A 284,409-nucleotide genomic window follows, 5' to 3' on the forward strand; every position below is an offset into this window, starting at 1 on the left:
TTCTGGAGAGAGTGGACCATTGTCATGGGATCTCATGAAGATGTTCCTTCAGTGACCCTGGAGCCCATGAAGTCAGGGTGGCTTTATCCCAGATTCCTGGAGCCTTCAGAGGCAGAGCAGGGGTCAGACCCAGAGAGAAAGAAGTCACGGGAAGAAGCCGGAAGCCCGAAGTCAGCGGACCCACAGGCATCGCCACATGCCGGGAAAGCCAAGGGCTGCACAGTCCAGCGGCAGCTAGCCCCAGGGTGCCAGCGTCTGCGGGCAGGAAGCGTCCTCTCGCTGGTCTACCTCCAGACCAGGAGCCCATAAATCCCTGTTGTGTAAAACACCACCAACCGTGGCATTTGTGATCATGCTTGGGAAGTGAGGACAGATGGGACTCCGCTGAGCAGAGGGGTGACCTGCATTTAAAGGGACTGTGCTGGATGCCATGTAGGGGCTGAAGGAGAGAGCAAACGAGTCCAACCAGGAGACTACTGTATGTTGTGAGTCGAACTGTAGCCCCCAAAAGGTGTGTTCAGGGCTGACCCCCCAGAACTTCAGTTGGCTCTGTTTGGAAATCGCATCTTTGCAGATGCTGCTTATATGAAGATGAGGTCGTACAGTTGCAGGGTAGGCCCTAATGCACCATGACAGGTATTCTTATTAGAAAAGGGGCATTTGGACACAGAGAGATGGCTGTGTGAGGATGCAAGCTAGACACTGGAATAAACCAGGGAGCAAATGCCTACGGCCACGAGGAGCTGTAAGAGACAAGAAGAAATTCTTCCTTAGAGGCTTTGGAGGTAGCACTGCGCCCTGCCGACACCTTGGAGGAAACACGCGTGAGATGAGCTCTGACTGGGCACAAGCTACAGCGCGATGCCGTGAGTTCCCTGTTCGTGACTCAACACTGTAGGTGAACTAAGGCGTCTTTGAACAGAAGCCACATAAAGTAGGAGTGGTGAGTGATTGTCACAGATGCTACCAGGAACCTGACCCTGCTTTTTCCCCTGGGGCGGTGGCAGGTGTTCACTCATTCCAGGTTTGCAGCAACTTTATAGAATATAAATATTATGAATAGTGACAATTGACTGCAGTAGCAAAACCCTCCAAATTAGTAGAGGCTTGTAAAATGCAGAGGTTTACTTCTCACCCACATCACTGGTCGGTTTCCACTCAGCCAGCAGGACGGAGGGAGCAGCTCCTGTCTCGATGCTTCTGCCACCGAGAGCCAGGAAAGGGGGTGGGGGGGGCCCTCAGCATCTTTGTGAAGCGTCCGCTCGGGAAGGGGGCACGTTGTTGGCCACCGCAAGTGACGTGGCTTCGCTGGAGCCCAGTGGAGGAAGAGGGCCAATCTTCCCAAGGGGAGTACTTGGACAATTGTGTAATCTTCCAAGTCAGGCATCCTTTAAAAGTAGGAGCACAAAATACAAAGCCAGGCGCTCAGAGGAAAATGGGATGAGATGTGTTTAACTGGGACTCTCATTCGTCCATGGTGGCCATTTCGCCAGCTCTGGTTTAGCTTGACCCTCTCAGTTTCCTCTTGGTTATGAAACCGTTGTTTGGGAGCCCCCTGTCACTACCCCTCAAGAACCCAAGGTCACGGGGCAGAGGCATCCAGAGCTCCAGCCCAGCATGTCTCTGAGTCTGCTCCCCTATCTCTAAGTGGGGACCCTTGGGTCCCTGGTGCCTGGGAGATCCTTTTCATGACCATTTCATGGCCAAACTGAGGCCTGGAGTTTGCTCAGTGTCCTGCAGCGGGGCCAGCCTGTGACAGCGCTAGGGCCCCTGTCTGCCCTGGGAGTCTGAAGGCCCTGAGCTCGTCATCTGCGCTCGCAGCTGACCTGTTGGGAGCAGGGATGTCACATGTAGACATGCCATCAGACACAATTTCTGGTGCCTGCTTACGTTTCTGGTCTTTGGGAGAACATTCCAGCAACCAGACCACTGTCCTACTGTGCCCCCTGGGCTTTGGGCTGAGCTGCTTCTCTGCAGCGGTGCTGAGGCTGTGTGTGCATTCAGGTGTCATGCAAGCCAGGTGCATCCTTGGGTTCAGGTGCTGTGCCTGGGGCCCTGAAGCAGAAATCCTTTTCCTCTCTTCTGGATAAGGACACCAAGGCTCTCAGAGGACAAACAAAAGGTCAGATGAGCGGGTGGCGGACGGTGGAGGTGGGGTCTGAGTCCGAGGCTGCTCCTCACACGGCATCCAGCCCTGGGCCCATGTAGGCGGCCAGCTTCCCACCCCATCCCAGCAGGGCAGGCTCTGCCCCCAGAGAAGTCAAGCCGGAGAGACAAGTTATCATCTTTGATGTGTGCCTGTCATGCCCACTCACTCCTTCAAGGTTAACAAAATTAAAATCTGGAATTATCCACATTAGATGCATAGCGAGTCCAGCTCAGCGTGCAGCGTGATCAAAGAGTAGGGCGAGTCCCACTACGTGGTTAAAAACACCGCTGGTGCTCTGCTGTGGTGAGATTTTCTTTTAATTAAAAAAATAAATGGCACTAATACAAGAGGTGGTGATCATACGACTCTACTGTGCATCCTAAGGCTTCATCGTGAAGCTGAAATTCCAGGTGCAGCTGAGAAAGTGCTCAGGCAGGCCCTCCGTGAGGCACTTTTTTAAAAAACTGCTAATGATCGGAAAGCTTCATGTGTTGCTCTATGGCTTGAAGCAAAAATCTATGCCTTAATTCGACAGGTGAACTCACTGCCCTCCCCAGTACGTGGGACATGACTCCCAGGGATGTAATTCTCCCTGGCAACATGGGACAGAGCTCCCGGGATGAGCGGGGACCCGGCATCAAGGGATTAAGAAAACCTTTTTGACCAAAAGGGGAAGAGAGAAATGAGACAAAATAAAATCTCAGTGGCTGAGAGATTTCAAGCAGAGTCAAGGGGTTATCCCAGAGGTTTTCCTGATGCATTATATAGATATCCGTTTTAGTTTATGGTGTAGTGGAGTGGCTGGAGGGAAATACCTGAAACTGATACGCTGTGCTCCAGTAGCCTTGATTCTTGAAGATGATTGAATAAAGATATAACTTTTACAGTGTGGCTGTGATTGTGAAAACCTTGTGTCTATCCAGGGTATGGACAAATCAGTAAAAAAAATATGACAAAAAATAAAGAAATACTAGAGGAGATAGGCGGTAAAATAAATGGGGTAGATGGAAATACTAGTGGTCAATGAGAGGGAGAGGCAAAGTGTGTGGAAAGTATGAGTTTTCTTTTTCCGGAGTGATGCAAATGTTCTAGAAATAATCATGGTGGTGAATGCACAGTTATGTGATGATATTGTGAGCCATTGATTGTATATCATGGATGGACAGTAAGTGTGCAAAGATATGCCAATAAAAATATTTAAATAAAAAAAAATCTATGGCTTAACGCTCTCTGTGCCCAGAGAAGTTCCCCATCCTAGCCGCGGTGCATGGTTTTATTTTTCCCAAACCGATGAGAGGATTGGAAACAGGCTAAACCCCAGGCCAAACTTCCAAATTCAGCAAGTGAGAATAATGAGGAAGATGTGTGCTTCCTTCTCCTCTTGTATTCTCTTAATGCCCCTTTCAAAGCACGATTTGTAGTGCTTTGCAGAGAGTAATTGCTGAATGCATGTACTGTGCAGTTATTAAAAGTGGTGTTCACCGGAACTTTTGATAATGGGTGCTTACCGTGCCAGGTGGGGTGAGGAAAACAAGACATAGCACTGTGTCCGTGTGTCCTGAAGGACACATGCGAGGTAACTGGGGGAGTCACTAGGTTGTCAGGCATGGGTCTGGTTGTGATATTATCTTCCTACTTTTCTGCAATGAACGTAATTTGCCTTTCTAATCAGAAAAGGATAGTTTTAAAAATGAAACTTAACAGAAACTAGAACAACTCTCTAATATTCTTTCTCACCCATATGCTACTTTTCTGTCTGATGATTGACCTGTGTGGATCTGTGTGGTCCCTTCTCTCACTGGGACCCCTTAGCAGGGCTGCGTTGTGGGGTGACCTGGCGGGAGGGGATTTCAGACCGCGGCCGTAATGGAAAGACCTGACCTGGATGATCACAGCTTCCACTTGATGCTGTGTGGGTGCTGCTTCCAACTTCCCAGAACATCCCATTTAGTGCATGTTCTAGGATGAATAACACTTTGGAGACGCGCGTGTCCTTGCTTTCACTTCTGCACCGAGCCATGAAGGTCCTTCCTTGTGCCTCTCTCTCTTATCCGCTGCTCTTTTTCCAGCCAGGGCAGATGCGCGCGGGTGGCTGCGCTGAGCTGGATTGCGTCTCCCAAAAAGACATATTGAAGTCCTAAGCCCCAGCACCTCCACTGTAGGTGAGATTCGGCAGGTTATGATGAGGTCATCACGGAGCAGGGGGGGCCCCAAATACAACATGTCTGGGTCCTTGTAGGAAGAAGAGAGAGAGAGGCCGAGAGAGACAGGAGCTGGCCCTGGGAAAATGGAGGTATAGCTGGACATTGCAAGGAGTGTCGCCCACCGCTGGAAGCCAGGCGAGGCAGGTGCTTCCCTCCAGGCTCCGTGTACCCAGCCCCGCTGGCATCTTCACTTCCCACTTCTAGCCATCGGAGCCGTGAGAGAATCAACTTCTGCTGTTTGAGGGCTTGTTTGGGGAACTTTACATGGCAGCTGTAGGAGACCCTTGTCCATTCTCCTGCCAAGGGGTACCAGTTAGTAGGGACCCCAAGCCCGAAGTCCCCACGGCCACCTTGCAGTCACTGGATGTGACAGTTTGAAAGGATTATGCCCCCTGGGAAAAACGTGTTTTGATCCTGATCCAATCTTATGGGAGCAACCGTTGCTTTTAATCCCTATTCGATAATGTAGGTTGGAATCTTTTGATTAGAGTATCTCCATGGCAATGTGACACGCCCAATTGTGGGTATTACTTTTTTTGTGTGTATGATGTATGGCAGGGTCACGTTGCATTATTTTCCCATGTGAGTATCCCGTTATTGCAGCACCATTTGTTGAATTTTTATTTGGTGTGGGTATTAACTTTTGATTAGATGGAGATGTGACTCTACCCATGCCAGGTGGGTATTGGTTAGTTTACTGGAATCCTTTAAAAGAGAAAACCTTTTGGAGAGAGCAACAGAACCACGAAACCACAAGAGCCCAGGCAGCCAGAGACCTTTGGAGATGAAGAAGGAAAATGCCTCCTGGGGAGCTTCATGAAACAAGAAGCCTGGAGAGAAAGCTAGCAGATGACGCCGTGTTCACCATGTGCCTTTCCAGTTGAGAGAGAAACCCTGACCGTCATCAGCCTTTCTTGAATGGAGGTGCCCTCTTGTTGGTTCCTTAATTGGGACATGTTTATAGACTTGCTTAATTGGGAAATTGTCATGGCCTTAGAACTGTAAACTTGCAACTTATTAAATTCCCCTTTTTAAAAACCATTCCATTTCTGGTATATCACGTTCTGGCAGCTTGCAAACTAGAATACTGGAGCTAGGCGGCTCAGCACGGATGCAGGGGTGGAAGAGGAAAGAAGCTACATCACTGTGCCCACCTCAGCCCTTCCCTACCTCCCGGGCTCTTTGTGCCTCAGCCAGGACAAGTTGGATTTTCTGTTACCTGCCATCAAAACCTTCTAGCAGCATCTGTTCTTAAGTGAAGCTTAAGTTTAAGCTTACGAACAGGAATTCCCTTTCTCTCTGGGCAGGTGGATTATCCCGGATACACAGCTTACACCTGGGTTCCTGGCATAATTCTAACTAGCATCCCCATTTCCCCTCTTAAGTGTCCCCTTTTAGGATGGTCAACAATGTGATCATCCAGCCTGCTGGTTGTGTCTGAGGAAGACGGAGTTGCTCCTGGCTACAGGTCACCAGAGATGAGGACAGTTGAGGAGCCTTGAAGGATGGGTAGAATTTCCTAGGCAGGGAAGGCATGTGGGCAGAGGGCATTAAATACCTCGGGGAAGCGTGGGCAGCAGACAAGCTCAGAGACAACCCTGGTAACCTTTAAGGAAGTGGGGGCAAGAAGACAACTCAGCTTGAAGGAACCTGAAACTCCTCTGAGCAGGAGATATCAGGAGTCCCGGCAGCAGAGGAGAGAAGGCATTCCATCTGTACTGGCCTCCACAGTTAGATGAGAGCCCTGTGAAGCTTCCCCAGACCCGAACACATCTGGCAGCACAGGCTGGGCAAAATTAGGTGTTATGTACGGTTATGTAAGAGCTGTCTTCTGCAACAAGCACCCCCTGTCAACTGGTCTCACCACCCACGGATACTTGCTGCTCTTGCTGGCTGCTCAGCCGAGCAAAACAAGCTCTCATGGGAACATAAGTAGAACCAGATTGTAGTCTTAAACTGTGTTTCAACTGCTTTTTCTTTGTGCCTTTTCTTAAAGCACAGCTTCTTAAGTAGTGCATTACACGTGACAGATTGTAAGATAACTTCTTCAAGAGAAAAGTGTCATAGGCTTAGAATATTTTCACATCGTTGTCCACCTAGAAAACATGCTGTTGCTACTAGGCCCTCCAGCACAGACCATGCCCGATGGTGATATACTGGAAGTGTTTGAGACCAGGAACTAGCAAAGGATGCATTTCTATGAAAATTTACTAGGGGTCCTAGCCAACACACTAAGGCAAGAAAAGTACACAAATAATGAAATAAGAACTTGAAAATTAAAAACAAAACTGTCATTTTTTGCAAATTGTGTAACTGCATATGTAGAAAATTCAAAAGAATCATAAGAATTGAACAAGGTTGCTAGATACAAAACCAGCTGTATGTTAACATGCCAGCCATGCATAGAAAAATGATATCCAAGAAAAGATATAGCAAAGTAGCATCAAATATATGAATTACCTAGGAATAAATTTAAGATAAGATATGCACAATCTCTGCAAAGAAAATTATAAAATCTCATTGAGAGACACTAATAAGGACTAAATAAATGGAGAGATAAACCCTTTTCCATGGATTAGAATACTCAGTGTTATAAAGATGTCAGTTCTTCCTAAATTGATTCATAGATCTAATGCAATCCTAATCAAAATCTCAACATTTTTATTAATGTACTGATGAGCTGATTCTAAAATTCACAAAAGACAGTAGCCAAGACAATATCAAAGAAGAACAAGGTGGAAGGACTTGCCCTACTGGATTTTAAGATTTATTTTAAGACTCTGGTATTTAATACAGTATGGTATTGATTCAAGCATACACAAATATACCAATGGAACAGATTAGAAAGCTCAGAAACAGATCTGTGTACATATGAATGCTTAATTTTCAACAAAGGTGGCACTGGAAAACACTGGAGGAAAGATGGACTTTTCAATAAGTGGTGCCAAGACTATTTGACAGCCATTAAAAAAAAGAAACTGAAACCCTAACTTATCCTATTACAAAAATCTGTTCCAGGTAGATTAAAGAATTAAATACTTTTTTAAAAGACATTATAGGAGAATGTCTTCACAACCTTGGGGTAAGGGGTGACCTCTGAAGTCATCAAAAGCACTAGTCATAAAGAAAAATAGCGACTGTGTTAAAATTAAACTGTTCAAAGTAATTCAATCAGTGAGTGGAAAAGTATTTGCAAAGCCCCCTTTGGAGAATGGTGAGAGCAGGGAGAAATTCAACTTCCCCAAGTTGAATTCTTGATATTCTCACAAACAGTGTGGACAACCAAAGCTATGGGCTGAGCCCCCAGTCTTGGGGTTTGTTCATATGAAACTTAACCCCACAAAGGATAGGTCAAGTCTACTTAAAATTTAGGCCTAAGAGTCACTCCCAAGAGAGCCTCTTTTGTTGCTCAGATGTGGCCTCTCTCTCCTGCCAATATGATGAGCAGTCTCACCACCCTCCCCCTCTCTGTGTAGGACATGACTCCCAGGGGTGTGGACCTTCCTGGCAACGTGGGACAGAGATCCTGGAATGAACTGAGACTCAGCATCAAGGGATTGAGAAAAACCCTAGAATGAGCTGAGAATTAACATCAAGGGATTGAGAGAACCTTCTCGATCAAAAGGGGGAAGAGTGAAATGAGACTAAGTGTCAGTGGCTGAGAGATTCCAAACAGAGTCAAGAGGTTATCCTGGAGGTTATTCTTACGCATTAAGTAGATATCACCTTGTTGTTCGAGATGTAGAGGCTGGAGGGAACTGCCTGAAAATGTAGAGCTGTGTTCCAGTAGCCATGTTTCTTGAAGGTGATTGTATAATGATATAGCTTTCACAATGTGACTGTGTGATTATGAAAACCTTGTGTCTGATGCTCCTTTTATCTACCATATCAACAGAAGAGTAGAACATATGGAATAAAAATAAATAATAGGGGGAACAAATGTTAAAATAAATTTAGTTTGAAATGCTAGTGATAAATGAAAGCGAGGGGTAAGGGATATGGTATGTATAATCTTTTTTTCTCTGTTATCATTTTATTTCTTTTTCTGTTGGCCTTTTATTTCTTTTTCTAAATCGATGCAAATGTTCTAAGAAGTGATGAATATGCAACTATGTGATGATATTAAGAATTACTGATTGTATATGTAGAATGGAATGATATCTAAATGTTTTGTTTGTTAATTTTTTTTAATTAATAAAAAAAAATTAAGCTGTTCATCAGAATACAGCCAGAAAAAAGAAATGAGTGCACAAGGCCAGTCACAGTGGTAGAAGATCTCTGCCACATGTATAACCAACAGGGACCAATTTTTCAAACAGTTAAAGAACTTCAAACCAATAAAGAAAATCCGATGACCCAGTAGAAAGAAGGACAAAAGACTGGAGCCGTACTTTACAAAAGAGACCATCAGAATGACCAATAAACATTTGACGTGTTCAACCTCGGAAGTCATGCAACTGCCTATTGAAATTCTAGTGAGATCCCTTATACCCTCAGACTGGTGAGAACAAACAGGTCTGGCAGAGTCGAGTGATGGCAAAGGTGTGGTATGGCAGGAACTCGTATACCTCAGGTGGGAGTGTAGATTAGTCCCAGGGCTTTGGAAAACAGGTTAGCCTTACATAGAAAAGTTGGCTTTGGCATATCCTATGAATCAGCAAATCTACTTCTAGATAGATCCTCTAGAACGGTGGTTCGCACACCTTGGCATGCATCAGAGTCTCCTGGAGGGCTTCTCAAAGCACAGATTTTCAGATCTCATCCGCAGAGTTTGAGTCAGAGGGTCTGGTGTGGGACCTGAGAATCTGCATTTCTAACACCTTCCCTGGTTGTGCTGATACTGCTTGTCTGGGGACCATAGTTTGAGAACTACCACCCGAGAAAAACTTGTGCTTATGTACCCCAGGATACGTACACAAGAACTGTTCATAGAGTGACCATAGCTGAAAATGCCCATTAAGAGGTGAATGACTAAACTATAGTGTCGCTGCACAATGGAAACAAATAAGCTGCAGCCACGTGGTTCTGCCTGGTAAAAGCCAGACACACAAGGCAACGCACAGTAGAGTTCCAATCGTATATAATTTGAAAGCAGGTAAAATCAAATCCTATTATTCAGAGTTGCATGCACATGACAGAAAACCCTAAGGAAAAGCAAGGAAATGGGGATCATGAAAGTTGGAATAGTGGTTCCTCCACAGGCAGAGCGAGAGGGATGTGATCAGGGATGAAGCGAGCCAGGTGTTAAGTTAGGGCCTCTCAGCCCCAGCCCGCCCTGCTGTAACCTCTGCTTTGTGATGTTGGGGCGGGCAGCTGCACTCCACATTTCTGCTCTGCCAATCAGCACTTGTTCGAGGACTCAGTGACAGCACTAGAGAAAGCTACTGCCAGGCTGGAGAGGGAGGAGAAAGTCCCTCCTTCCTCTTTCTTCCAGGTGTCTCTCTGCCTGCTTCCTGGTCCTGGGAACTTGGCTCTCGCAAGGCTTCTTCACCTCGGCAGCAGCACTTCCTTTCTGTGGCAGCAGCTAAACCTTTTTGCTGATTTTCTAATGTTTACAGAAGTGGCCTCCTTGTGCCCCCGGGGAATCACCAGACCAGCCCCACAGCCCCTTCTTTAGAAATCTGAGCTTCAGCTCCTCTGAGTCTCTAAGAGTTAATCATTCCAGCCTCTTCCCTTTGATTCCCTGTTTGGATGCTACCTCCATGATTCACTTAGAGCTCTCTTTTCACCCTTTCAGTCACCTAGTTAACAACTGTGGACCTAGGTAACAGTTCTTTATATGAAGTCCTTTCTGTTAAAATAACTCTGTGGCTTTTATCTCCAGGCTTGTTTCCTGTCTTCTCTAGCCTTGTGCCCGTAGCCCATGCAGCAACACGGAGACAGGTAAAGTGGGAAAAGGTGCTTGACCATTGCATTTCCCCTTTCAAGGAGCTTTCTAATGGGGTGACTAATGTCCCGCTCTGTCTGGAACTGAGGATTTTCTCAGGATGCAGACTTTTCATCGCTAAAACCGAGTCAGTCCAGGAAAGCCAGGACCACTTGGTCTTCCTTCAATTGAATCCTATTAACCACAGTTATGTCACATGGCTGCCCCTGGCTTTGAGGGTTCTGTCACATGGCTGCCCCTGGCTTTGAGGGTTCTGTCACATGGCTGCCCCTGGCTTTGAGGGTTCTGTCACATGGCCGCCCCTGGCTACATTTGAAAATGTCGTTTTTAGCTAGGCTCATTACCACCCCAAACAAAATCAAGGCTCTGTTGATTAGGGAGAAGGGGAGAATGGCTCTGTTGTTGGGAGGAAGCTTATGGGTCTTCCCTCCCTGCTCTCCCATGCCACCCTATGGTGGACAACTTGCCACGCTGCCTGAGGTCACACAGCTTTCATCAGACGTGTGCCCAGAAGCCAGGTTTCTGATGGTTTCCTCCCTTAGGACACGCTTTGATTTTCATATCCAAACAATGATTCATCTCTGGCAGCCTGGAGAGAAGCATCATCTCCACTGTTCGCATTCTAAGTCTTCCCAGGGCTAATTGCATCCCGAATTGAAAGCTGAATGCAGTGACCCCTCCCTCCGGGAGCCCAGAGGTCTCTAAGAGTTGGTTGGTACCAAAGGTCCACGTGGCAGTTTTTCACAAGCTCTGCTTTTCCTCCTGTGATTACAGTCGGGCCCAGATGGCTCCTTCTGAACAGGAATCAGGGTTTTTAAGTTCATAATTTTGAAAGGGGTTTTTGGAATCCTGTTCTCTGTCCTCTCTTTTTCTTTTGTATGTATTTGGTGCTTTCCTTGAGCATTAATTATTGTTTTATCCTAGGTTTCTTTAGTCTAAGTGTCACATGGCACCTGCATTTACTGTTGTCCTGATAGGAAAACGTTTGCAAGGGAGGATTTCAAATCCAGTTGCATTGACGTGCAGACTCACTCCAGTTTTATCAGCTGGCACCTTATGCTTTATGTCATTAATATGTGTAATATAAAAGAGGGAGGCAAAACTATGTTTTATAGCTTCTGGGTAACTTCCATCTTGTAAGGCTCTCTTGGCCAGCTTGTTTTTCCCTTTGAAGCTTTAATACATTAAATTCTGTAGGGAAGATATGATCAATGAGTATTAGAAGAAACACAGGGATGCTGGGCCCCACCAATTCCACATGCATTTTGTGGCCTCACTAGGGCCCTCATGGTTGGAGGGTGCCTGACTGCAGGGTCCAAAGACAAAAGAGCAGGCGGCATCTCATCTGCTCCCAGTTACCCAGCGATGTGTGTTTAGTGTGCACACCTCAGCAAACGGCTGTGCCCAGCGATGTGTGTTCAGTGTGCACATCTCAGCAAACGGCTGTACCCAGCGATGTGTGTTCAGTGTGCACATCTCAGCAAACGGCTGTGCCCAGCGATGTGTGTTTAGTGTGCACACCTCAGCAAACGGCTGTGCCCAGCGATGTGTGTTTAGTGTGCACACCTCAGCAAACGGCTGTGCCCAGCGATGTGTGTTTAGTGTGCACACCTCAGCAAACGGCTGTGCCCAGCGATGTGTGTTTAGTGTGCACACCTCAGCAAACGGCTGTGCCCAGCGATGTGTGTTTAGTGTGCACACCTCAGCAAACGGCTGTGCCCAGCGATGTGTGTTTAGTGTGCACACCTCAGCAAACGGCTGTGCCCAGCGATGTGTGTTTAGTGTGCACACCTCAGCAAACGGCTGTGCCCAGCGATGTGTGTTTAGTGTGCACACCTCAGCAAACGGCTGTGCCCAGCGATGTGTGTTCAGTGTGCACATCTCAGCAAACGGCTGTGCCCAGCGATGTGTGTTCAGTGTGCACATCTCAGCAAACGGCTGTGCCCAGCGATGTGTGTTCAGTGTGCACACCTCAGCAAACGGCTGTGCCCAGCGATGTGTGTTTAGTGTGCACACCTCAGCAAACGGCTGTGCCCAGCGATGTGTGTTTAGTGTGCACACCTCAGCAAACGGCTGTGCCCAGCGATGTGTGTTTAGTGTGCACACCTCAGCAAACGGCTGTGCCCAGCGATGTGTGTTTAGTGTGCACACCTCAGCAAACGGCTGTGCCCAGCGATGTGTGTTTAGTGTGCACATCTCATCTGCTCCCAGTTACCCAGCGATGTGTGTTTAGTGTGCACATCTCAGCAAACGGCTGTGCCCAGCGATGTGTGTTTAGTGTGCACATCTCAGCAAACGGCTGTACCCAGCGATGTGTGTTTAGGGTGCACATCTCAGCAAACGGCTGTGCCCAGCGATGTGTGTTTAGTGTGCACACCTCAGCAAACGGCTGTACCCAGCGATGTGTGTTTAGTGTGCACATCTCAGCAAACGGCTGTACCCAGCGATGTGTGTTTAGTGTGCACATCTCAGCAAACGGCTGTGCCCAGCGATGTGTGTTTAGGGTGCACATCTCATCTGCTCCCAGTTACCCAGCGATGTGTGTTTAGTGTGCACACCTCAGCAAACGGCTGTGCCCAGCGATGTGTGTTTAGGGTGCACACCTCAGCAAACGGCTGTGCCCAGCGATGTGTGTTTAGGGTGCACACCTCAGCAAACGGCTGAGAGCTGGGCTGGAAGCCAGGGCTTCTCAAGCTCCATTTCCATCTCTAGGGTATGCATGTCTGCATAGATGTGGGAAGCTACGTGTTTTCTCCTTTCCTTCCACTTCAAAACAGGGAATATGTTAAATGTCTATTTAGAGGAGAGCAGGAAACAAGCAGTTTCTCCATCCACCATACAATTCACTAAAGCCTGATTTGATTTTCTTTTCACTGTCCATATTTAATTCCGTCTTCTTCCCTGTCCAGAGGGTGGAAGATTTCTGATTGAACTCCTGTACATGGGACATTATTTAAAATTTAAGTTTTGATTATAGTATTAGTTAAGACCATATGAAATTAATAATTGACCACATTTGACCATTTTTGAATGGCAGTTACAAACGATTCAACCTAACGATGTCATATTTATTAAGCGCTTGCTTTCATGCCACACCCTGCACCAAGCAAGCCCTTTACCCACGATACTCCCACTTAGGCAGGAGGTTTACCTGAAGTGGGGAAACTGAGGCACATGGCCAAATTAAGTAATGTGTCCAGGGTCACACACTTAGCAGTAAGTGGCAGAGCTGTGACTGGCACCAAGGGGTCTGGTTCACACTCCTTACACTCACATTTCATCAGCTCCCCTAATCTCAAGGACAGAACCGTATTATCCTCTGCATAAGTTACAAAGCACTTTGTAGAAAAGTGCCAAGGGAAAGTGTAGAGGGGTGACTAGTGTCCCCCCAAAATCCATGTCCACTTGGAATCTCAGAATGTGATCTTAGCAGATGGAATCAAGTTAAGATGAGGTCATACTGGCTTAGTGAGGGCTCTAGATCCAATGACTTGGGTCTTTATAAGAGTGGCAGAGACAGGGGAGAAGGCCATGATGTAGCCAGGAGACAAGGTTAACCCAGGCTGAGTCACAGGCTGGACAACGTGCCTGCACCTCCTGCCTCTCTAGACAGGCCCAGAGCCCAGGTCCAGGCCTTGCCCACTGTCCCCTACCATCTGTCCCTGCGAGCTGGACACTGAGACTGTTGTTATCCAACTCTACAGCTGAGAAGATGGACAGTAGGGCTGTATAGGCTTGTCCAGCTCACGGAAGCTGCAAATTAAAAAAAATAGCCAGATACTAGACTGATAATTAAAATGTATTTGCAAAGTCCCGAGAGGGACTGGATTAAAAATATGGAACTATTAAAATTTCCCATCTGGGAAACCCCTGATACTCTCTCAAACATTAGGGGCTCCCAAATTAATAGGCTATTGTAGTTTGCAAGCTGCCAGAACTTGGTATACCAGAAACAGGATGGCTTTTACAAAGAGGAATTTATCAAGTTGCAAGTATACAGTTCTAATGCCATGCAAATGTCCAAATTAAGGAAAGGTTATGAAAACGTCCAAATTAAGGCACCAACAAGAGGTTACCTTCACTCAAGAAAGTCTGGTGAAGTTCAGGTTTTCCGTCTCAGCTAGAAGGGCACATGGTGACATCTGCTAGCTTTCTCTCCAGGCTTCTTGTTTCATGAAGCTCCCCCAGGGGCATTTTCCCTCTTCATCTCCAGAGGTCTCTGGCTGCATGGGTTCTAAAGCTTTTTCCAAAATGGTTTCCTCTTAAAGGGCTCCAGTAAGCAACTCCACCTTAAATGGGCAGAGAAAGTCATCTCCGTGGAAACTATCTAATCAAAAGTGACCACCCACAATTGCGTGGGTCACATCTCCATGGATAATCAAAAAGCTCCCACCCAGCAATATTGATTGAGAATTAAGGATGTGACTTTTCTGGGGTACACAGCAGATTCAAACCAGCACAGAGGCCATGCCTTTGATCTCGAGGCTTCCTCTTGTGAAACTTATTTCCGAAACAGAGAAGCTAAGCCTACCTATAATTATGCCTAAGAGTTGCTTCCAGGAAACCTCTTTTGTTGCTCAGATGTGGCCTCTCTCTCTCTAAACCCAACTCTGCAAGGAAAATTATTTCTCTCCCCCTTATGTGGGACATGACATCCAGGGGTGTGAGTCTCTGTGACAGCGTGAGAGAGGACTCCCAGGGATGAGCCTGGCCCTGGCACTGTGGGATCAACAATGCCTTCCTGATCAAAAGGAGGGAGAGAAATGTAACAAAATAAGGTAACAGTGGCTAAGAGAGTTCAAATAGAGTCTAGAGGCTCCTTTGGAGGCTACTCTTACGCAACTAGATATTGCTAATTGCCATAGTTTGCCAAACCTGAATGAACATTACTCCTGTTAACCCTAAAGAACACCCAGGGCTCAACCTGAGATCCTACAAAAGTTTCACTCACTAAGATTCCTTTCCAGAATCCTATAACTTCCGGATGGTTCCTAGGCCAGATAAGTCCTGAAACCCAGAGGGTCCAGCCTCTCCAAGAACATCAGCTAGTTCCATCCCCTATCCCATATTGTCCATACTCCTTTTCAACATGAAAAAATTAGAATAGACATAGCCCTAATATCGCTAAAGATTGGGAGAAGGATCAAAGGAGAAGACAGGATTTAACAAATGAGTATGACTGCTGGATCATTATATTGATTTTTCTTTTATCCTCCAGTGTCTTGGAGCAACTAGAAGGAAAAACCTGAAATGGTGGAACTGAAACCCTTACCACACTCTGAAATCTGTTCTATAACTACTTGTTAAAACGTACTTGGGAATTTATTGCTACTTTATGTTTCACAATAAAAAAAAGTAAAAAATAATAATAATAACCAGACTCCTTGCAGAGAGAGAGGCAGATCCACCCCTTGCTAAGTCCAGCTCTTCCCTCTGCAATCCACCGAGTCATAATTGAATTTAGTGACCAGTTTCTGTGCATTCTCTGTGTGTCCGCACCATGCTGGGCACTTGGAATCTATGAGTGGATTCTCTGGCAACGCCATGTAAGGCATGATGGCCAGCCCCACTGCACAGCGTGGGAAGGTGTAACTGAACTTCAAGGGGGGGGGGGGGTCACTCACCTGGGGGCCCCAGAGGTGGCAGGCTGAAGCATGGCCCTGGGCTTCCCTGATGCCACTTTAGCTCCCCGAGCCACCTGCTCTTTGCAAATGGCTGGAAGTTCTTTTTTTCTAATATTTTTATTAATAAAAGAACATACACAAAGGTGATGGTGGAGTTATACAGAGAAGGTAGGATTAAACAAATGAATATGGTTGCTGAATTATTAAATTGATACCTCTTTTAGTCTCCAGTATCTTAGAACAGCTACAAGTAAAAACCTAAAATTGTGGAATTATTCCAAACTCTGAAATCTGTTCTACAACTAATTGTTGTGCTGTGCTTTGGAATTTATTGCTTTTTTATATATATAGTATTTTTTCACCAAAAAAAAAAAAAAAGTCGATTGTGATGATAAAAAAATATTTATTCCTTCTAGCCTCCTGTGTTCTGGAGCAGCTAGAAGGAAAAATCTGAGAGGATCGTATGGTAGCCCATGACAAACTCTGGGATCTGTCCTGTAACTGCTTGTTGAAGAGTGCTTTGAAAACTACTGCTTTTTTCTTTCTTTGCATTGTATATATATGTTACATTATACAATAAAAAATTTTTTTAAAAATATACAAATACACTAACCTTTTTAACATGCAAACATTCCATATATGGTATACAATCAGTGGCTCACACTATCATCACATACTTGTGTACTCATCACATGATCATTTCTTTGAACATTTGCATCACTCCAGAAAAATAAAAAAAAAAAAAACTCGTACATTTCATACCCCTCACACCCCCCCTCACTGACCACTAGTCTTTCCATCTACCCAATTTATTTTAACCTTTGTTCCCCCTATTATATGTTTATTTTTTATCCATATTTTTTACTCATCTGTCCATAGCCTGGATAAAAGGAGCATCAGACACAAGGTTTTCACAATCACACAGTCACATTGTAAAAGCTATATCATTATACAATCATCATCAAGAAACATGGCTACTGGAACACAGCTCTACATTTTCAGGCACTTCCCTCCAGTCTTTCCACTATATCAAAAAACGTGATATCTTTATAATGCATTAGAATAACCTCCAGGATAACCTCTCAGCTCTGAAATCCCTCAGCCACTGACACTTTATTTTGTCTATTTCTCTCTTCCCCATTTTGGTCAAGAAGGTCCCTTGATGCCGGTCCCGTATCATCCCGGGATTTCTGTCCCACGTTGCTGGAGAGGTTTACAAATAGCTGGAAATTCTTAATGAAAGAGAAGTTACTAAAATAATCAGGAAAAAAACAGCTTTTTGTACGCATTTCCTGTGGCTGCTGTGACAAAACACAAATCAGGCGGCTCGAAACAGCAGAAATGTATGGACTCGCGGTCGTGGAGGCCAGAGGTCTGCAGTCGGGCGTGGCCGGGCCCGGTTCCCGCTGACACACGTGGGGGAGCCTCCTCCTGCCCCTGCCAGGGCTGCTCATCCCCTGCCGCCCTTGGTATCCATGGCCTGTATGCATCCCTCCAGCCTCTTTGTAATAGGCAAAGCCAGGGCCCAACATCTCCTTCATGGGAGCTGCAAGATGAGGAGAGGCAGGTCCGCCCCAGGGAGACCTTGAGAATGGCTCCTGCCAGCTGGCACGGTCTCCTGCCGCTCAAAGGCTGGCTGTTTGTCGCTTCATGACAAAGGGACAACGCGGACCAGAAGCCCTCGCGAGCCAAGGGCTAGTGGCATGTGAAAAGGCTCCTTTCTCCGAATCCACTTAAAACAGGAACCGGAATTTTATAGACTATCGCAAAAACGTTATGATTCAGAACTTGCCTAGAAAGATGAGTAAGCTGAGCTGTTTAACTTATAGTCACTGAATTTAGTTTATAAGTACAAACCTGTGCTGTTGCCTAACGGTTTTACCGAGTTATAATTCACACACCATTGAATCTACCCCTGTAGGGTGTTCGCATCACTGGTTTTTAGTGTGTTCCCAAAGTTGTGCCCTGCCCCCCTCAGCCCTCGCCCCCCAGTCACTCCCCCACCCCCCACCGATGGCTTCTACATCTGCCTATTCTGAACATTCCTGCAAGTGTGTCCTGTGGGTCTGACCCCTTTCACTCAGCACAGTGTTTTCAAGTTGCATCACGTTGTAACATTTATCAGAATGTCATTCCTTTTTATCATCAAATGCTGTTCCGTCCTATGGATGTAGCACATTTCGTCCCTCCAATGAGGGGCATTCGGTGGTCTCCACTTTGGGGCTATTGTGAATAAAACTGCTCTGAAATTTGCGGTGCGAGTTTCTGAGCAGACACAAGCTTGTGGTGTCCTTGGGCATGACTCTAGGAATGGAAACGCGGGCTCATTCTCAGACTCGGGGTGGGTGAACTGCGTTGTGTTTTCTGGTGTGCACGTGTCGGTGCAGACCAGGAGAGACAGCTAAATGTTATCAGCGCTCTGTTAGGTTTAATTTTTATATTGCAACATCCTTTCTCTGCCTTCACATCTGCAGAGATGGGGTTTGGGTACTGAATATTCACGAGGGGACCCGGCAATGCTGTAGGAAGTTGCCTTCTTTGATGGGGGATTGAAAGTCTGACTTTTCATGTTTTCTCAGTCCCTGCCATTTCCCTCGCGTAAGTCCACAGAGGCGGTGTTGGTCCCACGATTCCCTGACCTGTTCCCAATAAAGACGTGGGAATAATGGTAGAAATTTCTCTGCCGTCTCTCTTATGGGCTGTGTGTCTCCCAGAAAGGTTTGTCCGGGTGCGATCCCAGGTCGTGTGAGTGTGACCTTGTTGGGAAACAGGGTCTTTGCACTTCAGCTGTCATCAAGGTAAGATGACGTCACAGGGAATAGGGCCCACCCCAAATCCGGTATGACTGGTGGGCTCATAAGGAGAGGGAAATCTGGACAGACAGGCGGACACGGAGAAGACAGCCGTGTGCAGACAGAGGTAGAGACTCCGGATGCTGTGAAAGCCAAAGAACGATCGAGGCTGCTAGAAATCTGCTTGGTTTCAGACTTCTGGCCTCCACAACTGTGAGACAATAAATTTCTATTGTTTTAAACCACCCAGTTTATGGCATTTTGTTAAGGTGGCTCTGCAAAAACTAAGACAGTCTCAACCCAAAAAAAAGGTGGCTTCCCTTGAATAACTGGCTTGTTTTTTACCTATGGACAGTGAATCTGGTAACTGAACTTGTCTCCTTCTTTGTTTAGGCTGTCAGGAAGCTCAGAGCTAATACCGGGATGACTCTCTACCACCTATATTAGACGTTAAGGTTGGCATTTGGTGTACTGATTGTATTCATGGCTTACCTCCATTTTTACAGTCACTTATTTCCTTGTTTTCCTCTTTCTTCATTTACTAATGTATTTTTATTTTGATATATGTACTTATGTGCGTAAGCCATCAGAAATGTTTGTTTTTAGTTCAGAAAAGATACAGTCAACAAGACTCAGACATACTGTGGGGAACTCTGAGGAACAAATGACTCAATTTCATAAATATACTGAAAAGGAAGAGAATAAGGGAGCTAGAGGGGAAATAAATTCAAACAGATTGAAAGAACCCTCATATACTGTAGTTGAGAAGGTAAAATTGTATTGCCACTTAGGATAATAGTTTGGTAATTTCTTAAAAAGTTAAATATACACTTAGTATGTAACTCAGCAATTTCACCCCTAGGAATCTGCCAGAAAGAAATGAAAACACATGTCAAAGACTACCACGTGAAGGCTCTTAGCAGCTTTATTCCCCAAAACCCAAACTGGAAACTACCCAAATGACCATCAGCAAATGAACTGGTGTCAGAAAAGCAGCGGTGGTCTCTGCATGCGAGAAAGCATTATCAGCTATAGAGAGGAAAGAATAGCCATTTCATGCAACAACCTGGAGGAACCCCAAAACCTTGAGAAGTGAAAGAAGTCAGACACAAAAGACCACATACCTTAGGATTCTTATATACAATCCATTTTTTAAAAAGAAAAGGAAAGCCTAGAGCCAGAAAGCGGCTCCATGGTTTCCTGGGGCTGAGTTGAGGGTGGAATCTGGCTGCAGTAGGGGAGCCAGGATACTTTCTGGGGTGATGGGACTGAGTTGGGGGTGGGAATGGGGGGCCAGGGAACTTTGTGGGGTGATGAAAGTGATCCAGGACTGGACTGTGGTGAAGATGGAGCAGCCATCCACTGACAGTGTCAGAATTGCATGGAATATAAATTGCACCTCAATAACGCTGTTTAAAAATTGAAACATAATCACTGGCTGGAAATTGAACAATATTGCAGTATCTTTATTAAGAATGTTTTTAGGTGTGATAATGGTATCGTGGTTGTGTTTTTACAAATGAACACTTATCTTTTAGAGAGCCACATCAAATCGTACGAAATAAGACGACACCTGAGATTTGTTTCAAAGGCATATGGTTGGGTTTGGGTGGAGGAGTCACACAGCAGTCGATGATTGTTGAAGCTGGGTGCATGCAGGTTTATTTCAGCATTCTGCCTTCTTTTGTAGCTGCGTAAGATGTTTCCATAATTAAAACTTAGAAAAAGATGAAGTTCAGTTCTTTAAAAACAGACCGGATAATCAGTGACTTGGCCGATGCCTCCACGGTCACTGGCGAGATTTGGCTAGCCCGAGGCGGTGACATGTCTTTCCCTCCCCTTCTGCTAGCGGTAAATAGACGTTGCGCGTTACCGCTGAGGGTCTGCCTGGTATGGTACCAGCTCTCCTGGACCCAGCCTGGGCACAGAACCCACGCTCCGCAGATCCGCTGCTGCCTCCTGGGGACCCGAATCCTGTAGGATGATGCAAGAAAAGGAAAAGATTGGAGCCAGCTAACCCCAGGGGGGCGCGTCCTGGGAGAGCAGCCTTGGTTGTTGCATTGGGTCTTTTCATGCAAGGTAATATTTTATTCAGCCAACACGGAGCTGCCATTAAAATTTCCCCACCGTGCCAGGAGCAGTGAGCAGCCTCCCAACTCGGCGATCCACTGGGGAGATAAAAAGTCAGAAAGATCGATCTGAGTGCTAAATTTCTTACACACTTTTCTTTGCCGTAGTGATCATTCTATTGATGCCTGGATAGAAGAAATTAATTAGGGCCAGGATTTTTCCAGCAATCTAGCTACTTCTTGGAATGTTGCCCGTTCACCCCAAATCAATATAGGTAACAATTATAAATGAGCTCCCCAAAAAGGTGTGATGAAGTCCTAACCCCTGGTCCCGGTGAATGCGACCTTATTTGGAAACAGGGTCATTGCAAATGGAATTAGATTAAATTAAAAGGAGGCCATACTGGAGCAGGGTGGGCCCTTCTTCCAGTAGGACTGACGAGGAGAGGAGAGGAGGCATGGCACGGGGGAAGGAAGCCAGCAGAGAGGCAGGGAAGAGCTTCTCCCCAGAGCCTCAGGAGGGAGCATGGCCTGCAATGCCCCGATTTCAGACTTCAGCCTCCAGTGCTGCATGGCGATGAATTCCTGCTGCGTGAAGGCACCCAGCTTGTGACCCTTGGTTGCGGCAGCCCTGGGACACCGGGGCAAGCACTTCCTATCTGTCGGATGCCAGTCTGGGTATTTATTTAGAAGCATTCATAGTTTATGTTTGTATCAGCATCAGCCCCACGAGGGACCATTATTCCCACCTTACAGATAAGGGAGCCGAGCCTCTGATGCTCAGAGAGGTGCAGCCACGAGCTCAGGCCTGCACTGTGGGCGAGTCGCACCACCTGGGTTGCCACCCAATGCATTTGTTCAGGGACCAAGCTTCCAGCTGCAGGGTCAAGTCCACCGATGCCTGGACGTGCTGATGGCTGCTTTTTCTCATGTGTTCAGTGCAGCGTGGGAGCAGGCTGCAGATATGCCGTCCATGATATCTGAATTGCAGCTGAGCTCTTTCGTTTCAGGCTCTTTTTCCCTTCTCTGCAGCCCCGACTCCTGCCCTTTCTGGAACTGGGATCTCAACTTTCTCCGGTTCTGTGAGCCACCCTGGTATCATTCCAATAAATTCCCTTTCTGTTAGAGCTGGCCAGAGCTGGCTTCTGTGGCGGGAAACCAGAGCACCCGTGGCAGACAGGTGCTGTCCTCCCTTCAGCTTCCCAACTCCATTAGGCTGAGCCACAAGCTCCGAACCCTTTGGATGCTGAAACTCATACCATTTGATGTGATCACTAAAAAGAGGAATAAAAATGGTACTAAGGCAACTAAAGTGATGTTTATGAGTCCATAATCTGCTAAAAGTCAAATAAAAAACAGCTACAGGACAGAAGATGTTTCATAGATTAGAACAGTGCTGTCTGATGGAAATATAACGTGAGCCACAAATGTCATTTCACATCTTCTAGTAGCTGCATTAAAACAGTAAAAAGAAGCAGGCAACATTAATTTTGATGGTATATCTTATTTAACTTAATATGTTCCAAATGCTACCATTTCAAGCTGAAATCAATGTAAAAATTACTGAGCTATTTTGCATTCTTTTTTTTTTTTTTTGCACTGTCTTTGAAATCCCACATGTATTTTACGCTTAAAGCGCCTCTCAGTTTGGACGAGCCGCATTTCAAGTGGCCACAGTGACCAGTGGCTACCATGTTTGAAATGGAGGTGTAGAAACCATCCCTTGGGCATTTCCAGATGCATTTTCCTGAATTGTCAGGCCTTGAAACGCCCACTGTGTCCGCCGAGCTGCAGCCCCCGGCTCCTGCCTAAAGGAGGACCTGCCCTCAAGCCGCCCATCTGTGGGCCAGGAGCCTGGCAGAAGCATGGCGCCTGGGTTCAAAGGTGACGAAGGGGCTCGTAGGACCCTTATCCAGAGGGGCTGGGCCTTGAGATAGGGGAGAACTGAGCAGTGTGTTAGATCCCTTGGATTTCCCCAACAGAGTCCCACCAGCTAGGGGGATTTAAAACAACAGAAGTGCATCGTCTCCCGGTCCTGGAGGCCAGAAGGTCCACAGCCAACGTGTGGCAGATGACGGGGGGGGGCACCTTCCTGACCACCCTCCACATCCCTTGGCTTGTAGCTGCATCACTCCAGTTTCTGAGTCTGTTGTCACAAGTCCATCTTCCTTCCATGTGTCTGTCTGTGTCTCCAGATCTCTCCTTACAAGAACACCAGTCACTTGTTGAGGGTCCCACTCCCCCTTCCCCCGGCTCCATCTTACCTTGTTGGCATCTGCAGAGACCCTATTTCCAAATAAGGTCACATCCATGGGTCCCTTCTCAGATCCTTCCTGATGGTGATGTCAGCGTATCTTCTGGGGGAACACAACTCAACCCTTTCCACCCGAAAAAAGCTGCTCAGCCAGGAGTCTCGGGACCTGACCTAGTTTTGAGATTGGAAGGCCATCAGGACCCAAAGCTGCCCCCATGCCTGTGATGCCTGGTCACCCTCGTTTAGCAGCAGGAATTTGTTGGTGCAACTCTAGTGTCAAGCTAAGGATGATGGTCACGCTGGTGTGAAAGTATATACTAACCACCTCCTCTATCCCACGCCCTGCCCAGGGCACTTCACAAGCATCAGCTCACTTAACGCTGCCCTAGAGCCTTAAGGGGCAGCGTGGCCCTGCTGACACAACCGTGAGACCAGACATTTATATTGTTTTTGCCACTGGACGTAAAGACAGGGACTTCAGTGGAGCTGGCCCCTCAGCTAAGACCTGTGCTTCCCTCATTGCCAAGTCTCTTCTTACAAAACACTCTATTTCTTGGGGTGAGATGAGTGAGCTTCTGGCCATATTACAGTAATTCTTTTAATTCTCCGACAACCCTAAACCCATTTTACAGTAGAGGAAACTGAGGGTAAGGGAAGCCCCCCTCCTGACCCTCAGTTTCCTCTCCTGGTTCATGCTCGACTCCAGGTGGCTTCTCAAGTTTTCCCTCTGCTCTGTCTTGCTCCCCATCGCATTCTGAGGGCGTCCGTCATTCCTGTCGGCTCCCCACATCCCCTCTTCTCCTGATTTTTGCACCTTTGCTTGGCCCTCCCACCCTGATCTCTGGCTGGAGGCTTGGGAAATGGCAGAGGGGGACTTCCAAGGAGAGGCCACGGGAGACATGGAGGCTTCCTCTTTTTTCTTCCTTGGGTCACTCACTCTGGGGGAGGCCAGCGTCCACATTGAGAGGACACACAGAGAGCCTCATGGGGCGGTCACCTGGCAAAGGGAACTGAGGCGCGTGGGGGGGGGGGCAGGGCACCTCAGAGGAGGAGCCACCGGCCCCAGTCAAACCTTCAGACCACACGGCCCCAGCCGACATCTTGGCTGCAGCCCCGTGGGCAGTTGCGGCCACAACCACCCAGCACGTCGTCTCCAGGCCCCCGATTCATGGAAACCATGAGACAGTTAAGTGCCTACTGTTTTGGGCCATGACTGAAGTTTGGGAGTCATTTGCTATACTGAGATGGGTCAGTCACCCCCAGCACTCCTCTCTTTTTCTAGGTTCTGACGCCAGTATCTTCTGTCAAGAGTACTTTAGTACCCAGGCCTTGGTTTGAACAAGTTTCCTGCGGTGTCCGCGTGGGCCATATCTTCCCTGAATTGGTGCTGGAGAATTACGCACGCATCCTAAAGGACAGAGTGGCTGGGGCCAGGCTATAAAAGAGCAAGTTAGCCTGTCCCCAGTGACATGAGGCAACGGGTGCATCTCCTAGACTTAAAGTTCTAGTCTCAAGTGGGAAGGGGACATTCACCTGTAAGAGTATACTGTGCCTTGCTCCACCCCCCACCCCCCAATTTTGTCTCCCCGTCTTTTGCAGTGATATGCAAGTGTGGTCCTTTTCAGGAACGTCCCCAGATCCCTCATTGTGTGATGTGACCAGGCAGAAAGTGGTACTGGGGGATATGGGAAAGATCTAGAAGCGTTAGGAAGTGACCCTGTCAGCAGAGGGGAAAGGCAGGGAGGTGATGAAAAGACAGAAGAATGTTCTGGAATCCCCAGTCATTCACCCACTATTTATTGAGCCCCAGGCTCTGTGAGATTCACACGTGAACCTGTGGAGTTCAGGTTTTGAGGCGTCTTAGCTACATCCTCCTGCCTTCAGATGTCACTGTTAGGGTCGAGGCGTTTCCGTTGAGCCCTCTTCTGTGATGGAGGCTGTACCCGACTGCCCCATACACCTTTGTACAGGACAGCGGTCAAAAGCAAGGATCCCACCATCACTTCTTTGCTGAGCCTTGCCGGCAAAGCTCTGTGTGGGCCCATGTCACGTGGCATGATTCCCTGACTCTGGAAGAGAAAGGAAGGACAGGGGAGAGGAGAAGAGGCCCCACTCCCTTCTCTAGAATTTCCTGCAGTCATGGGAATGTACTTTGACCATACTGTCCAACACCACGGCCATCACCACACAGGGCAGCTGCTCACTCAAAGTATGGCTACTGTGACTGAACTGACATTTTAATTTTATTTAATTTAAATTTAAAGATCCTTTGAAATAGTACACGTGCTAGTAGCTTCCAAATTGGACAGCACAGTTCTAGATCCTTCTTTTGGGTCTGACAAACACAATCTCTAGAGAGTTCTTTTAAAATTTAAACTTCAGGTATGATTTACATGGAATAAAATTCACTCTTTAGCGCAGTTTTGCTAGTTGTGACAAATGCATACAGTCATATAACCACCACCCTAGTCAAGAGATAGGACAGTTTTGTCACCTTCTCCCACCCCTAAACTCCCATGTGTCATTATATAGTTAACCTCTCCCCCCCCCCCCCAAATCTGTTTCTATCCTGATAGTTTTGCATTTTCCAGAATGTCATTTAATGAAATCAGATGGTACAAAGCCTTCTGAGTTTGGCATCCTTAACTTAGCACGGTGCCTTTAAGAACCCCCCATGCAGCATATTTCAGTATTTCACCCCTTTTTCTTGTCGCACACTATTCCACTGTATGGATGTACCACCCCTTCTCCAGCTGAGGTGCATTTGGGTTATGTTCTAGTTTGCTGGCTGCTGGAATGCAATATATTGGAAACGGAATGGCTTTTAAAAAGGGGAGTTTAATAAGTTTCTAGTTTACAGTTCTAAGGCCAAGAAAATGTCCCAATTAAAGCAAGTCTATAGGAATGTCCCATCAAAGGCATCCACGGAAAGACATCTTGGTTTGGTTCAAGAAGACTGATGAAGTTCAGGGTCTCTCTCTCTCAAGTGAGAAGGCACATGGCAAACACAGTCAAGGTTCCTCTCTAATCTGGAAGGGCACATGGTGAACACGGCGTCATCTGCTAGCTTCTTCTCCTGGCTTCCTGTTTCATGAAGCTCCCCGGGAGGCGTTTTCCTTCCTCATCTCCAAAGGTCACTGTTTGGTGGACTCTGCTTCTCATGGCTATGTCATTCTGCTCTGCTCTCTCTGAATCGCTCACTCTCCAGAATGTTTCCTCTTTTATAAGACTCCAGAAACTTACCAAGACCCACCCAAATGGGTGGAGACATGTCATCACCTAATCCAGTTTAACAACCACTCTTGATTAAATCACATCTCCAGGGAGATGATCTGATTACAGTTTCAAACATACAGTATTGAATAGGGATTATTCTGCCTTTATGAAATGGGATTTTGATTAAAACATGGCTTTTCTAGAGTCCATACATGCTTTCAAACCAGCACAGGTTGTTTCCAGTTTGGGGTGATTATGAATAAAGCTGCTATAAATAGTTGTATACAGGGTTTTGTATGAACATAACTTTTCATTTCACTTAGGTAAATACCTAGGAATGTCATTTAGTCTTATGGCAAGTACATGTTTAACTTTATAAGAAACAGCTGAACTGTTTTCTAAAGTGGTACCATTTTGCCATCCTACAGTTTCACCAACACTGGGTATTACCCGTTATTTTTACTTTAGCTATTATAAGTAAATCTGTAGTGATATCTCAGGGTGGTTTTAACTTGCATTTCCCTAGTAATTAATGATGTTGAGTACCTGCTCTTGTGCTCAGCTGCCATTCATATATCTTCTTTGTGGAAATACCTGCTCACATCTTTTGCCTTTATTTTTTAATCAGGTGCTTCCCTAGATAATTTATGGCCTCTTTTTAATATTACTTTAAACGTCACCTCCGACTACTGTGTGATTTTCTTGTGCATGGCTTAGTGTCGTGGAGTCTATTCCGTTTTCTCTCTGGGTCAGTGCTGTAGCATCTGTCAAGCTAAGAGTCTGGGTATTGTGGACTTCAAAAGGTTACCTAGGCTTTCCCTCATGAGCTTGTTTTTATTTTGATTTTGGGGTCCAATGCTTTGTGAAACAGCTTCCACCTGACTTGAGGTGGCAAGAGAAGAATTCAGTCTCTCATATTTTGGTTCTTTAATGCTTTATTGGCCTTTTGCTTGCCCTCTCTGCTGAAGCCATCACCATATCCTAGGACTGGCTGTTTAAGGGAAAAGGAACTGCAAATGAGGTCTGTGAGGACCCAGCAACTCTGTCCTGGGAGCGCCTTGAGTTGTTGCCACCCTGCCTCCTGCTCCTTGCGGAAAGATCAGCTAGGTTTGTCAGTCTGTACGTAATCCTTTACATTTAATAGTAAGTCTGGCCGTGCCTCTTGTCATCAGACAAACCTGCCGTTAAGGAGTCTGAAGTTACCTGAGACTACCAGAGGAAAGAACCTTGGAGGCTGTATGTAAATCTCTCTGTATGAAAGAAACATTTCTTGAATCCCTCTACTCTTCATCTATCCTCCTTAAGCTGCTCTGGCCTGGTCTGCTAACTTCCTAACTGGCCTCCCAAGGTCACCTTGACCTGTTTCTAATTCTGGCTCCACGAGGTAGCCAGAGTGATATGTATATATATATATAAATATGTGGATCTGAATGTTCCCCTCTGGCTTAAGACCCCCAAATGCTGTCCATTGCTTTTGGGATCCGACTTAAAGCTCTCCAGGGTTCTGCTGCCAGGTAGCCCTCCCAGTGGCCCTGGGGTTCCTTCTCTCCTTCCTGGCACATGCTGCGGGGGGACAGGATGGCCCCCATGCCTGCAGCCTTACCCCCTAATCGGCTCTGACCTGTCCTTTGGGCCTCGGCTCCAGGGTCATTCCTTAGGGCAGCACCCTTGACCGTGTTTGCTTTCCCATATCCACATCTACACCCACAGCTCTCTCTCACTCAGTAACGGGGTAATTGGGTTAACATCCATTTCCACGTGGGACTGGAAGTGGGCAAACCAGGCAGATGTCCGCCCAGCAGGCCGAATCCCCTCACACTGTTGGCCACTGAGCCACGGGGTGGTCACACGTGCCGCAGTGTAATTCCACACTGATTAGGAGTATTTGAGCAACGCGATGTCCAGCTTCTCACAGTCCCCCGTAATTGTGTCCTGGCTGGGTGACAGGGACACTGCGACCCCTTTTGCGGGCGCCTGGGCACTGAAGGCACTGGGTGCGGCCCGAAGGCCCAGACCTGCGGCTCCGGCAGCTGGGCCCCCTTCGCCAGGCCTGCGGACCTGGAGGCGGGGCGGCGCCGCGCCCTCACGCCGGGAAGGGCCCCGGGCCGTGCTGACCGGCGGGCTGCGGACGTGCGGGCCCGACACAGGGCCTCAGGGCCCCGGGTTACGCAGTGAGAGCCGTGGTCACACTCTAGGGTCGGGGACGGGCGGCCATCTGTCCCTTCCTCCGCGGACCCGGGCGCACCCCTTCTGGGGGCCCGCGGGCCGGGGGAGGGGCCCTCTGCGGGCGCGGCGGCTCCGCTCCGGTCGCCGCGCGATCCGGCCCGGGTTTCCGCGCGCGCCGCCGCCGCCCGCCCGGCGTCCCGCCGCCGCCCCGCCCCGCGCCCGCCGCCGCCGAGGCCGCCCGCCGCGCCGCGAACATGGCCGAAGTCGGCGAGGACAGCGGCGCCCGCGCCCTGCTGGCCCTGCGCTCGGCGCCCTGCAGCCCCGTGCTGTGCGCCGCGGCCGCCGCCTTCCCCGCCGCCGCGCCCCCGCCGCCGCCCGCGCAGCCCCCCGCGCCCGCCGCCCCGCGCTCCCCGGCGCCGCCGCCCGCGCAGCCGCCGCCGCCCGCCCCGGCCCCGGCCCCGGCCCCGGCCCCGGGCACCGACGCGGAGGCGGGCGCGGCCCCGGCCCTGGTGGCGGCGGCGGCCGCGTCGGTGAGGCAGAGCCCGGCCCCGGCCCTGGCGCGCCTGGAGGGCCGCGAGTTCGAGTTCCTCATGCGGCAGCCGAGCGTCACGATCGGCCGCAACTCGTCGCAGGGCTCGGTGGACCTGAGCATGGGCCTGTCGAGCTTCATCTCGCGCCGCCACCTGCAGCTCAGCTTCCAGGAGCCGCACTTCTACCTGCGCTGCCTCGGCAAGAACGGCGTCTTCGTGGACGGGGCCTTCCAGCGGCGCGGCGCGCCCGCCCTGCAGCTGCCCAAGCAGTGAGTGCGCCCGCGGGGGCCCGGCCCGGATCCGGGGACCCGACCCGACCCCCGGACCCGACTCCCGGACCCGACTCCCGATCCCCGATCCCGACCCCGATCCCGACCCCCGACCCCCGACCACCGGACCCGACCCCCGACCCCCGACCCCGACCCCCGACCCCCGACCCCCGGACCCGACTCCCGGACCCCCGGACCCGACTCCCGGACCCGACTCCCGATCCCCGATCCCGACCCCGATCCCGACCCCCGACCCCCGACCACCGGACCCGACCCCCGACCCCCGACCCCGACCCCCGACCCCCGACCCCCGGACCCGACTCCCGGACCCCCGGACCCGACCCCCGATCCCGACCCCCGATCCCGACCCCCGACCCGATCCCGACCCCCGAATCTGACCCCCGGACCCGACCCCCGACCCGATCCCGACCCCCGACCCCCGACCCCCGGACCCGACCCCCGACCCCCGAATCTGACCCCCGGACCCGACCCGATCCCGACCCCAGATCCGGACCCGGCCCCGACCCCGATGCCGACCCCGGCCTGGACTCGGGCCGGGACCTGGATCCCGCCTGGGTCAGGCCCACGACCCCTACCTGACCCCGCCCCGACCCCCGGCCCCACCTGGCCCGCCTGGGTGTCGCCCCCGGCGCGCACGTCGGAGAGGGGGTTGCGTCAGGCCGTGGGAGGGGTGTCCCGGGGCAGAGGCTGGGGAAAGGAGGGAGGGGCCGGCCCGAGGCGATCCTGGACGACTGGCCGCCCCCAGGCAGATGGGGGCCAGGGCAGGAGGTGGCCGCCCCCTCGGGAGCCCCGAAAAGGCCCGCGGTGAGCTGAGCCCTCGCCGCCGCGGGGACCGGGTCAGCCCCGAGGAAGGGTACGGGGCCCTGCGCGGGAAGGGGAAAGGCGAGGCCGCTCTGGCCGGGCAGGGCCGCCGCCGCCCGCCTGGACGCCTCGGTGCCGTCCTGCCGGGTTCCTTCCCCTCTGCCCGCGTCCCCCTCTTCCCTCGCCCTCTGCCCGCGTCCCCCTCTTCCCTCGCCCTCTGCCCGCGTCCCCCTCTTCCCTCGCCCTCTGCCCGCGTCCCCCTCTTTCCTCGCCCTCTGCCCTGCCCCGAAGAGAGCCTTGCTTTCTGGAGACCCGCGGACGGTCTGCGATGGGAAATTGCTCATTTCCTCTTCAGGCACTTTCTTTCTGGTCTGTTTAGTAATTGCTTCGAAGGCCTCACTGGTGTTTATATAGTGTTTTTTTTTTTTCCTTCAGTGTGTTTCATGTTCAAGGGTTGCCTTTTGGCTGTGGAATTAATCGTCTCGTTTGTAAGCCCGGAGTCCAGGGTGCTTTTTGTGGGTAGCTCGGAGGGCCGAGGTTTGTTTCTGAGGACCTTCCTTCTTCCTGGGGACTTGGTGCATTTGGGTATATAAATGGTGTAGAGAGTCACTTTCAGGGATTGCTGTGAGCGGGATCTCATACCTGCATTTCCCCATTGCGTTTTGGCGAAAATGAGGACTCATCTGATAACAAAGCCGAGCTGCCCCTGTGACAGCTTGTGGGTAACTCCCAGGCCCCCTACGTTCCGGGCCATTAGACACACTTCTCGGCCAGTCACTCTTCCTGTGGGGAGACAACAGCCACAGGAGACGACAGCCAACAGCTCCTCTAACCCCGCATGGCCCCCGCAGCCTGCTTCTGCTCCTGCCCCTTTGGCAGGGCTTTCTCTCGCCTCCTGACTCTTAAATGAGACTTTCACTAGTGTTTTCTCTACCTAGTGGGGAAACCTTCACCCACAGGGTCCCCTGAGTGCCCGCTGAGCAGGCCACCAGACTGCCTGCCGTCTCTGAGATGCTGTCGGCGCACACTGCCTTAGAGTTGTGTTCCCAGGACCTCGTGCTCGCTATGGGTGCGTCCAACTCCGAGGCTGTAGCTGGCAGGCTAGACATGCCACCACCGCCGGGTAGGCTGCTCAGATGCGCCCACAGCGCTCTCCCTGCCCCGCCCGTTTGTTTTCATCGGCCTCAGCGGTGCTGCCGAGCACAGCCAGGTGGCAGTTAAAAAGGCTGCAAGGTCACACGCAGCTAGCTGGTGGGTAGGAGCGCGTTGGGGTGGCCATGCCCGCCGTCCCACAGGGAAGCCAAATGCGTTTGGAACTGTGGGTACCTGTGCCCAGGCAGGAGTAGCAACCCTGACAGTTTTCCTTTAGTTTTAGAAATAAAAGTTCACTTTTATTTTAGAAAACTTAAACCCAAGTGATCACACGTGTAGAACAGGCTGTTGTGAACTTCTTTTAAGTGTTAGGTCAAGTTCTTCGGCCTACTGCATTGAAAATAAGTGGGAAACTTGAATGAGCTCAGAGCAAGGAGGCTGAGTGTATACATTGTTGTCACCCCAAATGGGAAGTTCATTACCGGCTTTAAGAGGACAGCTGCAGTTATTGTGTCTGTTTTCTTTCAGGCTTTGGCTCAGGGGTTTGCCATTAATGTTTGCTGGCAACAGTTGCCCAGGATTTGGAACTTTTTGGGTTGGCCATTGGTGGCCTCTTCATCACCATCCCATGCTGGATGACACCTGTACCAGGTGGCATCTGCATGCACCGCTCGCTGCCCTGTGCCTTCCCGCTGCCCCTTTCAGCCGTTTGCTCTCCCACTCAGGGCAGCATATAGCTAAGAGGGATGCCGGAATTCACCCTCACTTGTTACTAGAAGGAATTCTTCCGAGGTTTTTGATACTTTTCATTCTTGATAGGAGAAAGATTTACTTGTGACACCATTTAGAGCTCATCTCAACACCCTGCCATGGGTGACAGCGTGGTGGAATCACGCAGCAGCTTCCAGATGGAGGGGTAGAGGACTGAGAGAGCTAAGTCTCAGCTCAGCTTAGCAGGACTTGTGGGCCACGGCTATGTGACTCTGTCTAGACCACAAGCCCCTTGTGGGCGGGGGACCCAGAGTTCACCTTTAACCCCAGGGCTCAGTGCAGGAACTGGCTGAAAATGGGCAACCATCAAATAAGCTGTGTTTGCCAAATGGACAAATTAATGACAAAATGCACTTGCAGCTCCCGTAGGAGGAAAGCAAGTTGTTGATTTAACTTGGTTTCCTAAAACGAACCAGATCGGCATGGCATCAGGAGAAAATGTGGGTAGCCTTCTTTAGTTTATAATAGGTGGGTCTAACTGTGGATCTTTATAACATTTACTTTGGAATTTGAATTAAAAGAAGATTCAAGACCCTTTACTGGTTCTTTTCCCCCTTTTTTGAATAATCATTTTTTCCTAATACTTTTATAACAAACATGAATTACTTCAATAATTATGATAAAAGCAAGACTTAACTGTTTTGGGTAGCTTTGAGTGGTAGGATTTAGGGGAGTTTTTTTTTTTTCCTTTATATTTTTGTGTGTTTGCCATATTTTCTGCAATGAGTATAATTGCTTTTTTTCCTTTAACTTTTTATCACAGAGGCGTTTGCATAAATAGAATCATACAGTGGACTTCGGTGTGCCCATCCCCCCCACAGCATTTACCGTCTTCTGGCCAGGTGTGTTTTATCTCCAGCCCTATTCCTTTCTCCCACCCTCCCCTCCGGTTATTTGGAAGCAAATCCTAGATGTCATATCATTCTGTTTGTAAATATTACAGTAAAAATTCTCTAAAAGATAAGTACTTTTTTAAAAATTTAGTCACCATTTCCTGTTCATACTAAAAAAATTATAACAGTTTCTTACTATCACTGAATGTCCAATCAGTGTTCAGATTTCCCTTTCTGTTTCTGGAATGTTTATTTGTGTGCTTTACAGTGCGTTTATTTAAATCAGGCTCCAACTACAGTGCAGACACTGTGATTGGTTGATGTGTCAACTCTCTCGTTTTTCTCTCTGCAGTTATTCGTTGAAGAAATGGGGTTATTTGCCCTGTAGTTTCCCACATCTGCATTTTACAGATTGGATTCCTGTGCTGTCCATTTAGTACGCCCCTCTCCCCTGTAATGCCTGCAAATTAGTTGTTGGAAATAGAGGTTGACCAGATTCAGATTTGAATTTTTTGTCAAAACTGCCTCATCATTGGTGGCGCTTGCGCCCATCAAGAGGCAGAAAGTGTCTGGCTGAGCATTAGCAGCTTCTGGTGGTGACCGTCCGGGCCCACTGATTTATTATCCCCTGCACTGTCTTCTAGTGAGGTTTGGCCACCGGTACTTAACCACATGCCGAGGTTCTCTGCCCAGGAAGAGGTGGATTGTGGGTGGTGGACGTGGGTCACAGCTCCCCTGTGTGTCTCGTGATAAACACAATTAATTGTACCCACCACAGCGCTTTACTATGTAAACAATTGTTTCAGGCCCTATGCAGACATACTAAACTTAGCTTCTCATCGCTGTGTCCAGCTGGTCATTTGAAGAATATCGAATTAGTTGTTAACCATCGTACAATTAGTTAGGAGATTGAACTTACTTTAAAAGTACTTGGAAGGCACCCTCGAGTTGGTGAAGACCGCACGTGTTCCCCGAGTCCCCACTGCCCAGCTTATCGCTATGTCCTCCTTTTCTCCCGGGGTTTCCCTTTGCCTCGCCAGTCCCTTTCTCGCAATCCGGTGGAAGCTGCTGGGCCTTAAATGGCCCCGGGCCCAGGGCCCACATGTGCTGAGCTGGGCTTTGTCACTTTGGGCAGGAGAAGGTATCAGGTCAGTGGCTTTTGCTGGAAGATGTGCAAACTGAGTTCGCCTGTTTTCCCTCGTGGGCAGAAGCATCTCCAGCGAGGAGAAGGGAGAAGCTGTGATTTAGGGAGGAGGGCCGCTGTCGGCAGTGGGGATGGTGGGGCGGTGTGGGGTGGGGTGGCAGTGAGCAGAACCAGAGACAGCTTGGGAGGAGACGTGCCTCTCTGAGGCAGGGCCCATGCCTCCGGAGGGGCACAGCGGCCGAGAGACCTTGCAGTGTGTGATGGGCTAAGGGAGGAGACAAGGCTTTGAACGTGGAAGCTGGGAGAGGGCTGCTGCTCTAATGGGAAGGAGGGGAAGCCAGCGGAGCGCCTTGCTGGGTGAGGGAAGTGGACTTCTCCCTAGCCTTGCTGTGTCCGCCCAGGATGCTGCACGTGCGAGGCGGTGGCCTTTCTCTGAGTCAGTGCTGGGCCCCCGCTCTCCTGCTAGTGGGCGGGTAGTTGGGTGTCACATACATTCACGGTTACACTGTGTCTTGTTCAAAACCTGCTTGAGCAGAGTTTACGGGATCCTAGCAAATTAGGAGTTAGTACATTGGCTATATATTAATAAAAATATATACTAGTTTCTAGTACATAGTTCACGTTGAACTATTTGGGTTTATCACCCCCATAAAAACTTATATCATATTTAAGAAATCAGTCTATAAGGGTGTTTATCCTGTAGTATGCATTGAATTGAATTCACGATATGCTTATGAAAGGCTTTGCCATATTGATAAAGGAATGGGGTCGGTTGATGCCAAAAGCCTATGATGTAGAGTATAATGTAGAGTTTTAATGGTATTCCTATTTAACACTTTTTAAAAAGACAGTTATGCTTAAAATTACATGCCAAAATGAAACTAAAGCACTTGATTCTGAGATACAGTAATTTACTGTTTGCTGTTTTCGCATCTTGTGAATGTCAGGGGATAAACTTGCTAAATTAATGACAACTCAAATTATAGCAATGTCTCATTTCCATAATTACCCTACATTTAAAGCATTTCATATTAAAATGAGAGGATTATATAAAATGCTTTTACTTTGATTTCCTGGAAAATTGTATTGTCACTTGTTAGGGGATTACGTGATTTCCATTGCTGCTGTCACTTTCCATGAGTTTCTGCTTTTCTGGTAAAGTGTTGGTGGTTAATTAAAGAGAAGGGACGAAACATCAAGTCTGTGGGTGTGCACGTCTTTCCTGGACTCATGGGGGGGTGGCAAGGGGACCTCCATGTCGTTCAGGAGCCCGGGGTGGGAACAGGGTGCCCCCACTGGGTTTATTGATTATGGGGCCTGTAGCTCGGCCTCTCCAAGCCTCTCCACCCATTCCTAGGGTTGGCAGGATATGCTCTCCTTGAAGCCCCTGAAGACTAGTTAACGCGTATTGCTTTACTTAGATAGACCAGTTTCATCAGTAAATCATGAACTGCTTTGCTTCTGCGCGACTCTCTTTCCCAGGAATAATTTACAGCAGGTAGACACAGCTAATCACTGGACATACAGAATGGAGATGGATAGTTTATACATGACTTGATTAAAAAGAAACTTTTTTGCCTTTAGCCATCTGTAACATTTCTAACCAAGCCAAAAAGGCCTAACTTGCCTTCTATTTACATCTTCAGAAGGCACTGTTAGCCCAATACCGTGGAGCTCTGGCCGCGTGCTGCCCTACAGGGAAGCCCCAGTGGCACCTGTGGGTCAGCCCCGTGGCCTTCGCAGAGGCTCAGGTCATCTTCAGGATCTTTCCTAACCTGCTTTCCTAAAAGTTTCACAGTCATTGAGCCTCTTTGGGGCAGACGTGCCTCCAAACATTCCATTCCTTCTATTTTCTTCATTTCAGGGCCCTTTAAACACCTTTAAACGTTACCGAGGACCCGAGAGTTTTTGTTAACATGGGATAAATCTATTAATATTTGCCAACAGAGAAATTAAAAAAAAAATCAGTCTACTAAAAATGACAATAAACCTATTAAAATTACTGTATTTTTTTATGAAAAAAAAAAAGCACCATTTTCCCCAACAGAAAAAATCGAGCGTTTGGTTTTTTTGCAGACCTCATTACTGTCTGGCTTAATGGAAGAGAGCCGGCACCTCACACCTGCTCCTGCCCTCGGCCCAGTGTGGGTGCTGCTTTGGTTGAGGGGTACAGAGGAAGGCAGCAGCCGGAAGAAGAGGGACTCTCAGGAGCCTTTTTGGATAACTGGGTGTTCTTCCTTGATGCCTTCACTAAATGGGCAGTTGGTGGCTTCTTAGACATTGATTGCAACATGGAACCCAGAGTTTGCATGGATGAACTCTTTGTACTGTTACATTAAAATCCATTGATCTGGCTTGTGTTTTGAATGAATCACTTCCATTGTATGATTTTTAACATCATGCATTGATTATTAGGGGAAGTGCTGATTGAGCTATGTAGATGTATCTCAGCACACAATCTAAGAAAATTGCCTGTGTTCGTATCACCACTGATTCGTCAGAAAAGACTTTTGTAAGTATTGGGAAGCTGTCAAGCTCATGGTGGTGGATACAAGTTTTCCACGTTGTAATTTTCACTTGAAAGCTTGAGTTTTACAGTTGGCAAAAGATGTTGTCATTTGTTTTCCTTGAAGTGACAGGCTCACTTTGTTTGTTTCTAAGATGTTTGCCAGATACCCGAATCTGAATTATAATTCTCCGCCAGTTCTTTCCAGGACAGGGTGCGTGGCGAGCAGAGTGGCTGGTAGAGGTGACAGCTCAGGCGGTGACCTGGGGCCTTTCCTTGGGGTCTGGGTTGTACCTGGTGTCTGGCCGAAGCCCGCCAGATGTCCTGGTTGTCACATAGTGTGTGTTCCTGCCAGATTTAGTGCAACTTGTTCTCTCTCGTCAAGGATGTTCCTCAGTGAAGGTGGCTTTTTTAAACGGAGGGCCACGGCCACAAAGGATGCCTGCCTCAGCGCTGCTGGGTGCCACGGTTTTCCCACCATCTGCACACGTCACCCCAGCGAAAAGGCAAATAACATCTCTGAATTACTAGAAAAGAGTTGTGGCCTCACAGCTTCCTTGAGGGGTCTCGGGGGCGTCCAGGGGCCATGGGCCGAGCGCTGAGAAGGGCCTTGTGCTGTCCTGCCTCTCAGGAATGCCCTTACTTCTCGTGAAGGCCAGGCTTCCCCCCTTCCTTAGAAGCCCCTTCATTTCTGCCACTGCCCTGCACCCTCTCCTGTCCCTCTGAGTCCGAGGAAGCGATGGTCTCGGACTTCTCTGACCCCTGGTGGCTTCCCTGAGCTGCCCCCTGCCTCCTCTGTGGCCATCCGTGGACTCGTGGACTGAGTAGGAGACCCTTGCCGTGTTGGGTTTCGTGCCTGCCCCGTACCTGGACATGAAGTCCTGCAATGCTTAGTAAGGTGCTGAGTGCCTCAGCCAGGTGTGCAGCTGGATTCGCGCAGGTGCACGTGCGGCGTGGGGGGTCCTCAGGTGGGAGCAGGAAGGGACTGGCTTCGCTGTCCTGGAACTGGAAGTTCATGATCAAGGCCTGTAACAGTTTGAGGGTCTCATCTAAATGTGACTGATTTATAATTTGTGTAGAACTAAGAGAAACCAGTGCCACTTTTTACTACTTTCTCGAGCCTTTATAAATTTCCATGCTGAATAAAATTTTCAGAGGTAGAAGTATCTTTTTTCTAACATTTGAATTGATTGCTGATCTCATTCTCCTTGAACCCAACGAATCACGTTAATAGGAAGATTCATAGGAATAGGCTTGATGTGGCTTATTTTTTATAGTTTGTTTTAAAAGGTTAATGACAGCATGTTTTTATAGAAATTTCAGAGTCATGTAATATAGTCATATAGCAGCTTGTCTATAATGTGGCTAAATTTAGTGGCTTTGATACGGACGGTCAGTCCTCGGTTCTGTCCTGCTCCGTTCCACTGGTCAGTGGTGTCTGCTGTGCCATGGTCACGGCACTGCGGCTTCCTCTCCTCCCCGGCGGCTCTCGGGAGCACCCCTGCCCCATCTCTACCCCGTCCCTGTCCCTGTCCCTGCCCCCGTCCCTGTCCCTGTCCCTGCCCCCGCCGTGGGCTGGGCCCCAGGAGACCAGCAGGCAGGGCAGGGGAAAGGGTGTTGTAGGTGAGTCCTCAGACCTGCCTGTGGTAGGGTGGGGTCTTTGGAAATGTCTGTTGCTTGATCTTTTTCATGAAATTCTATTTGGGGTACATTAAAAAAACAACAACAGCAGCCTGTGCTGCCACTTTTGCTAAACATGAAAATTCATTCTCCCTGCCCCCAGCCTGATCTGAACACTGGGGAGATGTTTTTTCTTCTGTGCCCCCTTCCTTGCGGTGTGCCGGCGGGGCAGGCGCAGCCAGCCTTGCTTGTTGGGATTGTGTCGCCACGACGAAAGGTCTTGTGAGGCGCATGTGCCTCCCACCCCCCACCCACCCACCTACCCACCTGCGGGGCTCTGCATTGTCCCAGATACGCAGCTTTGGGCAGCACCTGGGATTCAAAAAATAGTGTTATAGCTTAGAGTTGGGATTTTGCACCAATTAAAAGGTGGTTGATTTTGACTGTATTTGCTGGTAGTGCCTCTTGGCTCAGCCTGGTGTCGTGGCCGGAAGCCAGCAGAAGGAGCCTGCAGGCGTGAATGGACATCTTCCCGCAACCCCCCACCCCATGCCACCCCTGCCTTGTGCCTTGGACACGGTTTCCTGGTGAAATCAAGGAGCCCCTGGATCTCCGGGGAGCCTGACTGGACTGTGTCCAGGAAGGATGATCTGCAAACTAGTAACACTTTGGAGCTTATACTGGAAAAATGGTGAGCTGGAGTCTGGTGCTAGGTGATGAAGCAACAGTTGAGCAGACCACGAGGCTGCTGAAAAGGGAGACTGCTGAGCAGAAGTCTGTGTGTCTCCACCTCTGCCCTTGGGGACACGCATCCCTTAGGACAGGGACTCACCCAGCTTGATGAGACCCTCCTTCACTTAGCCCCCGCCTCCCTGGGCTGGATTCTGTGTTAACCTGGGAACGTTCAGAGCCCTCATTTGTCTCTTCACCTGCACGAGACCCTCTTGACTACGCAGTTCCTTAGCAGTGAGGTTTTCCTGTCCAAGTCGTGGTGTGCGCAGAAGTTGTTGCTCAGCCCGGTTCCTCTGGCCCGGCGCACCGTGGAGGGTCTCGCCCTCTGTGCAGTGACACAGTGTCCAGCATCCGCACCACCCAGGACACAGCGCTAGCCGCGGGGCCCTGAGGCACCTCAATGGGGCTAATGTGGCTGAAGGGCTGGGGTTTCCAGTATATTTGGTTTTAGTTCGTTTTCCTTTAGGCCGCCACCTGGGCTTGCCGAGGCCAGGGCTGCAGACCCCGGTTCCCGGCTGACCTTGGTGGCACCAGCGTGCGTCCTGCAGCACTGCCAGGCCATGGCTCCAGCACCCACCAAGGCCCGTGTGGGGGTGGAGAGCCTGCTGGCCACACCCCCCTTCAGAGGCTGTTTGAGACATCCTCGGTTTCTGTCTCTCTTGATCACAGACGGTAAACTCCCTCTGACAAGTTAGGACGATAGGTTTCCATGTGCTCTTTCTAGTGCCCTAGTCCTTGGAGCCAGAGGGAGAGTGAAGGGGCCGAGAGATGGCCAGTGTGGGTTAGAGGCCAGTTTCGGGGGTGGGTGAAAGTATCTTGGTGGCCCCTCTAGCGGGTCTCCCATGCAGATGGGTCCTCCATGGCTTTCACGTGCGTCCAGCCCCGCGGTGCTGCTCGAGTGACAACAAGTTTGTGCCCCCTCCTCCCCGGACCTGTGCCCACCCGACCCCGAGGCTACTCCGCCGCTGTGGCCCCACTGCCGGCTTACGGAACACCCAACAGTGGGTGAGCGCGCCACTCTCGCCCGCGTCCCGGCCCCCACACCACCACTGGCACACCCCTTGGCACCTGGGCTTCTGCACGGAGGCCCATGTAGTGTGAGGGCTGACCCGAGCCCGCCGGGAGGCGTGACCCTGCGTGCATCTGCTGAGTGGAGCCCTGGGGCCTGGTGGACGCTGCAGCCCAGGTTGAGTGCATTTACATAGAGATTGTCGGTAACCAACCAGGTGTTATCATAGGTAAATTCCAAAACCTTGCCCATGGAAAGTCCAAAGTGGGCATTTCTGTTGGGTGGTGTTCTAGTTTGTTAGCTGCCGGAATGCAATATACCAGGAACGGAGTGGCTTTTAAAAGGGGAATTTAAGAAGTTGCTAGTTTACAGTTCTAAGGCCGAGAAAATGTCCCAATTAAAACAAGTCTATAGAAATGTCCAATCAAAGGCATCCAGGGAAAGATACCTTAGTTCAAGAAGGCCAATGAAGTTCAGGGTTTCTCTCTCAAGTGAGAAGGCACATGGCGAACGCAGTCCGGGTTTCTCCCTCAGCTGGAAGGGCACATGGCGAACACGGCGTCATCTGCTAACTTTCTTTCCTGGCTTTCTGGTTTCAGGAAGCTCCCTGGGAGGCGTTTTTCTTCTTCATCTCTAAAGGTCACCAGCTGGTGGACTCTGCTTCTCATGGCTGTGTCTTTCTCTGCTCTCTCAGAATCTCCCATTCTCCAAAATGTTTCCTCTTTTATAGGATTCCAGTAAACCAATCAAGACCCACCCAAATGGGTGGAGACACATTTCCCCTAATCCAGTTTAACAACCAGTCTTGATTGGGTCACATCTCCAGGAAGATGATCTAATTGCAGATTGAAACGTACAGTATTGAATAGGGATTATTCTGCCTTTACGAAATGGAATTTTGATTAAAGCATGCCTTTTCTAGGGTACATGCATCCTTTCAGACCAGCACAGGTGGTCAGCAACTCTCCGTCAGGTGGTGTGGCCTGTCCTGGTGTCGGGCCGGGGCCCGGGCCGGGTTTGGCCCGTGGGTGGTCCCTGCGGGTGGGTGGGCCGTAGGGGCGTACTGGTGGGCGGGCCAGGCCGGGACCCCCTCCACGCTGCTCCAGGGCAGGCCCGGAAACTGCTGGGCACAAGCAGCGAGTGGGCTGGGGCGGTGAGCCCAGCTCTGCCGCATCTAGGAGCAGTGGTGCCGACAGCCTGTGGCAGGCCTGCAGCCCCCCGTCTCGGTCAGTAATGTTTCGTGAGAACACCTCCACACCCGTTCATTTACTCCTGTCTGAGGCAGACACACGGGACTTGCATAAGCCTAAAATACTCATTGTCTGGCCCGTCGCAGAGACACAGAGCCCACCCCGTCCCTGCTCCTGGCCCCTTCCTCGTCAGCGCCTTTACTGAGACTGCTCAGCACCCTTACAGAACTGACTTTCTTTACGTCAGGCCCCTGGGTGTCCTGTTACAGCTCGTTCTGGGTATTGGCAAATAGTTTCTGGAATGGTTAATATTATGGAATCCTTTTTCCCTGATTATTTCCTAAAACGTTAGTGTTTGCAGGTAGAGAGGCAAACCATGTGTGTGCACATGCATGCGTGTATTTCCTTTTTAGTAGATTTTATACTTTTTTTTACATTTTAAAAAATTTTCAAGTTTCCAGAAAAGTTTCAATAACAAATGCAAATAATTCCCATATATCCATTGCCCAGACCTGCCAGTGTTTAACCTTCTGCTGCATTTGCTTTAGCATGTGTGTTTTGTATCCGTCATGCTCCTTCCCTCCTTAACAGTGCAGTACTATGTAGTTGTTGAGAATAAGGATATTTTATACAAGCAGTCTTGTTATTACATTCTGTGAATTTAGTGCTGAGATGAGGCTGTTATCTCATCTCTGCCCGTATGCTAGTTTGTCGGCAGGCGCAGCAGGGTATCCGCAGGCCAGGTTCCCGTCCAGGAGTGAGCATTGAATTTCGTTGTCGTATTTTTATAGTTGCCTTAATCTAGAACTGTCCCTAAGCCTCCCTTCGGCTTTCATGACACTCTTTTAAGAGAACTCAGACCAGTTGTTCTACAGAACGTCTGGATTTAGATGTGCCATTGCCAGGAGCCCAAGTAGGAGCCGGTTCGCTGTCTTGGGTGGAGGCCGTGGAAGGGACGTGTGTCCTTGGCAGCGCGTGGGGCGCTCATTCCCGTCACCTGCTTCAGGGGTTGTCTGGTTTCTGCACCAAATAGTTACCATTTGTGCTCTTGGAATCAATAAGTAATTTGTGGGCTGCGCAGCAGCAGGAGGTGGTAAAGCTGCCTCCGGTCTCCTTCCCTGTTTGCAGGAGTCTGCAGGCAGCCATTCCCTCGCCTCCTTCTTCCCACCATTTCGGATCTCTCTGCTTTTGTTGTCTTGTCGAATTGGCTGGAAGCCAGAACGGCCCCGGAGAACGGGCTCCTTTCCTGTTCCTGGCCTCCATCAGCCCCCAGGAGCTCCGGGACCCTTGGGGTGGTGCCTCACGCCACTTGACCTTTATACTCTCCATGTTGTGAGTGCAGAGCTGTGCGCACTCAACCCACCATGACGCTCATTGAGTAATGGATGCCGGAATGAACAAGCGGACAGAAAGGTCTAGAGAAGAGCCGTCAACTGGCCTAGGGCAGTGGCGTTCGCTTAGCTGTGAAAGCTCTGGTGGGGGCGGGCAGGTGTCCCCTCTGCTGTTCACGTCCTCCCCTTGGCCAAGGTGCATCTTGGCCGGCACTGGTAGTGGGCATCCTCACAGGCTTGGCGACCCCAGTGCTCCCTGGCCGTCAGGACTGGGGTCCAAGCAGAGTCAGTAGGGTCTTGTTTTCTCCTCTCTCGCTGAGCTGCCTGTCCAGAGAATGGGACTGAAGGTTCAGAGATTTGAAAAAACAGACTCAGACTTTACCTTAAATCAGTTTGAGTAACCTTTGTCGGGGTGGGACTTGGACGACAAGCCAGGGCCTTGAAGAGTGTTTTATGAGGACAAGTTAGCTTCAGATGGAAGCACAGAGTTGGTTAAACAAGCCCGCATATCTTTCATGGCATTTTTAAAACAGGGAAGTAAGAAACGATAAATTAACACATACTGTGCACCCACTAAGAATTGACAGCTGTCCATATCGTGTCACATTTCTCCAAGTCCTTTTTAACAAATGGTGCTGCAATAACGGCATACTCGCATGGAAGAGGACTGAAATGTGACCCCACCATAGAGCATACAAAAAAAGAAAGCGATGTGCAGTACGATATCACGTGTAGTGAGTAGGGGAGGGTCTCATAGAAGAGGTAGCGGCAGGGCCTTTCCAAGAGCATGATACTTAAGCCAAGACCACAACTGCGAGAAGGAGGCTGTGATTTGCAGTCGGGAAAGAGGCTTCCAGCAGCAGGAGAACGAGTGCCGCGTCCTGAAGTGGGGCCAGGCCTCTGCAGTGCCCAGGAGGAGAGGGCCGTGGAGAAGAGCCCAGGGCTCCACTGGGCACCCAGAGGACGCAGGGGCTGGGGGTGGGGAGCACAGAGCACCATGTAGAGGGAAGCCCTGGAGGGCTTAGGTTAGGGGGCAGTGTGAGCTCCATGGCCCTGGTGCAAGAGGACCCCCGGGAGTGGCTGTAAAAATCGGTTGGAGATGGTGCAGGGACTGCTGTGGCAGCCTAGGAGAGAAGCCCTTAGGTGGGGAGGTTGAAGGGGTCACAGTCTCAGGGCTCAGTGGTGGGCTGGAAGTGGGCCCAGGGTCACTTCAGGAGAGCCACAGCCTGAAGCCACCAAGGGAGCCCAACCCCCACCTCTGCTTGGCCCCAGCAGAGGGACGGAGGGACAGGTCCCCTGGGTCCCATGCCTTCCAGAGATTCCTTCCACGGTGCCTGCCATCGGCGTACCCAAGGGGAAGTGGCAGGCAGGTGCGGGGACCATGAGGTTTGGCGGGAGTTTAGTCTCAGACAGAACATCATTAAGAAGGATTGCTTTACTATATGTGGCAAAACTAGAAGTTTCAGTAGTAAAATCAGGGAAAAGCCCTGGTCAGGGAGGCTCCATAAAGTCCCCAAAGCTGCATGGACAGCTGAGGTCACTTCAGTGCTCTGCAAACAATCATCTTTCCGAATATTGTGACTGTGTAAAGTCTCTGAGCGATTCGAAGAGACCGCCCAAGGAGTGATGTGATTTGGGAAGCGAGAAAAGAAGCATGTCACCTGCACGAGAAACACTGAGCTTAGGAAAGCTGAATACCCCCAGCCCCACCCCTATAAATATGGAAAACCCACATATCGTGGGGAAAAAAAATTTGTGTGCAGAGTGTGCTTTTCCCCAGAAGAGTAGCCCTTTGTCCATTTGGAGGACTGACTGCCGCCGCTCCAGGGTGAGCTGGAAGCTGACGGCCGTTGCGCTGCCACAGCCACGTGCTCGCTGGGCGCCTCGGGAGGAATTGTCACCCTCTTCTCGGCATTGGTGGGCGATGGCCTGGATAGGAAGGCGCAGCGGGAACAGCCGCAGAAGGCGGGACCCTGCGCCCCCGAGTCGGCGCGAGTGTGCAGTCGGGGTGAGCAGCCCGGGAATTCTGGGCGGCAGTTTTGGGGCGGCCGACCCAGGAGGGGTCACGAGCCCCGCCCTTCCGCGCATCACGTGCCCGCCCCCACCCGGTCTGAAGGGCTGGTCTCAGCTGCCGAGTGCCCGCTGCGTGCCGGGGCTGTGGGGCCCAGGGAGGGCCTGAGTGAGAAGGAGCTGGGCCGCGGCCAGGGACTACTCAGGGCTGGAGGACACATCAAATTTAATTTTTCTGTGCTAAGATTGTTTTTGTTTTGTTCTTTAAGCGCCAGTAAGATTTGTGGTGGGGCATCCTGGGCCGTTTTAAGCAAGGCTGAGCTGTGATCTGAACATGCTGGCTGGCTTGGGGTGGGCATGCAGAGACCAGTGGGGAAGAAACCAGGAGGAAGGGTCATCGGGGGGGCTCGCCAGGCAGGGGCAGTGGAGAGGGGCCAGCCTCTGTCCCTCCTCCACATGGCCTGTCTGCTTGGAAGCTCTGCCAGCTCCTTCCCTAGAATGGATGACGCCCCCACTTCTCTCCACTCTGCCCGCTGTCCAGGCCAGGAGCCGTTCAGTGCATGTGGGAACCACAGACCCCCTAACCCATCTCCCCCCCAACTCATCTTCCCCCTAACTCATCTCCCCCCCAACCCATCTTCCCCTGTAACTCATCTTCCCCCTAACCCATCTTCCCCCCAGCCCATCTCCCCAGCCCTGTTTGTCTCTCTTTCATCTTCCTGCCGCAGCCAGTCTGATCCTAGGCTTCCATTTAATTCAGATCATTATAGCATGCGTTGAGACTCCTCAGCGGCCCCCCCTAAATCTGTAGTCAGCCCACGGTGCCCCACGTGCCCCCCTCTCCCCCAAGCCCCTTAGCACTTGCTGGAGCCCCCCACCCCACCTTCTATGCATTATCCTGGTGTCCCTCCCTCCTTCCTACCGCTCTAATCTAGAAGTTCCACGAAGCTGAGGGCTGTGTATGGGGAACCTACTATATAACGTTTATTTTGGCTGCTTTCCCTACTAACACTTGCCTAGAACATCTGGGAAGTGGGAAGAACTTGACCTTGGTCCCTCTCCACTTCCCTTTAGCCCAGGACGGGTGCGACAGGTGCTGGAGCGACCTAGGGGAAACTAAGAACCCAGTTACTCAGTGTCATCCCAGAACAGTGGACATCCCTGGCCTGACTCAGGCTTGGCTCCAGGGCAGGGGCCGGATGCCTGTGTGGCCAGTGCAGGGCTCTCTCTGTGCCTGCACGTGGCCGGTGCTGGGCTATCTCTGTGCCCACGCGCCCTGGCCGGTGCTGGGCTGTCTCTGTGCCCGCGCGCCCTAGGTGGTGGGCCTGGTGTTGGTGCGAATGTGTGCCGTCTTTAATTCCTCAAATCCTAAGGACATGTTCAACCGTATCTGCGGGATAGCAAAGTCCCTAAGTTTACTGCCATCTGATGAGTCTCAGGCATGCTCCTCGCAGGAGCACTTCTCAGACACGGTGCTCAGGCTCACGTGTACCTCTCCTAATCAGTCGTTTTATCAGCTGTTTGGTGATAACTCTTTGTAGCCTTCATCTGTTCAGCCTTAGGAATCAAAATTTCATTGTGTTCAATGTAATCTGAAAGGGGTAGGGTGGGGGGTAGGGTGTGATCATATTTTAGCGAGATAACTGAAAAATGAATAAATGTTTTAAAGTTGGTCACTTTTTTTTTCTTTGCAACTGAATGGTACACTTTATTTTTTGACATTTTAAGTAAAAGGTAATCATTGTGAAGCCCGTATTGGTACAGTAAGTTCCGTAAACCAAGTTAAAATTAAGGCAAACGAAAAAATCATAATGTAGGTATCAGCATTTCTTGAATTCTAAATATTAAATATTTGGAATTCTAAATATTAAATATTTAGAATATTTAATATTAAACACTAAATACCATTTGATTAGTTATCAAAACTGTATACATTCTCAATATATCAAGTAGAAAGTTATTAGAAACTTCACCCAAACATATCCACCTATGTTATTGGATATTTTCAAGTTTTTGGTTTCAAGAAAATATAAAGATGTAAATGTTTTTACAATTAATGTATGAAACTCTCATCTCATGATATAACATTTAAAATCTATTTTATCTAATATTACTGTAGTTGTGTGCTTTCATTTCTTTTTTTTTAACTTTTTAATTGTACAATGTAACATATATACAAAGCAAAAAAAGGAAAAAGCAGTAGTTTTCAAAGCAGTCTTCAACAAGTATTTACAGGACAGATCCCAGAGTTTGTCATGGGCTACCATACTATCCTCTCAGATTTTTCCTTCCAGCTGCTCCAGACATTGGAGGCTAGAAGGAATATTTATAATTTTTTATCATCACTTTTTTTTCTTTTTTGTGAAAAGTAACATATATACAAAAAAGAAAAGAAACAAATTTCAAAGCACAGCACAGCAATTAGTTGTAGAACAGAGTTCAGAGTTTGGTGTGGGTTACAGTTCCACAATTTTAGGTTTTTACTTCTAGCTGCTCTAAGATACTGAAGACTGAAGTAAATATCAATACAGTGATTCAGCAATCATACTCATTTGTTAAACCCTACCTTCTCTGTATAACTCCACCATCATCACCTTTGATCCTTCTCCCACTCTTTAGGGATATTTGGGCTGTGGCCATTCTAACTTTTTCACTTTGGAAGGGGCTGTCAATAATATGGGGTAGGGGGATGGAACTACCTGATGTTCTAGAGAGGCTGGACCCTCTAGGTTTCGGGACTTACCTGGTCCAGGGATCCATCTGGAGGTTGTAGGTTTCTGGAAAGTTACCTTAGTGCCTGGAACCTTTGTAGAATCTTATATATTGCCCTAGATGTTCCTTACGATTAGCTGGAATGGTTTTGGTTGGTATATGGCAAGTTATGATAGGTAGCAATGTCTAACTGAAGCTTGTATAAGAGTGACCTCCAGAGTAGCCTCTCTACTCTGTTTGAACTCTCCCAGCCACTGATACTTTTTAGTTATACTTCTTTTCCCCCTTTTGGTCAGGATGGCATTGTTGATCCCATGGTGTCAGGTCCGGATTCATCCCTGGAAGTCATCTCCCACGCTGTCAGAGAGACTTTCACCCCTGGATGGCATGTCCCACATAGTGGGGGAGGACAGTGATTTCACTTGGAGAGTTGGGCTTAGAGAGACTGAGGCCACATCTGAGCAACCACAGAGGTCCTCCAGAAGTAACTCTCAGGCATGCCCATAGGTAGTCTAAGCTTCTCCGCTACCTACATAAGCTTCACAAGAGTAAGCCTCACGGTCGAGGGCATGCCCTATTGATTTGGGTGTCCCTAATGTTTGACACAGTATCAGGGATTTCCCCAGTGGTAATGTTTAATAGTTCCATATTTTTTCTCCCATCCCTCAAGGGACTTTGCCAATACTTTTTGATTATCTGTTTAACATATTCTAGGATGTATCCAGGCATTACATCAAGCTATACAGGATTAAAGTCCCTCATTCTTACTCTGGTTCCCTGTGTTTCAGTTGTTCAACGAGCTATCCAGAGTGGGTTAGATTATGTGCTACAGAAAATTTAGGTTCTGTACAAAATAAACCTTTCTTCCTTTGGTCTGAAAGAGTGGGCGCTGTTCTAAAATATAGACAATGTCTTCCTTCCCCGTGTTCTGAATTACTTTAATCCTGACCTGACTGGCTTCATTCTTATCTCTGAGTACCAGGTTGTAGATACATCAAACAGCCTCTCAAAACCCAGAAATAATAATTACCACTCCGGACTAATGTGTCTGCTTGTGCTTCCTTTTGATTACAGCTTACATAGGACATCTGTTTCTATCCTTTCACTTTCAGTCTGTTTGTATCCTTGGGTCTAAGATAAGTCTCTTTTGAGCAGTTTCTAGATGGATCATGTTATTTAATCCATTCTGTCAATCTCTGTCTTTTAATTAGTGAGTTTAGTTCATTAATGTTCAAAATTATTACTGTAAAAGCAGATCTTGGGTCTAGCATTTTATCCTATAAATAGGATAAATACAAATATAAATACAAATATCAGAGTTTCTTAAATTCTAAATACTAAGCACTAACTTAAATACCATTTGATTAGCATCCCAAACTGTAAATGTTCTCAAAATAAAGTTAGTAACTTTTTAAAGGGCAGTTGTTTATCTCTCTGGAGGACTTGTTAGCCAAAACGACTTTTTCTCAGAGAGTTCTGTATTAACAGTATGGTAGACTTAGCCGAAACTTAAGTGTCTTGGTCTTCTAAGCTTCTTTGGGCGTTTATTTTATCTGTCTGCATTCTCAAATCGTGTTAAAAGTCATAATTCTTAAGGGTCATTAGTTTTTGTTGGAGCCAATTTTTAAAAGAAAGCAAAAAAAAAAAATCTAGTACATTCTGGCTTCTAAATATGTCTGTGTACACTTTATTATTTTGAACATTTTCTCTATTATGTATGCAATACAGGCTTATAGGAAACTTGGAAAATGCAGAAGGACTGGAAAGGAGAAGGACTCTGTATAGCCCAAAGACAACTACCAGTCCCATTTCAGTGTGCTCCCATCGTCCCGGTTTCCTTTTAAGGAAAACCATGGTGGGGGCCACTGCAGAAATGGCACAGTCACATTTTCACAGCTGTTGCCCCTCCAGAATCCTCCTTGGTAAAGGGCTGGACCTAGTTCTCAAGTTACTGCTGGTTTTAAATGGGTAGATTAAAATTGCTTTGTCCCCAAGTTAGCAGTGACATTCAGTACATTCGATGCTTAAACGGAAAGGAAGCCCCAGACTGGGCCCTCGGCTGTCGGCAGCCAGGGCAGCAGGGCAGGTCACTGTGGCCCCTGGCCTGTGGGGCTGCAAGGCGGGGGTCGCCCTGGCAGGCCCACCCTGGGGTGCAGCGTGTCTGGGTTTCTGGGACGGCCTCTTCCCAAGAAGGAGCCTCCCCACGTTTCTTCGTCCTGATTCCCGCCCCATGAACTGAATCAGATGATGCTGTTGGCAATCAGAAAGCAAAATGTCATCTGTGATTTTTTCTGGATGGTTTTCAAAATGGAGAAATGTCAAAGAGACCAGGATGCTGCTGGCCAGGGACCCAGAGGAGAGGGTTCAGCAAGGTGTGGAAGTAGGGTGCTTGGGGTCGCGCCTTCTGAGCTGACCTGAACACCTCCTGGCCCCTCCTCGTGGCCTTTGCGCGTCTGCCAGGTGCAGAGCTGCCCACGGGGCCGTGCTGGGGCTTCTGACCAACTTCCCACGGTGGCCGCGGTGGGGAGACCCTCGATAAATGCTTGTTAAAATAATTCATGGGAAATAACTGAGGTATTTTAATTGAACTCTATTAGAGTTTCTTAAAAATAGACACTAACCCCTAAGGGCATCGTGCCTTGTCCCTGGTGAAAACCTTTCGGCCTAGGTGCTGACCTGGAGACCCTGTGGGGTTCAGGGGTGGTCGGTGGCCCAACTGCGAGCAGGGTGGGGGGCCCGCCAGCCTGGGGGGGGGTGGAGACCCTCTGGCGCCCCATCTCCTTGCTGCTGCTGGGACTGCAGGGACAGACCCTTCACAGATGCTAAAGGGAAGAGAAAAGTCCTTGGGAAATGTCCGGCTTTGGAGGCGGGTGCTGGTAAAGAGATTGTCTGGCTCCGTTTTATTTAAAAAAAAAAAAAAAGGAACCTGTTCTGATGAATAGGCCATGGGGTAAATTGATGGGATTGAGGAGGCAATTTACATAACAATTAAACTAGTTTAGTACATCCAGCAACTCTGGAAACCAGGCTTCTCCCTAGGCGATTATTCAGTGCTATTAATCTGTTTTATGACCCAGTTCCCCGAATGGATCCTTTCTACCCCACAGTATTAAGATGCATTTAGAGGCTCGGGTATCTGCATAGGAAGGGGCAGGACTGCGTTCAAGCTGCCCCTGGAATTGCTTCCCGCAGCTCCGCGGTGCTGTTCCTTAGGAGAAGCCGCTGCCTGCCTGCCACACCCCCCATAGCCCCGGGGCCGGGGTGGGGTGATGTAACACCTGCGGAGCCCTTCTCGGTTTTTCATGCATTTTCCACATTCTGAGTCATGCTCCCACAGCTGTGAGGGCTTGTGTGGAAGGGGGCTTCTGGGTCCAGCGGCCAGCTCTGCCTGTGTGCTCTTTGAAGCCACCAAGTCTAAGCCGCAGAGAGGATTTTTCAGGTCTGTTTGTTGCTGATACTCTGTTACTTTGTTTTGGTTTGGTTTTGTGCTGCCTGGCCTGGAGGTCTCCAAGAGGCAGGCGGGCCTCCTTCCGGACTCCTCCCGGCTTCTTTGCAGCCTCTTCCTGGTCTTCTCCAGGCCTCCTCCCTACCTCCTCCAGGCTCCTCCAGGCTCCTCCAGGCTCCTCCAGGCTCCTCCTGCCTCCTCCAGGTCTCTTCCATACCTCCTCCCCGCCTCCTCCAGGCTCCTCCAGGCTCCTCCCTACCTCCTCCAGGCTCCTCCAGGCTCCTCCCCACCTCCTCCAGACTCCTCCCCACCTCCTCCAGGCTCCTCCCTACCTCCTCTAGGCTCCTCCAGGCTCCTCCCCACCTCCTCCAGGCTCCTCCAGGCTCCTCCCAGCCTCCTCCAGGCCTCCTCCCTACCTCCTCCAGGCTCCTCCAGGCTCCTCCCAGCCTCCTCCAGGCCTCCTCCCTACCTCCTCCAGGCTCCTCCAGGCTCCTCCCTGCCTCCTCCCAGCCTCCTCCAGGTCTCTTCCATACCTCCTCCCCGCCTCCTCCAGGCCTCCTCCCCACCTCCTCCAGGCTCCTCCAGGCCCCTCCCCACCTCCTCCAGGCTCCTCCAGGCTCCACTCTGCCTCCTCCCGGCCTCCTCCACACCGCCTTCCAGCCTCCTCTCCACCTCTCAGAGAGTCCTCTCAGAACCCCCTTGGATTGTCTTTCGTCAGCTGTGGTTTTATCAGGTGCTGCTGCCTAGGGGATGCTCTCCTGGGGGAAGAACAGGTTGGTTCTTGAAAAAGCCCGTGCCTTCGGTAAAGGTCGGACAGGCTGAGATCTAAGGATGGCGTGTTTCCCAGAGTCCTTTTGGAATTCCAGATTTGGTTTGGAATTTTAAATGACAGAGCAAGAACGCGGGTGACTCCAGTGCAGTCAGTGGCACGCCCACACAGTGCAGGTGTGACTTCGGTGATGTGGGGAAAGGGGCCCCTCCCAGGTGGTGATTGTGTGTCCACAGTGGAGCCCCCAGCCTGTGGGTGTGAGGCTTGGCTGTCCTGGGGTTGAGCCTGTTCTGACCCTGATCTGTGGGAGTTTGGGGGGGTGGGACCAGGGGGAAGTGCCGCTTCTTCACAAGAGGTGGGCGGCAAGCAGTGGGGACAACCAAAGCAATTGGCCGAGCCCTCGATCTTGGGGTTTACCCCTATGAAACTTATCCCCACAAAGATAGGTTAAGCCTACTTAAAATTAGGCCTAAGAGTCACCCCCAGAGAACCTCTTTTGTTGCTTATTGACCTCTCTCTCTAGGCCAACTTGGCAGGTGAACTCACTACCCTCTCCCTGTCTATGTGGGACATGACTCCCAGGGGTGTAAATCTCCCTGGCAACGTGGGACCTGACTCCTGGGATGAGCTGGGACTCAGCATCATGGGATTGAGAAAGCCTTCTCGACCAAAAAGGAGGAAGAGAGAAATGAGACAAAATAGTTTCAGTGGCTGAGAGATTTCAGAGTCTAGACGTTACCCTGGAGGTTATTCTTATGCATTGTGTATATATATATATATATATATATATATATATATATATATATCCCCTTTTTAGTTTATGGTGAATTGGAGTAGCTAGAGGGAAGTACCTGAAACTGTTGAGCTGTGATCCAGTAGCCTAGATTCTCGAAGACGATGGTATAAAAATAGAACATTCACAATGTGACTGTGTGCTTCTGAAAACCTTGTGTCTGATGTTCCTTAAATCCAGGGTATGGACAGATGATTAAAAAAATACGGATACAAAATAAATAACGGGATAAAGGGTAAAACATCGGGTAGATTGATATAGTGGTAGTCAGTGAGAGGGAGGGGTAAGGGGCATGCAATCTATGGATTTTTTTCTTTTTATTTCTTTTTCTGGACGGATGCAAATGTTCTAAAAATGATCACAGTGATGAACACACAACTGTGATGATATTGTGAGCCATTGATTGTACACACCACTCATGGACTGAATGGATGTGGTTTCTTAATAAAAATATTAGAAGAAGAGAGAGAGAGAGGAGAGTGGAAGGTTCTGAGTACTGAAAGCGACCCGTGAGCAAAAGGTGGAGTCAGTACTCGGGAGCGCGTTCCTCAGCTGTGTACTCTAGGGGTTTCTCGATCCCCTGTGCCTTTATTCCTGCTGCTCCTTCCAGGGAATGTGTTCCCACTCCTCGGCCCCCCGGAGGACCCCCACCCAGCCTTTCAGCTCTGCTCACTTGCTTGGCTTCGGCACCAGCCCCCGTCATTTCTTGGTGGCAGTGCTGTCCACAGCTCTGGGCCGTCTCCCTCCTCGGTGAGGCAAGGCCCCGTCCCATGGGAGGAACTGGGTGGCCAGCACTGGGCTCACAGGGCCGGTGGCCAGGGCGTGGGGCCTGTTGCTCGGCAAGCGGGAGGCCACGCACACGTGGGGCGGGTGGGGGGCGTGGCACCGAGTTGTCTGCGCATTTTGGCACAGTGAAGTTTAATTCAAATGCTGAAAGATTTTCAAAGGGTGGATTATGACATTGGTTTGAAAATCGGAGCAGTGACATTCCACGGTGTGATAATTCCCGGTGAGGAGTGGCCTGGTGGCGTCTTGTGTGCCTTCTGACCGTCCAGCCGACGGTTGCCGTCGGTCCGGGGGCCGTGGTGACTCTTGCCTGTGGCTGGTGAGGATGGGAGGGCCCGGGCATGCGGAGCCTTGGCACAGTGTCTGGCACACAGGAAGTGCTGTCACTGCTATTCTGGTGCATTAGCAGTTCTCGTGGTTTTAATTTTATTATCAAAACTTATTTTTAGGGGTGCCGGGTAGTTCAGTGGTGGAATTCTTGCCTGCTATACAGGAGAACCGGGTTTGGTTCCCGGCCCGTGCACTTCCCAAAACAAACACACAAACAAACGAAACTTATTTTTAGGAAAATTCAATTTGTTTTCTAGTCTGAGGGATTAGAAGGTCAGGGTTTAAGTAGCATCTGTCACTGTTTTGATGACTTTGGACAAGTAATTTTTATCTCCTTCAAGCCTCTATTTCCTCGTCTCTAAGACATGCAGATGCTTCCTTCCGAGATAGAGGGCAGGGGCGTCTGGCACAGACAGTGCTGGACGAAGGGGCTCCTTCCTCAGCATCTGTGCACATGCTGGCCACTTATTTAAAAAGGCCCACGTGCATTTGTTTCAGATACAGTGGCATCAGTACATTTTTAAATTGCCATTTGAATTAGGAATGGGGTATCGGAAATCTGTATAGGGGACTGCTTTGTATTTGCAGTAGAGAAATCAGCCTTGACTTCAGAGAAGTCAGTGCTCAGGGGCTGCGCTTTCTGCCGGTCTTGCCCGTGGCGGGCCGGCCGTGCACTGCGGCGGGAGGGCAGGAGCCGGCTGCAGAGGCGCACAGCAGCTGCTGCCCCCAAGGGAAGTCCAAGGGACACCCCGCCCCCTGGGGCTCTAGCCGCTGCACGTCTCCAGTTCCCCCGATTTCATCGTCTCGGGGTTTCTTGTTGTTCCTAACCGTTAGGCCGTCAGCCCTGTTTCTTTGTGGGTTCGGCAGAGTGTGAATAACGCAGGCCTGCCAGGATCACGCGTGCGCACCATCGGGGTGTGACGGAGGCCTGAGGACAGTTCACAGGCTTGTGCAATTCGGTGCCGTGACGGGGTGCAGAGGACATTTAGGCCGTTCCCTCCCGCTGAGGGGTGAGGGCGCCAGGACCCTGATGGTGACAGTCGGGGTCAAGCCGTCAGCTAACCGGGGAGGCAGCGCTGGGCGCCCGTCCCAGGACTCCTGAGCTTTCGTGGCAGCGCTTTTCCTACTAAAGTGAGACGTCTGTTCCTGAAGTTTGTTCTCGTCCAGTTTCAGGAGCGCCGTGCCGGCATTTGTCACGCTGGCTGCTGCTGGAGACGCAGGACAGCATGTTCCTGCACCTGGGGGTTTTCACAGAGGGAAGCTGTAGTAGAGCAGACACGAGGCCGGATGCCGAGGCATGTTTCGGTGTGTTATATCGGTCAGGGAGGCTAGTGTGCAGTAACAAGCTCACCCAGTATAGAAGCCCGGCCCGGAGGGAGGGGCTTCGCACTCTCAGGTGTGCATTCAAGTGGTGGGTCTGGTCCTGGTCAGTGACCAGCTCTCCTCCATGAGGTGGCACAGGGACAGGAGAACGCCTCCCCTCGTGCAGTCTCCCAGCCAGCCTTCTCCAGCCTGCGGGAGGGACAGGAGCAGGGAGGAGGCTCGCTCCACCTCAAGCCTTGGCGCGGACGTGGCCCCCACCATGCCACTGATGCTGCATGGCTAGGAGCTGGTCTCGCGGGCACACAGGGTCCTGGGCAGTGTAGTCTCGCTTGTACCCAGGAGGAGGAGACGTGGATTTGGGTGAGCAGTTTGCAGTCAGTTCTGTCACTAGAGAGGGCAGTCTGGGACACAATGGAGGGAGATTCCTGGTATGGAAGACATGGCACCGACCTCGACCTGCCCATGAAGCCATGGGAAGGTGTGCCCAGCCCCACGGCCAGTGAGGAGGGCAGGAGGCGCCTGGAGGGGGCAAGTGAGTGGGTCAGAGCTGGAGGGGCATTGAGGCACCCAGAGGACGCAAGTGAGCGGGTCAGAGCTGTACCCCGGGACGGGCTGCCCTGAGGAAGGCAGGAGGTCCCCAGAGGACTCAAGTGAGTGGGTCAGAGCTGCACCCAGGAGGGGCATCGAGGCACCCCTCAGGGAGGAGAACAGGCCCTGCAAGCTTCGAGCCCTGGGGCACTGCTGCTGTTTCCCGGTCCTTCCCGGGGGCTTGGCGCATCAGGCCCTTGTCTGTCTGTCCCCTGCAAGACTGTCTGTCCCCATGCAGCTCCGTCCCACACTGAGCTAAACCGCAGACCGAAATGGCCTCTGCGGCCACCGGGCAGAAACGTCCCAGGACCACGGGCAGCAGCCTCTGCTGGGAGTCCAGAGGACGCACCATCACAGTGGGAGGTCCCAAGGAGAGGCGTGAGGTGGCCCCGAGTTGTGGGGAGACTTTGGTTTAGAGTGGACCCAGCCGGGGCCGTGTGGCTGGCGTGTGGGCAGGGAGCGGGCCGGCCAGAGGCACTTCATTTCCCGCTTGGAGGTGGGTGGATCACGCCTGCCTTTCTGTCCTCCTCTTCTGTTTTTGCGTCCTGGGTTAGGGGAGCAGAGGTGTGCTCAGCTGGGTCCTGGGTTAGGGGAGCAGGGGCGCGCTCAGCTGGGTCCCGGGCGAGGGGAGCAGGGGCGCGCTCAGCAGGGCCCCGGGCGAGGGGAGCAGGGGCGCGCTCAGCAGGGCCCCGGGCCAGGGGAGCAGGGGCGCGCTCAGCTGGACCCCGGGCGAGAGGAGCAGGGGCGCGCTCAGCAGGGCCCCGGGCCAGGGGAGCAGGGGCGCGCTCAGCAGGGCCCCGGGCCAGGGGAGCAGGGGCGCGCTCAGCTGGGTCCCGGGTTAGGGGAGCAGGGGCACGCTCAGCAGGGCCCCGGGCCAGGGGAGCAGGGGCGCGCTCAGCAGGGCCCCGGGCCAGGGGAGCAGGGGCGCGCTCAGCAGGGCCCCGGGCCAGGGGAGCAGGGGCGCGCTCAGCAGGGCCCCGGGCGAGGGGAGCAGGGGCGCGCTCAGCAGGGCCCCGGGCGAGGGGAGCAGGGGCGCGCTCAGCTGGGTCCCTCGGCGCTGGCCTTGGGAGGAATGTTTGGTGTCTGAAGAGCGTCTCCCATCTCTTGTGCAGTAACTGATGTGCTGTTCTCTATTTAAAATAATTCACTCCGGCATTTGATTTCTGTCTCCATAAATACTATTACTTCACATGGAAGTAGTATAACAAGTGCTAATACATTGATGTGCGCTCTGCCAGGGGCTGGAGTAATCCCACCGAGGGTTTACTCAGCCCCCCGAGGAGTGCAGCGTCTCGGCCCAGTAGGTTTTCCAGCATCTTTCATGTTCAGTAATAATAATTGAAAACGACTAAAGAGGACTTGGTAATTTCAGTTTGATTATTTACCCTGGAAAGGCATAAAGGAATAAACATGTTGAAGGGGTATTTTAACGCATTGGTTCTGCCTCACAAAATTTCTCGGAAAAAAACACTGATCACTGAGAAAATCAAACTGCTGTGGCCGGTGAATTTTGCATTTATCATCGTCATCCTGAAAACAGTCGTGACTGTATTTAGTGTAAATGTACAAGCTATTCTGGCACCTCATTTGACAACTCTAGGGTGTTCTTACATGGCCAGTCTGTTAGCCTCGTGAATCGGTAACATTTAGTTCTGTTTATGCTTCTGGGTGCATTAAATCCGTTTATGATTAAACACTGCTCAAACACCAGGGTGGGAGCTGCTGACACCAGGCAGGACCTCGCAGATGAGTGCCGGAGTGCGGTGAGGGCTGGCGGGTCATTTCTCGGTTCTGTTTATTTCCAGTTGACAAGAGGTGACGTTTATTTTTAAGTTGGGCTCAGATCTGTGTGACTTCTATAGAACTCCAAACTAGATAACCATTTTAAATATTGGTGCCTGGTGCCCTGTGGTCAATTAACTTTACCTCCAGAACTCCCAGGCAGAGTCTCTGGGTTCAGGGAGTTTGTCCAAGTGATCTGTAGCTTTAAGAGGGTCTCTGCCTGCCCCGTTCTCATCTGTGTGGTGTTCACGTCTTGGAACTGTCAGCGGGAAAGTGCAGCCCTCTCTCTGGGGGCCGCTGTGTGGTTTGAAAGTCATGGAGAATATTTCTGTCCCACGGTCATCTCAGCATCTTGCATGCCAGGCCCCGGGTCTGGGGGCTGAGACCCCTTCACCAGCCGTGCCAGGCCCCGGGGCTGGGGGCTGAGGGCCCTTCACCAGCCGTGCCAGGCCCCGGGGCTGAGACCCCTTCACCAGCCGTGCCAGGCCCCGGGGCTGAGACCCCTTCACCAGCCGTGCCAGGCCCCGGGGCTGAGACCCCTTCACCAGCCGTGCCAGGCCCCGGGGCTGAGACCCCTTCACCAGCCGTACCAGGCCCCGGGCCTGGGGTCTGAGACCCCTTCACCACCCGTGCCAGGCCCCGGGTCTGGGGGCTGAGACCCCTTCACCAGCCGTGCCAGGCCCCGGGGATGGGGGCTGAGACCCCTTCACCAGCCGTGCCAGGCCCCGGGGATGGGGGCTGAGACCCCTTCACCAGCCGTGCCAGGCCCCGGGCCTGGGGGCTGAGACCCCTTCACCAGCCGTGCCAGGCCCCGGGGCTGAGACCCCTTCACCAGCCGTGCCAGGCCCCGGGGATGGGGGCTGAGGTCCTGCCCTCACTGAGGCCCCTGGTGCTGTGGGAAAGGTCACAGGGCAGCCTCGGGCTGCCTGAAGAAGGTTGGGGGGGCCTCTGGCGGCCCCTTTCCCCAGCAGAAGGACTTTACAATCGCTGTGCTTCCTCCGTCCTTGCTCCTCTGAGAAGCACACACTCCGTGCATCGGCCCCTTGGCCAGGCTGGCCGCCCCTTTATCCTCCACTCGCTTGGCTGGGAGGGAGGAGTGTCCCTTCGCCTTCCCCTTCCCCAGCCAGCACTGGGCGTGAACATAAGGCCCAGTCCTTCTCTGTCCCTCTCTCAGCTCTTCACATTCTTTTCTGAAAGTAGGAGTCCTTTTTCTGTGGATTTGTTTTGCTTTTACAAGGCACGTTTTACACGTTTTTGTTAAAATAGTCTCTGAAATGGGTGACATAGTTCAAAACTTAAGAAGTAGGCCTCTCCTATCACAGTCTCCCTGCCAGGAAGGGCACACACGAAGCCTCTTTCCACCCTGAGTATTTCTTCAAAGAAAACCATGATTAACATGATTTTTCCTGAGACCTTTCAGGGCTCTGTGTGCAGGCAGAGGCCTCTCCGTCCGGGGTCCCCAGCCGTCCCCGGCTTTCAGCGGGGGCTGAGCCACACTGTTCTGGTCAGAGGAGTTTTGCGGCTTTGTCTAACAGAAAATATTTAGGATTTTGCTCAGGGGAGTGCTGATGCAATTGGGAGATAATTTGCAGGTATTTCATATCAAGGAGAGCTCACAAATAATTGTTTCAGTTTGCTGGTACCATCTGTCCTGAGAGAAGTGGCCCTGTCGGGCAGGAGTGTGGGGCTGGGGCTGAGCAGAAGAGGCCAGGGACCATCTGTGCCCCCAGGCCCCATCCAGCTCTCCTTGGTGTAGTGAACCGGCCAGCGCTCGGTCCACCTCTGGCTGATGGCAGAGAACTGGCACGTCTGCCCTGTGAGAAGCCTTCTCTTTTATCAGTGGTCAGCTTTTGGCGAGCACAGAGCCAAGTTCAGAATGAATGAATAGGATATTTTTGAATACTCGTGTGTTGTGAAATATGAGACTTTGCAGGTTCCCCTAGCTGCTCTCTTTGTTTCTCCCTGTACTAACTGATAGGAATCCGGTCTCACCTGGTCCCTCTGCCCTGTGTAGTATTAGACTGGTGTCCTGGAACAAACCACAGCCAGGGCTCTCCAGGGCTCTCCCCCGATTCCATCACAAAGATAGTTTCCATGCATGGTTTGCTCTTTGAAGATAAGAATAAACACAAAACAAACAAAAACTGTCCTTCCCATGCCTGGCCACAGGATGGGAGTTTTCAGCCAAAGGTCACCAGCCTCTGGGATTTGCAGTGAAAGACTCAGAAGTCTGCATGGGCAGTTTGGGGTACCTCGAGCCAAGGTTTTGAAGTCTTCGGGATCAGAGCCCTAACGTCATGTGGGTGTGGCATGGATTTCAGATGCTCCCGGTGGAACAGGAGATTATGTGGTTGGTGTCTGTTGTTGGGAATGTGCCAGTAACCAGCTGCTGCGCTGCTCAGACTGTGTTCTGGGGGCCACCCCATCTGCAGGGGAGCCCCCCGGCGGTCCTGACTGGCTCCGCCCTGCAGGCAGGCCGGTGGGGGTGCTGCTGCTTGTCCCGGGCTCAGTTCTGGGCTCGGACCCCGAACTCACCCGGCTCATGGTACCAGACGGTGCTGGCCCAGGGCCCAATGGGCGTGTTGCTCCTGCAGCCTGGCGAGCACGCCTTGCTCTCTCTGTCTTGCACGTCGGGAACTGGCTTAGAAAGGAGAGGCAGAGCAGGTTTACAGGTTTTGATTTTCGGACTGTTTTAAGCTGACTGCTTGATTATTACTATTTTTAGGGGTGGGGTATAAAAATCAAAACTGGCTGTTGGTTTGTACCTGGTTTTCAGGTGAAGCCTCTCTCTGGGTGCAGGGGAGACAGTGGTGCTGGGTGGGGCCCGTGGGGGCCTGGAGCAGGGCCCATGGACCCCGCCATCCCAGTGCCCCTCTAAGCAGGGAGGTGGTTGAACCGTGTCTGTAAATCCTCTTACTTCTAAAATTCCATCCCCAAGTGGGCTAATCCTTACGACGCCTGTGGCCCTCACGGAGTGCCTGGGTGCTTACCGCCCCCGGGCGTGCTGCTGGAGGCTGTCACGTTTGCGTTCTCAGCTCAGCTCTTTTTGAAGTATCCCAGACTTTTATTTTCTGTTGTAAAAGCAGTAGAACTTCTCTTCCAGGTGAATACCTGCAGACATTGTGGCATGCGGATCAGCTGGCTTTAAGCTTGTTTATTCTGTTTATAGCATATTTCAGCTCCTCCTTCGTGCTTTGTACCCTAGGAGGGGCGGCGCCTGGTTCTCTGCAGCCCTGTCCTGGTGGTTCCCAGCGCCAGACACTCTTTTTTTTTTTAACTTTTTTTATTGTATAGTATAACATGTATACAAAGCAAAGAAATAAAAAAGCAATAGTTTTCAAAGCACTCTTCAATAAGTAGCCACAGGACAGATCCCAGAGTTTGTCATGTCATCTTCTTGTAGTTTTCCTTCTAGCTGCTCCAGAATATAGGAGGTGAGAGGGCTTAAATACTTTTTTATCATCACAATCGACTTTTTTTTCCTTCTTTTTTTGTGAACAATAACATATATCAAAAAAAGCTATAAATTTCCAAGCACAGCACCACAATTAGTTGTAGAACATATTTCAGACTTTGGCATTACAATTTCACAATTTTGGGTTTTTACTTCTAGCTGCTCTAAAATACTGGAGACTAAAAGAAATAGCAATTTAATGATTCAGCATTCATATTCATTTGTTAAGTCCTATCTTCTATGTATAATTCCACCATCACCTTTGATCTTTCTGTACCTCTCATTGGCGTTGTTTCGGCTATGGCAGTTTGAAATTTTTGCTATTGGAGGGGTCTGTCACTAATATGGGGTAGGGAGATGGAACTAGCTGATGTTCTGGAGAGGCTGGACTAGGTTTCAGGACTTATCTGGACCAGGGACCCATCTGGAGATTGTAGGTTTCTGAAGAGTTACTCTAGTGCCTGGAGCCCTTGTGGCATCTTATATATCGCCCTAGGTGTTCTTTAGGATTGGCTGGAATTGTCCTGGTTGGGGGTTGGCAGGTTATGATAGGTAGCAAGGTCTACCTGAAGCTGGCTCCAGAGTAGCTTCTCGACTCTATTTGAACTCTCCCAGCCACTGATACTTTATTAATTACACTTCTTTTCCCCCTTTTGGTCAGGATGGAATTGTTGATCCCATAGTGCCAGGTCTGGTTTCGTCCCTAGTAGTCATCTTTCATGTTGCCAGGGAGACTTTCACCCCTGGATGGCATGTCCCACATAGCGGGGAGGGCAGTGATTTCACCTGCAGAGTTGGGCTTAGAGAGACTGAGGCCACATCTGAGCAACCACAGAGGCCCTCCAGAAGTAACTCTCAGGCATGCCCGTAGGTAGTTTAAGCTTCTCTGCTACCTACATGAGCTTCACAGGAGTGAGCCTCGTGATCAGGGCATGGCCTATTGATTTGGGTGTCCGTAAAGTTTGACGCAGTATCAGGGGATTCCCTGATGGTAAGGTTTAACAGTTCCATAGTCTTTCTCCCATCCCTCATCCCTCAGGGGACTTTGCCAATACTCCTTGATTATCTGGTTAATATACTCTAGGATGCTTCCAGGCATTACAATAATCTGTACAGGATTAAAGGACCTCTTTCTCGTTCTGGGCTCCCTGTGTTTCAGTTGGTCAAATGAGCTATACAGATAGGTTGAATTAGATTATGCATTACAGAAAATTTCAGTTCCAGATCAGATAAACCTTTCTTCTATTGGTCTCAAAGAGTATATGTGGTTCTAAAATATAGACACTGTTTTCCTTACCCCTATGTTCTGAATTACTTTAACTCCCAGCCTGTTTGGCTTCGTTCTTATCTCCAAATATCAGATGATATATATAAAACAGCCTCTCAGAATCCAGAAATAATAATCACCACTCTGGACTTAATATGTCTGCTCTAAAAGCTTACAATCTAGGCCCCTGTTTTCTTACAAGCATTTTCTAAAGATGAGCACAACATTGTTGTTGTTTTTTTTGTTTCTGGCTTATTTTGTCTCACCAAATGTCCCACGTGTTCATTCACATCGTTGCATGCCTCATGACATTGTTCCTTTTTGTAGCACACACACACTCTTGATTTTGAAAATCATTTTAGGTTCATAGGAAGAGAGACAGACCTTTCTGTATTTCAGAGAGGTCCCCTGTGCTCCTTACTCAGTTTCCCCCAGTGAATACATCTGTAATTACAGCACAATATCCAAACTAGGGAATGGATGTGGGACGGTGTGTGTGTAATTCTGTTCTGTGTTATCGAGTGTGTAGATTCACAGGGACACCAGCACACTCAAGGTACAGAACCTTCCTGTCACCACAGGCCCTCCCTCCTACCACCCACCTGCACTCCATCTCTGTAATACTGTCATTGTGGGGTACTGTGTAAACGGCGTCGTACCGCATGTGACCTCTCGAGTTTGGCTTTGTCCACCCAGCGCCATGCCCGAGACCCATCTCAGTTGTTGCATGTACCAATCTTTTGTTCTGCTTTCTTACTGAGAGGTGTCCTGCAGTCTGGGAATGCCACACTTCCTTGACCCCTTCCCGTCCCCAGGGGCCTTCAGGTTGTTTCCAGCATTTGGCTGTTACAGCTGAAGCTGCTGTGAATGCTTGTTTGCAGGTTGTGGTGTAGACGTAGATTTCATTTCTCCGTGGGTGCAGTTACTGGGTCTTATGGTAGCTGTATGTTTACTTTGTCAAGAACCTGCCAAACTATTTTCCAACGTGGCTGCCCCATTTTCCATACCTCCCAGCAGCGCGTGAGGGATCCCGTTTCTCCATGTCCTTGCCAGCGTTCGGTGTTGTCACTGTTTTTTCTTTTAGCGGTTCCGATCGGGTGTGGACTGATACAGCTGATGGTGGTGATCTTGGCTGGCATTTCCCTGATGACCACTGAGGTTGAACGCTTTTTATTAATGTACTTATTTGCGTCTATATGTTCTCTTCGGTTAATTGTCACTTCATGTCTTCTGCCTACTTTCTAATTGCACTGTGGCTTACAACCCTTTTCCCCCAGCACATTGCTTATCTTTTCATCTTTTTGATGGACTCCTTTGCAGAAAAGCTTTTCAGTATTGATGAAGTACAGTTTATTGACTTTCTTTCTTCATATGGATTCTGTTTTGGGTGTCACATGTAAGAACTCTTGACCAGCTCTTCGCCACTAGGTCTCGAGGCTTTTCTCCTACCTGTGAGTGCTCAGTTGGCTCAGCCCCATGCATTGAAGAGTCTCTGCTGCCTCCACTGAACGCCGTCTGCACCTTTGTGAAAAGCAGTTGGCCACACGGGTTAGGGCTGTTTCTGGGACGTTTATTTTGTGCCTTTGACCTGAGGGTCTGTCTCTCTACCAGCACCGCACAGTCTCCATTTCATAGCTGTCTAGTAAGGTTTGATGTCGTGTAGACTGATGACTCCTACTTTATTCTCGTTCTGACTTGTTTTAGCTATTCTAGTTCCTTTGCCTTCCCATTATTTTAAAATCATCTTGTTCATATATACAAAAAAAAAAATCTTACTGGGTTTTTTGTATCAATTTGATGTAAAATTAATATAACTGAACCTATATATCAATGTGGGGAGAATTGACATTTTTACTAGGTTGAGATGTTTAAATCTAATGGAGTACATCCCTCCATTTATTTAGATTCTCTTTGATTTCTTTCATTAGCCTTCTGTAGTTTTCAGCAAACAAATCTTGTACCTATTTTGTTAGTATTGCCCCTAAGCATTTCAGTTTTTGTGTGTGATTGTAAAGGATATTTTTTTTAAAACTTCAGTCTCCACATAGTTCATTTTAGTATATAGAAATCCAGTTAATTTTTTAGTTGATAGTGCATCTTGTACCTTTGCTAAGCTCAAAATTACATATTATTTCTAAGAGTGTTGTTTTTATTTTGTTACTTTGTTTTGTGTTAAATTCCTTTGAATGTTCTGATAATGTACAGATTATCGTGTTATCTGCAAAGAAGAATAATTTTGTTTCTTCCTTTCCAATTAATATGCTATTTATTCCCAATTCTTGCCTTATCGTGTTAGCTGGAACTTGCAGATCTGTGTTGAATATCAGTGGCTACAGCGGACTCCTCGCCTTTTCCTGATCTTTGGGGCAAAGTGTTCAATCTTTCACCATTAAGCAGCTTTATTTTGAATAGGTATTGAGCTTCGTCATATGTTTTTTCTGCATCAATTGATATGAGCACGTGGTTTTTCTTCTTTGGCCTGTTGATATGGTAGATTACATTGATTTTCAAATATTGACCCAGCTTTGCATCACTTGGTCACATTGTACAATTATTTTTATTCTTGTTGAATTCTGTTTGCCAGTATTTTAAGAATTTTTAATTTATATTCATGCAGAACATTGTTCTTTGGTTTCTTCTTTTGTACTGTCTTTGCGTGATTTGGGTGTGAGGTAACGGTAATGCTGGCCTCTTAAGATGAGTTGGGAAGTGTTTCCTCTTCTTTGTACTGAAGGAGCTTGTGTAAAGTAGCTATTAATTCTTAAAGTTTGCTAGAGTTCTCTAATAAAACCATCTGGACCTGGAGATTTCTTTTTCAGCAAGTTTTTTTTTTTGTTTTTTTTTTTTTTACACATTGAATTTCCTTAATAGTTATAGGGGTATTCAAATTGTTTATTTCATATTAGGTAAATTGTGGCAGTTTTTACTTTTTGAAATATTGCTCCATTTCGTGTAAGTTATCAAGGACATATCCTTAGGGTGGTTTGTGGTATTTCCTTACTATCTTTTGTTTGTCTGCAGGATGGGTAGTGATCTTTCCCATTTCACTCCTGATTTAGTAACCAGTGCCTTTTCTTTTTATTCTTTGTCACTCAGGCTGGAGGTTTATCAGTGTTATTGATACTGTAAAAGAACCAGCTTTTTGTTTCACTATTTCTCTCTATTGTTTTTCTGTTTTCTGTTTCAGTGATTTTTTTTGCTCATCTGTTTCCTTCCTTCAGCTTGCTTTGCATTTATTTTGCTTTTCTTTTTCTAGTTTATTGATGTTGGAGCTTAGATTATTGATTTGAGAAGCTTCCTCTTTTCAAGAAGAAACGTCTTGGGTGCTGCAAGTTACCCTCTAAGCACTGCTTTACCTGCAGATTTTGATACATTGTATTTTCATTTCTATTCAGTCCAATGTATCTTTTTATTTCCCTTAACACTTCCCCTTTGGCCCATAGATTATATATATGTATTGTTTAGTTTCCAAGTGTTTGGAGATTTTTCTGTTAACTTTGTCATTGATTTCTCATCTGAGCTGCTTGCATTGCAAACATAAAAATCTGTCTGATTTCAATTCTTTAAATTTTTTGAGTGAACTGGAGAATTTCAGTTAAGAGCAGAGGTTATCAGGAGATAGAAATAGGGTGGAGATTGGGTAATTGGAGCTTAAGGGATACAGATTTTGCAACAGGACTGATTGCAAAAATTCAGAAATGGATAGCACAGTACTGCCTGAGTGCAGCACAATAATATAAGTATACTGTATGAAGCTGAACATGAGAACGATAGAGGGAGGAGGGCCGGGGGCACATATGAAACCAGAAGGAAAGATGGACGGTAAAGACTGAGATGGTATATAATCTAGGAATGAAAAAAGAAACTTTTTTATTTTTGAGGTGTGTTTTATGGCCCAGGGCATGGTCCATCTTGGGTATGGCCCATTTGAGCTTGCAAGGAAGGTATATTCTGCTGTAGTTGGGTGGAGTGCTCTGTAAAGCTCACTGGGTTCTGTTGGGTGATCGTGTTGTTGAGTTCTTTTGTGTCCTTGTTGCTTGTCCCTCCACTTTTTCAGTCAGTTGTTGAGAGAAAGGGGTTGGGGTCTCCAACCATAATTGTGGGTTTCTCTGTTTCTTCTTTCGGTTCTCTCAGTTTTTACTTGACATACTTTGCAGCTCTCTTGCTCGGTATATATATGTTTAGGATTGTTATGTTTTCTTAGTAGATTGATCCTTTTATCATTATGTTTTATTTCAAAGTGAATTTCATGTGACCAGCCTGTGGTGGTTTGGAGCTGTGTGAACCCCCAGAAAAACATGTTCTTAAACTTAATCCCTTCCTGTGGGTGTGGGCCCGTTATAAGTAAGACCTTTTGATCAGGTTACTTCAGTTAAGGTGTGGCCCACCTCACAGGTTAGTCCTGTGACTGGAGTCCTTTTTAAGCAGAATGAAACTCATGCAGATAGAAAGCCACAGGAAGCGAGACGCTGAGACCCAGCGGAACCCAGAAGAGAACAGAGGTGCCAGGAGAGGCTGCCATGTGCATTGCATGACAGAGGAGCCAGTGGCCAAGGACCGCTGGCAGACAGCCCCAGAGCACCAGCCTTCGGGAAGAAAGCAGTGCCTCAGTGAGGTCTTGATTTCGGCTTTCTTTTAGTCTCAAAACCATGAGCTAATAAGTCCCCATTGTTGAACCCAACCCATTTCAGGTATTTGCTTGAGCAGCCACAGACACTAAAACACAGTATATTAGTTGGGTTTTATTTTTATCCACTCTGCCAATCTTTGTCTTTATTTGGTGTGTTTAGACCATTTACATTTATTATACGTATTGATATGCTGAGGCTTAAGTCTGCCATTTTACTTTTTGTCTTCTGTTTTTTGTTACTCTGTGTCTATCTTCCTGTGGATTACTTAACATTTTTTAGAATTACATTTTGATACGTCTATAGTATCTTCAAGTATATCTCTTTGTATAGCTTTTTTAGTGGTTGAGTGGCTGTTCTAGGTTTTACATTACTCATAATTTGTATCAGAGTTCAAGATAAGTGTAGAAACCTGTCTCCCTTCACATGTTTTATCCTCCCCCCATCTATAATATAGTTGTATTAAATGTTTTCTCCACTTACCTTAACAACTGCATTAGACGGTGTTAGAATTTTCACTTCCACTAATAAATATAACTCAGGACACTCAAGAGGAGAAAGGAAGTCGATTATATGTGCCCAAATTTTTGTTCCTCCTTTGTTCTTTTCCGATTTTCTAAAATTCCTTCTTTTAACATTTCCTCTGTTTAGAAACATTTCTTTAGCCATTCTTATAGGGTAGGTCTGCTGGTGTTCCTTCCATCTGAGAATGTCTTGAATTCCCCTACATTCCTGAAGGATATTTTTGCTGGGTTTAGAATTCTGAGTTGACACTTCTTTTGTTTCAGTATTTGAAAAATGTTTTTCCCCTTCCTTCTGGTTTCTGTGATTTTTATGATAAAACCCTTGTCGTTCAAATTGCTTTTTCCTTATAGGTAATACATTTGTTTCTCTCTGGCTACTTTAAAGATTTTTCTGAAAGGTCTTTAATTTCAGAAATTTGTCTGTGACATGTCTTGGCATAGATTTCTTTGGTTTTATTCTGTTTGGGATTCACTCAGCTTGACTCTGTAAGGTTTTTTGTATGTTTATGCCAGATTTAGGAAGTTTTCAGCTATCATTTCTTTGAATACATTCCCACCTACCCCCACCCCACTTTCTGCTTATCTTTGGGAATTCCAGTGACGCATGTGTTATGTTAGATTGTTTGTTGTCGTTCCACATGTACCTGAGACTCTAAAATTTGTTTTCGGTCTGTTTTATCACTCTTGTTCGGAATGGGTAATTTTTTTGTTGTTCTAGTTCCAGTGTGCAGATTCTTTCTTCTGTTTTTTCCCTTCTGCTTAGGCCCATCCACTGAGATTTTTATTTTGACTCTCAGATCTTTTTGGTTCTATAATTTCCTTTGTTTGTCTCTGTAATTTCATGTTTCTTTGCTTCATGCGTGTCTGTGGCAGGTTGTTGAAGCATCGACTGAGCTGCTGTAAGCCCTTGCCTGTCAGTCTGACGACCGTGGCCTCCCGCTGTGGTGTCTGCTGGCCGTCCTGTCTCGTTCCATGTCAGCATGTCCCGGGTCTTGGTGTGACGAGGGTTGAGACCTGGACACCTGGGGTGTGATGCTTACGTCTTCGGGTTTCATTCATATCTGTGCTTTAGCAGCCCTTCTCCAACACCGCTTATGGGCAGAGGCGTCCACACCTTGTCCTTCCAGCTGGGAGAAGGTCCAGGTTGGTGGAGTGGTCAGAGCTGCCTTTCCCAGCCAGGGACAGGCTGTACAGGGCCCAGGCCGAGCAGGGCGAGAGCACCCACAGGGCACAGCCCACTACCCACCAGGCAGGGAGGCCAGGTGAGGAGCCCCAAGGGTGGAGTGAGGCTGGGAAACTGGGGTTTGGGGGAGTGCTGATGGTTTCCCTCCAAAGGGGGAAAGTATGGCACAGCTTGACCTGGGCTTCCAGAAGTCTGTCCTGCTACCCGGGGAGGGGGCTTCTCCATCGCGCAGAGGGTGGTCGGGGAGTGATGGGCTGGGGTGCAGAAGGGAAGCATCTCAACTTATTTGTGCACGTGTAACCACCTTTTAAATGCACCTGTCATGTTTCATAATGCCTGTGGATGCAGAGTCGCGTGTGATGTGTAAACAGCCGTGTTCCTCATTCTGTGGCTGTGTCGGCCAGCCGGGGATGGGGTGGCCTTGGCCCCGGGGCGGATGGGGCTGGAGCTCAGCGTTGGGCACCCGCAGAGCCGCGCTACGGCGTGGATGCCGTAGTGCCGTCTGCAAGTTTGGGAGGTGTTGGGGACGGTATTTAAGTCTCGCTGGCTTGGGCCTTAGAGAAGACAGAGTTGTTCCACACTCACCCTTCGGTCACTGTCGGCCAGCCAGGGTGGCCCAGGTGGGCAGGGTGCCCGCCGCTGTGGCGGCCCATGTGGCAGCCCTGGTGGGTGCTTGCCCACGGTTTTAGTGCCAGCACGTTGGGAAATCAGGGCACAGATGCAAACTGAGTAGAACACATGCGCGCACACACCCGGTTTTCCTGCTGCCCCCGGGGGGAGGGCGCTCCGCCACGGCCTGGCCTGGACTGCAGGCATGGGCTGGCCTCGGGCCTCCACAGGGCGTGTGCGCGGTGGTGACAGCCAGGAGGGCCCCTCACACCGCGCCTCTGCCTGAATTCCCATTTCAGCCTCTTAGGGACACTGGCCGTAGCCCTTCGCCGGGAAAGGGCCCTTGTGTGCCGAGCGTTCTCCCTGCGGCAGGCCTGGTGGAGGCCCCGAGCAGGCACTGTGATGAGGCCCCCATGGGTGAGGCCGCCTGGCGCTGCGGGCAGAGGGGTCAGCTCTGCACAGGCGTGAGCCGTGTCCATTCGCCACTGGTGTCCGGCGCTGGAAGGGTCAGAAGCACGAGTCGTGGTGACTCGCCCGTGGTCCAGGGAGTGAGAGGGCTCGGCTCCACGCTGCAGGCCTGGGGGAGGGCGGCGCCCCTCGAGGACCCTGGTTCTCAGGCTCATCACCCCAGGGCCTGCTTGTTTCTCACCTCCCACATCTTCTCTGGGGTCCAGGAGCCGCCCTCTTGTCTCCTCCGCCTCTGGGTGAGTCCGAGCCCCACCTCCCGGTCAGTGGGAGGCTGGAGCAGGAGGTCACGGGCCAAAGCCTGCAGACTTGTGTCCACAGCTCCCAGGGGTCGAGGTGCCCGGGATCTCCGACCTGGAGAGTGGGGCAGCAGCGGCTTGGGGCCAGCATCCCAACTTCCCTGCTCTTTGGCTGCATGCCCCCAAACCAAAACCTCTTCCATAACAGCGGGAATCTGGGGTTGGGCATCTGCCCAAGATGGGGAGGGCATCTGCCTTGGACAGTGCTGAGAGAGTGCCGGGACGGTGCTGGGAGGGCGCTGGGAGGGCGCCCATGTTTTTCTCCTTGAAAACATGATTTTCCTTGTCGTCAAGGCAGAATCACCTTGGGGACAGGAAAATCAGAGAGTGCTTACAGGAAGGCAGAAAGCATTCCATTTCAACTCTTCTCTCTTCTGGGCAGATGTTGCTCAAAATAATTACCCTTTTTTTGTTTTCTTTTGCATGGGCAGGCACCCTGAATTGAACCCGGGTCTCCAGCATGGCAGGTGAGAACTCTGCCTGCTGAGCCACTGTGGCCCGCCCTCCATTAATTTTTAAGAAACTCAAGTGACCTTGTGCTTTCTGCTTCTTAATTTTTCAAGGATATCTGGTGTTCTGGGTTCTTAATTCATGTGAATGAGTGACAGATGTTACAGTAGAGCTCTCATCACCCTGCCGGCTGGCATGCTGGCTGCTGGGCAGTGTTTGAAACATGGCCTGCCCTTTGAGGTGTGATGCAGCATACAGCCTGTATTTTGCTTTTGCTTCAGCATAGAGCTCTGATTTATTTTACTGTCCAAAGTCAAGCAGTTTTGTTTTGTGTGAGTGTGTAAAGGATAGGTGGTTTGTGGTGGTGTTGTGTGTGTTTAACGTGGCTCTCCTGCCTCTCATAGACTGCAGGCTAGGCCACGACTCCCTCCTCAGCAGCTATCCAGGCCGCTTCTGTGTTCTATGCCACTGTCCTTGGCAGCAGGCTTCCATTTGCACGGCAGCCTCATTGTGCAAAATGGTTGCTGGAGCACAGGTCATTACGTTTCCATTCCTGGCAAGAAGTGGGAGGAAGGCATGATATTTGTTCCCTCTTAATGGACTTTTCTGCAGGTCCTATCCATCGGGTCATACTGAACTGCATACAAACTTGGAAATGTAGTCTTAGCTTGGTATTGGATGGGCAGCCCATCATTTTTGGCCCCTGTGCTGGTTTGAAATGATGTGTGTCCCCTAGAAAAGCCATGTTTTAATCAAAATCCCGTTTCATAAAGGCAGAATAATCCCTATTCAATACTGTATGTTTGAAACTGTAATCAGATCATCTCCCTGGAGGTGTGATTTAATCAAGAGTAGTTGTTAAGCTGGATTAGGTGACGACATGTCTCCACTCATTTGGGTGGGTCTTGATAAGTTTCTGGAGTCCTATAAAAGAGGAAACATTTTGGGGAATGAAAGAGATTCAGAGAGAGCAGAGAATGCTGCAGCACCACAAAACAGAGAGTCCACGAACCAGTGACCTTTGGAGATGAAGAAGGAAAACGCCTCCCGGGGAGCTTCATGAAACTGGAAGCCAGGAGAGGAAGCTAGCAAATGACGCCGTATTCACCATGTGCCCTTCCAGCCGAGAGAGAAGCCCTGACTGTGTTCGCCATGTGCCTTCTCACTTGAGAGAGAAACCCTGAACTTCATTGGCCTTCTTGAACCAAGGCTTCTTTCCCTGGATACCTTAGATTGGACATTTCTATAGATTTGTTGTAATTGAGACATTTTCTCAGCCTTAGAACTGTAAACTAGCAACTTATTAAATTCCCCTTTTTAAAAGCCATTCCGTTTCTGGTATACTGCGTCCTGGCAGCCAGCAAACTAGAACAGCCCCTTAGGAGCCTGGGCCTCTGTGCGCTTTTCCCGGCAGAAATTGCCGTGATCTCTTGCTTGTGGCGCTCCAGGGTCATTCAGTGCGTCTTCGCCCAGCCCTCCATGATATCCCCTCCTGCACTGATCCCCCCTTGCTCTTCCCACAGCATGGACTCCGAGTCCGTGCCGTTCGTTTAAGGTTGGGGTCGCATTGGCGTAGGGGCACTGCTGCTTTGGACTCACAGGTCCCCGGCTCTTGCCACCATGGCCAGAGCCCCCTTGGAAGACCCCTTCCGTCACCTGCCTTTTGCTGTGGCAGAGAGTGGGAAAGAACCAGGCAGCAAAACCTGCTTAGTTACTGCTTTTGGTCAGGCCAGCAGGGAGGGCGTGGTAAGTCATTTTCACCACTCGGCCCAAAGTGAAACCTGGTGCAGCTCTCGCTTCGGGAGACCGACCGGCCCAGGGAGAGCCACTGCCTCTGCCGCTGCAGTCAGAGGGGCCCCTCTCCCGCAGCGCAGCTGGGTTCTGGTTTGTTGGCGATGCTTTATCTGTGCGGACTAACTGACCCGGGCTGGTCCCTGTCTCGGGGTGTGGAGCCCCATCTCGAGGACGCTGGAGCACGGAGCACAGGGCCTTCCTGGGCGCGAGCGCACGCAGGCCTGCCAGCCCGGGGGCTGCTTCCTGCCCCTGGAGATCGTTCCTCTATCTCTGCCGATCGTGATCGCTTCCCCCGGGGGTGGGGGGCGACAGGGTCGATGTCCCTGGAGCCACGGGCAGCGAGGGGCCACATGTGGTGGCCGCCGCGCTCCTCTTCACTTGCCCTTGGCGGCGGTTGGTGTCTCCGCCCAGCCTCGGCCTGCGGCTGGCCCGCCGCTCCAGATGAGGACGGTCACCGCGCGGCGCTCGGCCGCTGCAGCAGAAGCCGTTTGCCCAGCCCAGGCCCATGCTGGGCAGCGGGTGTTTCCACCCTGGGGACCTGCTCCTGGCTGGGGCGTAGCTGGGGTTGGTGTTTACAAGTCCCTCTCCCTTTTTTTCAATATCTCAATTGTATTTTTAAATTTTGCAGTTTATTTGGAAAAAATCTTTGCTGATACATAGCCAAATGAATTTGAGATTATAGTTATCTCAGAGTGCACAGAAATTACCTTTATTCTCCTGTAAGTGAAACACGGATAAAAGACACAACATATATTTTAAAGACTTGAGCATGATGAATTCTCTTTTTCCAGCTTTTTAAACTATTTTTTTCTCATCTAAGCCAATATATATTTGACATTTTAGATTATATGTGCATCTAAAAACAGACACATTTTTCAAAGTGAGCATAAGATAAAACAGCATACTGTGTCCCTTCTGGATATAATAAAATTTCAGAGGCAACGTGGTCCAAATAGGAGCAAAAAGCTGACCTCCTTGTGAAATAAACTAGATAGGCAAAAATTAAGAATAATCAAAGGTATATAGAGTCATTCCATAATCATTCTCTCTTTCCTATCCTTTTAACATACAGGTGTGTGCGCTGGGTGTGTGTGAGTTAAAATACTTCCAATCAGGAGTGGAGCTCTGACTCGGTGTGTAATTCAGTCAGAGGCCCTGGGTGGAGAGGAGGAGGTGTGGGCAAATAGGGGCCGCGTGTCCACCAAATTGCCGCATCAGCTCACTGTGGAGGGGATGATTTAAAAGCGTCAGGGGGCCCCAATATTGACTGGCCTTAAGGTGATGTTTTATTTCGTTATTGATTAAGGCCATAATGAAGCCTATTAGAATCTGCTGTCACTAGATTAGTATCCTAAGGTTAAACGTTGGAAAGAAATGGTTTGTTACAGAATGCACACAAAACGTTTTATTTCGTGGTTTTACTGTTTTGGTTTTTTTGTTCCACTTTTTCTGTAATTGGGGTAAGATAGGTCAAATTTGTTTAAGAACATTTAATGTACACCATCTGAATAAAGATTTATTCCATCTGAATCAAAGATTTTTGTCAATTCTTCTGCCAAACACAACATTGATTTTCACCTACAATCATTTAAGACTAGAAACTGAGCTGGAAAAGCGGTTGTGGCCCTGAGTTTAGATCCGCTCCAGCTCACAGAGGGACGTGAGTCCTGGGGGACGTGAGTCCTGGACGTCCCCGTGAGGGTGTCGCTCGCTGCTGGCTTCAGCAGTGGCTGGGCAGCTGGGCTGTGACCTCCCGGGGCTACTCTGTATCCCTGCCCACTGCCGGTGACAGGCCCAGTTCGAGCCCTTCCCAGACGGCTCCCAAAGAGCTGGGTCAGCCTTGCGGTTTTTAGCTGCACCCCTCTCTGCTCAGAACCCACAGATTGCTTCCACCGGGCGTGGCACATCATCTGGGCAGAGGCTGCCCGGCCACCTGCCCGGCCTTGTGGGTGGGACAGTGTCAGGCTCGTCCTTGCAGGCCCTCCACGGCCAGGAGGCTTCTGTCTCCCTGTGGATGCCGTGGCTCTCCCTGTCCTCCGCCTGGCTGACATTGTTGATTAGCTGCAGGTTTCCTGAAACGGACTCTGCAATGGTGATGGACATGGGTCAACCCGACTGGGCCTTGCGCTACCGTCCTCTGCTGTGGCTCCCTCTTGTGCTTTACTGCTGTCTGCGGGGTGGTTTCCGTGTCTTCAGGGGACACTGTCTGTGGGATGGGGGCAGGAGTTCTCCACATGCTGAGCCTGCACAGCTCCTGCCCACGCACTCATGCGCTCGGTGGAGAGGAACAGCCTGCTGCACGCCTTCCGGTCGGCAGGGCTTGGGGGTGGCAGTGGGCGGGCGCCTTCCTGCATCTCCCGCCCCGCCTTACAGCGCCTGAAAGCATTTTCTTGGCCAAGGTTGACAGCACTGAGCTGGGGCCTTCGTGAGTGGCCAGAGTCCAGAAAGTACACAGCCAGAGCTCACTTCTGTGTTTTCCTTTGCTCCCGCCCATCCTGCCAGCCCCATAGCTCAGCAGCTTCCTCGTCCCGAAGCCTTCCTTCTGCCCGCTCTCTTTTTAGGGAGGGATAATACCGTCACTGTAACTTTTCCCACGATCTTTTTAAAATGCACGTGTGTAACATAGCTGAAGAATCCAGAGAAATGGGAGATTTGGGTGCCTGGCATATACGGGACCTGGCCATATAATAATAGCAAATATTACATTTCAATTACTATTATTATATAATATATTTATATATATATTTAATTATATTATTATTATTATATAAATTGCAATTTAGGCAAAAGATTCTCAAGTTTGTTCTAAAGTAGAACGTCTCTCCTTTTCTACTTTAGTGCTGAATTCTGAAGATGACGTTTGCAGAGCAAATACGTGACCTTGTTCTCAGCATAAGACTTCTCGTTGCAAATGAGGTTATTACTTGGTTTGCAAATAATTTCTCTGGTAGTCCGACCTGATTCTTTCCTATACCTCATTTTCATGCCTAAACACCTCAGCATTCAGGAGATGGAGGGAAAAGTGTATATGAAATGAAGATAGCCATGGTATTTGTTTTTAAAATAGATCAGGGTTCCGATAGGAATGTGGATGGCAGCACCGACTCCTCCCGCGGTCCTGCCCCCGCCAGCCCTCCGCGTTTTAGGGCCGTCTGACCGCAGGGCCACCAGGCCCAGTGTCTTTCGGCTCACTGGATGGCACTTGAGGCCGGCCCAGAAGCTCCGGCTTTCCGTGAACCGCTCTCTTAAACCATGCACGTGATGCTGAGGTGTTAAATTGGCCCCATGGTCTGCGTGACCAGGTGACAAGGCTCTCGCCTTCCCTCTGGGCTCACTCGGATTCTCGGGTTGGTGGGTTCCGGCTAGCACAGGAAAGAGCCTCCTTTCGAGGCCATCCCGGGTCAGAAAAGCCTAAAACTTCTCTGTGGTCTTTGGAAGTTGCAGAGAGCAGAAGGTCTGACTGTGACCCTCCGTGTGTCCTTGGCTTGTTGCTTGTCCCATTTGGCTCATGTGTGCTTCAGCCGTGTGCCCTATGCTGGCTCACCTGATGGGCCTTAGCCCCTGGAAGCAGTGCAGCTTTGCAGTCGGCTCTCAGATGCACAGAGCTGTGTCGTGGCAGGAGCAGACCAGCCTCGCCTGCTTGAACCCCTAGACCCTGGCAGTCACCAAGTTGGGATGCGCGGGGGCAGGGGAGCACTGCAGGCTGCCGGAAAGGGCTTCCGGGAGCAGGATGTGTGTCTAGTGGGATGGGCCAGTGTCGTGTGCTTGGAATCAGTAATGAGCAGACTCGGTTTCTGTGCACAGCGTTTTAAGATGCTCTGTCAGTGAAGCGTCTTTTTTCAACGTGTTTTCTTTAAGTCAACATAGAGGATAAAGATAAAACAGCCTTGTTGTCCCTGGAGTCATTGCAGCCAAGTGCTAGAGGGCTGCTCTGTGACTCCCTGTGGCTTCTGGAAGAATCCAGCCTGGAGCTCATGACCCTCTTCTCGTTTACATCCCAGCCGTGCAGTGTGGACATTCGGCTGAGAGCAGGCCCAGGGGGGTTGGAAGTGGTAATTGCCCCCCTTGTGGCTCCTCCTGACCACTGGGTGCATTTCAGTGAGACCTTAGAGGTACCGGCTTCTCCAGTTCTGTGGGACTTTTGGCCACATTTGATTTCCCAAACCATACAACGTGGTAGCTCTATACGTAGTGACTTTATGGCTGCTGTTTTAAATCTGATAAATCTCCCCAGGGGAAGGAAAGTGGCCATGGGCAGCCGGCCCTGTGCTGCAGGGCCCAGGCGCTGTGAGCAGGCGAGTCGGAGGCCGCTGCCATGTGGTGGGGGGGGGTCCGCCTCCCGCTGCCCTCGGCTCCCCGCGGTGCTGGGCTGCGTCTCCCAGCCTGGGGAGTGCCTGTGCAAAGTGCAGTTGCTGGGGGCTGGATTTGGGAACAGGCGCCTGGGAGGAGGTAGGAAGATTTTGAGGGGGGCCATAAGAGGCCAGGGTCTGCTTCCCACCACCTCTGCTGCCGCAGGGCCTGTGGAGGCTGCGGTGGGTGAGGGGCCGCGGAGGCCATGGCCCCACTTAGTGGGTGTCGGCAGATCCCCGGGTCCCCCTGGCCTGAGACACGGACCCTTCCTCTGGGTGCTCCCGGGATGGGGGGGGCCTCTGGGTGCTCCCAGGATAGGGGCCTCTGAGTGCTCCTGGAATGGGGTGACTGCGTACTCCTGGGATGGGGGGGCCTCTGCATGCTTCTACGATGTGGGGTACCTGTGTGCTCCTGGGATGGGGGCCTCTGGGTGCTCCCAGAATGGGGGGGCCTCTGGGTGCTCCCGGGATGGGGGCCTCTAAGTGCTCCTGGAATGGGGTGACTGCGGGCTCCTAGGATGGGGGGCCTCTGCGTGCTCCTACGATGTGGGGTACCTCTGTGTGCTCCCGGGATAGGGGATGGGGTGTGGGCTAGGGGAGGATGTCGTTCTTCAGAAGAAGGCATCGCTTTGGTCAGACTTCGGCTGTGGCATCCCCAGCATTCCAGCCACTCGGGGCAGAGGCTTGAGTATCCCACAGCCCTTTTTCTTTTTTCCAAATAGAGGTAGCTTTGTCTAATTATTAAAATAAACTCAGGCATTCTCTTTATTTTATAAAAAATTAGAGCATAGAAAAATATACAGAGAAGAAAGTTGGATCCCTTGTAGCAAGAAAGCTGCTCCTGTGTCTGACGCCACCCATTGTGGCTGGTGTCGGGGCAGAGGCCCAGAGGGTTCACAGCCGCAGAGCGGGCCACCGGTTCCCCCAGACAGGCATGCACAATTTTTAACACGTCTCAAGAGTCTGTTAATTCAAAATTTTAACACATACAGGTATTGAGATGACCTTTTTCCTTTAGAAATCCGATCAGTAAAAATAAAAACATCCCAGTAGCGTGGAAGTTTCTAGAAGCACAGCTGAGCCGGCACTACGGCATGATACCAGCAGCCCCCAGGCATGTGAGTGAGAAGTGGGCACCAACAGCAGCGCCCGCGGTCCTTTGTAGCCCAGGGTTTCAAAATGACATATTTTCCTTTAAATTTTATTTTATATTCCTGCTAAGTATCTCAAAACGGCCCACAGCTGTCCTTGTGGGGATGGCTCAGTGAACGACAGCACCGCAGAGGGATGCACTGTGACCTCCTAGACGAGCCGCTTCCGGCATGGGTTCTCCAGCCGTGTCCTCCCCGGGTCACCGCTGCGCGCCCAGTGAGCTGTCCCAGAGTGCTAGACCCTCAGCCAGCACCCGTCCTGGAGGAACAGGACAGATGACGTATAACCGCACGGGGAGCAGCAGGATCCCTCGGGAGGCTGCGGGCGGCGGGAGGTGACGGGTCAGGCAGTGCACCCTCGTCCTGGCGGGGGCGAAGGGACGTTCACAACCACTGTCAGTCCTCACTGTTACCTGGCAAGGACAGGAAGAAGTGGACTGGACCGGGGAGGGGCGCGTCACGGAGAGCCCTCTGTTTTCAGGGTCCGGCAGAGCTGCGGCCATGCCTTCTAGCGTGGGGAAAGGCTGGCGTGTGTGCACTTCTCCTTCCACAGGCGCGGCTCATGGGAACCTCGTGAACCCTTAAGCCTGGCCTAGGCAACACGGACCCCAGCGTGGGCAGTGGAGGGTTCAGCAGCGGGACCCCAGGCCCGCCCTGCCCAGCCTGGGCTGTAACTCACACTGAGGCCCCTTCCCAGCTTATCCCGGGGCCACCAGCCCATTTCACTCACCTAAGGCCCGAGATTCCTCGGCCAGAAAGCACTGGAGGCTCTGCGTTCTGTAAGAACTCTAAGGAAGAATAAGACTGCTCAGGAAAAGGTTTGGAAAGAAGCCTTTACATATGAAATCCACAAATCAAATAGTTTTGACAATCAAAATTTTTAAACCTAAAATTTCTTGTATCAAAAAGTTCTTGGTACATTTTGATGGGACACTCCAGCAAATGAGCAGGGCAGGCTGCAGCTGCGGCTGGGACGGTGTGACCCTGCGCTGAGACGCTCTGCACGGGGCAAGGGAATGCAAATTGCAGACCAAGAAAAGAGCACGGAGGGGCAAGCCGGGCTTTGGAAAACAGAAATACAGACCCGGCTAGGAAGACAAAGGAAGCCAACAAACAGCAGTTTCCCTGCGCAGGCAGCCAGTGCTGCGAGGTCCCTGGCACATCAACAAAAATGCAAAAGGCGCCGATTCCAAATGAACCTCAATAGAGGCTGGTTACGTGTGAAACAAAAAAATGCTCTTTCAGAACCCCTCTCCTCTGCCCTGGCCCCAGCTGTGCCCCCAGAGTCTCGTGCCCCTCCTCCTGCCTCCTCTCTGCCGACCCTCCAAACCCCCACCTTCTCTCTCGGGGAATCGTGGTCCAGGGCCAGAGCCGAAGCAGCCAGGGGCCATTCAGGCTGAGCAGCTGCTCACCTCTGTCCTCCCCGCCGAGACAGGGTCCCCGGCCCCTTGGCCTTGTTGGCAGCTCTGCTGCCCTGGGCTTCCTGCTGCCTGGGGCAGGGCCCAAAGTTGAGCAGTTCTTCGTTTTGAAGCACTTTGTTAGTGAAGTATTTACATTTAATTTCCATTTTAAATGCAATACATTTACATAGTTTAAAAAGTCAAATCGTAATGCAAGGCTTGAAGCAAGCTTCCAGGTCTCGCTTCCCAGGGAACTGCTCTTAAAACTAAAGAAGCTGCTGAAAGCTGCTGACCGCTGTCTGCTTTAGAGGCCCTGGGCTCCTTCTCGAGAAGCCTTGGATCCGGCTCACCCCCAGGCGCCCAGCGCAGCCCCCCGTGGTAGGGGCTGCTCAGTGGCCGCAGCTCAGGCAGCACCACTCTGGGCCCTGTGCGGATGTCTTCTCCTGTCGTCCCCTGCCTGCTTTCTCCACTTTCCGTTTCCTGGAGGCGTGAGCCCCTCACGATTGCTCTCCACGGCTGGGTGCTGGGCCCGCGTGCCTCATCCTCCTGGGCCCGCCTCCGCTGTGGGCACAGCTCTCCCCTGGGACTTCCCGTCTTCCTGGGCCCTTCTGGTTGGGTGGAGGTTTGGCAAGTTTATTTCCCTTCCCCCGTCAGCCTTCATATCCCTTGTATCAAGGCGCTGGCTCTTTCTATTGGGTCGCCTGTGCCCCGTGTCCAGTTTCTGAGCCCGGTGCTGCTCCGGCCCCATTGCCCACATGCTGGCCTCGGGAGGGGCGCAGGGGAAGCTGCTCCTTTCCTCTAGGCTGTGGCCGGCTCACGTCCCAGGGCGGCCCCCACGTGCAGGAGTGCCCGAGGCGCTGCCTGTGGCCCGTGGTGGGTGGTGGGTGGCGCATGTTCCCGCAGATGGAGAGGGACTGCACCCAGCACCACCATCTCTGCCTCAGTGTGCCCCCGCTGCACGTGGGTTTGTGCGTTCCCTTCTTCCCACGTTTCCGAGCACTCGTCCCTGTCGTCCAGGGACTGTCCAGAGTCCCGCCCATTTGCCGCATCCACTGAGAGCCCAGGCCTGGGTGGGGCTCCCTGTGGGCCCCTGGCCCGAAGCGAGGGAGACACGACGTGGACGCTCTGTAGGTGAGGGCAGAGGACGCCCGCTGGGGACAGGGACGCCCGGGAGCACCGTCACCGGCCACAGCCTTGTCATGACCCACTCCCGGCATTTCCACACGTGGGGCTCCTGTGATCCAGGTTTCACACCTGGAGGCTCTGGCCTTCACTCTCTGGTTTTGGTGCTTCTGTGGCCACTTGAGGCTTTAGCCTCGCTCTCTCTTTGCCATGAACCTGCGCAGGCCACATGCCAGCTTGGGCCAGCATTGCCTTTCCCCACACCGCCCGGGGGTGCTGCCCGGGACCGCAGGGGTAGTCAGGGGGCCAGGGCAGGGGGATGAGGCCACCAGGGTTTTTACTTCTAGCTGCTCTAAGATACTGGAGACTGAAAGAAACAAGAATTGAATGATTCAGCAATCATACTCATTTGTTAAACGCTACCTTCTCTGTATAACTCCACCATCACCTTTGATCTTTCTCCCACTCTTTAGGGGTATTTGGGCTGTGGCCATTCTAACTTTTTCATGTTGGAAGGGGCTGTCAATAATATGGAATAGGGGGATGGGACTAGTTGATGTTCTGGAGAGGCTGGGCCAGGTGCATTTCAAGACTTAGCTGGTCCAGGGACCCATCTGGAGGTTGTAGGTTTCTGGAAAGTTACCCTAATGCCTGGAACCTTTGTAGGATCTTATATAGCACCCTAGGTGCTCTTTAGGATTGGCAGGAACAGTTTTGGTTGGAGGTTGGCGGGCCATGGTAGGGGCCCGAGGCATTTTACAGAGCCCTGAAAGGACACGCCTCCAAGGGTGGGTGCACCAAGCTCCTCTGTGTGCAAACCCGCCCGTCTAGCACCATAGCACACTTAGCGGTCACAGGGATTAGGGACTGCGGGGACAGCCTAGCAGTGCGTGCTCGGGTTATGCCAGGTGTGCTACACCTTCAGAGGGGTGGTGTTAATTGTAAAATGTGCTCATTAAAACTCCAGAGAGGGCCCTAAACCAATTGAAATATTACAGGGAGAGAGTAATTGGAGTGCCCGTGAACACCCTGGGGAGACACCTATCTAGATTAAGTAGCTTGCTAGTGGAGGTAACTTCCTCCTTCCCTCCACTCCCCGACCCCTTCTTCCCCTCCTTTTCCTCTCCTCCTCCTCCTCCTCCTCTCCCCCCTCCCCTTCCTCATCCCCCCTCATTATAAGACCGTCTGCCCCAGGATAACTTTTGGGAAAGTGGGTCTGGAGATATTTTTGAAATTACTGTTACAATAAATAATATGAAGATGATTGTTGTTAAATCCCATTTGGGAAGTTACCATTACGGTGGGCAGTTGGCTGGCTGGACTCAGACTTTGCTTCTCTGAGACATTGTGTTCTGCTTTACTGAACACTCTCCCTGCCTGCACGTGTTCTCTAGAATCTCAGTTCGTTTCAACTGGAAATCACCTCAGAGATGGTCTCTTCTGTGCAAATCATCTAATTTTACGAACTAGGAAAACGGAAACTCGACCTGCCCCAGAGGCCGTAACCATTCTCCTTCCTTCATCTCTGTGGGGGGGCTGCCCATCCTGACTCCGGCCCCCTCACCCCAAGTGCCCCTGACCCCACCGCCCCTGATTCCAGGTGCCCCTGACCCTGAGCACCCCTGACCCCACCGCCCCCGATTCCGGGCGCCCCTGATTCCAGGTGTCCCTGACCCCAGGTGCCCCCTCACCCCAAGTGCCCCTGACCCCACCGCCCCTGATTCCGGGCGCCCCTGTTTCCAGGTGTCCCTGACCCCAGGTGCCCCCTCACCCCAAGTGCCCCTGACCCCACCGTCCCTGATTCCGGGTGCCCCTGACCCCAGGTGCCCCTGACCCTGAGCACCCCTGACCCCAGGCTGCCCTGCCGTGATTCCCAGCTGAGGAATGAGGTAGGAAGGGGCTGGGACAGGGGTTGTCTGAAAAAGGCCTTTTTGCCTGTGAAGTTGACCAGCTCCAGTATGCTTCCCCTGACCTCTGCGGAGAAGGCCCCCTGCTGGTGTGGGGCCTGTGAGTCAGGGTCACGTCACGCAGCTGGACTCTGGTTCTCAGACCCCCAGCCCAGGACCCTTCTTGCGGGGCCCAGCCTTCATGGCTGAGCCTGTTTTCCCCCTGGCCTCTGCTGCAGCTGAAGCCAGGCCCTCTTTCTGGCCTGCCTTGATGACTGTGCTGTGTGATTCGCCCCGTGTTAGCCCAGGGACTTGGACAATGCAGAGGCCAGGCCCTAGCCGTGAGCCCTTTGGGCATGCGGTAGAACGCAGCCCGCTTTGTTAGCAGGTAGCCCTTGAAGGAATTAGGGGAAGAGGCGGTGGCACACTGTTGTCTTCACCTTGCCTTGTTAGAATGGGTGTGCCTGTGTGCAGGTATGCACGTGTGTGTGCCTGTGTGCACATGTGCCTGTGTGTGCTTGTACGTGTGTGCCTCTGTGCATGCATGTGCCTGCAGGTGTGTGTGTATGTGCCTGCAGGTGTGCATGTGCTTGTGTGTGTGTGCCTGTGTGTGCCGGCATGTGTGTCTGCAGGTGTGTGCGTATGTGCCTACAGGTGTGCATGTGCCTGTGTGTGCCTGTGTGTGCGCATATGCACGTGTGTGCCTGTGTGCGCATTCCTGCATGTCTGCCTGTGTGTCTGTGCCTGTGTGTCTGTGCATGCGTGCCTGCAGGTGTGTGTGTATGTGCCTGCAGGTGTGCGTGTGCCTGTGTGTGTGCGTGTGCCTGCATGTGTGTCTGCAGGTGTGTGCGTATGTGACTGTAGGTGTGCGTGTGCCTGTAGGTATGCGTGTGCCTGTGTGCGTGCGTGTTCCTGCATGTGCCTGTATGTTCATGTGCATTTGTGTGCCTGTGGGTGCATTCCTCGTGTGTGCCTATGTGTTTGTGCCTGTGTGTGTGCATGCATGCCTGCAGGTGTGCGTGTCTGTGTGTGCACATGTGTGCCTGTGCCTGTGTGCATGTGCCCGCATGTGTGTGCATGTACCTGTGTGCGTGTGCATGTGTGCGCTTGTACATGTGTGCATGCGAGTGCATCTGTGCCTGTCTGTATATGTGCATGTGCCTGTGTAAGTGTGTGCTGCGTGTGTGTGCGTGTGCCTGCATGTGTATACGTGCACGCACAAGCTGTTGGTTTGCAGATGCAGTTTGCACCTGAGCCCAGTTCAGCCCACCTGCCTGGAGCCCTGGTAGCTTCCCCACCCCAACCTTTGTCCTTCCTTCTCCACCCTCTCTCTTTTTTTTAATTGTGAAATATAACATATATACAAAAAAGCAGAAAATTTCCAAGTACATTTTAGCAAGTAGTTACAGAACAGATTTTAAAGTTTGGTATGGGTTGCAGGTCCATGATTTTCGTTATTTCTTCTAGCTACTGCAAAACACAAGAGACAAAAAAAAATCAATATAATGATTCAGCAGTCATACTCATTTGTTAAATCCTGTCTTCTCTGTTAATATTGTTTCTTCTCTTTTTCGTGATAGCATATATACAAAAAAGCAATAAATTTCAAAGCACAGCACCACAAATAGTTGTAGAACAGATTTCAGAGTTCAAATAGGTTACATTTCTTCAATTTTAGGTTTTTACTTCTCACTGTTCTAAGATACTGGAGACTAACCCTATCTTCTCTATATAACTCCCTCATCACTTTTGATCTTTCTCTTACTCTTTAGGGGTATTTGGGCTATGGCCACTCTAACTTTTTCATTTTGGGAGGGGCTGTCAATAATATGGGGTAGGGAGATGGAATTGCCTGATGTTCTGGAGAGGCTGGGCCCTCTAAGTTTCAGGACTTATCTGGACTAAGGACCCATCTGAGGGTATAGGACTCTGGAAAGTTACCCTAGTGCATGGAACCTTTGTAAAATCTCATATATTGCCCTAGATGTTCTTCAGGATTGGCAGGAATGGTTTTGGTTGAGGTTTAGCAAGTTATGATAGGTAGCAAGGTCTAACTGAAGCTTGTGTCCAAGTGACCTACAGAGTATCCTCTCTACTCTATTTGAACTCCCTCAGCCACCGATTCCTTCGTTATCCTTATTTACCCCCTTTTGGTCAGGACGGAACTGTTGATCCCGCAGTGCCAGGGCCAGACTCATCCCTGGGAGTCCTCTCCCACATCACCAGGGAGACTTTCAGCCCTGGGTGTCATGTTCCCTGTAGGGGGAGGGCAGTGATTTCACTTGCAAAGTTGGGCTTAGAGGAAGTGAGGCCACATCTGAGGTCCTCCAGAAGTGACTCTTAGGCATGCCTATAGGTAGTCTAAGCGTCTCCGCTCCTACGTAAGCTTCACAAGAGTGAGCTTCAGCATCAAGGGCTATTGATTCTGGTGCTCTTAATGTTTGACACAGTGTCGAGGTTTCCCCGGTGGTCAAGTATAATAGTTTCATGTTTTTTCTCCCATCCCTCACCCATCCTCGGACTCTTGAGCCTGGACAGGGGTCTCCCCTCTGGCTGACCAAACTCGGGCAGCCCCCAGGACTGCCGAGGCAACAGCCCTGAAACAATGTGGGGTACACCTTTCTAGCCCAAATTCCAATGGGGAAATTCCCACAGGGCTGTGGGGAAACTGAAGGATGTGGAAATGGTATCAAGCAGTTGGCTGTTTTAAAATAGCATTGGGTTGCCACACTCAGACAAAACTCTGGGGGCGCTGCTGCCATCGTGTCACGTGCCCCCCAGTGCTGGCACTTGGCCCAGAGGCTCTGCCTCCCTGGATTCTCTGACCCAGGAAGCACTATCAGAGCCCTCTGTGCTGATTTTAGGTCTGCGGGTGAGACGTGTCCAGAAGGCTGGGGACCCACTCGGGAGGAGGGTCTGGGCTTTCAGAGTAGATCTGTGTGTGACAGCTCAGGCTGTGAGCTGTTTTATGAGCTGCAGGTTACCCCGCCTCAAGTAGGAGGCCCCCGCTTCCTCTCATCACTGCAGAGCATGCTTTAACCTTTCCTTAAATCTTGTTTTTCAAACGTATTCAGGGTAAAAGGGCAATCAAACTAAAGGGGCATTAGCTCACGTCTGTGGAAGCCTCAGGGTCAATGTCTCATTTAACATGATCACGGAATTAGAACTCCAGCCAGGAAGAGGCCGGGCAGTGTGCTGCTTTGAGGCTTCACGGGGTCTGACCTTCGCCCGCATTGGCCACTAAGCCCGGCTGCATGGCTTTGCGAGACTGTGAGAAGTGTGCTGAGGACATGGGAGCATGTACCTCCCTTCAGTCCCATCTGTCTCCCCCACCCCAGTTCTTTTTGCAGGCAGCCGGTGCTGGTCCTCTGCATGGGGGCAGCTGCCTCATTTCTTTCTTGTGGGTGAATTGCCAGGGGTGCTGGTTCAGGGAGGGCCTGGCTTTGGTTACTAGACGTCTCGTAGAGGTGGGTGACCCTGGGAGTTCCTATCGGCGGCTGTGGGTGGCATCTGTGATAGCTGAGGCTTGCACCATGCTGGAATCAGGTTTGCTGGTATATAGCCATTTGCAAGCAGAAAAACCAAGGCCTGTGGTTTTTAAGCCCAGAAGCTAATTGTGAAACCAGCCCATTGAACTCTGGGTTCCCCAGCATGTTCTGGGCAGTATTGCTGCCTCCAGCGGCCGCTGTTCGCTTCATGTCTTCCCAGTAGCGTAGGGGTGGGAGCTGTCTCCTGTGCTCCGGTCGCATGGGGAGCTGCTGCTCCAGGCTTCCCGTGACCTGTGCGGCCCGCCGGGGTCTTACAGCAGCTGCTGTCCTGGCCAGGGTGTGCCGGGTATGCCTGGGGCCACCGTGGCTGTGCTGCCGGCGCGCCCCACAGAGCCAAGTCAGGGCAGCCTGGACCTGGACTTGGATTATGGGTCCCCTAGGGGAGCAGGCAGAGGAGTGTCGCGGGCACACTGGCTGTCTGGCCTCGAGTGCCGAGACGCCTTAGGACGCTCCTTGCTGGGTTTGGGCTGGTTTTCCCTTCTGCTTTCTGTCCTCTGCCTGACCCACCTCTCCGTCCCCTTGCAGGTGCACCTTTCGGTTTCCAAGCACGGCCATCAAGATCCAGTTCACGTCGCTGCTGCATCGAGAAGAAGCTGCGGCGCCCCCGCTGCGGCCCCTGTCCCCTCAGATCTCCCCTCTGAAGATCCGCATCCCGGAGCCGGACCTCCGGAGCGCGGCCAGCCCCGTGCCCTCCCCTACTGGCACGATCAGGTGAGTGGCCGCACCGGGTGCCGTCCCCTGCACGGGGTCCCCTCCGGCCACAGGCCTGGGAAGCGCTGGCGGCCTCATGTGGTGTGGGGAGAGGGGCAAGCCCAGCAGGGATGCTGGTGCTTCCGATGGGAGGCTCTGCCGAATCCTCCCCTAGAGTGAAGACCCTCCACCCAACTAATCTCTCTTCCCGGCTGGAGATCACAGAGTGGAGCCTTTTGCAGCTATGATTTTTTTTCTAAGACAGTGAACACATTTTAAAGTAGTGTTTATATACCGGGATTTTTCGATTTCATTTGTGGAAATTCTTTGAGAAGTTTTGAATTTAATCTAGATTTTGAACAAAGGAAAGCCCTTCTCAGGTGTTCTCGTCTTGGCATATTATATGAGGACAGGTCCCTGGGGGGACTTCGGGGTGGAAAGCGCAGCACGCTGCGTGTGTCGTGTGGCTGGCGGAGCTCACTACTCCAGGGGCCACCCAGCTGCTCCTCCCTGTGGCCCCTACTGAACTCGGGGGCACGGCAGGCGTCTTCAGGTATTTCCTACTTTGCCATTCTCAGCAGTAAAAAGATGTGGATGTGCACGTCAGGAGCTAATACATTTCATGTCTTAGTGCGTCATCAAGAATGTCCTCCCACAAGCCTGCCTGTGTTCCTTTGCTGCCACGTGTGGCTGTGAGGCCCTTGCACACTTGGCACTGACACCGCAGCTTGTGCAAGCCCTGCAGGTCTCCCACCTGGGCTTTTGCACCAGCTGTGTGAGTGCCAGTATAGCGCGAAAGGCAAATAACACCTTAATATGATGAGGAAATAATTTTGGCCTCACACACACCTCCTGGAAGGTCTTGGATTCTCCGGAGCACATCTGTGAACCACCCTTTGAAAACCACACTCCAAGTGAGCTAGAGTTTTGCTTTATTCCTGCAGTCTCATCAGAGAGAGCAGCCCCCTTCTGCGCTTTTTAAAGGTTCGGGTTTAGAAGTACATACATATCAGCTGATATTTATATATAACCATTGAGGGGTTGGATTCCTTTCCCCGGTTTTATCATGATGAGTGTTTTATTTATGCAGGCTCCGTGCTGGGAAGCCTCCATGCCACGTCCATTTCGGCCTCACAGCTCTGCGGCAGCTGCGTTTCCTTAATCTGACTGCAGTTCTAGCAGCGATGTTGCTCAATCTGGTCTAAAGCCCATGAGCCTCATTGTTCTTTCAGACATTTAAATGGAAGTTAGCCCCCAAAACGTGAGGCCTCCACGCGCGTTCCCGGCCCAGTTGTGCGTGCTGAGGCTCTCACGCGGACCTTGGTGTGTATGATTGAGTTCTCTGTAGAGGAGTGTGAGCCGCTGTGGGCAGCGGACCAGCAGCTCCTCAGGAGGTCCAGGGCAGGTCCATGTGCCCCGGAGAACCCAAGACCCTTCCAGGAGGTGTGTGTGAGGCCAAAATCATTTCCTCAGCATATTAAGGTGTTCTTTGCCGCTTGCGCTGTGTGATCCGGCGCCCCCGGTCCTGAGTGGCACCCTGGGAAACTGAAGACTTGCACCCACACAGGAACCTGGGCACGGGTGTTTGTAATGGCCACAAAGGGGAAGCTACCCGAACGCCCGTTGGCTGGTGAATGGATAGCGTGTGGCTCTCCAGACAGTGGACTGTCCCTCGGCCGGATCTAGGCCACCGTATGGACGAGCCTCAGAAACGTGGCGTTGAGGGAAAGACACCAGATGATGCGCTGTATGTTTCCACTTAGGGAAAGTGTCCAGAAAGGCCGTCCCATAGAGGCAGAAAGCGGGCGCGTGGTGGCCGTGCAGTGCAGGGAGGGGAGGACGCCCAAGGGTGCAGAGCTGCGGACTCGTGCGCCCTGTGGGCGTGGCTCCGAGAGGCTGGGAGGAAGGTCTGAGTACGGAGCCCTTGACCCAGCAGCTTCTTCAAGCAGCCATGGGCGCAGCCAGGGAGGGCCCAGGTCCCCTGAGGCTGATGCTGAGTGAGCCAGCGCGGCCCCATGCTCTGTCCCAGAAGTCATCCTCGGTCCCGTTGTAGCCGAGAGGTCGGCACCGAGACGCTCTCGGGGAAGGAGTGGGTTGGCATCTCCACCTTAGACAAGCACGGGATTGTTAGTAATCAATTCATAATCCACCAAAGAGAGGCTTTTTAAAAGAGAAAAATGTTTTGGTTTGTACCTTGGGGACTTCATGAAGTAAAAATATCTCTGAGTGATATTGCAAATAAAAAGAGTAGCCAACTGATTAGTCTGTTCAAGTGAAGCTCTATGAACTGAAGCTGCTTTTGTGCTAGAAGGAAGGCAGTGGACTGTAAAGGAGTAAAGAAAAAATATTTGTCGCCAAGCACAGTTAGTGTGCTGTGCCCGGGGGGTTTCCATCCCGTCCCTGCTCACGGCGCCCAGGAGAGGCTTGTCGCTCGCCTGAGTGTGTCCCTGCACGGGATCGTTTGTGCCCAGCGCAGCGGTGGCCCCTCACATTTTGCCCTTTAATTCAGTGCTGCAGAGAAATGACTTGTGTTTGTATCTGTTTATCTTCACCAGTGGAATTCAACTGAGTGTTTGGAAACCTCAAAGGGCCTTGAGGTTTCGCCTGTCAAGGCACTTTCCAGTTCCAGTTCCTGCTGCGGGTGTGGCTGGTGTGTTTACAAACACTCCCCTCCCTTCCTTCCAGCTTCCTCTTGGGGACCCTCCCTAGAGCTCCTCAGGGCTGCCAGAGGGGAAGGGATGGGGTCAGTCCTGAGAAAGGGACACTGCTAGAAAGTGTCCTCTCCCAGCACGGCAGAGCCCACCGCGGGCCACCACCCTCCCGTCTGTCCCTTTCAGAGAAGCCGGCCACCCCCGTTTCTCTTGGCTCAGGCCTTGCCACCTCCCCTTCCTGCCCCCTCGCCCTCCCCTTCCCGCCCCTTCCCTCCTGCCCCCCTCGCTGCTGACTTCCCTAATTTGGTGTGTCTGCGCCTGCTGCTCTCCGGTTGGTTTGCTGAAGCTGGTGTGGTTCGGGTGCCTTTCCTTTCTGGAGCTGGTTTTCTCGGGAACCAGCCGCAGGCCTCCCTCCCGGCTGCGGTTCGAGGAGTCCAGGAGTGGACCTGGCTGTGGGAGGCCCTTCCTGGGGGCCACCCGCCTCCCCCCAGCTCGTGGGCGTTTGCTTCGCCCAGTGTGAAACTCTCCACCCAGAAAATGAATGAGTTCTCTCTTGAATAAATTCCGTGGTCTTAAGCAGCACTTTTTTTTTTTTTTTTTTTACCTTTTTTCTCTTTGCTAAGAAGAGTAAGAGAGTTTTCAGGAGAGAGTAAAGTGGTTGGTCATTTTCTGGGTTTTACAAGAGCAGAGACAAGTCTAAAGCAGTCCCCAGAGCTAGAATTTTAAGAAAACTTTTGAAACAGCCCAGGGAGAGGGGAACTGATTTTTGTTGATTAGGCCAGGGTTTCAGAAACTGCTCCTTTAAGAAGGTTTTCTTGGTTTTTCCAATATGGGGAGTAAAAATGAAAAAGTATGTATTTTATGAAAGTTAGTGAAGATCAGCAGCATGCTCCGTAAAGTAAAAGTTGCGCAGCTGGGTCTGGCATGGGTAGCCCTCCTCTACGGGGTCACCTGCCGGGGGTGGAGGCAGAGGTGGGGGGGGGACAGCCAGCCCCGGGCGGCCCCACCCTGCTGCAGGGTGTCTCGGGGTGCCCTTCGTGCAGTCCCAGCCAGACCTCAGAGACGGCCACGGCCCCCCAGCGAGGCCACGGTGTAGGGCGTGGGGGGCCAGTCCCGCCCCCTGCCTGCACCCACACAGCCCCCACCCGGCCTTCCTGTGCCAGGCCTCTGGGAAATGAGCATCTGTTCATCAAGGCAGGAACACTGGGGCTCCTTTCGATATCGGACAGATGTGTTCTTTCAATTTCTCCCTTCAGCCTACATCTGCCCAGGGTATTTTGTGGAGTAATCACAGAATATTGAGAGAATGGAGAATGAAGCTAGACTCCTGAGACCCATGCCCACTGCCCTTTCTTGTCCCTGTGGAGCGCTGCTGAGCTGGGTGTCCTGTGGGTCACTGTCGTGGTGCTGCCTTTGCGTGGCCGTGGGATCCAGCTCTCGGCATGTGGCCGTGGGATCCAGCTCTTGGCATGTGGCCGTGGGATCTAGCTCTCGGCACGTGGCCGTGGGATCTAACTCTTGGCTTGTGGTCGTGGGATCCAGTGCTCGGTACATGGTTGTGGGATCCGCTGCTCGGCACATGGCCAAGGGATCTAGCTCTTGGCACGTGGTCGTGGGATCCGCTGCTCAGCATGTGGCCGTGGAATCCAGCTCTTGGCATGTGACCATGGGATCCGATGGTCAGCAGGACTCCTGGGAGGCAGGAAGGACCTGGAGGTGTGAGGGAGGGCACTGGGCGCGGGGGGAGGCCACTGAGGCCAGCTGCCCTGGCCCTTAGCTGGGACTGAATGCATTTTGGGAACTCACAATCCTTTAAAATAGCTTCCCAGTGCTGAATTTATGTTAAGGGAGTATGAACGTTTTTGAAGATAGGTTTAGGAAATTTGTCCCTGTAAGTTTGCTTTCTCTTTTGTTTTTCATACGGAAATGCTGTATATGTGTTTTGTAAACTCAAGCATTTCAGAAATTGAAATTCGCCCAAGCAGCCGCCATGGCCCTTGGGTGCTTGTCCCCCCAGCCGTTCTGGATGCTCATCGCTTCCGAATGGGGGTTCGCACGGCTCTCCGCCCCAGCCTGCCCTCCTGCAGAGCCGGCCGCACAGCTGCACTGTGAAGCCCCCAGCCCGTGCCCCGCTGCAGGGGCGGCTTATCTCCAGGATTATTTGCTCCCCTGCAGCATGGGGTGACCCTCGGATAGAGACAGGGCTGTGGCCCTCAGTCTTTTTCTGAAACGTCTAAAGGTTTTAAACGGAGGCGGCAGAATCCTCGGGCTTGGTAACGTTGGAATGTGAGCCCAGGATCCTAAGTGCAGCCGTAGAGCCCTTGAGCGCCAGCCCCCACCGAGCGCCTGCGAGGAGGCTGAGGCCCGGGACAGGGCGTCCCGCAGCAGGTTTGCAGCATGCGTGTTTGTATGGAAGTCTTTTGTGCACGTGGTTGAAGGATGCAGAGGACCCCTGCCCGCCCGGCCTCGGCCGTGTCTCGTGGTGTGAGCCGCACCCTCCGCCCCTGTGTCTTGGCGTCTCTGTCACGGGGATGGAGGCTCACCCCTTCCCAAACTCCCGGCAGAGTCACGGTTTTTGGTTTAATAAGTGTAGGCATTCTTCTTATAGCTGGTAGTTGGAGTGCTTGGCTGTTTCCGTTCTTGCACTTGGGGCGCATGTTCCCCTAGGAAGGGCTGGGCCCTGCCTGTGTGGCTGCCTCTCCACGTCCCTGTCGCCAGTGCGTCCCCGTGCTGCCTGAGGGCCGGTCCCCGTGCTGGCTGAGGGTCAGTTTCTCCCCCAGACCCCACCCACCGCTGTGGCCCAGCCCCCCTCTGCCTGCAGGGACCCTCCTTCCAGACCCACTGCACCAGTTTGGACCTGGGTCGAGGTTCTCCCCATGGCCCAGGCTCCCTGCTCCTGGGAACCTGTCTTTCCCAACTCCTGTCGTCCTCTTTCCTGATTTCTCCTCGTTTCATGGGAGGACACCCTCGGGTCACTTCCTGGGAAAGGCTACCAGGCCAGTAAATTTTCTGTTAATCTTCCATGCCCCCAAATTATCTTTATTCTCCATTCACGCTAGATGAATCATGTTACTGGGTAGAGAATTCTTGGTTGGAAACATTTTTCCCTCTGAGTTTAAAATAGTTTCCCAGCTTCAGGAGTCACTGTTAAGAGGTTTGCTGTGATTTTTTCGATGGGGCTGTTTTAGTTTGTAAGCTGCTGGAATGTAGTATACCAGAAATGAAACAGCTTTTACAAAGGGAATTTATTGAGTTGCAAGTTTACAGTTCTAAGGCCATGGAAATGCCCAAATGAAGGCATCTGAGGAAGATACCTCAACTCCAAAGAAAGGGCCAGTGAAGTTCAAAGTTTCTGTCTCAGCTGGGAGGGCACATGGCAACGTCTGCTAGCTTTCTCTCATTTCAGAGTCTTCCCTGGGGGTGTTTTCCTTCTGCATCTCCAGAGGTTTCTGTCTGTATGAGCTCTCAAGCTGTTTCCAACATGGTTCCCTCTTAAAGGGCTCCAGGAAGCAACCCCACCTTGAATGGGTGGAGACGCATCTCCGTGGAAACCATCTAATCAAAAGGCCCCACCCACAGTTGGGTGGATCACATCTCCATGGAAACAATCAAAATGCTCCTACCCAGCAATACTGAGTGAGGATTAAAGGACATGGCTTTTCTGGGCTGCATCATACCTTCAAACCAGCCCAGGTGCTTTCCCCGCTGGAGCTGCTAACAGTCTCCGTAACCCCGTGTGCCATAGCATCACGCAGCTGCCTTTTCCATCTGAAAACCCTCTTCCTACAATCCCAGGAAGCTGTCAGACATCATTTCTGTGCGGTTTTCTCTCCCATGCCCCTGTTTGCCTGTTCTGGGACTTGTACTGTCTGGAGCCTTCCTGAGTGATGTGATTGAACCCCTTGTTCTCGTAACTTTTTCTCGCCATCTGTCTCTTCTTTCTTTATACTTGGAAGCTCTTGTTTACATCTCTTTGCATCCTTCTAATGAATTTCAATTTCTGCTTTTTTTTTTTTAATTTCCAAGAGCACTTTATTATTCTCTGAATGTGCTTTTAATAGCATTGTTATCCCATGAACATAATGTCTTTTAACCTCTTGGGGAGTATTAATTATGTTGTTGTTTTTTTATATTTTTTTCCTGTTTCTTTGATTCAGCCAGCTTCCTTTGAGTCCTTGCACTCTTTGTCTTGCTTTGCTCCCTGTCCTGTGTGGTAGAACCCTCCCTCAAACAGCAGGTGGTCCTTGGCCATCTTTCCACATGTAAGAAGGAGGTTCTAACTGCCGTGTGGGTGTCCTGGGAGGTGGCGGTGGCTTCCCGTCAGTGGGGAGCTTCCCTCCTGTAGCACCCTCCATGCAGCTGCCCTGCCGGGGGAGCACAGGAACCTGGCTGCCAGGCAGGCGTGGTGAAGTGTGTGGTCCCACTTTTGAAATAGAGATGGCTGGATAGATAGATGTCTGGCCCGGCTGAGGCCTAGGTTCTTTGGCTCAGCCTCCCCAGAGGCCCTAGTTCTCTTCTAGTTTTCTTCAGGCCAGGGGTTGGGGTCCTGACCACTCCAGGACTTTAGCCCACCCTCTTATGTCCACAGCAGTCACCCCCAAAGCTGGGCAGCCGTACAGTTTGTCCACTTCCATGCCGGGACCGTGACATGTGGTTTCAGGAGAATGCCAGAGAAAGCCAGTGTTCTCAGAGGGTCTCCCAGCCCCCGCCCCAGGCTGAGAGCACGTCCGTGTGGGCGCCTGGTGCCAGCTGGTGGTCGGGCAGCCTGGGGAGCAGCCACGGTTGGGCTCCCAGCGCAGATGTGAGGTGGCTGTGCTAGGGCTGGGTTTTCATCTGTTGTCAGTTCTTTTCTTGACTTGCATTCTGATCATAGTAAGACGTAGAATCGTTGTTTTCCCCACCATGCTGTTCACCCTTTTCAGATGTTTGTAAACATGTGATGCAATATTGTGCCGCTGAATCTCTGGCAGTCGCCAGCGTCCCTCTGGGCGGGCCAGCATGGGCTCGTGCTGGCAGCGCGGCTCAGACCGCAGCCAGGGCTGCCCACTCGCGGCCGCTGAAGTCTTTCTTGCCTGAAATAGAAATGTGGTTTAGGAATTTCTTTTCCATAAAAGGGGCAAATAAATCTATGGCTAGTGGTCTAAAGTGCATGTTCAACTTCATTTCCATTTTCACTTCTTAAAATGGGGAAGAAAGAGCCTTTGTTTCCCAGGACAGCTGCTGGGTCTTGTCACCCAGCCTCTGCTCCTTTTGCCATCCCTGAATTCAGACTTTCCTGAGGGCAGCTGGAAAGACGGGCCCTTCTCCCAGACGCTGAGGTGGCTGCGCAGTCTCCTGCCAGCGCTATTGGCACCCCATAGTAGGGGCCAGAGCCGGGAAGGTTTGGGGGGTGCTGTGCTGGGGGCAGCCGACTTCTCTCCTCAAGCTACGCCATGTCATGCTTTATTTTCAAGAGTTTTTTTTTCAGGTTCTAACATCAGGGAATTTCTCAGTGTAGTAGGTGGAGTTCCGTGGTAGAAACTCTTGAATTTTGGAGTAGCTTTTCCAGGCTGCCACCACAGTTCCTCTGCGGCCCTGGACCCCAGAGCCTCGTCAGCCCCCTCCCCTCTCCTCCCTTTCCCAGGACCTGGACCCCAGAGCCTCGTCAGCCCCCCCTCCCCTCTCCTCCCCTCCCCAGGACCCGGACCCCACAGCATCGTCAGCCCCCCTCTCCCCTCCCCTCTCCTCTCCTCCCCAGGACCCGGACCCCACAGCATTGTCAGCCCCCCTCTCCCCTCCCCTCCCCTCCCCAGGGCCCGGACCCCACAGCATCGTCAGCCCCCCTCTCCCCTCTCCTCCCCTCCCCAGGACCCGGACCCCACAGCATCGTCAGCCCCCCTCTCCCCTCTCCTCCCCTCCCTTCCCCAGGACCCGGACCCCACAGCATCATCAGCCCCCCTCTCCCCTCTCCTCCCCTCCCCAGGACCCGGACCCCACAGCATCGTCAGCCCCCCTCTCCCCTCCCCTCCCCTTCCCAGGACCCGGACCCCACAGCATCGTCAGCCCCCCTCTCCCCTCCCCTCCCCTTCCCAGGACCCGGACCCCACAGCATCGTCAGCCCCCCTCTCCCCTCCCCTCCCCTTCCCAGGACCCGGACCCCACAGCCTCGTCAGCCCCCCTCTCCCCTCTCCTCCCCTCCCCAGGACCCGGACCCCACAGCATCGTCAGCCCCCCTCTCCCCTCTCCTCCCTTTCCCAGGACCCGGACCCCACAGCATCGTCAGCCCCCCTCTCCCCTCCCCTCCCCTTCCCAGGACCCGGACCCCACAGCCTCGTCAGCCCCCCTCTCCCCTCTCCTCCCCTCCCCAGGACCCGGACCCCACAGCATCGTCAGCCCCCCTCTCCCCTCTCCTCCCTTTCCCAGGACCCGGACCCCACAGCATCGTCAGCCCCCCTCTCCCCTCCCCTCCCCTTCCCAGGACCCGGACCCCACAGCATCGTCAGCCCCCCTCTCCCCTCCCCTCCCTTCCCCAGGACCTGGACCCCAGAGGTGGTCAGCCCCCCCTCCCCACCCCCACCCCAGTGCTGAGCGTTCTGTGGCCTGGGATGGCCTGGGGAGTCGGAGCAGCCGGCCTGGCCTCTCCCACCGTGGTGGAGGAGGGCTGGGTGCGTGGGCCGAGGACGGCTGGCAGGGGCAGCTTCCGAAGCGACTGCTGGCAGGGCCGTGCCGCACCAGCAGATGCCCCTTCTCTGTGTTGGGAAGCCTCTCAGATCCCAGCGAGGCAGGAAGCAGCAGCCCCAGGCCCTGTCCCTGGCCCTGGCCCAGACCCCACCAGTCTGGTGTTATTCCCGGAAGAACTGGTCAGCACAAATCAGGGCAGCACTATAAAAAGCTCCCTTTTTACCTGCTTAGGAGCCAGGTTTTGCCGAGCCTCGTTTATTATTTCCATTTGAAGTCATTCTCTTGGGAACAGCAACTTTTTCTTTGGGGTCTGCTTCTGAGGTTGAGACCTATATTTTCTATGCTTTTACAAGAAAACTGCTTGGAAAAGGCGGGCTGGTCCCCACTGCCTGGAGCCGAGAGTCCTTGTCTCTGTTCTGGGGCTCTCGGCGCCTCTCTCGGGAGCCCTCACGCACGATCGGGAAAAGGAGCTCCTGCTCCTTCGTCCACAGTGTGCCCGGCTGCCACGTCCCGTCTCCACTCAAGCTGGGTTTTCCTACTGAGGAGGTTGGCCGTGGGTCTGTCCCCGGCCAGGGTGCCGCTGGGGGTTGACGGCTTGTTGCGCTTGCTGGCGACTGCGCAGGGCGGCAGGGACGCGTGTGCCCCAGATACCCCGTGGCAGCGTGAGTGGGAGTCCTGTCGCGCCCACGCACGTGTCCTTCCCTTGACTCCGACCTGCACTGCACACGGACGCTTGAGAAACCTACTGTGCAGGCGGCTGTGTTGCTAGAAAGGTCTCTCTGTTCTCTGTTTCCGCCCTGCTTTGCGAGCTTGGGTTTTGTATTTTGGGTTCAGAATGAAACATAGAAAAGGCTTTTTTTATTATTCAGCTTCCTACCTTTAAAAAGTTCATTTATTTTTAGTAATTAAATTTTCTCTACTCACAGAACTGACATATCTAGGCTAGCTTTGGAGATTATGGTGGAAAAGAGAAGAGGAATCTCAAGTCCATAAAATTCTGTCTGGCTCACACTCTTTGATTTCAGAAAGGAACAGTGACCCATATTTGAACTTATTTGCTGAATTTTTCTCAGCTCAGTCTTTTATTTGCTCCATTCATTCCTCTCCCCGTTACCCCAGAGCTCCTGCCTGAGCCTTGGGGAGCCCCTCGCCCCGTGAGTGGCAACTCTCCCCTGGAATGGGGACAGGGGCTCCTGGGAGTGGGCGCTCAGCAGAGCTGGCACTAGGTCTTCAGATCTTGGGGTGTGAAAAGGGCATTCCAGGCAGAAGAAAGGCACAGAGGTGGGGGCTGGGCACAAGAGCAGGCAGGAGCTCGGACTGCGCCTCTGGGTGGCCTCTGGGGAGGGGAAGGTGGGAGCCGGGCACCTGCTCGGGGCTGACCCGGTTGCTGCAGGGCTCTGGGCCGGGACGCCATGCTGAGCCTCGGGTCGGGGGTGCCTGGAGAGTACCGGGGCTGACCAGGGGCTCAGAGTGAGCCAGTCTCGGGGTAACAGTGGGGTCTCAGGGCGCGACCTGCTCGTTTTGGGTTTGATTTTGTGCCCCCAGTCTTAGCGCTTCAACTGATTTTTCTTTGTTTTGCAGTAGAAATGATTTTCAGAATCAGACTTTCAACATGGTTCAATAACCCGAGTCTGCCTTAGAAACAGCCCAGAGTTCCTCACTGGCCCGCTGAACAGAATTCCCCTGGCTGTTGGGCGCACCCCAGTGGCCGGGGAGTTGGTTCTCTCCCAGTCTGCGTGGACATGGACGCTGGCCTCCCTCGGACGTGATAGCACCGAGGAGGGAGAGCAGAGGGTTTGAAAGGGGTGGCAGCCTCCGAGGGGAGCCTTCCACATTTCCATCCTGCAAACGTGGGCCCAGTGATGAACTCCCTTCTCCCTTTTCTGTTCTCGTTCTCCCGGGCGCCAGTCAGCCTTGGGGAAGGAGGGAGGCTGTAATGTGGCCTGTGGCAGGTGAGCGTCCGGCCTTGCTGGGGTGGGGGTCTCTGGCCTGCCCAGCGGTGCACCTGCCCTCCGCCCAGCGGTGCTCCCGTGGTGCCACCTGGTGGACGCCCTGAGCAGGCAGCAGCAGCCACATCCCTGCCACCTGGGGCCTCACTGGCCTGCAGAGGCCACCTGGGCTCCACCCCGGGGGCTGACTGCCCGCGGGGCCGGAGGGCAGGCTGAGCAGAGGGGCCCGCCCTGTTTCCTCTCCATGCCCTGTGCCCACTCTGTCCCCACCCAGCACGCTGTGGCAGGGCCACAGTGCAGTGCCCCTGTGCGAGCTCAGGGTACCAGCCTCTAGGCCATGACCAGAGTTTGCTGACTGCGTTTGCCAGCCACTCGCCAACGCGGTGTGCCTTTTGTCCTCTGGTCGTGCTTTTCACACACTGTAGAGAAGGGCTAGTGCAGTCGGGTGGTACGTGTGGGATTGGAAGTGTCAAGAATTGTCTCTTCCCTCATTTATCACCCAGGCGGTGACTGAAATTCATCCCTAACCAAGGTTCTTCTTCTCGGGATGATGAATCTGTGCTGTGTGCTTTCCTCTGCAGTGTTCCCAACTCCTGCCCAGCCAGTCCTCGCGGCGCCGGGTCCTCGGGCTATCGCTTTGTTCAGAACGTTACCTCGGACCTCCAGCTGGCAGCAGAGTTTGCAGCCAAGGCCGCTTCAGAGCAGCAGGCAGACGCATCAGGAGGAGACAGCCCAAAGGTTACACAGCACAGCAGTGCATTTCTACAAGTTCAAATCAGGTGGAAAGAGTGGGTACCAAAGGCAGGAGGCCACAGGAGGGGGAGAGCACTTGGGGGAGAGTGAGGCCCCATGTGCTTGTTGAGTGTGAGGTCCCATTTTGCTCGTGGAGAGGGAGGCCCCCCTGTGTGCTCGTGGAGAGTGAAGTCTTTTGTGCTCGTGGGCAGCGAGGCCCCCGTGTGCTCGTGGACAGTGAGGTCCCCCCGTGCGCTCATGGCGAGTGAAGTCCTGTGTGCTCATGGCGAGTGAAGTCCCGTGTGCTCCCCGCTAGCAGGGAGAGGGGCTCCGTGGGTCGAGGTCCTGTCCTGTCCATCCCCCCCCACCCGGAGCCCCTGGGATCTTGGCGAGGGCCTTAGAGGTCCCCCTTCCACCTCTGTTGGACTAGGGCCCTGCATCCTGTTTTAATTACAGCCTTTGGGAAGATCAACTGTTTTTTTCTTATAACCTCGTGTCTTTGTTATTTTACATATGGTAACAGTTCTTTTCATAAATTTATAGAGGAGTTGAATAATTTTAGAATCAAATTACGGTGAAAACCCTTTTCCTGGCCATTCCTAGTTTAGTGCAAGCACACGTCAGAGTAGAAGTCGTTGGGGTTGTTTTGCTCTGGGCGCACGCGTTCTTCTTGAACGTTTTCTGTCTGAATCGGCAGCTTGGGGTGGGGGCAGTGGAGACGCTTCCAGCCTCACCACGGACCCCCTGTCCTTGCATAGGATGAGTCCAAGCCGCCCTACTCCTACGCCCAGCTCATCGTGCAGGCCATCTCCTCGGCCCCGGACCGACAGCTCACTCTCAGCGGGATCTACGCCCACATCACCAAGCATTACCCGTACTACCGGACCGCCGACAAGGGCTGGCAGGCGAGTGGCCCGCCCTGTGCCACATGCCCCGTGGACGCTAACCTTCAGTAGGGTGGCGTGCCACGGTCCACAGGACGTTTCACTTGAAATCAGCTAGGGGAGAGGAGTGTTTTCACTGATCATCAGTGATAAAGCTAGAATGTGTCAGGACCATCAGGTTTGACAGAGACAGGTTTTTTCAGTTCCCTGTTTCATGAACGTTGATACCATGCCACCTTTTTACGTTTGCTGCGTGGTGTGGCCCTGTGCTAATTTGGAAATATACTGTACACGTATTTCCTTTCAGTGTGTCCACATCTATAAATTGTATCTACAGTGTCAGCTCCTACAGCCTTCGTTTACATTAGGCATAAGTAATAGTGTTTATCTTTTATCCATAGCTAATATTTCCAGTTCACTAGCTTATTCAGTGGATGTTTTGAACTCTGTATGATCCACTCTTGTCTTTGTTTCTGACATGCCTCTAGACCGGCTCGCGTTTCTCTCCCTTTTTCTGTCAGGAATGATAATGACACTCCCTGACATTTGACGGGAAGAAACACCACAGTACTTCTGCTCTTTCCAGGGAGACGCAGTTTACCTGCCAGCCTGTCCCCTTCTGGAACAGACAGACAGATGGTTAGGGTCTCTCACCTGCTGTGGGTTCTGCGGCCCTGTCCGAGGGGACAGAGTGTGCAGGTTTGGGGCCGCCTGGGGTTGTTTTTTTGATCTGCCTAGTAATTGTGGCTGTCCTGCGTCCCTGCAGAATTCCATCCGGCACAACCTCTCTCTGAACCGTTACTTTATCAAAGTCCCACGTTCCCAAGAGGAGCCTGGAAAGGGTTCTTTCTGGCGAATAGACCCTCCCTCAGAAGCCAAACTCGTGGAACAGGCATTCCGCAAACGCAGACAGAGAGGCGTGTCCTGCTTCCGCACCCCGTTTGGGCCCCTGTCGTCAAGGTAAGCCTGCTTCCCAGGACCTAGAGACAGGCCCTGTCACTTCTGGCTCTAAAAACATCACCTCTTTGGAGAGAACGTTGTGGCCTCCTCTACTGGATAGTAAAATTAGTAAGTAAGCTGCTGACCATGTATCCAACATGTTAGTTCTTAACCACCTGAAATGTACGTAGCAGCGTGAGCAGATTCTGCACGCAGGGGCAAGGATGCGGGGTGCAGTTGGGGGTGGGACAAGGTCGGGGGTGCGGCTGGCAATGACCAGCGCGTTCTTTTAGGTGTTTGCAGAGACCCGTGCCCGGTGACCCTCCGCTGGGTGGAGAGCCGGGTCCATGGGGAGAGCTGAGTCGACTTGTTAATGGAGCTGCCCTTGGGGAAGGTGGCTCTGTTTGCCTGAGCGCAGGAGCAGACTGCGACCCCCACAACAGGCCACTGTCCCTGCGCCGTCAGGGCCTTTCCCGCTAAGCTTGCTGGTGGCCAGAAGAGCCCAGGAGCCCCTGTGGACAGGGTGGGGCCCGGCCTGTAGCCCTGGTTCTCCGTGCGCCCCACTCAGGCCCGTGAGTCCCACCTCCCGGGAAAAGCGGGTCAGCCTTTCCGAAATGCTTCACCTGGAAGGAACAGCAACTTCCAGTGCTTTCCACTTCTAAATTTGGTTTTAAATGTGATTACATGAAAAACTATTTAAATCTTTGGCGATTTCTGGTAGAAAGTCTAAGTCCTGGTCATAGCCCATGGTGGGACTCTAAGGGTTGTCATTGTGCTTGTCTGACCAGAGCTAAGGCGAGTTGTCGCGTCGTAGGCAGGGTTTCAGGGCACTGATGTGACATCAGTGACACGTCCCACCTGAGCCCACACTTTGCAGATCAGCACACGGCTTGACTCAGGATGTGGAGAGAAGTTGTTTTGAGGTGTCCAGTATTCTCCTGCCTGCAGCCCATTGGTCAGAGAAAGGGCTCTCGGGCTGACGTGTGTGCTGGGGAGTCCCGAGACGAGGAGGGCTCAGTCTCCGGGGAGGGGCATGTGGTGGACGGTGAGGCGGTTTGGGGCCTGGGAGAACGTGCAGAGGCCAAGGGCTGGGAGGTGGTGCAGGAAGACGGGGGCCAGCCGCCCTTCCCGAGGCCTGGCCACTTCGGGGGGCACAGGGGCAAAGGAAAGGATTATTTTGATGGAGTGCAGCCAGGGTGTAAAGAACTGAACAGAGCTGGGGCTTTTGGGGTGCTGAGACCTGTGGCCCAGCCAGTGAGAGGCGGTGTGGGGGGGTGAGGCTGGAGAGGAGGCTTTAGCGCTCTAGGAGTTGGGATGATGTCTGGAAGAAACCATGGACGCACCATGGGTTTGGAGACAGGAGAGAGGAGACGCTGGGCCATCCCCCGGCCGCGGAGGGTAGGGAAGCCTGGCCCGGCTGTGCGTGGGGCGTCATGCTGCGGCTCCCCATCGACTGCCCGCTCCCAGGACCACCTGCTGCCATCTGCTGCGTCTGTCCCTGCTGGGTGGCCTGCTTGCCAGCAGTCGCTGACAGGATAACTTGAGTCTCTGCTTCCAGGCCTGTTGGTCGCAGCTGCCCCCAGCAGCAGAGCCTGAGGAGGGTGGCCCCTTCCGTGGCTGCGGCTTACACAGAGTGGATACTCGGGCTCTGCCTCTGCTTTGCTCTTGGTGTAGATTTTTCCTGGTGGGAAGTTTGTGCCCACCAGATAAGAGTCTGCTGAAAGTAGATTCCGTGTGCCAGGGGCAGGAAGCTGCGAGTGGGGAGTGGGAGGGTAATGCTTCATGGGGGCTGAGTTGCGTGTTACCACAGTGAAAACTGAAAAACAGAAGGATGAGCCGTGTCCAGAGAAGACTGGCTGGTCCTTTGTGGAAACCAGTGCTCTCGATGGTAGCTTTTTCTGGGAAGCCGCTGAGCACACAGCTTCCCCTCGCTTGGGGCACCTCTGCTCCCCACGCCGGGAGGTGGAGCTCTTGGTGTGGGTCTCTGGGGGCCGAGAGAAGGACCAGGAAGAGTTTGAGAAGGGGCCATGTGGGCCTGGACGTCGTGGGCTGCAGTCTTGGTCAGTGTCCTTCTCAGGCCTTGTCAGGCTGACCCCCTTGGCCCTTTCTTCCAGGAGTGCTCCAGCCTCGCCTACTCACCCTGGGCTCATGTCCCCTCGTTCCAGTGGCCTGCAGACTCCGGAGTGCCTGTCTCGGGAGGGCTCACCCATTCCACATGACCCTGAGTTTGGGTCCAAGTTAGCTTCTGTCCCAGAGTATCGGTATTCCCAAAGCGCACCTGGTAAGGAGCCCTTTCGTCCTCACGCAGTGGCCCGGAGGCGGGGGCGGGCAGCCGAGGACTGGGCTGACGTGCTGCGGCCTCTCCACACAGGCTCCCCTGTGAGCGCCCAGCCCGTGATCGTGGCCGTGCCACCCCGGCCGTCCAGCCTGGCGGCCAAGCCGGTCGCCTACATGCCCACCTCCCTGATGGCCCCGCAGCAGCCCTCCGGCCACGCCGTCCACGTCGTGCAGCCGGCACCCACAGTGACCATGGTCCGGGTGCTCGCCGCCTCTGCCGGCTCTGCCAATGGCTACATCCTCGCCAGCCAGGCTGCCACGGGGGGCGCCCATGAAGCCTCGGGCACGGTCCTGCCCGACCTGGGTGGCGAGACGAGAGGTAACCGGGCCCTGCCCTGCCCCGTGCCGGGCGTCCTTCCCGTCGGCCTCGGTCTCCCTGTGCGTTGTCCCTTTCCCGGAGGCCTCCCAGAACCCCAGGGTGACCTTGGGTGTCTTCCCCTCAAGGTGACAGTGAACCAAGTTGAGAGGTCCTGCAGAAAATCGGACTTTAACGTGGTATGTTCTAAGGAGAACAAGCCCGGGAGGCTGAGTCCCTTAGAGCCCCTGGTGGGGCATCTCTAGGAGCCATTTACAGTGAGGAGTTGCTAATTCCGCAGCCACAAGCCTGGACCCCGGGGATTAAACTGAGAACACAGCTAATGCCGGGACAGGTCCTCCCAGGGACACCTTTGAATGGAGCAGCGTTCCCTGTGGTTGTTTACCGTCCTGGCTTACTCTCAGCTCTGATTTCTCATTTTCATGTCAAAATGAAAAATGCACTTGGTACAGCATTAATTTATGGCTCCAACAGCCAAGAGAGTCATTTCATTCGAAATATCACACGTTTTCCCTCAGACTGAACTTCGGGTGCCGCGTCCCTGTGCTTGTCCCCTATTCCCTCAGGGGGGCTGTTTCCCCTGTGCTCCCCGAGCAGCCTTGCTTCCCGCCCCGGGGCTCGGCGGGGCCCTGGGGCAGGGCCTGAGGCGCTCTGTGCCCCACAGGCTTGGAGGAGAAGCCCACCATCGCGTTCGCCACGATCCCCGCCACCAGCCGCGTCATCCAGACGGTGGCCGGCCAGGTGGCGCCTGGTGTCCCCGGGCACGCGGTCGCCATCCTGCAGCCCGCCACGCCCGTGGCCATCGGCCAGCAGCCCCTCCCGGTGCGGGCGGTCACCCAGAACGGGAAGCACGCCGTGCCCCCAGGCAGCCTCGCCGGCAGCGCCTACGGTGAGGCCCCTGCTTGACCCCTGGTGGCTGGGGCTCCTCGGGGTGCTGGGCGCCAGGGTGGTGGGAGGCGAGAGTGCGGAGGGCACCCCAAATCCCCACGCTGCTGGCGCTAACATGCAGCGGGGCGTGGCAGGCTGGGGGTGGGGAGTGGGGGTGCTCAGCTTTAAACAGGGGGGCTCGGAGCAGAGCGTATTTGTGCCAGGACCTGCCGGAGGCGGGGGCCAGCCATGTGGGGTCCAGGGCAGGAAGGGCAAGTGGAGGCCGGGGAGGACGCCGGGCGCGCTGGAAGAGGGCTGCTGGGCCGGGCATTCGGGAAAACGGACACTGGTCTTAATCGGTTCCCCTCTTAATCTCTTCTTTCTGTCCCCAGCCCTCACGAGCCCCCTGCAGCTCCTCGCGGCCCAGGCTAGTTCATCCACCCCCGTGGTGGTGGCCCGGGTGTGCGAGGGGGCCCCCGAGCAGCCCGCCGCCAGCGCCCCCGCTGTCACCAGCGCCCCCGCCAGCGCCCCCACCGCCTCTCCCGCTGGGGAGCCCGAGATCAAGCGGCCCCGGGTGGAGGAGCCCAGTGGGACTGTGGCCGCACAGGCCAGCGTGATCGCAGCCATCGGCCCTCAGGGGCCAGGGACGGGCGAATGAGGCCACCTGGATGCAGTGGGGGGTGCACGCCCCCAGGTGGTGGAGCCAGCCGCGTCTCTGAGGGCGCGCTGCAGCCACGGCGGAGAGCACAGCCGCAGCTGACTAGGCACATGGTGCCACATGCGCCCGGGCGCCCTCTCCCCGGGCCTGGCGCTCGCCCGCTCGCTACTTCCATTTTATCTCCTGCCTCTCCCTGTAGTTTAAAACAAAAACACATAAATAAGTTCAGACAACTGATTGTATGGTTCTGGGGATTCTTTGTTGTTTTTTCCCTGTTCCCTTAGCACCTTCCTTTTCTCCCCAAGCCTTTTTTTCAAGAGCCTGGGGGAGAAGGTGGTACACAGACCAGCACCTCAAGGAAGGTGCCACAGCCAGCAGCCCCCCTGGCAGGTGGAGGTCCCCCACCCCCGAGGTGGGCCCGGCGTCCCCTGGAGGAGCGGCTGGCGCGCCCCGGAGACTGGCCTGCATCGGGCAGAGGCCTGTTCAGGGAAAGGCTGGGAATTGGACAAACACCACGTGTCAGAGGAAGGCGAGAACCCCCGAGTCTCCCCACAGGTGACGGGCAGGTATCGCCCCGCCCGAAGGCATCCCTGCGGCTTTCGGACCCCAGGCCTTTCTTGTTCCATCATGGAGCTCAGCCTTCAGCCTGCGTCCGAGGCCAGCACGAAGGTCCTGCATGGTGGAGGCCGCCCTGCGCGGTGCCACCGCATCTGCTCACTTGAGGAGGGACCGGCGGCTTCCTGTCTGGTGTGCGAGGTGGCGCATCCTTTGGATGAAAGGCCAGTCCAGAGCAGCACCTCCACGTCCAGCCCGCCATGGGCCGCACCCGAGTTTGCCTGGCACGTCACGCAGGCGTGGAGCCAGCGGCCACGGGTGCCTGAGGTGGCCAGAGGTCCCAACTGGACAGGGCAGCTGGGGAATTGGCAGATGTGCCGCTCTGACCACAGGAAAGGGACAGAAAAGGCACCTGTGTGGTGCTTACATGGTGGGCACCGCAGAACTAAGCTGAATCTGGTCGTGTGGCTTTTTAACCAAATCGCCATTTTAATTTATCACTGTTTTGAATCAGCATCGTCCTTTCTACCTGAGCCTCCCCGAGCAGCGCAGCGTGTGGGGTCTGCGTGCCTCCCCTGTCCACCCCTTGCCACGGGGGTGGAGCAGCAGCCAGGACACACCAGCCAAGGGGCTCTTGGCTTCCCAGGGCCGGGCCCTGGCCCTCGTGGTGACCTTGGGCAGTCGGAGCTGTGTCCCAGGTGCAGGGCTGGAGCCTGAGCTGTTAAATTCATAGCCCACTATAAGGAGAAGAGCCAGTCCCTCAGCTTCTCTTGGGGAACCTTTCCAGGAAATTCAACTGCATCTCTGCAAAGTGATTTTAGGCTTTGCTGGACATGCTGGCCAACCACAAGGAGAATCAACAACAGCAAATGCCACGCAGAGTAGGGGGTGTCTCCGGGGAAGTGGTTTCTTGAAAAGTCTGTCCTCAGCATTGCAGCCCAATCACCTGCAGTGTTGAGCCCCGAGAGGAGACCGCAGAGACCACATGCCCTGTCTGCACTCACGAGCTGGAGCAGCAACCCCAGGGGAGAGCTAGGAGCAGGCTGGGCGTGCACTGGCTCCCAGGGGAAGGAGACACCCTTGAAGTGACCTTGAGGAGCCCAGGCAGGACCTGTGTCATGACCCGGGGGCAGCTTGGTCCCTCCTGCCACCCTCCTGGATGTGCCTGGGCTCGCCCCAAGCCAGCCACCGCTGTGGCACTTGGCTTTGACCAGAAGTACAACAATGGCTGACACCCAGAGGACCAGGACTGGGTGAGAACACGCCGTGCCCCTCCTGTAGGCTCCTCTACTGCAGCCAGCCACCCGCTCCCTGCCCCGTCCATGTGTCCTCAGTGTTCCGTGTGCATCTTTTCTGTTCAGCGTGTGTGATGTGTGCAAGGGTGGCGTGGGGGGGTGCGGGAGTGGGCAGAAGCCGAGTCGCCAGGAGCCCTCATTCACAGGTCCCTAGCTCCTGGCCTGTGGCGCCTCCCCACCTTAATTTCCACTTGTTCCCAGCACTGCTTGCAGACCCCTTTCAAGGGGCGTCACGTTTGCTTTTGGACACCCCTGACCCAGAAGCTCGCTGTCTGCAGAGAACCTGGGTGGTTGGCACAGAACAGTTGGGCGCGGATCATTCTGGCTTCTCTTTGCCTCTCTGCCTGATGTAGGCAGCCTGGCTCGGGCCTCTGGCCTTCCTGAATTTGGAAGTGTTTTGGTTTTGTCAGTTGTCAGCACTCAGCCCACTGTTGACATCGGCAGTGAGCGTCAAGGAGAGGGGTGCAGGGGGGGTGGGTGTCTGGAACGAGCGGAGGGCCAGGAGGGCAGTCAGCGACATTCTGCACGTGAGAGTCGGCAAATTTTTAGCTTCAGCTGGAATTGAGCAAAGGGGCTAAGGGGAGGTAGAACCCACCCAGCGTCAGAGGGGCAAGGAGGCGAGCTGCAGCTCAGTGGAGCCAGCCCTCTGGGTTATAAAGGATGAGCTTCCTGATGGGTTTTTGGTCATGCCCAGGTGGTACCAGAGGCTCAGGGACGGCCCGTGCCCCAAGGAGGTACACGGCCAACCAGAGGTGCCCAGCACCCTCTGAGCCAACCAGGACCAGTCTCTTGGACTCCTAGAAGCCAGTCCCGCACCAGAGGCCACCAGGAGACCCCCAGGGGCCAGAGCCCCTAGGAAGGACGGCTTAAGCAGGTTCATCTGGGTGGTAAAGGGCAGGCTGCCCTGCCGCCACTGGGGAACGTGCAGCTCTGGCCCAGGGCTGGTGCCCTTTGGTCTCAGGGGCCTGATGCCCCACCAGCACCACTCCCTCAGGGGCTCACAGCTTCTGGCTGGGGCAGGGCCTCGCAGCTCCGCTCCAGGATGGCTGCAGCCAGCTCCGCCCTGAGCCACCACCCACATCCAGAGCCTGGGCCATAGTTGCTTTAGCAGCGAGTAGAGAAAAGCATACTGTGTGGAAAGAATGTAATTAGCTTCACGTTTCCTTCCAGGACAGCGTGTTTGGGGGCTGGGGATGGATCAGGGCTGCACCCAAGGGCTCAGGCAGCCACGGGGGCTGCAGCTGGGCCAGTGGCGCTCTCTCCAGCTGCCTTTGTTTTCAGTGAGGCTTGTTCTAGGAGATGATCGAACTTCTGAGAAGTTTGTTGGCTGTTCAGTGTAGCAGAGCACCAAGGAGAGGGAGGTAGGAAGTGCTGAGAGGCTCCAGAGCTTGGGTCCCAGAGTGGGGCAGCATGTGTCAGTCCTTCGCGCTTTGCCTCTTTCTGTGCTGCTCTGGGTATTATTTTGCTCTTGTTGAGGACAGCAAGCATGTAATTCAATGCTTTGAGGACTCGAATATACTGTTTATCCCCCCCTTCTTCTTTGACACTTAGAAATTGTACCTGAGTTAGGTGTGAGCTGGGATGGCCTTAGGGACATGTTTTGTGGCTCCGCCAGTGCTGGGATGTGGCACCCTTGTCTTTGCTCGGCTTTAGCCACTTGAAAAGGGTTTAAGTGGATTTCTGAGGCACTGAAAGGAGCAGTCCTGGAGCCTGAGGCAGGCATCCGTGAGCTTCTTGAAGTTGGGAGAGAAAGCGTGCAGGGTCCGTCCCCATGGCCGAGAGGGTGGGGACAGTGCCCGGGACTCCCCAGACTGGCACGGGAGGTTGGGGGTGGCAGTCAGGTCCGGCATGTAGCTCTCAGGCCCTTTCCAGGCCTGTGCTGGTCTGGTGAAAGGAGGGCTGAGGTCACGGTGTTGACCTGCCCCCTCACTGCCCCCAGGGGAAGGTCTCCCCGGCAGCGTGTAGCATCTCCAAGGCAGGACAGCCTCTCTCCCCGGGGGCAGAAATCCCACCGCGAAGCCCTGCTGTGGTGTAGGACGGTTCCCACTTTATGGAGACAAGAGACCAGACCTCTTTCAGAAAAACAAAACCTTGGTTGAATGTGAGAACATGTTAGAGAAGCAGAAAGGATTTTCCTCCAGTGTTTAGAACGTAGAAATAAATGCAGCTGGCTGTGGACGAGTTACCTGTTTTTCCTCGAAAGCTTCCCACTCTGCTTTGCCCTGGAGCGGCTTCCTCTGGTGTCTGGAGTGGCTCTCCGGACTGGGCACCCCCGGGCTAACCCTGCCTTTCTTGTCCCTGTGGCTCCTCCCCTGGGCATTTAGCCTAAAGGGCTTGGAGGAGCGGCGGTGCCCTCGGCCGCCTCTGGTGGCAGTGCCAGCGACGCAGCACTCACTGCGGTCAGTGGCAGCACAGGCTGCACTGAGGCCTGGCCCACGTCTTGGCACCGGCCGTGGGAGATCTCAGGAGGAGATCTGCTGGAAGCCCCTCGTCAACCCCGGCACTCCTCACTCTGGCCTCCCCTGGACATGTGTCTGCGTGCAGCCTTCCCCGGGTTCCCTCCATGATACCTCTGGCCAGAGCAATCCTATTTAATGAGAATAATTTAAGTGTTTTAATGTGCTGCTATGAAGACAGGACAGCCCAGCCGAGGGGATCTGGCTCAGGCGGCCCCAGCGTGAAGGCTGGTCCAGAGAAGGGCCTTTGGCACAACCTGGGGCCTCGTGGCGGCATCCCCTGCCTGCGTGTCCAGCGGCCCCCTGCACGCGGTGACTCCTTCCTGTCAGGAGCGCCTGCTCCAGGCCTGCTTTCCACCTGGAGGTTTTTATGCTCAGGACACGGCGCTTTTTGTCCATTTACTGATTTCTCTGGGCTTCGCCATAAGACAGCTGCTCTTTGCATGTCCGTCCACAGCAGAAGTAGCTACTCTCGGGGCACCGGGAAACATCTGGAGATGGCGACGGCAGGGTGGGGCAGTGCTCGGCCTCCAGAGGCAGCCCTCCCCCCGGAATTCTGCCAGAGCTTGCATTTCTAGCAGGGACCCTCCTTGGACACGTGGTTCTCTTGTTTGGTGCTGCTGCTTCCTCTGTCCCACGTTACATGACCTGCGACCCCTGGGATCGTGGCTGCTTCGAAGAATGGAATTTCATGATACAGCCATGAGCATTTCCTCTGAACTGAAATGAACAATAGGCCCATTTCACTGACTGCTTAGGAAAACTATTTTTACTCTTATGTAAAAAAAAACAAGACCCTTATTTGTGAATTGCCCCCCTCTAAGAGCATTGTCAGGCCCTGTGAGGTTGTCTGCTGTGGGTTCTCGTGGCCCGCGTGTGCACCTTTCCATGGGCACTGCCACCGCCCGCCACACCGCCAGAGGGGCCTCTGCTGTACGTGCCGGTCAGACCCACTGTCCGGGGGAGAGGAGACTGGGGGAGAGCCGGGGGAAGGGCCTGCTCAGTTGCTGGGTGGGGACCAGGCCATCGGGGTCCCAGGCACATCCCAGGCCCGCTGCTGCACGTGTGTGCGAGGTTAGGCTTACCTTCCTCTCTTCGTGGCAGAGAGGTTCTCCAGAGCAAACTCGGAATGATAAAGCCACTGAAGAGGTGAAAATAGAGAAGGGGCGAGAAGGACTAGCTCCTCTCTGCTGACACCCGCTGTGCCTGTCCCTCCCACTGGAGCTGTGTCCAGGTCAGCTGCTCCAGGAAGCCAGAGTCCTACTTGAAAACCTGCCCCTGCTGATTCTGCTCCAAGAATCAGCCTCAGCCTTAGGGTGCCGGTGCCCGGTGGCTCGGGCAGAAGTAACCAACCTTTCCCAGAGCGCTGCCTGAACTAAGGACCAGCGTATCCGTGGCTTTTGTGCAGGACTGATGTTAAAACTCCTTCTTTGAATTAGTGAGTTTTGGGGATTTTCTGTTTTTTCTTATCCCGATGGCTGGACTTTGGGCTTCTCAGTAGTTTAAAAAATAGCTAAGAGAGTAGTCGGTTTATTTTTAGGCATCTTTCTCTTGGGGGAGAAACCCTACTCAAAGGATTTCAGTCGATCTTTGCACTTGTCATTCAGGTACAATAGGGAAAGTGTCACGAGAGGTAAATAGGAAGAAGTGCAAATGCACTTGTCCACGGTGGTTAAGCCATGAGCCGTGGGTGCCCAGCACCAGTCCTGGCTGGCTGCAGGGGCAGCTGAGGCTGCCAAGTTCTCCCATCTTTCTGCTGCTTACCCACTTATTTTAAGAGTCAAACTAGAACTAGAATCTTGGCTTATCATTATTTACTTGGGAATCTGCTTTCGGAATAATTTGATCATTTGATGCACCCAGGTATTTGCAGATGTTTCCCCGTGTCCGATGCAGCACGAGGGGTCTGGAGGACTGGCCCGGGACTGTAGCTGTAGTCTGTCCAAGCACTCGGCCTGTTGAGAGGACGCTGAGCTTCACGGGCCATAACTTTCCTTAGCCGCACAAAGTTGTTTTCTGGCAGTCACGAGGAGCTTCTTCAGAGGGTCGGGAGATCTGCCAGACTCTCTGAACTTGCTGGCTGAGGTCTGTTTGGGGTGAGGTCTGTGACCCCGAAATGAATCTTTCCCTGCCTGAAGTGAGCGAGCCCAGATGGTAAAGCTGTCCCTGCCACCTCGCGAGCCCTGGCCTCGCCTCTCCCTTTCTGGATTAAGTGGTCCGGTTTGTTTGTTCTTTAGCAAGTGTTTTAAGTTTGGTCCCTCCCTACCCCCCTACCCACTTCCTAACACAAGAGAGGCTTTCTAAACGCCTACTATACCTTAATTTATTGGCTTGATTTCTCTTTCAGGAAAGGGGGGTGGGGAGAGGCAAAAGCTGTCCCGGACCCTCAGGCTCCCCTGTGCAGACCGCAAGCCACCAGCCCGAGCACACAAGGCCCCGGCCACCAGCTGCGGGAGCCCAGAGCCCACACAGATGCTTGTTGTCTGTTGGGATGAGCGTTCTCCTGTGAAAATGTTCTGGGGAACATACTGTTAGGGCTGTGTGTGTGCGTGCGTGTGAGTGTGGATTTTTTTTACAGTGGCTGTCTAAAGTGTTTTTCCCAATGTTTAAGAACGTGCTTCAGAAGCAGCAGTATCCTGTCGCGTGGAGCGCGGTGGCAGCCTGTGGGCACGGCCACACCCACTGTGTGCAGAGACCAGGCTGTGGGACCCGAGGCTGCGGCCGCCCGACGTGGCCATGGGACCCACAACGGAAAGACCCACTTGGCGCTGGGCCCACCTGTGTTTTCATTTCAAATGGGATACAGTATTTTTTTAATAAGGAGCCATACTTTTTTTTAAAGTTTGAGATCTGAATGTGATTTCTAATTGTATCAGACGTTAATGTTTTAAAGCTATAACAAAGTTAAAAATTTCTACTTTTTTTTCCATTTATTTTAACTGTTCTGTTATCTATGAAATTGTTGTATGTGGATGGGGAAGTTTTTTCTCCTCTTAGCATTTGTTTCTATAACCAGAAATAAAATTATATATTAAAGAAATGACACTACAGCCCCGTGTGGTCCTTCTGGGTGGCCGCTGAGGGGCACTGGACATGCACCCCCTGTCCCACCCCTGGGGTGGGGGGGCTCGGGAGGGTCAAGGGCACCCCCAGGGGCAGCCGCTCATTCCCATTTACCACTGGGACTCCACTCCTGAGGAGCAGCAGCCAGTCCAGGCAGTACCCCCTGGCTTCCCTTGAGTGTTTGCAGCTCCAAGGACACGAAGCTAAATCCATGCCTGCCCCTGGGCCACGCGGCAGACAGCACTCGCCCCTCTCACCCACAGGGTAGCCCAGCGCCCCACCCTGGGCCCCTCTGAGCCTGTCCTCAGCAGAGTGACGGGGATTCTTGCAGTGCCAGCGCCCCACCCTGGGCCCCTCTGAGCCTGTCCTCAGCAGAGTGACGGGGATTCTTACAGTGCCAGCGCCCCACTTCTGCACCGGTGGAAGTATGATAAGCCCCTTTCATGGAGTGCTCCAAGGAGCCCCTCTGCCTGCCCGGCCCCAGCTGTCTCAGGAGACACCGAGACACTGAGGTGGCCCTCAGCTCACGGCCCCGCCCCGGGCCTTACAACATTGTGTTGTCGCAGTATTCCTTCGGTCAGGGGCCCCTGGGGCTATGAGAGTCCTTTTCTCATTCAGCTAAGCAGACGGCACCCAGCACCTGCTGTGGAGCTCAGTCTTGGGTCGCCGACGTGGAAAGCTGCCACCTTCAGCGGCTTTCCAGATAAGGGTCTGCTTAGGATATAACGTTAACAGGCGCGTTATATTTGAAGATTTTCACCAAGTAATAAGCAAGAGTGAGAGGATGATAAAAATTGTCCTCCGAAGAGCTACATTGGCTAATTAGCTCCTTTTTTTTTCTTTTTAAAATTTTGTTTTTAGGACAACCAGTGTTATCCAATGAGACCTTAAAGTAAAGTTTCACCCAAAAGTGCGTTTTAAAAGGAGCAAATACCGACCCTATCATCCTGCTCAGGTGTGGCAGGAGAGGCCGTGGCTCCAGGCTCCTGGAGAGTTCTCAAGGAAAGCCATCCCTGGGTGGCAGCAGGGACGCCACCAGGTGACGTGCTTCCAACAGCCCCAAACCAGGAACTGCCCAGACGCCCACCAGCCGCAGAGAGGGGGGCACAGTGAGACGAAGGGCAGGACCCCCCCTAGGAAAGGGCCCCTGGGTCAGATAGGTGGGAGGCAGGGGGTGGCTCCTCGGGGTGGGCTGGGGGTGGGGGTGGGAGCTGGAGCGCCCCTGAAATCGTGGCCACGCCGTGCAGGCAGCGGCTTGCCAAGGGCTCACTTTCAATTCCCGGAATTTTGTGAGCCTGCCATTTAACACTGCCAGTAGTTAAAATGTAATTACATAAACTTGAGTAACATTAAAACACAGGGAACGTGCCCTCAGGACCGGGTGCCAGCTGTACACTTGAGATCAGCCACCAGGACAGTATTTCCCCCCAGAAATCAGCACACATGACACAGCCCCCTCCCCATGGAGCCGGCAGCCTAACATCCACCACACCCTTGATTTATAGAACTGTAGAGTCAAAATGGATGCATTTAGGATTTGTACATGCTGTATGCTTCACCTTAATATTTTTTAGCTATGAAGCTAATATTGGCAGTCCTTTTCAGCTCTCAAGTTTTGTTGACCTAAATGTAACTGCCTTTGAATTTTGTGTGCCATGGCTAAGGAAACCAGCAAACTCGCATCAGAAACACTGTTACTAAGCTGCTGTTGTGTAGCTTCAGACCCACCCTTCCGCTCTCTGTTGTGATTCTGCTCTGCCAGCTCCCCCTTAGGCCTGGCCAGTTCGGGGTGACAGAGGGAGCCTGGAGGGTAGGAGCTGGTCGCTGTTTCCATCACGTTCTGCCTCTGCCAGCCCAGCAAGCCAAAGGACCTGCCGCAGCGAGCCTGCTCAGAGGTCTGAGTTTTAGGATCTAGAACTTTGACCTCGGTGTCCCCTGGCCCCTGAGATGGCACCTTCTCCTGCGTTTCTGCCCACCTTCCTGGCCATTCCTCAGCAGCCAGGGTGCAGCCGATCTCGCCGCGGCCCTCGCTGGGGGCTGTGCAGTGGCCGGCGATGCCACGCCTCCCACACAGGCCAGCCCAGCCTAGTTTCTTCCTGTGCCGGGACCCTTCTGTCCCGTACGCTCCTCGGGCTCCTCAGGGCCCCCGCGGCCCCCACATCAGCATCTCCACTTGGGCACCTCCGAGACACCACGGCTGGTGCAGGGCACGTGGCCTCCGCCCCTTCCTTTCCTCCCTTCAGATGTCTTCACGCTCAGCCCTCTGACCGCCTCCGCCGCCGCCACCCTACGCAGCGCCCGGGCTTCCCAGCTCCTCGTCTCGGCGGTGTCCTCCCTTCAGGGCGTGCGTGGCTGTTCGGCTCAGGTGTGCATCTGTATCCTTGATGACTGTCTGCCGCTGTAGGCGCCGGGAGGGCAGGGGCTCTGGCTCCCACTCACCACTCTGCCCCAGGGCCCGAAGCTGTGCGGGACTGAGCCGCCTTCAGCTCCTGGAATGAATGGCTCCGGGACTTCCGCGCCCCTCCTGCCCCACTGCCTGGCGAACGGCCCCAGCAGTCGCACACGCTGGAAGCCTGCTTGTCGCCCTTTAGTTCTCCCTTCTGCCCCCAGGTCCTGCACATCTTGTTCCCGATGGCTGCCGAATGCGCCCAACGCGGTCCTCCCGGCCTCACCCAGCCCAGCCTCCGCGCTCCCGGGCCCCGACGGCAACCCCCTCCCGCACACCGCCCCTCCCAGCTCTTTCCCACCCTCCGGTCCCCGCCGCTCCTCCCTGCCGGCCCTGGCGCGTTCAGCCTCCGGAAGCCCGGCCTATTTCCAGAGCCTTGGGGCCACCCCGCCGCCGTCGGGGCACACGTCGGGGTCGGGGAGGCCTTGACCTCCCGGCCCTCCCCAACCCCGGTCTGCTCCTTCGGGGCGCGCCCGGGGCGAGTGACTGTGATCCCGCCTGCCGGTGCTCCACACGCCCGCGCTACGGCGGCCGCCCCGAGCCGCGGGGTCCCCAGCCCCAACCCCCGGGCATCGCCCCCCAGCGAGTGCGGCCACGGCGGCCTGGGAGCGCCCGGAGGGCTGATGGCCCCGCCCCCGCGAGGCTCCGCCGCGGAGCACATTGACCAACGGCGTGCTCGCCCCGCCCCCTGAGGGCCCTCACGTGACGCGGCACATGACACGACCCCGGAAGTGGTCGGAGCGCTCGGCGGCGGCGGCGGCGGCGGCGGCGGCGGCGGCGGCATGTTCACGGCGGGGGCGGCGAGTCTGCTGCGCCAGGCCAGGTGCGGGCACGTTGCGGCCCCTGCGGGCCCGGGCGGCGACCCCTCGCCCCTGCTCCTCACCTCAGAGTCCGGGCCCGCTCCGGGGGCGGGGGAAGCAGCGCGTCCAGGCGTGGGGTGGGAGGCCCGGGAAGGCCACGCCGGATCCCCGGGGGAGGCGAGGCCTGGTTGGGATGGGCAGCGGGAGTCAGGGAGGACATAGGACTGCCAAACCGGAGACGGAAGGCGGTAGCAGAGCCTTTGGGGCAGTTTGGACTGGAAAGCAGCAGCGGGGAGCCGCTGACGGGTTTTGCGCAGATGGGTCCTGTAGGAAGATCATTTGGGGGATGTGTGGCCCTTCTGGCAGGGTCTCCGTTATAACTGCAGACCCCAACCCGGCAGCCTCCGCAGGCTCCTTCAGAATCGGACTAGCCCTCTCACCTTTCTGCCTCTCCCGTGTCTTGGATGTGTCTGTCCCTCTGTTGGTAGGTGACTGGACCAATTGTAGCTAGTTTAAACAAACCAACCAAAACCTGGGGGCAGGGCGTGGTGGTGGTGGGGAATAACCGGGATTGACCCCGCGGCCACCCCGGGGCCCTCCTCTCGAGTCTGTGTCCCAGGTGCCCTGGTCCCCTCTCGCACATCGGAATTCCAGATCCCTGGGCACAAACCTCTGCTGGGCCCAGAATGGGTCTGTCAGGCACATGTCAGCAGCTGTGGCCTGGCGGTGGGCAGGGCACCCTCTCAGAGATTCCCCCCAGGGGCACCTGGCACGTCACTCCTCCACGAGTAACATTTGCCTGTCTTTTAGACTGGGACAGAAATCAGAAAACAAGTTTCTTGTTTTTTGACCTTGATAAATCTCAACACGTTGTCAGGGCTCAGTGGACGTTTTTTAAATACATAAATCAAGGTATTAAAGAATAGTGGTAGGCTTACCTTACAGCACGTCACAGTGTTAGCCCTTCTGTGTAGAGATGTAGCTCTTGTTCCCAGAAGTTGAAGTCTCATTGAGGGACTCCTTTGAAAAGAAATTTTAGACTAAATTTCCCTTTCTTTTCTTCACTTTTTATATGTATACCTCCACATTTCCTCTAGCACTTGAATCTTGATTTATTTTGAAGCTGCAGATTCTGTTGAGATGTATTCCCAAAGCGTATATTCTGTCCAGTATAAACAATGATCACAGTGTCCTCGCTCAGTTGTACAATCATCACTCGCAATTTTAGACAGTTTTCTTTGCTCCAAAGAAAAATAACAGATAAACACACCTACATCAGATTGAAAACACAAAATTCCCCTTACCTCTTGGGACACCCCCCACACATATTATATGCCCCTAGTGTTGTTGTACTCGGGAGGTATTCCTGTTGAGTATAGTCCATAACATGCAATAGGTAGTTTTTCCCATATACCGTTTTGTTACTAACTCTTTGTAAAAGTGTCATACCCTTGACGTAGTGCATGTGAGAACTTATATTTATAATACTCATCGGTGAGATGGCTTTAAACAAACCCTTTCCATAATATTCACCTTTAGTATGGCACTGTTGCTTATAATCCCACTAACGAACCACCATCACCTCTGTCCATTCCCATACATCTAAGTTCAACCATGTTAATAAGCCAATACATATTAGGTAACCCCTCGCCTTTCTCTAGCTTCTGTCCATAACTACGTCCCCTATATTCCACACTGTAAGACTCTTGAGTTTACACTTACCAGGGGGTTCATATTAGTGAGGTCGTACAGTGTCTGTCCTTTTGTGTCTGACTTATTTCCCTCAGCATTATGTCCTCAGGGTTCATCCAGGTCGCCATGTGCTTCGGGACACCAGTTCATCTCACTGCTGCATTATATTCCATCGTATGCACACTCGGCTTATCCCCTCGTCCGCTGATGGGTACTTGGACTGTTTCCATCTTTTGGCGATCGTGAATAATGCTGCTATGAACATGGGCGTAAAAGTCTGTTTGTGTCACTGCTTTGAGCTCTTCGGGGTATATACCGAGTAGTGGTATTGGCAGGTCATAGGTGATTCAGTAGTAGTTTTCTGAGGAATCGCCACACTGTCCTCCACAGCAGCTGCACCGTCTGCATTCCCACCAGCAGTGAGTGAGTGTCCCAGTTTCTCCGCATCCTCGCCATCGTTTGTCATTTCCCGTTTGTTTAATGGCAGCCCTCCTTATAGGTGTGAGGTGATGTCTCACTGTGATTTTGGTTTGCATTTCCCTGAAAGCTAATGATGATGAACATCTTGTCACGGGCTTGGTAGCTATTTGTAGTTCCTCATCAGGAAAATGTCTATTCATATCTTTTGCCCACTTTATAATTGCATTGTTTGTTCTTTTGTTGTTGAGTTGTATGATTTCTTTATATATCTTTATATATACTGGATATCAAATCTTTATTGGACATATGGTTTCCAAATATTTTCTCCTATTCACTTGGCTGCCTCTTCACCTTTTTGACAAAGTCCTTTAAGTCACAGAAGAATTTGATTTTGAGGAGTTCCCATTTATCTATTTTTTCTTATGTTGCTTGTGCTTTGGGTGTAAGGTATAAGAACCTACCTCCTATTATTAGGTCTTAAAGATGTTTCCCTATATTTTCTTCTAGGAGTCTTATGGTACTGGCTCTTTTTTTTATTGTATAGTATAGCATATATACAAAGCAAAGAAAGAAAAAAGTAATAGCTTCCAAAGCACTCTTCAACAAACAGTTACAGGACAGATCCCCGAGTTTGTCATGGGCTCCTATGCTATAATCTCAGGTTTTTCCTTCTAGCTGCTCCAGAACATTGGAGGCTAGAAGGAATAAATATATTTTTATCCTCACAATTGATTTTTTTTCCTTTTTTGTGAGAAATAACATACATACAAAACAATAAATTTCAAAACACAGCGCAATAATTAGTTATAGAACAGATTTCAGAGTTTGGTGTGGGTTACAATTCCACAATTTTAGGTTTTTACTTCTAGCTGCTGTAAGATACTGGAGTCTAAAACATATCAATATGATTTGGCAATCATACTCGTTTGTTAAACCCGACCTTCTCTGTATAACTCCACCATCACCTTTGACCTTTCTCCTCTTTAGGCGTATTTGTGCTATGCCCATTCTAACTTTTTCATGTTGGGAGGGTCTGTCAGTAATAAGGAGTAGGGAGATGGAACTAGCTGATGTTCTGGAGAGGCTGGGCCCTCTGGGTTTCAGGACTTATGTGGTCCAGGGACCCATCTGAAGGTTGTAGGTTTCTGGAAAGCTACCCTAGTGCATGGAACCTTTGCAGAATCTTATATATTGCCCTAGGTGTTCTTTAGGATTGGCTGGAATGGCTTTGGTTGGGCTTTGGCAGATTATGATAGGTAGCAATGGCTAATTGAAGTTTGAGTAAGAACAACCTCCAGAGTAGCCTCTCGACTATTTGAACTCTCTCAGCCACTGACACCTTATTTGTTACATTTCTTTTCCCCCCTTGGTATTGGCTCTTATATTTAGATCTTTGGCCCATTTTGAGTTAATTTTTGTATATGGTGTGAGGTATAGGTCCTCTTTCATTGCTTTGGCTATGGATATCCAGTTCTCCCAGCCCCATTTGTTGGAAAGACTGTTCTGTCCCAAGTCAGTGCATTTGGAGGCCTTGCCGCAGATCGGTTGGCCATAGATCTGGGGGTCTATTTCTAAATTCTCAATTTGATTCCATTGCTCAGTATGTCTGCCTTTGTGCCAATATCATGCTGTTTTGACCACAGTAGCTTTATTGTCCGGAATTTTAAGTCCTCCCATTCCATTCTTTTTTAGGATGTTTTTGGCCCTTTCCCTTTCAAATAAATTTAATGACTAGCTTTTCCAGGTCTTCAAAGTAAGCTGTTGGAATTTTGATTGGTATGGAAACTGGATCAGTTTCAGTAGAACTGACACCTTAGCCGCATTTAACCTTCCTGTCCATGAAGACGATGTGTCTTTCCACCTACATAGATCTTCTTGGATTTCTTTTGGCAGTGTTTTGTAGTTTTCTGTGGACAGGTCCTTTACATCCCTGGTTAAATTTACTCCTAAATACTTGATTTGTTTAGTTGCTGTTGTGAATGGAATTTTTTTTAATTTCGTCCTCAGTTAGGTTACCTGTGTGTAGAAGCATTATTGATTTTTGCACATTAATCTTGTATCTCGCCACTTGCCTGAATTTGTTTATTAGCTTAGTAGCTTTGTCGTAGATTTCTCAGGATTTTCCAAATATAGGATCATGTCATCTGCAGTCAACGAAAGCTTTACTACTTGCTTTCTGATTTGGATGCCTTTTATTTCTTTTTCTTGCCTAGTTTTCTTGCTAGAACTTCTAGCACAGTTTTGAAGACTTAACGGTGACAGTGGGCATCCTTGTCTCGTTCCTTATCTTAGGGGGAAAGCTTTCATTCTCTCCCCATTGAGTATGATGCTGGCTGTGGGTTTTTCATATATGCCCTTTATCATATTGAGGTAGTTTCCCTCCTTTTGAAGTATTTTTATCAGAAAAAGATGCTGTATTTTGTCGAATGCTTTTTCAGCATCATTCAAGATGATCATGTGACGTTTCCCTTTTGATTTGTTAATGTGTGTATTACATTGATTTTCTTTTGTTGAACCACCCTTGCATTCCTGGAATAAACCCCACTTGGTCATGGTGTATAATTTCTTTAATGTGCCTTTGGATTAGATTTGCAAATATTTTGTTCACAGTTTTTGCCTCTATGTTCATTAGGGAGATTGGCTATAGTTTTCCTTTCTTGTAGTATCTTTATCTGGTTTTGATATTAGAGTGATGTTAGCTTCATAAAATGAATTAGGTAATGTTCCTTTTACCTCAGTTTTTTGGAAAACTTTGAGTGGGATTGGTGTTAGTTCTTTTTGGAATGTTTTGTAAAATTCCCCTGTGAAGCCATCTGACCCTGGGCTTTTCTTTGTAGGATGATTTTTGATGACTGATTGAATCTCTTTACTTGCAGTTGGTTGGTAGCAGTCTTCTGTTTCTTCTATTTCTTTGAGTCAGTGAAGCTTGTTGGTGTGTTCCCAGGAGTTTGTCCATTTCATCCAAGTTGTCTAGTGTGTTGGTGTGTGGTGTTCATAGTATCCTCTTATCATTTCCTTTATTTCTTCAGGGTTCGTGGTAATGGCCTCGCTCTCATTTCCGATCATATTTATGTGCATCCTCTCTCTTTTTTTCTTTGTCAGCCTAGCTAAGGATCTACCAATTTTACTGATTTTTCTCAAAGAACCAATTATTGGTTTTATTGATTCTGTTGTTTTTTATTCTCCAATTCATTTATTTCTGCATTAGTTTTTGCTTTAATCTTTGTTATTTCTCTGCTTCTATTTGCTTTGGTTTAGTTTGGTCTTCTTTCTCTAATTCCTCCATGTGAGTGGTTAAGTCCTCGATTTTTGCTCTTTCTTCTTTTTTAATCTAGGCATTTAGGGCAATAAATTTCCCTCTCACCACTGCCTTTGCTGCATCTCATAAGTTTTGATATATTATATTCTTCTTTGACCCACTGCTTGTTTAAGAGTGTGTTATTTAACTTCCATATATTTGTGAAAGTTCTGGTTCTTTGGTGCTTATTGATTTCCAGTTTAATTCCATTGTGGTCAGAGAAAGTGCTTTGAATAATTTCAGTGTTTTTAAATTTATAAAGACCTGTTTTGTGCCCAAAATAAATCATCTGTCCTAGAGAATGTTCCATGAGTACTAGAGAAGAGTGTATATACTGGTGTTTGGGGGTGTAACGATTCGTATATGTCTATAAGGTCTAATTCATTTAGCACAATTGTTTGGCTTCTCTCTTTCCTTATTGATCGTCTGTCTGGTTGTCCTAGCTGTAGCGGAGAGTGGTGTAGGGAAGTTTCTCACTCTCTTTGTCAAAACGTCTGTAGTTCCCTTCAGTTTTGTCAACACTTGCCTCATGTACTTTGGAGCTCCTTGATTGGGTGATAACATTTTGGATTGTTATTTCTTCTTGGTAAATTGTCCCTTTTATTAATATGTAGTGTCCTTCCTTGTCTCTTACAACATTTTTGCTTTTAAAGTTTATTTTGTCTGATATTACTAGAGCTACTCCTGCTTTCTTTTAGTTATAGCTTGCATGGAATAGCTTTTTCCATCCTTTCACTTTTAATTTATTTGGGTCCTTGGATCTAAAATGAGCCTCTTGTAAACAGCATATAGATAGATCATATTTTTAAATCCATTTTGCCAATCTGTGTCTTTTAATTGGGAAGTTTAGTTGGTTAACATTCAGAGTTATTACTGAGAAGGCTGTTCTTGAATCTACCATCCTATCCTTTGGGTTTTGTCAGATTTTTTTTCCTCTCCCTCTTTTATTCTTTAAGTTACCTACTAACAGTCTTCAATTCTGTGCCCTCTCCTTTTTTTTTTTTCCTCCTCCTTCAGCTGACAGAACTCCCTTTAATATTTCTTGCAGGGCAGGTCTCTGGTTAACAAATTCTCTCAGCATTTCTTTGTCTGTAAAAATTTTAATCTTTCCCTCACTTTTGAAGGACAACTTTGCTGAATAAAGAATTCTTAGCTGGCATTTTTTTCTATTTCAGAATCATAGATACATTATTCCACTGCCTTCTCACTTCCGTGGTGCCTGTTGAGTAGTCCAAACTCAGTCTTATGTGGCTTCCCTTGTATGTGGTGAGTTGCTTGTCTCTTGCTGCTTTCAGGACTTCCACTTTCTCTTCAGCATTTGATAGTCTGGTTAGCACATGCCTTGGAGTGGGTCTGCCAGGCCTTCATTGGGCTTTCCTTTTGTTTTGCATAGGCAGGCACTGGGAATTGAACCAGGTCTCTGGCGTGGCAGGTGAAAACTCTGCCGCTGAGCCACTGCTGTACGGCCCCTTCATTGGATTTTGATTTGCATATTTATGTCTTTATAAGAAGTTTTCCCCAATTATCTCCTCAGCTGGTTTTCCTAGTCCTTGATTCTTCTCCTTCTGTGACGCCAGTGGTTCTTACATTTGTGTGCGTCACGTTGTCCATCACTTCCCTGAGATCCAATTCAGATTTTCCAGTTTTTCCACCATTTGTTGTTTTGTGTGTTTGAATTCAGTTGCTCTGTCCTCTCGCTCACTTACTTTTTCTTCTGCCTCTTCTGATCTGCTGTTGTGTGTCTCTAGTATATTTTAAATTTGATCTACAGTATCTTTCATTTCTATGAGCTCTATTCTTTTTCTATTTATATTTTCAGATTCTTCTTTACGCTATTCTATTCTCTTCTAGATATCCTTTACATCTTTAGTCAGCCCGTTGAAGTTATCTAAGAGATTTGTATGAACAGCTTTGATTAGCTGTTCCAAATTCTGTCTCCTCCGGCTTGGCCATATCTTCTTTCATTCGACTTTTTGTTGTGGTTTCTTAGCATTTGATTACCTTGGCAAAATTTTTTGTTTTGTTTTTGTCTGTGCTTATTTTTATTTTAAATTTTTAAAATATATACAAAGCAAAGAAAAAAACCTATAATTTTCAAAGCTAACTTCAAGAAATAGTTACAGAACAGATTCCAGAGTTTGTCATGGGCTACCATTCTACCATCTCAGGTTTTTCCTTCTAGCTGCTCCCAAGTACTGAAGGCTGGAAGGAATATTAATAGAGTGATTCAGCAGGCATACATTGTTAAATCTTACTTTCTCTGTTGCACCTCCTCCTTCTCCTTTGATCCCTCTCCCAGTCTATAGGGATCCTTGGGCAATGCCCTTTCTGACTTTTCATGTTGAGAAAGGGTGTCCGTGCTAAAGACTAGGGGATGAAATTAATTGATGATCTTGGAGAGACTCGTCCCTCTGGGTTTCTGGATATATCTGATTTAGGAACCCTCTGGAAATTATAGTTCCAGGAAGGCAAACCTAGTGCATGAAACCTTTAGAGTCTCAGTTTGAGCTCTAGAAGTTCTGAAGAGTCACCTGGAGTGATGTTGGTTGGGGTTTAGCAAACCATGGCAATTAGCACTGTGTAGCTGCAGTTTGCATAAGAGTAGCCTCCAGAATAGCCTCTTGACCCCATCTGATCTCTCTTGGCCACTGATGCCTTTTTTATTATACTTCTTTTCCCGCTTTTGGTCCACAAGGCATTGTCAATCCCATGGTGCCAGGGCCAGACTCATCCCTGGGAGTCACTCCCCATGTTGTCAGGGAGACTTTCACCCCTGAGTGTCGTGTTCCTGGTAGGGAGAAGGCAATGAATAGATAGAGTCTGAGATGTATCCAGGCATTACATTAAGCTCTACAGAATTACAAGATTTTGTTCCTGTTCTGGACTGCAGTGGTTTGGGTTGTTTAAATGAGCTCTCCAGACTGGCTGATTTAGATTGTGTGTTACAGAAAATTTAGGTTCTAGACATAGTAAACCTCTCTGCCTTTAGTCTCGTATAGGTGAAGGTCTAGAGTATATGTCTTAGTGTTTGTAAGTACTGATTTACCTTAGACCCAGCCAGATTGTCTTTGTTTTTAACTCTAATTCAGTTACTATAACTGTTGTCATATGTGGCTGTGCTGGCTTTCAGGGTTGCCGCGCTCCACTCCGGGTCTTAGGGTAACAGCTACTCCAGGTCCCAGGGAAATACCGGCTAATACACATACAGCTCAGTGTCTCAGGATCTAGAAATACATTTGCAATTTCAGACCGAATGTGGCTGCTGTAAGGGCTCACAGCCTCGGCTGCCATTTCCTTAGAAGTATATTTTCTGAAAGACCTTAGCATATCTGTTCTTTTATTTCTGGCTTATTTTGCACAACACATTGCTCTCAAGGTTTATTCAGTTTGTTGTGTGTCTCCAGTGTCCTTCCTTTTTGTAGCTGCACCATATTCCAGCATTTAAATGTATCACCTTGGGCGTTCTGCTCCTCAGTCATTGTACCCTTCGTCTCCCTCCATCTGTTGGCATCATGGATAATGTCCAAAATGAACAAACCATGTCTCACAGTGCCCTCACTTGGTTGTACAATCAGCATTCTCAGTTTTAGACAGTTTTCACTGGTCCAAAACGACAAAGAACTGGCAAACACAACATCACCAAATATCAAATCAAAACTACCCGTTATCACGTGACCCTCCCCGTAGTTATTTGCTCCTGGCATGCTGTGATCCTGTTGATGTCTTCCTGTTAACTCTTGACCATAGCATGTGTTTTTAGTCCCCCTACATCCCTCTACTATTGACTCTTTGTCCACTATCGAACCTTTGAAATAGTTCATGTGAGAACTTATTTATAATTGTAGATTTAATCAGTGGGATACTTGGCACTGTCCATCCCCTTTCAATCATATTCACCTTCACTATGGCAACGCTACTTATAAGCCCGCTAATCAGTCACCATCACTTCTCTCCGTTCCCTTGCACCTAGGTTCAGCTCTTTGGGTAGTCTTTCCCCATCTCTACCTTTTGTGACCTCTAGGCCTGCTATGTTCTACAGTGTAACCTCTGAGATTACCTCTACAAGAGTCGTAATAGCAAAATCATACAGTATCTGTCCTTTTGTGTCCAATTTATTCACTCAGCTTTATATCTTCAAGGTTCATCCAAGTTGTCATATGCTTCAGGACCTCATTTCTTTTTACTGCTGCATAATATTCCAGTGTATGTATACACCACATTTTGTTTATCCACTAGTCCTTTAATGGGCACTTGGATTGTCTCCATCATTTGGCAATTGTGAATAGTGCTGCTGTGAACATCGGTGTGCAAATGTCTGTTCATGTCAGTGTGTTCAGCTCTTCTGGGTATTTACCGAGGATTGGTGTTGGCAGGTCATAGGGAGACTCAATATTTAGTTTTCTGAGGACTCGCCAAACTGTTTTCTACAGCAGCTGTGCCATTATACATTCCCATCAACAGTGAATAAGTGTTCCAATTTCTCCACATCCTCTCCATCATTTTTAGTTTTCCATTTGTTTAATAGCAGCCATTCTTATAGGTGTGAGGTGATATCTAATTGTCACCTTTATTTGCATTTCCCTTATACCTAATGAAAATGAGCAGCTCTTCGTGTGCATTTTAGCCATCTGTATTTGCTCTTCAGAAAAGTTCTGTGCATATCCTCTGCCCATTTATAATTGGGTTGTTATCTTGTTGAGCTGTAATCTTTCTTTATGACACAGAATATCAAGCTTTTATCCGATATGTGGTTTCCAAATATTTTCTCCCATTGAGTTGGTTGTCTTTTCACCTTTTTGACAACGTCCTTAGAGGCACAGAACCTCTTGATCTTAAGGAGTTCCTATATCTATTTTTTCTTTCACTGCTTATGCTTTAGTTGTAACATTTAAGAAGCTACCTCCTATTACTAGATCTTGAAGATATTTTCCCTTCTTCTAGAAGTTTTATGGTATTGGTTCTTATATTTAGGTCTTTAATCCATTTTTAATAGATTTTTATATAGGGTGTGAGGTAGGGGTCCTCGTTCATATTTTTTTGGCTATTGATATCCAGGTCTCACGTGCCCATTTATTGAAAAGACTGTTCTGTCACAGTTCAGTGGATTTCAGGGGCCTTATCGAGGATCGGTGGTCCATAGATCTGGGGGTCTTCCTCCATATTCTTGATTCAATTCCATTGTCGATTCTTCTGTCTTTGAGCCAGTACCATGCTGTTTTGAACACTGTGGCTTTGTAGAAGCTCTAAGCTCAGGAAGTGATAGTCCTCCCATTTTGCTCTTCCGTTTTAGGATATCTTTAGCTATTTCAGGGTCTCTTTCACTCCCAAATAAATTTGATAATTAGCTTTTAGAAGTCTTCAGAGTAAGTTGTTGGGATTTTGATTGGTATTGCATTAAGCACAAATTGAAGTTCAGTGTGGGTAGAATTGACATCTTAACAATATTCAGCCTTCCTATTCATGAGCATGGAATGTCTTTCCGTCTATTTAGGTCATTTTTTATTTCTTTTAGCAATGTTTTGTAATTTTCTGTGTACAAGTCTTTGACGTCCCCAGTTAGGCTTATTCTTAGATACCTGATTCTTTTGTTTGCTATTCTGAATGGAATTTTTTCCTTAAATTGTCTCCTCAGACACATCATTGCTTGTGTATAGAAATGTTACTGGTTTTTATGCATTGATTTGTATCCCGTGACTTGGCAGAATTTATTTATTAGTTCATATAGCTCTGTCATAGATTTCTCAGTGTTTTCTAAGCATATGATTATGTCATCGGCAAATAATGAAAGTTGTACTACTTCCTTATCTATTTGGATGCCTTTTATTTCTTTCTCCTATCTAATTGCTCCAGCTAAGACTTCCAGTACAGTATTGAATAACAGTGGTAACAATGGACATCCTTGTCTCGTTCCTGATCTTAGAGGGAATGCTTTCAGTCTCTCACTGAAAGATGAGATGCTGATGAGATGAAACATGAGCTGTATGGTGCTGGCTATGGGTTTTTCATATATGCCCTTTATTTTAGTTTGTACACTGCCAGAAGGCAATATACCAGAAGTGGAATGGCTTTTTAAAAAGCTGCAAGTTTACAGTTCTAAGGCCATGAAAATGTCCAAATTAAGGCCTCCAAAAAAAGATTCCTTAACTCTAAAGAAAGGGCTGGTGAAGTTCAGGGTTTCTCTCAGCTGGGAAGGCACATGGTGAAGTCTCCTAGCTTTCTCTCCCAGCTGCTTGTTTGATCAAGCTCCCCCAGGGGCATTTTCCGTCTTCGTCTCCAAAGGTCTCCAGATATGTGGGCTCTGTTGGCTCTAAGCTTTTGCCAAAATGGTTCCCACTTAACGGGCTCCAGTAAGCAACCCCATCTTGAATGGGTGGAGACTCATCTCCATGGAATCATCTAATCAGAGGTTGCTACCCACAATTGGGTGGGTCACATCTCCATGGAAACAATCAAAAAGCTTCCACCCAGCAAAATTGAATGAGGATTAAAGGAATGGCTTTTCTGGGTTACATAATAGCTTCAAACCAGCACGCCCTTTATGATATTGAGAAGTTTTCCCCCTTTGATTCCTACCTTTTGAAGTGTTTTTCTCAGGAAAGGATGCTGAATTTTGTCGAATGCTTTTTCAGTATCATTTGATACGATATGTGATTTTTTCCTTTCAGTTTGTTAATGTGCTGTAGAATGCTGCTTGATTTTCTTATGTTGAACCACCCTTCCATTCCTGGTATAAACCTCACTTGGTCATGATGTATAATTCTTTTAACATGTCATTGGATTCGGTTTGCTAGTATTTTGTTAGAAATGTTTGCGTCTGTGTTCACAAGGGAGATTGGTTTTTGGTTTCCCTTTCTGGTAGTATCTTTATCTAGTTTCGGTATTGGAGTGATGTTTGCTTCATAAACATAGTGTTCCTTTTTCCTCAATTTTGGAAGAGTTTGAGCAGGATTGGTGTTAGACCTTTTTGGAATATTTAATAAAATTCCTCTGTGAAGCCATCTGGTCCTGGGCTTTTCTTTGTGGGAAGATTTTTGATGATTGATTGACTCTTTGTAATTGGCTTGTTGAGATCTTCTGTTTCTTCTCGAGTCGTGCAAGGTAGTGTGCTTGGTTTTATGAATTTGTCCATTTCTTCTGGGTTGTCTAGTTTGTTGGTGTATAGTTGTTCGTAGTATCATCTTACGATTTTTAAAATTTCTTCAGGACCCATGGTAATGATCCTCCCTTAAGATTTCGTTTATTTGCATCCTCACTCTTTATCTAGAGTTAGTCTAGGGAGCGGTCATCAATTTTATTAATTTTCTCAAAGAACTAACTTTTGGTTTTGTTGATTTTTTTCTACTATATTGTTCTCCAGTTTATTTATTTCTGCTGTAATCTCTTATTTCTCTTTTATTTGCTTTGAGGTTAGTTGGCTGTTCCTTCTCTAAATTCTCCAGGTGAGCAGTTCAGCCCTCGATTTTTGCTCATTCTTGTTTTTTTAATATAGGCATTTAGTGCAATAAATTTCCCTCTCAGCACTACCTTTGCTGCATCCCATACATTTTGACATATTGTATTCTCATTATCATTTGTCTCCAGATATTTACCGATTTCTCTAGTAAGTTCTTCTTTGACCCACTGATTATTTATGAGTGTGTTGTTTAATCTCCATATTTTGTGAAAGCTCTGGTGCTTTGGTGATTATTGATTTTCAGCTTCATTCCATTATGGTCAGAGAAAGTGCTGTGGATAATTTCAATCTTACTAAATTTATAAAGGCTCAGTTTGTGTCCCAGCATGTGATCTACCCTGGTGAACGTTCCATGTGCATTAGAGAGGAATGTCCACTGGTGTTTTAGGGTGTGATGTATATACGGTCTAATTCATTTATCCCATTGTTTAAATTTTCTCTGTTTCCTTGTTGAGCCTTTTGTTGTTCTATCTATAGTGGAGAATGGTATATTGAAGCCTCCCACTACTATTGTTGAAACGTTTATAGCTCCCTTCAGTTTTACCAATGTTTGCCTCATGTACTTTGGAGCTACTTGATTGGAAGCACACACATTGATGACTGTTGTTTCCTCTTAGTGAATTGTCCCTTTTATTAATAATATATAGTGTCCCTTCTTTGTCTCCTATGGTATCTTCACATTTAAAGTCTATTTTATCTGATAATATAGCTACTCCTGCTTTCTTTTGGTTACAGCTTGCATAGATCTATTTCCATCCTTTCCCTTTCAATCTAATTGTGGTTTGGTCTAAGATGTGTCTCTTGTAAGTGGCATATAGATGGACTATATTTTTTAATCCATTCTGCCAGTCTTTTAATTGGTGAGTTTAGTCCGTTAATGTTCAAAGTAATTATTGTAAAAGCAGTTCTTGACTCTACTGTCTTATCCTTTAGTTTTTATTTCTCAGATCTATATATTCTTTTCCTTCTTTTTATCCTTTAAATTACTGTTACTCATTTTCTTCAATTTTGTGCCCTCCTCCTCATGTCCCTCCCCTTTTTTTTTCAGCTGACAGGACTCCCTTTAGTATTTTTTATAAGGCAGGTCTCTTATTGACTCTTCTCTTAGTCTTTGTCTTTGAAGATTTTAATCCATCCCTCAGTTTTGAAGGACAACTTGGCTAGATAAAGAATTCTTCGCTGGAAGCCTTTCTTGTTCAGGATCTTAAATATATCCACCCCCTGACTTACTCCCATGTTGCCTGTCCAGCAGCCCAGGCTCACTGCTGGGCGTCTTCCTTTGTAAGCAGTAGAGCACTTTTCTTGAGCTGCTTTCAGGACTTTTTGTTTCTCTTTAGCATTTGCAGTTTGACTAGTATGTGTCTTGAAGTAGGCCTAATAGGATTTACTGCATTTAGAGTTCGTTAGAGTATGTCTTTTATAAGGGTTGGGAAGTTCTCCCCAGTTGTATCTTCAACTCTCTTTCCCACTCTTTACTCCTTCTTCTCCTTTTGGGATACCACTGCTTCTTATATTTGTGTGCCTCTTGTTGTCTGTCATTTCCTTAAGAACCAGTTCCATTCTTTCCATCTTTCTTGCCTTTTATTCTTTTGTGTGCTCTAGTTCAATTGTTCTGTCTTCTAGCTCACTTATTCCTCCTTCTGCTTCTTCAGATCTGCTGTCATGTGTAGCTAGTATATTTCTAATTTGGTTTGCTGTATTTTTCATTTCTGTGAGATCTGCCATTTTTCCATTTAATCTTTCAGATTCTTTTTTAAGCTCTTCTAGTGTCTTCCTGATATACTTTCTTTCTTTATAAATAACCTTGACTAGTTGTACCATATTCTTTGTCTCCTCTGGAGTTTTGACGTGTGGTCATTTGGCTGGGCCATTTCTGCTTGGGTCTTCACGTGCTTTGTGATTTTCTAGTGTGTCTGGGGATTTCATTATCTTAACAAAGTTATTCCTTTACTCATCTAAAATTTTGTATTTATTGGTTTTATGTTGAAGATTTCCTTTTGCACTTGGTTTGTCAGTTATTCCCTTCCAAACAAGCCTGGATCTCATATAAAGGATACAATTCAACTTGAGGGACTACTGAAAGCCAGGCCAGGGAGCTTGGGTACTTTGGTTTAGAACAGCCGCCCACCACACAGGAGATGGGTTTGATTCCCAGCCCATGCCCCCCCCCCCAAAAAAGAAAGAATAATAGTAATAACATAAAACAAAAACATGAAAACAACAACAAAAAGCATGCCTCAACAGTAATAGGCCCAAAATCAGAAGGAGACACCCCAAGATTTATTGCAAATGAACTAAGACTAGTGCCTACAGAAGAAAGATTTTTTTATTATAATTAAATAAAGAAGGAATAATAAAAGATATATGAAATAAAAAATAATCGCTGACGAAAATTAAAGTAAAATTAAAATAATACTACTAATAATAAAAATATGTTTTTTAAAAAGGGAACGTTAAAAAAAATGAATAAAAGCCCTAGGCAGATAGGGAGTCTGCCTACCTACACTTACCGCTTCTCACCAGCTGGTGGCGCGCCTGAGGCTCCTCCCGCTGGCCGCTCCCGGCCTGGGCGCCTGGAAGACGGTGTGCGCGGTGGGGGCTGCCCGGTGCCTGGGGCGCGGCCCTCGTGGTGGTCGGCCGGGCCCTCCACGGGCGCTGCGGGCCCCCGGGCTGTCCGGGGAGGTTTCCCCCACCAGCACTGGGACGGTCGGTGGTCTCCGACCGCACCCCCGCTCGTCCCGCCCCGCCCCCGCCTCTGCCCCGCAAACTCCCTGGCAGCCCGCGGGCGCGTCCGGTGTTCCCCGCCCTGCCCTGCCCCACGCAGCGGCGGGATCGGGCCGCCCTCCCCCGTCTTCCCAGAGGCGGTTGTTTGCCGTGAAGGTGTTTTCCTGCCTCGTCTGATTTGGGCCTGGGGTTTGCGGTGGCGTCTGCTTTTGGTCGGGAATTCCCCGCAAGCCAAGGCCGGGCTCGGGCAGGAGGTGAGCTCCACCCGAGGCGGCGCGCCCTTTCCGCGCCCCGGGCCCCCTGCCCGCCCTCCCCGGCCGCGGCAGCCGGCTGCGCGGGACCGGGACCGGGACCGGGGTGGGGCCGCCAGACCCGCTGGTCCCCGCGCGCAGAGCCGCGACCCCGGCCGGAGGGTGGGCGGTGTGCACCTCGACGGAGCATCCGCTCGCGCACCAGGGGTCTGGGAACCGCAGGCTCCCGTGGCAGTGACCTCAGCCGTGGGCCTGAGAGTTCCAGCCCCGCTGCCCGCAGCCAGCCCGCAGCCTCGAGAGGGGACATAGGCAGCCAGACCCAGGGAGCCTCTCGCCCACCAGCCGTCAGCCCAGCCCAGCCCGCGGTCCCCCTCCTCCTGAGGGAGGGAGGCCACAGCGGCCTGCTCCGGTGAGGGTGGGCCCTGCGCAGGAAAGAAGGTCCCTGCGAATGGACAAAGTGCTCACGGGTCCCCCGGAGCCCCTGGCTTAGGAGCTGAGGGGTTGGGAGCTGGGCACTGTCACCCCGTCCTCTCCGTAAGGTGTACAAGTCCCTCTCTGGTCACTCGTACCCGGAAGCCGCTGTCCTGGTCATTTTCTGTCCTCTTGTTCCACAGTGCAGGTATGCGCTTGGCCCGGCCTATTCCGCCGTCTCCCCAGAAGTCAAATGCCCATTTCTTTTGAACGGTACTCCTAGAACGACTTGTTTTAGTTCTTCTGTCCGTGGCATAAGAAAATCTGAAGGAGGGGCAGGAGGCCAGCAGGGCAGCGACGTCAGGGAGAGGCACATGGATGGCCTGGCTTTGAGTCTGCCCCCTCCCGGGCCCGTGCAGCTGGGCACGGTGGCCTTGGGCCCCTCGAGGTGTGCCAGCTGCCTGCGGTGTCTCTTGCACAGGGAGATCCAGGACGAGGAGCTGGCGAAGTTCTGTTCCCGGGTCAGCAGACTGCTGCAGGAGGACCTGGGGGCGGAGTTGGTCGACTCCCTGCAGAGGCTCTTCCTCATCGTCTCGGCCACCAAGTACCCCAGGCAGTGAGCGCAGGGACGCGTGTGGCATCGCAGGCGGTTCTGGGACAGGCAGCGTGGAGCCTGGGAGGGAGGGCCGTGGCCATACCCCGCCAGTGCTGGTGCAAGCAGCCATTGGCATTCCAGTCTTATGTCCCCCTAAGCTGGTGCCAGAGGGTTCCTGGGATACATGCCCTGTCCCCCGGACGCAGGGGTCCGCCAGCTGCTCTGGCATGGGGGAGGGCGGCCAGGAGGTCCACGGGCTGCCAGGAGCTTCCACATGGGCAGCAAGTGCAGCTATCTGACCTGGCCCTGTCCCCACAGGCTGGACAAGACGTGCGTGGGCCTGCTGCAGGCCACTCTCTGCCTGCCCACGTGTCCTGAGCAGTTCCAGGTCCTCTGTGCCGGCCTCCTGAGGGAGCACTCGCCCTCCAACAGCCTGAGCCTGTCCTGCGACTCCATCCAGGATGCCTGGCTGCTGAGCCTGGTGGCGTCTGTGCTCCTGGCCCAGGTACCCTGGGGCCCCCTCCAGGCCGGCCAGCTCACTCCTGTCCAGGGCGCTCCGGAGAGCCAGACCTCCCAGCGCTGCCCAGCAGCTTGGTCTCCTCCCCATCAGGGTTCCCTTTCCTCCCCCCTGGCTCTGGCACAGCTTGTGTGTGCCAGCATGCCAGGCACCTGGGGAACCCAGCCCTGGGATCCCGTCCTCGGGGAGCCCCCATCCCCCCACTCCAGAGAAATCTCTGTCGAGCCTGTGCGAGGCCGGCTGGGCCACACGGGCCACCACTCAGCGGGGTTCCCTAGACGCACAGGGCTAGGGGAGGGAGCGCACCCCTGCCAGTGTGCTCTCGGTCCCGTCGTCCGCGGGCACCGTTGGCAAATTCGCTGCCTCGCCAGGTCCCTGCGGCCCCCGGGCAGCTCTCGTGGCGCTGTGCGGTCACCCGCGCACCCACCTGGGCCCTGGGATCCCCGCTCCCCGCCAAGGGGAACCCTGCTTGCCCAGTACCAACTCTAAGTAGGGACGGAGCCCTTTCTGGTCTCTCGAGGCCCACCTTTGGCATGCTAGTGCTTTCGGTGGGTGCGAGAACACAGAGGTAAAAGAACCTCATGACAGAGAGCTTCCGATTCCCATCACCAGCTCAGGGCGCCTCGCGCCATCTGTTTCCCGTCCCCCAACTCCCTTACTGTTTAGGAACCAATTGCAGACAGTTCAGTACCTGCCCCTCCCTCACTGTGCCTCTCTTAAGAATAAGGTGCTCTTCTGTTTCCCTGGCGATTTACTGTCGAGACTGGCGGCGGACTCGTCCCCACGGTCTGGACTGAGCTGGAGCCTCCCAGCTGCCTGGCCCTGCCTTGTCACCTCCCATGTTGACAACTGGGCACACTGGTCAGCTCCAAGGCGGGAGCCCCAAGCTGGTAGGGTCTGCCCTGGGTCTCCCTGACGTCAGCGGTTGTAGATCTCGTGCGTCTAGACCTGTGGACTCCTTGGGGACTGTGAAAAGCAGCTTTCCTGACTCTGTCCTTTGGCATCCAGCTGAAAACCTCTGTAAAAGCAGCTTGCCCTTCTCTGCTCTATAAAAGGCAGGGCCTGTGCTGGGTGCTCCCCCCTCAGTCTCGGTCTTCGCAGGAACGAGCCTCCACAGGCGGCCTACTAGGGGCCGCTTGCCTTGAGATGGCATCAGCCTGCCTGGCATGTCACCATCCCCTGAGGCCCCTGTCCTGGTGGACACTCAGACCCTCCTGGGGCCCAAATGGCCACTGCCCCGCAGTGGGGATGACACACTGTCCTCACCTGGTGTCAGCCTTTGCTTCCACGGTGTACTTGCTTCTTCTAGTGAACAGCAGTATTTCAGGACCACTGTCCAGGCGGCGGTGGGCATGGCCAGAGGTGAGGCCTGGAGTCTCAGCCCCCGTGGTGGCTGCTGGTTCACATCCAGGATGGGCAGGTGTTTGCCTGGCCTCAGTGGCCTCACATATGCATGTCCCCTTCCCATGTCGGGCTCACCGGCTCAAGCCACCCTGCTCTGGTCTCAGGCTCCCGAGGTCTTTGACTTGGTTGGAGATGGCACATGGCCACTTGGTGGATGCACAGCCTCCTGAGCTGAGTCTCCCTGTGCTGCCAGTAGAGTTTTCAAGCATGAGGCATTGTGGAGTCCTGCACACCACCTCTGTCTCATTTATTCTCCTTCAGGATTCCATCGTATCTGCTCCATCTAAGCTCATACTCAAAACAAGCCTCAAGTGCAGTGGGCCAGGCAGCTCTGCCTCCTGGGTGCCTGGCAGCATGACACACAGGCTGCTGAGGCACACATGGGTGTGCAACAAGGGTGTGTGCATGTGAAAGCATGTGTGCAGGAGACTGTGGGTGTGAGAGTGGGGGGGGAGTGACTTCAAGTGTGAATGTACATGTATGCACCCAGGTGCAGCATGGCAGTATGTCCTTGTGTTTGCATGCAGGCATTTGAGCATGCATGTGTGTGTGTGTACTGCATGCATGAGCATGTGAGTGAGCATGTATGTGTGTACTGCATGTGTGAGCACACCTATACTGATGTATGAGCACTTTGTATTGTGTGTGAACACTTACATTTACATGGTGTGTCAGCGGGTACATGTATACTGCTTGTGTGAGCACATACATGCGCTGCATGTGTGAACACGTGTGCTGTGTGAGAACATGTCTGTACTGCATGGTGGTGCATGTATGTCTACTGTGAGTATGTTTGTGTGTATTAATGTGAGCCTGAGCATGACTGCTGCATGTGAGCACCTTCATGTACTGCATGGGAGAGCACCTGTGCGTGTGTACTGCGTGAGTGTGAGCACGTAGATGTGTTGCAGGTGAGCGCCTAAGTGTGTACTACATGAGCATGTATGAGTGAGCAAGTATGTGTGTGCTGTGAGCGTGTACCACGTGTGACATTACATGTGTGCTGGCCGAGCGTGAGCCTGCCCGTATGGGGGTCTGGCCCCGGAGCTGAGTGCAGGCACTGGCCGTGGTGCAGGCCTCCTGGTCCGGTGGTTGCAGGCTGGCCGGAGCCTTGGCCCATTCCCACCCGGGTGCTGGCACCTCTGCCCTCCCCGGGAGCCCAGGGGCTCTCGCTGGCCTGCTGGGCCCTCGTTGCTCCCCGCATGGCCAGGGCGTGTGCGCGAGCAAGCCTGCGTCCCCCTCAGAGACTCCCGCAGACGGGGACCCGGGGAGCAGCTGTTGCAGGGCGGGGGGAAGAGGGGGGGCCCGCCTGGTCTCGGGCCTGGAGGTCCCTCAGCGCCTGCCCATGTGGACTTGCAGGGCTGCCAGGACACGGTCCGCGGTGTGGGCCAGCGCGTGCTGGGGTTGCTGGGCGGGCGGCAGCCCGAGGGGCCCCGGCTCCGGCACCTGCTCCCCGTCGTGTCGAAGGTCATTCGCCTCGCCCCGGGTGCCCTCCACGAAGGTACGCGAGGCCGGGCAGCTGGGAGGGCTGGCTTCACTGTGCCCCTTCTCCACGGCCCGCCACACGGGGCGGGATCCACGCGGGGCGGGTTGCAGCCGCACACCTGGGAACTTCCCCAGGCAGCCCCCCAGCCCCCCGCGCCAGACCCCCAGTGCCCCAAGTCGGCCCACAGCACCCGGACTCGGCCTGGGGACCCCAAGAGCCCTGTCCGGAGCGGCCTTGCGGCCGTGGGCCCCACCTGCACCTCACACGGCCTCGCCCCGCGCAGACCAAGCCGCGCTGCTGAGCGGAAGGCTGGCAGACTGGCTCCGCCACGCCAGTGCCCTGCAAGGGGCCGTGCCCTCCTCGGGAGGCTTCTTCTCCACGCCCAGAGCCAGGCAGGTAAGGCCCAGAGTCCCCGCCGCAGGTGACCCGGCTCGCGCCCTGGCCAGCCTCGGGGTGGGGGAAGGGGAGGCGCTGTTGGCACCGGGCCCAGAGCCCCTGGACGTGGACGTGCCAACACTACAGGACCCGGCACGGGTAGCTGAGCACAGGGCGGGCAGCGGCACGCGGGCACCGAGGGCACAGCGGAGAGCAGCGGCGGCTCAGCTCCTGTGCTCCCGCTAGGTTCCCCGCCATGTCTCAAGGGCCTATCTGCCCAGGGCCCTGAGCGCCTGACCCTCTTGTCCCCACAGTCCGGCCCCATCACCGAGGTGGACGGAGCCGTGGCCACAGACTTCTTCACGGTGCTCTCCACAGCCCCACGCTGCACCGAGGACCAGCGGCTCCACGTCCAGGCCTTCTCCATGCTGCGGGCCTGGCTGATGCTCGGCCACCCCACACGCCTCGACGCCCCTGACTCAGGTGCCGGGCAGGGTACCCAGGGGCTAGATGGCAGGACCAGGCAGGGGTCTTTGGGATGGACAGGGGTCACCAGGGCAAGATATCTTGGATAGCACCAGACAGGGATGCTGGGTCAAGTGGGATGGACAGGAGGACAGGTGGGGGACACAGGCTAGATGGAGGGTGTCAGGAAGAGGCAAGACCAAGGGAACAGATGGGGCACACCAGGGCCAGGTGGCAGGTGCTGGGCTGGATGTCACGGCCTGACCAGGGCTGGAGGGTGGACACTGGGGACACGGGATGGCCAGGGCCAGACCAGGGCTGGAAGGGTGCTGAAGACAGGCAGGAGAGGCTGGGGAAGCCTGGCAGCAGAGCCTGAGCACGTCTGCCCAGGGAAGCCCCCTCCTCGCTGGAGCCGCGGTCCCATCGGAAGGCACCTCTCTGGCCCTGGACGCTTTCCACTGACTGTGACAAGGGTGTAGAGCAGCCGGATTTACTAGCAGAGATGGACAGGGTCACTTGGAGAATTCCCAGGGCCCGTCGCCTCTCGAGGTTCATGGAAAACCCGGCTGACTGGCAGTCCAGTGCTGCGCGGCCTTCTTGGGGATGGGGGCGGCTGCGCAGAGTGAGTGGCCCAGCAATGCAGAGGACAGGTCCTGGGTCTCGGCATCACCCCGCGTGGGTGCGCCCACTGAGCAGGTCCTTTCCTCCAGACACGCGGTCAGAGCCGGAGAGCTCCACCACGCCCGTGCTGTCCGCTGCCCCCACCACCAGCCGCCTGCTGTCCCCACAGGAGCGGCTCCGGGAGAGGGCCTTTGAGTACTGCCAGCGTCTCATCGAGCAGAGCAACCGGCGTGAGTGCCATCGCGTTGGGGAAGGTCCCTCGTGGGCCTGTGGGGTGGCCTCCTCCCACGGGGGGGGCACTCAGGGCCCCAGGCCCCCATCCCTGCCAGCTCGGGGCCGCTCAGATGGTGGTGTCGCCAGGAGGCCAGATCTCCTGGCGCGGCTCTTTGTTTCGGGGACATCTGGGGTGACACTGGAGCCCCTTGGGGCTCCTCAGAACCACCTCCCCTTCACCCCTCATCACCCCTTCTGTCCACCCTGGGTGGGCGCCTCTGTCAACATCCTCCCCAGGAAACTGGGTGACGGGACCCAGCCTGCTGTGAGCGAAGCCTAGAAGCCCTGCCCCTGCCCCTCCCCCAGGCGCACTGCGGACAGGGGACTCGAACCTGCAGAAGGCCGTGAGTGCCGGGGGGGGGGGCGGGGGTGCCTGGGGCATGCGGGGGCGGGGGCATGCGGGGACAGGGGACTCGAACCTGCAGAAGGCCGTGAGTGCCGGGGGGGGGGGGGGCGGGGGTGCCTGGGGCATGCGGGGGCATGCGGGGACAGGGGACTCGAACCTGCAGAAGGCCGTGAGTGCCGGGGGGGGGCATGCAGGGGCGGGGGACTTGAACCTGCAGAAGGCCGTGAGTGCCGGGGGGGGGGCATGCGGGGACAGGGGACTCGAACCTGCAGAAGGCCGTGAGTGCCGGGGGGGGGCATGCAGGGACAGGGGACTCGAACCTGCAGAAGGCCGTGAGTGCCGGGGGGGGACATGGGGGGGGCGGGGGCATGCAGGGGCGGGGGCATGCGGGGACAGGGGACTCGAACCTGCAGAAGGCCGTGAGTGCCGGGGGGGGCATGCGGGGGGGCATGGGGGGCGGGGGCATGCGGGGACAAGGGACTCGAACCTGCAGAAGGCCGTGAGTGCCGGGGGGGGCATGGGGGCATGCGGGGGCGGGCACAGCCCATCCTGAGCGGGGCGCGGTGTCCCCACAGTGCCTGGTGGAGGCCGTGCTCGTCCTGGACCAGCTGTGCAGGCAGGACCCTGCCTTTCTCTACCGCACCCTGTCCAGCCTCAAGGCCCTGCACGAGCGGCTGCGCGGGGACCCGGCCCACGCCCGCACACTGCTGCCCCTCGCGCACTTCTTCCTTGGCCACAGTGAGCTCCCACCGCGCTGGGGGCTGCCCAGGCCCCCCGCCTGCCAGGCCCAGCTCCCCAGGGCCCGAGGCTGACGCTCTGGCCTCGCCGTAAACTAAGCGGGTTCATGGGCTCCGCTTCCTTCTCCTTCAGGCCGTTAATTCTCTTAGGGAACGTCGGGGCTAGGGGAGAGTGATTTTTAAAATGGATTTATCTAACAAAATGAGATGACATCAACTTTCTGTCAGTGCCAGAACTGTTTACTGTGCCCCTAGCCAGCCTGCCAGAAGTCAAGGATCTGGCACTTTACTAAAGTGTATTTGGAATAGTTTGGCTCGCTCAGAGACACTGGTGACCAAAGACGGAGAAGAGGCAGATTTAATACACGCAGGACTTCTCAGAGCCTTCAGTGTCCTCAGCATATTTCACTGTGACCCTTGCCAGGAGCCTCAGTGGGGTGGGGCGGGGGGCCCGACTGGGGCTGGAGAAGCGCTGGAGGCGAGCTGCATGCTGAGGGGCTGGGGGCCGGGCCTTTCAGGCGAGGTGGCCGCCGTGGACTCGGACGCCGTGTGCCAGCACCTGTTCACCTGGGCCCCAGCTGAGCTCTTCCACAACCCTATGCTGGCCTTCGAGGTCGTCCAGTTCTGCAGGGACAACCTTCACCTCTTCAGCAGAAGCCCCAGCATTCTCGCACAGAGCTTCCCCAGCCTCCTGAAGGCACGTTGCTCGCTCCACCCAGGGCGGCCCACAGTGTCCACGCATTCTCTGCAGCAGTGCTGCCCTAATGGGGAGCCCCCTATGAAGCCCCTGGGGTCTCCCCATCCTCACCACATTAGCACCCACACGGGAGGGTTCTCTGGTGGCCATGCAGCCAGCGCTGGCCACCTTGAGTGCCCCAGGGCTGTGACTCACTGTGCTCCCCCAGCCCAGGGCCCTGACAGGTGGGAGAATGGCAGCTGCTGACGGGCTTAGTTTAGCTGTTGGCACAAACATGGAGGCAAAAGCCTAAAAACTATCAGAAGGAAATACCTCCCTGGGGAGTCTTTCCAGCCTTATAGGTTACAACAAGGTGTGAGGAGTGCAGGGGGCAGCCTCGGTCCTACTGGCCCGTCACCCACCGTGGTCTTAGGGCCAGGGAAGCCCCGGGGCTGCCGCCACCTGTCTGAGCCCCGTTCCCTGCCTGCAGCTCCTGGCCTGGCACAGCCCGCCCCTCACGGCCGACTTCGTGGCGCTGCTCCCGGCCCTGGTGGACGCCAGCACTGCCGAGGAGCTGCTGCAGGCACTGCTGGACCTGCCATGCCTGACCGCGGCCTTGGACCTGCAGCTCAGGTGAGCCCGGGGCCGCCCCTGGGCCCTCTTGGCATCCCTGACCGCAGCCCTCCTTGTGCCACCTCTCCTGTGGGATCCTGGTGGCAGCTCAGTGCCCTGTACTCATGCTTCTCCCCACCCACACGGGTGGCTGTGACAGCAGGGCCAAATCAGACCCCGGCTGGCCTGTGCCGTCACCCCACCCGAGCCGTGTCTATCTCACTCTCAGGTCTTCGCAGGGGGCGGCAGAAAGGCCTCTCTGGGACGCCTCCCTCAGGAGCACCAGCTGTCTGGAGGGCTTCCGTGACCCCCAGTTCCAGGGGCTCTTCCAGTACCTGCTCCGTGCCAGAGCTGGGGGCACCACGAAGAGGTGGGGGCCGCCTGGGGACTCGGTGAGCCGGGCCACTGCCCCAGGGGCTGGGCCCTCTGTGCTGCTCCTTCCTGCTCTCTTCTTGCTGGGGCAGCTGCAGGCCTGCAGACAAAGCCGGCCGCAGGCAGCGCCCCCATTCCCCCGTGGTCCCCGCTGCCAGCTCCGAGCAGCGCCGTGGCTGTCACCGCTGACGCCACACTACTAACCGCAGCCCGCAGCACACGTTAGGGCCCCGTTCCCATCGTGCAGTTCTGGTGTCAACATCTTTGTTCTAATGACATCTACACCCGTAAGCTCGCCCGTCTCACAGCCATCGCGGGTGCAGTTCACAGGTGGTGATTACTCGGCGTCCTGCTGCCCTCACCGCCACCCATTACCAGAACTTTTTCATCGCCCCAACACTCCCCACTCCCCACCCGCGGTAGCCTGTGTTCTCGTTTCTGGCTCGACTGAGGTGCATATTTTAATTCTTTCATATCTGTGAGACCAGGCAACATCTGCCCTTTTGTGTTTGGTTTTCGTCACTGCGTATGACTCCAGGGTCCCTCGGTGTCACGGTGTGGGGCGCAGCATCAGTCTGTTTTCTGGCTGAAGAATTCCATTCTGTGGACGAGCCAGACTTTATCTGTCAGTGGACAGCGTGGTGGCGTCCACCTTTTGGCTCTGGGGAGTAAAGCCACCGTGCACTCTGCACCACAGGTACCTGTGCGCGCCCGTTCCCGCCCCTGCTGAGGATGCGCCTGGGTCACGTGGCGGTCCTACACTTAGCCGTCTGAGGCACCACCAAGCCGTCCTCCACAGCAGCCGCGCCATCTTCTGTCCCCACCCGCGGTGAAGCGTGTGCCTCCTTCCCCACATCCTCTCTCGCTCTTGCAACGATATTTTCTGGGTTTTTTTCCTTCTTTGTGAGAGCCAGAATTCTAGTGGGCATGGCATCTCACTGGGTTTCATCTGCCTCTTCCTGATGACCAGTGTTTTCACTGGCGAGCTGCTGAATGCAGTATACCAGAACTGGATGGCTTTTATACAGGGGCATTTGTTAAGTTGTAAATTTATAGTTCTGAGACTGTGAAAATGTCAAAATTAAGGCAAGGCTAAAAAACATCCAAATTAAGGTATTCAGAGAACAATAACCTTGGTTCAAGGCTGATGACACTCAGGGTTTCACTCTCAGCTGGACAGCAGTGGTGGTGGCTGCTGGCTTTCTCTGCAGCGGCTTCCCCGGGGCTCTGTCCTTTCTGTGGGCTCTGTCAGTTCAGGCAGCTCTAAAGCTTTTTCCAAAATGCTTCCCACTTAAAGGGCTCCGGTGAGCAACCCCACCTTGAATGGGTGGAGACACAGCTCCATGGGAACCATCTAATCAAAAGTTACCACCCACAGTTGGGTGGGTCACATCTCCATGGAAACAATAAGAAAGATCCCACCCAGTAGTATTCAAAGAGGATTTAAGGACGTGGCTTTTCTGGGGGATGTAATAGCTTCAGACCGGCACAACCAGTGGTGAGCATATTCTCATGTGCTTTTTAACCATTTGCCTCCCTTCTTTGAAGAAATGTCTATTTAGGTCTTTTGCCTCCCCCACCCCCCTTTTCTTTCTATGCTGTATGGTGAGGTCACATTTCATCATTTTTCCATTTGATCCCGTTATTGCAGCACCATTTGTTGAATTTTTGTTTTTGGGGGGGGAAGTGCGTGGACTGGGAATCAAACCCGGCTCTCCTGCATGGCAGGCAAGAATTCTACCACTGAACTACCTTTGTGCCACCCTCCACCCTTGCCCATTTTTAAATTGGGTAACTCCTTGGAGATTAAATTTTTAAATGAGGTTGCTTTTCTTTTCTGGATATTAAACCCTTATCAGGCATATGGTTTCCAAATCTGTGGGTTACTTTTTTACCCTTGATAATCTCTTCAGATGAACAATTGGACTTTTGAAGTCCAATCTGCTTATCTTTTTTCTTTTCTGTTCATGCATTTGATATAACGTCTAAGACTCTTTTGCCTAATACAATATCTGGAAGATGTTCCCCTGTTTTCTCCTAAAAGTTTTATTGTTATAGCTCTTCCACTTAGGTCTCTGGTTCAGTTCACGTTGGTTTTTGTCTGATGGGACAGTAGTCCACTTTCATTCTTCTGCATGTGGATACCCAGTTTTCTCAGCACTGTTTTTTCCCCATTGAGTGGCCTTGGCACCCCTGCTGAGAATCAGTTGACCATCGATATATTTCTCTCTGAGCCTGTGGTTCTGTTCCATTGGTCTGTGTCTCGTGCCAGTACCATGCCATTTTGATTACCGTAGCTTTAATGTTTTAAAATCAAGACCTGAGTCCTCCAACTTCATTCTCTTTTCAAGATGGCTTTGGTTAGTTGGGTCTCCCTACCCCTCCATATGAATTTGAGATTTGTGTTTCCATTTCTGTAAAGAAGGCTGTTGAAATTCTGATCGAGTTTGCGCTGAGTCTGTACATTTTTGACACCTCCCTAATGTTTAGCTTCCAGCCCATGAGCCAACACCGGTGTCCTTCCATTTATTTAGGTCTCACTGGATTTCTTTTAGCAATGTTTTATGTCTTCCATGTACAAGTCCTTTATGTCTTTGGTTAAATGTATTCATAGGTATGTGATTCTGTCAGTCACTATTGTAACTGGAATACTTTTCAGGCCGCTCTTTGCTAGTGCAGCGAACACCACTGATGGTTGCGTGTTGATCTTCTACCCACCACGTCACTCAATTGGTTTATTGGCTCTAGGAGCTTTGCTGTGGATTTTGGGGGATTTTCTATTTATGAGATCGTGTCACCTGCAAACAGGGATGTGGTTGCTTTTCTTTCTCTTTCTTGCTTACTTGCTCCGGCCAGAACTTCTAGTAACAGCTCCTTTAATTACATGGCGCCCCTGTGAGGAAGGGGCAGCCACTACTCCACTTTATAGGTAGGGAAACTGAGACTTAGCACACGCCAGGCACTGGGAGAGAGGTCCAGAGAACCAGCTTCCAGCCACAGGCCGCACTAGCCTGTCCCCCTCCATGATCTTAGGGACCCCAGTCCAGGCTCTGCTGCCCACCAGTGTCTCTGAGCCCCAGGTGCCCTCTCCCCAGAGTGGGTGGTGCTGAGAGCTGGGTTTCTGCTTGGGGTTGAAGACAGAGCACACTGTCCCTTCTACTCGGAGACTCAGTCCTGGGCTTGGCCACAACGGTCTGCTCAGGAGCTGTGTATCCCCAGGTTGGCTCCACTCCACCAGCTGCTGCAGCCCATGGCCAGCTGTGCCCGGGTAGCCCAGTGTGCCCAGGCCGTCCCCATCCTGCTGCAGGGGTTCTTTGCTGTGGTGGCCCAGGTAAGGCCCCCTGTTGGGGGAGGGGAAGCGCCGCGCTGCCCGTGGAGCTGCCCATGGTGGAACGCAGCCACTGCACAGAGCAGGCTCCCTCTGTGCACAGAGCCTGCCTGCTGGACGCCTCTGCCCGCAGCCTGTCCTCTCCCCAGTCCTTTGAATCAAGGGATGTGGACCCAGGGGTGTGGGTGTGCAGGGCCTGCTTCTCACCTGTGTTCCCCAGTTTGCGGAGGGGGCTCTGGCTGACCGGCTGGTGCTGCTGCTGCTGGAGAGAAGCGACTCACTCTTCCCGGTCCCAGGGTACGAGGTCCAGGTGCACAGGTACGGGATCCCTCAGGGTATCTCACTGGCCCCTTACGTCCAGCGTGCCAAAGCCCAGATCCCATGTGGCCCCATTCTTTTCCCCCAGGCCAGGCTCTGGGCTCCCACTTCCCCTTTTGGGTAACGCTTCCAGACCACCCTCTCCCTCGTGGGGCAGCAAAAGGCACCCCCTTGGCCAGGGGAGGAAGTGAGGGGTACAGTACCCGGGCACTCAGCACCCCACCCTCACCCCGGGCAGGGTGATGGGCTCCCAGCTCCTGGCTCTGTGCCGGCTGCGCCCAGGCCTGGTGGTGGACCTGGCCCGAGAGCTCCTGGCCTTCGTGGGCAGCGCGGGTAGTGTCTGCAGCAAGGAAAGCATGTTCACGAGTGTGGTGAGTGGTGCCTCTTCTCCACGCCCCTCTCCTTGGAGGGCGCATGTGGCGCTGACCTACTGTCCCCTGCCAGGTGTGGGCCATCGGCGAGTACCTGTCAGGGTCCTGCAACAGGCGCTGCACCGTGGAGCAAATCAACAGGTTCTTCGAGGCCCTGGAGGCTCTGCTGTTCGAGCTCACGCAGGCCCGGCCCTCCGCCGCCCTCTCCCGCTGTCCACCCCGCGTCGCCGCCGTGCTGATGACCACGCTCACCAAGCTGGCCTCTCGCAGCCAAGACCTGATCCCCAGGTGGGAGGTGGGTGTGGGGTGGGCCAGCCTGGGGTGCAGCGGAGCCGCCCCGGCCTGACCGCCCGGCCCCTTGGTTCCTCGGCCCAGGGTCTCTCTCCTGCTCTCAAAGCTGCGGGCCCAGAGCCCGGACGCAGGCCCCGTGCACGCCCGAGCCACGGAGCTGCTGAACCTGCTCAAGATGCCCAGTGTGGCCCAGTTCGCGCTGTCGCCGGGCAGGGAGCTCGCCTGCCCCCGCTACCATCGGGACGCCCCTACAGCCCTGCCCCTGGCCCTGCACACAGCAAGCCGCCTGGTGGAGAAGGAGGCTGGCGCCTGGGGCGAGCGGCCGGTGGGGACCCCCCACGTCCTCAGGGGCTTGTCTTCCTCCCAGACCCTGGCTGCCGGGACTGCTGAGGGCCCGGCCGGCACCACTCCCAGGCCACGGAACGTACTTTATTGACTCGAGACTCGCTGCTAGGATCTTTAAACATAAAAGCTTTGTAAACAAACAATACAACTTTGTGTTACCTGCCTTATGAATAAAAAGGCTCAGAGGACATTAACCGGATGGCAGCCTAGGAGGGAGGGGCGCGGAGGCAGATTTTCTGGGCCGTCTCCACGTCAGACTTGGCGACGAGAAACCGCATCCTCTTGCCCCCGTGCCGGATCAGCTCCACCGCCCTGGAAGATGGGGGGAGGGGGCCGTGAGGCTCGGGGGCAGGGCCACGGGCGACTTGTCCCTGAGAACCTGGGGTGGAGAAGGGGCCCCGAGTCCCCCAAGGATGGCAGGGTGGGCACCTGCGGTAGCTGAGCCCCATCAGGCTGGTGCCGTCCACCTCCAGGATGCGGTCCCCCAGGGACAGGCGCCCATCGCAGGCTGCGGGGCTGCCGGGAAGCAAGGTCTGCACGTACAGGCCGGGGGTGCCCAGGGGTGTGTGCTGCGAACAGAAGCAGGGCCTCAGGCTCCCGGGCAGCCGTGGGTTCCCTGCCCACGGGCGGCCCCTCCCCCGGGCTCACCATGCCGTCGATGAGGCCGAGGCCCAGCCCGGAGGGGCCTCTCTCCAGCTCCACCGCAAAAACGCAGCAGAAGTCCTCAGGGCTGGAGCTGCAGCTGGAGGGGGCCCAAGGGTGCTCGTCCGTGGGCGCAGAGGGGTCTGCAGGGTGGGCAAGGAGGCAGCGGGTTGGAAGCACAGCCCCTGGCCCCCGGTCGCAGGGAAGGCGAGGAGGATGCCCACTCTAACACAGGCTGACCACTGAGACGAGGTGCTGGGCCCGCCCTTTGCATGGGGCGAGAGCTCGGGGTCTGTAGTCCACCCCCACTCCTCAGCCCAGCAGACCAAGCAGGTCCCAGCCCATTCCTCCCCCCTCTACGATGCTTCCCAAGGGGGCTCTGGGCACACACCGCTGGGAGGGCCACTGCTCCAGAGCCTCCTCACCACCGCCCCAGCACACCTGGCCAGGTGCTTTCCTCAAGTCCCACCTGCTCCCCCCCCACCCTCCGCTGTGGGGATGCCTGGGCTGGCCCCTCCACGCCCACGGTCTGCAGGACACAACAGGAGCAACAGGCTTCCCGGGAGCTTCCTCCCACCCTGCTGGGCGGGGTGAGGGTGGGGGGAGCGTCTCACCTTCCAGAGCCCTGCCCCAGGGGCCACCGAGTCCGTTCCTCTGCCCCTCTGGGAGCGTTCGCCCACAGGGGCCGCTGGGCTCTGGCCAGTCCTGGGCACCAGGCTCAAGGCCGAGTGGGGTGCTAGGGGGTGTAAGGAGGCACGAGGAGTCTGTGGGCACAGCGCCTGCCTGGGAGCCCCCACGGCCGAGCGGCCTTCCTGGGGGGCCCTGGGCCCGGGAAGCCCCGCCAGGAGGTGGGGAATGCATGGGGCTGGCTTCTTGGGTACCCCTGCTCCTGAGGTCTGGCAGGTCCCCGGGGTCCCTGGAAGCCAGGGAGCAGCGCTGGCCGTCAGGGGTGGCACGGACCGGACCCTGAGGACAGAAAGGGCAGCCTTCAGGTCTGAAGCCAGGACACGGCACTGCACAGGGGTGGCAGCCTGTGTCACATCAACGGAGCAGAGGCCCAGGGGAAGCAGCACGGTGCAGGAGCAGCCAGCTTCCCGCCTCTGCCCAGGCCAAGCCCCGGCAGGTGCGAAGTTACGTGCCTGCTCCCTCCTGGGGCCACTGGCTTCTTTGGACCCCAGTTCACAAAGCCGGTAGTGCCCCCCAAAGTATTGGGAGGGGGTGCCCTGTGGTCCTCCCTAATGCCTCCCCCTCCCTAGCATGGGCGCCAGGCTGAGCTGCCCCAGGCGCCCCCTCAACCTGCCCAGGGCTTGGGGCTTTTCTTTCAGGTGAGGCGGGAAGCCCTGGGCACAGGCCGAGCAGTGGGCCCCAAGCGGTGGTCACCAGAGGACCCTGGGGCCCTTCTGTCCTAGACATGTGCTAACGTGCCTTGAGCCTTTGCCCTTTCGGGTTACAGAGCTCTCGGGTGAGAAATCTGAGGAAATCTATCTTTAGAGTCTCGGATGTAGAAGCAGCAAACAAGCACCCTTCGCCCCCCCTGGAGAGCTCAGCCCCAGCCGAATCCGCACCCAGGACCTTGTCTTGAGGAACGGCAGGCTGGAGCCCGGGGTCCTGCCTGGGGCACCGTCCCCTCAACCTGGGGTGAGGAAGCCCCCTCCAGAGCCCTGGTACCTGCAGGCCGTCAGGGCGACGCCCCTGCAGGCTGCACAGGAAGTGGCGGACGTAGAGCAGGTGCTGGTAGAGGCCGCCGTCCACCCGGTCCGCCTCCAGCTCCACCTGGAAGCCCTCGCTCGGCAGGACGATGGGAGGCGGGTTCTCGTACGACTCCAGGACAGCCTCTGTGGGGTGGGGCGGGGGCTGCGGCAGGCGGCCACACCCGTGGGGCCCTCGGGGGAGCCCCCGCCACCCTCTGGGGAGCACCCGGGGGTCACCCTGGGCCACTTCTGCCCACCTTGGGGGGGCTACCTGCTGTGAAGGCGTCGGGGCCATCGTGGGCCCCCGGCTCCCAGGCGCTCACGGGGCCCATGGCGGAGGCCAGCTGGCACTGTGTCAGCAGCCGGTGCAGCTGCGCCGGGCTCAGGGCTGGGAACTGGGTCCGCAGGGTGGCCCAGGGCATCTGAGCGACGAGAGGGCCTCTCAGTGGGGGGCTCCCGGGCCTGTGCGCCTGCACCCAGCTGAGGGCCCCGAGAGCAGCCCCTCAGGGAGAACCCACTCCTGCCCCCGCTACAGGTAAAGGAACCGGGAAGCCCATCAAGGCACGGCCCTGACCACCTAGGGTGGGGCGCATCTCCCACAAGACACGGAGCAGATGTTGGCTAAATTCAAGCAGACTGCTTCTGTCCCTCCAAAGACGCAGACGGCACATCACCCGCTGGGCACAGCTGCCGTGCCCGGAACCAGTGGGCTGGCAGCAAGACCCCTATGGCCGGGGCATGGGGGCTGAGGTAGCAGGCAGTGAGCCGAGCCCAGCACAGCTGCCCTGGTGCTACCGCGCCCGCTGTCCCTGCTCCCGGCAGCGGCCTCTGCCTGCCACCTCGCTCTGCTGTCCTGTATCCCCGGCAGCTCCCGACCCGCCTCTCCACAGGCCCCGGCGTCCAGCCCAAGAGCAGCACGGCTTCTCCTGCAGCCTTTTTAAGGGTCCCAGTACCTGATGGACTACAGGAGTCTTCCAAGTCCAGCACTAACTGAACCCCAGACTCTGCTCCCCCATGTTCAGATGCAGGCGCACTCCACGGCGACACCTGCCAGCCCAGGGATCTGGGCGCCGCCTCTATCCAACACCCCACACTGGACACCGCCTCCCCCCAAAACCCCCACACCAGGCACCTCCTCGGCCTGACCCCTGCAGTCACCCTCAGCCCTCCTCTGCCAAAATTCTGGACCGTCTTCTCCTTTCTTCTCGTTGGTTCCTGTTTTCTGGAACCTATTTCTTCTCTTTGGGTCTGTCCCTCACTTTGGTGAAACATCTTCAGCGGTTTCCTGGGGACGGGGGCATGGGAGCGCACGTGCTGACTCTGCGTCTTGGAAGCTGTCTTCCTTCTGCCTTCACCCCGGCGGGCAGCTGGGCAGAGGCTGGAAACCACTTCACCCCGCCGTGCGGCGGCCAGTGGCCCAGCGCCACCCAGCGTCACCTCCGCAGCTCGCCGGGCTCCTCTCCGGCCGCTCCCACACGCTCGCCACGCTGGCGCGGGTGGCCCTTCTCGGCCACTGCACCTCCCCGTGCCCCACCCTGCGTCCCCCGCTGGCCGCCAGCGGGTCAGGCCCTGCGCTTCCGGGCACCTGCCTCAGGAGACCTTTGATCGTTTTGTAACCAAGAAGTTAGAGCTTAACAAATGATGGAGGTTCCCACCCGCCACAGACTGTTCTCTTTACTTTCCAGCACATTAGAGCCATCACGGGGAAACACCTGAGATTCCTGGTCCGTCACTCAGCTTCCTGGTCTCCGCCAGCGGCTGTGTCACCATGTGGCCCTCACCGTGTGCCAGACCCCTGACGGCTCCTCCTCCTGAATCTCAGCCTAAGATCCCGTGGGCACAGGGACAGCCCTCACGCTGGCTCACGGAGGGACTCGAGGCAGCACAGCCACCTCCCAGGCGGAGCTGGAGCCAACCCCGGTGCCCACCTGGCGCACAGTGGCTAGACTGTGACCCACAAGTCGCCTCCTCGTGATGCCAAAGGTCGCGCCCGCCACCGTGGGAAGGCCGCCGTTCCCGAAGCGCGTCACAGCCTGCACATGCTCAGCAGTTAGGGCACCTCTAATGACACCCCCTGGGCCACCGCGCTCGGCGTCCTGAAACCTGCCCCCTGGCGATACTATGAAGCCATCCGTCACTGCAGTCAGGGATACGGGTCCTGAGGCCGACGCCATCTCAGCCGCCTTGTGCTTAGTGACCCGGGCTTGACCTCTCAGGCCACCAGCTCAGCCCCTCCTGCGTGGACGCAGCCCAGGGCTCTGCGCCGAGACTCTCCCCGCCACGGGCCTGGCGCCCCAGCCTGCACCCCCAGCCACTAAATGCTCCACATAACCCCTGTGGGCCATGGGTGAAAGGGGCCGTCACGCCCTGCCAGGCCAAAATGGCCTGCTGTGCCCGAGGGTCCCTCCCGCACGTCCTGGACGCTGATCTCTGTCTCCACGGAGACAGCCATGGGTACCCCGTGACCAGCCTTCCGAGGGTCATGTCTCCAGGGGACCTCCGAGGGCGGCCTGGCCCTCCGCGGGGGAAGCCGATGCACAGCCTCGGGGTCCAGCACAGCTTCTCCCGGCCCTGGAAGCCGAGGCAGGGGCGCCGCCCAGCAGCACGTCTGGGCATTTCTGGGGCATCTGTCAGGTGAGGCACAAGTGCTCTGCGAACCCACAACCTCGCGGCCCCTGGGCCACTGCCCTGCTCAGAGCGCCGTGTGGCCGGCTGCCCTGGGCCTCCCAGGCGGCGCTGCTTTTCTCTCCTTGAGGGGGCCCCGGCAGGTCCAGGGCCCTGGTGGGACCGCAGGGGGGGCCCGTGCACGCCTCGTGGTCAGACACCATCTGAGCCAAGCCCAGAGGGTGGTGAGTGCCTAGCAGTGGGGCGCTGAGCACCCCGCCCCGGGCGCCCCGTCTCCACACACTCAGGCCAGACGGGAGAACTGTCTGCTGCTCAGTGGTGTTCCCACGTGTCTGTTCCAGCCCAGGCGCCCCATTTTCCATGCTGAACTGTTGCTTAGAGTATTTCCATATTTGTTTTTATAGTGAAAAAATAATGTTAAAGACATCTCAGTAAGACACATTCCCCGATATGAAGCGGGTTCTTGCTATGCGCTGAGCGCGGCGGTGGCTCCCGGGACAGGCCGGGACCCTGGCTCCGTCATGTCCTGGCTGGGTGGGCTCAGCCCGTTGCCCATAAATCAGATGATCAGCACCCCCCTCCCCCGACACCATGCCTCTGACCTTCAGCTCAGGCCCCACGTGCCCAGGTCGCGCCACCCGATAGCCAGCTCCAGGCCCCTCCCGCAACCCCACCGCGGGCCCCCTGCAGTAGGCTCAGCGCAGGTTCCAGGGAGGAGCCGCTGGGGCCGCTGTCCCTCCCACAGGTGGCGCCACCGTGGGACAAGCTGCCCAGCACCCTGGGCCCTGAGGTCTGTCCACAGTCCCATGGACCCCCACCCAGTGCACCAGCACCCCCCCATCCACCCTGCACCCCTCCTACCTGGACGAGCTGGGCCCTGGGTGTGGCCAGCAGGTTGAGCGTGCAGGAAAGCTTCTGGAAGAACCGCTGGCCGGCAGCACCAAGGCCAGCACCCTTCAGCCACTCCAGGAGCTGCTGCAGGCGGGCGCAGGCCTGCACCCCTCGGGGCCAGTGGAAGCAGCTCAGCGAGGGCCCTGGGGAGGGGTGGTGCCAACTGAGGCCCTCCTGCCCCCACCCATCCCTCCACCCACAAGCTCACCCGAGCACCCTGGGGGGAGCCACCTCAGTTCTGGGATCCCAGGTCTCACGCGCCCCACCCCGAGCTCCCCCCAGATGACTCCTGTGCCCCCTTGGCAGGAGCCGCCCTAGGCCCGGACTGACTCCTGGCTGCACCGCCAGCCAGAGGCTGGAGCAGTCCTCCAAGGATGAGCTGTAAAGGAAGGCACCCCTTCCCCGACAGGGGGACAAGGCTCTCACCCGGGGGACAAGGCCCTCACCCAGCCTTCTGGCCGGGAGTGCCCTCCTCTCCCACTTTCCCTGTGCGAGCAAGGGGGACCCCTGCCAGGAGGGGTGACAATGGGAGGTACTTCTGGGCAGAACCCCCACACGGCGGGGACGATGCAGGCGTGGCGGTGACCATGCTGGCCGAGTGAAGGTCAGGGGGCCTGCCCTCCATCAACTCACAGGCCCCCCACAAGGACGGCCCCAGGCAGTCCCAGCGCTCCCAGCTCCAACTCGAAGACCTCCCCAGTGGCCCACTGGGGATGGGGTCGCTGGCTTCGCCGGCTCCACTCAACCCTCCCAGCCACCCTGGGAAGCGGGGCACCTCCACGGGTGGGGGAGGGAGGCCCAGCACCCCACCCCCACAGCCAAGTGTCCCCATGTCCTGTCCTGCATCCACTAGGCCTCGGCCTACACCACCTCCCACCCTCACCACTAGCACCCCACTCCCCAGACTCCCCAAAGCCCAGGTCTCCAGGACGGCAGAGCAGCCCAGGGAGTACGAGGACCGCCGGGTCCCCGTCCCGCCTCACCCCTGTCCAGGAGCTGGTTGAAGAGCAGCGTCCCCGAGAAGAAGAGCAGGTAGGCGAGCACCTGGGAGGCCACCTCGGGGTGCAGCTGCGAGCGCTGCAGCAGGTCCAAGGCAGCCTGGAATTCAGCCACGACACGGCGCAGCTCCTCAGGGAAGGTGGGCATGCAGCTCCAGCTTTCCCGGGACTCTGACTGGAACGGGGGGCACTCCAGGAGGGCAGGGAGGCAGACATACAGGGCCTGGGAGAAAGAGGGCAATGCACGGTTCCCAGTGGCTGTCTTGCCCCCAGCACGTCCTGCCTCAGCCTGGTGGCCATCGCTGAACAGGACAGAGGGAGCCCAGGGTGGGGCAGGGCAGCTCAGCCTAACAGCAGGCCGTGGCGGGCACCAGGGGCTGCCTCCTGCTGGGAGGGCAGAGGTGACGCTGGGAGATGTTGTCCGAGGGGCCCTCTGCAGAACGGGATTCTAGCAAAGGCAGGGAAGCTCCCCATGGGCATGTGACAAGGACACTTTCCTGGAGAGGAAAAGAGTCCGAGGCAGCCAGGCTGCCCTTATGCAGAACTGAGCGCCACAACCAAGGAGCCCAGGGGCACCTACTTTGAGCCACTCAAGGGTTTCCATTCCTGGCATAATGACAGGCCCCTACACCTTCTAAGGTCACTGGGCATCAACGAAGAAAGGAGGCCTCTCCAGGACGGTCTGGTGGCCGGGACAAGCAGCTCCCCCGGGCTCCCAGGGCAGATGCACACAAGCGGATGCACTTTTCTATATGGCCAAGACACAGCCTCAGAATCTTCTCAACACAAGGCTGCAGGCAGCAAGGATCACTCAACCACAAGGCTGTTTACTCAACAGCCTGAACTCAGCACGAATAAACAGGGGAGTCTGTTCTTTTTCTCCAGTCAAGGCCCCCAAAAGCACCAGGTGTGAACTCTCCTCATTCTTGCTGGGGAGTAGCCCCCCCCCCACAAACCTTGGGCTGAATCCTGGGGCTCCCACTCAACTTCTGTTACAAAAACCAAGCCAATGACAAACCCCTCGCACAAGCACTCAAGTCCTCCACCCCCTGTTCTTTCATTTGCCCGGGCCCTGGCTGTCTGGAGCGCAGCTGGTCTCTGCTCCCCGTCTGCCCCCACCCTGGAAGTGCTGGGGTGTGAAGGGGGGCAGAGGGGGGCAGGGGGCCTGGGCCACGGCTACAGCCGTGATGCCCTCCCTGTTGCTGGGTCAGTGGCCCCAGCTCCACCAAGACTGTTGGCAACCCATGGTGCACATGCACATGTCCCCCGGGGTCCCTCCAGGCCCCGTGCCTGCACAGACCCCAGCTTGGGTTCCAACTGCAGTCCAGCCTCTTTAACCCCCCAGTGCCCTCAGGTTGTGGGAGCCCTGTCTGCAGGCCTGCCCTGGGAGTTGCTGACAACACAGCCCGGCTGAACTTCCCTGGCCAAGTGCCCACGAGGTGGGGGGCATGGGAGCAGCTGCGCCAGGAACCCCTTCTCTAGAGCCAGGCACCCCCGGTTCCCTTCCCCCTGCTCAGGGGTGCAGGGGACCTCCAGGCTTCTGCCCAGTTGTGGTGTGAAGTCTGACCCATCTTCACAAGTGTCCCTGGGACCTGCCCTGGCTGCCCCCATGGAAGGCGGTGCCACGCTGGGGGTGGGCACCTTCCCCGGAACAGAGTGGCTGCCAGGGTCCCACCTGGCATGGGAACAGCTCCAGGAAGGTGGGTCCAGGCCGAGCCCAGCCTCCTGCTGGGGACACACCTGGCTTGCAGGTGGAGCCCAAGGCTCGGCGGGGACAGGGGAACGGGGGCCAGGCCCAAGCCTGAGAGTCCCTGCGGGGTGATGGCCCAGGCTCACAGCCCCCAGCCGGGTCAGGACAGTGAGCCTGCAGCGGGAACACTGCCAGAACCCACTTCCCCGGCCGGAGTGTCCTCCCTGGAGCTGCTATCCCAGGGACCGGCTTGGGAGAGGCGGCTCAGAGCCCGAGGAACAGAAAGAGCCTACCCAGGCTAGGCCGCGGCCCTGACCGAAACAGCTCGCCGGGTGGCCCGGCCTGGCCCTCGCGCCCTCCCAGGACCCTCCGCAGCACTGCGGGCAGGAGCCGAGTGAGGATGAGGGTGGGAGTAGGGGTGCACTGCAGGAAGTCTCAGCTGCCAGACCCCCAGGCCTGCTGCCGGCTGGGCGCCGCCTACCTTGGAGATGTAGTAGACGCACTGCTGGAAGGCGTACAGCACCGTCTCCTCCAGCAGCGCCACGGCCTCCTCGCTGGCCGCGAGGGCGCAGGACAACAGCGACCCCTCAGCACCTAGGGGCAAAGCACGCCAATGCCAGCTCCCTGGAGCCGTGGCACCAGGCCCTCGCGGGCACAGGGGTACATCTCACAGCACCGAGCCCTCAGCGGATTCCCACCCGGCCCCCACGGGACCCCCAGCCGTGAGGCTTTCAATTTGCTAAGAGGAGACCAGAATCCCCCAGGCCCCTCCTCTCACCGCCCAGCTGGGGACTGCACGGAGACCGTGCTGTGGCTCAAACAGCCACAAGCTGCAGTGGTGCTCAGAACCAGGGGCCTCCCCAGGCAGGCTGAGGGCGCAGGGGACACCACAGGAGTGGGGAAGGGAGGGGCACCCGGGCCGCACAGGGTCCCACTGTAGCCTTCAGGCAACAAGGCACCCCAGAGCCTACGGGCGCTGAGTGAAAGGGGCCAAGGACACTGGCCAGCCAGCCCTGGCACCCACCTCCTTCCACAGGGCCATGTTCACCAGGAGACGTGCCAGCATGACCCCGGCCCCTACAGCCCCCCACCCGCAGCCGGGGGTTACGGCACCCCTACAAGATGTATGGTCACCAAGCCCACTTCAGGGTGTCAGTGGGGGTGAGTGCTGGCACGAGGGGCCAGGGTCTCCAGGGGCGGTGGGGAGGCCCCTGTTGCCGCCAGGTGAGAAGGAAGCGGGGAGCCCCTGGGGGATGGTGAGGGACTGGGCCAGGCCCGCTGAGGTCTTTGTTTTGTGCCATGGTGCTTCTGCGTCAGGGGCTCGGGGCACCGCCAGCTGAGCTCAGCCCCAGCCCTGCCAAGGGCCTGCTCGAATCAGGGGCCAAGGTCCTGCTGGGACCCCCACGCCGTGTGGCAGAGTGCCAGGACCTCGGCGCCCAGGCTCCCGTGTGAGCTCGCAGGAAGGGAGTGCTAGCCCACGGCCACGTCAGCTCCCAGGAGAGGGCCATCGAGGAGCTTGGGTGACCCAGGCCTAGGGGGGCAGAGGCCCTTCCCAGAGCAGCCCAGGGTTGCTCCCCAGCCAGCCACAGCCACCCTTTCCTTCCAGAACTTTCCAAGCTTGGCAGAGCCTGAAGCGATGGGGTAAAGGCAGTGGGGGGTGGGGGGCGGATGGGACAGAGCAAACCCTGGAGCAGGGGTGCCCTCACCAGGGGCGCATCCCGCAGACCCCCCACCTTCCCGGGGGAACGACTGCAGGCAGGCACAGCACCACACCTCAGAGGCACGGTGGGGAAGCGGCCAACATGGGACATGATAGGGCCGGGTCCGAGGGGCTGCACCAGCCCCAGCTCTGGCACAGGTATCGGGGCGCTGCCTCCAGGGCGGGCGCGTGCCCAGCTGAGGACCCCCGCATCCCGCCCAGCAGCCGCCACACCCCAAAGCCCGCGAGGCGGGGCGGCCCCACCTCGGGCGTCCAGCTCCTCCTCCAGACGCCGCAGCTCACGCGGGCTCTGCTGCTGGGCGAAGTAGAGCAGCTCCACGGCGTTGGCCATCCACAGCAGGACGTGCTGCAGGTCCGGGCCCAGGTCCGCCACGCACAGGCTGGACGCGCACAGGGGCTCCTGGCTGCCACAGGGAGGCAGGGCGTGGTCAGCGGGGGGGGCAGGCCCGTCAGTGGGGGGAGGGAGGCCTGTCAGCGGGGGGGGGGGGGGGGCAGGCCCGTCAGCGGGGGGGGAGGCCTGTCAGTGGGGGAGACGTTGGCGAGGGCACAGGCCCATCAGCAGGGGGGGCAGGCCCATCAGTGGTGGGGGGGGCAGGCCCATCGGGGGGGGCAGGCCCATCAGTGGGGGGGGGGAGGCCCGTCCGCGGTGTGGGGGGCAGGCCCGTCAGCGGGGGGGGGCAGGCCTGTCAGTGGGGGGGGGGGGAGGCCCGTCCACGGTGCGGGGGGCAGGCCCGTCAGCGGGGGGGGGCAGGCCTGTCAGTGGGGGGGACGTCGGCGGGGGCACAGGCCCATCAGCGGGGGGGCAGGCCCGTCAGTGGTGGGGGGGGCAGGCCCGTCAGCGGGGGGGACGTCGGCGGGGGCACAGGCCTATCAGCGGGGGGGGGGCAGGCCCGTCAGTGGGGGGACACACACACTGCTGCCAGTACTGGGGGTCGCAGGGTTATCAGGACACGGATTTGGCAAAGCCAGGCCAAACCCAACTCCTGGCGCCTGCCCAAGACACAGAGGCACCACCAGGGCCCACGCCAGCACCCTATAAAGCGGTCACCCCGTAAAAGACCACCCAGTAAAGGGGTACACTCGCACTGCAGTCATCTTTCCCCTTGCACTCAGGTCGTCCCAGTGCCATGGTCACTGCAATAGTGAGTACACACGCGTGTGATGACAGGACACCACTGTTAGAACAAGCAGTGTTTAAAAGTGTTTAAAAGGCACTGCAGCTGCTGGGGGGGGCCAGAGGGCCGAGCACACCCTTCTTACGGCAAGACGGCAGGACGGCAAGGAGAAGGTCTAAGGAGGCGGCCAAGAGGCAGCCCAGCACGCTGTTCAGAGGAGAGTGGCAGAAAACCCCAGGATGGCCACGGGGCAGGGGCGGGGTGGCTCTGACAAGGGACAGAGAGGGCAGGCGTCCCCCGTGGCCACTGAACCATCCATTCTGGCACAGAGACCCTGGGTGATGGGTGGCCCAGGGCTCCAACCTCCTGGCCCCCTGCGGGTGGCCTGGGGAACCCCACCTGGCACAGGGGAGGCGGCTGGGTGCCCCTGGCAGCAGCACCCCCAGCACACACCTGGACCTCCTCCCAGGACAGGCCATGCGGACAGGTCGTGGGGACAGGCCCATGGGGACAGGCCGTGGGGAGAGGTCGTGGGGACAGGCCATGGGGACAGGCCCGTGGGGACAGGCCGTGGGGACAGGCCGTGGGGAGAGGTCGTGGGGTGAGGTCGTGGGGAGAGGTCGTGGGGACAGGCCATGGGGACAGGCCTGGGGACAGGCCCGTGGGGACAGGACGTGGGGACAGGACGTGGGACAGGCCCATGGCACTGCTCCGGGGACACGAACCTCCATCTGAGAGAGCCTGTGGGAGGTCCCGGCGAGTCCTCCTTTCAAAACGCACACCAGGCACCCCTGTCCTGCTTTCGGGACAGGACACCTCACCCCGAGCCCTCACGGGCAGCCTCTGGGGACGGACGGACACAGGAGCCAAGCGCTTGCCCTGTCATTCCAGGGGACGGACATCCAGACAGCACTAGGGGGAGACCCATTTACGCGCACCCCAGCAGCCAGCCCCATCAGTCAGGCCAAGCTGCCCAAGGGGGACCCACCGCCCTCATGGCTCTGGGTGACCCACCGCCCTCATGGCTCTGGGTGACAGATTCAGGCAGCAGCTCCTCTGCTAAGCTCAGCCCTGCCACCCAGGCCTGGGGGCAGCCTGCGCAGAGGCCCAGGAGGGCCCCGGAGGACTGCTGTGGGGGGAGGGCATGGGGTGAGCGCAAGGGAGGGGGATGCCAGGGAGGGGGTCACCCACACATGGTTCCCAGGGCCCCCTGGCCCCCTGTTCTGATGCCCCTGTCCCCCCCGGTCCCCTGTTCCCCAAGGCCTCCTGTCCCACAAGCACTCGCAAGGGCAGGGTTCCGGCCTCCCGGCCTGACGCCAAACCAGGTCCGTGACTCTGGTTGGTTTTCCACGGAGGTGCTGGGTGAAATCGAGAAGGGCCACGTGTGTCGAAAGCAAAACAGAGTTAGGTTCGCAAGGACCAAGTGAGTCCTTTGTCAGGATCTGCCTGGGGCAGGGACAGGCGTAACCCAACCCATCCCAAGAGGTCACAGAAGGGAACCCAAGTCTTGGCTCCGCGAGATCAGCAGCAGCGACCCACTTAGCAGTGAAAACCAGCAGCGGCCGGGCTGCCACCCCTCCCTCCCGGGGGCAGAGGGGGCCAGCGGTGCCGGGGACAGGGGCCTGAGCCTGCAATGGAAATGGATTAAATAGATTCACTGAAACACCAAGACATGCAGGTTGGGTAAGCAAGTGTTTCCATAGAAATAAAACAACAGGACACAGAGAGATTGAAAGTAAAGGCATAAAAAATATTCTCCAGGCAAACGAGATGATGTAATACAACATGAGAGAAAGAAAAAATCTTAAGGCAGTAGAAAATATTAGGATCAAGAGGGACATTAGTTTAAAAAGAACAATTCAAAACAACCTAACAGCTGTGCAAACCTGATTACAAAGTATTAACACAAATTAAACAAAACTGATAAATTTTAAAAATACACTTTCAAATCCACAAACAAGTGGGAAATGGTAACATATTTCTCCTAGAATCAAAGAGCTTTATCTGACAAGAAAAAATTAATGAAGATGTGGCAGAGCAAAATAGACAAACAATAAATAAACCTGATCTAATACACATATACTTAACTCTGCAAAAAACAGAAACTGAGTAGTTTTTAAGTAGACTCAGAATCTTTACAGATTTGACCACCAGCTGCCAATAAAGGCATTCTTAACAAATGGCAAAGTCGGAACCTTAAAAACCATAACCTCTCATAACATGAAGCCAAAAGTAACTGAAAATACAGCAGAAAAGCACATGCAGAAATTAAAAAAAAACTTCAAAGTAATTCATGAATCAGGGAAGAAATTACAACACAAAAGTTGCAAGAATAAGGGCCTAATAAAGAGTTAAGGAACACGAATCAAAGAAAGAATGAACCGAAATAATAAAATCAGTTCTTTGAAAGTTAACAAAATAGACACATTGCTGAGAAGATAAGTCAAAGGTGGGCGAAGAGAGAAGACATAAACACGACAGGAATTAGAGAGGGATGACTACAAACATATTAGAGATTAAAAGATCATGAGTGTATAATGAACAGTTTTGCCCAGCACCCACAGCCCAGAACCCGGGGCCCGGCACCCACAGCCCAGTGCCCAGAGCCCGGCACCCACAGCCCAGTGCCCAGAGCCCAGCACCCACAGCCCAGAGCCCAGAGCCCGGCACCCACAGCCCAGAGCCCGGGGCCCGGCACCCACAGCCCAGTGCCCGGAGCCCGGCACCCACAGCCCAGTGCCCGGAGCCCGGCACCCACAGCCCAGAGCCCGGGGCCCAGCACCCACAGCCCAGTGCCCGGGGCCCGGCACCCACAGCCCAGTGCCCAGAGCCCAGAGCCCGGGGCCCACAGCCCACAGCCCGGGGCCCGGCACCCACAGCCCAGAGCCCAGAGCCCGGGGCCCGGCACCCACAGCCCAGAGCCCAGAGCCCGGCGCCCACAGCCCACAGCCCAGAGCCCAGAGCCCAGAGCCCAGAGCCCGGCACCCACAGCCCAGAGCCCAGAGCCTGGCGCCCAGAGCCCAGAGCCCAGGGCCCAGAGCCCGGCGCCCACAGCCCAGAGCCCGGCACCCACAGCCCAGAGCCCAGGGCCCGGCACCCACAGCCCAGAGCCCAGAGCCCGGCGCCCACAGCCCAGAGCCCAGAGGCCGGCGCCCACAGCCCAGAACCCGGGGTCCGGCGCCCATAGCCCAGAACCCGGGGCCCGGCACCCACAGCTCAGAACCCGGGGCCCGGGGCCCGGTGCCCACAGCTCACAGCCCAGGGCCCAGCACCCACAGCCCAGAGTCCGGGGCCCAGTGCCCACAGCCCACAGCCCACAGCCCAGCACCCAGGGCCCGGCACCCACAGCCCAGTGCTTAGCACCCAGCAACCAGCACCCAAGCCCCTACAAACTGCAGCAGGGCACAGAACCCAGAAGCAGGGCATCCATCACCCCACACAGCCTGGCAGTGGTGACCAGACAAGGCAAATACAAACAACAAATGCACAGACCAGTTTCACCTACGAATGCAGCCGGGAAAATCCTAAGTAAAACAGGTTGAAAAATCCCAGGAATGCAGGAAGGAAACCCCCCAATGTAGGACATCAACAGATTAAAGGGGGAAAACCAGAGGACAAACGCAGATACAGAAAACGCGTTTAGTAAAATTCAATGGCCAATTATCCAAAAATTAAAAAAAAAAAAGAAAGAAAACAACAAGTGCTGGAGAGGATGTAAAGAAAGGGGAGCACTTGTCCACTGTTGGTGGGAATGTCAAATGGTATAACTGCTCTGGAAGGCAGTTTGGCGGTTCCTCAGGAAGCTAAGTATAGAATTACCATATGACCCGGCAATACCATTGCTAGGCATCTACTCAGAGGACATGAGGGCAAGGACACAAACGGACATTTGCACACCAATGTTTACAGTAGCATTATTTACAATTGCCAAGAGATGGAAACAGACAAAATGTCCATCAGCAGACGAGTGGCTGAACAAGCTGTGGTATATACAGACGATGGAATATTATGCAGCCGAAAGACAGAATAAAGTCTTGAAGTATGTAACAACATGGATGGACCCTGAGGGCATTATGCTGAGTGAGATTAGCCAGAAATAAATGGATAAATACTGTATGGTGTCACTAATATTAATGAGTGAATTTTGAGAGTTGAAGTTAAGAACAGAGGTCATCAAGAGATAGAAATAGGGTAGAGATTGGGCATCTGGTGCTGAAGGAATACAGATTGTGCAACAGGACTGAGTGTAAAACTTGAGAAATATAGCACAAGACTGCCTGATTATGGCACAGTAATGTAAGTATAATGAATGACGCTGGATGTGAGTACGACTGAAGGACAAGGGCTGGGGCACGTATGACACCAAAAGGAAAGATCGAGGATAAAGACTGAGAAAACATAACATAGGAATGCCTAGGGTGGACAATGATGGTGATTAAATGTACAAATTAAAAAAGTCTTTGCATGAGGGAGAACAAATGAGTCAACACTGCAAGGTGTTGAAAATGGGATGGTATACAGAAAAAAATACAATCAATGCAAACTCAGGTCCATCGCTGACAGTAACGCTGTACTATGCTTCCACTGAATGTAGCAAAGGCATTATGCCAAAACCACATGTCAGCAGGCGGGAGGCATGGGGGACAGGTATGGATTCTTTCTGGAAGAAAAGGAAATGTTTTCATATAGATTATGATGGTAAAGGCATGTCTGTATACTTACGTTGGATTGTATGATGTGTGAAGAAAACTGCTCAAAAATGAACAGAGAGAAACAAGTGCTAGAGAAAAGGTGGAGAAAGAGCTGTACCTGTTCACTGTCGGTAGGGAAGCTGAGAGGTGCAGCCCTTGGAGGCCAGTGTGGTGGCTTCGTGGGAGGCTAAGGGTGGGGTTGCCACAGGATCCTGCAACCCCACTGCTCAGTGTACACCTGGAGTTCTGAGAGTGGCACACAAATGGACATTTGCACACTGGCATCCTTGGCGGCAATGCTGGCAATTCACGGTGGATGGAGACGGCCTAAGGGACAACGACTGAGGGATGGAGGGGGCTGTGACATATACAGAATGACACCGTGAGGCATGCAAGTAGGTGCACGAACCTCAAGGACTGTATGCTGACTGAAATGTCAGGAACAAAAAGACAAATATTACCATGCCTCACTCATACGGACTACATATATAAATATAAAAACCCAGTGAAATGAAGTGGAGAGCATGGGTTGTCAGGCTGGAGGCTGTTGTGAAGTGTCCTAGATCATAAGCTTTCACATCAGTCCCATATATTCACAACTGTTATTTCTAAATTCTGAGATACTGAACTGCTTGGCGTATCCTGGTTGCTCCAGAAACTTTGGGTATTTATGTGACACCTGAGATTCAGACTGAGCTCTGAAGCTATGAAACTCAGCAATATCCGATATAGGAACTGTTTAAAAAGTTGAAAACAGACCAGACTCTGACTAGAGATATGAAAGAAGCTGATCCGGACAGGACTAAGGTAAAGGATGATATGGTCCCTGTTTTAAAACTTCAACTTCTGTGTGAGACCAAGGGGAGAAATGTTTATTTGGTGCAAAATTTATATTTTGGGTTGTGCATCACATAATTTACCTTGTATGGTCAGTTTAGTTGAACACCATAAGTACATGGAATCTTCAATCGGGCATGAGATTTCATTTGTTTGTCCAGGTCTGAGTGATGCCCCGATAAACCCCAGAGAGATATGGGCAGTGAATAAAGAAGTATTTGCAAAGTCCCCTGGGGGGAGTGGGGGAAAAGGAGGAAGTATTCTGCTTCCCCATTTGGAGAATTTCTCATATTCTTGCAAGCAGTGGGGACAACCAATTCAACAGGCTGAACCCTCAATCTCAGGGTTTGCCCCTATGAAACTTACTTCTGCAAAGGATAGGCTAAGCCTACTTAAAATTATGCCTTAGAGTCACCCCCAGAGAACCTCTTTTGTTGTTCAGATGTGGCCTCTCTCTCTAAGCCAACTTGGCAGGTGAACTCACTGCCCTCCCCTTCTCTACATGGCACATGACTCCCAGGGGTATAAACCTCCCTGGCAACGTGGGAGAGAAATCCCAGGATGAGATGGGACCCAGCATCATGAGATTCAGAAAGCCTTCTTGACCAAAAGAGAGAAGAGAGAAATGAGACAAAGTTTCAGTGGCTGAGAGATGTCAAACAGAGTCAAGAGGTTCTCCTGGAAGTTATTCCTATGCATTATGTAGATATCCCTTTTTTGTTTATGGTGTAGTGGAGTGTCTGGAGGGAAGTACCTGTAACTGCTGGGCTGTGTTCCAGTAGCCTGGACTCGTAAAGACAACTGACCGTGTGAAGATAAATGTTTTTTTAAGTGTTTATTATTTTTTTTTTTATATGGGCAGGCACCAGGAATCGAAACCAGATCTCTGGCATGGCAGGAGAGAACTCTGCCTGCTGAGCCATCGTGGCCCACCCAGAAGATATAATTTTTACAATGTGATCATGTTATTGTGAAAACCTTGTGTCTGGTGCTTCTTTTATTCATATTCAGGGTATGGACAGATCAGTAAAAAAATATGATAAAAAATAAATAATGGGGGGATAAGGGGTGAAATAAATTGGGTAAATGAAAAACAAATGGTCAATGAGAGGGAGGGGTAAGGGGTATGGGATGTGTGAATTTTTTCTTTTTATTTCTTTTTCTGGAGTGATGCAAATGTTCTAAAAATGATCACGGTGATGAACACACAACCATGTGATGATATTGTGAACTGATTGTACACCATGTATGGACTGTATGTGTGTGAAGATGTGTCAGTAAAAATATTTTTAAAAAATTCAGCGGCGGCTATCATTTAAACAGACAGGCAGGACACGAAGATCTGAAGCAAATGTGGCAAAATGTCAATGATACATTAGATCCGGGTGTGGGTTCTCGGCGAACGATACAGTCTGCACTTTTCTGTACTTCTGAAGTGTCCCAACTTTAAAGAGGAGGAACAAGAGCACCCCAAGGGTGGGGATGGAGCTGCCTGGGCCCGATGGCGAAGCTTCTGAAAGGCAGGGCCGCGCCCTCCCCGCAGGCTGCACACTGCGGGCGCTAGCCCAGGGGGTGAGGCCGGACGTGCCCCTAGAAGCGCAGCCCCCAGCAGCCCCGGGCTCGCCTGGGTCTGAGCAGGAGGGCAGGGAGGGTTGGAGGGAGGTCCGAGCGAGGCCGCGGCAGGCATGGGGCCTCTGCACCCCACTCCCCCCCGGAAGGCTCCCCTCAACACGCAAACCCGCAAGGCCCAGAGCCCCTTTCGGGCCTGGCCGTGGCCATAACCTGGCTTGGGGCCCAGAGCTCCCTTGGGGCCCGCATACCCGCAGGGCCGGGCCTGGCAGGGCAGGCCACACACACACACACCCGGGCCCGACAGGAGCAGGAGGTGGCGGGTGTGTCCCTGCCCGACCGGGGAGTGACCAGGGACACTTAGGAACAGGTGACTGGGGACACATGGGTGACACCAACCCCAAAAGCCAGACAGGAACAGCAGGGACGCCACCTGGGTGCCACACCCTCCCCACGCTGCCCCAGGGATGTGGTCTTCAGACATGGTGCTAAAGCTCATGCGCGTATGCCTACAACCACATCACGTGCGTGCCCACAACCACATCACATACGTGCCCACAACCACGTCACAACCACGGCTCGCGTGTGTGCCCACAACGTCACACATGTGCCCACAACCACGTCACAACCACGGCTCGCGTGTGTGCCCACAACGATGTTGCACGTGTGCCCACAACCACGTCACAATGACAGCTCACGTGTTCACAACCACGTCACATGTGTGCACCCACAAACACGTCACAACCACGGCTCGCGTGTGCGCCCACAACCATGTCTCGGGGGCTTTCCCAGGTCCATGTCTGCTCATTGCTGTCACTGCCTCGTGTCCCACTGTCGTGCACACCACACTGCGGCTGCTTCCAGCCACTGGCACTTCCGCAGGGGACACGCCAGCGTGGAGGCTGGGCCATTGGGGCTGCACAGGACGACACCAGATGGTTTCCTGGGAGCCGCGAACAGCGTGCAGGGGCCAAGGGGGCCTCCACGGACCAGGCTGGGGGCGGGAGCTGTGCACCCAGCACCCAGCACCGAGCCCACTGCTCTCCCAAAGCAGCAGCTTAAGACTAACTGGGGGAGGCGAAGGGAGTAGAAGGCTGGAGAGTAGACCCTGCCCACACAGCCCTCCTGAGACTGAAGAGAAATTTCCCAAATAGGAGCGCCCCCAGGTGGGGGGCAGGAAGCGGCCACGAGTGGAGGACAGCTGGCCCTGTGAGCGGGAAGGCAGCCTAACAGCCATACTCACAGTTGTGCCTGCTTCTCCGCTAGTTCTTTGGTTTTCTCCTGCAATTACAAAGAGCACAAAAGAGCAACTGTGAGGAAGCCAGAGGGCCGGAGGATACCACGGACGTCAAGTGGGGAGGACACCGCCCAGGGAGGATACTGCCTGGGGACACCAAGGAGGGCACTGAGGAGGACACCACCCAGGGACACCACCCACTGCCATGGCCTCCCCGAGCACAGCCTGAGCATTTTCTCCCAGAGAACCTCCCACAGTCACCCGCTGGGGGGACAGATAGGCCACTTGGGTACTGGTAAAGCAGGTCAAATGCCCCACAGACCTTTGCGGCGAGGCCTCTACTCCCCGCCCCAGTATGAAGCTGGACCTGCTGTCCTGCCCACGGTCCCTGACGGCAGGGAGGCAGTCAGCTGCCTGGGCACCACTGCCACTGCAAGGACTCGGCTTGGCCACCACTGTCGCCACCTCCTTTCGTCAAGACACGACCCCTGGTTTGGTGCAAACCACTCCCTGGCTCTGCCGCCTGTTCTTGGAAGGGGTGCATGCGGCTCACCCAATTCCCGAGAGGCGAGGGCCCAGGGGACGGAGAGGGGCTGGCGAAGCCCAGGAAATGGCTAGGCAGAGGACCCCGGGGGCTGCACTCATGGGGGCTGCCATCGAGCACCCAGCAGAGCCACGCAGCCGGGCCCTGACCTTCGTCCCCCCCAGCCAGGCCCAGAGTGAGCTGCCTCAGCCTGCCCAGCTGAGACGTGGGGGCCCTGCTGCCCTCAGCAGCAAGGTGGGGGTGGGACATGCTCGAGGGCACTCCATGTCACATCTGCACCGGCCTCTGCTCGGAGGAGGTTTGAGCACTTCAAGGCAGACTTTACACAGGAGTCTTCGGCTTCCAGCCTGGCCAAGTGCGCACCTTCCCTGCGCCTTCCCTGCGCCCACCCTGCGCCCACCCAGCAGAGGCCTGGCCTGCAGGGGCTCCAACAACTCCACCTCCTCCACCCGCGAGGTCCCTCGGGTGTGCGGCCCCTGGGAGCGGACAGGGGACAGCCCTGCAAGCTCAGGCCAGGCAGCCGCCAGGCAGCCTCCCGGTCCAGCCTCCCGGTCCAGCCTCCCAGTCCAGCCTCCCGGGTGGTGCCGCTCACCCCTGGCCCCCAGGGACCCTGATGAGGTCTGAAGACACTGGTGAGTGTCACGCTGGAGGAGGGGGACAGGGGGTGTTCATGCATCGGGAGGCCAGGGATGCTGTCCCACAGCTGCAGAGGCTGGGGCAGCCCCACCCAGAGAAGAGAGCTCCCCATAAAACAGCCCACCAGCCCTGTCCCCAACTACCAGGTTAACATGAGGCTGGAGAGGGGAGCTCCGACACAGGCTCAACCCTGCTCCCACCTGGGTGGGGCTACAGGAAGGTTGGGGGGGGGGTCCAGGAGAGCTCCCCCAGCCACCTTGGCTGGGAGATGTGTTGGCAAGCAGAGCAGAGGGGCCCCAGGGGGTGCAGAAGTGTCAGGCTGGAGTGCAGAGTGAGGGACTGAGCCACAGACCATACAGCAGGTGACCTAGGGAATGGGGGGAACCCCACATAGTGCTGAGGACCTGGGGGACAGGTCCCTCCATGCAGCCTTGGGGACCTGGAGAAAGGGGGCCTCCTGCAGTCTGGGGGGTCTGGAGAACCCCACACAGCCCTGGAGAGGGACAGGGACCCCTCACGCAGTCCTGGGGACTTGGGGCTCCCACACAGCCCTGGGGACCTGGGACAGGGGGACAGAGGCCTGCACGGTGGGGGCGGCCCTGAGTTCGGTGCCACTGACCCAGACAGTCTCACGGATCATCCGGGCCACCTTGAGCAGCAGCTGTGCGGAGGCGCCGGGCTCGAAGTGGGCAGCTGCGTGCTGGGCGCAGAGGCACAGGAGGAAGGCAGGGGCCAGCGGGGGCGCGTCCCCCCCAGGCTCCACGAGCGTCAGGATCCTCTGCAGCAGTGCGTCCTCGTCCCCCGGCTCAAACTCCAGGTGCAGCTGCCGCGGGTGGGCGGCCCTGGGCCCCGGGGGCGTGTCCGGCTTCGGGGAGGGGGTGCCCCGGGCCCCTCGCAGGGCGCCGCACACCTGGCAGCTCTGCGGTGCGGCGCGGAGGCGGGCCAGGGCCTGGGCGGGCAGCGGCCGGGCCTGCGCAGGGTCCTTGAAGAGCAGCAGGTAGTGGCGGCCCAGGGACAGCAGGTCCCCGTGGCGCAGCTCCACGCCCCGCCGGCCCACCTCGCAGAAGTTGACGGCGACGGGCGCCCCGGGACTGGGCTCCAGGACCAGCGTGTCCTCAGGAATCGCGCGACCCACAACGCGGCGCCGGCGGATGGTGCAGTGCAGGGGCAAGATGTCGGGGGCCGCCAGGCTGATGCTGGGTCTGCTCGCGGGGGTCCTCTGGCCCAGCGTGTGCTGCTCGCGGCCCAGCACATACACCAGGCTGTCCTGGAATGCAGGCCGGCCTCAGGCCGTGCCCCGCAGGCCCCATGGGGCTCCCGGCCGCCCCGCCCTGCCCGCACCTACACCACCCTTGTCCTGGGAGGCCCTTTCCCAGGGGAGTCTCCTCGCTGCAACCAGGAGCCTTTCCTGCACGGGGACAGCAGGTGGCTGGGGCTGAGGTAGTGGGGCTGCGGGCCACTTATAGGGGCGGGGTCAGCCTGTGGGGGCGGGGCCAGCCCACAGGGGCGGGGCCAGCCTACGGGGGCGGGGGTCAGCCTACGGAGAACCCAGGAGGGGCGGCCAGGACCCAGGCCTCCCACCAGCCGGCAGCAGCGTGGTGAGGGGCTCCGCAACTTCTCCCCCAGGCACGCCGTTCTGGCACTGCCCCGGGCGCTGGGGGAGGAAGCGGGCCGCCAGGGCCTCTCTGGGGTCCCTGCCCCCCACCCCAGCCCCAGCCCACCCCGTGCTCACGTGCTGCTGGCTGTAGCCCTGCAGGAGGAGCAGGTGCGGGGCCTGGCGGCGGCAGCTCTGCTCCCGGGACCCCGGGCCGCCATCCTCCCCGGGCGCGCTCAGGCTGCTCTCGCTGGCGCTGCGGCGCAGGCGGGGCGACCCCGGGGCCCCCTTAGAGCGGAGCCGCTGTAGCCGGCGGGCCTGCGCGTTGATCCCTGTGGGGCAGATGGACGTGAGGGCCGGGCCGTGAGGGTATCCCCACTCCCCATGTCCTCATGAGACCCCAACCCACAGGAGGGCGAAAACGCCACCACCTGCCACAGCCTCTCTTCCTTAAATTACTTTTGAGGTGCGGTCCCAGAAGGCTGCACTCTGGGAACCACCATCTCCCCAAGCCCACCACCCCGTGGCCTTCACCCCATCAGGGTCCAGCTCTGTCCCTGCCCTGGGAAAGCACCACCCGCCCCACCCTGCAGCTTCCCCAGAAGGCCACAGCACCCCATGCCACCCCCAAAGGCCATTCACAGCCACCTGGCCATCCTCCAGTCCACCCTGGAATCAAAGGGAAGGTCCCCAGGGGAGGCCACTGGGAGGTCATAGCTGCCACGTGTAGGGCATGAGGATAGGACGGGACAGGGGCACGAGGAATGGAGGGGACAAGGGCACGGGGGCTGGAGGGGACAAGGGCATGGGGACTAGAGAGGACAGGCACAGAGGCTGGACCCCATCTCTTGAGGAGCAGGGGTGCTGCGGCAGCGCTCCTTCTCAAGTCCCCTTCCTCTCCAGAACCACCAGGTCAGGGATCACCCCACACACATACACATACCCCACATAACACACAGCCCGTGAGAACTTAAAAGCCCATAAACCCAGGACAGGCCGGGGCAGTGAGAGGCCCCACAATGCACAGGAAGAGAGTCCCATGTCCCAAGGCCCTACTGATGGCCAAGTCCTGGCCGAGTCCCCTCCAGGTCCCCCAGGGTGCTAAGTCCCCTCACCACCTGGGGCGCCAGTATCCCCTCCCAGTAAATGTTACCAGAGCCCAAGGAAGGCAGGACACAGGCTGGGTCCAGGCCAGCGCCAGACCCAGAAGTGGGTGGCTAAGTGCAGGCGGACAAGCCCTCTCCAGGCTGCTGTGGGTGGTGGCAGCAGCGACAGAGGGGCAGGCACTGCCCACCACCCTGCCACTCTTCGTGTTCACCGTCTCTGCCCCCACCCCTATCTGCCCCCCCACCCCCCCCCCTCGCCTGCCATAAGGCCAAGCCTAGCAGACCAGCAGGTGGCACTCAACGGCCTGCCTGCCCACCCTGCACCCGTCAGGAGTGGCAGATCTCACAGCTTTTCCCATCCTTTGCACAACGTGGAGCCATATCTGAAAGAAAAGCAAAAAGGCAGCCTAAAATGCTGCTCAGCCCCAAGCTCTTTCAGCTTCAGGCAGGCTGCAGGAGAGTGTGTACCTCCCAGTTACCTTTACAAGTCCTGGGGCTCCCAGCCACTTCCTCTTAGATTCCAGGGGTACCCAGAGGCTCTCCCACTTGGCCTGGGCCAACACAGGCTTCACAGGACCCCAGGCCAGTGCCCCCCTCGGCTGCAGTCCAAAGCGGAAGCCAAAGCGGAAGCCACAGCTCCCTGGACCAGCTCCCCTGAGGCTGCCTCCAGCCCCCACCCCCAGACAGTCCCCACAGTCATGGGCCTTGCCCTCTGTGCTGCTGGCTGCCCAGGGGCACTGTCCTCACCCAGCAGGCAAAATCTGGGGCAGCTGCAGGAGCTGGGGTCCCACCTGTAGGGCGCTGGGGCTGGCAGAGGCCACTGTAAAGGTGCTGGCCAAGCAGCACCCGCCCAGAGACCTGCAGTGTGACAGAGCCGACCACGGCCAGGACATAGCAGCCAGGCGGACCTGGTTTTTCCTGTACCCAAAGCCACAGAATGGCTGAGCCCTCAAGTGTCAGCAAGGAGGAGGGGAAGCAGCCACCCTGCCCCTCGGGCCTCGGCCAGCTAGGGCACCCACACCAACCCATGATGGCCACAGCAGGATGTCCGGCTGGCTGCTCTCTGAAAATAGCCCAAATGCCCCTGCCCTGGGGGCAAGAAGGGGGCATCTCCGCTCATGGACCGAGAGGACTCACAAAGAAAACACAAGAAGCCACAGGTGTGCATGACAGGGAAGGGCGAGCAAACTGCAGCACGCCTGTGTGCTCGGACACCATCTGTTCCCCCCATTCAGAAGCAGAGAAATACCCTGGAGGCAGATAAGGGGCCCGGGCAAGGAAGGCGACTGCCTCGGGCAGGTGGGAAGGGGTCTGGGGGACTCATGGCTGGGGCGGGGGGCTTTGGAACAGTGGGTGAAAGGGCTTCAGCTGCAGATAAGGTCTTGTTTACTTGATTTTAAAACTTATAAATGAGGATAAAATGTTTTTATCTGTCTGCTCTGGGACGGAGACACCCAGGGGATTTTTAAAGCTTTTCTTAAAATAAAAATTGTCCTGTTTTTAAGGCCTTGGGCTTGCTTAGTCTGGGCAGCCACTGACTGCCACAGCCGGGCGGGCGGGAGCTGAGGTGCCCCTGTGCCCGGGCAGGGCAGGCGGGCCACGTGGCCCAGCGCCCAGAGGGCCCGAAGGACGGGCCACGGCCCACGGCTCCAGGAAAGCTCCCCGCAACCACCCCATGCTCATCTCTGACTTGATTCCCGCTTCTGTGCCCTCCACACGTCCCAGAGCCGGGAAAAGCGGGGCACACCTGTCTTCATTCTGAACAGAAATGTCCTCCCTAGTCTACACCCGTGTATCATCACACATCTGGAGGTGAGAAGGCCAAGCTAAGTTTCACTGGGCTAAAAACACGTGTCGGCAGGCGTATGTTCCCTCTGGAGACTCCAGGGCAAAGCCATCTCCTGGTATTTTCCACCTTCTAGATGCTTCCCACGCTCCCTGGCTCACGCCCCTTCCTCCACCTTCAAAGGCAAAGGAGAGCAGCCTCTCTCCTCCCTCCCCCTCCTCCTCCCCCCTCCTCCCTCCTCCTCCCCCCTCCTCCCTCCCCCTCCTCCCTCCCCCTCCTCCTCCCCCCTCCTCCCTCCCCCTCCCCTCCCCCCTCCTCCCTCCCCCTCCTCCCTTCCCCTCCTCCTCCCCCCTCCTCCTCCCCCCTCCTCCTCCCCCTCCTCCTCCCCCTCCTCCCTCCCCCTCCTCCTCCCCCTCCTCCTCCCCCCTCCTCCCTCCCCCTCCTCCTCCCCCCTCCTCCCTCCCCCTCCTCCTCCCCCCTCCTCCTTCCCCCTCCTCTCTCCCTCCGCTCTTCCTCCCTCCTCACGCCTCCTCATACCTCCTCTCTCTGCACTGAGCTTCCTGCCTTCTTCTTCGAGTCTTGTGACTTCAGGGTCCACCCATAAATCCAGGACAAGCTCCCCATTGCAAAACCCTCCACCCCCTCACACCTGCAGCATCCCTTGCACCAGGGACGGTGACATAGTCACCAGCTGGGGGATCAGGCCGTGGCCACACCTGGGGGCCATGCCTCGCCCCACACACGGGGTGGGGGGGGTTGAGTCCAGGCTGCCCACCCCAAACCCCCTCAATCTCTGTGTCTCGGCCTCCGTGGCAGTATTTTCGGCCGTGATCATGCTAACACTGAGTATTAATTTCAAAAAGATGTGGGATATAACCACCTTGGGAGGTTAGGGAGAGGGCAAAGTCTGTGGGAGGGGCCACGAGAAAACCACAGGAAGCCCCAGGAGACGAAGGGGCTGCCAGAGACATCTGGAGAAGGAAAAGGCCTCCCAGGGAGCTCCATGAAAGAAGCAGCCAGGAGAGAGGCTGAGAGGCTTCACCACGTGCCCTTCCAGTGGACAGAAAAACCCTGAACTTTTCTCTAATGAAGGTAACCTCTTGTTGGTGCCTTAATTTAGACATTTCTATAGACCTGCTTTAATTGGGGCATTTTCTTGGCCTTAGAACTGTAAACTAGCAACTTATTAAATTCCCCTTTTTAAAACCCATTCCATTTCTGGTATACTGCATTCCAGCAACCAGCAAACTAGAACACCACATATCTGATGATGGTTTGATACCTAGAATATATGAAGAAATCCTACAACTCAACGATAAAAAGGCTATCCAATTTTAAAAGGGGCAAAAGGCATGAATAGACATTTTTTCCAAAGAAAAAATGTAGATGGCTAAAAAGCATATGAAAAGATGCTCAGCTGTTAGGGAGACACAAATCAAAACCACAGTGTGATAATATCTCATACCTCTTGGAAAGGCTGCTATGACAGAAAAAGGAAACCACAAGTGGTGGAGAGGATGTGGAGAAACCGGAACACTCACTGCTGGTGGGAACATGAACTGGCACACCACAGAAAGGACACGTGAGCAGTCCCTCAGGAAGCTAAGCACACAGCTGCCTTATTAGCCGGCAATCCCACTGGCTTGCCTTCTGAACATACCCAGAAGATCTGAAACCAGGGACGTGAAAGGACATTTGCACACTAATGTTCACAGCAGCATTATTCACAACTGCCAAAAGACAGAAATAACCCAAGTGTCACTCGACAGATGAATGGATAAACAAAATGTGGTATATACATAGAATGGCCTGTCATGCAACGGTAAGAAGAAATGAAGTTCTGAAGCACATGACAACATGGGTGAACCTTGAGGACATTATGTTAAGTGAAATAAGTCAGACCCAGGTACAATCCCACTGATAGGAACTAATGATAAAAAATTATATATAATATAATAGTAGACATAAAATATAGAAAAAGGTTACCAGCATATAAAATGAGGCTAACGAATGGGGAGCAGTTGCTTAATATGTGCAGAATGTTTAACTAGTTTGGAAGTTTGGAAATGGACAGAGTGACGGCGGCATGTCACTACGGGAATAATTAACAGTGCTGAATAACGTGTGAGTGCGGTGAAAAGAGGGAAGTTTATGTCACCCAGAAGAAAAGTTGGAGGCTAAAACATGGGAATGTATAACACAGTGACTCTTGTGATGGACAAAGTCTGTGATTAACTGGGCAAATATTAAAAAGTTATTTCGTGAACTAAAAAAAAAAGTATGTGGCGAGTGGCCTGAGGGGCTAATTCCCCACATTACACAGCAGAAAGTAAATACATAAAAGACGGTCTAAAGGTATTTTTAAAAAATCAAGGACTAAATATGTAAGCATATTATTTATATAAGAAGATAAATATCAAAACCAATAGCTAAAAAGTTGGAAAAGGTTGCCTGAGAAATCAAGGATGACTAGTGATTTTTGTCATAAGCCTTGTCAAACCAGTTGGTTTTGTAAATCATGTACACATCACCTTGATTAAACATATCTAACCAGAAAACCCCAGGGTGTGAGCGCGGGATCCTACTATGGGATTCGTGTGCAGCCTTCCCTCCACTGACTCTCACCTCCAGGCGTCCCAGCCCCGAGCTCTGCTTCAGGATCCTGTTTCTGGCCTCTGGCCCCTGGCATGATAACCAGGTGTGGACAGTCTTCTCAGCCCTGGCACCCTCTCCTGGACCCAGGTCCGGGGTCTGTCCTACACCGCAAGCACTGGGAATCTGGGTGGCGAAACCACCCTGCCACATTGGGAGAGGAGCGGTCGATGACTACCCTGACTGCTGGGTCCCAGCCATGACATGGGGCAGGAGCCCCTCTCAAGTTTATGTGGCCTGAAGCCAGAAGGTCCAGCCAGAACCAGAGGCAAAAGCACACATCAGATGCCGGAGAATTCATCCCAGGAGCAAGGCCGGCAGCAGGAGCCAAGCTGCAGAGGCAATGGGAGACGAGCAAGTAGGGTGAGGGCACAGAGTTCCCTTCCAAGGACAAAGGGTGATGGGGGGACCGGGAACTAGAATGAATCTTGATGGCAGCGGGGACTGACAACCAAATGGGCCTTTCCTGTTTTTCCAGGCTCATGGTAGATTGTTCTATTCTGTCCCAACTGCAGTTAGACACGGATGGATGAAACCCTGTAAACCAAGTTCATGCAGCGAATCCAGGAGGTTCTCCCTTAGCTTTGGGAACAAGCATGACTGCAGGGGACACATGAGGGAGAACTTCTCCAGGGAACTTTGAAAATGAAAATGCCACGCTCTGTAAGGGGTTCCTGTTGAGCCTGTGGCATATCAGATCTTTTGGCTTTTCCGAGGAAGAGGAGATATAGGATTTTACAAGGGGCTACTTCGTTTTGGCCAAGAACAAGGTAATTCCAGAGGCATCTGCCCAGCCACCTGGAGATTTTATCAACCGAAGAAAATTCAGTGATAAGCAGATCCTAAAGAATGTACTGTTCCCCAACAAAAGAATTCCAATGAAATAAAATGGCGACAGGGCAAAGACTGTTTACAGCACAGCGATTCTGGATGGAAAGTTTTTCTTCCTGAGGAAAATGCCGGAGATGCTATCGGGTAACGGAGCTATCCCCGCTGCTGGGGGGCCACCTCCCCCCACCCCGGGAGGGCAGGCCGGCTGGCAGCCACGGCAGCTTTGGCGCTAAGTCCATACTTCCTTCCCGATGGCTGGTGTATGAATGGTTCAGCGGGCCCCATAGGCAGAGGACTGGAGGTTTCAATTCGGTGGGTCGGGGTGATGCCCAGGAAGCCGCATCTATAAAAGCACAGGCTCCGCTGCCAGGGCTCCCCGAAGAAGTCTCAACCACCCTAGCAAGCTGCTATAGGAAGAAAAAGGAACCCACAGAGAACTCAGAAAACCAGCTCAGGCACCTGCAAGTTTTATTTGAGTTTTGATCTCTAATTCTGCTCTAAGCACTCATTTGCCAGTCCCTAGAGGGAAAGCCGGCACGAGTGGCACCCCTGCCCCCGATTCACCTGCTCCCTGGTGGGTACAGAGACCACCGGCAAGAAGGAAAGGGGGGATGGGTTGCCGGCACAGGGGCCTGCTTGCTGCCCAACACTCACTTGCTAATCCCCAAAGCCCAGACCCAGAGGCAGCAGGTTCACTGTCCTACATCCTAAGGAGGTAAAAAATCAGGAGGAAACCTGAAACCACACTTGCTGGTATCTGCCAAGAATCCCGACTGAATCCAAAGGCACCGACGAGGGAAGAGCGGGTGCCCCCTCCCGCCCCAACGTGGAACGCGTGGCTGTGGCACAGAGCCGCATGGACAGAAACACAGAGCCCCTCTAGGACCCATCCTGTAGGCGCCTCCCCCCCACCTCTCCCTGGACCCTGGGGGCTGGGGTGACACATTCAGCTCAGAGGCATCTCAGCTGCCCGAAGGGAAGCTTGGCCTCAGCGCTACAGCAACCGCACGGTTCTTCCAGCAGAGAAACATTTCTGCTTAAGGACACTGCATTAAACCTGGGGAAATGAGAGGATTGGGAAGTCTCCTTAGCAGGGGTTGGGTGGACACTGCGAAGGTAAACTCAGCAGTAGAGGCTGCAAAATGCAGAGGTCAGGCGGCGAGCGGTTCTGCGGCCCAGGAAAATCCTGCAAAAATGTCTTTGTAACCATTTCTTGAAGACCTGAAAGGTGACAAAGTAATTCAGTCTCAAGCTGCCTTTTCTGCAAATGCTGCCAACCTCGCAGGTCTGTCAGAAGCTTCTGCTCCCACTGCTTAGGATAGATGGAAGTCTCTATCCTAACCTGTACCTGGCGCTCTCTCAGTACTCAGGCCTAAGTCTGAATGAAGCAGAAATAAGTGCAGTTGTGGCCACGGCCCTGGGAACGCACGCAGGAGCAAGGAGTGGGACCTTCTGGTGCCAACTGCATGGTGGCCCCCGTAGCTGGTAACAGTGCTGGAGTTTGAAGAGCAGAAATTAAGGAAGGGATTTGAGAAGTTATTCTGTGTAAGAATCAAGATTGGCCTCAGATCAGTAGATAACGAACGATGTAGTTATCCAGCTGGCCCAAGCTGATTCTCCAGCGTCTTTGGCGGGCCTGAGATTTGGTGATCAAGTACTCCAGATGCAGGGTGAAAAGTGCGGGCCGGAGCTCTGACAAAGCTCAAGCAGGCTTTGGGGAACAGGCTGCTGTGCCTATTCGTGACAGCCCCTTTGAACGGCCTCTTACCAAGCATAAGGATACACTGGACGTGTTGGCCTGATCTTCAAAAACGGAAAAATGATGTCCATGGTGTGAGACATTCTGCAGCCAGAAACGGTCTTCTCAGAGGACACCACATCTGCAACTCAGGGACAGAATGCCATTGGACTGAAGGACTCTCAAACTGCAGACATGCTATCGCCATCTGAACTGCAGTTCCTCTAACAATCATGCCTGCTTTTATCTCTGAACTTACTACCAAACAGATGGCACCAAGCATTTCAAAACGCCCATTCCTGGGTTTAAAGGCCAATTTCAGAATGGAAACTTGGCTGAACAGCTCCATTGCCCTTTACTTCTTCAGCAACTACTGTATTATGCACATGAGGCTTTCCGGAAGCCAAGGAGCCGATGCTGCGCCTTTCTGTCCCCCAGATGGCTGGGAATCGTACTGTGAGATCTGCTATCTCGTCCAAACTTAAAGATGAGTTGTAGCCTTATCCTGGTTTTACAGATGAGGAGCTTTCAAAAGATAAACGGACTTTCACAGAATGGTTTATCTACCGGAACCTTGATGCTTTCCACGGGCTATGATGATGCAGAGGACCGAAGGAGGCTCCTGGCTCTGGGCTAGAACCACCTTCACACAGTGAGTACTGAGCCTGTTACTTTACATCTACGGTAAACCGCATTTTCAATGTATTGGCACATTACATTTAGAACGACTGCCTTTTTTCCCCTAGTTCTGTTTATGTGGGTACGCGTGTGTGTAAGACGCCAATTAAGCAACACTGGTTTCATTGCATTTAAGCATTATAAAGTATGTGTAGAGTGCAAAAAATTGAGATTATCATTGCCTTCACTTAAAACTGTCACCTTAACCATGTTAATGAAATATCTAGAATAAAAGCCAAAATACAATTAATTGTTACTTTCATAAAATACAAATGCAGTTCTATACTAAACTGGAATGTAGGCTAACAATTTCACGGTACTTACTAAGCTATGGCAGAGCTATTTAGCTGTAACTGAGTTTCTAGCCATTGCACTTGGGCATTCCCAGGGTTAACGTTACATGAACTAGCTACTCTGGACCGTCTTAGAACGCTGCTGCAGGTCCATCTGCTGACTCCTCCCTGCAAACAAAACGGCAGTGGAAACTTATCCTGATATTTTTGTTTTATGCTTATTCTAAATAAATACGTATACATAAAAGTTAAATTTCAGTCTGAAAAAAAAGCAGAGGTCTGCCCTGCCAAAAAAAGAGCGTTTTTCAACAGGAATACCATTTTTAGGTTAGCAAAGGGCATGGAGCACTAAGTTAAACCAACAGCCCTTGAAATAAAATGACTCAAAATGTACAAAAAAGAACTACTTTATAACTCGGTAGGTGCCTGTGTATTATCCGGCCAGCCTCACCTTGGGCATTTTGCATTTGATTCCATTTCAATCTCACAAAAAAAACCCACAGGGCCTGAGGTGGGACGGGACTAGGTTGGCCTTGCTTTTTAGAACCAATCCTCCCTTTAGGGAAAATTCTGAAGAAGCGTGCCACGCCCACGCCACCCCTATGCCCACGCCGCCCCTACGCCCACGCCCACGCCACCCCTACCGCCCCTGCGCCCACGCCCAGGCCACCCCGACGCTCGCGCTGCCCGTATGTCCACGCCAGCGCTGCCCCTACACCCGCGCCCACACCCGCACCCATGCCCACGCAGCCCCTATGCCCGCAGCCACACCCGCACCCACGCCCACGCCGCCCCTATGCCCGCACCTGCGCCGCCCCTACGCCCTATACCCCTGGATACTGCTCTGGGGGGTTCCGGCCGGAGCTACCACCCCAGCCAGGGCGGGAACAGGGACGGACCTCCGCGCTCGGTGACCCGCCCCTGGGCAGAGCGCTAAGGCGGCCAAGGCGGCCGCGGGTGGCGTGGCCTGTGGCGCGAGGGCACCACGCAAGAGAAACAGACCCCAACAGGGAGCGCGAGGCTGGCACGGCCCAAGTGCGCCGTGGGGAGCCACGCACGCGAGGGTACACAAGCAGAATGAGCAGGACATCGGTCACCGCAACATCAGGGCAGACGCCGACTGTGGCCAGGCCCCATCTCAGGGCAGCCCGCTAGGGTCTCCCCGCCCCAGACGCCCAGGGCAGCGGGCGGCCCCCACTCTGGGAAGGCCGGCGCCGACCATACTGCCCGGCCCCATGCCCGCAGACGGCGCGTTCCACATCACCCCCGCACCCACAGCGCCGGTCTCCCCAGCCACTCGGCGTCCCTGCTGAACTGGCCCTCAGCTCCCCAACAGACAGCAGGGAGCAGGCACCCGAGAGCCGGGGGGGGGGGGGGGGGGGAGGGCAGAGAGTGGTCATCCAAGAGGAGGGGTCAGGAGCGAGCACCCAAGGGGAGAATGTAGGGTGCGGGCACCCAAGTGGAGAGGGCACTGCTGACAGAGGCTGAGTGCAGCCCCCCCAGCCCCCCAAGTGGCAGGCTGCCCCTCCACCCGGGCCCAAGGCCGCAGCGGACCCCCGACCCGACCCGGGAGGGCCATCCTGTGCAGCCACGTCCCCTTCGTGGCCAGGGGAAGAGCCGCTAAACGCTGGGGACAGCGGGAGGCCACTCTGCCACCCTTTCCCACGCTGGGCCAGGGACACGTGAGTAATTCACTGTCTCACTTTAGTGTGCTTTCTGCAGGCATGAAGCTTCTCAACATAAGGACAAGGAAAGTAATGTGAGAAAAATATAGAACGAAAACCACAAATTTGGGCTTATAAGCCTCGCAGCACGTCAGAAAGGGAACAGGAACTAAAATGATGATCCAGTTTTTCCCACTGTCAAATTAGCAAAGACTTCAAATGAGAGAATCAAAGGCGAGTGAGGACGAGGCGAGGGTCACGTTCATAAGCTGCGGGGGTTCTGAGCCCCTAGACTTTGAAACACTCTATGAAGTGATTCCACAAAGGAACTGCACTTTAAAGTTTCCATTCTATGTAAATAATTAGAAAGGAGTCAAAACTTCTGTATAAAAATATTTGCATAAGCGTTATTTGTAAACAGAAAAATGCGAAGTGCACTAAAATTCCAAGAGGAAGATGGTCCCACACAGCCAACCCCCTCCAGCCTAAAAAAAACGATACTTGCATCACGAGGGGTGAACGGACGAGGTAAAAACAAGCCGAGACAGCAGACACACAGCTCTGTGCAGGGACAGGCTGATTTAAGTTACGGAGGAACCCGGAGGAAAACAAGGGAACAGCGCGGAGCTGGCGCAGGCGGCCCTGGCCTGGAGGCGCCGTCCAGGTCGCCTCTCCCTTCCCCGCTGCCCCAGCTGCGGCTGCGGGGCCTCCACGGTGCAGGGCGTGGTCGCAGCCGGTGAGGAGCATCCCGCCGCGGCACACCCCGCCTGGTCGTGCGCCCGGGGCCCAGGCAGCTCCGTCCCTGCCCCGCAGCTCAGAACCCAGCCGAGGCAGAGGGAGCCCAGCAGGCCACCTGGCAGGTCCCCGCCAGGAAGGGGCAGGTGGCAGGACCAGGACGTCCTTTCGCAGAGCACAGGCGGGGTCCGAGACGTCCCCGAGCTGGCGCCAGAGCCTTCCCTGAAGACACGTCCCCAAGGGCGGCCGGCTGCTTGCAGCGCCGGGGCGAGAAGCGGGGGTCCTGAATGGGGCACAGCCATCACCCACCTTTCCGGCAGGGGAGCTGGGCCTTCCCCAAGAACGCAGCCCCATCCCTCTGCAGTGCCTATGCTGTGACACTGGCCCCCGGCTGTCCCCGCCGTCAGCCCTCCCCCAAACCCCAGAAGTGCAGCCCCACGCCTCTCGCTCTGGTAGGCCAGATGGGTCCCGTGCTCTGGGCCTTGACCCCTCCACCTGAACTCTCGACCCTTTCCGAGGGGCCCGGGTATGCGAACGTCTCCTTTGTAACGAGCTCCCGGGCTGCCACTGTGCTGAGGCCGGGGTCAGAGAGCAGAGGCTCACCCACACACCCCTCCCCACCCGACCCCCACCCAGCCCCCGCTGTCCCCACCCGCGGTGCCCACTGCGCGCCCCCCCCCCCCACGCTCCTCACCCAGGCAGTGGGGACAGTAAGAGGCGGCTTCTCCTGCGACTGGGTTTGGGCACCAGGGGCCTTTTCCTTTCAGCAGGAAAGACTTCTGTGAGCATTTTCTGTAAGGTAGGTTCTCCAGCAGTGAATTCATGCAGAATTTACATGGAATTTTAAGGAAAGAAATAATATTGACCCTTCAAAAACTCTTCTGGAAAGTATATAACACGGATGGATCTTAAGTACATTATGCGGAGTGAGATTAGCCAGAAACAAAAGGACAAATACTGTATGGTCTCACTGATATGAACTGACGTTAGTGAATAAACTTGGAGAATTTCAGTTAAGAACAGAGACCACTGGGAGATAGAAATAGGGTAGATGTTGGAGCCGAAGGGATACAGATTGTACAACAGGACTGATTGTAAAAATTCAGAAATGGATACCACAATACTACGTAACGGAAATACAATAATGTTAGAACACTGAATGAAGGTGAATGTGAGAATGATAGAGGGAGGAGGGCTGGGGGCACAAATGAAACCAGAAGGAAAGACAGACGATAAAGACTGAGATGGCATAATCTAGGAATGCCTAGAGTGTATAATCATAGTGACTGAATGTGCAAATTAAAAAATGTTTTTGCATGAGGAAGAACAAAGGGATGTCAATACTTCAGGGTGTTGAAAATAGATAGTAATTCATATTTTAAAACTTTAACTTATGTTTGAGACTAAAGCAAAAAATGTCAATTTGGTACAAAATTTATATTTTGACTAGTGCGTTTCCTAATATAACTTATGTAGACAGTTTAACTGAACATCATAAGTACATGGAACCTTGAGTAGGGCATGAGATTTTGTAGGTTTGTCCAGAGTGACACCTCAATAAATCCCAGAGTGGTCTGAACAGTGAATAAAAAAGTACATGCAAAGTCCCCTTGGGGGAATGGTGAGAAAGGGGGAAAATTTAACTTCCCCATGTGGAGAATTCCTGATATTCTCTCAAGCAGTGGGGACAACCAAAGCAATAGGCCAAGTCCTCAGTCTTGGGGTTTGTTCATATGAAACTTATCCTCACAAAGGACAGGCTAAGCCTACTTAAAATTAGGCCCAAGAGTCACCCCCAGAGAACCTCTTTTGTTGCTCAGATGTGGCCTCTCTCTCTCAGTCAACACTACAAGCAAACTCACTTCCCTCCCCCTTCTACGTGGGACATGACTCCCAGGGGTGTGGACCTTCCTGGAAACATGGGACAGAAATCGTAGACTAAGCTGGGAATCAGCATCAAGGGACTGAGAAACCCTTCTCGACCAAAAGGGGGAAGAGAGAAATGAGACAAAATAAAGTGTCAGTGGCTGAGAGATTTCAAACAGAGCCAAGAGGTTATCCTGGATGTTATTCTTACGCATTGTATAGATATCACCTTTTTAGTTAAGGTGTAATGGAGAGGCTGGAGGGAACTACCTGAAAATGTAGAGCTGTGTTCCAGTAGCCAGGTTTCTTGAAGATGATTGCATAATGATATAGCTTTCACAATGTGATTGTGAAAACCTTGTGTCTGATGCTTCTTTTATCTATGGTATGGACAGATGAGTAAAACATATAAATTAAAAATAAATAAATAATGGGGGAACAAATATTAAAATAAATTTAGTAGATTGAAATGCTAGTGATCAATGAAAGGGAGTGACAGAGGGTATAGAAAAAATAGGGGATACAAAGGCTAAAACATATTGGGTAGCTGGAAATACTAGCAGTCAATGAGAGGGAGGGATAAGGGGTATGGTATGTATGAGTTTTTTTCTATTTTCTTTTTAATTCTTCTTCTGAATTGATGCAAATGTTCTAAGAAATGATCATGGTGATGAATATACAACTATGTGAAGATATTGTGAGTTATTGATTATATACCAAGAATGGAATGGTCACATGGTAAGAATGTTCATGTTTGTACGTTATGTTTAAAAAAAAATTTTTAATATATATGTATCACCCAAGCGGGAAAAAATAAACCTCTTCTGGAAAACAGAGGAGAAAGGAATGCTTCACAACTCATTCCAGGAGGCCAGCAGTAGTCTAATGCCAGACAGAGAAAATGTGCAGGAACAAAAAAGCATGCAGCGATAAACCTCTCCTGAACCAGACACAAAAATCCTCAGCAAAATATTAGCAAAGCAAATCCTGCAATATTAGGATTATGTATCAATACTAAGGGGAATTTATCCCAGGGATACACTTCAGAAAACTGATGAATGTAACACAACATATTCGTAAGGACAAAACCACATGAACATCTCAATAAATGCAGAAAGGGGCATTGGAAAGAAGCCCAGCACTCCACCACGAGGCGAGCTCTCAGCCAGCTAAGAAGTAGGAAGGAAGTTCCTCCACCTGATCAGACATCTGTGATTGTGCCAATGAGTGAGCGCTCTGCCCTAGAGACCCAGGAGGGAAAGGGCAGCTGTCCTCAGCACTCCCACACGCACCACGTTGGCTCCAGCCAGCATGCGGGTGAGAAGTCACGGGCAGCCCAACTGCAAAGAGAGAGGGGACACCACCCCCACCTGCAGATGACATGCTCCTGTGTGCAGAAAAACTTCACCCTCACCTGCACATGACATGCTCCTGCATGCATAAAAACTTCACCCAGAAACGACTAGGACTAATAAATGAGCTCAGCAAGGTCACAGATTACAAACTCAACATAGAAAAATCTACTGAAATTCTATACGCTACCAATGAAAAATCCAAAACTGAAATTGAGAATATCATTCCATTCACAATACTCAAAAACATCAAAATACTTAGGAATAAATTCAAGGAAAGCACTGCAGGACTCGACATGGAAAATGTCAAAACGTTAAAGAAGCTTTAACCATTCCATGTCCACAGGCTGGAAGATGGCAATTCTCAAAAAGTAAAAAATAAAAATAATGACCACAGGAGCCCAGAATAAGAATGAGGGACTTTAATCCTGTATAGTTTAATGTAATGCCTGGATACATCCTAGAATATATTAAGCAGATAATCAAAAAGTATTGGCAAAGCCCCTTGAGGGATGGGAGAATTAAACTTTGCCACCAGGGTAACCCTGATACTGTGTCGAACATTAGGGACACCAAAATCAATAGACCAAGCCCTTGATCTTGAGGCTTACTCTTGTGAAGCTTATGTTGGAGAAGCTTAGCCTACCTATCGGCATGCCTAAGACTTACTTCTGGAGGACCTCTGTTGTTGCTCAGATGTGGCCTCAGTCTCTCTAAGCCCAACTCTGCAAGTGAAATCATTGCCTTCCCCCTATGGGGGACATGCCATCCAGGGGTGAAAGTCTCTCTGGCACCATGGGATCAACAATTCCACCCTGACCAAAAGGAGGAAAAGAAGTATAATCAATAAAGTATCAGTGGCTGGGAGAGTTCAAATAGGGTCAAGAGGCTACTCTGGAGATTGCTTTACCACAAGCTTCAGTTAGACATTGCTACCTATCAAAACCATTCCAGCCAATCCTAAAGAACACCTAGAGTGTTATACAAGATTCTACAAAGGTTCCAGGCACTAGGGTAACTTTTCAGAAACCTACAACCTCCAGATGGGTCCCTGGACCACATAAGTCCTGAAACCCAGAGGGCCCAGCATCTCCAGAACATCAGGTAGTTCCATCTCCCTACCCCATATTATTGACAGCCCCTTCCAATGTGAAAAAGTTAGAATAGCCACAGCCCAAATATCCCTAAAGAGTGGGAGAAAGATCAAAGGTGATGCTGGAGGCATACAGAGAAGGGTTTAATAAACAAGTATGATTGCTAAATCATTAAATTGATATTTCTTGTAGTCTCCAGCATCTCAGAGCAGCTAGAAGTAAAACCTAAAAATTGTGGAATTGTAACCCATACCAAACTCTGAAATCTGCTCTACAACAAATTTTTGTGCTGAAATTTATTGCTTTTCTGTAAAAATAAAAATAATGAACACACGTGATTTCCAGTGCCTGCCCATGCAAAAATAAATAAACAATGAACACAGAGAAGGAAAAAGGAGGCAAGGCGGAGTGGGGATCTCCTTGGCATGGCCCTTGGCCCCTGGAGCAGCGCCTCTACCCACTCCTCCACTGCACCTCCAGCCTCTCCCGGCTCCCCCTGACTCTGCTCTCCCCACCTCTGTCCTCCCCCCCCCCAACCTCTGCCCTCGTTGCCTTCACCTGAAGCACCTGCTGGCCTGGCAGCCCCACACCCACTCAGTTCCCAGTGTCCTCTCAGCCCTCTTTCCAAGGCAGAAAGGGCAACACCCCTGCGACCCAGGGCAGCAGCAGTTGCCTACTCTCCCTGCCACCCAGTTTTCCCCCAGGCTGTCCTGGGGTCTCAGTCAGAAAATACCAAAGCCCGCCCCTTCCCTCCCCTACCCAAGTAAGGGCTAATCCCCCCCTCCCACGCCTCGGTACCCCCACAGCACTGATGAGCAAGTCCCGGCCCCCGGCCCCCGTCAGAGCAGCTGTACTCCTCCCCGCGCCCCCCGCCACCCTCTCCCTCCCCCTCCCCCCCCCCTGCCACCCCCTCCCCTCCTCTTTAGAAGGAAGGGGAACCTCCACACGTCCCCTACCCCGTGCTCTGCTCTCCTCGTACAAACCGAGGGTCAGGCGACCTACAGTTTTGCCCCAGGATCACCACGGGGGGTAAGGGCGGAGCCATCCCTGATACAACTTCCTTTCTCGACTGTGCGTGCACATATATGCATATATATACCGATGCTACAACAGGGACGAGCCTCAAAACATCCAGCTAAGGGAAAAAAGTCAGAAGGAAAAGAGTAACTACTGCCGGATCCCAGGAAAGGCAGGTTTCCGGGCACCAAGCGGTGGGCAGCACTCACCTGCAGGGAGCGCCGAGGAACCTGGCTTTGATCGGGGAGTGCTGGACGACGGCGCCGGGGTGACAGCTGCACAGCTCTGCAAATATACTTTTTTTTCCCCGGATGGGATTTTTTTTTTTTATTTATCTTTTACTATCAAACAAAAACAACATACAAACATGAACATTCTTAACATACAAACATTCGTGTATGGTGCATAATCAGTGGCTCACAATATCATCACATAGTACTATATCCATCACCACGCACATTTATTCTTAAAAAATCACTGAATTATACACCAAAAAAGGTCAGTTTTAGGGTATGCAAATTACGCTTCAATAAAATGGTAATCAAATCGATAAATTTGTTAACTCCCCAGGCAGTGGCGGATGCAGAGGAAATGGTACGAACACGGGGCTAGGGTGGGCGTACCCCCACCCCCGGCAGCTCCCGGCTTTGCTCAGAGTCGCTACCAGCAGCCCCGCAGCCCGCGTCCAGGACTCTGGCTGGGTCCCTGGGCTCTGGCCTTCTGGGTTCGGCTCCATCTTCACCCCCCACCCCCACCCCTGTTCTGTTGGCCCCTGGGAGGCGTGGGGGGGAGCCACAGGGCCAGGAGTGGCACCCGGCGGGCGGGCAGGCGTGGGGCCTGCACTGGGGTCCACAGGCGGCGTGGCCGTGGCTTCCGACCCTGAAGCAAGTCCCCATCTGCCCCACAAGCGGCTCCTCGCTGCTGCCAAGGCCTGCCCGGTCTCCCCATCTCTAGGGGTCTCCGGGGCCTGAGCCATGGGGTGCACGAGGCAGAGGGGCTGCTGCTGGGCCCCCTGCCCTCCACCTCTGAGAGCCCCTGCTTCCCACCCATCCACGCCCGGGGTCCGCCACTGGGACCAGAGTCCATCCCTGCAGTGGCCACTCCGGCAATGTGTGATATGAAGGACACCGGCCATCTGAGAGGCGCCTGTAAGAGGCCCTTGGCCCACGGGAGGTGTGTGTTATCATGGAAACACGGAGGCCTCCAGACAGGACGCTAAATAAACAGCCGCTTCCCTAAAGCGTTCTCTGGCCAAAGCTAGCGGGCACTTTGACAGGCTTGAGTCAGGACAAACGAGATTCAGTCCCTGCGTAAACCCTCCCTCCCCGGCCCCACCTGCCTCCCTCTCCCCAGCCCTGCCACCTCATCCTTCTGCGGTTCCTGCTTCTGCACCTGTCAAATCCCACTCCTCTCCGTGTCCAGACTCCCCTTTCCCACCAACTTGCCCAGAACCCAAAACCGCGAGCTGGGCAAGCAGGCAACTACAGGATCTAACCCCTAGACTCAAGCAGAACTTAGAGCTGCCATGAAACATCTCCCCAAACCCAAACAAGACCAGCAAATATTCATGGCAAAGTTTAGAATTCCAGGGTTCCCCAACCTATATCGGCTTCTATACATGTTGGCCGGAACCTCAGCTACTAAACCCTGGGTGGCAAAAGCGGACTGGCCTGACCCAAAAAGGACCTACCGGATCCCACTTTCCCCAGTGAAACCGGGGTGGGGTGGGGGCGGAGAGGCTAACGTTTCTATAAGATCACAGGGCAAAACAAATCTTAAAAAGTCTCCATTTTAGTTTGCCAAAGCTGCCAGAATGTAGTACATCGGAAACGGGATGTATTCATCCACACGATTCATTTCACGAAGGGGACTGATTCATCCACACCTTTACACTTCTTCGGAGGACAGCAGCGTTCATCTGGGTCCTCGGTCTCACAGGAAGGCCTGCTGGCCCCGACCCCTCCCCCTCAAACACCAGGGCAAGCTTTGGCCCTCGTGTTCAACAGGCAGCTCAGCCCGGCCCAGCTGCTGGAATGCAGCTCTGGGAAGAACATAAAACTGGAGCAAGAACAGAAAGGCAGCTCTTCTAGATGCACGAGCGCGCCGTGTCCTGGATTTTGTCTTTCTGTGTATCTGAGCCAGCTGGACTCTAAGCTGAAAGCTATACCCCGTGTGCACTCTATTCGCATCTGCCTTAGGCTCAAGTACCTGCGGTATGTGTAGGACATCCCTTACCTTTAGAGGGCATTACCAAAGTATAACATCCGTTAAAAGAGCTCCTGTGGCTTAAAGACAAATAAGTGCTTATGCAAATTAATACTCATAAAATCTCAGGAATTAAAAAAACTAAGCCTGTGATACTTTGTGTCCAGGTTTAACCAAATCGCTCTGACTTCTAAATTATCAGTGCTAAGTACGATATAACTATATGATTTGCCTCTACTAGGGTATGTCCCTCCTTACTTTATACATGCTTACTGGCCAAATAAACTAGCATTATATCTACCGAAAAGTTACGATGATGAAAAACGTAAATTTATAATTAAGCAAAGCCAGTTATTACTCTGACAATCTATTTCAACACAAAATATATCTTGTAATAAGTCAGCCTAAAGACAGTTTCCAAGCTCTTTTTTGTTTGTTTTTTAGGTGCATGGTCCGGGAATCAAGCCCGGATCTTCCACATGTGAGGCAAGCGTCCTTCCACTGAACCACCCGTGTACCCAGCCCAAGCTCTTTTTGATAATTTAAATATATAAGGTATATAGAATGTTTCTGATAAGGAGAAAAGAATCTTGTCCTGAAGTAAAATGACTGATTGGTCCAGAATGAGGAAGATATAAGTAGGACAAAACCTAAATAAAAACACAAAGCTTTAGAAAGTTCACAGAAGAGAATTTTATTTATCATGTTCAAAGCTTTTTCTTTTTTTTTTTTTTATTAATTAACGGAAAAAAAGAAATTAATCCAACATTTAGAAATCATACCATTCTACATACGCAATCAGCAATTCTTAACATCACCACACAGATGCATGATCATCGTTTCTCAGTACATTTGCATCGGTTGAGAAGAACTAGCAACACAACAGAAAAAGATATAGAATGTTAATATAGAGAAAAAAATAAAAGTAATAATAATAGTAAAAAAAAAAAAAAACCTATAGCTCAGATGCAGCTTCATTCAGTGTTTTAACATGATTACTTTACAATTAGGTATTATTGTGCTGTCCATTTTTGAGTTTTTGTTTCTAGTCCTGTTGCACAGTCTGTATCCCTTCAGCTCCAATTATCCATTATCTTACCCTGTTTCTAACTCCTGCTGGACTCTGTTACCGATGACATATTCCAAGTTTATTCTCGAATGTCCGTTCACATCAGTGGGACCATACAGTATTTGTCCTTTAGTTTTTGGCTAGACTCACTCAGCATAATGTTCTCTAGGTCCATCCATGTTATTACATGCTTCATAAGTTTATCCTGTCTTAAAGCTGCATAATATTCCATCGTATGTATATACCACAGTTTGTTTAGCCACTCGTCTGTTGATGGACATTTTGGCTGTTTCCATCTCTTTGCAATTGTAAATAATGCTGCCATAAACATTGGTGTGCAAATGTCCGTTTGTATCTTTGCCCTTAAGTCCTTTGAGTAGATACCCAGCAATGGTATTGCTGGGTCGTATGGCAATTCTATATTCAGCTTTTTGAGGAACCGCCAAACTGCCTTCCACAGTGGTTGCACCATTTGACATTCCCACCAACAGTGGATAAGTGTGACTCTTTCTCCGCATCCTCTCCAGCACTTGTCATTTTCTGTTTTGTTGATAATGGCCATTCTGGTGGGTGTGAGATGATATCTCATCGTGGTTTTGATTTGCATTTCTCTAATGGCCAGGGACATTGAGCATCTCTTCATGTGCCTTTTGGCCATTTGTATTTCCTCTTCTGATAGGTGTCTGTTCAAGTCTTTTTCCCATTTTGTAATTGGGTTGGCTGTCTTTTTGTTGTTGAGTTGAACAATCTCTTTATAAATTCTGGATACTAGACCTTTATCTGATATGTCATTTCCAAATATTATCTCCCATTGTGTAGGCTGTCTTTCTACTTTCTTGATGAAGTTCTTTGATGCACAAAAGTGTTTAATTTTGAGGAGCTCCCATTTATTTATTTATTTCTTCAGTGCTCTTGCTTTAGGTTTAAGGTCCATAAAACCACCTCCAATTGTAAGTTTCATAAGATATCTCCCTACATTTTCCTCTAACTGTTTTATGGTCTTAGACCTAATGTTTAGATCTTTGATCCATTTTGAGTTAACTTTTGTATAGGGTGTGAGATATGGGTCTTCTTTCATTCTTTTGCATGTGGATATCCAGTTCTCTAGGCACCATTTATTGAAGAGACTGTTCTGTCCCAGGTGAGTTGGCTTGACTGCCTTATCAAAGATCAAATGTCCATAGATGAGAGGGTCTATATCTGAGCACTCTATTCGATTCCACTGGTCGATATATCTTTCTTAATGCCAATACCATGCTGTTTTGACCACTGTGGCTTCATAATATGCCTTAAAGTCAGGAGCGCGAGACCTCCAGCTTCATTTTTTTTTCTCAAGATACTTTCAGCAATTCGGGGCGCCCTGTCCTTCCAGATAAATTTGCTTATTGGTTTTTCTATTTCTGAAAAATAAGTTGTTGGGATTTTGATTGGTATTGCATTGAATCTGTAAATCAATTTAGGTAGGATTGACATCTTAACTATATTTAGTCTTCCAATCCATGAACACGGTATGCCCTTCCATCTATTTAGGTCTTCTGTGATTTCTTTTAACAGTTTTTTGTAGTTTTCTGTATATAGGTTTTTTGTCTCTTTAGTTAAATTTATTCCTAGGTATTTTATTCTTTTAGTTGCAATTGTAAATGGGATTCGTTTCTTGATTTCCCCCTCAGCTTGTTCATTACTAGTGTATAGAAAAGCTACAGATTTTTGAATGTTGATCTTATAGCCTGCTACTTTGCTGTACTCATTTATTAGCTCTAGTAGTTTTGTTGTGGATTTTTCCGGGTTTTCGACGTATAGTATCATATCGTCTGCAAACAGTGATAGTTTTACTTCTTCCTTTCCAATTTTGATGCCTTGTATTTCTTTTTCTTGTCTAATTGCTCTGGCTAGAACCTCCAACACAATGTTGAATAATAGTGGTGATACTGGACATCCTTGTCTTGTTCCTGATCTTAGGGGGAAAGTTTTCAATTTTTCCCCATTGAGGATGATATTAGCTGTGGGTTTTCATATATTCCCTCTATCATTTTAAGGAAGTTCACTTGTATTCCTATCTTTTGAAGTGTTTTCAACAGGAAAGGATGTTGAATCTTGTCAAATGCCCTCTCTGCATCAATTGAGATGATCATGTGATTTTTCTGCTTTGATTTGTTGATATGGTGTATTACATTAATTGATTTTCTTATGTTGAACCATCCTTGCATACCTGGGATGAATCCTACTTGATCATGATGTATAATTCTTTTAATGTGTTGTTGGATACGATTTGCTAGAATTTTATTGAGGATTTTTGCATCTATATTCATTAGAGAGATTGGTCTATAGTTTTCTTTTTTTGTAATATCTTTGCCTGGTTTTGGTATGAGGGTGATGTTGGCTTCATAGAATGAATTAGGTAGTTTTCCCTCCACTTCGATTTTTTTGAAGAGTTTGAGGAGAGTTGGTACTAATTCTTTCTGGAATGTTTGATAGAACTCACATGTGAAGCTGTCTGGTCCTGGACTTTTCTTTTTAGGAAGCTTTTGAATGACTAATTCAATTTCTTTACTTGTGATTGGTTTGTTGAGGTCATCTATTTCTTCTTGAGTCAAAGTTGGTTGTTCATGTCTTTCCAGGAACCCATCCATTTCATCTAAATTGTTGTATTTATTAGTGTAAAGTTGTTCATAGTATCCTGTTATTACCTCCTTTATTTCTGTGAGGTCAGTGGTTATGTCTCCTCTTCCATTTCTGATCTTATTTATTTGCATCCTCTCTCTTCTTCTTTTTGTCAATCTTGCTAAGGGCCCATCAATCTTATTGATTTTCTCATAGAACCAACTTCTGGCCTTATTTATTTTCTCTATTGTTTTTATGTTTTCAATTTCATTTATTTCTGCTCTATTCTTTGTTATTTCTTTCCTTTTGCTTGCGTTGGGATTAGTTTGCTGTTCTTTCTCCAGTTCTTCCAAGTGGACAATTAATTCCTGCATTTTTGCCTTTTCTTCTTTTCTGATATAGGCATTTAGGGCAATAAATTTCCCTCTTAGCACTGCCTTTGCTGCATCCCATAAGTTTTGAAATGTTGTGTTTTCATTTTCATTCGCCTCGAGGTATTTACTAATTTCTCTTGCAATTTTTTCTTTGACCCACTTGTTGTTGAAGAGTGTGTTGTTGAGCCTCCACATATTTGTGAATTTTCTGGCACTCCACCTATTATTGATTTCCAACTTCATTCCTTTATGATCTGAGAAAGCGTTGTGTATGATTTCAATCTTTTTAAATTTGTTAAGACTTGCTTTGTGACCCAGCATATGATCTATCTTTGAGAATGATCCATGAGCACTTGAGAAAAAGGTATATCCTGCTGTTGTGGGATGTAATGTTCTATAAATGTCTGTGAAGTCTAGCTCATTTATACTAATATTCAGATTCTCTATTTCTTTACTGATCCTCTGTCTAGATGTTCTGTCCATTGATGAGAGTGGTGAATTGAAGTCTCCAACTATTATGGTATATGTGTCTATGTCCCTTTTCAGTGTTTGCAGTATATTACTCACATATTTTGGGGCATTCTGGTTCTGTGCGTAAATATTTATGATTGTTATGTCTTCTTGTTTAATTGTTCCTTTTATTAGTAGATAGTGTCCTTCTTTGTCTCTTTTAACTGTTTTACATTTGAAGTCTAATTTGTTGGATATTAGTATAGCCACTCCTGCTCTTTTCTGGTTGTTATTTGCATGAAATATCTTTTCCCAACCTTTCACTTTCAACCTATGTTTATCTTTGGGTCTAAGATGTGTTTCCTGTAGACAGCATATAGAAGGATCCTGTTTTTTAATCCATTCTGCCAGTCTATGTCTTTTGATTGGGGAATTCAGTCCATTGACATTTAGTGTTATTACTGTTTGGATAATATTTTCCTCTACCATTTTGCCTTTTGTATTATATATATCATATCTGACTTTCCTTCTTTCTACACTCTTCTCCATACCTCTCTCTTGTGTCTTTTCATATCTGACTCTAGTGCTCCCTTTAGTATTTCTTGCAGAGCTGGTCTCTTGGTCACAAATTCTCTCAGTGACTTTTTGCCTGAAAATGTTTTAATTTCTCCCTCATTTTTGAAGGACAATTTTGCTGGATATAGGAGTCTTGGTTGGCAGTTTTTCTCTTTAATAATTTAAATATATCATCCCACTGTCTTCTAGCTTCCATGGTTTCTGCTGAGAAATCTACACATAGTCTTATTGGGTTTCCCTTGTATGTGATGGATTGTTTTTCTCTTGCTGCTTTCAAGATCCTCTCTTTCTCTTTGACCTCTGACATTCTAACTAGTAAGTGTCTTGGAGAACGCCTATTTGGGTCTAATCTCTTTGGGGTGCGCTGCACTTCTTGGATCTGTAATTTTAGGTCTTTCATAAGAGTTGGGAAATTTTCAGTGATAATTTCTTCCATTAGTTTTTCTCCTCCTTTTCCCTTCTCTTCTCCTTCTGGGACACCCACAACATGTATATTTGTGCGCTTCATATTGTCCTTGAGTTCCCTGATACCCTGTTCAAATTTTTCCATTCTTTTCCCGATAGTTTCTGTTTCTTTTTGGAATTCAGATGTTCCATCCTCCAAATCACTAATTCTATCTTCTGTCTCTTTAAATCTATCATTGTAGGTATCCATTGTTTTTTCCATCTTTTCTACTTTATCCTTCACTTCCATAAGTTCTGTGATTTGTTTTTTCAGTTTTTCTATTTCTTCTTTTTGTTCAGCCCATGTCTTCTCAAGTCCTCTCTCAATTTATCGATTTCGTTTTTGAAGAGGTTTTCCATTTCTGTTCGTATATTCAGCATTAGTTGTCTCAGCTCCTGTATCTCATATGAACTAGTGGTTTGTTCCTTTGACTGGGCCATATTCTCAATTTTCTGAGCGTGATCTGTTATCTTCTGCTGGCGTCTGGGCATTTAGTCAGATTTCCCTGGGTGTTGGACCCAACAGGTTGAAAGATTTTTCTGTGAAATCTCTGGGTTCTGTTTTTCTTATCCTGCCCAGTAGGTGGCGCTCGTGGGACACGTTTGTCTGCGGGTCCCACCAGTAAAAGGTGCTGTGGGTCCTTTAACTTTGGAAAACTCTCGCCGTGGGGGAGGTTCGCCAGCTGAAGCGGCTTGGAAGAGTGCCAGCCGGCCCGGGGGTCCGAACACGGGGAGGGTCGCCGGCCGCCGCAGCCCAGGAAGAGTGCCCGTCCAAATTTCCTAGTCAGCCCGGGGTGCCAAGTGTGGTGGGAGGGCGCCAGCCGCCACGGCCCAGGAGAGTGCACCGTTCCCAGCCAGACCAGGGAGTCACGTGTTTGGAAGGGACCCCCCCGGTCACCGTTCTCCACGGCCTGGGGATTTCCGATCCAATTCTCTCAGTTGGTCCGGGGAGGCTGCGCATAGTGGGGGTGCCAGCCGCCGCGGCTTGAGGGGATCGCCTGCCCAATTCTGCCAGCTGGCCCGGGAAGGAGGAGGGGAGGGACTCCGGCCGCTTGCCGCTCCGCCCAAGGAAGCCCGCGCCCCTCGGCGATCTCACCGGAGCAGGTTCTCCCAGCCAGTCAGCCGTTCCAGGATGGGGTACGCTGTCTTTTTTATCTCTGTCGTGGATCCGGGAGCTGTTCTGTATCGTTTCTACTCCCCTAGTAGCTGTTTTCACAACAGGGCGGAAGTCTTTTAAAGAGTTTTTATATCAAATGGCATACCCATGTATGATTAGAATTAGATTTTCTCCCTGCTAAAATGCTGAAATCTTCTTGAGTTGCTGGTCTGCTCTTGATGAGGGTCATAAACGATTTTTCTGGGGTGCACAGCTAGGCCAGCATTGGAATGCTCGCCTGCCATGCAGGAGGACCTGGGTTCAGTTCCCAGCCAATGTACCCCCAAAAAATAAAATAATTCAACAAACGGTGCTGTGATAACTGGATAGACACATGGAAAAGAATGAAATGTAACCACCACCATACAGCACACACAAAAAAATTTTACTTAACCATCTGTGCTGGTTTGAAAGGATCATGTACCCCAGAAAACCTATGTTTTAATCCTGATCCAATCTTGTGGGAGCAACCTTTTCTTTTAAACCCTATTTAGTGCTATATGTTGGAAACTTAATTAGATTATCTCCGCAAAGATGTGACTTGCCTAATTGTGGATATTAAGCTTAAATTAGAAGGAGTTGTGACCCCATTCCACATGGTCTTGGTTACCTTACTGGACTCCTTTAAAAGAGGAAGCATTTTGGAGAAAGCTTCAGAATGACAGGAGATTCTGAGACAGCAGAGCTGCGACAGAATGACGAGAGCCATGTGGCCAAGAGCCCACGCAATCAGAGACCATGGGGGTGAAGAAGGGAAATGCCCTTGAGGGAGCTCCATGAAACAAGAAGCCTGGAGAGAAAGCTAGCAGACATCGCCATGTTTGCCATGTGCCTTTCCAATCGGGGGGGAACCCTGAACGTCATCAGCCTTCTTGAACCAAGGTGTCTTTCCCTGGATGCCTTAGATTGGACATTTCTATATCCTCGCTTTAACTGGGGGATTTTCCCAGCTTTAGAGCTGTAAACTTGCAACTGATTAAATTCCGCTTTTTAAAAGCCATTCCGTTTCTAGTACATTGCATTCCAGCAGCTAGCAAACCAGAACACCGTGCGAGCAACACACCTTGAAGGTGATGATTCTGTGTCTTAGCAGAATAATTTCCTGTGCTTCATAGTGACCTCATTGTGCTTTATTGTTTAAAAGAACAAGTATTCTCACTTAAAGAGGTTTTTTCACACTAATGTTAAAAAAAAAAGCCAAATATTGTTTTACAATGACCTACGATGATATTTAACATATCAGATTATATCTGACCACTTTTGACATTTTGCCTTCCCAAAATCAAATACTGAATGATGTGTTCGTGACCTCAAACTGTCTCTAAGATTTTCCAGAGGGCCCCTGGAAAAATCACAAAGGATTTGTTCTTCCACCTTGTAAAAGAAAAGGGGTAGAAATAGTCAAATTGAACTATATTGGAAACTGTTTTTAAAAGGGATTTTCTATCCTTATGATGAGTAAATTTATATAGCTAAATGTTATTATATAAATTATTTCAGAAATTATATAAAATTTTTAGAGATTCGTCAATGTTGTTAAACAATATAGTATTATCTATCATAATTTCACTTGCTTAAAAATGTCACGTGCCACAAAAACAGACAGATTTCCTTATCAGGTACATTGCTTTACTCTAAAGCTTCCCTAAAAGCATTTGCAATCACTTCCAGGTCAGAGCTTTATCTTCAACACAAAAGGGACTTTACCCAAGAAGGAAGGCGAGTAGATCAATTATGTCCTACCTGGCAGGTGCCTAACGCTGTACAACCGTGAAGCTGGGACAGGGCAGTAACCTGACCAGCAGGGCCCTTCAAAAACCTTCTTCAGGTGGACTTTATACAGTTACCCTCTTCTAGGTGTCAGAGATACACATCCTTGACATCAAAGGTCTATTTTCTGGGTGGTGAGACGCTTCGCCTTGCTTCTGCCCCCACAGTCACTGGGAAAGCTGCTGGGCCTAGGGGAGCAGAGGCTCACAGGACCCCGCCCGGACCTCCCCCAGGGCAGCGGCCCATGTTCACAGTGACGGTGAAGCACGCCCACACGGTGACGACACTCGGTCTGCAGCTGAGGGGCTCACCTCACTGCGTGTCCAAATGCTGCCCGTCTCTGCGCGAGGCTCTCAGGATGCGGCAGGAGCAGAGAGCTGCGCTGAAGGGAGGTCTGCTCACCTCAAGGGAACCAGGCCCTCAGCACTTCGTAAACTCTCTGCCTCTCTGACAGAAAATGATGCTCCAAGTCAGAAAGGGCTGCCGAACGTGGGGCCCAAGGAAAGGCTGGGTGGGCCACCGTTCCATGCTCTGCTGAAACCTCAGATCGAAAAACTAAATGATGCAGTCACACAAAAACTCTCTGAAGAAATTAAGAGTGTTTCTCATGAATTTCCTTAATCAAACCAGACAGCCTCTAGGAGGTTGAGAATACTGTTCTTCGGCCGTCTCAGAAGAAGTCAAAAGAGAGAAGGGATTATCTCAGAAAGAATCTGTGGGTGGGGGTTTGTCTAATGGGGTGAATTCCTGTGAATCCTGAGAAACTGCATTCTTGAGGTCTGCATTCTTGAGAAAACTCTATCAGCAAAAACACTGCTAACTTTGAATGAAAGGGACTGAGAGAATCCAAAACGAAGGGGCTACTGACATGGAAGCAGGCTGATGAGGTGACTGAATGCAACATATGTCAGCTTTCAAGAAAATGGAAGGATGACTCAGAAAAAACCCCAGAGCCCAAAGGGTGGAGCCACGAACAGACGGAAGAGCAGAGAGATGATTCTGGGCCTTCAGACCTGACCAAGGTACTCCAGCTGGAGTGAGCCCGGCTGGGTTTCAAAACTGCTTTGGACCAGAGACTCTCTTACCTTCCGTTTCCCCCTGCATTCAACCACAACAGCTTTAATTGCTGCCCTCTGCCTGTCCCACCATTGCATGTTGGGAGTGATGGAGGTAGGACTTGCCCCCTTAGTTCCACAGGTCCACAGATGGAAAGAAATTGTGCCCCTATTTAGATGACCCACACCCTATTTCGATGACGGGATTTTGAACTTAGCTGATAGTGTAACTGAGTATGCCCACTGCCCTCCTTTAAGAAAATTATAAACACAGGATGACATTCTCCCCTCTGCAACCTGGAAATAACACTTAACGTGATTTGGGGGCATAATTCCCAGGAATATATTTAAACTTTTATAATATATTGAATATCATTAAAATAGGACATACACACCTTACAGATCCGTGAAAAACATAAGCTCCATTTTGCTGCTTTTTAACCTCTGATTAAATGGTTCATACAGTATATATTCTTTCCCAGCTTGCCTTTCTAGCTCAGCATCATGTCGGTGGAACACAACTGTCTGCTACATACAGCTCAAGTTCACTCCTCCTCACTGCCACGTGGTCCTCCACATAACGTGTTACGTGTGCCCCTTTTCCCAGGGAGAGAGGGGGTGGCCAGCCGCCTAGGTGCCCTGACGACCCCGACGGCCCCTGCCTCCCGGGGTGCACGCCCTTGCCCCGTCTCCCATAACGAGTGGCAAGGACCCTACAGGACAGCGGTGTGTGGCCTCCACGGCTCAGTCACAGAGGGCAGGTGCCCGGCCTCGCTCTCCTGGATCACTAGCTGGGAGACCCTCCAAGCAGCCCCGGGGGAGCCCATATGGGGCAGGGCAGGGCCCCCGCCAATTCCTGGCACCGACTTGCCAGCCAGGGGGCCTAATGCTAAATCATCCTGGCCTTCTGGGGAGCCAGCAGGCCTGGACTTGGGCATGACTTTTTGTTTAATATACATCTCTGGCTTCGGTTTGGTTTTCATACCCACATTCCTCAGTGAATTCAGCTGGATGATTTTCCTTTATCATACTTCAATGGTCTGGTTTTGATATCAAGGTCATGTTAGCGTCAGAAAATGTTTCTCCTTTTTCTGTTCTCTAAATAGTTTGCACATAAGATTACAATAATCCATGCTTCAACAGTGGGAAGAAGTGGCCTGTGAAAAAATCTTGGGTCTTATGTTTTTGTCTTTTTGCCTTGATTTGTTTTAGTTTGGGTGAGTAGATATTCAAACCACTCAACTTCATTTGCAGTTATGTCTATGCAGGTTTTCTATTTATCTTCAGTGCATTTTGGTAGGTTCTAGTTCTCATTTCATCTGAGTTTCCAAATTCACCGGCAGAAAGCCATCTGTAAGATATATTTTTTAAATCTCTATCTGTAGCTATATCCCTTTTTATTTCCTAAATTAGTTTATCTGAACCTTCTTTATTTGTCCTCATCAGCTTTTCTAGTTTTGACTCTCGTATTAGTCTTTTCAAAGAACCGATCCCTTGCTTCATTGGTCCTCTCCATTACATGCTTATTTTTCATTAGTTGCTGCTCTTTGTGACTGCTTTTCTTCACTCATTGGTTTTTCTATAGTTCTTCTCTTCTACCTAATTATATCGACAGGGAGCTTGTCCATTTCAGTTTTATTATTTTTCAGTCTAACCATTTATTTACTTTAATAGTAAAGTTATTCTAAATACCACTAAGCTGCATCCCACAAGATGAATTTTCATTACTGATCAATTCCGATTTATATTAAAATGTTTTGATCCCTGAGTTCTGTGGAAATGTTTTTGAACTTTTAAATATGCAACTGCTCTGAAAGAAACTGCTTTCACTGCCTCTCAATATCCCACCCTCTCCCTTCCTTAAAGCCCGGTCCCTTTGCTGGGGGGGGGAGCAGCCTCTCTTGCACAGGCAGGTGCAGTCGCAGGGATGAAGGAAGCGGCGCTGGGACCCCAAGGAGAGCTCTGCGAAGGAGAACACAGCTCGCAGAGTCGCATTTGGCCCTTCCCTCCTTCCTCCCTGATATGGTGGCTGTGGCACCTGCACCTTGACCCGACCTTGAGGATGGAAGCTTTGTACCAGAATGGTGGGGCCAAAAGCTGCAAGCAGCCCTGAGCCACTGGCCAGGAAGCCACTCTTGCAGCCCTAAACTTGTGACCTCCGGACATCTGTTAGGTGAAAGAAAACAAACTGTATTTTATTTATGCTAAGGTTAGCTGACCAAATGCAATTTCAAACGGATAAAGAGATTTTCTTTTAAAGATGTCATTTTGGTACTGTTTTCTAATTAAATATTTCACACCTCTGAAAACGTTTATAAGCTAGATTAGTAATAAAAATGAACATCATTTCATCTACCACTCAAAAAAAAAAAAAAAGCAGCTCCAGTCTGTTGTTTCCTCCCCACTGCTCCTTCCTGCCTTCTCCCCACTTGTCCCCTACCAGAAGGAACTACTATCCTGAGTAGTTTCCCTTGATCACACATTTCAGTAATCCTAAATTACACTGCTCTGCTTTGCTTGCTTTAAGCCTAATAGAAATCACAGCACGCTCATTATTTTTCTGCAGTTTGCTTTCCCATGACACTGAGGCGCATCTACATGCATGCACATGGCGGTACTCCATCTCATTTCACACCTGACAGCACCAAATGGCGGGGATACCCCCTACCTCTCCGCTCTACCACTGAGGGGTACTGGGTGGTGGCAAGCTTAGGCTATTGCAAAATGCTGCTGTGAACACTCCACACAGGTCTTCCTGGTTACCCATGGGACAGAGTCTCCAGGAAGCTGCTCCCCAACTCTTCTGATACCATGGCACGTGGAGAAAACGACAGGGATGTGGTACACTGGAGAGGACCTAGACAAGACTGCAGGCCCCGAGAATCTGACTGCCCTGGGCACAGGGCATTGATAAGGGAAGAACCTGAGCCCCTGGCACGACGGCAGAGCAGAATAATCGCATCACAGGGTATCTACAGGACATGGCCCATTGCCATGAGACATGACCCAAGGGCCCACCAAAGCAGTGAAACCAACAGGTATTCTGGCCAGCACCGTGTCAGCTCTCTCACTGCTCCTCTCCCTAACCACGCCTGGGCAGTGTCAGACTTTTTTGTAAAAAATAAGTCTCTCTGTGGTCTTAATTTGTATTTTCCTTGCTACTAACAAGATTCAACATTCTTTCAAGTTGACTAGCCATTCCCATTTCTTCTGTGAAATGCCTATAAATTTCTTTTGCCCATTTTTTACTCAATTGTTATAACTTTTTCAATAGATTTTTTTTTTATCCTTAATATATTCTGGAGAGTAAGCCTTTATCATCTCCTCCCAGCATGTGGCCTGTTTTCACTTTATGCCATCATGTCATGAATAGAATCTCTTAACTGTATCAGCCTCCTCCTCTATGGGTTGAGCTTTTTAAGGATTTCCTTCTGCATTTTACTTGTCACTGATTTCTACCTTATTATTCTCTAAGCAGGGTAAACAATAGGAACTTATTCACTCACAGTTTTGAGGCACAGAAAATGTCCAAATCAAGGCATCATCAAAGCGATACTTTCTCCCCCAAAACCGTGGCATCCTGGAGCTGGTTCCTCTACCACACGGCAAGGACACGGCAGCACCTTCTGGCCCTTCCTTCTCGTCTAGGTTCTGCTGATTTCGGCTTCTGGCTGCTGCTTCTGTGGCTTTCTCTCTCCCTCTCTGTCTGAATTTCATTCTCTTATAAGGACTTCAGTAATAGGATTAAGTCCCATCCTCACTGAGGGGGGTCCCACCTTAAATGAAGTCACCTCATCTAAAGGTCCTACTTATAATGGGTTCACACCCACAGGAACAGAATGAGCTTAAGAACACGTTTTTCTGTGGTACACAGAGCTTCAAACCATCATGACACCCAATGCTTAGCTAAGAATAATATACTATGAAGTTATTGGGCAGAGAGTTCTATAACAACATGTCAGCCTACAGCTGCGGGGTGGGGGCCTGACAAATCCAGCCCTGGCCATCTGGCTACTCATCGTCTCTGGCCACTTTCACCCAACAGCAGCAGAGCTGAGAAGTTGCGACAAAGATCGCACAGCCTCAAAAGCTGAAAATAATTTACTATCTGGCCCTTTACAGAAAAAAAGCTTACAACCTCTGCACTAGTTCATTAGCTGGTGCTCCAAAATTCTGTTTCCCTCTTACTTTTTGTCCGTTTGATATGAGTCAACGAAAGAGTGGTTTCAAAATTCATCATCATGACAAATTCGGCAATTTCTGTTAATCTTTACTTGTTGAAGCTGTTAGGTGCAAACAAGTTATAAATTACTCTATTTTCCTGGTGCATTACTTCTTCTATCATTAATGCAATAATTATTTTTATCCCTAGTAATTATTTCTGCTTTGAAACTTTTGTTTGAATGTGTTGTTACTATGCCAGCTTTCTTTTCATTAGTGTATCTTTTTCCATTCTTTTATGTCCTTACATTTTGGGCGTGTCTCTTGTAAATAAAACAGCACACAGCTGGGCTTTGTTTTTCCATGGAATCTGACGATCTCTGTCTTTTATTCAGGAAGTTTGGTCCATTTATTGTGGTGACAGATAAATCTGGTTTAATTTCTACCACCTGAGATTGTACTTTATTTTTACCTTATTTTTTTCTATGTTCTGTCCCCTCCCTTTTCTGCCTTCTTTTGGACAATTATTTTCTAATTCTACTTTTTACCTTTATTGAGCTGAAGTTTGAACATTTCAGTGTTTCCCCCTAGCATTATAAAAACACACATTCTTTATTCAATAAGGTCAAAAAGTTCATAGTGCCTCTACCCTCATCCCAAACAACATAAGAGCATTTGAACTTTTTAGCACCCCCCTCCCAATTTAAACATCCTTACTGTCCAGTATTTTCATTTCACTTGTTTGCTTGCTGTTTGTTTTTATTTGTGTTTTTAATGAAGAAATACATCATCTTTCATCGATACGGCACTTGGAAAGGATGAGTACAGATATTGTAAAGCAAAGCAAACTTCAGTCACAAGACATTACGTACACTTTTTTTTTTAAATGTCTGATATTCAGGAAATGAAAACTAGAATTAAAAAGTTCCAAGCTTCCAGGTTTGGTAAAGTCGATGCAGTTACATGAAACATTTAATAATTTCCCCCCCAATGTGTAAACAAGATGGGAGGTTTCAATCTTAACACCACAGCCATCCAACATACGCAGACACCTTATTATCATGGTGGAAGGACAAGGCGTCTGCACAGGGCAAAGATGTGGGAAACAAATACCACATACCAGACATCAGAAAGTCATGCCAAAAACAAGGTCTTAATTATGGCACAGACCAAAAGGAAAGAGACTAGATTTCAACTTTGGGAAACTTATCTAGAAAGAAAGGGGAAGAATTTTAGTAATTAGAACCTAACGTGAAAAATGCACACGTGGAAGAAAGGAACACAATGTGTGTGTAGGGGGGGGGGGGGGGGGAGTGCAGAACCAGCCTAACTGGAAAACTCCATCAGATTTACTGTCCAGATTAAGAAAGACTGAGGTTTCATTCATTTATACCTGGTATCCATCCCTCACGTTTCCTAAAGATGGATGTTGTGCTGCTTAATTATGAGGAATCTTTTTATTTACTTATTTAAAAAAAAAGAAATTCCTGACATCTGGTAGGATAAAACAATGGAGTTTTATCTTTGACCAGATGTTCAGTGCTTGCTGAAAAGTATTTTTATGTGTTTCTCTATGCAAAATTTACTGATGAATTTTAGGAAATCGTTTAAAAGTAAGTTAGTCCAAAATTCTGGAAAATGATTTTTTGCCTGTATGTTTAAAATGGGAAATTAACTTTACTATAAGCAGATGTTCTGTGGACACTATAAAACTTCTCATAAGCAGAGCTCAAATGGCTATCTCAGACCGAGATATTTCCTAGGTATTACTTTTAGTAAAGTCTTCGCCTTGAAACCAAAATTTAGCATTTCGCGCACGTGGCCACAGGAGAGTTGGTTTCACATCATGGTTAAGAAGATACTAGTGTTCTGGGTTTTATAAACAAAACAACGTACAAACATATCTTGTGCATACAAGCAAAGATACAAGGGGTGGGGGTAAAAAGCTCCTTTGTTTTAAGACAAATAATTAAGGACAAGAGAATGTAGTTTTGTTAGTTCAAGGAAAACGTGTTGTTTGATCATTGATTGTATGCACTTTAAAACAATTCTATAAATAAAACCAACATATCATTTCTTAATCACGTTCTATTAAGACCAAAGACTTACTACTAATTATTCTTTCAATGTCAAATACATACCCAAAGAGTTGACAATTCTTTTAAAAGGCTTACAGTTACCTCACAGGGACTGAACTAGATGGACTTTTAAGTGTTCTCTGATTTGAAGATTAACGATGAAGCAAACTCTTCAGGAAAAAATTAAAATCCATCAAGCTGAAAAATCTATTTTCTCCCTTTCTACTGTCTAATAAAAATATACATAAAAGTGCATCATTAGCATGAGGCACTCCTACACTAGTTTGCACTGCAAATTTCCCCAACAATGCCTCAAACATATATCCAGTCCCAGTGTTAATCATGGGTGCAAACAGAATGGGAGAGTCTTTTCTCTCTTTTTCTCCTTTTTAAGGGCAGCAGTTCCGTAACACTAACATGTGAATAATCCAACACGTTAATAATAGTACTTCTAGCTTCACATACTAACCTGGACCTCTGCTCAAGATTAGCCCAGTAAAGGAAGTTACCAAATGAACCTACACCTAGTTTGAATTGGCTCTAGTCTGGTACCCGCCATTCTCCTCTCTTGGCATTTGGAGACCATAGGTTGAGTTGGCAGATACTGTTTATAGACCCTTGAGGTTATTTTTATCAGCTCAATCTCCGTTTTATTGAATTCTTGATAACAGGAATAGGATTTGCCAGGAGAGGAGGGAGGGGTATCGTAAAAGTCCAGACAGGATGTTCTGCTGAGGCCAACAGCAAAGCTGCAGTCTGACCCGTGGCTAACTGAGCTGCAGCTCTCTTTCACCTTGCAGTCCTTGGTCCCTTTCTCTCTAGGAGGCGAGAACATCCTCTAGACCCCCACCAGAGGATTCGGCATCGTTGTTGCTGCATTGCCTGAAGGTCTGGCTGGGTGGTTTACTAGCCGTGTGGAAGAAATGACTCTGGTGACCACCGGCCTTGGTGGAGGGGAAACGACCAGCTGTGCAGCAGTCTGAGGGAAACTTTCACTCAATGCAACCCCTGAGCTTTCACTGGAATTTACCTGTGGCCTGGAAACTTCCATGGCCTGGATGTTAGTCATGGGTGCTTCCTGGACAGCTGGGGCAGGACTGTTGCTGCCCTGTAAGCTGCACACCAGAGGACTGATCTTCACAACGCTAGGAGGCAGCGGCTCCAGCATGCCAGGATTGCTGTCCACAAGGGCATCGGGGCCGCTGCTCATAGTTATCAAACTGACACCTTCTGTCTTCTTTCTCTGAAGCACGTCATTAGGCAGTAGCTGATGAAGTTCCTTTCTTCTTAAGTGCATGGCAGCAACTTTCATATCCATCTCAAACAGCTTGCTGTTTATTGCTTGCCTATAAACTGTATCTGTGAAAGACTGAATGTCATAGGTGAGGTCAATACTGAGAATTTCAGAGTTCTCTGGTTTTTTTAACACTAATCCAATCACCCACATGGTACGGAATTCCTCCTTATCAGGATTTTCTTTGGGTGCTGGAAATGACTGGGGATTCACATGTGCCAATGTAATAAATTCATTCTTTTCCAAGCTTCCAACCAGGATTCGGATTTTTGATTCCACCAAGCCTACCCATTCGAGATGCTGTTTTTCAGTCGGGGCACTGGCTAGAAGTACAATATAATGTTTGTACTTTTGAAAGAAGTTTGGTGCTTCGAAAAGTCTGGACCACTCTGCCTTACTCAGCAAAATCTCATGTGTGAGAGCAAGGCCTTGCTTAAACTCCTCAATCATGACCATCCGTGTGGAGACCGACACATTGTAGGTGGAGTTCTGCTGTGGGTAGGCTGGCGTAATTATCGGCATAAGATGGTACCTATCACTGGGATTTACCCTTGGGTCCCACACAGGCAAATTAAGATTCTGCTCTTCTGGCTCTTTCAACAGTACTGGATTGGGCCATTCCCATTCTGAAAACACTAAAAAAAACTTACGGACAAGAGTTGATGCTACTGCGTTTGGATAAAGTTGGCAAGTTCTTGCCACAAGCATAGCCCAGGAAACACCTCCGAGGAAACCTAATATGTTGGAATAGATGTTGTGGCACTTGGCCCACAGTTTGACAGCTCTCAGGGTTAACCTGAAGTTGTCAATGTTTGGAACTAGATGTAAAATTTCATCAGTTACCCGGCAACCGTTAAGACTTCTGATGCACCTAATATCTAAATTTTTAAGCAGACTGTCATCTCGCAGGTCTAAGTCTTCTGGAATAGTCTGCAGTGCTAACCTTGCAAACAAAATATCAATCTCTATCCCATCAAAACACAGTTTGATAACTGGTACAAATGCCTCTTCAACAGCCCTTAAATCTTTCACTTCTTCCTGAGCTTTCAATTTGTCATAGAAGGAGGTGAAAAAGTCGCTTCGGTCAACGTGTCTGGGCGCCACACACAACGCATCGATATCGGCGCCTTTCGTATGCACTCCTAATCTGTAAGACCCGAACGTAAAAATTTTTCCTCCGACATTTTCAATTACAGACTGGGGAAGATTCTTGCTTTGGCTGATTTCTCGTATCCACTCCTTTACCAAGTTATTTAATTTTTCCAAAATTAAAATCCTGCGCTGCAGTTCCTCTTCCTCTTCAAACACCCCGAAGGGCTTCAGGGTTTCAATTAATTTCTGGGTAAGGACGCAGTCAGTCTCCCTGGGGGCGGCTAAACTGACAGGGGAGGAGATGCCGTAGCGCTTCGGCGGGGGCTGCGCCTGCTGGGACCCCTGCGGTGGGACTGGAAACGGCATTGTCGCTAGCGCCGGCCCCGCCAGCTCGCCGCGCCCCCCACCGCCACCTCCGCGGCGGCCGCCCCGCTCATGATCCGCCGAGGCGGGAGGGGCGGGCTCCCGTGGGCCCTGGTCCAAGACCGCTCCGCGCCGCGCCCGCCGCTTCAAGCGCTGCTCCTCCTCCTTCCCCTTTGTCCTAACATGGCGCCCCGGCAGCGGCCCAGCGGCTGGGTTCTAGAACCCGCCACGCCCGCCCCACGGCGCCTGCGCATCCGCCCGGCCGCAAGGCCCCATGGGAGCGGTAGTTTCCAAGGTGCGGGCGGCCCGGCCCCGCCCCTCACCCTCACCCTCCCGCCCCGCCGGCTTCGGACGGTGCTGTGGGGACCCGGTGAGGGTCGGGAGGGGACAGGATGGGGACGGTCGGGGTGGAGAGGGGTCAGGGCGGGATGGGGACCCGGTCGCTGGTAATGAGGGGTCAGAATGGGGTGGGATGGGGTGGGGCTCACCTGCCAGACTGGGCGTTATTTCTATTTTATGCATTTGCCCGGATTTGCCCATCTACTCCCTTGCTCGCCATTTCTTCTTACGTGTTTCTCACACCTCAGCCCTACTTCCTTTCTAGGATCATCCTGGGACCTCCTTCCTCCTCCTCTCCCTTGGTACTGAGTCTCCTGGTAGAACATCTCCAGTTTTGCTTTTCTTTTGCCCCTATTCCGGGTCTATAATTCTACATTGACAGGTATGCCCCCATTCGCGTGAGCACACGCACACACGTGTGCACACACACGCACACACGCTCTGAAGACACTACTCTGCCATCTTCTGGCCTCCCCACCCTGCTGGGAAGTCTGCCTTCAGACTAACTGCTGCTCGTCGCTTGTTTATTCCTGGCAGCTTTAGCCATCTCGGTCCTTGGCGCTCTGCAGCTCCACCACTGTGCGGCTTGGGGTCAACGTCCTGCTGTTTGTCTCACACAGATTACACTGGGCTTCGAGAATTGAAGACCCGTGCCTGTCATTTCAGGAACTCTGGGATATTCTCAGGCAAGTCCTCTTGGACCACCTCCTCTCCATCCTTCTCTTAATTCTCTTCATTTAGACATGTGGCGCGCCTTTTCATTCTGTTCTCCCGGGCTCTTAACCCATGTGTCTTTCTGAGTAACAACCCAATCTGCCTCTCAGTTCACTCATTCTTTCTTCAGCTGTTATTTAGTCTGTTTTTGAACCCATCCATTGAAGTGTCCCATTAAATGGTTATATTTTTCAATAGCATTATCTATCTGGGTCTTTTCCAGATACTCCCTGCCTTTTTGGATGATATTCTGTTCTTTCCTCACATTTTCTTTCTTCCTTTTATTTCTTTAAGCATTGTAAACATAGTTATTTAAGTATTCCAATTCCTAATATTTCTGAGAAGCTAATTGTACAGTCTTCTGTTTTCTAACAACTCGTGGAGAATGGCACGACTGCAGACGTGTTGTAACTGTGGGCTGTGAGCGCACTCTGGGCCAGACTTGGGAGCCTGTGTTGAGGATGTTTCCTTCCAAAGAGATTTGCCTTGTTTCTTCCAGACATCCCTGCACACTATCAAGTGATGCCCCCGGAATTCCTATCCAGGGGTTGTTCGGGCCACAGAAGCAGTGCAATTTTGAACTCCAAACACATGTGAGAGGAGGTGTGGTTTTCAATTCTAGGGAAGAAATTTTTTTTTTCCCTACCCAGAGCCCAAGCTGAGGGAGACAACTTTCCTTTTCACTCCCCTTTTACCAAGGGGACAGATCTTTCCTGTTCTGTCATGTCACTGAGTGTGTACCTCTTCAAGTCCCAAGACCTTAAAACTATAGCTTCAGAGTGGGTTTCAAGGTCCTGGTTTCAAGGTCCCTCTTTCCCCGCCCACCTCAGGGGATTTCCTTTGTTTTCTTGGGTACTTAACAAGACATTTAAAACAGGCTTGCAATAGTTCATCCAGCATTTCCGGATACTATATATATAGAAAGATTTTCCAGGATAACCAATCCCACATACTGCTAGGAATATAAATATCTATTTTTCAACCCATGTCAATATGATTTGCACCTCAATATTCCAGCAAAACTGCTACAGTCAGGACTCCAGCTCCTCCACAAGGACTGATCCAACGGACATGGTGGCCTCCATCTTTTCTGACCTAAAGGAGCCTCATCTTGGCCTCCAGGACCCCACACTGTATCGTCCTATACATCTCTGACCAGCTGGACCTGCTCACGTATCCACGTGAGCCCTCGCTTCTCCTGTGTATACATTCACAGCCTAGTCATCCATCAGTGTCCACAGCTTCACACAGCACCTATTTACAGGTGAACTGGAATCTATGGTCAGCTCAGTCTCCCCTCTAAACTCCAGACCCATTTTATGTGGCAGCCTATGCGACATTTGGATGTCTGAAACATAACACAGCCTAAAGAGAACTCTCTCTCTCAACCCTTCATCATCTGCTTCTCTCTCAGCAGTCCCCCTTTTAGTAAACGTCTACCTTGGGGTCACTCTGAACACCTCCCTCTTCCACAGCCTCAACATCCAGTCTGTTTCCAAATACTGTTGATTCCACCAGCTAAACATATTCAAATCCACACCCTTCTTTCCACCTGTACCTGCATAACCCCAGCCTACGCATCATCAACTCCCACCCAGACTTCTACAGTAACCTGATTCATCTCCCATTACTGACTGTGCTGGCCTGAAAGGATTACGTGCCCTAGAAGAGTCGGGTCTTAATCCTCATCCATCTCATGGAGGCAGCCATTTCTTTTAAACCTTTCTGTTAAGCACTGTATGTTGGAAACTTGATTAGATTATCTCCAAGGAGTTGTGGCCTGCCCAACTGTGGGTATTAACCTTAGATGACAGGGAAGTGTGACTCTACCCATTCCAGGTGGGTCTTGATTCGTTTGCTGGAATCCTTTAAAAGAGGAACCGTTTTTTGGAGAGAACCTCGAGAGAACATCAAGAGAGCCACGAAGCAGAGAACCCACAGCACCAGAGACCTTTGGGGATGTCGAAGGAAGATCCGCCGGGTGGAGGTTCATCAGTCAAGGCCTGGAGAGAAAGCTGCAGATGCCGCCATGTTCACCACGTGCCCTTCCAGTTGAGAGAGAAACCCTGAACGTCACTGGCCCTTCTCGAGTGAACGTACCCTCTTACTGGTGCCTTAAATTGTACATTTTCATAGACTTGCTTAATTGGGAAATTTTCATGGCCTTAGAACTATAAATTTAGAACTTGATAAATTCCCCCCTTTTAAAAGTCATTCCATTTCTGATACATTGCATTCCAGCAGCTAGCAAACTAAAACACTGACCTTCTCAAAATATTCTCCACCTCGGAGCCAGCGTGGACCTCTGACCCCATCAGGCCCCCCCATGCTCAGGCTGGAATCCAGAGACCTTAGCACGGCCCACAAGACTCAGGCTGGCCCTTCCCCGACTCCAGCCTTGCCTCCCACAGCTTTACCCCCACGCTCAGGCCACAATGGCCTTCTCTCAGGGCCTGGAACTCGCTCCCTTCTCTCTTACCCCTGGGTATGTGCACAATGCTGTCCCCGCTGACCCCAAAGCTCGGCCCACTTCACCAACGGCCACTGTGCTCCCCAGGCCAGGCCCTGCTAGCTCTGAGATGGCTTCCATCTCTCTTCCTCAGAGAGGCTGTCTCTCCTGCGCTGTGCCCTCGCGGCGCACTTCGTAACTGTATGTCTTAGGCAGGCCTGGCTTGCAGCCCACTCAACTCTCAGCTGCCTGGAAATGTGGTCATTTGTCTGTCCACTGCTGACAACTGGGCCCTGGCCACGAGTCTGACATATAGTAGCCACTTTATAAATATTTGCTAATGAATAAGGAGGTAAGTAAGACCAAAAAAGAAAATTCTTTCTCCTTCAAGTCTCTGGCAAATCAGAAAACCCTGAGTTGTGATCCATCAAAGGCGGGCTCAGATCTACACTCTGCAACAGGACGGTCACCTGGTGGCTCCCCCTCTAGCTGCTCACCGGGGTTCCCCCTCTCACAGCTGCACACCTGGGGCTCCCCCTCTCATAGCTGCTCACTGGGGCTCCCCCCGTCATAGCTGCTCACCCGAGGCTCCCCCTCTCACAGCTGCTCACACGGGCTCCCCCCATCACAGCTGCTCACCCGGGGCTCCCCTCTCACAGCTGCTCCCCCTCTTACAGCTGCTCCCCCTCTCACAGCTGCTCACCCCAGGGCTCCCCCTCTCACAGCTGCTCACACGGGCTCCCCCCATCACAGCTCCTCACCCGGGGCTCCCCTCTCACAGCTGCTCCCCCTCTTACAGCTGCTCCCCCTCTCACAGCTGCTCACCTGGGGCTCCCCCTCTCACAGCTGCTCACTGGGGCTCTCCCCATCATAGCTGCTCACCCGGGACTCCCCCTCTCACAGCTGCTCATCCGGGGCTCCCCTCTCACAGCTGCTAACCTGGGGCTCCCCCTCTCACAGCTGCTCACCCGGGGCTCCCCTCTCACAGCTGCTCACCCGGGCTCCCCCTCTCACAGCTGCTCACACGGGGCTCCCCCCGTCACAGCTGCTCACCCGGGCTCCCCTCTCACAGCTGCTCACCTGGGGCTCTCCTCTCACAGCTGCTCACCCGAAGCTCCCCATCTCACAGCTGCTCACCTGGGGCTCCCCCTCTCACAGCTGCTCACTGGGGCTCCCCCCATCATAGCTGCTCCCCCAGGACTCCCCCTCTCACAGCTGCTCACCCCAGGCTCCCCCCTCACAGCTGCTCACCCGGGGCTCCCCTCTCACAGCTGCTCACCCGGGCTCCCCCTCTCACAGCTGCTCACACGGGCTCCCCCCATCACCGCTGCTCACCCGGGGCTCCCCCTCACACCTGCTCCCCCTCTTACAGCTGCTCCCCCTCTCACAGCTGCTCACCGGGGCTCCCCTCTCACAGCTGCTCCCCCTCTCACAGCTACTCACCCGAGGCTCCCCCTCTCACAGCTGCTCCCCCTCTCACAGCTGCTCACCAGGGCTCCCCTCTCACAGCTGCTCACCCGGGGCTCCCCCTCTCACAGCTGCTCACCCGGGACAGCTGCTGAGTGCGTTGTGTGCAGGGTGTGCAGGGGCGCCCCGAGGCCGTACACATGCGCAGGGTGACGGAAGCCATGCCGGACAGCACGTGTGAAAGCTAATCACGCCTGCAGGGCAGCCCTCGTCACGTCTCAAGGACACCCAGGGGGCCAGACATATGGAGTGACCTGGGACAGCGTCCGTCATTCACTCGGGCGGGGCCGGGGGGCAGAGAAAAGAAAACGCTGCTACTGTCCCCAGGGCGCGCCAGGAGGGTGCAAAGGGAAACAGCGGGAATAAGCCCGTGCTGCCCCCTCTGCCCCCCAGTCCCGAGGGGAGGCCCACCCGCATCAGCTGGGGGGTGGGGGCAGCTCATTTCCTCGCTTGGGCCTGCTCCCCCAGGGAAAGGAGCTGGGCCACACAGCTGACACCTGCGGCAGGGCCGCGGACCCACGACCCCCAACCCCGCCACCCGCGCCTTCTCCCCCTCTAGAGGGGCCACCCCCAACCCCAACCCCAGCCCCGCCCGGGAGGCCGCCTGATCGGCTGCGACCGTCCCACCTTCTGCAAAGTGCCCCCGCGTGACGCTTTCATTTTTTTTTCTATTGGTGTTTTATCTTTTTCCTGCTGATCGTGAGTAGTTTATTTTATGCACTGACAATCCCCTCAGTTTCAGACACTGCAAGCATTTGCTTGCCGGTATCACCTAATACTCATTTTCTCCGCAGCGTCCTTTGTGGAGCAGGAGCTTTAAATCCGAGGCTGTCAAATCCTTCCACCCTCCCGAGCCTGCGCTGGGCACCCCCGGCTCCCTGTCCGCTCGCCTGGAGCCGTCAGCCCGGCGCCCGTGCAGAAGGCCAGGGAGAGGGACAGGGCCAGCCGCCCTCTGCCTGTGCCTGAACCTGTGCTCAGGAGAAGGAGGACGCCGGGCTCGCAGTCTCGGTGCTGCCAGTGGATTACCTAAACTCGGGAGAGACGCTCCCTAACATGATTAAAACACATCCCCCAAAAGCTTCCAGCGAGTTATTGGGAGTTTACATTGTAAGTCACTCCTCGAGGGCCAGCAGATATGAACATGGGCTAAATGCTAATACTAACCTGGTTAACCTGTCAAGGCCTCTTAGAAAGGCTGCAAACTGCTGGCCGGAAAAGTAAGGGTCTCTTTTTCCAGTTAACCAGGTTTTTACTTTTATGCCTGCCTGCTTCAAAACAAGTTTTTGGAGAGGTTGAGTCATGATTTTGAAATTTGGAACAACAGAAAAAGGTCAGTTAGTGACACCAGCTAGACAGCAAATGCTGGGCAGTAACTTTTTTTATTACGTTTCTAGAAATTTAAATCAATTTCAGTCTGGCTGTAAAGCAGTGTTAGAAGATATGATGGTGTTCAGTGACTGGACTTATAAAACCACTAGTTATTAACGACTACCATAAAAATACACTCCCAATTTTGGGCAACATACCAAGAAAAATTTTGCACTTGGGACCACAGAATTTGAGGGTTACGAGTCCTCTGTTATCAGCCCCTCCCTGAATTAGTTCCCTCTGGCTGCCAGCGTCAAGGACCACAAACTGGGGGCCTTAAAACACCAGACAGTGTTCTCTTGGGGTTCTGGAGCCGGAAGGCCCAAGGCGAGGGGCAGAGCTGGTGCCTCCACAGTGCTCTCCAGCCTCTGCCTCCTCCGTCGTTGCGCCGTCTGCCCTGCGCGTCTGTCCATGTGTATGTCTGTCCGTGCATGTGTGCGTCCTCCCCTCTCCTCGTAGGGACTCCGGGATGGGGTTTAGGGCCCAGCCCACTGGAGCGGTACCTCACCTCAATCCTCACCTTGAATTCCAACCGCAAAGATCCTATTTTCTAAATCAGGTCACTTTCTGGGGTTCCAGGTGGACATGGTTCTGGGGGGTCACTTCAGCCCAACACAACCCCGGCGCATCCCCTCAACCTTCTCTAAACCCCCCCATGGCGCTGCTCCCCAGGCCTGTGCCCCGAGGTGGCCCACTCCCCACTGCCCGCAGGACACACCCCCAGACCAGCCGGCAGCCCCCCTCCCCATGCCTGTTGCCCACGCTGTTGCCAGCTCCTCCCGCAGTTTACCCCTCTCTGATGGTTTTCCCCCAGCTGTGATCTTGTCTGCCCCCAGCCCCATGGTCTCTGTTTCAATCTCTGAACAGCCCCACTCAGGGGCTCCTTATACAATGCATCTGGAAGCTTCCGCAATGCTCTGTCCAGGAATTCATCCTCGAAGCCGGGTAAGAGTCCCCCAGCACAGGGGGAGTAGGCAGGGGCTCCCCAATGCCATCAACTGAAAACAAGCTCAGCAGCAAAGGGAAGGCAGTGACACTCGCGGTGAGCAAGCTACCACTCAACTTTATTTTTAAAAACGCCATTTAATGTCTATAAAAGCCCAGTTTCTTTCCTAGGTTTAGACTGGTGAAGAAAAGGATTGGGGGTACCAGGTTTGTTCCTACCCAAACCACAGACCAAACACGCATCTTTTACAAGGAGCCTGTCACTGGGAACACACTCCAAAGGAAGTCCCGGCTCAAGAGAGAAAAACATCACCCAGATGGCCTCCTTCGCCCTGGGCTGAGAGTTATCAAAAACTCAGATTGGCGACTTCCAGGCCAAGATGGCGGCTTAACAATGTGCACATTTTAGTTCGTCCTCCAGAAAAACTACTAAATATCCATAAACAGTACAGAACAGCTCCTGGGCCACGTCAGTGACCGTTCACACAGCATACCCCAGTCTAGACCAGCTGGACCAGCTGCGACCCTCCCCAGAACCATGAGTTCCCCAAGCCACAGCGGCCGGCGCCCCTCCCCCACAGGCTGCTTCTCAGAGGGAAAGGAAAGAGACTTTACCAGCAGCAGGGACTGAGCACAATCAAACCCCAATTGTGGAATTAATTAACAAATTCTGACTACTAAAAATAGGCTCCCAGCTCAGGTGAAACTGGTCAAAGCAGAGGTTGCTCATTTTTGCCCCAGAGCCGAGGGGGCAGGGCTGATGGAAAAAGAAAAAAAAAAGAAGGAAACACGAGGTTTTTGTGGCTGTGTATCTACAAAGGCTTGACTGCCTCTGGATACAGTGGCAGGACTTCTCAGGCTTCAACTGCCCCAGGCATAGGCAGAAGTGAGCTCTTTTGGGGGCTTGTCTGGAGCCTGTGCCTTCCCCAGGGGAGGGGTGAAGCCCCACCCAGGTGGAATCCCTCCCTCAAGGAATTCAGACCCCAGGGCTTGGTAATTTGAAGCCATTAAAACCAGCCTACAATCTCCCCTCTGTCTCCACCACGCCCCCAGCCAAACTTAAAGGTGCTGCATCATCTTATGCTGGTGGGACCTGCAGTCAGACAAGCACCACATACTGGGCAGGATAAGAAAAACAGAGCCCAGAGACTTCACAGGAAAGTCTTTCAACTTGCTGGGTTTCACACTGAGGGAAAACTGACACAGGTGACTCCTTTCCCGACAGGAGGCCAGTTTAGTCCGGGAAAACCCAGCTGGGGTCTATAATACCTATGTAGACCCTCCTAATAGTGGGGGTGGGGGTGGGGGTGGGGGTGGGGGTGGGGGGAAGGCACCACACAAGCAGGGCAAGAAACAAGAAAACAAGAACTGAAAAATTCTCCTCTGTTAAACAAAACCTAAGCTAGAGGTCCAGATAAAGCTGAACTGAATGTCAAAGAACAGATAGACAACAAACTCATCCAGCAAGAAAACCCTAGGTAAAAGAAGTGAAAGCAATCTCCAGAATAAACTAATTAAGGTAATTAAATGCCTAGACGCCAGCAAAAAATAACAAATCACACTAGGAAAATTGAAGATATGGTCCAGTCAAAGGAACAAACCAACAGTTCAAATGAGCTACTGGAACTGAAACAATTAATTCAGAATATACAAACAGACATGGAAAACCTCATCAAAAACCAAATCAATGAATTGAGGGAGGATATAAAGAAGGCAAGGAATGAACAAAAAGAAAAAATCGAAAGTCTGAAAAAAACAAATCACAGAACTTATGGGAATGAAAGGCACGGTAGAGGAGATGAAAAAAACAATGGAAACCTACAGTGGTAGATTTCGAGAGACAGAACATAGGATTAGTGAACTGGAGGACAGAACATCTGAAATCCAGCAAGAAAAAGAAACTATAGGGGAAAAAATGGAAAAATATGAGCAGGGACTCAGGGAATTGAAGGACAATATGAAGCGCACAAATATACAAGTTGCGGGTGTCCCAGAAGGAGAAGAGAAGGGAAAGGAGGAGGAAATTATCACTGAAAATTTCCCAAATCTTATGAAAGACTTAAAATTACAGATCCAAGAAGTATAGTGTACCCCAAAGAGAATAGATCCAAAAAGAAGTACTCCAAGACATTTACTAATCAATATGTCAGGGAGAATCTTGAAAGCAGCAAGAGAAAAGCAATCCATCACATACAAGAAAAGCCCAATAAGACTATGCGTAGATTTCTCAGCAGAAACCATGCAGGCGAGAAGACAGTGGGATGATATATTTAAATTATTAAAAGAGAAAAACTGCCAATTTTTCTATATCCAGCAAAATTGTCCTTCAAAAATGAGGGAGAAATTAAAACATTTTCAGACAATTTGTGACCAAGCAACCAGCTCTGCAAGAAATACTAAAGGGAGCACTAGAGACAGATACGAAAAGACAGAAGACAGAGGGGTGGAGAAGAGTGTAGAAAGGAAGACTATGAGTAAAGGTAAAAAGAAGGAAAATTAGATATGACACATAAAATCCAGAAGGCAAAATAGTAGAAGAAAGTATTACCCATGCAGTAATAACACTAAATGTTAACGGATTAAACTCCCCAATCAAAAGACATAGACTGGCAGAATGGATTGAAAAACAGGACCCATTTATATGTTGTCGCTTCTCAAAGGACATGAGGGCAAGGACACAAATGGACATTTGCACACCAATGTTTATAGCAGCATTATTTACAATTACCAAGAGATGGAAACAGCCAAAATGTCCATCAACAGACGGGTGGCTAAACAAACTGTGGCATATACACACGATGGAATATTATGCAGCGGTAAGACAGAATAAAGTTATGAAGTATGTAACAACATGGATGGACCTTAAGGACATTATGCTGAGTGAGATTTGCCAAAAACAAAAGGACAAATACTGTATGGTCTCACTGATATGAACTGACATTAGTGAACAAACTTGGAATATTTTGTTGGTGACAGAGACCATCAGGAGATAGAAATAGGGTAAGATATTGGGTAATTGGAGCTGAAGGGATACAGATTGTGCAACAGGACTGAATATAAAAACTCAGAAATGGACAGCACAATACTACCTAACTGTAAAACAATTGTTAAAATACCAAATGAAGGTGAATGTGAGAATGATAGAGGGAGGAGGGCTGGAGGCATAAATGAAATCACAAAGAAAAATAGATGATAAAGATTGAGATGGTATAATCTAGGAATGACTAGAGTGTATAATGATAGTGACTAAATGTACAAATTTTAAAAATGTTTTTGCATGAGGAAGAACAAAGGAATATCATTACTGCAGGGTGCTGAAAATTGATGGTAATTAATATTTTAAAATCTCAACTTATGTGTGAAACTAAAGCAGAAAATGTTTATTTGGTACAAAATTTATATTTTGACTAGTGCATGTCCTCATATAACTTATGTAGATAGTTGGTTGAACAACATAAGTACATGGAACCTTAGGTAGGACATGAGATTTTGTTGGTTTGTCCAGAGTGATGCCCCAATGAATCCCAGAGTGATTTGATCAGTGAGTGGAAAAGTATTTGCAAAGTCCCCTTTGGGGAATGGTGAGAACGGGGGAAAATTCAACCCCCCTAGTTGAATTCTTGATATTCTCACAAGCAGTGTGGACAACCAAAGCTATAGGCTGAGCCTCCAGTCTTGGGGTTTGTTCATATGAAACTTAACCCCACAAAGGATAGGTCAAGCCTACTTAAAATTAGGCCTAAGAGTCACCCCCTTTTGTTGCTCAGATGTGGCCTCTCTCTCTCCAGCCAACACAACAAGCAAACTCACCACCCTCCCCTTGTCTACATGGGACATGACTCCCAGGAGTGTGGACCTTCCTGGCAACGTGGGACAGGAATCCTAGAATGAGCTGAGACTCAGCATCAAGGGATTGAGAAAATCTTCTCGACCAAAAGGGGGAACAGTGAAAGGAGACAAAGTGTCAATGGCTGAGAGATTCCAAACAGAGTCAAGAGACTATCCTGGAGGTTATTCTTATGCACTGAGTAGATATCACCTTGTTCTTCAAGATGTAATGGTGAGGTTGGAGGGAACTTCCTGAAAATGTAGAGCTGTATTCCAGTAGCCATGTTTCTTGATGATGATTGTATAATGATAGTTTTCACAATGTGACTGTGTGATTGTGAAAACCTTGTGTCTGATGCTCCTTTTATCTACCTTATCAACAGAAAAGTAGAACATATGGAATAAAAATAAATAATAGGGGGAACAAATGTTAAAATAAATTTCGTTTGAAATGCTAGTGATCAATGAAAGGGAGGGGTAAGGGGTATGGTATGTATACATTTTTTTCTGTTTTCATTTTATTTCTTTTTATGTTTTCTTTCTTTTTCTGAATTGATGTAAATGTTCTAAGAAATTATCATGAATATGCAACTATGTGATGATATTGTGAATTACTGATTATATATGTAGAACGAAATGATTATATATTAAGAATGTGTTTCTTGTTTAAAATTAATTTTAAAAATTTAAGAAAAAAATTCAGATTGGTTGGAAAAGAAAACACTGTCAAAAGGAAAGGCCACAAGTGGCTGGTGCCAAGAATTCCCAGGATGGGACCCTGCCCAGCAGGGCTGTGTGGTTTTGGTGCCCGGGGCCAGCCCAACCCGGGTCCCCGCTAAGGCCAGCCCCGCGGCCACTGAGAGGGGTCCATGGGGGCCACGTGAGGACAAGCCCAAGACGGCCGCCGGTGCCTGGGGGCAGGGAGCTTGGGGCAGTGGAGGGCTGCAGCCCCACACAACAATCAGCCACCCAGACAGCCCCGTGGGCGGCACGTCCCCCCATCTCTCACCCACTGTCCTCTCCCCACCTCCCACCCCCAGCCTCCTATCCCCACTTCCCCCCACAGCCTCCCCCAAGAAGAACGGACCCCAACTCTGGAGTCTGAGGTCCAGAGCGGCGGCCTCGCAGGAGGACTCGCTCTGCTAACTTGCATCAGCCCTTCAGAAGACGGCTGCGGAGCTCCCCGGACACGCAGACATGCCCGGAGTTGGGCAGAAGCACAACGGCAGCTGAGCTCCCTGGATGTGACAACTGACCGCACTGCAAGGGGTGCCTTAGCAGCTCTCCCTGCTCCCAGGACACGAGCATGGAAGTACGGCGCCTTCCAGGGCCATGACGTGTGCAACCTGCTCTCAACGGTTCAGGAAAAAGGAGCCCGCCTGACTGACTGATAGATAGAGACAGGCCAATAGAGCACTGGGTGAATGGATGGATGGATAATCAGATAGACAGACAGATGGACAGACTGAAAGATACAGAAACTGGCAAAATGTTAAAACTAGAGGACCCGGGTATATGGGTGGGGGTAGGGTGGAGTTCTCTGTCTGGGTTTTCTATTGTTTTGACAACTGTCTTGTAAGTTTGAATCTATTTCAAAATAAGAGGTCAAAAGCAAAAACCCGCTGCCACTGGGGCCGTGCGCCCTCGGGGCAGGGACCGCCACGATTCTGCGCCTTTCTCAAAGGGCAGCCAGAGCAAAGGGGGGGCCTGGACCCCAGAACCAGAGCCGCACCCTTGAGGCCAAAGCACCGGCCGCCACAAAAGCAGCTCTGCACCCCTGCCCCCTCCAGCCCAGCACACCCCAAGTGCCCCCGGGGCACCAGGGAGAAAGGCGCCAGGGTCTCAGCAGGGCAGGCTGAGCCCTGGGCAAGTGAGCACGTCCTCTTGGCCAGCCTTCACCAGGGCAGCAGTGTCCGGGGACACCTGGCCTCGTCTGGAGATAAGTTTGGTGCCACAGCAGTGGTAGGGGGGTAGAGGTGGAGAGCGGGGCGCCGCTCCACCTGCCAGTGCCCGGGCCGGCCCCCACCACCCTGACACCAGAGGCTCCTCCTGCGTCATCACAATTGCGTCCTTTTCCCTTACACTCCCCACCACCTCACCCACACTCCCAGTGAGCCTCAGCGCCCCATCCTGACCACCTGACGGGAGCCCATGGTGCCAGCCTCCATGGCAGACCCAGGGTTCCAGTGCCCTGGAGAGGCCTGATCAGGGGCGCAGTGCACCTGCCTGATGGGCGCCACGGGCACTGCCCAGAGTAGGAAGGGGCTTCGGCCACGCTGACAGCCTGGGGGGCTGCACGGGGGCAAGGGCCCTGATGGCCCCTGGGGCTAAGGAGTCCAAGGCCCTGAGTGGCGCTCCGTCCTCATGCCCCCTCCCCTCCTCTCCATTCCTCCATCTGGGGCAGGTCGGCCCGGCCCCTGTGCTGGGAGGAAGGTAGGAGGCCACAACCCGGGGCTGGACCCACCCAGGACAGCCACAGCCCTCCAATCCCTTGGCTGCGCGAAGTGAACCAGGTGCCGCACAAATGTTAAACCCAGCATGGGGCAGAGGAAACCCAGGCAGAGGCGGCGGGGGAAACCAGCACGGGCTCAAGGAACCCAGCACAGGGCACAGGGAACACAGTGTGGAGGCCGCTCCACCAGAGGCCTTGCAGGCACAGAAGCCCCCTTGCTCCCGGACCCCAGACTCCAGCCCTGGTGGCCCAGTGATGGGTAGCGCCTCCGACCAGGGACAGTCTCCGTACCCGTGTCCCCACACATCCCAGGCAGGCCGCCACCCACAGATGCTCACAATGCACGAGCAGCAGCGTGCAAGGTGATGTGAGCAAGGAGCAGCAGCACACTGACTGTGCACACACACAACACTGCCAGACCCTTGCAGAGCTCAGGACAGAGGCTTGAGCCTACCCATCTCCCAGACCAAGAAACTGAAGCCAGAAAAAAGGAAGTGACGCTCCTAAAGGTGTGTAGAGGGCCACTCTGCTGCGAGGCCAGCCACGGGCCCCTGGAGTTGGGGGGTACAGTGGTGCTGGTCGCAGAAGCGGGGAGTCCAGGTGAGGGACCCCAGTCCCGAGCCCACCCACCCTGCTTGTCCTCCTTTGCAGGGGAACCACGCCCTCAGAGACGGATACAGGTCCTAAGCCCCGGTCCCATGACCTTTCGGAAATAGGACCTTTGAGGACGTGTTTAGCTCAGATTAGGCCACATGGATTAGGGTGGGCCTCATCCAAGGCTGGGTGTCCTCGTTAGGAGGGGAGAACTGCGCACGGAGAGGCAGGGACGCAGCTACGTGAGGAGACTGGTGAGGGGAGAAGGCAGGGCCTGGGGCCAGGGCGGCAGCGGTCAGTGACTGCTGGGGAGGCAGGAAGGGTCAGCCCCAGAGCCCCAACCCTACCGGCCCCTGGGCTGCACGCGTCTGCGGCCAGAGCTCAGGGCCGGGTCGTTCTAAGCCCCTAGTTTGTGGGACTTTGTAACAGCAGCTCCAGGACACTGAGACAGTGGGGTCATCAGGATGGGGTGAAGGCATGTGGCACATGGGAAGGACATATATTTGGGGAGGCAGAAAGCAGACTATTAGGGGTTGAATTGTGCCCCCCCCCCAATAAAGATATGTCCAATGACATCCAGGGGCAAAAGTCTCCCTGGCGGCATGGGAGATGACTCCCAGGGATGAGCCTGGCTCTGGCACCGTGGGATCAACAAGGCCATCCTGACCAAAAGGGGGAAAAGAAATTAACAAAATAAGGTATCAGTGGCAGAGAGAGTTCAAACAGAGTCAAGAGCCTACTCTGGAGGCTACTTTTATGCCAGTTTCAGCTAGTCATTGTTAATTACCACAGTCTGCCGAACGCCAACCAAAACCATTCCTGTTAACCCTAAGGAACACCTAGGACTCCGAGATTCTACAAAACCTTCATGCACTAAGATTACTTTACAGAAACCTACAACCTGCAGATGGTTCCTAGGCCAAATAAGTCCTGAAACCCAGAGGGCCCAGCCTCTCCAGAACATCCCCCTATCCCATATTATTGATAGCCCCCTCCAACAAGAAAAAGTTAGAATGGCCATAGCCCAAATACCCCTAAAGATTGGAGAAAAGATCCAAGGAGAAGGAGGAGTTAAAACAGAGAAGGTAGGATTTAACAGGTGAGTAGGACTGCTGAATCACTGTATTAATATTTCTTTTAGTGTTCAGTGCCTTGGAGCAGCTAAAAGGAAAAACCTAAAATTGTGGACCCGTAACCCATACCAAACTCTGAAATCTGTTCTGTAACTACTTGTTGCAATGTGCTTTGAAAATCATTGTTTTTGTATATATGTTATATTCCATAATAAGAAATGTTTGTTTTAAAAAAAGACGTTGAAGTCCTCTCCTGGACCCGCGAATGTGAGTCTCTCTGGAGCCAGGAAGGGCTCTGTGCCTGACAGAGGTTGCAGCGTCACGGGCCTGGGGACACACACCTCAGGGAGGACCCGTGGCCCCTGTGACCCGGAAACGCCATGAAACCAAGTGACAAGCCTCATTCGACCCCAAAGCACCCATCACCAATGGACAGTGTAAGCAAGTATACAAAATAATCATTTTTTTAGAGGACAGTATGAAAATGCCAACATTTAAAAAGACGGTAATATTCAGAAAACTTATTTTTCACAGCACACAGATATTAAGACAAATATCTTCCACCAATTTCATCGTAACCAAAGACAAAGCCGGAGGGCCAGACAGCACAGCGTGCCCGAGCCCTGGGCCTCAACACCCCACCTCCTGGTGCCCAGTGGGCCCTTCAAAGCCGGCCCCCAGCTCCCCTGAGCACCCACAAAACCTGCTGCCCCCTGTACATGCTGAGGTGCCCCAGTAACCTGCAAGCCACTTAGCCGTGGCCTCTGAAGGCCCCTCCACTGTGCTCTCATTGGATCATTCATAGAACTCACCCCGCATCAGAGGCAGGGAGAGGAGCTCTGCAAGGGGTCTCTAGCCCAGCGATGAGCAGGGTGTGCACACCTGTCCCCAGACAACGAGCTGGACCAGGACCTGATTCAACAAGAAGACGAACCTGGCCTAAAATACTGCAACAGTATCTCAGGAGCCACTAAAAACCACCAGGAGGCATCCTGCGGTGTCCACGGGCCACAGGTGTGCCCCCGCAATTTCTAGGACGGCCCAGGTGGAACAGGAAATTTAAGAAGCATCTCTGAACGCCCGAAACGAAGACTCCTCTTGGCCTCGTGCAGCACAATCCCGCTCTCGTGCGGTTTTCCCCAGCCTCGGCCCGCTCCACCCTCACCGGCCCGTGCCTCGGTGCCTCCCTCACCTGCTGTGACAGTGTCCACATCCTTGGCTGCCAGCTCCTCCACGTCCGACCGCTTTCTCAGCTCGAGCCTCCGGGACAAGCCTTCCCGGGGCTTCCAGAACTCCTGGATCAGGAGGGGCTTCTCGTTGTCCGCAAACACCCGGAAGCACGCGGCCTGCCAGGGCTGCCCTGCCTCGCCGGCCTGGCCCACGGCGTCGCACAGCACGTACTGGCCGGTGTGCTCAGGCGCCACACCGTAGCGCTCCAGGGCCTCCCGCACCAGCTCCTGGGCACTGGACGAGGCGGTGGCCAGGACACTCTTGTAGTGGGTGCCGGAGCAGACGCGGTCCCCAAACACCTTCAACACGCCCGGGGCCGACAGCTGGGTAGACAGCTCCGCGGGGTCATCGCCGGCGCCCGGGCCGGGGAAGGCAGTGTCCAGGTCGCGGTACTTGTAGCTCAGTGTCCGGGACAGCATGCTGGACAGGAGCTGGCCCTGCCGCTTCAGCCTGCTCTTGGCGGGTGGAGACATGGTGAAATGAGCCCCATAGAACATGGTGGAGGTGTCTTCACAGGTAGGGACCGGGGCTCCGGCCAACGGAGAGGAAGGCCGTGTCCTGGGGGGAGAAGAAAGACAGGTGACACTGCCCATCCCCTGCACCGCGGACAAAGAGGACGAATGTGAACTACCAGGTCACTCTGTGCCCAGGGCCCCGAAGGCCTGCTCTCAACAGGTAACACTGCCCAAGCCGAGGACATGCAGAGGCCAACCGTCCCGAGGGAACACAACGAGGTCACCCAGCAGCTAGCTTCTGGGAGACCCGAGCTTTGGCAAAGACCTCACCACCCTGCGCTCAAGGACCAGCACCCAAGAAATGGTGGCTGGCGATGGTCGTCACTGCATACAGGGCACCAGGCCAGCTGGCCCGGCTCAGCCTCCTCCAGACAGGCCCACCACCCAGTATGGGTTGAAGGGTAGAGGGTCCCACCCAAGGAAAGGGAGACACAGCTCAGGAGGCAAACCCTTTACCTCCCTGCAGCCGGCCTCCCCAGCAAGCCTCTCCACCCACCCTCAGGACGCTGGAAAGGGCCTCCCGGGCACCAGGGACCAAGGCTCGGGCTGGCAGCACGTTAACCAGCAGTCAGATACCCAGTCCACAGCACCCCCCTCCCCCCAACCTACTCCCCAGGGAGAGGGCAGGAGAACCTGGTCCTGGCTCGAAGCAGACACTTCTCTGGGACAGTGGCACAACGGCACTCGCGTAGCCGTGACGGACAAAAAGGGCTGCCCTAGCTCCGTGGAGATGGGTGGCTCCTGGATTGCCCGCAGCCCACACACCACCTCCAGCCTGGCCTCAGCCCTGTCTGGGCCAGGGAGAGGCAGCCCTGCTGGTAGGGAGCTGCAAAGCAGCCCTGGGAAGACAGGAGGGCCCTAAAGTCATAGTTCTAGCACATTTATGCCCCAAGAAGCACGGCATGCTAAAGAGATGTTTTAGAATCCCTTGCAAAGCTCTGGGGTCAGAGGGCAGAGAAAAAGAAGACGATTCTCTGCTGCATAGAACCTAAGGCCTGATGACAAATCCGGGACTGCTAGAAAACCGTGCACAGCTCCCAGTGGCTGTGCCTCACTTCTGTGCTTATCTTCTCATCAAGGACAAAGGCAGAGACTAAACCATCCAGGAGAAAAGTCTATTTTCTAGAAGATTCTGCAAACAGTGGCCCAGAGCCAGTGAAAGCAGCGCTGGTACCTTCCTGCCGGCCCTAATCAATATTCTCCAGTCCTGACTCACTTGTGGCTCCACGGCAACGGGCAAGGCTTTTGGAAACGAGGCCACTGCAGGAGAGGCTTCCACACAGACCCTTAGGGAGGGGAACACAGAAACTGTCCAGTGAATGGCATGAATGGCGTCTCCTCCAGCTGCCCCCTAGGCTTGGCTTACCCCCACCAAGGCTGTCATAGTCGGGGTGACAAGCTAACCTGCCATCCAGGGACTCCAGGATCAGCCCCAATCTGTATCCCCACGAGCGTGCCCTATGGGGTGAGGGCTAAACCTTTCCCTGGGCTGTCACCCACCACCCATCATTTACAACCTCGACCTGACTTCCTGCACCGGCTTTCTGAAGACAAGCTTGCCTGCACACAGCTCAGTGTCAGGGACATTCCGTGGCCGGCGGCAAGCATGAAGCACACGTGCGGTCTGCCCTGGCCTCGGTTAGTAAAGCCCACAAGGGAATACGTCCAGCAAAGGCTCTGTCCCTCACCGGGGCGTGCACAGACCTCCCTGTTGCATTCCCGCTGAGCGTCCCCTCCCAGCCCTGTCAACGCCTCAAGTTCATGTGCAGCAAAAGCCCCTCCCTGGGGTCTCCGGGCCACCCACACGCCACGCAACCTGAGCCCACAGTGCCAAAAGGAGTCCCTGGCACCTGAAGGAACCAAGCCCCTAGCCAGGAGCCCCTCAATTCGGGTTCAGTGAGCTCCCCTCGAGACGGCCCATGCCCAGCAGCCTCTGTGAGGGCCTGGCACTAATGGGGGGGTGCAGGTCCCTCCCTGCACCTCGGTGTCTGGGCCGAGGAGGGGCCCACATTACATTCCGCACACAGGCGCAGAGGCCACGCTAGGCAGGCGAGCTACGAAGTGACACAGACGGCACCCGGCACCAGGGTGGCATGAACTGAACGGGTCCCAGGGGGTGGGTCAGGTCTTGTAAGGTCTGAGGCTCATACAATTCTGCTTTAACGAAAGGACAGAGCAAATGACACATATGAAATTGCCAGGTCCCCTCCCAGGACCTTAGAAGGGTCCGTCCAAGCCAGGGCCTGGTATGGAAAGTTCCTGCAGGCCCCTAACAGCCCCTGCCAGGCCCCCTTTCACCGGCCTTACTGCCAGGTTCCCTGACCTGGCCACGGCAGCAACAGCAGGAAAAGAGGAGAGAAAAGGTGAGAGGAGAACGTGTCTCCTTCCTTCCAGGAGTCCTCCCTAAGAGCCAGAGTCCCCCATGAGCACAGAGCCGTCTTCTCTGACTTTGCAGAAAGCATTTTTCTTTTCTAAGGTGGCATCTCACTGCAGCACCACCGGGCAGGGGCACTGCTGAGCGCCAGCCCGTGTCCACATGCCATGATTCGGGAACACACACTGTGTGTGCAACACAATGAATGTGTTTCATAAGGGTGAGGGGAGTGCAGGAAGAGCCTCCTGAGGGGCACTGGGGAACACACATGTGTTTTCTGGACATGACCTGCCATTTCCTTTTCTGCTCAATCCCTTCTCTCTCTCTGAGAAGTCACCGGCCCAGGCAAGCAAGGGGTGTGACCTCTGCTGAATGTTTTTCCCTCGTTCTTAAGGGTCAGTCCAGTTTCTGATAAGAAACAGGCGCCAGTCTCAGCAGCGGGCTCAGGGAGTGAGGTCAGTGCGGGGCTGACTGCATGGCTGGAGGGCCAGCCTGGGTTCCAGGGCGACAATGTGGAACCCATTAGAGTTTCCACCAGGAGAGAGGAGCCCGCCATCCCTAAGTCCTGTCTTCACAGCTCCAACCAGAGGGAGGCTTCGGAATACAAAACCCATTTAACCAGACTTGGTTCTGCTGCAGCCGCCCCTCCAGAGGGGACCCGCTGGCCTCCGGGGGACAGAAGCCCACAGCCCACAGAAGAGCCCTGCACCCGTGGAATGCAGCCCAGCCCCCCGCCACCCCCCACGCTAACCGCAAACACCTGTAGCCCGCTTGTGGAACATTCTTCCTGACCACTTGGATTAAGCAAACACTTGGCAGGTGAAGAGGCTCGGCGGGCGGCGGCCCTGGGCACCCCGTGGGGAGCGAGGCCAGGGTCTTCCTTGGGGGGCGGTCCCCACCTTCTCCGCTGCAGCATTTCGTCCGAGGTGCTGGACGGGGCGCGCAAGGGCTGGAAAGCGCGCTCTGGCCGGCCCGCGCGGGAGCAACGCGTCCCGGTGCCGGCGGCGGCGCGACGCCGACTCGCGGAGAAACGCGCGGACCCCTCGCGCCCTGCGAGGCCGCCCCCCACCGCGAGGGCGCCCCGAGGAAACTGAGGGCCGGGTGTGGGGGGTGGTCCCCGACCGATGGCCGGGCTCCGGGGCCGCAGGGCCCTCCCCCTGGGAAATGCCCCCGCCCCAGAGCCCCGGTTCCCATGGCAACCGAACAAGCCCGGCCCCCGCACCCCAGTTCGCCGCGGGGAAATGCCACGGGCCCCGCCGCCCTGAGCGCGCGCCCCGCAGCCCCCGGACCCCGCTGGCCGCCGAGCCCCGCGCGCCACAGCCGCCGCACTCACCTCCCGCGCAGCTCCACGCGCGCAGCGGGCCGGGCCGGGCCGGGCGGGACCCCCAGCGCCGACCCCGAGCGCGGCGCCTCCTGCCGGCGCCCAACGGACGGGGCGGGGCCTCCGGGAGGGGCGGGGCCGGCCGGCGAAAGGAGGCGGGCTGCGCGCTGGTGCCACCTACCGGCCCGCAGTGAACCGGAGCCAAGCCTCGAGGGGCGGGGCGAGGACCGCGGCAGGGGGCGGGGCCTCGGTTGGAGGCGGGGGCTCGCGGGGAGGGGTGGAGCCAACCGGCGAGAAGACGAGGGCTGTGAGCTGGCGCCTCCTGCCCGCGCCCGACCGACAAAGCCGCGGCTCGCGGGGAGGGGCGGGGCCTCGTGGGGAGGGGCGTGGCCGGCCTGTGCGCCGGCGCCAAATGGTCAGGGCGGAAGCTCGGAGGGCGGGCGGGGGAGGGGGCGGGGCCTGGCCGGGGCCCATCCCCGCTCCACGTGGCCCGCAGGAGGGCGGAGGTGCGCGTCGGTGGACGCTGCGGGAGAAGATAGAAAAGACAGAACCGGCTGATCAGCGCTTAGCGGCAGGGACCAGGGCAAAGGCATACGAATATCTCACGACCTTGAAAGGGAACGTGGGAAATGGGTTCCGGGCTCTCCTACACTCTGTCCCCCCCTAAAAGACATCAGGTCATGGCACCTTCTTACAAGGCTGCAGTAGGGTGCCAGGGCAGATCTGGGTGCCAGGCTTTGGACATTAATACATCCAATTCAGAGCCCGCGACCAAAGCTCTTTGTGGTCAGCTGATGGGGATCGCATAGCAGTGACCCCATTTTTAGTATCATTGTATAGTAATGACTCTATTCAGGATGGGGAAACAGGAGGAACAGGCATTCATTGAGTACCTACTGGATGTCAGGCCCTGCGTTGGGGGCTTAACTAGGGCGTCTCGTTTAAAGCGGTCTGACACTGATATGACAGCTGCCATCATTCCCACTTTTCAGATGAGAAAACAGAGGTTCAGAGAGGTCAGACGGTTAGCGGTAGAGCCAAGATTTAATTCCTGGACTGCGTAATTAATAAATAAGTAATATCCCCGTGGACCTTTACAGGCTTCCCCATACACACCCAACCTCCCCACTCATACTGGGGTGGCAGGCTGTGGACAAATCGCCCTCTCTGGTATTTCAGGTCAGGTTCAATAAGCAAGGACAGCTTGGAAGAAGCAACTCTCCAGGCTGGGAGGAGAGGCTGGGTTTAGGCCTGGCTCTCCCCATGAGCCAGGTGCACCTGCCTGCTCCCCTTTGCCCCTCTTCTGCAAGGGCTGGCAAACTGCAACCCGTGGTCTCAGTCTGGGCTGCTGGCTGATTTTACAAATATAGTTTTACTGGAACACAGCTACATCCATTCCCTTACATATTGCCTATGACTGTTTTCACGCTGCAGAAGCTGTACAACCCCAAAGCCCCAAATATTTCCTATCTGGTCCCAAACAGAAAAAGTTGGCTGAGCCCTGGCCTTCTGGCTCTAGTAACAGCAGCGGTTTGGAGTCCCCGTGCTATTTCACAGCCTTTGCTCGGGCTGTTCCTTCCGTCTTGAAAGCCTTTCCCAGCTTTCTCCACCTGGTTAATGTCCACTCATCCTTTAAAAACTCAGCTCGGGGTTCTTCCGTGGCCACTGCCGGCCATGATGGCCCCCAGCATCTCATGTCCCAGTCCACGTGCTCTGGAGCTGTCCCCTCCCTCGATGAAAAGGCCACCTGTGTAATCACTAAGATAACAAAGAGGAGGCCAGGTAATAAAAGACACTGTGCCTTCCGCCCTTGCTCTCCCTTGGGCCCCTCGCTCCGTGGGTGGCCAGTGCCTATTCTGAAGGCACTTCCCCTGGGGAAGGGATGGAGGCAATTGGCCGGCAGCCAGCACCAACTCGCCATCCCCCAGGGAGAGCCCATGTGGGTGTGGGCCCTCCAGCCCCAGCCGACGTCCTGACCCAGACCCCAAGCCCGAGCTACCCAGCAGAGCTGCTCTGGAACTCCTGACCCACAGAAACTGCGTCAGATAAATATTTATTACTGAACTAAGCCGCTGAGTTTGGGGGCCATTTGTTATGCAGCAGTAGAAAATGGATACATTTTATAGGAAGCCTTCTTCTCAGTTTCCCAGGGCTGCCATAACAAAGGACCACAAGCTGGGGGGCTTAAAACAGCAGAGATTTCTTCTCCCACAGCTCTGGAGTCCAGAAGTTCCAAACCAAGTTGTCAGCAGGGCCAGGCTCTCTCCGAAGTTTCCAGGGAAGAATTCTTCCCTGCCTCTTCCAGATTCTGGTGGCCCCGGGTGCTCCTTGGCTTGTGGCATCTTCCTTCCCGTCTACACCTCCATCTCCCTGCGTCTTTTCTTCTTATAAGGACATCATTTATATTGGATATGGGCCACCTTACCTGGTGAGACCTCCTTGTAACTTGACTAGATCTGCAAAGACCCTAATTGCTAAATAAGGTCATTTCACAGGTGCCAGGAATAGGATAGAACAGACCTTTCTGGAGACTCAATTTCACTCAAAACACCCTCCCTGACCCCCAGACAGAGCTAACGCCCCCCCCCATGTGCCCCCACGGCATGATTCTTACCTTTCTCTCAAGCAGGTCCACATTATATCAGCCTTGGTTCTTCAAACATAAATCAGACGTTACTCCTCAGCGTAAAATCCTCTAATAACTTCCGTCTGCACTCAGAATAAAGTGGAGCTTGCAAGACCCTACTCAGACTGGCCCCTGCTGACCCCATCTGCTCTCCCCTCTGACTCCTTCCCTCCACCTCGGAGCTCCAGCCCCACCAAACTTCTGTTTTCAAGCATGGTGAGTCCATCGCCTCCCCCAAGGCCTGTGCCCTCGCTGACCCCTCTACTAAGACGTGCCTCCCACGGGGTTTACACGCTGGCACCTCCCTGTCATTAGAACTCAGCTGCAGACCACTGTCAATGGGTCAGCCTATAGCCATCCTCTAGCTAGTTACCTGTTTGTTTAATTCATAGCCTGTTATCACTATTTAAGTTTATTGGCCTATGTGTTTAACACACTCCAGAATTTGTGTTCCATAAAGGCTGGGGCCTCAGCTGTCTTGTTTGCCACTGAACTTGGCACAAAGAAGATGCTCAATAAATACTTGTTAAGTGAATGAGCAGATGAATGAATAGATTTCCACACACCTGCCTCACCCGGGAGCCTCTCAAGGGCAAGGACCAAGTTTCATTCATCTTTGCATCCCAGCAGCTGGCACACGGGCAGGCGATTAGAAAATAAAATTAAAATTAAAGGTCTTTGAATGTTAGGTTGAATATCTTTGGAAAATTCACCAGGACAGATATGGAGTGTTGCGCTGCCTGCCTTGGCCACCAGAGGGTGGCAGAGTCCTGGGACCTAAGGAAACAACCAATGGAGCCTAAAAGAAAAGCAGCCAGTTAAGGTCAAAAGGGGGGTAGATATTCCCAAGGGATGGTGGAGGGAGGGGATCAGGGGGGAACCAGAGGCGGCAGGCCAACCTTTCCTTCCAAGACAACAGGGAGCTGGCAAAACAAGGGCTTTAATAGTGGGATTTCGGAGCTCTGGGTTTGCTCATTTCTTGTAAACTCATCAGTCAAAAATCAGCAGTTACTTTTCTTCCCACATCTTATGTTGAACAACTTTCATTCAACAATGAATACCTCTTGGTACCAGTGATGGGTTGGGTACTGGGGCCACTGAGAGAGCAGGGACCCTCAAGAACTTACGCTCTGCTGAGCAGCGAACGGGGAGCTGACCATGAACGCTGTGAGGTTAAGTGTATATTGGGCAGCGAGTGCTGAAATAAGCAGCAGCATTTTCTTTTTCTTGTTCTTGGGTCTGCAGGTTGTCTGTAACTCTGTCGGCCTTGACTTGGACAGGCTGGACGTGACCCCAGGCTGCAGGCGGGGTCAGCTCCACACTCCCCTGCACCTAGCAGGGACACATTCATCCCACGACAGATGACAGAGGTCCAGCCAAGCCAAGCTCGCACATGTAAGGTATCCACTGCTGTCACAGCTGCCACCATTCCTTGGCCAAAATAAGTCACCCAGCTCAGCCCATGGCCCCGGGGCAGGGTGGAGGCTTCTCCATGGAGATGAGGGGATGTCTGCCTCTGGGTGGGGAGGGAGGGAGAAGGGTGGGCAAACTGTACAATCGATGCATGACACTAATATTTCTTCAGGGCTAGTATTTCTACCACATAGAAACAAACCCATTACCAGCACTCTGTATAGTTAGCATTATTGAGTCAGTCCATTTGAGAGAGGAGTAAACTGGAGTGTAAAGAAGTTACTTGCCATAAAGGGCACACATGTAGGAAGTGGCAGGGCGGGGTTCAAACCTCAGACAAGTCATTAAGAGAGAGCTGTAACAGCTGGGGCAATGCTGGATGACAGGGCGAAATCCCACCACGTCGGTGGCTTAGCACGGCAGGTGTGGAGTCCTCACTCACGGGGAAAAGTTCAAGGTGCGTGCCCTGATCAGCCGGGAGCCATCAAGGGGGCTAAGCAAGGACTCGGGGCCCTTGCGTCTGGTGCCTCTGCCTGCCTTTTGAGACTCGGAATTCTCTCCAGCCAGTCCATGGGTGGGAAGGAAAGAGGTTTCTATGTAGGAGCTTTCAAAGGGCCACATGCCATTGGCTGGATGACCTTCAACTGCAGAAAGAATATGGTAAATGCACAGCATTGCGTGGGACCCGGGAGAACAGGGGTTAGACGTGGCGAGCGGGGAGGCAGCCTCTGCACCGGCCGGGTATGCCGTGTTTTGGTAAAGAGAAGATGGAGCAACTGCCTAATGCATAACTCCCCAGTAGCCAGGTCTGTGTGACCGCCGCCCCCCCACCCCTCCCCACCCCCACCTCACCCCTACCCCCTACCCCCACCACACTCCCTCCCCCACACACTGCTACTCCCCCTCTCCAGCCACATGTTCCTAATGGGACCTGTCATCTGTCAACCATGGGCCTGGCCACCCCCTCTGTCACAGTGATTGGCTCAGAGATAGTCATGTGACTTGTGCCTGGCCAATCAGAACACTCCCCTGGGATTTTTCAGTTTGGAGCGGGAGGGGAGACAACCTTTCCTCTTCGGTCTGTGATGGGTTAAATGTGCTCCCCTGCCCCAGACAGCCCTGGCCATATCCCCCGCTAAGTGGAGAAGCTGGCTGGATAAAGCTGACACCCAGAGAAAAATGAAGCCAAGAAACAGCAAGCACGACCTGGCAGCCTTCAGCTTCCGGGCTCCCATCACCCACGTCCACCTCCATCCTTGCCCTTCTGGGTTTCGTTAGCTGACAGGGTCCCTTCTCACCTTGAGCTCTCAGGTTTCTGTCCCTTGCAATCAAAGAAGCATGACCAGCCATCCATGAAGGAGTTTATAGACTTCATCTTGAGGGGCACAAGAAGACACACAAGAACTTTAAGCAGAAGAGTGGCATGGTCTGATTTGTGCATTAGAGGGATTGGGGAGGTCCGAGTCTGGAGACAGGAGGGGAAGTCATTGCATGGTCCTGGGGGACATGGTGCTCTGGGCAAGGTGCGATCGTGATAGAAACGGACATATGTGAGTGATATTCAAGGGGCAGATCCGACAGGGTCTGATGGCAGACTGCCGGGGAGGAGACAATGAAAAGGCAGGGCTCAGAGATGGTGTCCATATTTCTGGCTTTAGCAAATGAGCAGGAGGGCAATGGAGAAGTAACTTTAGAGACAGATAAAATAATTGAAAGCGGAGTGATTAGTCAGGGTTCTCTAGAGAAACAGAACCAATAGGAAACATCTGTAAATATGAGATTGATAAAGGTGTCTCACGCAACCGTGGGAATGGAAGAGTCCCGAATCCGTAGGGCAGGCGGTAAAGCTGGCAACGCCAATGAAGGGTCTCCAACAAACTCCACAGGAGAGGCTGGTGGACTGAAGAAGCAGTGAAAATTCTCTCTTCTTCCTTAAAAATCTTCAACTGGTCGGATCAAATCCAACTGATGAGATTCTCTCATTTGCAGGAGACACACCCTTAGCTGATTACAGATGGAATCAACCACAGCTGCAATCAACTGACTGATGATTTAATAAACCAGCCTTCTGGCTTATCAACCAGCCACAAAATTACCCTTACAGCAACAGGTCAGTGCTTGCCTGACCAGACAACTGGGCACCATCTCCTGGCCAAGCTGACACCTGAACCCAACCATCACACAGAGACACAGGCAGATCCTTGCATGCCAGTGTTCAGAGCAGCATGATTTGCAAGAGCCAAAAGCTGGATGCCGCCCAAGTGTCCATCGACAGAAAAATGGCTCAAAATACATGGTCTTATTATTCAGCCATAAAAAAGGAACGAAGTTCTGATCCCCACCACAACATGGCTAAAGGACGTAAGGGCATTATGTAGGGTGAAATAAACCAGACACAAGAGGACAAACAGTGGAACATTCCACTTGTATGAAAATCTGGAATAAGCGACTTCATAAAGACAGACACGTAGACTAGAGATTACCCACGACCACGGGGCGGGGAAAAGGGGATCTACTGCTTACTGGGTGCAGAGTTTCTGTTTGGGGGTTTGAAAAATTTTTGGAAGTGGAGGGTGGTGAGATGGTAACACAATATTGTGACTGTGAGTAATGCCTCTGACTTTGAACCCTTAAATGGTTAAAATGAGAAATGTTGTTATATGTATGTATGTATATAAATGCATATATATATGTATATCACGCCATAATCTTTTTTAATGTAGGGGTGGGAAAAGATCCTATTTTGATATTATTCAGTTTGGAGCACGTGCATATTCTGATGTAATTCAGTAGGCAATTGGCTTACAGCTGGGCAGCTCAAGGGGGCTATGTTTGGGGAAAATACCAATTCGGGAGTCATGTGGACGAGAAACAAAGCAATGGGGAGTGGACTGTTGCGGTGAAGCCAATACTATTTTTTTAAACTGGTTTCAAGGCTATTCAAAGGGATCAGGTTACATCACTTTATTCTTGAACGGTTTTGATCTATTCTGAAAAACTTTGAACCACATCTCCTTAACTGTCAAAAATTTGTTTTCGATTCCAGAAATCATCTACCTCAGTGCTTATTAAACTGTTGCAGTGGTGAAGCTTCTGGAAACTCTAGTGCTCCTGGGACTGGGAACATGTTGAAAAGCTGTTGCATTTCAATCCTTGTATGAGTTAGGATCAAGTTCACTAGTTAAAAATTGGCCTATGGAATAGGGACACAAGATAAAATCATAAACATGACCACATGTGGCCTCACGAAGACAAGTTGTGGAACATGCTCGGTTGGGCCTGAAATTTCCTTTGATACCAATTTTTATGTCTACTTGATGTGTTGACTGAGCACGCATGAGAAGGTGCCATTTGATTTATGATGAAGGTATGAGAGAAATAACTAAGATGGAGAAAATGCTGTTAACTTTTTTTCACTGAGAATTGGGAACACTTGGCCAATTTTTCAAATTGGGGGTGACAAGTCTTGCTCCAGAAGGAGATCTCCTTTCTAGTACCCAAGTAAAGGAATTTGTGGGAGCCCCTAATTTAATCCAACACCCTCACTTTACCAATGTGAAACTGAAGCCAAAAGGGCTCACTAACCTATCTGAGATCCCCAAATTTAGTTACTAAGACATTACTTCTCTCTTGTATAATCCTATTCAAAAAGTTATGCAAGCAGGATGGGTAGTACATACCAACAGTGGTTATTTCCAGGAGGTTAGGGTTTGTGGCCGATTGCAATTTCCAAAGATTATCTGCACCGAATTATTTTCTGTCCCAAATGCTCTTCTTACAACACAGGGTTGACTCTCGCTTGAGCTGGTAGAAGGAGCCAACGTTCCCTCCCCTTAGACCTTGGAAGAAACTTCTCAGCTGCCTTGACCAAAAGAATATGGCAGAAGGGACGATGCATGAAGTTCAAGGCTAGGTCATGAAAGCCACTCCATCTCCTGCCTGCTTCTTTCTTTCTCTTGAGACACTTGCCTTGGACCCCATCCACCGCGCTGTGAGGAAGCTGAGGCCGCGGGTGTGCTGGTCAACCGCCCGAGGTAGGCTCCCTTGCATTGACCCCCAGCCACAAGCAAACGAGCCTCCAGAGGCTTCTGGCTTCTAACCTTCACACCCTCCAGCTGAGGCCCAGACACAACCATCCCTCCCACACCCTGTCTGAATTCCTGACCCACAGAAACTGTAAGCAATGTCAAGGATCATTCCTGCTTTAAGCCACTCTATCTTGGAGAGTTTGTTTTGCAGCAATGGACAATGAAGACAGGGTTTTCGATTTTCTTTACACTTTTCTAAATATTCCAAATTTTCTACAAGAAGCAGAGATCGCTTTTATAAAAATAATTGACAGATGTTATTTGCAAAAAAGACGATTAGACAAGAGCGAGGCATCTTGAGGTTTTATTTAGTTAAGTTCCTTCTACTCCCCTGGAAACAATAATAGTCACTGGAAAGATTATTCTTCTTAATAAAAATGTTTATCAAATACTATGTTAATACAAAATACCAAATTTTACAAACACAGAAAGGATCCAATCCCAGCAGGACGTTTGAAAACAACACCATGCTGCAGAGGCCATTCTCAAACACCATGGACGTTACAGGTCTGTAAAAGTTAGTGTCAAAGGCCATCAGAGAGCTCCTGTTCTTCCCCAAAGATGGAGTTATTTGAATAGAAAATATTCAAATTTTGATGGCGCTGCAGGAGCTGGCCCTGCTCAGGAATGGAAAGATTTTGTCGTGAAACCTGGCAACGTCAACAGAGCTTGAAACTTAAAAGTACTCACGGAGGGAGAGCAACCGGTCCGAAATGGCGGTTCGTCTCACCTTCCTTGCATGGTTTTAATCTCTCCCTCTCGACTTCACAATCTGGCCTGAACTGATGCTGACACACATTTGGGAGTGCTTCCAAGGGCCCCCCCCCCCAGATGATGGGGCCATCACCAGGACAAGGGACCATAAAATCAGGTCCCGTGTTCCTACCAGTGGGGTCAAGATTCTGGAAGCTGCATTCTCAGAAGCTCCTTTCTCCTTACCTGTCCCCACCCAACCTTGGGGCACCTCGGCTCCCCAAGTATGGCACCATGCTGACCCCCCCGCGAGTAAGGCAAATGGGCACTGAGAGTCTCTTAGCAACAACCATGGCTTTCCAGGAGTGGACCTGGAATGGGGGCGCCTGACCCAATTGTAGGTCATAAGGTCGGCTCAGTGGGTTGCAACCAGCAACATAAACGAATGAGACAGGCTAGGAGAGCACAGGTGACGTGGGGAGAATTCGGTTCCCCCAGGAGATATGCTGAAGTTCAGACCCCCGACACCTGCGGACTGGCCTGATTTGGACACAGGGTCTGTGCAGATGGAATCAAATTACGAGGCTGTGGTAGGGTGGCCCCAAAAGCCCATGGGCTTATAAGGGGAAAGAGGCTTAAAGCCACAGAGACACCCAGGGAGAAGGCCACGTGAAGACAGAGTGTGGGGTGAAGTGGCCCTGGGCTCCAAGGATGGCCCATGACCCCAAGAAGCTGGAAGAGGCAGGAAGGAGCCCCACCCCACCTCCCAGAGCCCTGGAGGGAAGTGCAGCCCTGTCCACCCCGGATTTCAGGCTCCCGGCCTCCAGAGTGGAAAGAAGACATGCCTGTAGTTTGAAGCCCACTGGCGCATGGCATTTTGTTACATCAGCTGCCGGAGACCGAGACGGTGTCCTGACCCACCATGGCGGGTCCCTGAGGTGGCCTAACGGAGGGCACAGCGGAGGGACTCTAGTGTTGTCATCCTCTGACCTCTCAAAGCTCAGGCAAAATGGACAGAATTCCAACGTCCAGCAGCCAGGAGCTGGGGGCCGAGTCAAGAGCAGAGAGGGTCGGGGTGAGGCCAGGGAGACAGTCCAGAGCCCCGCTGTTGGGGTGCCCATGACCTGGTGCTGGGGAGAGAGGCGGGAGGTGGCACCCACTCCCCGCCTGCCCTGGGCCGGCTGGTCAACCTCGGACCAGTCATCTAGCCTGGCTGAGCAGCCTCAGTTTCCCCATGTGACGAAGGACAGTAACTTCATCTTCCAGGTCTGGGAGGAGAACTCTGAGAGCACTGTGCATACACCCGTGTTGTGAGTGTACACGCGCTGGTGATGATGGGAACAGGATGCAGAAAAGGGGGCATGGGGGCAGGTGGGCAAGGGGGATGCTGATAAACCAGCTTTCCAAAAAAAAAGGCTCTGATTTGTAGCATTTGCCACCTCATGCCAACAATCAAAGATCTTTCCAAAAATTTAAAACAGTGCCACTCTTCTCCAAAAGTCCTTTCTGTTTGGAAAAAAATATCTAGTTATTTGAATAGAAAAACATTTTATTTATGCTAATAGGTAATGGATCTGTCATCTTTAAAGGAATTAACAAATATTTTTACATATTCTTGGTTTTAATTCCTGGTAGGATAGATGTTAAGAGATAAAGCCTACATAAACAAAAACTCAGTACTTTGTATGAACATGGCCGGGGGGGTGGCTGCGGAGACCAAAGGTTTGAGAACAAACCCTACCAGCAAACTTCCTGCGATGACGGACTCGGTCTGTACCTGCACTGTCCCAGGTGGTAGCCCCTGGCTCTGGGCAGCTTTTGAGCACTGGAAATTGGATCCTGTGAATAAGGAACTGCTGTTTTCATTTCATCTCATTTTAATTGACTTAAAATCAAAACTTCAAAAGCCACTTGTGGCCACAGCTACCATATTGGATGGCTCGGCTCCAGAGGATTCCTGCTTCTTTTCTGTCCATTTGGGATTCTTTATTTTTATTTTCCATCTTGTACATAGCAGGGGCACTGGGTCAGGAGAAGGACTCAGCACTGCTCTCAGGAGGCCCACAGCCCTCTCCCGTCTCCTGAAGCTGGGGAGAGACCCTCCATCCCACCCCAAGCCAGCCCAGCACCTGCTCAGGCTCTGTGCTCATCCCCACATGCACCAGCTTTGCAGGTGGAGAGGGAACTGCCCTGATGGAAGCCCAGAGACAGAGCTGGTCTGCCCGAAGTCACACAGCAAGCAGGAGGCCAAGAAGCAGGGCCCAGAGCTCCTGGTTCCCAACATGGACTGTGTCCGTGATGCCCCAAAGCCTCCTGGTTGTGTTCCAATCAAGCCTGGACAGAAGGAACTAGGGACCAAGGAGCCCCACGCCCACACAGCATGCCTCCACCTGCACCCGAGAACAGCAGGGGCCAGAGTAGGGTTGGCATGTCCTCCCGCTTGGACAGGGCAGGCGTGCAGCAGGCACTTTGGATGGCTGCACCCCGAGGCTGCCAAGCTGCACCTGCCATCCCCACCCTCCAGCGGAGCAGCAGCTCCCGGGAAAGAGCAGATAGATAGGGGAGGGAGGGAACACGGGCTGGCCCGGGAGCCAGGCAGCCCTGGGTTTTAGCTCCAGTCCTATGCCTGTGGACATGCCACTGGGCGGCTCTCACCGGCCCTTGAGTGTCTATAAAGAGAGCTCTCGAGACACGAGCATCCTTTGCAATCCTGAGTGGGGCTGCGACCAGCCCAGACGTGCATGGCGCTGTCCAACGTGGGTCTGCATGTGGGGCTGGTGGACAAGGCCTCGCATCTTTTGTTACAACCTTCAGTGCACAGGAGGAGCTCAAGTAAAAGTGAGGAGTCTACCATTGTCTCGATGGCCCACCCACGGGCTGGGAACCCCAGCGGGGAACCCCGGGTGCTCCAGGAGGCAGCATAATACTGAATTGTGTGTGTATATATATATATATAAGCACCATAAACATTAAAAAAATAAAATCTGGGGAGCTTGCTGAAAATTCAGATTCCTGAGTCTCCCCCACACCTACTGGCTCAGCACTCCCAGGGTAGGGAACAGGGTAGCTGCAGTTTCACAAACTCCCTCGGGGCTCTCGGTGAGCCAGGCCCCGACCCTAGGACTGAGCACTGCTGCTGGGGCTTCCAGCAGAGACATGGCTTCAGCCCTGCAGCTGACAACAGGGACGAGTTATGGGCTCTGGCCACAGACTCTAATTTACAGGTGGGGAAACTGAGGCACGGGGGGATAAGGAGCTCGCCTGAGGTGGCATGCTGGTCACTCTGGGGTTAGAAACTCTAAACCAAAGTTTTCACGTGTCCTGGTGACAGGCCTGACACTGTGCAGGGACCTTCAGAGAGAGAGACTCAGTCCCACCAGCTACATGTCCCCGGCTTGTCTGGCCATGGGCTGGTGAGGCTGCTTGTCTCTGCCCAGCTCTGCATTCAGCAATGTCACATGGCAGCTTGAAATCAACAACAGTGGGAGTATTTATACCATGGAAATTGGCAAATGCTACAAATCAGGGCATTTTTTTGTTATTATTGTTTTAATTTTTTTTTGAAGCCCAGCTTCCCTCCCACAGCACTGGGGGGAGGATTTGGGGCAGGCAGTTTCCTAGGAAAGAGCAGGAATTTGCCAAGGATTTGCTGTTTGCCCTGCCAATCAGAAGCTGTGTGCCCATGAGAAAGTCACCAGACCTCTCTATGCTTCAGCTGCCTGCTCTGTAAAATGGCTAATAATCCCTTCCCCACAGGGGCTGTGTCAGCCCACAGAGGTGGCATCTACTAAGCCACCAGCACAGCAGCTGGTCCCCAGTAGGCACGTCCTGCCTCTCCTTCACGCCTTATGTGTGTCATACCTGTGGCATCAGTACACTCATGAAGAAGTGGCTGCTGGAATTTTCCACAGCTGCTTCTGAATCCCACAATGCCCTTCCCAGGGCCTGCATTACAGCATCTGACATCGCATGTAGTGGTAAATTCACCAAGTGCCTCTTCCTCTAGGTCACTAGACCCATTCCCAGCCCTTCAAGCTCTAATAGTTCCCTCTTCGCACGTGCAGTTCACAAAGCTGGTGTGTGCCCTCTGGGCAGCTTGTGCTGCCCCCCACACCCACCCCACAATGGAGGCCTGAACCCAACCACAGGTGCTCAACCAGAGTAGTAAGCAGTATCAAAAACCAGGAGAACATGCCAGTGGCCTCATCAGCCTATCCATAGTAGGAAATTCCACTGTTAGTCATTCATTCCTTTGGATATTCCTTTGGGTTTCCCAGAACCCTGGAAGAAAGCCATCTTCATTAGCAGGGGTTGCTTTCCAAGTAGTCAGCTAACGTAGGAAAACATTCACAGCATTTCATCTTTTGCATAATGATACAGAAAACAGTTTGCTGGGCTGAAACAACCCCAGAAAACCGAGGGTGCAACAATTCTGTAAGCCTTCAGTACCCTCTAAATCACCCCCTCTGTGCAAGGCTCACAGCCCCCAACGAGGCAGCCTTACTTCAGATCCTGGCCAACTTACAATCTCCAATTCTGTGCCCTCCTCTCCTCCCTTCCCTAGGGTTTTCCCCCAGCCTAAGCCAGCTGCAGATGGAAAGGAGGCTAGCCCTTACCACACCGTACAGCAATTTCAAATCAAGCAAGAGAGGCAGCTCTGGCCTGGAAAAGATCTAGAGTTTGTATTATTGATTTAACTCACCCTCTTGGCTAGGGCAAGCCTCAGCCAAGTTCGGCTCTGGGCCTCGCAGGGCCATTTCGCCAGGCAGCCAGCGCCCCCGCACCAGCAAGCCCACCTGCTCTGGGTGGCCCTGACACCGCCAATTTCCTAGCTGATCGGATGGACATGGAGTGGGAAGTCCGAGTATGGGTCTGCTCCCCTCCTCTGCCTGCCTTCTCTCTCTAACAGGGGCCACTGGCGAAGCTGAGAGCTCCCTTCCTCCCCCCCACCACCACCCCCGCCGCCTGGCAGTGCCCACCTCACTCAGGAGCAGTCGCTGAAGGGTCCGGAAGCTCAGACAGGCTGATCTGCCGACTACTCGCCTGGGTCCTTGGGCTGTGACAACTGTTCTGCAGGCAATCCTGGACCCGATGGCCCCGGGGTGGACAGGCAGAGAGCGCTGATACTTGAGTTTCCAGAGGGGTGCCCTCTCTGCACCATGCACCAATGCATACCCCATAATGCACCCAGGATGGCATCTTACCCACAGGAGGGACTGGCGTAAGGGAACGTCTGTCCCTTTCCTGGACTGTTTGTGATGTGCTTGGAGGAGACCCAAGGTCTGTGCTTGGATGAAATGGAATCCTGGGAAACTCATTTCTCAATTGTGCTGGGCTACAGAGAGGGTTGCTGGGAAACGTTGCCCTAAATTAGAGCTGGGAGGGGAAATGAGGTCAGTGCCCTTCAGGACATTCTCCGGTGTCCTCCCCAGCCCACCCACAATTGGAAATTCCACTATTAGGCATTCATTCCTTTGGGTACAGCAGGGTTTCTCACGCCTCTGAAGATTGTCCATTTCATTATCAGGGCTTGCTTTCCACATAGATGGCTAACTGAACTCAGGAGGATACCAGGCTGCCAAACTGTCAAACAATCCTGCAAGGTGCTGCCTTAGTGTCCCCACCTTAGAGCTGAGGTCACTGAAGCTCAGAGAGGTTAAGTGGTCAAAACTCTCACAAACAGGGGGTGCAGATTTGATCCCACTTCTAGTAGGACATAGGCTCTCCCTCAAAGAGCTCTTAGGTTGGGGAGTGCACGCAGCTTGGTGACAAAGGACGGGGCTCAGAGCTGTGGTACAGATGAGGATGGGATGATGGGAAGCAGAGGGAGGGCTCCCAAGACAGAGGAAGGCCAGAAATTCCTCCATGCTGATACCCAAGCAGGGTGTTGAAGGATGTGCAGGAGTGAGTTAGGTGGATGAGGCGGTGACCAGAGTTCCCATCAGAGGAACTGGCACCCCCAAAGCTGTCTTGGGGGGGTGAGGGGGAATGCAAGAAATCCAATGCCCACAGAGGGGAGCCCGTGGAGACGCAGCAGTCAGACTCGGGAGCTCCGCAGCGGCTCCGGGGCCACCACACTATCCTAAGCCATTTTTGTCTGGCCTGCACAGTGCCATGCTTTGGGAGGTTTCTCTACCAGCACCCAAGAAACCCTCGCCACGCACTCGCCTGCCACTGACCTGACCTGGGGGCCAGGAAGAGGTCAGGACACAGTGTCCCTACCCCCAATCTGCAGCGAGCTTCTCCCCAGCTTGCCTTTCCCCTCTGACCTCCAATCCTGACCCCAACTGATGGGACGTATTTGGTGAGCTCCGAGGGGCAGGCTGACCAAAGGCAGGCAGCTTCCGGGGCCGCAGTGCCTATGTGGGCACACACCCACAGGCGTGCACACACATACATGCACACATGTGCACGCCTGCCACACATGCACATGCGTGCACACATGTGCACACACCTACACACCTCCATTTGTACCCCCATACAGACAGGCCCATAGACACAGGCACGCATACACCCAGGTGCACCTACTCACACACACACCTGTGATATGCACACACACACATACACAGACCCACACACAAATTCAGGAGTGTAAAACCTAAGCCCAAAGCATCTCTTAGAACCCATCTATCTGAGGGATGTGTGGAGATGATGTGGTACTGGCTTGAGTCCCAAAATCCCCTGGAATGTACTACAGCTGAGCATAAGGCATCCTGTCTTTGCCCACCCTCGCCCACCCCACTTTGGCTGGGAGTTGCATAAACTCCCGTATGATGGAGACGGACTCAGCATCTAGGGAGCTGGGACCCCGGTTCAGATCCCACAGCCCCTGGGAGTCTGGCCGCCGGGCCGGGGGCACGCCCGAGGCTTCACAAACCCTAAACATGGAGCAGGAGAGCCAGTGCCCGGGGACTCTAAGTGGCTCTCCTGGGTGCTCTGGGTTTCTCAGGATGGGAAGAAATGGCCAAGTAGCATCCCGCCACGGCTACCTCCTCCCTCGTCCCCTGCAGCGAGGACCAACCATGGTGGGGCAGAAAACCCAGGGCTGCGTGGGGGGTGGACCTCAGTGTCCTCGCTGCCCCCAGCCAGTCCCAGCGGGACCTTCCTGTGTCAGGAGATACAGCTCATGCCCCACATGGGGACGTAACACTCCTGGCCAGGGTGTCCACTTCAGAGGACACCAGGACAGGAAAGGCAGAGAAGAGTCCGTCTGAGGACCACACTGGGAGCTGGGAACAGCTGGCCAGGGTCACACACACGTGTGTACACGCTGCAGCTGACACGTGGGGAGGCAGCATCCTGACCCACAAGCTGGACAGCTTTCCCTGGACAGGGGACAACTCCCCAGCCAGGACTTTGGTGGCAGAGGACGAGCCCTGGCCTGCCAGGGGTGACAAGCCGCCCACTGGACTTTCCGAATGATTCCCCAGGACCTTTGGAACCAAGGAGCGGCCCATCAGTCCCCAGTCTGCCAGGACAATTGTCTGTCCCCATCCTGAAGTCGTCTACGATGCTGGTGGGAGAAAGAGACGCTGGTCTCAGGCAGAAGCAGATTGCAGGTTACGGTCTCCTCTGGAGGAGCGACGAAGTGCTTTCCTTCCCCCTGACCGGGGTGGGGCGGGCTCCTGCTGTCACCAGAAGGAGCCTCGGCCCGGCCGAAGAGCAGCTGGGCCTGGTGCTGGGTCAGGACGGAGGGCGTGCGGGGGGGCTGGGCCGCCTCACTTGGACATCTTGGCCTGCAGGGTGTCGGGCAGATACAGGTACCTCCAGATTGCGTAGTAGTGGGTGCCGGCGCCACACGCCACGAACAGGTGCCAGATGGCGTGGGCGAAGGGGACCCTGCCGTCGCTCTTGAAGAACGGCACGCCCAGGCAGTAGAAGGCGCCTCCGGCCACCAGCTCCCAGATGCCCTCCGTGTTGGGCTGGCGGCAAGGACAAGGGTGGGACACACGTCAGAGGGGCGGCCAGGACAGCTGGCGGCAGCCCGGCCCTTCATACCACCCCCACCCAAAACGAGAGACACACAGACGCCCGGATGGGGGCGGAAGGGGAGCCTCGACCCCGGGATGGGGGGCCTTGAAACTGGGATGGGGGGCTCAACACCGCGATGGGGATGGCCTCGAAACCAGGATGGGGGGGCCCTCGAAATGGGATGGGGGCTCAGCACCGGGATGGGGGGGCCTCGAAACTGGGATGGGGGATCCTCGACACTGGGATGGGGGAGTCTTGACACCAGGATGGGGGGCCTCAACACCGGCATTGGGGGGCCTCAACACCGGGATTGGGGGGGCCTCAAAACCGGGATGGGGGCCCTCGAAATGGGATGGGGGGCTCAACACCGGGATGGGGGGCCTCAAAACCGGGATGGGGGGCCCTCGAAACAGAATGGGGGATCCTCAACACTGGGATGGGGGAGTCTTGACACCAGGATGGGGGGCCTCAACACCAGCATTGGGGGGGGGCCTCAACACCGGGACTGGGGGGGGCCTCAACACCAGGATGTTGTCAGTTCTCCCCAAACACCAGGATTCCCATGAAAATCTCAGAGAAGATTTTTAAATATTTTTAGAGTTTTTTTATCTTTTCTAAAAAGAAATATATATCCGTGGTAAAATGAAAATTTAGAGAAAACTATCAAAAAAGTAGTAAGATAAAAGTAGTTAGCTTCTCTCGGAGGTGACCACTATTAAGATTTGAGTTGTTTTTGGTAGAAAGAAGTCAAGCAGGATGGGAGGGGATGGAGCAGTTAAGAAGCAGCCGGCCAAGCCTACCTCTTCACTCCCTGGGGACACCACCGTTAACCACCAAAATTTCCAGATCTTCCAGAAATTTCTTTTACACTTAAACTATTACAACATACACCTCGTATGTATGAATATACGCACAGATAAGGGGGTTCATGCCATACCACCATTCTGCAACTTGTTTCCCCACTAAACAAAGCCTCTTAGAGATATTCCTGCATTTGCTCAGAGAGGTCCACCTCGGGCTTTGGGACGGTTGTGCAGCATCTCCTCATACCACACTGTGTAAAATAACGTATTCACTCAGCCCCCAGGGCAACAAGGTGAGGATGCCTGACAGCAATGAGCACTCTCTCTGTGCCTTGGGGAGCAGCTAACGCCCTCTTCTCAAGGTCCCTACAGGCGGGGACCTTGTGGGTCCCCAAATGCACCAAAATGAACCTGCCACGGGACAGGATGCGCGGTACAGCCTCATTTTTTGTAAAAGAAAACGAACAAGTCGATCTACGCCTGCACACCCACATATACTTGCATTTAAATTATGAAGCTGCAAAGATACACAACAAAGGGTGAACGGTGACTGCAGCTGGGGCACTGGGGGGAGATGGAAGGGGGACCCCTGCATCTTCATACTTTTCCATCCTGGACTTATTTTTTGCAAAGAGTATGTATGGAAATACACCTACTATCTTATAAGGATATATAATCTGCATATTCAAGTATATATAGTACATAATTTTTATATAATACCATTTAATAGATATGACTTAGATGTTTCCATCAAAAATAAGCTGAGGGAAAGAAAGGTAATCTGAAAAAAATAGATGCATACTAACCACAGGGAAAATGTTGAGCATGGAAAATAACAAAGAAAGACTTCACCATCAAATGTTAAAACACAATCTAAAACTATGAGAATTTAAAAAGTGTGGCACTAGTATAAAACCAGACAGGCAGCATCAAAAATCTCGGACTCAGGCCCACATATATATGGGTGATTTAATGTATTATAAAGGTAGCACTTAAACACTGCAATAAAGGAAACAACTGGCTGATCGTTTGGGGGACTCAAACTATATAAAATGAATTGTGGTGGGAATGAAGAGTTTAAAAATAAACCATTAAAAAACGGCAAAAAAATACAGTAAATATTTATATGAACTAGGACCAGGGCAGACCTTCCTAGCCATAACACTGAAAGTAAAAGTCACAAAAAGGGGGGGGAAATACTTTCGCCAAGAATAATAATTTTAAAATAAACTGTCATCTGGCCTAGGGGGCTGGGCAGAGCTAGGTCACTGTGCCCATTTGACAGATGGGGTAACTAAGGCTTAGACAGAAGAGGGGACCCATGTTTGGCCACATAACCTGCCTTTCTTCCTCAGCCTGGTCTCTTGCCCTCTCAGGAGGCTAAACCATGCTACTCTGAGATCTCAGCACTCATGATCAGAAGGCATGTGCCCAAATCCCAGCTCTGCACTTGGGAGCTGTGTGGCTTTGGGTCAGCCACTTGCCCTCTCTGAGTCTGAGTGTCTGCATCCACAAAATGGAAGTTATCTCCCATCTCCAAGGACACTGGTGACGGGACGTGTGGTCTCATGGGTAAGTTTCCAGTCTCTCTTTAGGGCTCAAGAAGGGTTGAGTAAAGAAATAAACCTGGTTGCCCATCCTTTGTCAGGATTTCACATGAGAAACAGTTTGGGAATGTGGAAACACTGAAGGACAGTGTCAGAAGACTTGAGCCAGCCCCGCCTCCATCTCCAGTGCCATTACCATTATAGATTTCATCTAGTACAGGGGACTGATGACATTCTGGGCACTATTCTAATGGCTTCCCAGGGGATTCCTAGTTAATCCTCCCAGACTGAAATAGACAGGAAAACTGAAGCACCAAGAACCCAATTAGCTCACTCAGTGCTAGACAGGGCCACCAAGGTGGCTGAACTCCAGAGCCCTCAACAGGAATCTCCACATTCTACTGCCTCTTGAGGCGAGCCATGCTGCCGTTCTGAGCCTTGGTTTCCCCATCTTCCAAAGGAGAGGGTCAATCTCAAGCGTCATGTCAGCTCAGAGGACACTTTTGATCCCCTCAGCCAGAATGGGAGGCCCCATGCTGAGCAGGTGGCACTTACCATAGACAGGATCACCAGGGCAGGGAAAAACCCCATGATGATGTAGCAGAGCAGCTCCACAAGCTTGTACCTGGCAAGAAGACAAGCCGCCTTGGCTCTGGCACATGCCTCCTGGAATGCTCAACCCTCCATCTGGCATTCCTAAGCTCAGATCTTACCCAGTGTGACTTTGCACAAATTTCTTGCCCTCTCTAAGACTCACATTTCCACCTCTAGAAAGGTAAACTTGAGCTAGACAGAGCGGCAAATGCTGGCTATAGCATGCATGTGGTTGATGCCCATGCTCAGCCCAGGGTAGACATTACTAGGCGATCACAGCTCAACCCAGGGCAGACATTACTAGGCGATCACAACATCTCTCCCCACAGCGCCCAGCAGCCACACTCAGCAGACTGGAGTTGAGAAGCCAGGAGTCTGCCAATGCCTTTGTCCCCCAGGTCTTGTTTCTTTCCCCACTTAAATGTTTGCACCCCATCTCACAGATGGTCTGGGGAAAGTAGGTGGCCTCCGTGCCTCGGGACACAGCTCAGTGGGCCTGGGAACCTATGGGGTGCCCCGCCCCGAGGCCCCCAGCTCTGGCTTACCGCTCATGGAAGAAGAAGACGTAGGTGGTGCCCACAGAGGCCATGATCCAGACCAGCCAGCGCATGTGGGAGGCCCAGGGGCCCAGCTCCCGGAGGTTTAGCCTGGGAGAGAGAGCCAAGGGGCAGCCTGAAAGGGAGCAGCCTGGGGGGGGCAGCCTGGGGGATACAGCCTGGGAGGTGGAGCTTAGGGGGGAAGCCTGGGGGATAGAGCCTGGGGGCTTGCCCTCTGGAGGGCACAGCTGTGGGGGGGTGCAGCCTGGGGGGTAGCGCAGCCTGGAGCAGTGCAACCTGGAGGCTGCAACTGGGGACACAGTCTGGTGCTGCAGCCAGGGGACACAGCCTGTGGGGGGGGGTGCAGCCTGGGGGAGCATAGCCTGGAGGGCACAGCCTAGAGGGGTGCAGCCTGAGGGGGCCCAGCCTGGGGGTGCAGCCTGGGGATGCAGTCTGGGGGCCCACTGGGACCTAGCTGTCAGGCTGGCTGTCCCAGGCAAACTGGCCCCAGAGAACCCCTGTCACCTGTGACTCCACAATTGGGACATAAGCTCTGGTGGGAAGACCCATGAAGAGGTAGAGAAAGTGTTAGCCAGATGGGAACACCAAGCAATTATCAGGAGGGAAATCAGCAAAGCTGACCATGCCCAAGCGTGACGAGAAAGGGCCTTGTAAACCAGTGCTGGTGTCGGCCAGCGAAGCCTGTTTTGAGGGCCATTTTATAGAATCTAACAGGCTCTGAGGTGCACAAACCCTGTGACCATGCCATCCAATTCCAGGGCCTGTGCAAAGAAATGCTGTTTTGTTTTTCCATAAAGCGGCACGGATCAGGCTGTCCATCCCTGTGCAGGCACAATGGGGAAAAACTAAAACTCACCCAAATGGCTACAGAAAGGGGAAGGAAAACACAATGGTTCACGTCTGAGCTGGTGACCGGTTTTCGCCTCTCAGCTCCGCGCCTCTCCCTTTAGGCCCGTTCTGCGATGAGGGAGCCAGGCCCTGTAGCTCTGCTTCCTTTGCGGCTGGCACAGTGTTGAGCTTTGTCAGCTCTGCAGGGGCAGTGGCCCTTCCCTCCTGGTTCCTGGGGGTCTCTTGCAAGCCTCCTGGAGAGCGTTGCTTTTTTTCCCACTGCTCAGCCCAGACTGGGGTTTCTCCAGCTGTTGAGTGTAGCTGCTCCCTGCACCCTCTCTTGTGCCCCCTGGAGCGCCAAGGCCATGTCCTGCTGACAAGGCATGGCTCTCAGCTCCCGTGGGAAGAGGGGGCTGGGCCTCAGCTGCTCCCCCTCTGCCTGGGCCGGGGGGGCCGGCTGCCCCTGCTATCCGCCCCGGCTGCTGTATTCTGCAGAATTCTCTTTATCTCTCAGCACTCAATGCTCCAGGACCTCCACCGCCTGCTAAGTGTGCATGCTATGGCTTTCCCTGGTGCAGTCATCGTCTGGGGTGGGTCTCCTGCCTGGACCCAGATTCATAACCCATCCTTTGGAGGAACTCGCAGCAGTTTAAAAAATGCAAGGACGGTCCGTCTGTCTCAAGTGGGGGCGGGGCTGAGTCAGGAGTAAGAGGACGATGTTATCTGTACGTGTGAAGAGATAAGGGTAAATGCATGGGAAAAGACCCGAGCGGAAGCTTCCAGCGGTAACAGAGGTTGCATCTGGAAAGGGACAGTTAGTGGGAGGTGGGGTGAGGGTCCGGGGATGGGCGCTGGCGCTTTTTTCTGGAATGCGTTTCTTGAATGAGAACGTGTCCTGCAGAACTTCTGCAAAGAGTGACTAGTTCAGGGTCCGACTGCCATGACAAAGGTGTAAAGCAATGCCAGAGAATGCAGAGCTCAAAAAAGAATCACCCAAACTCCACAAACCCCAATAACCGTCAGTGAACCTTATCCTGTGTGTATTTATAAGCAGATACAGGAGCAGGATGAGGGGCAGAGGTCCGGGTGGTAAAAAGGGGGAAGGCAGAAGGGTGGCCAGAGAAGGTGAAAAGGAGGGAAATCAAATTACATTATCCTTAATACAAAGGATCGCTTTTCGTTGGAACTGGACTTTAACAGAAGAAGAGAAAAACCAAATGATAATACTAATAATAATAATTGCCGAAATCATTCTTCACCATAAAACTTGCTTTGGATGCTGAAGTTACGAGAATAAATTATGAAAAGCTCGAGGAGGTGGATTTTTTCAGATTATGTTTCCGCTGTCCACTCTTTCAGTGACTCCCTGCGGAGACAGGCAGGGACATTCGTGTTTTCACACTTTCTACAACCTTCTCTCAGTGGCCCTGTTTTTCTCAGAGAAGTTGTTACCTTTACCTTCTTAAGGTTGTCACAGCCATATCCTGTTCTCTAGTCACACCAAAACAACTGTTTGATATTTGTTCTTCTTTTTTAATGGAGTCAACTTTCACTACCATTCCTGAGTTCTTTGTTTTATCTTTTGTTTAATCTTCTTTTAATTGGCGAGATTTTGTTGTCAATGTAGTTTTTTCTTTTTCCCCCAAGGACTGCTCACAGGTACTGTGTTTCCTGGTTTCTTTCATGTATGAGAAAGTTTTCCCACTGTTTTCATCTCCGAACGAACCCCTAGGCAAGTGTACTCTGAAATCCACCTTGGGAAATCTGTATTAGCGTCCCCCATCTCAGCGTTTGAAAGATGCCGGACCCCATCTGGAGGCCAGCCTGAGTCTTCCCCTTTAAAAGAGATTTGTTTTTGTCATCCTCAGCGCCTGAACAATTTCTCCCTATCTATCCTTCCTTTTGACCAGCTTCTCTCTGGCTGCATTAATTTTTGGCTTTTAAAAAATAATGCGTTCTCCCTGATTCTCTCAAGCCTTTTCTGTATGTCAGTATTTGGTTTTCAAGTATTTTTCCTGCTGTGCTTTGCTGCATCGAATCTATTCCTTCATCCCATCATGACGTGGCTTTCACCTTGGATTTGCTTCCCCAGGTCCGCAGCCCCCGTCTCCATCCCGGTCGCCGCCTCCTCTCATCTCTGCACCCTCTCATCAAACCTGGTGGATTGCATTGATTTTCTGATTCTCACGCGGGCGGGAGGCCACCGCGGGCCAGGGCCAGCGGTCAGAAGAAAAAGCTGAACCCCGAAAAGTAGGAGAGAGCAAAGGCCACCTCCGGCCGCAAAGGTGCAGGAGGACACGGTGGCCTGCAGCCAGCAAAGCTGGGGGCCCCGCACCACACCTGTCGCAGCTGCTGAAGGACGTGGCCAAGGTCGTGAAGGTGATGGGAAAATGGGTGGACGCCCCTGTCGGCCAGGACACGGGGCCACGACCTCTGAGTATGGCTCGATGGCCCTGTGGTCATGTCCCAGCGCAGGAGCTGCCTGGAGCCAGGGTTCTACCTGTCACAGACAGGGCGCAAGGGACACACCCACCGGCGTGAAACCAGCAAGGGGGAGGAGGGCAGCATTGGGGCTGTGCAAGAACACACACTTAGTGCACGAGGCTCGGCTTCACCCTGCTTGGCCACCAACCCGGAAGATGGCCTCACCAGCTCCTGATGGCCCAAGCATCAGACAACACAGAAAGAACCAGAGGCTGCTGCCCGGAACAAGCTCCCTGCCAAGGCTTCTGGCTTCTCTCCTGGCCTCACCCAGGACACCTGCCCAGCTGGCTGTGTGACAACCAGAAGCCGACCGGCCTGCAGGAGGGCCTCCGGCCCCCGCCCCTGCCTGGGGCCAGCTGGACAGACAGCAGTGGGGCTGCCCCACACCTGACACCCACTGGCATCCAGACAGCCCAACTCTCCCCACTGCCCTCCCCTGTCCCCCGTCCGGCGGTCACCGCGTCACTCCCCTACGTTCTCCTGCAGCCTCTCATTTCAGTCCTTCCCCCTTGCGCTGCCACGCTCCCAGCTCTGTCTCGGTTCTCCTCTCCTGCACCCATGACGGCCTCTGCTCATGAGACAGCCGCCCGTCCATGCAAACCCAGAGGCGTGTCCACGGCCTGCGCCACGCTCTCCTAGGAGCCGCGACAGGGAGGCGTGCCACGGGCATGGGCATGATGGCGCGGGGACACCACCCAGGCCTGGGCACCACGCTCCTGCCTCCCAACAGGGAGGTGGAGACGCGGGGGGTGGGGCATGCCCAGTCACTCTGCAGCGATGACAAAGACGACACCTGTGACCTGTGACTGTCACCTAACTTGACGCTGAGGGGAAGAAGCAAGACCCGAAAGAATGAAGACTCCATTACGGTAAAGTTCAAAAACAGGCAAAACCATTACGTGATGACAGAATCAGGACAGAAGCCATCCTCGGGGATGGGGGGGTGCTGGGGGTTCTGGGCTGCTGGCTACCAGGGTGCTTTTGATGGGTGAGACTCATCGAGATGCCCATTTACGACGGTGACGCATCTCCGGGCATCTTACACCTTGGTAAAAAGTTTTTAAAAACGGAATGGCTTTCATGGAAAACGGTTTCAATCCTCAACAAGTTAACGTCAAAACTACCATAGGAGCTGGCAATTCTGCTTCTAGATACACACCCAAAAGCACTGAAAAGCCTGGATTCTTTGGTACACCGAGGGTCAGGGCAGCATCATCCACAAGAGCCCAAAGGTGGACACAACCCACATGTCCATCCACAGCTGAGGGATCAACAAAATGGGGGGGGGGTGGTCTATGGAGTGGAATATTATTCAGCCGTAAAAAGGGATGCAGCTCTGATCCATGTGACAACATGGATGAGCCTCATGTGGCCTGAAATAAGCCAGACTCGAAGGATAAATATTGTACCAACCTACTTGCATGAAGTATGTAGAATAAACAAATGCACAGGCACAGAAAGTAGATTCAAGGTTGCCAGGGGGGGGGCGGAGTTCGTGCTCAAAGGGGCCCGAGTTTCTATCTGGGGGAATGAAAAGGTTTGAGAAATTGCTTGGGGTGGAGACAGCCCAACATTGAGGGTGTGATTCATATCACTGAATTGTACCCATGGAAGTGGGTACAAGGAGAAATTTTGTGTTGCATGTATCTTACCACAATAAAAATTATTTAAAAATCAAGAACCTTTGCAGAGACAAACAAAACCAGCTTATATTTGTACACTGATGTTCACAGGAGCATTATTCACAATTGCCAAAAGATGGAAGCAACCCACGTGCCCATCACCTGATGAACAGAGAAACAAAATGCACCATGTACAAGCAATGGAATATTATTCAGCCAAAGAAAAGGAATAAGGTTCCGAGGCATGCAACAAGGAGAAACCTTGAAGACATCTTATTGCGTGAAATAAACCAGACACAAAAGGACAAATATTGTATGAATTCACAGATATGAAAAAATTAGAATAAGCAAACCCATAGAATCAGAATCTAAAATACAGGTTTTTCAGGAGACAGGGCGGGGATAGGGAATGAGGTGTTAAGGCTTAAAATGTGCAGAGCCCCTATGTGGGACAATGGAAGTATTTTGGTAATGGATGGTGGTGATGACAGTACAACACTGCAAGCGTAACAGCATTAAAATGCATATCTGCATATGGTCAAAAGGGGAAATGTTAGATTGTATATATGGTAATAGAATATAATTTTTTAAAAAATCCATGAAACTGCATTACACGAACAGTGAACCCTAAGTTAAACCACGGACTATAATTGATAGTACGATTATAAAAATGTGCTTTCATCAATTGTAATAAATGTTCCATACCAATGCAAGGGTTTAAAAATAGGGTGGTATATGGGAATTCTGTATTTTATGCATGACTGTTCTGTAAACTCACAACTTCACTAATTAAAAGAGAAAAGTTTATTAGTTGATATAATGAAACAGAATACCCCATTTATGAGAGCCAGAAGTAGAAATCAAATACCTTGGCAAAAATGTAACACCAAATCTTCTGTGGCTCCCTACTCCTCAGAGGCCAAAAAGAAGATTTTCAGTGTGGGACACCTCCTCCAGGAAGCCTTCCCAGAGACCCCCAGCCCAGTCCACTGGGCCGCCCTGCCCTATCCCAGGCCTCTCTCCACCTTCAGGTCCTCAGCATCCTACACTCAGCCCTGCCCGGGCGCAGAGTCCACGTGTAGCAAACATGTGTGGAACTGTCCTTCTCCCCAATCAGGGACCCAGGCCAAGTGCTCTGCAAGCAAACATTCCCCAGGCTGTGACTTGAAGCTCCACATTTCATTATTCCAGAACTTTCTGGATCTGTTTCTAAATCAAGTTCAAGATCCCATGTCCCCTGCTAGGGAAGATTAAACTGGTACGACCTCTCTAGAGGGTCATCTGGCAATACCTAGCGAAGTTAATCGTGTCCATCCTCCTGCAACCCAGAAATTCCAATACCAGTGATTTATACCACAGAGATGAAGTTCAACCATACGAAGTTGCCATTTTCGCAGGTCAAAAAGGGTTGACGGTCGGCAATTTCATATGATTCAAGCCAAGACACCCACACATCTGCTCTACGATGTGCAGACAAGGATATCCATGGTGGCACTGCGAGAGCAAAGTACTGCCATGTCCTCCTGTCGTCAGTATCCAAAAATACGGGGTGGTGATGATTACACAGCTTTGAAAAGGGGAGCATCAATGGAAAAAATGCCCCAAATTACATCATTAAGAGAACAAAACAAAATTGCAAAACAGTTTGTTTACTATCCTTCCTTTTGTATTAAACATAGGAGGAAAGTATAGGTATATTTGTATGCCTATATAAACCTATGAATTTAATATATAGCTATTTCAATGTTTTTATAATATTGTATATATTTATATGCTATATATATATATGTATTTGCTCTTCAATGCTGTGGTAGTTAGGTTCAGTTGTCAACTTGGCCCTGTGAAGGCACCTAGTTCTGTTGCTGTGGACATGAGCCAATGGTATGTGAACCTCATCTGTTGCTGATTACATCTGCAGTCGGCTAGGAGGCATGCCTGCTGCAATGAAGGACATTTGACTTAATTGGCTGGTGCTTAAATGAGAGACTGCAACGTAGCACAGCCCAAGCAGCTCAGCATACCTCACCTCAGCGCTCACAGCTCAGCCCAGGCCTTTGGAGATGCAGAAAGAAATCATCCTGGGGAAAGTTGTTGGAACCCAGGGGCCTGGAGAGAAGACCAGCAGAGACCATCCTGTGCCTTCCCACATAAGAAAGAACCTCAGTGGAAAGTCAGCTGCCTTTCCTCTGAAGAACTAACAAAATAAATCCCCTTTTATTAGAATCCAATCTGTCTCTGGTGTGTTGCATTCCAGCAGCTAGCAAACTAGAACAAATGCGTAAACTAATTCTAGAAGGAATGAAATTGATAATAAGCCATTGCCTCAGGGAGGGGAATGAGATGGAAGGAGTCTCTCTATATTTATCTTTTACTTTTTCTTAATTTTTTTTACTGGGGTAAAACATGTCACATAAAAATTGCCATCTTAGCCATATGTAAGTGTCCCTTCAGTGGTTTTCACCATCCTCTATCCAAACTTTTTCATCGCCCCAAACAGACACTCTATCCCCATTAAATGATAACTTCGGAGACAATCCTTCCCCACAGCCTCTGCTTTCTGTCTCTGAGGACTTGCCTATTCTAGATATTTCATGTAAGTGGAATCATCCAATATATGTCCTTTTGTGTCTGGCTTCTTCCACTCGGACAGTGTTTTCCAGGTTCACCCTGTCATAGTATGTATCAGACCTTCATTCCTTTTGAGGGCTGAGTAATATTCCATCTTGCAGAGAGACCACATTTTGTTTATCCACTTGCCCATTGATGGACAACTGGGTTGTCTCCACTTTCCGGCTCCTATGAATAAGGCTGCCATGAACACTGGTGTGCAAGTATCTGTGCGTCCCAGCTTTCCGTTCTCTTGGGTCTACATCTAGGAGCAGAATTGCTGAGCCGTGATAGCTCTACGTTTAACTTCCCAAAGTTCCACCAAAGTGTTTCCCACAGCAGCTGCCCCATTTTACCTTCCAGCAACCACAAGGGTTCCTGTGTCCCAAATCCTCGCCAGCCCGGCTGTTTTCCTCTTTCCTCATTATGGCCACCCCAGTGGGTGTAGAGTGCCTCTACCCTTTTGTACCAAGTGGCCATCTTACCCACCCAGTTAGAAAACATCCATTAGAACAGAAAAAAGCAGCAGAGCCCAACCCCTCCCCACGGCACAACTGGGCACTCACCATGGTGCATAGGAGGCTGCGATGAAGAAATAGATGGCCATCCTGTCAGACATGTGCAGGCAATGCTCCACCATCCTAGGGCAAAAGGTCAGAGGTTACGGCAGCAGGAAGGGGCCTCGGGGACTGACCTGCCCCACCACAGCGGGGGAGGGGGCCTGGCTCAGAGTCCATCGCCTCTGCCCGCCCTGGCCATCGGGCCTCAGTTTCCCCAACTGTAAGTGACCGGAGCCATGGTTCCCAAACCAGGATCCCAACCGCCCGAGGGCTTCTGGGAGATGCCTCAGGGCTCCCCATGGAGGGGGAGCCTTCCCCCACTATAATCCATGCAACTCTGCTTCTCTGTTCTATAGTCGGCTTCTGGGAAGATTTCAGTTGAAAAAAGAAAGAAATCTGTGGCTAAAGAAAGAGCACAAATACTGAACTGTGTGCCTCACGTCCAGCTCTGCTATCAGGGGTGTGAGAAACTCACACAAGTTAGGCACTCACTTGGGGCTCAGGATCCTCATCTGTGAATGAAGCAGGAGCCAGCACCTGGTCCCTGGCATGTTATGAGAATTAAATGACTCAACACTCAGCCCAGCCAGCAGTGCCCCTTAAATGCCAGCTCTTTTTATGGTGGCCTCACCTCAAAGGGCCAACTGCGGCCCTCAAACGCATTGGCCAGTTGGCAGCCTGCCTCCAAGATGGTGCCTGGCGACCCTTGTCGCTGGGGAGAGACCTCCCACAACAAGCAGGGCAAACTCGGCTCGCCAGCAGGATACTGCAAAAGGATGGTGGGGGTCTCCAGAGGCTAGCACATAAGGGAAAGGCCAGCTCCTCTCTTGTTCTCTTGGAGGCCTGACTTTGGGGACAGCTGTCACCATATGGTCATGGAAAGGCCCAGGTGGGTGTGAACTGAATTTGTCACCCCAACATCTAGCACCAACGCACCAGCTGCGGACGGCACCCCCTGGGAAGCTGGTGTCCGGCCACAGTCATGCTTTCGAATAACTGCAGCCTCGGCTGCCCTCTCAATCACATGGTGAAGCTACTGAATTCCTGATCCTCTGAGCCTATGAGGGATAATCGATATTGTTACTTTAAACCACTTTGGTTTAGGGTAATTTGTTACACAGCCAGAGGTACCTAATACAACCTGTGATTCTGTCTAACCCTCCATAAACTTGAGCAGGGATTCTATGAATGGAGACACTCATTGCACCAATGGCATGTTTTCTTAGAGATAAAATTCATAATAGCTAACACGCATAGAGCACACACATAATCATGGCACGATTCTAAGCCCTTTACAAGCTTTCACTCTCATCCTACCTCTGGGGTAGGTACTATAGTGGCACCCACCAAGTTACAGATGAGAAATCTAAAGTAAGGCCGTCATGCTGTTGGCAGAGGGCAGAACCCCCATCCTTTACCACGATGCTTTACTGCTGCACGGCCAGAGCACATGGAAATCCTGGGGCAGGCGCAGATGGGGCACCCATTTTGATGAGGTTTCATTGGCCGCTATTTCAACATAAGAGGGTAGACTGCACTGGCCCTCTGACACCTTCTCCGATAGTCCAGAGGTCGTCACACGCATCTCCTTCAGGAGCCACCGTGGAATGAGCTACCATGAGATACAAGAGAGCCACGACGACCAAGGCAGAGATACCACCTTGCACCACTGGACATCAGCATGTCCCCAGCGTTCTCAGCTGCTCTGCCTAAGAAGACGGGCCTGTGGTCCAAGATGCCCAGAAACTGAAAGTGTAATAGCAGCAGAGGTGCTTCTGAGCACAGGGTAGCAGGTCCAGCTTGGGTTTTGGAGCAAGACAGACATGGGGACAGTTCTGGCTTTAAGGAATTTCCTCGGGGATCCAGGGACCTGCCCAGAGTCCCTCAGGGGGCCCGAGCTTGAGGCCTCAGGAAGGGGGAGAGTCCCTGGGAGTTCTGAATTCCCCACCTACAACATGTGCCTGGAATGCCGGACCTTCAGAGTCATGGGCCCCGCATGTGGGTGAAAAGTCAACCCCTCCTTGCCTCCTCTCTGCCACAGGGCCACCATGGGACATGGACACAGTGAAAACTTTGCCTTAAAAGAACCACAGCACACCCATACAATGGAAAAGGATTCCATGATCTAAAGAAATGAGCTCTCAAGCCATGATAAGACAATACGGAACCTTAAGTGCAGAATGCTAAGTGAGAGAGATCCTTCTGGAAAGTTCCTGTGCTGTGTGGTTCCAACCAGATGGCATCATGGAAAAGGCAAAACCAAGGACACCGCGAAAGGCTCGGGGCTGCCAGGGGCGGGATGCACAGGTGAGCGTGAGGCAGTTTTCAGGCAGTGGAACCACTCTGTGGTGGAGACTCAACATGACACATTTGTCAAAACCCCAGAACTGCACAAATCAGAGTACATCCAAATACAAACCGCTTGAGCTGCTAATGGGCCATTCATCGATTGTAAGAGCTACTACACCAATGCCAGGGGTTAATAACAGGGAAGCTGGAATTCTCTGCACTGTCTGCACAATTTTTCTGTAAACTTGAAACTGCTCTGAAAAATAAAGTCTATTCTTAAAAGTGAAGGAAAAAAAACAAAACAATGGCAACTATATATCGGGGTCCAGCTGGCGCTCAGTGTGAGCTCAGTGGTTTGTCCCCACAATCCTCCGAGCAAATGTCCCTTATCCCCATTTTGCAGTAGCAAGAGTGAGCCTCGGGGACCCAGAGACCTGCCCTAGATCACTCAGGCGGCCCAGCCTTGGGACCCAGGGCGGGCCTCTAAGTGCCCCCCGCCCCCAGTACTTCTCACCTCCTGCCTCATGGCCTTTCCCAGGCAGGGGTTCCATTGAATGAGCAGATGGGTGTGAATGCATTTGGGAGAGCCCCAATGAGACCCCCATGTTAACTGCTGAGAAATGAGGGGAGAGGGCTGCCGGTCCCAGGTACAGGCAGGGGGCTGTGCCCACAGGTCCCCACTGGCTTCCTGATGTGACCACGTCCCCAGAGGAGCTGGCCAGTGCCCAGACCAGGGCAGCTGGTGGTGCACCTAAGGCCAGGCCCTGCCATCACTCTCCTTGACCCCGTGGAAGGGTGTAATGGGTCCAGTAGGACCCCCCCCCCAAATTCATGTCTACTTAGAACCTCAGAACACGGCCTTTGGAAATGGGGTGTTTGCAGGTGTACTTAGTGAGGTGAACCCTTCCCAGACTGAGGGTGGGCCCGAAATCAAGGGCTGGCGTCTTCGGGAGAGAAAGGAGGTGGGTATGGACATGGAGACACACAGGGGGTGGCAGACTCAGAGCTGGGACTGATGTGGCCACAAGCCAAGGGACACCCGGGGCCATCAGGAGCTGGAAGGGCAGAAAGGACCCTCCTCTAGAGCCTACAGAGGAGGCCCAGCCCTGCTGACCCCTGGATTTGGACCTCTGGTCTCCAGAGCTGTGAGCGAATGGGTCTCTGTACCTTCAGGCCCCCCAGTTTGTGGTGCTTTGCTACAGTGGCCTGAGGACACCGAGACAGTGGGGCTCCAGGGAGACCCAGGGAGAGGGAGAGAATGGGGAAGGGGCAGTCTCTGCAGGTGCTACAATGGGCCAGCTGTCCCCTCACTCTACAGGGGGCCAAGGATGAGCTCCTAGCTTGGCCACGACTAGCAACACGACCCTGAGCCCAGCCTGCCACCACCGTGACCCTCAGTATCGTCTCCTATCAAACAAGGACTCTGGCCCCAGCGTTGCAGGAGGACTGCAAAGACTGGGGAATGAGGCCTGCAGAGAGCCGGGAGCCCAAGGCCTTCCCCATCCCAGCACCCCTGCGGGCCGGGACTTTGCTCCTGTCCTCCCGGAGAGGCTCGACACCGCCTGCCTGGGGAGGGGACTGACTTGGCGGCCCCTCCACCCCGGCCCTGCCCAGCTGGGGCCCACGCAGGGCAGCCCCAGTCCCCCACCCCCACCCCGCGCTGCACGGGGGGGTACCTGAGGTGGCTCTTCCTCCAGGCGATTGTGTGGAACACAGTGGAGACCATGAAGAGGCCGCACAGGCCCACACCGTAGATCCAGGCGGAAATCGCTTCCCAGTTGTCATCCGAGAGGAAGTAGAGGTTGGAGCTGCCGAGGATGCTGGGGATGATCCAGAGCTGGAAAGGGGGGTCGGGAGAGGTGCTGCAGGGTCCTGGGGAGGGCAGAGCCCCCAAATGGCCCCGGGGACCCCCTCCTTTTGCTCTGCACGGGCGCTGCCCCCTGCACCCCACAGGCTGCATGCAGCTGCCCAGCACCCGAAGCGTGGCCAGTCCTGCTGAGCACGGAGCCTTTCGTTGTACTTAGTTTCAGTTGACTTACATTAACTAGCCCCCATGGCTAGCGTATTGAAAAGCACAGCCTCAGAGAACACGAGGGCGGAACAGAGACCCTCCCCACTGCCTTCAAGACCGAGCTCATCTCCAGCTGCCATCCCCATTCGCCTCGACACGCCCACACCCAGTGCTCGTGGGTCCCAGGCGTGCCACACTGTTGCCTCTGGGCTGCCACAGTGTGGTTCCCTCTGAAGCAAATGCCCTTCCCCATTGTGTCTATCTGGACAGTTCCCATTCTCCAGATTGTGCCTTCTCCATCTTTTACTCTGGGCAGTCTCAGAACTCTCCAAAGCACTGGGGGAAAGGGGACCCCTGAAATTGCCTGCACGATTCTGTGTGCTGGGAACACTTTTACTGGGCAGGAGGGTGACAGCAGTGCTGTCCAATAGCATGTGAGCTACATAGGCAATTTTTAATTTCCTAGAAGCCACATTTTTAAAAGGGAAAATAAATAGGTACAATTAATTTTTGCAGTATGTTTTATTTAACCCAGCATAAACATTACCATTTCAACATAGCATTGATTAAAAAATGTATTAAGGAAGTATTTTACATCCTCTTTTTCATAATAAGTCTTAAAACCCAGCATGCATTTTACACTTCAGGCACATCTCAACTGGGAGCAGTCACATCTCAATTTCTCTACAGCCTCCCGTGTCCAGGGGCCACCACAATGGACAATGCTGGTCTAGGTTTTTCCCTGGAGTCTTCCAAGTGCCCATGTACCACAGGGTGTCCAAATAACATCCGATCTGTGAGCAAATTTGAAGAGTAGATGATCCTCATGGTCGGCTATAGAGAATGAAATCCCCAAATGCACCATCTTTACAAGTGTGTGACCTGGTCCCTGCCTGGCCTGGCCCCCCAACCTTGCCTCTCCCACTCTGCTCCCTGCCACTACAGTCTGACCATACTGGCTTCATCCAGGATTTCCAACACGATGAACTCGTTCCTCTCTATGAGCCTTTGCACATGCTGTTCTCTCTTCCTGGATGTGCTGTTCTCTCTTCCTGGACATGCTGTTCCCTCTTCCAGCACATGCTGTTCCCTTTTCCTGCACACGCTGTTCCTTCTTCCTGCACATGCTGTTTCCTTTTATTGAACATGCTGTTCTTTCTTCCTGGACATGCTGTTGCTGTTCCCTCTTCCTGCACACGTTGTTCCCTCTTCCTGCACACGCTGTTCCCTCTTCCTGCACACGCTGTTCCCTCTTCCTGCATACGCTGTTCCCTTTTCCTGCATGTGCTGTTCCCTCTTATTGCACGTGCTGTTCTTTCTTCCTGGACATGCCATTTCCTCCACTCTCCACATGTCTGGCTTCTCATCACCCTCTGGGTGTCAGCTACACCACTGCTCTCGCAGACACAACTTCTCTATCCACCCTGCCTCACAGAGGCCCCTCTGCTCCTTGCTCGCATGGCACCCTGTTCTTTCCCTCCATGGCAGCCATCGCAGCTTCTACCATCATTCACGCATTCACTGACACAGTGAGTGCACCCAGCACAGCACCCAGTCAGCAGAGGCACTTAGACATACAGTGAATGAATGAATGCGTGAATGAGTGAATGAATGAATGCTGCGAACGTCTACAGGAGGCACACGGGGAGTCCAGCCCCACAAGGTGCACACAGCTCCAGAAGGAGGGAGGGACCCCGCCGCCTTCCTGACACCTACGTATGTGGCCCGCGTTCAGGCAGCAGTCCTGACCCCTGTAAAGCAGAGCCACTTAGCCGGGGTGCTCCTGCAACGGGTCTCTGAGCCCCCATGCGCACCCATGGCTTTGAGGCTTCAGGGGCGGCCCTGGGAATAGCAGAGAAGGTGCAGAGGGGACGCGGCGCAGGGCGGGAGGCCACCAAGCATGCCACTGTGGGCTCATCCATACCTGTTACACCCCAGCATGGCCCAGAGGGAGGCAGGGCTGGGACTTCATTCAGGTCCACTCCACAGACACCAGCTCGGAGTCCCCGGAGCCTGCGGCCGGCAGGGGGCCGCTCAAACTCCCCTTCCCCTCCCCGGGGCCTGGCATCTTTGGAAATGTTTGCTGGACAGATGGACAGATGGGCTGGGGGATTCCCAGCCAGACACCAGAGCCAGGGTCAGAGTGCCAAGCTTGGAGCTTACCTGATGGGGAGGCTCTGGGGTGGCTGAGGGAATGTTTAAGCCAAGACTAAGAAAGAGGAAAAGGGATTCACAGGCAGGGCTGGGGTGGAGCTCATCCAGGCAAGGGGGCAGCATGTGCAGAGACAGGGGGTCGCGCTTTCTGCGTGGGAGGCAGCGAGCCCCTGCTCACAGAGGCTGGACCCCGGGGTCGAGCACGTGGCAAGTGGCAGGGGGAGGGGGCACTGACAGGTTGTGTCCTTGGTGAGCATTCCGTCAAGAGGCTGTGTGTTTCACTAGGTACTAGGGAGCTGTGCTAGTTTGCTAGCTGCCAGAACGCAACACATCAGAAACAGATTGGCTCTTGATAAAAGGGGATTTATTCTGTTAGTTCTTCAGAGGAAAGGCAGCTAACTTTCAACTGAGGTTCTTTCTTACGTGGGAAGGCACAGGGTGATCTCTGCTGGTCTTCTCTCCAGGCCTCTGGGTTCCAACAACTTTCCCCGGGGTTATTTCTTTCTGCATCGCGAAAGGCCTGGGCTGAGCTGCAAGTGCTGAGAGGAGGTATGCTGAGCTGCTTGGGCTGTGCTATGTTGAGTCTCTCATTTAAGCGCCAGCCAGTTAAGTCAAACATCATTCATTGCAGCAGGCACGCCTCCTAGCTGACTGCAGATGTCATCAGTGACAGATGAGGTTCACCTGCCATCGGCTCATGTCCACAGTAACAGAACTAGGCGCCTTCACCTGGCTAAGTTGACACCTGAACCTAATTACCACAGGAGCCATGGAAGGTCTTAGAGCAAAAGAGAAACGTGCTCAGCGCTGATCTCACCCAGACAGCCTCCCCTCAAGACCCGCTCACTCCTGAGGGCTCAGGCCGCTTGGAACGACACCAGGGGAGGGAGCTGGATTTCCCCACAGGTGAGACGCTGCCTTCTGCACCCCCACCTGGAAGCGGTACCCCCTTCCAGGCCCTCCCCCTGCCCCCACCCCCTGAGAGGTGACTCACGGCGTGGGTGGCACAGTTGGCCGCGTGCTCGTACTCCGTGGGCTGGTACCTCTTGTGGGCGGGGACCCGGTGGTTCATGAACCTGGAACGAGAGGCAGAATTCCAGGAGCTCAGCTAGAGATGCCAGGATTCCCAGGAAACCGAGGAGCTGGGGGTCTGTCCTCTCCCACTAGGAAGAGAGGACCAACAGACTTCTCCTCACGCCCTCTTCCCCCTCTCTCCCCCTCCCCCATCTCAGCATTTATTGAGCACCTTCTGCACACTGGTTCCGTTACTACAGTTCACAGAACATTTACTGAGCATTTCCTATATGCTGCCACCACACTGGTACCTTCACAGAGCACTTATTGAGCACCTTCTGCATGCTGCCTCCATGCTCATACCATTCACAGAGCATTTACTGAGCAGACCACAAGTCATAACCACGAGCACAGCCAAAGCAGGATGCACAGACAGCGCCAGGCACAGGCACAGTGCTGCAAGTCCTGCAACAGCCTCATTCAGGGCGGGAGAGCTGAGGCTCAGAGAGATCAAGGGCCTGGTCCAAGGTCACACAGCCAGGGAGGGCAGAGCTGGACCTTGTGCCTTCCCCATTGGCATCACCACTGACTCTACTGGCAAAGAAGCCACAAGGAAGTCCCCAGCCGACACCTCCAAAGAGACAGTGGTGGCCCCGCCTCCTTCCCTTCCCTCTCCCCCCTTCCTTCCCCTCCGGCCTCCAGCAGCGATCCTGGGTAACGTGTCCCATGCCCCGTGCAGCCCTCTGCAGGCCCGGGCAAGCCCTTGGCAGGATGTCCCACCCTCTGGGTTTGTCACCCCGATGGGATCATCTCCTGTAACAGCTGTTTGTATGGAACAGCTCCAGCTTCTGAGGCCCCCTTGTACTGCCCCGCACGGCTGGGCCGCCACCCCCTGATCCAGGGCCCTGTACCACGACCTCCATGTGGTCTCTATACCGCAGCACCCCAAAGCCCAGCACCCCCGACTTCTACCTCTGCACTGGCCAAGTGTGTCCCTGCGGCAACTTCCTGTGGATGACCCGACGCGGTCCAGAGGTGACCACGGCTCGAACTCTGATAGACGCTGCCCCACAGGCCCCCACGGAGGGCGCACCAATTCCCACGCCTGCAGGCTGGGCCAGGCACCAAAGGTCCCCTCGCAGGGGGGCCACCGTCTCCAGCACCACCACCTCTCCCCGCGGGAAGCCAGGCCCGGTGAGGGGGTGCTCCTCTTCTGCTCCCCTCTCCAGGCTGGGCCTCTCTCTAGGCCAGGCGGCTGGGAGGGATGGCATGATCGCCACGGGGACCCGGGACCCGCACTTCTCTCTTTCTGCTCCAGAAAACTGTCCTTGTCCCTCTCCGAGCCACCGCTATTCAATGATGACGAGAAAGAGACACCCCACACCCCTGAGAAAAAGTGGGGGGGGGGGGGCGAGGCCCAGGGCCCAGAATTCCCACAACCCCAAGGAACCGAGACCTTTTCCTTTAACCCCCTGTGGACTGACATTCCTTCTTTCACCAACTCCACGTGGGCATTTTAAGAAGACAGAGAATTCCTTTTCAAACTTATTCCAAAATCTGTACACAGTACAATCTGCTTTCTCTCGGTTTTCCGTGAATCGTGGCCAATGCACTGGGTCCCAAACCACCGAAACAATCGAGATAATCGACAGTTCCACCATCCCCCTAAAAATTCCCAATGCCTCCTTCAGCTGTAGCCCCAGCACCCACTGCTCTCTGCTCTGTCCTTGTAGCTTTGCCTTTTGCAGGAGAATCACACAGCAGGCAACCCTTAGAGTATGGAACTTGCACTTGGCATATGGCAGGTGAGATTCTCCCGCGTCACTGAGAGCCTCCGTAACACCGTCCTTTTTTTATTGCTGAGTCGGACTCTATAGCACGCAGGTGCCAGACTTTGTCCATCCCCCAACTGGGGGGCAATGAGATTTATTTATTTTTATTATGTTTTACTGTATTATTGGGGTGGCATTCACATCATATCAAATTGGCCATTTCAAGCGGGCAAACAGTGAACCCACTTTGAACAGAGAAAATGCAGAAACAGAATTCAGCTTGTCTCAGAGCAGAGGCAGCAGGCAGACAGGAGGGCGGTGTTCAAGATGGTGGGAAATTTCTCATTAAAGAGTCGAAAATTCTAAAGGAGGGAAATGGGCTCTTCTCCCTCCTCTCTGAGGACAAAGCCCCATTCTGTGGCCAGGCCTTGCTGCTTAGGTGACCAGGAGGCCTGCATTTGCGGGGGCAGGAGAGAGAACGACGGGGACTCTCCAACAGAGCCAGGATTCCGGACCCAGCATGCTGGCAGAGACACAAGGACTCAGAATTCCAAATTCCCATCCTGGGCTGGAGGGAGTACAGGCTTTGGCACCAGGCAAAGTGGGGTGAAACCTCCCGACATGGTCACTTACCAGCTGTATGATCGGGGAGAAATTACTTAACCTCTCTGGGCTTCAGCTTCTTGCATGTAAAAGGTGGTAATACTATGTAGCCTGCACATACAATGAGATGAGATGACTGAAGAGTCTACCCAGCGCCAGTCACAGAGCAGGTGCTCAAGAGACAGCCTCTCACTGCACCCCGGAACAGGTCCCCAAAAGAGCTCTGGTCCTGATTTCTTCTTTGTGCTTGATTCATCCCAGCACTTTACAAAGAGCTCATGATTCCTCTGTGAAGTAGATATTATTACTATCTTGTGGCCAATTTGAAAGTAAGGCCCACAAGCGGGTCAGCCAGTGGCTCTCAACTAGAGCGACCCATTGAGAGTCACCTGGGGAGCTTCTAAATATGGAAATACCCAGGCAGTACCTGACCAAAAAACAGGGGGCTGGGACCAGGCATCAGTATTTCCAAAGTTCCCCAGCTAACTGCACTGGGTGAACAAGGTTGAAAAGCACCAGGTGAGGTTCATCAAAGACACAAGTTGGGGGTGCACGGGTGGTTCAGGGGTAGAATGTTTGCCTTCTATGTGGGAGACCCAGGTTTGATTCCCAGACCATGTAACCAAAAAAAAAAAAAAAGAAAGAAAAATGCACAAGGTGCTATAGTAGCCAGTGGTTAAAAGTAACATACATTGGTCAAAAAGCAATCACAGGAATTAACCTAACAATAGATTAGATAAATAAACCATGGTATATCCATGGTGGAATATTATGCAGCCATTAAAAGCACCACTACAATATGAAAATGCATTCACCATCATGAGCTGCTAGGAAAATGGAAATTAAAGCCATGATGAGTTCTTGCTAATACTTATTAGAATGGCTAAAATGAAAAATACTAAATGCTAATGGGACGTGGAAAAACTGATCCCTCATCCATGGCTGGTGGGGATGTAAAATGGGTCAGCCACCCTCGAAAACAGCTTGTCAATTTCTTTTAAAATGAAATGTAGAACCATACAACCCAGCGACTGCACGCCTGGCTTGAATCGCAGAGAAATGACGCGTCCACGCAAAAACCCAAGCATGAGCGTTCATAGCAGCTGTATGTGCAATAGCTACAAACTGGAGACACCCAAATGTCCTTCAGTGGGTTGAAGGTTAAACAAACTGTAGCACGTCCAGGCTCAAAAGGAACAAACCTGGAAGGGATCTCGAGGGCATGAGGCTGAGTGGGACAGGCTGATCTTGAAAACTCACGTACTGTATGATTTCCTCTATACAAGATTCTTGAAATGGCCAGGTCATAGGAATGAAAATCCGATCCATGGTTCCGGGGATGGGGGGAGGAGAAGGGATGGAGAAGGGGTTTGAGGGGAGCACAAAGAATCTCTGTGGTACTGAAATTGTCCTCTATCTGGATCACGGTGGTGGTTCTGAAATCTGAATGCATGATAAAGCTGCACACACACGTGCGCACATACACACACACACACACACATTAGTGCATACACAACCGGAGAAACCTGACTAAGCTCTGTGGGTTGTTCCAGTGCCAATGTCCTGGCTTGACACTGTTTTATAGACACGTAAAACGCCACCACTGGGAGGGCTAGAGGAGGGGCATGGGGGCGCGCCCTGTAATATTTTTGCGACTTCCTCTATGTTTATGCTTATTTCAAAATAAAAAGTTTTTTTTTTTTTTTACAAAGTGTAGCTACACAGTTCAAGGCCATTCGCCATATAAAATCAAATGAAATTACCAAGTAACATAATTATATATAGGGTATGATCCCTTTAATGTAAACCACACATACATTCCAAAATTGTAAGAACAAAAATGCACAAAAAAAGGATTTAAAACAGGGAGATAGGCAGGTTTATGGAGGTGTTGGTCAAAGAAGCCTTTGGCTTCCCCTTATTTTAACTTTTAGGATTTGGGGGGGATGCCCTGTGCTTTTTAAATTTTGTGCAATTAGATTCAAGTTCTACCTGTATAAGTAAAAATTAGTTTTTAACTCTGTAACAACATGGGAAATATTTACCATATGATATTAAGTGAAAAAAAGGGGCGCATGTAATTCATGGTGATAAGGCCAAAATACCTGCATGGGTGGAAAAAGACGATGTATGAGCACAAAAATGAAATGCATATTTGTGCTGAGGTTGATAGGATTTGGGACTTTTTTTAAAATTATTTTAAAGGCCTTGAGGAGAGCTACGGCAGGACCTCGTGTGAGAGCACTGTGGGGACCAAGCGTGGAGGCCCTTGGGGTGCAGGATGTAGAGCAGCGACACAGGAGAATGTCCGCTCTTGAGATCCACACTGATGCGTCTCAAGACACAGCATCGTCACCTCTGCAACTTATTCTCACATGACTCAAAAAGGAGAGAGAGAGAAATAACACAAGCATTGCCAATTGTAATAACGGGGAAATTCAAGGGAATGGCGCTTGGATATTCACTGTACTCTTGTCGTGACTTTTCCGTAAATTGGACATTTTTCAAAATTAAAAAGTTGGGGGAAAGCTCTTTTAAGGCGTGATGCTAATGTCTGCACAATACAAAGTTTTAAATGGCAGAAGACCAGCCCTGTGCCACGATGTAGCTGTCGCCAGGTGAAGAGGCAAGAAGGAAGGAGGGGATTCCCAAGGAAACCATCCCTGCAAGAGACAGGGCCTTCGGGCGCACTGAGGATGGGGAGGAAACTTCTGGAAGCAGAATGGCACCAGCCAAATCCAGCTGTCAGGAAGGCATGTGCTCGGGGGCCGGGATGGGAGCCACTCACCTGGGATGGGAACTGAGGGAAGCGCAGAGGGCAAAAAAGGAGGCTGAAAAGGGATGGCAAGACCAGATTTCAGGACCCAGCATTCTGTGCCACCTCCACCACCCACTATCCCTCATTCCTGGGAATCCCGAGTTTTAGCTCAGCCTATGGCTGCCCAGAATAAAGGATGGAGTTGCAGAAAAATACATTTGGAGTTAGACTATCTCCCCACCATCAGCCAAGCTGAAAGTATTTCCCCAGACGCCAGGAAACTGTGCAAAAAAATACAAACCTTCCTCCCTGAAGACATAACTGATGTACCTTGGTGTTTAAAATCCTGTTATTTTAAAAAATTAGTTGACACTGAAAATAAAATGACCTTATGAAATAATCTTATTAAGATTTTTCAATGGCTCTCCATGACCCACAGGACAAGGGTCATGCTTCCTGAACTTTTCCAATATATTGACTGCATTACTGGATGGATGGAAGGTCGGATAGATGGATGGATCTAGCTATAGACAGAAGGATAGATGGATGGGTGGGGGGACGGACAGGTGATTGGGGAGGTTGATCTGTAACTCAATAGGAGATACAGGCAGCCAACTCGGTAGACAAATAAGTAGAGAGATAGGTATATAAATAGATGGACAGATGATGGAAAGATAGATGACAGAAGTTAGTTTCTCCTTTCCCCTCCCAAGATGAACAGCCCAAAACCTTTAAGCGTAATTATGCTTTGCTGAAGCTCATTCATGGCCAAGGCAGTGCTGGAACCCCCAGCATGGCCTGTCTCAGTCCTTATCAAAGAGGCAGATGCTCCAAACCCCGAACACCGCCATTGCTGTCAACTCTAAAGAACGCCAGGGCTCTATCTGAGACTCTACAGAGGTTCTGGGCGCTGACATTACTTCACAGAAACCGACAACCTCCAGATGGTTCCTAGGCCAGAAAATTCCTGAAACCCAGAGGGCCCAGCCTCTCCAAGCTCATTACCTAGTTTCATCCCTAGCCCATATTATTGACACCCCTTTTGTGTTAGTTAGATTCAGTTGTCAACTTGGCCAGGTGAGCACACCTAGTTCTATTGCTGCGGACACAAGCCAATGGTACGTGAACCTCATCTGTTGCTAATTACATCTGCAGTCGGCTAGGAGGCGTGTCTGCTGCAATGAATGACGTTTGACTTAATTGGCTGGTGCTTAAATGAGAGACTCAACGTAGCACAGCTACCAGCTTGGCATTCCTCATCTCAGCACTCGCAGCTCAGCCCAGGCCTTTGGAGATGCAGAAAGAAGTCACCCCGGGGAAAGTTGTTGGAACCCAGGGGCCTGGAGAGAAGACCAGCAGAGACCATCCTGTGCCTTCCACGTAAGAAAGAACCTCAGTGGAAAGTTAGCTGCCTTTCCTCTGAAGAACCAACAAAATAAATCCCCTTTTATTAAAAGCCAATCCATCTCTGGTGTGTTGCATTCTGGCAGCTAGCAAACTAGAACACCTTTCCATCATGAAAAAGTTAGAACGGGCATAGTCCTAATACCCCTAAAGGAGGAGGAGGAGTTATAATAGAGAAGACAGGGCTGAACAGATGAGTAGGACTGCTGAGTCATTATATTGGCATTTCTTTTAGCCTTCGCTGTCTTGGAGCAGCTAGAAAGAAATACCTGAAACGAGGGAACAGTAACCCATCCCAAACTCCGAAATCTGTTCTATAACTACTTGCTAAAATGTACTTGGAAATGGATTACTATTTTTTAATAAATGTTGTATTTCACAATTTAAAAACGCTTTAAAAAGAGAGAGAGAGAGAGCACTGAATGCTCAGGTTTGGAGGCGTCGGACAGATGGGGAGTAGCGTGGAAGGAAGTGCTGGACGCAGACCTGGATGAGCTCCGTGAACCCTCAAAGACCAGGCCCAGTTTGACCATTTGATGCTAACCTGTGCTGCCAGGCATCCGGGCAGAGGTTCGTCCATGGGCCCCAGCTGCCCCTTCCCACTGCAGAGCCGACACTGTCACTCCACCCTCCTGCTGCAGGGCCACTGGGTGACCCCAAACTCACAGGCCGCGGGGGAAGGCGCCCGCTAAGCTGCGAAGTGCCGTGCTCCTCCGATGCAGTGGAGCCGGCCTGGCGACCTCCTCCTCCACGGGAAAATGTAACCCCTCCCGTCCCTCCAGCCTACCCCGCCCCCCTCTCCCATCTGTCAGGCAGGCAAAGCCTTTATAATTAAGGTCAGGAGCTCCGGGGTAGGGGCATCTAGATTCAAACCCTGCCTCCACCCCTTGCTAGCACAGGCCAGGGTACAAGTCCCGAAAACTCCCTGGCCCTGGTCTTGTCATCCGAGCAATGGGGACAAATCCCGCCTCACGGAGCTAGGAAAGGCTACCCTGGACCCATCTGCGCCCAGCAGCGGGCATGGGGCCAGTGAACCGATGCTGACAGCTCATTGCTGCCACCAGCCAGGACCCAAGAGACGAGGCCTATTGTTTGCCCCCATTTTACAGCTCGGCAAACTGAGGCTCAGAGAAATGCAATAACCTGCCTAAGGTGCGACAGCCACAGCGGGAGCAGCTCAGCAGGGCCGGGCTGAGCTGGAGGCCAAGGGTGACAGCGCCACAAGGACGGTCTCCATCTGGGGCGATGAAAGCCTTTTGGAAATGAAGGGGGTGACATGCTACTGCAGTAAGGCCACTGAAGTGTACACCGAACACTGGTTAAAACTGCCGGTTTCACGTCACGTTTGTGTTACCACTGTTAAAACATCATGTGGGAAAAGATCACGGATATCGACAGAAAAGGTTTAGACTTGTAAGCTACTAACTCTGCTCAACTCTAAGCGATTAAACTTGAGAAGGCTGGGCCATGGGTGCTGAAAAGTCCTGGTCCCGTTGCCCCTGGGACCCTTGCCGGCCGAGGGATACATGCGCGTGCTTTTTCGTAATGCCATGAGCCGACACCTCTGCAGCCACTTCGGAGCACGGCAGCAGTGTCACGTGGCCAAGTGACCCAGGCATAAATTTCTTTTCCACGTCTGTGTCCCAGCAGGGCTCGCCAAGGTCAGGGGAGCCCACATTCCTGCTTAACGTCACCCCACCTCAAAGACCGAAACCCAAGGGGTAACATAAGGTTTCCTTTTGGGAGACATCTGCACATAGGCTGCTTTAAAAAGAGGTTAATTAAAAATCAATCAGTCTGGGGAAGCCATTGAAGAAGCCCGGAGAGAAGCCAGCAGATGTCGCCATGTGCTTTTCCAGCTAACAGGTGTCCTGGGCCCATCGGCCTTTCTTGAATCAAGATGTCTTTCCCTGGACGCCTTAGTTTAGACATTTTCACAGCCGTAGAACTGAAAACTTGCAACATAATAAATCCCCCTTTGCAAAAGCCGGAAAGAAAAACCAACAATTGCTCAATCAAATCAGGCAAGAGGCTGAGCTCTGCTGACATGTGCATTCTTGGCCATGCCATTATGGCCCCTGCCGGGGACCCTGGTGCGGGGCGGCCCTGTCACCGCCCAGCAGGTGATATCAGCGCAAACATCACCGCACAGGAAACACCTGGGGAGACATCAAAGTCCCGACCCCCAGACACTCACATCAGAATTGCTGTGGGTCGAAGCCAGGCATCGGTGGTTTAGAACTGGCCAGGTGCTGCTGGCATGCAGCTGAGGCTGGGGACCGGTGGACTGGACGGAGAGGCCAGCAGAGAGGATCCTCCCTGATGGGGATGGCGGGGGACCCCAAGACCTCCAGCAGGGGCGCTGGGCTCAGCAGGGGCAGTCAGCTCACTGATTGATGGGCAGTGGCTGCGCAAGGTGCTGCATGGCAAAGGGTTCTGAGTGCAGATCCAGGCTGTGATGAATTAGTGATGTCTGCCACGGGCGCAGGAAAGCAAAGGGGTGGCCAGCCTCAGCCCCCAGAGGGGGCCACCACCCGGACTGTCATCCCTGGAGATCCGAGTTACCCGTTCCTGAAGTTCACATACACGTCATCGGAAGAATGTACTGGCTCTCCTAGGCACGGGTGGGAGCAACACCCCCTTTCTGTGTGGGGAGCAGCTGGTTTATTCTCATCCCTGTACAGAGTTCTGCCATGTGACTATCACAGTGTGTTTCCATTCTCGTTGCTGATGGGCCTTCAGGATCGTTTCCGAGACTCTTTTTAACCAGCCCTCCTCCCGCCTCTTGTAAACTCTGCTATGTGAGGTTTGAGAACTTCTGGTCTTGGGTATGGACTCCAAGCATAGACTTTAAAATGTTAAATATTTTCATTTTATAAGATTTTTGAGAATCACTGAGGGAATAAATGAACATTGTAGCCAGTCAAGAAACAGAGAAATATCAAGAAAAAATTACACCCCCTCCTCTTCCTTCCCGGTCTCTAGGGGTGAGGAGCAGCTGAAAGGAGCATGGAACGGCCGCTGGGGACTGGCCGGGCTGGTGGCCTGGGCTGAGGGCCAGTTACACGGGTGTGTTCAGCTTGTGAACCATAATCCAAGGACACACTTTCCTGTCGGTCTGTCATAATTAAATTCAAAATAAAATGACCCATTTCGTGCACCAATGTTCATAGCAGCATTACTCACAATGGCCAAAAGGGAAGCAATCCAAGGGTGTGTGGGCAAACGGAGAAGCAAAGCACATTTTCCATCCAATGGAATACTATTCAGCCATAAAAAGGAATGAAGAAGTGGTAGATGCTGCTGCAGGGGTGAACCCTGAAAACAGGCTAAGAGAAAGAAGTCAGGCAGAAAAGGACTAGTACTGTATGATACTGTATATGCAAGATCTAGAAAAAACAAATTCATAAGACAGAAAGTAGATGAGAGGTTCCCAGGGGCCAGGGTGCGGGCTGGGGCTTATTGCTTAATGCGGACAGGGATTGCTTCACGGGGTGAGGATAAGATCTCGGCAATGGATGGTGGAGGTGGCACCACGAAATTGTGAATGTAAATCAACGTCACTGAATTGTACGCATGGAAGTAGCTTAAATGGGAAATTTGGTGTTGTATATATATCATCACAATAAAAAATGTTTTACTTTAAAACTGGCTTGTCAAAAGATACCAACAAGCAGAGACGGGGAAGTTTCAGGAAAGGAAGGTGCTGAGGGAGCCCCAGAATTGTGATGTGATTAATCCCATCAAATGGGGCGCTTGGGAGGGGCTGAGACGGGGAAGTGTTACTGTGTATACGGGAGGACGGGAAGGGGAGGGAAGGGGATGGACGGAAGGAAAGGAGGGAGGAAGGAAGGAAAAGGGAAAGAACAACTAAATGGGGCGATGATAATTAAATGCAATACATGCTCCTGGACAGGACCTAGCAAGGGAGGAGAAAAGGCTCAGAGGGACATTACTGGGACAGGTAAACAAACTGGAATAGAGTGTAGTGGAAGCCGTGTATACTCCAGAAAAACATATTCTCAAATCGAATCCACCCCCGTGAGTGTGAACCCGTTGTAAGCAGGGCCTGTTGATGAGGCTACTTCAGTTAAGATGGGGCCCACCTCATTCGGGATGAGTCGTAATTCTATTACTGGAATCCTTTAAAGGAGAATGAGATTCAGACAGAGAGAGAGAGAAAGCCACAGAAGCCAGAAGCTGAAATCAACGAAACCGGTAGAGGATGCAGAGACCAGCAGACGCCGCCCTGTGCCCTGCCGGGCAGCAGAGGAGCTGAGGGTTGCCAGGAGCTGATTTGAGAAGGCATCGCCTTGATGACGCCTTCATTTGGACATTTTCCCAACCTCAGCCCGTTGAATAATCAATTCCCTTTTTTTAAGCCGGCCCATTTCATCATATTTGCTTCAGCAGTCTAGGAAACTAAAACATACTGGAAGCTTTACATGAGTATTCAATTTCTTGAACTTGATAACTGCACGTAAGGTGGTTGCATTTCCTGTTCCTAGGAAATGTATATGACCGTATATATTCAAAGAGTAAGATATATACAACCTACACACAAAGTGTTCACAAAACAGATTGGTAAATGCATGGATGGGTGGGTGGGTAGATGGATGGATGGATACACAGAAAGACAGACTGAATGATACAGCAATTGTGGCAAAGTGTCAAAATCGTGGATCTGGGTATCTGGGGGTGGGGGTATGTTGGGGTTCTCTGTATGGGGTTCGCATTGTTTTTGTAACTCTTCCTGTAACTTTGAAAGTATTTCAAAATAGATTTTTTTTAAAGAGACCATAAACAAAGTTAAAAGACAAGTAGTAGGGCAGGCCACGGTGGCTCAGTGGCAGAGTTCTCACCTGCCATGCCAGAGACTTGGGTTCGATTCCCAGTGCCTGCCAATGCAAGAAAGAAAAAAAAAAGACAAGTAGTAGAACAGAATATTTGCAGTCTCTAATAAAGAAGAGTAATATCCACAATATATAAAAAGCTCTTACAAATCAATAATAATAAGGCAAAAGATAGTGGGCAAAGTATATAAAGTAATTCACAGGAGAAAGAAATATAAATGTCGAACAAATAAATGTAACTATGTCTGATTTTAGATATGATACTCAGGGAATTTCACAATAAAATTAAAACTTTTTTTTAACTTTTTTTATTAATTAAAAAAATTAACAAACAAAACATTCTACCTATACAATCAGTAATTCTTAATATCATCACATAGTTGCATATTCATCATTTCTTAGTACATTTGCATCGATTTAGAAAAAGAAATAAAAAGACAACAGAAAAAGAAATAAAATGATAATAGAGAAAAAAAGGACTACACATACCATACTCCTTACCCCTCGCTTTCATTTACCACTATTTCAAACTGAATTTATTTTAACATTTGTTCCCCCTATTATTTAGTTTTATTCCATATGTTCTACTCTTCTGTTGATATAGTAGCTAAAAGGAGCATTAATGTAGCTAAAAGAAACATTCACAGAGTTTCATTGTGAAAGCTGTATCATTGTTCAATCATCATCAAGAAACACGGCTACTGGAACACAGCACTACATTTTCAGGCAATTCCCTCCAGCCTCTCCACTACATCTTGAACAACAAGGTGATATCTACTTAATGCATAAGAATAACCTCCAGGATAACCTCTCGACTGTGTTTGGAATCTCTCAGTCATTGACACTTTGTCTCATTTTACTCTTTCCCCTTTTGGTCGAGAAGTTTCTCTCAATCCCTTGATGTTAATTCTCAACTCATTCTAGGGTTTTTCTCAGTCCCTTGATGCTGAGACTCAGCTCATTCCAGGATCTCTGTCCCACGTTGCCAGGAAGGTCCACACCCCTGGGAGTCATGTCCCATGTAGAGAGGGGGAGGGTGGTGAGACTGCTCGTCGTGTTGGCTGGAGAGAGAAGCCACGTCTGAGCAACAAAAGAGGCTCTCTTGGGGGTGACTCTTAGGCCTAAATTTTAAGTAGACTTGATCTATCCTTTGTGGGGTTAAGTTTCATGTGAACAAACCCCAAGACTGGGGGCTCAGCCTATAGCTTTGGTTGTCCACACTGCTTGTGAGAATATCAAGAATTCAACTTGGGGAAGTTGAATTTCTCCCCACTCTCACCATTCCCTGAAGGGGGCTTGCAAATACTTTTCCAGTCACTGATCAAATCATTCTGGGATTCATCGGGGTAAAATTGAAACTTTAAAAAAATTAATAAAAATAAGAAAATGAAAAGGGGTAACCCCAGGATCCCGCTAGGGTAGGTCTGGCCTGGGGTCTGTGACGGTCTTTCTAAACCACTGCCCAGGAGACGCTGCAGACAGCAGCTTGGGCATTTCTGCCCCAGGGCCAGGACCCTCGCCTGCTGACCCTGCCCATCCCTGCCTCCACCCGAGTCCCCTCCCAGGCCTGAGTTGAGCACCCCCAGCTGGCTCTCCCCACCTGACCCCAGCCCTTCTTCGGTAGCAGCCAGGCCTGGCCGCACAGCTCAGCTTCCATCCCTCGCCTTCTGGCCTGTCCCGGCAGGGGTCGGTAGCCCCCCAGGTGGACAAACAGGCCTCTCGTACCAGTGAGGCCAGGCCCAGGAAGCTGCCGCGGCCGACCCGCCCGGGTCAGCCAGTGCCTGTCGGCAGAGGCCCTGCTCCCTGGACAGAGGGCTAAAGAGATGGGCCCAGGCTCCCAGACAAAGGGGGTCTGTCTGTCGGTCCCACAGAGGCAAAGAGCAGTGCAGGGCAGAGCTGCCCCGAGGCCGCTGCTCAGCCTCTCTCCCTCCCTCCCTGGCTTTGCCCAGAGTCACTCCTTTGTGTCCATTCGGGAACTGACGTCTCCTCCAGAATGGCAGACAGCATCTTGGCTCTGTCTGTGGGAAACAGCATGGGGACCGGGGCGGGGGGGCAGCAGGGGGGACAGCCCCTGGCACTGTGCCACCTCTGAACGCTTTGGACAAAAATCCCAGGGCAGAGCGTTGGGACCAGAAATGGGGGACGGGCAAGGGGTGCCAAGGGCCAAAACTGGGGGAGCGCTGGGCACTGGCAAAGGGGTGACAGACCTTGGGTGCCCACCGCCTGCCCTGCAGATGGTGTCCCCTAGAGTTGTGCATGCCACAGAACCAAATACTCAGGCCCCGGGGGCCCCTGGCAAGTCTCTCCCCTTTGGGACGATGAGGGTCCCCATCCCTAAAGCGAGACCCCCCCATCCTCTCTACTTCAGGCACCAGAAAGATAAAGGGTAGGAAGGACCCCTGGGGACAGCTGACAGCTGCAAGGGTGAGGAGGGGGGCACCACCCAGCCAAGACCCGGCCTCTGCCAACCTGCCTAAAGGGCCAGCCTGCCGGACAGGCCCAGGGTGCCCCAGCCAGGGCCACCTGCCCCAAGGACTGGGAGTTCCCACCCCTGGCCAGCCCCACACCCCGGTGTCAGCAGCAGCCTGTCCGAGCCCTGGGTGTCAGGCTGGAGCCAGGGTTACTTCTAGAGGTGACAGAGCTTCAGGGACAAGCAAACAAGGGAGACTTTTACAAATGGACCCATGTGGGACCCTCGTGCACTGCTGGCGCAAGTGTTGGGCTTGTCACGGACACACATGGAGGACGCGGCAACCAGCAGCTGCTCATTTAAGGGACACACATTGACTCCTGGCCTTGGGTTGTGAGCTAAAAAGCATGGGGACAGAAAAAAACAAAGCACGGGGTGGACTCTTAAGTGAAACAATGACAAAGCATTTAACATTTGTCTCTGAAAGTAGATTTGGTTTTCATTTCATAATCCTCCTAGCAAACATAACAGTTAAAAGGGTGCATTTGTGTGTGCGGGTGTGTGTGTGTGTGTGTGCGTGTGTGTGTGCGTGTGTGTGTGTATAAATGCAAAAATTCCATTTTATAATTTTCCTTCCCCCCAAATGCCTTTAATTACAAAGAAAAAAGTTGGAGTCACAGAGTTGGTGACAGCAACTCCGCCAAGTGGTTGGGGTTAACGTCACCTGGAACAGGAAAACTGACCACATGTGTGCTGTCCAGTGTGATGCCCTGAGAAGGTCACGGCTTTACTTCCACCAAAAATGCAGAGCTGGGATCTAATCACGAGAAAGCCTCAGACAAGCCCAAACTGAAGGAGCATCTGCAGAGCAACTGGCCTGGACTCCAGAAACATCAACAGCATGACAGACAGAGACAGGGCCGAGGGGCTGCTCCAGATGAGAGACTAAAGGAGAACAAGGCAAGACCCAGACTGGGTCCTGGTTCACAGGAAACTGCCTTGAAATGACAGTTGGGACAACTATTTGGGACAATAGGTAAATGTCAAATATGGATTCCATATTAGGTAATAATGTTATGTCAATGCTAAATTTCCTTATCTCGATCCCATTTCAGAAAAGGCAATAGCACACTAAAGTATTTAAGAGTACAGAGACATGATGCTCTCCTTCATAACTCAAAGTGACAAGAAGTGACCTCTGCCATGCGGCATTGGCTGCTCCCACCCTCCTCAGAGCACAACCCAACCTGCTACAGCTCCTAGGGAATCCCAGGTGGCAACCCAGTTTAAAATCTCTTGGTGGTGCCATGGAGCCCACCAGGAGGGCCAGCTGCTCTGTGTGGGCCAGGGTTCTTGGGAAAAGGACCCAGTATCCAGGTGGCACTCTCATCTCATCAGGCTCCTTCGTGAACATCCCAGCACTTCACACCTGCGTGTCCACCCCCCTCCTGCTCTGCCCTCTTCCAGGAATGCTCTTCCTGCACCTCCACCCCACCAGCTTCTCTGGAAAACTTCTGTTCATCCTGAGGGGCCCACTCAAATGCCACAAATACCTGAGGCGTCTCCTATTCTGTGATGGGTGCCTGTGGGTTTCACCTGCTCAGCATCCACCCACCCTCATCTTTATAACAGCACACCTACCTGACTCTTGTCTCCCTAGAGGTGGCTTTACCCAGCCACGCCCCCAAGCCATGCTTGATACTCAGTCTCCAAGCTCCACTGAGGGGCTGGGGTTCGGACCTGGTCAGCATGTTCCACCCCGGTCTGTGGCTGGTTCAAGGATGGGCAGGCAGTCCAAGCCCGGACACTGAGGCTCAATCACAGGACTCAGGGTGGCCCTGGAAGGAAAAAGGGACTCTCTTTCCATCAGGGCTGTAAGCAGTTCAGGGACCATCTTGGGGATCTGAGAATGAAACCTCATGGAGGACAGCAGAGTGAAGAGAGGGAGAGAAACTGCCTGGGACCCTTTCAAGTCCCTGGATCCAGCTATGCCTGAACTCAGACTCTCCTGGACTTCCAATTCTGGGCACCAACAAATTTATATTTTCCTGGTTCCTTCTGTCCTTTTTTCCTCCCTTCTCTCTTCCTCCTTCCTTCTCCTCTCCCTTCCTACTTTTGGTTTTTCTTTTTGCTCTAAGCCAGTCCATTTGGGCATCTGTTACTTATAACTGAAAGAATCCTAACTTCCCCTCCCTCCCTTCCTCTCTCAGGGCACTCAGGCAGAATCCGCACCCGTGTTTCCTGCACACTTATCAATATCTCAATCACAGCATTTGTTCCACTGGCATGATTAGGGGTGGAGTCCCCCCCCCCTCATGGTGTGAACTTCCAGGGGACAAGTTCTGGGTCTGATTTATGTTTGCTCCTCGCTACCTGGCTACCAACAAGGTTTCTGAATGAATCAGTGAACCAATGAATCAACTGTAGGTGCCCCATCAGTGGACAAGCCTGGTATGCCCAGCATTCCAGAGCCCTGCTGGTCCCTCGGGGGACAACACGGGGGATTGAACAGTGTCCAGTACATCCCACCCGAGCAGCGTGCATTCTATGTGGGGAGTGGCAAACAAACCTACAGGACCCCCAGCAGTACCCCTGTTATTCACAAGGAGCCAAGGGTTGAATCACATCCCCTCCCAAAAAAAGATATGTTGAAGTGCCACCCCCCAGGACTTCAGACCATGATGTGTTTGGAAATATGGGTTATTGCAGGTGGAATTAGTTAAATGTGGCCCTACTAGGGCAGGCGGGCAAGGCCCTAAATCCTACATGGCTGGTGTCCTAAGAAGAGGAGGAGAGACAGACAGGCATGCCAGGAAGGTGGCCATGTGACGATAGAGGCAGAGGCTGGAGGGTACGCCTCCAAGCCAAGGGATGCCGAGGATGGCAGCTCCATCAGCAGCTAGGAGAGGCAGGACTGACCCTCCCTGTTGGGATTCAGAGAGAGCATAGCCTGCCTACACCTTGGGCTCAGACTTCCAGCCTTCAGAGCTGCAAGACAATACTCTGTCATTTTAACCACCCCCTCCCCTGCCCTCCAGTTTGTGGAACTTAATTAATTCCGGGAGCCCAGGGGAAATGAAGACACAGGAGCTTGAGCTGACAAGCTAAGATGGGCTGGGAGTTGGGACAAGCCTAGAAGGTGGGGCTGTGGCCGGATGAATCCCGACCTGCCTTTCTGTACTGCCATGGGAGTGGGGTATAGACAACATTTTCTACCTCTCCCCTGCTCGTCGGCCAGCACAGGTCCCTGGTGAAGGGAGAGAACAGCGAGCTGAGCTGGAGGTGCTGAAAGGACAGCTCCCCGGGCGTGTGCTGCAGCACCAGGTGTCCCCAACACTGCCCTGCACAAACCCACCACTTTCGAGGCACCCCGAAGGCCAGCTCCGTGCCCTGCCCCACATCACCCCAGCACCCTGGGGAGTCAGTGCCACTGCTCCTCTCCTGCCCACCCACACCTGCTCCCTGCCCTGGCCTCGCCACCACAGCAGGTTCACGTAGGAGTCTATTTGTGGTCTGATTCCCACGCAAGGAATGAGCTCTGCAAGGGGAGGGAGTTTGTCTCACTCAGCACTGGGTGAACAGTGCGGGGCATGTCACAGACATTCAATAAGTATCTATGGCACTGATGAATAAATGAGATAATGATTTAGATCTGGTGCAGCCAGGGGCCCAGGATGAAGGTGGCGGCTGTTTTCCTGGCTGTCCTCATTGAGCTCAGACAAAGTGCCTGGCACAGACCCAACCTCTCCGCCTCCCCTTCCTGGCCACCCATTTGGATGGGTCTTAATTAGTTTACTGGAATCCTATAAGAGAGGAAACATTTGGAGAAAGAGAGATTCAAAGAGAGCAGAGCAGAATGACATAGCTACGAGAAACAGAGTCTGCCAGCCAGCGACCTTTGGAGATGAAGAAGGAAAATGCCTCCTGGGGAGCTTCATGAAACAGGAAGCCAGGAAAGAAAGCTAGCAGATGAAGCCAGGTTCACCATGTGCCCTTCCAAATGAGAGGGAAACTCTGAACTTCATCAGCCTTCTTGAATCGAGGTATCTTTCCCTGGGTGCCTTAGTTTGGACATTTCTATAGACTTGTTTTCATTGGGACATTTTCTCAGCCTTAGAACTATAAACTAGCAACTTATTAAATTCCCCTTTTTAAAAGCCATTGTGTTTCTGGTATTTTGCATTCCAGTAGCTAGCAAACTAGAACAACCCATTCAAGGTAGGGTCACCTACTGGAGCCCTTTAAGAGGGAACTATTTTGGAGAAAGCTCAGAGCCCACACAGCCAGAGACCTTTGGAGATACAGAAGGAAAACAGCCCCACGGGAACTTCATGAAACAAAAAGCCTGGAGAGAAAGCTAGCAGATATCACCATGTTCGCCATGGGCCTAACCAGCTGAGAGAGAAACCCTGAACATTATCAGCCTTCTTGAACCAAAGTATCTTTCCCTGGATGCCTTAGATTAGACATTTTCACAGCCTTAGAACTGCAAACTTGCAACTTAATAAATTCCCCTTTTTAAAAACTGTTCAGTTTCTGGTGTATTGCATTCCAGAGACTTACAAACTAGAACAGAAGTCATTCAATTATATGGAAGTACTATATCAGTGCTAATTTCCTGATTTTGTCCATTGTTCGGTTCAGGTAAAAGAATATCCTTGTTTTTTGGATATATTCCCTGGATCATATAGTGACAAAAGGACAACTTTTCTACAATATACTCTCAAATGATTCTGAAAAATAAGCATATTATATGTGCATGTAGTATATGTACTTGTATACATACATATTATATACATATGTGTTGCATGTGTTCATGTGTGTACCCCGTGAGCCGTATGTACACTACAAACACATACAGGGTAACAAATCAAATGTTATAAAAGGCTAATATTTGAGGAATCAAAGGTGAAAGTATATGGGACTTCTTTGCAGTATTTTTGCAGCTTGTCCTGTAAGTCTGAAATGACTTCAAAAATAGCAATTTAATTTAATTTTTTTAATAGCAAGAAAGCTCCTACATGGCAGCAGGGGCTTCACAGGTAATACTGGCAAATCCCCTACGAAGGCAGGCAAGTGGGGGGCCAGAAAGCAGGTTCACCTCTTGGCAGTGGGAAACCATCCTGCAGTTTCCATCCCCACTGCTGCTTTCCCGCCCTGCGCCCATCAGTAGTTCAAGCAGCATTCTTGGTGTCTGCTTATGAATTGCTTTGCACCTCAGTTTGAGCATCTGTAAAATGGGGACACTGAGAGCTGCCCTTGTCCAAAAAATCAGGACTAGGTGTTAGGATGGGTGGAAAGCACTCAACTCGATGAGTTTATGGATCAGCTTCACGTAATTACAAAGCACAGTCCAGCCAGGCCCTCCACGCGCCTGCTTTCCCCGATCGGCCATTTGCAGGGAAGGGCTGGCCCTTAGTAGATGTGGCCTGGTGGCCTGTGCTTAGGCCAGACGGGGGTCAGGGTGGCCTGGAGAAAACCCCTGGAGGAAGGACCTGCAGAAGCACAGACCTCACGGTCAGACAGGCCTCGGCAGAGCTGGCAGAGCCTCTCGCCAGCTGGGTGGCCAGGCGGGGCGTCCTTAGCCACAGGCTGAGCCATGGAACTCACCTGGTAGGGCCTGGAAAGGATTCAAATGAACCATGTAGCACCTAGAATAGAGCCTGGCATGAACAAGACACAGGTACAAGATGTCATTATTGTGACAGCAATGGCTAAAAACACCACGGAAAAGAGGCAGGCCAGTAAATTTGAAGTTAGTCTGCCCGCACCTCAAACCACACTTCTAACTCCTGTGGCTATCTCGTGACATGACAGAGTTGCTTCTCCATCTGCCAGGGCTGCCATGCTGGGGCATCCAAGGCTCGGTCTGTGCTCACTGAAACAGAACTCCATAATTGATTAGTGATGTCTGCCCTGGGCACAAGGGGAAGACGCGGCAGGCGTGTTGTACATTCGATGGTCCCGGGAGACGGATGTTCAGACAGCACCACCCTTCCATGAGAGGGGCTCTGTCCTAAGCCCCAGCCTTTAAATCAGTGCCTCTCATACTTCCCCTTACACACCAACTGCCAAGGGAATCTTGCAAAAACTGAAGATGTGATCCAGTAGGTTTGGACGGAGCCCAAGATTCTGCATTTTGCATTTCAAACAAGCACAAAGCTGCAGGCTCAAGGAGCATGCTGTGAGCAGCCAGATCTAAAGGGTTCTGCTATTGCAAACAAACCTGGTAAAGGACCCACAAGCACCTCACCGCTGCACAGACAGAACTAGGTACCCACGCCCAGGAACACGAGGCAGCTCCAGGAAAAGGCTTCTCCACGTCTCTTGTTCTACAGCCTCAAACAAAAGACAAGTGCACCCAATGCTGTGGAGATTGTGGCTTGTCGGAGACAAGACAAACTCACCTGGCCAGTCCTTCCTCATGGGCAACATGGACCCCACAGCCGCACCACAAACTATTTCCCAGGAGCACCAAGCATTGACTTCTTCTTCTCTTTCCATTCCAGTTCCAGGTTTTGGAGACGCTGGTGAGTGGGTCCGGCGTTGCCCACAACTGCAGCTGCAGACGCTGTGCAACAGTCACAAATTCACAGCACTCCCAAGCTACTTCGTGGCTTAGTCGAGACAACCTACATCCACGTGATTCCTGTTCTTTAACTGGCAACTTGGTGGACACTGAGCTCCAGATGGTTAGTGGTTTTATTTTTATAAAACAAGCCTTGATGGAAATTTTCCAAAAAAATCAAATAAGTATCTCAGCTACATTTAAATGCCCTTGACTTTAACTTTTATATTTATTAATTTCAATCTGTGGTTTCCCTCTTACATTAAATAGAGAATTTGGCATATTCTAGAATAAAACTAATAGGAATTCTTCAATTTTTCACATTTACTTTAGTTTATATTTGTGACTTTTTTAAGTCACATTTTACATTTTTTAAAAATTTATCACAGTAACATATGTAACATAAAATTAGCCATTTTAACCAGTTTTGTGTACAATTCGGTGGCATTACAGGTATAATGTCGAGCTACCATCACCACCATCCTTGAGCAAAACTGCTTCGTGCCCCCAAAGAGAGACTCCCCTTAAGCAATAACTCCCCTTCCCCCAGCCCCTGGGAATCTCTGCTCTGCATCCTGTCTCTCTGAATTCGCCTGTTCTCGGGGTTTCATATAAGTAAAATCACCCAACATTTGTCCTTTTGTGTCTGGCTTCTTTCACTCAGGATAATGTTTTCAAGTTTAATCCATGCTGCGGCTACATTTTACATTTTAATCCTCTCAGCTAGCGCTTTCCCAGAGAACTTTCTGTCACGTGTCGTTGCTGAGCACTTTGAGTTGTCCTTAATTTTAACAAGTTTACATTGAAATTTAAACAGTCACATGTGGTTAGCGCAGTAATGGGACAGCCCAGCTTTAGATTATTACTGTCAATAGAACCAAAAAATTTAGTGAAAATTTTTGACATACATAACACACTTAATGAGTCTGCTACCAGGAAGCCAAAAGGAGGGGGGGTGGAATATATATAATAATTAGTAAATCATGTCTTTAGTTTGTGACTTATCCAAGCACTTCTGGCCCATTTAACAGACACGTGTAAAATGAACTAAACTCACTCTTCTTGGACACGGGTCCATCTTCCATCACACAGTTTTGCAAAGCGTTATCAACAGAAAAGTATATGTGTCAAGAAGGAGGGAATGTATACGGTTGAGAAGTCTGTCGACCCGATTTTTAACATGAAATATTCAGATGTGCACATGCGCGGGTTCCCGCTGGTACCCCCAAACCTTTGGGGTGTACCCGGGCAGAGCGTGAGAGGCTGAAGGCAGGGGGCACTGACCTTCCTGCCACACGGACAGGCAACGGCACCTGGGAGGGTCCTGTGTCACGGGGTGGGCGAGCCACCACGGGGCTCCGGGGTGGCAGCGCGGGCTCTGCACCATGACCGCTATTCCCACCGCCGCCGTCGGTGTTATGGACGTGCAAACAGCAAAGGAGGGGCAGGCAGGGCCAGCCATCTGCTCCAGCCCTCGGGCAAACCACATCGGGATCCAAGACAGGTCTACTCCCGAGCTTGCTGGAAGATGAACCGGCAGCTGCAAGGAGCCTGGTGCAGCCAGCAAGACTGGAACACCATGGGCGTCCCTCCCCCCATCCTGCCCCGCCCCCACCCAGCTCCGCGCACCCCGCCCCCCCCCACCGCCCAGCCACAAGGAGGGGGCTTCTCACACAGCCCCCTGGATCCTGAAACCTGCTTTCTGTAAACTTCCCCAAATCCTCTCTGGAAACACAGGAGTGTACCTAATCACAGGAAGCATACCAGAAATTACCTCCAGCTTTGAGCACCAGCTGTGTACCAGGGGCTGCACTTTATAACCATCACGGAACTCCTCGGAGGAATAAAACATGCTTATGAGACCCACAACTGTTCAGAAGTTCATTGTCTCATCTGGAGCGCGGCTCATTCTAAATGGCTTTGAAGGGGTGTCAAGTTACAAAAGGGGGGGGGCAAAGCGACAGGAGGCCCACGAAGGCTCTGCCAACCCCACTCCGCTGCATTTACAATTGAGAACAATACACAGAGGGTACAAGCCACTTGCCCAAGAGTGCCCAGCGGAGGCAAGGCAGAGTTAAAGCGCAAACTCTGAACTCCTTCCACTTTCCAAGGCTGCCCCCCATCCCCACCCCCACAGGAATGAGCTGAGACCCCGACTTTTAACTGTGTAGCTTCAGGAGCAGTGCCAGGACCCATGATGATCACTCTCCTAGGATCCTGTGGCCCGGTCCTTGTGAAGTGGGTAGTAAGAGAACCTCATATAGGATGTATATCCCCCCAGAACTTAGCTCAGCCCAGAATCGACAGGGCCCAGGACATTTCCTCAAGGAAACTCCACTGAGCAGAAGCCTTGTAGCAGAGATGCTCCCCGCAGCCTCACTTACAACAGTGGGATCCAGGAAACAACACCAATGCCCGAAACTGGGAAACAGTATGACAAAACTGGATACAGCAAAGAGATGAATTATTAAGCATGAATTAAGATGAATTATTAAATATGAACAAATTAAAAACTAAAATAAATAAATAAAATAAGGAAACAGGATTACAGGAGGTCAGGTTATTTTAAATTAGTATACAATGGTGGGTTACTTTAAAACAATGCTTAGATAACCACCAGGGAAACCGCTGATACTATCTCAGACATTAGGGACTCCCAAGTCAACAGGCCAAGTCCTTGATCATGTGGCTTGCTCTTGTGAAGCTTATTTCTGTAGCAAAGAAGCTAAGCCTACCTATAGTTAACGCATAACAGTTACTTCCAGGAAACCTCTTTTGTTGCTCAGATGTGGCCTCTCTCTCTGTGCTGGTTTAAAACTTCCGTGTACCCCAGAAAAGCCATGCTCTTTAACCATGAATTGGTATTGCTGGGTGGAACCTTTTGATTAAATTGTTTCCATGGAGATGTGACCCACCCAACTGTAGGTGAGACCTTTTGATTGGGGGTGTTTCCATAGAGATGTGTCTCCACCCACTCAAGGTGCAGTTGCTTACTGGAGTCCCTGGAAAAGCTTCAGCAGCCACACATTGAAACCTTTGGAGAAGAAGAAAGAAAATGCCCCCAGAGAAGCCACTTGAAGAAGCTGGCAGAGAAAGCTAGCGGGAATCACCATGTGCCTTTCCAGCTGAGAAAGAAACCCCAAATATCATCAGTCCTTTCTCTGGAGTTGAGGTATCTTTCTCTGGATGCCTTAGTATGGACATTTCTATGGCCATAGAACTTTAAATTTGCAACTTAATAAATTTCCTTTTTAAAAGCCATTCCATTTCTGGTATATTGCATTCGGGCAGCTTTAGCAAACTAAAACACTCTCTCTAAGCCAACTTTGCAATTAAAATCATTACCCTCCCACCACATGGGACATGACACCCAGAGGTGACAGTCTCCTTGACTATGTGGGACATGACTCCCAGGGATGGGCCTGGCACTGTGGGATCAACAATGCTTTCTTGACCAAAAGGGGAAAAGAAATGTCACAAAATAAGGTATCAGTGGCTGAGAGAGTTCAGAATTAAGAGGCTATTCTGGAGGCTACTCTTACACAAGCTTCAGCTAGATATTGCTAATTACAATGGTTTGCCAACCCCCAACCAAAACCATTCCTGTTAACCCTAGAGATTCTACAAAAGTTTCATGCACTAGGATTACTTTTCAGAAACCTACAACCTCACCAGATGGGGTCCTAGGCCAGAGAAGTTCTGAAACCCAGAGGGGCCAGCCTCTCCAGGACACCAGCTAGTTCCATCCCCCTATCCTATATCATCATCACCCCTTTCCAAGGAAAAAAAGTCAGAATTGGCATAGCCCAAATACCCCTAAAGATTGGGAGAAGGAGGAATTATAACAGAGAAGTTAGGATTTAATAAATGAGTATGACTGCTGAATCATTATATTGATATTTCTTTTAGTCTCCAGTGTCTTGGAGCAGCTAGAAAGAGAAATCTAAAACCGTGAAACTGTAACCCATACCAAAC

The 284,409-nt window shown here is 52.1% G+C and overlaps 4 protein-coding genes and 1 pseudogene across 6 annotated transcripts; 3 read left to right on the forward strand and 2 right to left on the reverse strand.

The window, feature by feature from the left end:
• The first annotated feature begins 28,615 nt into the window (after positions 1 to 28,615).
• On the forward strand, positions 28,616 to 110,924 carry FOXK1 (forkhead box K1). The gene is made up of 9 exons (XM_077140505.1): positions 28,616 to 29,160; positions 85,403 to 85,588; positions 97,409 to 97,565; positions 98,318 to 98,464; positions 99,210 to 99,403; positions 101,497 to 101,663; positions 101,754 to 102,038; positions 102,700 to 102,924; positions 103,295 to 110,924. Exons 1-9 carry the CDS (start codon positions 28,616 to 28,618, stop codon positions 103,558 to 103,560), a joined length of 2,172 nt encoding a protein of 723 aa, XP_076996620.1. The 3' UTR covers positions 103,561 to 110,924.
• A 3,214-nt stretch (positions 110,925 to 114,138) lies between these two features.
• On the forward strand, positions 114,139 to 143,724 carry AP5Z1 (adaptor related protein complex 5 subunit zeta 1). The gene is made up of 17 exons (XM_077140503.1): positions 114,139 to 114,198; positions 130,906 to 131,040; positions 131,338 to 131,524; positions 134,300 to 134,441; positions 134,710 to 134,822; positions 135,116 to 135,284; positions 135,977 to 136,117; positions 136,467 to 136,504; positions 137,082 to 137,244; positions 137,762 to 137,940; positions 138,410 to 138,552; positions 138,761 to 138,901; positions 142,123 to 142,234; positions 142,452 to 142,549; positions 142,788 to 142,920; positions 142,994 to 143,208; positions 143,296 to 143,724. The coding sequence occupies exons 1-17, from the start codon at positions 114,158 to 114,160 to the stop codon at positions 143,645 to 143,647; spliced, it is 2,502 nt and encodes an 833-aa protein (XP_076996618.1). The 5' UTR covers positions 114,139 to 114,157; the 3' UTR covers positions 143,648 to 143,724.
• On the reverse strand, positions 143,670 to 224,274 carry RADIL (Rap associating with DIL domain). 3 transcript variants are annotated; one of them, XM_077140501.1, is made up of 15 exons: positions 224,218 to 224,274; positions 219,958 to 220,553; positions 166,175 to 166,368; positions 165,062 to 165,709; positions 163,269 to 163,306; positions 154,057 to 154,217; positions 152,575 to 152,687; positions 150,389 to 150,626; positions 149,376 to 149,548; positions 146,161 to 146,311; positions 145,867 to 146,033; positions 144,813 to 145,164; positions 144,205 to 144,341; positions 143,986 to 144,125; positions 143,670 to 143,868 (listed from the first exon to the last, which is right to left on the reverse strand). In XM_077140501.1, the coding sequence occupies exons 2-15, from the start codon at positions 220,490 to 220,492 to the stop codon at positions 143,763 to 143,765; spliced, it is 3,153 nt and encodes a 1,050-aa protein (XP_076996616.1). In that variant the 5' UTR covers positions 220,493 to 220,553; positions 224,218 to 224,274; the 3' UTR covers positions 143,670 to 143,762. The 3 variants fall into 3 exon arrangements, with proteins under 3 accessions (XP_076996616.1, XP_076996615.1, XP_076996617.1); XM_077140500.1 differs by lacking the exon at positions 224,218 to 224,274 and adding an exon at positions 223,784 to 223,888; XM_077140502.1 differs by lacking the exon at positions 224,218 to 224,274 and adding an exon at positions 223,645 to 223,763.
• Positions 173,606 to 176,275, forward strand: LOC143667772 (syntenin-1 pseudogene; annotated as a pseudogene).
• Positions 201,412 to 203,757, reverse strand: PAPOLB (poly(A) polymerase beta). Its single transcript, XM_077140499.1, has one exon. It carries the CDS (start codon positions 203,537 to 203,539, stop codon positions 201,626 to 201,628), a length of 1,914 nt encoding a protein of 637 aa, XP_076996614.1. The 5' UTR covers positions 203,540 to 203,757; the 3' UTR covers positions 201,412 to 201,625.
• Positions 224,275 to 284,409: the final 60,135 nt, after the last annotated feature.

Source organism: Tamandua tetradactyla, chromosome 23, assembly GCF_023851605.1.
Source record: "Tamandua tetradactyla isolate mTamTet1 chromosome 23, mTamTet1.pri, whole genome shotgun sequence".
NCBI classification, from domain to species: Eukaryota; Metazoa; Chordata; class Mammalia; order Pilosa; family Myrmecophagidae; genus Tamandua; species Tamandua tetradactyla.

Bases quoted from the DNA above. Each gene is read 5' to 3' on its own strand.
- FOXK1 (XM_077140505.1), top strand. From the start codon at position 28,616: ATGGCCGAAGTCGGCGAGGACAGCGGCGCCCGCGCCCTGCTGGCCCTG. The intron at 29,161-85,402 runs GTGAGTGCGCCC...GTCCCCTTGCAG, and splicing joins GCCCTGCAGCTGCCCAAGCA to GTGCACCTTTCGGTTTCCAA. The intron at 102,039-102,699 runs GTAACCGGGCCC...TGTGCCCCACAG, and splicing joins CCTGGGTGGCGAGACGAGAG to GCTTGGAGGAGAAGCCCACC.
- AP5Z1 (XM_077140503.1), top strand. From the start codon at position 114,158: ATGTTCACGGCGGGGGCGGCGAGTCTGCTGCGCCAGGCCAG. The intron at 137,941-138,409 runs GCACGTTGCTCG...CCCTGCCTGCAG, and splicing joins GCTTCCCCAGCCTCCTGAAG to CTCCTGGCCTGGCACAGCCC. The intron at 142,235-142,451 runs GTAAGGCCCCCT...TGTGTTCCCCAG, and splicing joins TCTTTGCTGTGGTGGCCCAG to TTTGCGGAGGGGGCTCTGGC.
- PAPOLB (XM_077140499.1), bottom strand. From the start codon at position 203,539: ATGCCGTTTCCAGTCCCACCGCAGGGGTCCCAGCAGGCGCAGCCCCCG.
- RADIL (XM_077140500.1), bottom strand. The intron at 150,627-152,574 runs GTAGGCGGCGCC...TCTTTCTCCCAG, and splicing joins GCGTCTACTACATCTCCAAG to GCCCTGTATGTCTGCCTCCC. The intron at 145,165-145,866 runs GTACCAGGGCTC...TTCTGTCCTCAG, and splicing joins GTCGCCCTGACGGCCTGCAG to GGTCCGGTCCGTGCCACCCC.